Source organism: Solanum verrucosum, unplaced genomic scaffold, assembly GCF_900185275.1.
Source record: "Solanum verrucosum unplaced genomic scaffold, falcon-dt-bn FXZP01000261.1, whole genome shotgun sequence".
NCBI lineage: Eukaryota > Viridiplantae > Streptophyta > Magnoliopsida > Solanales > Solanaceae > Solanum > Solanum verrucosum.
The window spans coordinates 10,201,981-10,419,990 of NW_026019969.1; the positions used below are offsets into that span (position 1 = coordinate 10,201,981).

At 32.7% G+C, this 218,010-nt stretch overlaps 19 protein-coding genes, 2 non-coding genes and 1 pseudogene across 29 annotated transcripts; 10 read left to right on the plus strand and 12 right to left on the minus strand.

The window, feature by feature from the left end:
• Window positions 1-13,740: 13,740 nt before the first annotated feature.
• LOC125816542 (NAC domain-containing protein 104-like) lies at window positions 13,741-14,523 on the minus strand. The gene is made up of 3 exons (XM_049496157.1): window positions 14,360-14,523; window positions 14,003-14,286; window positions 13,741-13,897 (listed from the first exon to the last, which is right to left on the minus strand). The coding sequence occupies exons 1-3, from the start codon at window positions 14,520-14,522 to the stop codon at window positions 13,757-13,759; spliced, it is 588 nt and encodes a 195-aa protein (XP_049352114.1). The 5' UTR covers window position 14,523; the 3' UTR covers window positions 13,741-13,756.
• A 7,384-nt stretch (window positions 14,524-21,907) lies between these two features.
• LOC125816515 (uncharacterized) lies at window positions 21,908-24,273 on the minus strand. The gene is made up of 2 exons (XM_049496127.1): window positions 24,083-24,273; window positions 21,908-23,983 (listed from the first exon to the last, which is right to left on the minus strand). The coding sequence occupies exon 2, from the start codon at window positions 23,959-23,961 to the stop codon at window positions 22,042-22,044; it is 1,920 nt and encodes a 639-aa protein (XP_049352084.1). The 5' UTR covers window positions 23,962-23,983; window positions 24,083-24,273; the 3' UTR covers window positions 21,908-22,041.
• Window positions 24,274-40,424: 16,151 nt separating this feature from the next.
• LOC125816512 (vesicle-fusing ATPase) lies at window positions 40,425-56,088 on the minus strand. Of its 2 annotated transcripts, XM_049496124.1 has the most exons (21): window positions 48,547-48,832; window positions 48,217-48,312; window positions 48,044-48,125; window positions 47,283-47,333; window positions 46,298-46,465; window positions 46,026-46,180; window positions 45,787-45,895; window positions 45,500-45,599; window positions 45,369-45,424; window positions 45,183-45,248; window positions 44,985-45,067; window positions 44,718-44,851; window positions 44,067-44,277; window positions 43,381-43,512; window positions 43,252-43,312; window positions 43,088-43,147; window positions 42,918-42,976; window positions 42,693-42,780; window positions 41,481-41,603; window positions 41,043-41,108; window positions 40,425-40,848 (listed from the first exon to the last, which is right to left on the minus strand). In XM_049496124.1, exons 1-21 carry the CDS (start codon window positions 48,732-48,734, stop codon window positions 40,705-40,707), a joined length of 2,232 nt encoding a protein of 743 aa, XP_049352081.1. In that variant the 5' UTR covers window positions 48,735-48,832; the 3' UTR covers window positions 40,425-40,704. The 2 variants fall into 2 exon arrangements, with proteins under 2 accessions (XP_049352081.1, XP_049352082.1); XM_049496125.1 differs by lacking the exons at window positions 47,283-47,333; window positions 48,044-48,125; window positions 48,217-48,312; window positions 48,547-48,832 and adding an exon at window positions 55,980-56,088.
• A 764-nt stretch (window positions 56,089-56,852) lies between these two features.
• LOC125816511 (beta-xylosidase/alpha-L-arabinofuranosidase 2-like) lies at window positions 56,853-60,981 on the minus strand. The gene is made up of 7 exons (XM_049496123.1): window positions 60,424-60,981; window positions 59,185-59,472; window positions 58,919-59,088; window positions 58,741-58,838; window positions 58,267-58,617; window positions 57,734-58,141; window positions 56,853-57,619 (listed from the first exon to the last, which is right to left on the minus strand). The coding sequence occupies exons 1-7, from the start codon at window positions 60,868-60,870 to the stop codon at window positions 57,045-57,047; spliced, it is 2,337 nt and encodes a 778-aa protein (XP_049352080.1). The 5' UTR covers window positions 60,871-60,981; the 3' UTR covers window positions 56,853-57,044.
• Window positions 60,982-73,801: 12,820 nt separating this feature from the next.
• LOC125816933 (U6 spliceosomal RNA) lies at window positions 73,802-73,904 on the plus strand. Its single transcript, XR_007442256.1, has one exon. It is a non-coding gene; the product is annotated as a U6 spliceosomal RNA (small nuclear RNA).
• A 5,104-nt stretch (window positions 73,905-79,008) lies between these two features.
• On the plus strand, window positions 79,009-88,883 carry LOC125816516 (BRASSINOSTEROID INSENSITIVE 1-associated receptor kinase 1-like). Its single transcript, XM_049496128.1, has 11 exons — window positions 79,009-79,215; window positions 79,639-79,771; window positions 79,860-79,931; window positions 83,140-83,283; window positions 84,213-84,284; window positions 84,380-84,451; window positions 84,535-84,608; window positions 85,343-85,477; window positions 85,571-85,912; window positions 86,436-86,830; window positions 88,294-88,883. The coding sequence occupies exons 1-11, from the start codon at window positions 79,119-79,121 to the stop codon at window positions 88,609-88,611; spliced, it is 1,854 nt and encodes a 617-aa protein (XP_049352085.1). The 5' UTR covers window positions 79,009-79,118; the 3' UTR covers window positions 88,612-88,883.
• Window positions 88,884-89,267: 384 nt separating this feature from the next.
• Window positions 89,268-91,711, minus strand: LOC125816521 (F-box/kelch-repeat protein At1g22040). Of its 3 annotated transcripts, none has more exons than XM_049496134.1 (2): window positions 91,653-91,711; window positions 89,268-91,009 (listed from the first exon to the last, which is right to left on the minus strand). In XM_049496134.1, the coding sequence occupies exon 2, from the start codon at window positions 90,879-90,881 to the stop codon at window positions 89,454-89,456; it is 1,428 nt and encodes a 475-aa protein (XP_049352091.1). In that variant the 5' UTR covers window positions 90,882-91,009; window positions 91,653-91,711; the 3' UTR covers window positions 89,268-89,453. The 3 variants fall into 3 exon arrangements, with proteins under 3 accessions (XP_049352091.1, XP_049352090.1, XP_049352092.1); XM_049496133.1 differs by lacking the exon at window positions 91,653-91,711 and adding an exon at window positions 91,499-91,641; XM_049496135.1 differs by lacking the exon at window positions 91,653-91,711 and adding an exon at window positions 91,499-91,567 and having other exon boundaries at window positions 89,268-91,006.
• A 7,942-nt stretch (window positions 91,712-99,653) lies between these two features.
• On the plus strand, window positions 99,654-104,167 carry LOC125816531 (uncharacterized). Its single transcript, XM_049496145.1, has 6 exons — window positions 99,654-99,832; window positions 99,906-100,164; window positions 101,124-101,259; window positions 102,847-102,938; window positions 103,600-103,723; window positions 103,796-104,167. Exons 1-6 carry the CDS (start codon window positions 99,763-99,765, stop codon window positions 103,880-103,882), a joined length of 768 nt encoding a protein of 255 aa, XP_049352102.1. The 5' UTR covers window positions 99,654-99,762; the 3' UTR covers window positions 103,883-104,167.
• A 1,939-nt stretch (window positions 104,168-106,106) lies between these two features.
• LOC125814996 (protein SODIUM POTASSIUM ROOT DEFECTIVE 3-like) lies at window positions 106,107-107,529 on the plus strand (annotated as a pseudogene).
• A 1,463-nt stretch (window positions 107,530-108,992) lies between these two features.
• LOC125816543 (non-specific lipid transfer protein GPI-anchored 11) lies at window positions 108,993-111,509 on the minus strand. Its single transcript, XM_049496158.1, has 3 exons — window positions 111,103-111,509; window positions 110,858-110,884; window positions 108,993-109,382 (listed from the first exon to the last, which is right to left on the minus strand). Exons 1-3 carry the CDS (start codon window positions 111,452-111,454, stop codon window positions 109,204-109,206), a joined length of 558 nt encoding a protein of 185 aa, XP_049352115.1. The 5' UTR covers window positions 111,455-111,509; the 3' UTR covers window positions 108,993-109,203.
• A 4,696-nt stretch (window positions 111,510-116,205) lies between these two features.
• Window positions 116,206-122,958, minus strand: LOC125816509 (uncharacterized). The gene is made up of 9 exons (XM_049496121.1): window positions 122,522-122,958; window positions 120,228-122,413; window positions 118,911-119,038; window positions 118,519-118,591; window positions 118,143-118,230; window positions 117,772-117,941; window positions 116,969-117,112; window positions 116,736-116,864; window positions 116,206-116,548 (listed from the first exon to the last, which is right to left on the minus strand). Exons 1-9 carry the CDS (start codon window positions 122,712-122,714, stop codon window positions 116,369-116,371), a joined length of 3,291 nt encoding a protein of 1,096 aa, XP_049352078.1. The 5' UTR covers window positions 122,715-122,958; the 3' UTR covers window positions 116,206-116,368.
• Window positions 122,959-123,698: 740 nt separating this feature from the next.
• On the plus strand, window positions 123,699-132,511 carry LOC125816624 (chlorophyll a-b binding protein CP24 10A, chloroplastic). Of its 3 annotated transcripts, XM_049496242.1 has the most exons (3): window positions 123,699-124,026; window positions 124,224-124,671; window positions 132,406-132,511. In XM_049496242.1, the coding sequence occupies exons 1-3, from the start codon at window positions 123,806-123,808 to the stop codon at window positions 132,505-132,507; spliced, it is 771 nt and encodes a 256-aa protein (XP_049352199.1). In that variant the 5' UTR covers window positions 123,699-123,805; the 3' UTR covers window positions 132,508-132,511. The 3 variants fall into 3 exon arrangements, with proteins under 3 accessions (XP_049352199.1, XP_049352198.1, XP_049352197.1); XM_049496241.1 differs by lacking the exon at window positions 124,224-124,671 and having other exon boundaries at window positions 123,706-124,026; window positions 131,958-132,511; XM_049496240.1 differs by lacking the exons at window positions 123,699-124,026; window positions 124,224-124,671 and adding an exon at window positions 131,562-131,859 and having other exon boundaries at window positions 131,958-132,511.
• LOC125816623 (protein WHAT'S THIS FACTOR 9, mitochondrial) lies at window positions 126,596-128,560 on the minus strand. Its single transcript, XM_049496239.1, has 2 exons — window positions 127,998-128,560; window positions 126,596-127,543 (listed from the first exon to the last, which is right to left on the minus strand). Exons 1-2 carry the CDS (start codon window positions 128,463-128,465, stop codon window positions 126,755-126,757), a joined length of 1,257 nt encoding a protein of 418 aa, XP_049352196.1. The 5' UTR covers window positions 128,466-128,560; the 3' UTR covers window positions 126,596-126,754.
• A 234-nt stretch (window positions 132,512-132,745) lies between the features above and the next one.
• Window positions 132,746-136,055, minus strand: LOC125816625 (uncharacterized). The gene is made up of 4 exons (XM_049496243.1): window positions 135,657-136,055; window positions 135,516-135,576; window positions 135,171-135,315; window positions 132,746-133,385 (listed from the first exon to the last, which is right to left on the minus strand). Exons 1-4 carry the CDS (start codon window positions 135,874-135,876, stop codon window positions 133,134-133,136), a joined length of 678 nt encoding a protein of 225 aa, XP_049352200.1. The 5' UTR covers window positions 135,877-136,055; the 3' UTR covers window positions 132,746-133,133.
• Window positions 136,056-157,065: 21,010 nt separating this feature from the next.
• On the plus strand, window positions 157,066-158,672 carry LOC125816215 (peroxidase N1-like). The gene is made up of 3 exons (XM_049495800.1): window positions 157,066-157,549; window positions 157,832-157,994; window positions 158,132-158,672. The coding sequence occupies exons 1-3, from the start codon at window positions 157,136-157,138 to the stop codon at window positions 158,548-158,550; spliced, it is 996 nt and encodes a 331-aa protein (XP_049351757.1). The 5' UTR covers window positions 157,066-157,135; the 3' UTR covers window positions 158,551-158,672.
• A 1,936-nt stretch (window positions 158,673-160,608) lies between these two features.
• LOC125816616 (probable inactive receptor kinase At2g26730) lies at window positions 160,609-164,785 on the plus strand. Its single transcript, XM_049496232.1, has 3 exons — window positions 160,609-162,156; window positions 162,260-162,592; window positions 164,448-164,785. Exons 1-3 carry the CDS (start codon window positions 160,863-160,865, stop codon window positions 164,783-164,785), a joined length of 1,965 nt encoding a protein of 654 aa, XP_049352189.1. The 5' UTR covers window positions 160,609-160,862.
• A 1,963-nt stretch (window positions 164,786-166,748) lies between these two features.
• Window positions 166,749-169,889, plus strand: LOC125816620 (uncharacterized CRM domain-containing protein At3g25440, chloroplastic; the record flags this gene model as incomplete). The annotated part of the gene is given in 5 exon segments (XM_049496235.1): window positions 166,749-166,879; window positions 167,408-167,774; window positions 167,776-167,877; window positions 168,378-168,779; window positions 168,894-169,889. Coding segments are annotated over 5 exon segments (1,128 nt in total), but the record flags the coding sequence as incomplete, so codon positions are not given.
• Window positions 169,890-170,365: 476 nt separating this feature from the next.
• On the plus strand, window positions 170,366-170,438 carry TRNAV-UAC (transfer RNA valine (anticodon UAC)). The gene has a single exon. It is a non-coding gene; the product is annotated as a tRNA-Val (tRNA).
• Window positions 170,439-170,866: 428 nt separating this feature from the next.
• LOC125816618 (uncharacterized) lies at window positions 170,867-178,482 on the minus strand. The gene is made up of 13 exons (XM_049496233.1): window positions 178,113-178,482; window positions 176,158-176,231; window positions 175,839-175,922; window positions 175,647-175,727; window positions 175,163-175,243; window positions 174,842-174,934; window positions 174,161-174,340; window positions 173,983-174,050; window positions 173,333-173,384; window positions 172,532-172,585; window positions 172,352-172,444; window positions 171,823-171,889; window positions 170,867-171,319 (listed from the first exon to the last, which is right to left on the minus strand). The coding sequence occupies exons 1-13, from the start codon at window positions 178,252-178,254 to the stop codon at window positions 171,228-171,230; spliced, it is 1,161 nt and encodes a 386-aa protein (XP_049352190.1). The 5' UTR covers window positions 178,255-178,482; the 3' UTR covers window positions 170,867-171,227.
• A 3,709-nt stretch (window positions 178,483-182,191) lies between these two features.
• On the minus strand, window positions 182,192-191,668 carry LOC125816615 (protein LNK1-like). 4 transcript variants are annotated; one of them, XM_049496231.1, is made up of 9 exons: window positions 191,324-191,529; window positions 186,686-187,260; window positions 186,158-186,497; window positions 185,996-186,073; window positions 185,752-185,797; window positions 185,192-185,631; window positions 183,782-183,930; window positions 182,688-182,823; window positions 182,192-182,607 (listed from the first exon to the last, which is right to left on the minus strand). In XM_049496231.1, exons 1-9 carry the CDS (start codon window positions 191,345-191,347, stop codon window positions 182,509-182,511), a joined length of 1,887 nt encoding a protein of 628 aa, XP_049352188.1. In that variant the 5' UTR covers window positions 191,348-191,529; the 3' UTR covers window positions 182,192-182,508. The 4 variants fall into 4 exon arrangements, with proteins under 4 accessions (XP_049352188.1, XP_049352185.1, XP_049352186.1 ...); XM_049496228.1 differs by having other exon boundaries at window positions 185,192-185,797; window positions 191,324-191,668; XM_049496229.1 differs by having other exon boundaries at window positions 185,192-185,797; window positions 185,996-186,070; window positions 191,324-191,527.
• A 13,018-nt stretch (window positions 191,669-204,686) lies between these two features.
• Window positions 204,687-208,048, plus strand: LOC125816621 (uncharacterized). The gene is made up of 3 exons (XM_049496237.1): window positions 204,687-204,940; window positions 207,528-207,684; window positions 207,854-208,048. The coding sequence occupies exons 1-3, from the start codon at window positions 204,764-204,766 to the stop codon at window positions 207,985-207,987; spliced, it is 468 nt and encodes a 155-aa protein (XP_049352194.1). The 5' UTR covers window positions 204,687-204,763; the 3' UTR covers window positions 207,988-208,048.
• A 3,849-nt stretch (window positions 208,049-211,897) lies between these two features.
• LOC125816619 (serine/arginine-rich splicing factor SC35-like) lies at window positions 211,898-217,470 on the minus strand. Its single transcript, XM_049496234.1, has 7 exons — window positions 217,295-217,470; window positions 217,118-217,196; window positions 216,428-216,507; window positions 215,042-215,108; window positions 214,748-214,819; window positions 212,174-212,377; window positions 211,898-212,091 (listed from the first exon to the last, which is right to left on the minus strand). The coding sequence occupies exons 1-7, from the start codon at window positions 217,368-217,370 to the stop codon at window positions 211,899-211,901; spliced, it is 771 nt and encodes a 256-aa protein (XP_049352191.1). The 5' UTR covers window positions 217,371-217,470; the 3' UTR covers window position 211,898.
• Between the last annotated feature and the right edge of the window lie 540 nt (window positions 217,471-218,010).

Here is a 218,010-nt window from a genome sequence, read left to right on the forward strand (position 1 = left end):
ACTATATATGTTTGTTTGGCCGATTAATTTGCTAGCATAGTCAAAATATGCATATATTAATATTTATTTACATATTATATAGAGATAGGTGTTAAAAAAACACACCTAAACTATTCCATTTTATTGTGTTTCATACCTAAACTATTGAGAATGTGAGTTTCATACATAAATTTTCAACTCTCTTCACTACACCCTCTCTTTATTTTTTTAAAAATGTCATATCACACTCCACATGGACAAAATATTTCACCTTGACAAAAATTAAATAAATTATTACTAGTATTTAGTTAAAATTAAAGATTAAATTATTATCCCAAAAAAATAATATTTTTTTATAAAATAAAATGGAAATATTTTTCTTACCCCACTCCATCACTTCATCTCACCATACCTCCACCCCCACCCCCACCCATATATATATATTACTTCATCTCTCCCCCCCACCCCTACAAATAATAATTTAGATATTATTTTATTTTTAAAAAAAATAATTCTAGTCACTCCACCTAACCCTCCACTTTCAATTTTTTTTCTCTTTTTGTGTTAGATATATACATATCTTTTTAGGAAAGTGTTTTTTACTTGCCGCCACAAGACTTTTTTAAAAAATATAAATTTTATTTATGTTATATTTGGTACACAAGTGAAAAAAAATCCTAAAAATATATGTACATATCTAACACAAAACGAGAAAAATGAAAATAAATAAATAAATTAGGAGCGAAGGGTTAATTAGGATGGGATATAATTTTTATATTTTAAAAAAAATATAATATCAATGTTTTTGACTGAATGGATGGGTGGTTTGGGGTGGGGGAGGGTGAAGTATGAATTTTTTCAAAATATCTTATAAAAGAAATTTAAAAAAGTTAAAAGGACGAAGGATTGCTCGGGAAGAGGTGGTGGAGTGGGGTAAGAAAAATAATTTAAATTTTTAAAAAAAAATATTTTGGGGATAGTAATATTTTAATCTTTAATTTTTAATTAATATTAATAGTTTATTATTTTTTTGGTCAAGGTGGAATATTCTATTCATGTGGAATGTCATGTGTCAAGATTTTTTCAAATAAAAGAGAGTGTGTTACACAACCACTTAAGTGTGTTTCCCAAACTCATAAGTGATAGTTTAGGTATGAACTCACACTCCCAATAGTTTAGGTATGAAACTAAAAAAAAAATTAGTTTAAGTGTGTGTAAAAATATACACAATTTAGACATTTTGTAATAAAGATGGTCGAATAACTTAGCCTCGTAGTTATTTTTATAAAATGAATCAAATATAATGTTAAGGAAAAAAACTCTAATCATACTATCTTAATTTCTTATACTCCTACTAATCTTGATAAAGCGTCATCTTCATTGGCAGCCACGCTCTTCAAATCTATAAATCAGCCAAAAAGCAAAAATTTTTTACATGTGACAAAGAAGGATTGGAGATAATTTTTGCTTCCATGGACTCTATTAACTGCAATAATATGCTGAAAATATAATATATATATATTTATAATTATGGTAGCAGAAAAATGAAGTCATGTATTAAAAGGAATATTCACAAATTAAACTGGCATAAAAGACCAGAGAAATAATTGAAACAACTTTGTGTATAGAGTAAGCAACTCTTTCTTTTACGAATATAATAATTAGGGAAAATACATAAAAACATTCTCGAACTTGGCAGCAAAACTCACTTTAGCATCTTAACTTTACGGGTAATTATTTACCCCCTAAACTTATTTCAAGTGAAAATAGCACGTTACACATAAAATACCAACTTCATACTTATGGGTGAAATACACGCGCGCCACTTAAGCGCCACCTCTATGCCACATTGATGACACGTCGAACAATTGAAAAAAAAATACTTTTTCTTTATTTTTATTTCCCTACATTTTAAAAAAAAATTATTTTCACTATTCACCCATCATCTTCATTATTTCATTTGGGTCAATTTCTTAACTTCTAAAATTCTAACCGATTCATTCTATTTTCATTACTTTGTAATGATTTATTATTACTTCCATTAATCTCTTTTTTCAGCTAAGTGAAGCTTCAATTTACATCAACAATGGCGCTTTCAGATTTGTGCAAAATCAGTGTGCTTAACTTTTTAGATTTATTGTTAATTTTCTTGTTTAACTTCCTAATACATATCCAGGTATTGAATAAGTAATGTTTAAAGTTAGATGATTAATTATTTTTTAAGGTTCTGACACTTTGTTAATTCTTTATTAATCAAATCATAGTTGAATTTTTTTAAAGATTTGCTATTTTGATTTGAAATTTTCTCTTTTATTATAAATATAAACTACTTAGAAGAAGGAGAAAATCAAAGATAAAGGATGCATAGAGGAACGAGAGGAGAGGGTGCGCAGGTTGTGAGGAAGAAGAAATAATTAAAAAGAAAAGAAATGAGTTGGGTTTGGGGTGATGGGTGCAAAGGAATAAGAAGAAGAAGAAGAAATGGGAAAAAATTGTATTGACCGGAAAGAGAAAAAAAGGGCCCCATTTAATTTTTTTTCTTTATTTACGCGCTGATATTTTTGAAATTTGCCACGTCAGCCATTCGGGTGATATTAAATTCACTTATAATAAGATTAGGGGGGTAAATAATTACCCATTATAACTTCTTCATACATACATACATACATACATACTCCCTCTACATATGTTATTTGTATCATTTTACGCACCTTAAAATTCCTAGATTTATGTCTATGCTTCAGTTGAACGGCCTAAGATCACTTTCTCATGAAAAGTACAATATAACAACGTGACACATATCATGAAATAAAAAAAAAGTATTTAAATTTCCCACAACTATAATGTATAAGTATCATCTTCTTATTGAAAAAATATTAAACTTTCAAGATTTGTAAAACTTACCATGTCAGAGATGTTGACATCCAATTCACTCTTTAGAAGGTCGTTCTCTACGTCAATCTCCAAATAATTCTTCTTTGTCTTTCTATTCTCTTTTACCATCTCGATTCGAGTCTTTGTCTGCCACATTGCTAACTTGCTGTCCACAAGAACATGAACAAACTGAAAACCCCACCCCAGAAAAACAAAGGAAATTAAAGAAAATTAGAGACTTGTATAATTGTCATTATTACCATTTAATGAGGAACTTGTATTTCAATTTTAACATCTTGATTTTGTTGGAGAATCTAGAAAATAAAAACATCAAAATTATCAAACCGAACACCAATTTGAACAAACTATAGGTTTGATCCTATTGAAATACAACGTAACTCTAGTCACGATAGGTATCAAATTAGAACCAAGTAAAGAAAAGAAGCTGCTTTCATGTTTTGATAAAGGGGAAAATAAATATTTCTGAGGGACCAACAACTAATGGTGCATCTTGAGTCGAGTCTAACACAAGCTCTTGCATGTCAAGCAAATAAATCGCCATTAATTTTTTTAAAATGGATTGACTTTAGCTTCATTAATACTCCCTCCGTCCCGATTCATGTAATGTAATTTGATTTGGTACGAAATTTAAGAAAAAAAAGACACTTCTGAAACTTGTTGTCTAAAATAAGTCACACATGTTTGTGTAACTATAAATTATTTTATTGAGGATAAACTGAATATTTTAAAATTAAATTGTTATTAAATATAAAATAGACCATTTTTTTTGGGACCGTTGATATAAACGGGAAAGAATATAGATTTCCTACGACGACTTTGATCAAATGATGTAGCACTATTAGAATGCCTTGCAAATATATTAAATTTAACCGATTGTGAAATAATTGTCTTTTTTTTTTTCTCGAATCAAACAAGCATTTATTATTTCCTTAAAATATTTTATTGTAATTTTCATGGGATATTTCATATTTGAAAAAATTGGATTTGTTTTCTTGTGTATAAATAGGGTATTCATATTTGCAAATAGTGGTTATGGTAGGAAGCTAAGAATTATGTCTCTGGAGCATCTTCCTTTTTTGCCTGGCCAAGAAAAGAACATATCCAAAATGTAAAGACTCTTTGTTCATCCAATATACATAATGTTCGTGCTTTATGTTCAAATGGTAATTTAAAAGGCATACAGTTCTATCTACTACTTTGTGTTAGAATCAAAAGAATGAGACTTTAATGTGAAAACTAATAAAATGATCTTTGAAAGACATATATTAAGTTTGGGCATCACACCTAATTAACATAGGGTTGTGACTTGTGGTGCATGACGAGACTGCTCAACCCTTAACTAGAGGTTTTGATTCGAGCCTCGGGATATGGAGAAAATTATGTTGGAAGCATCACCCTCAAATGGGTCTTGCAATGCGCGATTCAGATATAGTCAGGACTCCCATGCAGACTCTAGACACTCGGTGAAAAATCGAAAAAAAAATTGGGCATCAAAGGTTTTATCTATTAAAAATTAGGGAAAATTACGCGAATAAGTAAGCATATACTAGTTAATTAGTTAACATAGCTACAGTTTAATTAAATTAGCATTCACCACTAACTTACAATCATAATTACATGGCTCACGTCCAGAATTTGTATAATTCAGCTCCTAATTGTTTAAATTCCGAATTTTTCTAATTGTAGAAATTCAGAATTTCAATATGCTTACACTCGCTAGGATATAATTATCGTGTTAATACATTTGATTTGTATAAGTTCTGAAAAATTCCTAAATGTATAAATACAAAATTTGTATATACTTATCATGTTTGTATATTGGCAAGCGAATTATACATAAATATTTATAGCAAACAAAACTATAACTATAAAGCGTAATTAGACAATTTATAATTAAGGAGACTAATTAAATTTAATCTCTTTGCTATTAATGAAATTTCTAACGAATGTTTGGGTCGATACTGATAGGGTATCACTTTGTCAAAATATATGGACTATTGGTATTCTACCTGAAAGATATAGTTGGACACTTTTGGGCCAACATCGAAAGATAGGGAACAGTTTTGGGCCTTTACTAAAGAGAGAGTACACTATTTTGGGCCTTTGCTCCCATATTTTCAAGCCAGTTCATCCCTCTGCACTTCTCCGAGGATCCACCACGAGAGGTCGCGGCGAAGCGCCGGAAAATGACGAAGCTCTTCGCGTTTGAGAAGATGCCCAGGTTCAACAATGTTTCACTGAATCTGAATGCTCATCGTTATAATGTGTTGCTTTATTTGTTGGTTAAAATTAGGGTTTCCCACACATATCAACAAATGAGTTATATGTGAATGCAAGAGTGTTGTGTGCAATTTTTTTAAAGTTTATTGTAGATTGAGTCAGGACGATCCTACTGTTCAAAACAAATTTAAGTCCGACTACTTTCACATGACATCGGAGTGAATAACTAAATAACGTTTAAACATGAAATTAACCCTTGATAAGTCTTAGAAAGTGGATATACATACAGGAGAATCTGGGGCTGTGCCTGAGGGGTTAGAGCTATTTGCACAAGTAAGAATTTGTCGAAAAGGGAAGCCGAAGGGTTTGCATGCATAGTTAGATATTGTTGCCAGGGATGCCACACCATGTATGTCTTCAAGTTGATTTTAAGAAAAATATAATTGTCTTTATAAATCTAAGCATTCATATTTATCTTCTGCCAATACTCAACCTCCCAAAACAAACCCAAACAAGAAGAAAAAAGAAACATTAGGGTGAACATGTAAATAATAAGTAGGGTGAATCTCTCTATAGATGAATGTCTCTGCAATATAAAAGGATGAATGAAAATGCTGGTTGCTGCCTTGCTGGCGATAAAATTGGATCATGATATGGTAATACTCTGCATACCTAGTTGTTTTGATATAAACTGGATTTGGTGTATTCATTTATCGTTATCTTTTTTCCATTATAATGGATTCTGAAATATCTGTTACTCCTAAATATACCTATTCAGAATTGGTGGAGTGCTTCTTTCAATTCCCAGTACTTGAAAGAATGTTGGATTAACTTTCAAGGTGCACCTCGTCCAGGAGTGTCTAAAGAAAAAAATTGTAGTGGTAGATGGTGCAAATGTTGGCCTCACTAATCAACGTAATTATAATCTCCCAGGCGCCCTTGCTTTGTTTTACATTCCTTTTTTGTTTTCTTATACTCCCCTTGATTCTTTTCTGAGGTGACCGTGGAAGAATGTGTTTGGAGTTAAGGATGTATTTTGATGTGTTTTAGAATTAAGAAAAAAGAAGAAGAACAAACTACTTGTATAGCAATATGCATCGTTTGATCTTTTTAACGAGGAATTGCTACTTCCATAATTTAGCATAGCGTTTAGTGCATAGTTTGCCTCTCTACATCCACGAGGTAGGGGTAAGGTCGCTCTACCCTTCCCATGTGGGATTTCATTGGGTATGTTGTTGTTTGGTGCATAGAATGGCTGAAAGAAATAGTAGAATTTTGAAGGCAACAAGAGACACATTCTTAGCCATTAGTTTAGAGCTTTTTCTTTCCTAGCTCTTTGGTGCAACCTAAATTTTGTACATGATGTAAATGGCATGTTAGATACTATCGAGGAACTGCACAATCTGTAACTCTGTTTTGTAGCACTAGCTTAGTGTTATTCTCTCTATAACAAAATTCTTTATTACTTATCCGGGAAAAACATTTTTTGGTAGTCTTTTTTTGTATCACCTAGAAATTTGTCTGGACCCATCCCTTATGAATAAATGCAACCTTCAAGACTCGGGGATGATGGGCCAGCCGCTCTTCCATTATCCACTTTAATACCAGGCTCGATGCAGGCTTATCTTGCAGTGACAATATGTCAGCAACATTGTCCATCTAGTCAAGAGTAAATTCTTCTCCACATGGATCAATCCACTTGCTTAAGCTTGAAGCTTGTTAATTTGGCCTCGAAGCTGAAGTGGTTCAGAGAAATTTATATGGTGCTTGGCTGTCTAAATCTACCATTTTGGCTCCTTATGTTTTTGTTTGTCCGTTCTGTCTGTGCCTTTTTGTTTACAATGGGTTTATTAATCGATCAATAATGCCTCAACTTTGCTGCAGTAATATCATGGTACTCTTTATTAAATAAATTGGTAGGCTTACAGAAGTCGAAGGGAACCATGGGAGTGTATCTTTTAATCGTAGTCCTTATAGATTGTTCTTTTGATTATTTTTCATGTTCACCACTTGAAAAGATAAATGAAGTTATGGCCAGTAACTGTTATGGAGTTAGGAAGGAGGGGATGTGTTTTAAGAGATTTACACAGGCATCCGGGTGGATATGAATTTAGCAAGGATAAACAACATAACTATTTGTCGGTATGTTTGGGATTCAGGGACCTAATTTGAATTCACTTTGTTGTTGGTAATGGCCTCGGTTGTGACTTGACTCTTATGGGATGTTTCCCTAACTCTTTCTGTGAGTTAGTCAACTTCCTTGCATATTATCATGTAAAACCTTAGAATGAGGTTTGTAGCAATTGTTTAGTTTAAGTCATGTCAATCCTTGCAATTCAATAATTAGTATAGCAACTTGACTAGACGAATGAACAATAAGCACTAACTATATGAAGGCATGCTTATCAGTTACTGCACATTCTGGCACGAATTAATTTGTGAAGTGAGGCATTATTTTGATGTGCATATTTTTCATTACCTTCATCACTTCCCGCGTTGAATAACTAAATAAATAGTACCAAAAACAACTTGAACTAAACCAATTTTGTTTCCAATTCTTGAATTAGACTGCGTATTTACAACGACAACAACATATCCCATGTAAATCCTTAAGTGGGATTTGGAGAGAGTAGTGTGTACGTAGACTTAACGACTATTTCCGTCAATAGACCCTTGGGCTAAGGAAACACATAGATAAATTACACTACCGTGCAATTTCCTTTCCTCCCCTTTCCAGTCTAAGCTAATAAAGTTGATATAAGGGTGTGTTTGGTACGAAGGAAAATTTTCCATGAAAAATGTTTTCCTGGAAAACAAGTAGACTTTTGATTTATTTTCTCATGTTTGGTTGGTGAGTAGAAAATATTTTTCGGAAAAGATTTTTAGTGTTTGATTTATGAATGAAAAATGTTTTTGAGAAATATCTTTTATTTTTACTTGAGTAGAAAATAATTTTTGAAATTGAAAATATTTTTTAAAAACAAACTTAAATTTTTTTTTTGGGGGTGAGGGGAGGAGGGGGGGGGGGGGGTTAGAGGGTAGGAGTGAAAAAATAAAAATTAGAAGTTGAAAATATTTTTTAAAAACAATTTTTTTTTTTGGGGGATGGGGGGGCGGGGGTGAGTGGGTGGGTGGGGGGTCGAGGGTAGGGGTGAAAAAATGAAATTTTGAAGTTGAAAATATTTTTAAAAAACAAACTCAAATTTATTTTTGGGGGGTGGGGGGCTGGTAGGAGGGGTGGAGGGGTCGAGGATTGGGGTGAAAAAATGATATTTTGACGTTGATATTTTTTAAAAACAAACTTAAATTATTATTTTGGAGGGGGGGGGGGTGGCAGGGGAGGGTCGAGGGTAGGGGTGAAAAAATAAAAAATTGAAGTAGAAAATATTTTTTAAAAACAAACTTAAATTTTTTTTGAAGGGCGTGGGGGGCTGATGGGGGAGGGTAGGGGGTAAAAAAAAATGAAAATTAGAAGTATCTTTTAAAAATAACTTTTAATATTTTTTTTGGGGGGGTGGTGGTGGTAGGGGGCTGGGGGTAGGGTTGAGGGTGGGGTAAAAAAATTGAAGTTAAAAACATTTTTTAAAAACAAGCTTTAATTTTTTTTTGGGGGTGGTGGTGGTGGTGGGGGAGGTGGTTTATGGTTTGAGAGTTTTGGAAAATGTTTTCCTTAAGTTTTGAAGGGAAGTCATTCATTTTCCCTAAATTTGAGGAAAATGAGTTGATTTGGAAAATATTTTCCAAAACATTTAACCCAATCAAACATGAGAAAATTGAAAAATGTTTTCCTTCATACCAAACACACCCTAAACCTCAAGAAATGGTTGTTTAAGCGTCTTATTGAAACAGTTTTGAATATATTTCTGGTTTAAATAAGCTTTAAAAGATGTTTGGTTGTAACTTTATTTGATACTAATATTGACGGCTAACAACTAATAAATAGTAAGTAATTTGTTGTAATTGATTAAATTGTACTCAAAAGAATGCGAGCATCCCACCAATTCCAAGTTTTTGGAATGCCCCATATTCAACTTGAGCATTGGTATGAAAAAATTATTACATTCCTAGTATACCATAAATTTAAATCCTTGCTTAAAGTATATTTCTGGAGAGTTTCAAGAAATCAATAATAACTTGCAGTAAAACAAATTAGTGTCATTATCCCATGAATTAAGCTAAGCGTGCGTATAATTTTACTTTCAACTTCCTTGGAAATGCAATGTAACCAAGTTTAACATATACAAATCTTAGGTCAAAAGAAGTCGCCCATAAAGAAAAAAAAGAAGAGAAGTTATAATGAACAAAAGGAGGCCAAAATTTTACCACAAGTGGTATCTCCACCAGGGTGGGCACAATTATACCTTTGATGAATGTGCCCATTTTGATATGTTTACTATAAACTAGTTATATTTGGTACTTTGGATCTAACAAGCTAGCTAGTGGTGTTTGACTCAAAAGGCTTCATACTTTGACCTTGGAATTGATATATGTGGGATGCATATATTATAAGCATAATTAGCTAGCTTTACTCAAAAGCTACACTTGGTCCCATCAATGATTTCTTGTGTTAGTTTCTCTCTGCCAAATTCATCTAAGTTCATCATATCCTACCTATACAATACATTAAAAAAAGTAGTTAAAAAGAAAGGGTGGTAAGAAGGGAAGTTTGTTTTCATATACAAGTACATATATGTATATTATATCTTCCAATCACTCTTTCTTTGTTCCATTGATGTCTTTATCACATAAAAACAAACAACTTAAAGAACAAGTTGAGATAGGGCCATGAAGAGCAGCATGTTTTGTGCAATCATAATGGCTTTCAATTTGATTAGGTCATTCCCAAACCAAGCAAAGTTCCAAAGAAAGCAAATTATATTGGTGAAACTCATAACGTCAACATATTCAGATGATGGAGTTGCCTTTGCTCACAAGAAACTAATAACTTGTTTTAAAAAGTCTACCTACACATGCAAAGTGCAAACTCCACCTCCTACCACCAACAACCAACTTAGGATGAATTCTCTAGGTTCAACTAAATTCATTATATATCACGTGCAAAAAATATTTATAGTATATACATATAATGAGATTTTGTACTCTCTAATTTTGAATTCTAGATTCGCGCTCTGTGAACTTGGGTTAAAAGAGACAAGGACCTATATTTTTTGGTGGGCGGGTGAGTTCGAACTCTTATTTGTTGGGGGGGGGGGGGGGGGGGTTGGAGTTGTTTGCTCGTTGATCTCTCTTTATGTCAAAACATGTGCAGTTGTTTGCAAATGCAGACTTGTATTGTATGGGTGAGATGATTAGAAATGCTCAGTGCTTACGAGCTAATTAAGCAATGAAATCATTTTATTATTTGTACTTCTCAATGGGGTTTGGGTCTTAATTTCTCTGGGATTTTGATAAGCACTAATGAATAGGTACACGTGGTGACGATGACAGAACCTTTAATTATGCTGATATTAACAAAAAAAAAATTCTCAATAAGACAAAATAACAACCATGCAGTCTCAGTTTTTGAATTTAATTTGTGTAGTTTTATCTACTTTTTAATCTAATGGAAATTAACATATATTAGTGGATATTGCTCCTTTAGTCCTTGTTTCCAACTTTATTTACATAAAAAAAATTAATTTGTTTGGTTTTCTCTTTTGACTAGTATGAAAATAAATAAAATGGCCCCATAAATTTGCTTTATGCTACACTTTTGGAGATTTAAGTCAAAAATGAAAAGAATTACAGAGACATTGAGATCTTTTATTCACAAGATTAGGCTTTAATGTATGGTTAACATGTAACAGGGAAACGCTCATCACGTTTTAACAGTAATTAGGACCTTAAAAAGCACTTAAAAGGAGTAATTACTCTTTAGAATCCTTAAAAGTTAAAAGTAAACTTTGAATTCTAAGATTAGTTTCCCATATCTCATTTCACAATCACAAAAAGTACTTTGTTTTGATTTTGACAATTGAATTTGAGCCCTCTCGTCCTTTCTATTGACAATCAAAAAGATTTAAAAAAAGAGTCTTTCTATTGCAAATTGGAAGGAATAGGAACTTTGCTTATTCTAGAGTTATCTTCAAGAGTAGAATATTTCGTATACCTTAATTACTACTCACTTTGTGAAATATGAATTGTTACTCAACTAATAATCTTTTCATTACTATTATATGATAAACAAGTTAAATAGTATTTGACTTCATACCAATTTTTTTTTTATTTCTTTTGAGCCGAGGATCTATAAAAAATAATCACTATTAAAAATAGAAGTTTCTTTTATCGTGAATTAATAAAAATTTGTAAATAGTCATTCAACACTTTTTTAGTGAAAAAATTTAGTGGGAAATAGTGATTTTTTTTTAGTATCGAACCTTTTTATTTCATAAAGATAGAGATAAGGTTTGTGTATATTTAATCTTCTGTAGACTTTATTTATAAGAGTATATATACTGAATATGTTATCAGTGTTGTTTAAATGATAGCAAATAAAATAGGATGAGAAGAGTATCACTTTCTTGTGGGAATTAGTAGCCACTTCCTTCGTTGCACTTTTCTACTTTTCTTATATAAATTCACCATTGAGATTTCCATCTTTATTAACATTATTATTACTAATAACTTTTCTTACTCTTGTATTGTCTTTGTCACCATTCAACTTCAAAAATCTTCGTTCACACTCCACAAAAAGTCTATTTTTATACAAAATCACTTTCTTGGTGTGTTTTCTCTGGAAAATACTTTCCTTGCCCAAGGATATAATCAATTAACATAATTATCTCCTTTTCTTTTCTATTTTTCTTTCAAGAAATGACACATGACTCGATATATTATATATTAAAATAGGCATAATTATATCGTTTTCAATTGAAAATTTTATTTTATTTTGACAAATTGACACAAATCTACCTAATATGGTGTACAATCAAATATATTAGAACTGTAAAATCAATAATTCATGATATACAGTATATTGGATCCATCACGTGTGTGTGAAAGAAGGGGGATGAAAAATGCTTACATAAACATGATATGATGCTTACATAAGCAACCACCACCAATATTAAATAAAAGAGAGAGAGAGAGAGAGAGAGAGAGAGAGAGAAAAAGAAGTAGAAATTAAAAAAATGTTCCTTAACTTGCTGACACAAGACAACTACCAAATATCCATCATAACACACAAAAGCTAAAAAGGCTACTGAAATACTTAGCAGTAGTGTAGTAGTAGTAGAAGTAACACATATCAAAAGGAAGAAAATAATGTTTTTTTTCTTCTCCCCTTTTGGTTTTGGCCTTATACAATACTTCCTTCACGTGACAACTTCCATCATATATATCTCCATTCTCAAAGTTCTATTATAACTAATTAAGGTTATACCATAGAGTATATATATTTTCAATTATTGATGTATATAAGTTAAATTCTTTAAATTTTGGTATTGTTAATTTTCTCGATATAGTCGTTTCATACCAGTGCGATAAGTTATGACATGAATAAATGGTGAATGGAGTTGGAACTCATATCGTACCAGAACTGAAATGGAATAAGGTTAAGTTGAAGTGTCAAAATAAAGTTTAAGGAAAAATTAGAAAGATTGTATATTTGTTTGGCCAATCAAAAAATTGCTCACGTTAATTTGTTCTTGACATGTACCCATAAACGAACCCGTATAACAAAGTCATGAATAATCTAACTTTCTTATTACCTACTACTCTCTGTCTCTATGTATGTGTTGCATAATCAGTCACAAACTCAAAATATTAATGTAGATAATCTTAACACGATCAAATACTCTAATTAATACCGAATATAATTTGAATGAGATATATGTTCATTTTCTTCGATCGATATGAGCACATAGTTCGAGATTTTTGCGACAAATATTCTATACATTGAAAGAGTCCAGTAGAACTCGACGCTACATGAAATTATAGCATCAAGAGTGGAGGCTATATACTGATTGATTGAGTATAATAACGACATATATAATGTAATTTCACAAATAAAATTTGAAAAAAATGATGTGTATATAATCTTACTCCTTACCTTTTGAAGATATAACTATTTTTGATGAATTTTTTACTAAAGTAAAACAAACATAGTAATCAAGAAACCTATATATATGAATTGAGTATGTGAGAAAATAAATAAATGTTACTAAAAACATAAGTTGAAGACAAGCAATATTGGTAACACCATCGAGTGGACAAATTTTAGAAGCAACAGTAGTTACGTAGGGCCATAACATATATAGAGTAGATAAATTGCAATGCATGTGGTTGCCTTTCGTAGATCATATCTGGATTTTCTAGTACACATGGCATGATATGGATCTAGCTAACTACACATCACATTTTTATATTTTTTTTGACGTGGTAATAGTTCTCAAAATAATTCATTTTATTTATTCCATAAAAACAAAAATAAAATCGTCGACATAGAAATCCAATAAGGGAAATTAAAAGTTTCTTCCATATATACTCCAACATTGCATAATGATGATCTTAATTTGTAATTACATACACTATGGAAATTAAAGTAGGAAATGTAATTTAGTCGTTGGGTGGCTGGCTAGCTGCAAATACTTGTAAACAGAAATGTAATTAAAGTTAATTAGATCCTAACTTACTGGATCTAATTATACAATTAATTAATAATCTAGTGCGGCAAACTAATTTCATCAAGATCATCTAGTGATAGAAAAACTTCATCCAAGCATGATAGCTCCGGCCCATTATCATCATCATCATTATCATAATTTCGTTCGTATACACGACATATTACCCATCCACTATAGTCCTGGAAGGAAGAAAAAAATATAGTAATAATTATACTCTGATCAATACTGAATTAATTCATACATATATATGTTAAAAGTTAAAATATATATATATATATACTTACAATTTTGGAACGGGTTTTTCTCCTAGAAGATGAACGAGTATTTCCAGAAGAAGAATCAGAATTAAGACTAAATTCTTGCATTACCCAATTTGTTTTGACACCTTCAGGTAGCTCACCTAGGTAAAAAGCATAATATTTCTTCATGCCAACATTATTATTATTATTGTCAGTTGAAAATATTGGTTCATCAACTCCTAATGATTTCCAATATCCATTTTCAGTGATTCTACTCTGTGTTCTCCTGCTATAGAAATACCATTTATTGCCTTCTACCATTGCTTTTCCTGCACAACATTAATTTAATGATGACATAATTATCGACCTATTATGAAAAGAATCAAGGAAAAACGTACGTACCATCCAAATCCCAAGGATCATAAGGGTAAAGATTAAGGTCAGGAATGACATCAGGATGGCAAGGTAAAAGAGCAGCTTTGCGTTGGAGAAAATGAACAACTAATTCTTCATCTGTTGGGTAAAAGCGAAAGCCAGGTGGCAGGTTCACATTACTATCCCCCATCAAATTTTGTCTATAAACTGATGGATATACTATATGTATTTGGTAGAGTAGAAGGAAGATATTTATAATGGAGAGTGAGAAAGGAAGGTGTGTTAAATTTTGGGCATCATCATCACCATATATACTTTCATTTCACAATTCTCTCAGCTCTCTCTCTCTCTCTGTGTTTTGCTTCAAACAAGGTTTTGCTTTCTTTTCTTTTAACAAACAATAATAAGTAATCGAATATTTGGGTGGCGGCGGGTGCCTCTACCTATTTATCTCATTCTTTGGATCCAAAACCAATATAATGGGACCTCCTTCTGTTCGACTATGACCTACTTTTTTTTGGCGCAACTGTTTCACCCTTAAATAAAAATCTTAAATTAAAGTATTGAGTATGAAATGAATTTTGTTGGGGGTGTAATCTTTCGAATGGACCTTGCAGTGCATGTGTAAACAAAATTGTAAATTTAATTACTTTCTCTGTCATAATTTATATTACAACAAGCTCATTCTTTTTTAAACAGACTAAAAATAAAACTAGATCATTCTTTTTTAAACGGAGGGAGTATAAGTTACAATAATTGACAATTCAAAATATTTAAAAGATTTTAAAATAGACTTGTTTAAATTTTGAAATCCGAAAAATGCTAAATTGAGACGGAGGGAGTACATATTTATGACTTTTCAAATGTTTGTTAATCCTTGGGCAAAGCCTAATTAATATGGTAGGATATGACTTCAGAAACAAGGTAATTATATTGTACTTACAAAATGATTTGTATATAATCTATATATGTGCGGCTTACTACTATTGGAAGATCTAAAGTTTTATCTGATTAAATATTAATGAAATATTAATTCGGAAAGGTGTATTATATTGATGTAATTTTCTAAGATGTATCTTGTTGATCAATCTTTTTTAATTTAAAACAATATAATATGTTACAACTTGAGTTTGACTTGTAGATGCAACTTGTTGAAATCTTACTTTCTTAGGTACACTCCTTGGTTGCCAATAGAACAGTATGATGGTGATAATTCATTAAGAATGGATTTGCCTACACATATTTCATAATTTCTTATGCTCATCTTCAATGTTCATTTGTGGATATAATTATGGGATTTCATATTCTTTGTATGTGTCAAAAATGGTCTATGTTATGTGTATCGGTAAATTTTATTCGGATGATGAGTTGTATTTTTTTGAAAAATTTACACATAAATTAGTAACTTTAGTGAAGTAGAATAATTTTATGATTTTAATGATACAACCAAATAAAGTTAAATAATCAATACGTAAATACTTGGTATGCCATAACACTTACCTCATTGGCCCAAAATGTTCCTTCAGTTCTTAATCCTATTTATTTGGTCGCTGTCTAATAACCATTAGCTGGAATTATTTTTTTCCTAGAAGTGTTAATTGATATCCTTTTGTAAAAAAATTATATTGTATAGTTTAGTAAAAAAAAATTATGTACTATATTATATGTTGAGTTTTCTTAATTTTTTTAAACTTTATTTATGAAAAATTTGACCGATAATAATGAGAGTTTCTCGAACCTTACAAGGAGATGTGATTATGAGTAATTCAATATTACTCCATTCTTTCAATTTTACTTGTCACATTTTGACTTGAAAATAATTATTGATATATGTATTTACCAAACTATCCATGATGTCTTGGAAAATAAATATTTAATATTAAGGGTAAAACATGAATAAAAATATATTATCTCTTCTTGATAGGTTAAAAGTAATAAATAAAATGAAAATCTATTTTAATAAAAATGAATGAAGAAAGCACCTCTTGACAATTAAAAGTGAACGAATAAAGTATTTACCAATACGAGATTGAAAATGATGGGTTCTTGGATCAGAACAAAAATTGAGGTAGCATTTATTTGGCTGAATCACGCCAAATTAAAGTGGTAAATTTTACTATAGGCAAAATTTGGTGGCTTCATTTTTACTTGGTGCTTAAAATAGATGTACCTATTAGCTAGTCTAGTAAATTTATTGGGAAAATGTGGGTTATCATCACACTTCACGCTTATATCATCTCATATCCACGTGTCAATTAGAGATCCAGATTACCTATAAGTGATACTGCCCATATTATCATAATTAATCTCTTTGAAATAATTGGGTTCTTAATTTTAATTTTCTCTCTTTCTACTATAAAAAAAACAATAATATAGTTATTTATGAATAATGCATTTGGATAAACCTACAAATATTACTATTATCTTGGTCCCATTAATTAATCTCAATGTTTTCTCATTTATATTTGAGCCATTCATTTTGGATAATCATGATTATGAGATAAGTATATTAATGCCTATAGCAGCCAACATTTATAATTTCACCAACCAATTGTATACTAAAAAACATAATCAATAAGAGTTAATGTTTTTATGACCTCCAACTTTGATTATTGTTAATAGTTAACGCTTTAAGAGACTAAATATCAGGTTCATGGACTAATTATCCAACAGATTGATACTCTCTCTATTGAATTTACTTTGTTTTTAATGTATATTCTTAAAAGACAATAAATGTTTAACTTCACATAATGATATTATTATTTATTTAAGTAAGAATTAGTTCTAGCTAGTTAATTTTAGGTTAGACATTTGCTTTCAATACAATGTTGATGTAAAAAACTTTTTTTTATTAATATGAATATTTGAATTGTTTAATTCAATATTCTAAAATATTCTTAATAAAAAGTAGATAGTTTTTTTTTTTGTTAATAATGTTCAATATTATTTCAAGTGAAACTAAAATCATAAAATTTACTATTAAATTTTTTTAGAATCTCACCTAAAGCAGACCTTTACTAGTCTTACCCTTGAGTCACCTTTAATGGTGTCCGTATCTTCAAATTTTGAATTCTCCTCTGCTCTGGTCTATTATAAATAATTGTTGACACTTTCTTCTATAATCCAAAATAAATGAATTTTCAAAGTTCAAGAATGTATTATTATTATTTTAAAAAATTATCCTTTTTTTAATGGACTTTTTAACTAGTTGTTTTAAATCTCAAAATAACTATCTCTACTTTTTAAAAAGAGACCGGGAGGAATAAAAACGATCATATTAACAAATTACCCTTTTAAATTAAGGTTTTTAAATAAAAGATGTGATATACGCCAATAATTCATTTATATCGGAGAGAGTACCTTTCTTGTAAGATTGCACAAAATTTCGTGCGAAAGAATCTTTTGTTTTTTTTTGTGGGGCGCCCATGCCACAAAAACAATATAGGTACTGTGTAAGGCATTATTATTGGATTCTTCTGATGGACAAGTAAGTTTGTGCATTCAAGAATGTATCCATGGGCATAATATATATATATATAGCTAAACTGCTGTGAGTTATGATGGTAGTAATAATGATAAAAAAGACTAGCAACTTCAAACAAGATAGTGATCTCAAGGCATTACCTTTTTTCTTTTCACTTTAAAAAATTACTGCCATTGGGAAAAAAATGTACACCTCACAAAATGGCCCTTTTGTTTTGGTCATGGTCAATTTGGTATAAATCCAATTAATTGGAAGCTGATCAATGATCTCCTGCCTTCATTTTCGTGATAATTATATAGGATGTCTCTTTCACCACTTTGGGATATTGCAACTTGCTTAGATGACCACCGTTGATATAATTGCCGCTTGTTATATCAAAATCTAAAAAATTATAACAAATATTCCTTCCTTTTTAATCATACATTTCATATTTAAATCTTGATATGGAGTCGTTTTTATTAGAACGAAATTTACTAATTGGAATTGAAATTACATTCAAATTTTACTTTGAAAATATATATTTAGTCAATTAAATTAACAAAGAGTCAATTGTAAGGCAAGCGTCTATACTAGACATTATCTAGGTAATATTATAAAAAAGAAGAAAGGTAACCTATTGGGATAGGTCAAACTTTGTTGACCATGTAAATATCAATATCTATCAAATATATATTTCATACTTCATTTTTACTTGTCACTTTTAATATATTCAAGAGAAAATAATTATTAGTTTTTTCAATTAATATGAATATTATAAATAAAATTCTCAAATTCTCATATCAATCATTGTTTCTTAAAAAAACGTGCAAAGTCTAAAAATTGTCAAAATTAAAGTGAACGGAAGGAGTATGTGTTTCATACCCTTAAACGTCATTGCTTTTCTACAAGACAAGAGATGATTTTTTTTGTTTTTACTGAATATTTATTTTAACCACATGACAGGAACTAGGACCAAATTTTTACAGTAGAAATATTAGTTAAACTTATTATTCTGAGATGACTCACCTACCAAATAGATTTAGTACAAGTATAATCCAAAGAAAACACCATAATATCTATGTTAGTACAAACCTAATGTTTTCGTGTTATAATAATTATAATTACCTATAATTCGGTGAGATATTTAAGAAAGAAATACATAATTATTTTAAAGTTTAGACAAATACTTTTAATTTCACTAAGACTAAAGAAATATTCCTTCCCATATAGTGACAAATAATAATTATCTCAAACAATTTATGTGGGAAATAAGCATCATTACAAAGATTAATGAAAAGTTAACCAACGGTGCACTCAAGAATCATTCTTATAGTTTGTATTGTGTGTGTGTTAAAAAAGAAAGAAAGAAAGAGCCGTAATAGAATTTGAAGTGATTAAATCTCTAGTTGTGAAGTGTGAACAAGTGATGACTACATTGTTGTGTCATTTCTTTTAAAAAAAACATTATTTTCTTTGTATAATGTGGATATATCATATGAAATTTGTGGAGGGCCACTTTTTGTTTTCTTTTTTTGTTTTTTTCAGTGTTAGTGGCAAGAAGCAAACTCTATCTTTATCCACGAAACTTCATAATGTGATGTGCTTCACTTTTTTGCCTAACTATATGGATTGATCATCACTTGCATTCTTAAGATAACCAATTACTTAATGGAGCTTTCGATTGGGATAATACGAAAAATCTGTTACAACCCCAATAATAGAAACTATTGGATTAGATTAGGTCATACTTCTTTTTTCCCGTTTCAATCTATTTATCTGACTTGATTTGACACAAAGTATAATAAAGTAATATTTTTAAAAAAAATTATGATTCTAAAATTAAAAAAATATATATTAATTTTGTGATCTTAAACATATCGCGTAAAAATTTAAAATCAAGAAAAACAAACTAAAAAAAAAGTTATACCACAAAATAAAAAGAGTGAGAATTAAAGGGTTAGTTGACATGACTAGAAATGAGCCACGTGGAGGCCAAAAATATCATACTACTTTTGTTGTGTGGGGTTGGAGGAATAGAGCACGAACTACTATTTGTTGTTTTGGGATTGTGTTCTATTTTGTGACGATTGACATGTGGTTTTTTTTTTCCTTTCATTTTTTTCGTATCTTGGTCCCGTCTAATTTAAATACTCTCTCTGTTCCTAATTATTTGTTCATTTTTAAATTGAGACAGCTATTTAAAAATCAATTAATGACATAGTGTGTTTACCATTTTATCTCTATTAATTATGAAGTGGATGGAAAATTCTGCATTTTTCAAAGTAATTAGTCATGGTATAATAGATAAAAAATTTATCCTTATTTGTCAAAATGAACAAATAATTAGGAACAATTATAAAAGGAAAAGTGGACAAGTAATTAGGGACAGAGGAGTATCTATTAATAAGTCTGATAAGTCCATTTTGAAGGAAAATGATTACTATTAATGGTGACTTCATTTTCAAGACTCTAACACCTTTATTTAAGAGTCGGAAGGATATTAATATCACCTCAAATTTTTAATCGAATGTAATTATTTTAAGTTTTTGAATATTTAAGGTGAAGTAGAGACAACTGAAAGGAACCAAAATAATTGTAAGAATTTGTACTGTGTATAGTGAGGAATATGGATAAGCTAACTCAAGTTGGAACTGCAGACACCATTATCTTCCATCTTATCTTCAGTACATCCACCAAATCATGGGCCATACCCACTTACTACTTGGGCTCTCCCTTTCATGGGCTTATTATCTGGATACTCAGGCCCATCCAGTCAATTTTTAAATGGGCTTCGGGTAAGCCTGTTGATAAAAGTGAATATATATCAACAATTGTCCTAGAGTTTCACTCGTGAAATTTGAAACTACGTGATAGTGACTATTTTTCAATTACAAGCGCTACTTGGCATTGATCTCTGTTATGGACCATTTTGGCTGTGTCCAAAACTGCAAGATCTCAGATGTCATATTATTTCATGGTCCTTCAAGATTTCTAATAAAATGTGATGAAATAATTCCTTGGCAAAGAGTCATGTGTAAATGCACAAGATCATAGTAAATTACTAGCATGAAAGTTCACACTATGTATCATGGACAAGTAGGGAGAAAAAAACATGATATGCAAGCATGCAAAATTAATCCTTACTGTTCATATCGAAACTATCTTTTAAAGCTAAATTTTAATAGGTTTAAAATGTGGTATGTTCTAACTTACCAAGGATGTGACCTTAAATGGGAGGTTATGGAGGACACGAATTAGGGTAGAGGGTTTGTATGTAGTTGAACATTGTCTCACTTTTCCTTACATATTAGTTAGTCATAGCATTACTCTTGTAGTTTCTTGTCCTTTGCTTTATGTCTCTATCTGTTGTTTCTTGTACTTTGATTATCGTAGTATTTTGTTGTACTTATGCTCCTTTTTTCAAACTATTTTGTCATGTTCTCTATAGTATTTTCTCATGGTTTCTCCACTTTGTCATTTTTAGTCATTTTTTTCTCGATCTGCTTCTAATTGCTTTTCCTTGAGCCGGGGGTTTATTGAAAACAACCTCTCTACCTTCCAAGGTAAAGGTAAGGTCTGTGTATACTCTATCCTCCCCAAACACCAATCATGAGATTACATTGAGTGTGCTGTTGTAACATATGGTATGATTTTAAATTCATGTTTTGTCCATATAACATGTTAAAATTTTCAGGTGGTTTTAGGACAAAAATAATGAGTATTCCAGGGAGTGTGTCATCCACAGAAAGTTCACTAGCTCTTCATTTTCTTAATTCAGAGTTCTAATAGATTCACTTTAGACCAAATAAACTCAAGACTCCACTAATCAAACACTTAGCTTCCATAAAGTATCTATAATAAATAAGGAATGTTGTATAGGAAAGCACTTGCATGAACACATATATGATATGATTCACATTTCTTATTTCAGTAATAGATGCCATAATTACATTACATCAGCTGATCCACCAAGAAAGTTATTACTAGCAACTAACCAAAAAAAAGAAGAAAAAAACTGTCCTCCAAATGGAGATTTTATGAAGAGAGATTTTGAAAGCAAAATAAGGAATAAAACAAATACTTAACAATTACAAGTTACAATATCATATCCTAAGTATTTAACAGAGAGGAGTCTCACAAAACTGATACAAACATTTATACACAGTTCCAAAGAGAAAACTGAATACTAGTTCATGAGAGTAGAAATCACAAATTTATTGTCTTCCCACAGCAGAGTGAACAGCTTTCACATTATTGCATTTTTCAGGTTTCCCCCAAGCAAAGTCATTAGGCCACCACCATGAACTCTTCCCTCTGGGACAACAAACTCAAAGTTGTTGTTTGTGTTGCTTCTTCCAATCCCAAGGTTGGTGCTTCTGTCATCCAGCTTCTCTGAACATGTTAGTGAGGCCTTCATTGACAAGGGTACCAATACCTGTGGTGGTATAAGTAGCTGCCGTTCAGCTGGCTTATTGAGTGAATGAACCGAATCTGATACCATGCTCACCATAGACGAAGAACGATTGTTCTCAAAAGTGCTCTTTACAGGAGAGGCAGCAGGGACCAGTCCATGGAAAAGTCCTGGTCCAATCATGCCTCCTTTATTCGTATTCCTCCCATGTAACAAGCTGCTGTGAGCAGCACATAGCCCTCCTCTGCCCCTAGCAAACTTCTCGCATTTCCCCTCTCCCCAGCTGCAACGCTTACCACCACCATGAGCCTTGCAAAAGTCGGTGCTACCTTGAGCACTCTTTTCACAGTTTTCAAACTTGCAGCGCTTCCCTCCTCCATGCCTAACACAACAATCAGTACGCCCTCGAGCACTCTTGGTGCATCCTGGAACAGAACACCTCTTCCCACCACCATGGGCAACACAAAAGTTTGTGCCTCCATGTACACTTTTGGGGCAGATACCACCACCATCAAAGAGACACCGCTTTCCACCCCCATGTGCTTTGCAAAGAGGTGTACTCCCTTCAGCACCTTTGGTGCAGCCAGCAAAGATGCAACGCTTTCCACCACCATGTGCTTTGCAGAACAAAGTGCTCCCCTGTGCACCTTTTGAACAACTAGGGAATTGGCAACGGCGTCCACCACCATGTGAAATGCACAAGCCAACTTTCCCCTCAGCACTACGAGTGCATCCTTCCACATTGCACCTCTTTCCTCCACCATGCTTGATGCAAAGGCCTGACTTGCCACGTGCTGCTCTAGTGCAACCTTCAGGAAAGCTACAACGCCTTCCACCACCATGTGCTATGCAGTAGTCGGTCTTACCTTCTGCACTTTTAGTGCATCCCAGGTGCTCGCACCTCTTCCCTCCTCCATGGGCCTTGCAGTATGCAGTCCTACTCTCGGAACCTTTGTTGCATCCAGGTTTCTGGCATCTCTGTCCCCCACCATGCCCAATGCAAAGACCTGTCGCTCCTCGAGCTCCTTTGCAGCATCCTGGAAACTTGCATCTCTTGGGATTGGTCATCTTGCGTGAGGATGTAGCCATTGTCATTGGTTCAGAGAGGTTACTCATTGAGTAGTCAGAGATACAAGAAGGCTCGGAGCTCAGCTCAGGGAGATGAAAATGGGATTTTGCACCCAGCTCTGAAACTTCCTTATTTTGGAAGGATAGTTGGCTGTTCTCAATTCTTGGAGCCAGAAGAAGTGAAGGTATGTACCCACCAGACTTCTTGGCTGATGTGGAACCTTCGTCCAGGATAGGGATCGTTGGCCTTTTACCATCCGAAGACAGCTGATCTATATGATGAGGTGCACCAGCAGTACTCTGAGTGATTGCCGAAAAATCAAGTGCATTGGAAATTTCACCGGTGCTCCTTGAGAGGCCAAGTTTGAGGATAGAATCACTCTCAGATAATAGCCCCTGATTCAACAAGGCTGTAAACCCTTTATTTTTATTAGATCCACCAGGATAACAGTCGTCCGAACATATTGTAGGTGTTGGCCCCAAACCAAGGACCAATTTACACCCATCATCAATAGCATTTTGTTGCATAACATGGCTTCCGCTGTTGGTTCCACTACCTCCAAATCTGACACACTCATTTCCTCCATAACCAAAGCAATCTAATCTTAATGTTGTATCACTCCTTGCGAGCTCAACATCTGGAACACGGTACATATTGTTCTTATTAGGATCAATGGATGTGATCATACTACACTAGGAAAATGTTGACCTGAAAAATAAAACAAACTAAATAATCTTATCACATATTAATAGAGAAACTCATAAATCAAAACAAAGCAAGTGAGTAAACTAAGTCCTAATGAGTTACCTCCTCCACTCACAAACCCTGATGTGTCAGCTCGATCCATTTTATCTAATCTTGTAGAGGGGCATCAAGGGTTGTCTAATGCTCTTATATGGTAAATAAGACCAAAGCGGGTTTCAGGATTAGAAACTGATGACAGAAGATACCAAAAGAGAATAGCAGATCATGTCTCTCGGTAGAAATCTGTTTAATAACCTGAAAAAAAGAACAGAAAACGGCATGTCAGAATTCCTCAATGGCTAAAAATATGGGAGAAGGGAAGGCTTTTTTGGCTCAAGCATAATATTAGCAATCACAAGCAATACCACCATGAAGATCCATTAAAGATCTAAAGAATAAAAAGACAGAAGGCAGTATTTCCGAATTATCTGCTTCTCTTTATTTAACATACCAAGAAAGAAAAGTTGCATCCTACATAAATCAAAGTTAACAATAAAAAGCGCAGTTTGACCTTCAAAAGTTAAATGGGAGCAAAACTTTTTCGATGGAGGAAATTGGTTGTAATATTTGTGAAAATAAAAGGGAAAGAGAAACAGAATCATTCAAGAACCAACAGGAAAATAGAGGTAGAGAAGGATGATCTTTAGAAAATCAGATATAAAGTACTAGCAATATTATAAATAAGTACTACAGCCTAAAAAATTTCAGCAGTGTGCAAAACCAAGATTACTATACTAGAGAGGTGAGAGGGAGAAGCTTCAAATGAATGATATCTACACAAAAATAATTCTAAGAATCGAAACTGAAGATAAATCCAAAATTTTTATATAACGAGTTCAGCATACATGTCATCCAAGCTATCCGATCATTAGCAACTGATCTATGATCACCAATAGTGAGAATTACAAGGCAGCAATTAATTCAATCTGGACCATAAATAGGCAAAAGGTTGGGCAACAATGTTAAGGAACCATCTATTGATTTAATGATGTCAACAGGTACCATTAGTGCTGTTAAGAAGAGTGTTAGACACCGATTTCTTGAATTATAATCAAGATTTCTAAAAATACGGCACATAATAATTATGATATAGGTCATGCTATCCGTGCTTTGTAATTGAGGCAAAATCATAAGTGCTGAAAAGGGTACGAGATGGCTACTCTTAATCTGACTATTTCCATAACTCCGTAATATTGAGCAAAAATAGTTGAGGATCATCAGAGGTATTTAATAGTCTTAAGATTGAGTGTTAAGTTAACCATTTTCTCTTGTTTTAATGAATCAACTATTTCTCAGCACTGGCATCAATCCTTCTATGTCACACCTCTGAAGATCTTCGAGAACAATGCTTAAATCATCACAGAACAAAGATCCTCCAAACCCCGGTTTCAGTTGTCCTTATGTCCTCTTTTCAATTTTTTGTTTCCTTTCCAGTTAACTCAAACCCTATATGTATGTTAAGAAATCTACTAACTATGCACAAATACTAAATTTAGAACCTATTAACTCAAATAATCAAGTTGATTTAGTGGCATCTCGAACCCATAAAGTTCAAATCTTGAATTCGACTCTGCTTTGGGGTTGACCTAGCTTTAACTTCAAGAACTAGCAACCCCATGCTTCCCTATTTCAAACCCAACAACAATAAACCCAGAGTAATCACTGTAGGGAGGATAGATTGTACGCAGACCTTACTCCATACTTCCCTATTTCCAAAGTGTTCAAGAATTATTCTTGAAACTCCTTAATGACCCTGTCAAACACAAATTATGCTAAACTGGATCTATAGCAGAAACTCCAAAAGGATTTGAAAAAATAAAAACATGAGATTCAAAACTTTAGCCAAAGACTAACAATACTATCATGTTAAGCAAACAAGTAATTTTAACAACACACAACAACAGCAACAAAAAAAAAAAAAAAAACTTTCCAATTAAAAAGTTTTGGGATTAATTACACAGGAAAAAAAAAAACACAAATCTTTCATAATTACGAGAAAAATAAAATAATCTGTAATAAAAACGCAAAAAGCAGGCTGTATGTGAAGGAAGTTGAAAAAGAAGAAAAAACAGAACAAGAAAGAGCACTACTGTAAACAGGAAAATGAGAAGATAGAATTAATGAGTAAAATCAAAATAGAATTATCAAGAAGTAAATTACAGGTACCCATTATAGGAGATTGAAAGAATGAAAAAAAATAAAGAATTCAAGAAAATACCCTTTAGAAGAAAGATTCCCATTACAATTTCAAGAATCGAATTGAATGAAGCCACCTTTTTTTCAGAATTGTGTATTCTTCTTCTTCTAGAAAGAGAAACTGAACCTTTTTTGTGCTCCCACAAAGTGGAGAGTATAAACCAAAAAAAAAGAAGAGAGAGAACAATAATTAGAAGTAAAATGTTTTTATAAATACAACTAAATTAAATTCATATTCTGCTCCATTCACCTCTTATTAATATTTCATCATCATCAAGCCTACACCCCAATGGCCAATCACCTTCTTCTTGTTCAATTTTCCATTTTTGCCCTTAACTATGAACAGCAAAAATACTATTATATGTAATTGTCCTACCCCGTTAGTGATATATAAAGTTTGTTTATTTTTATATTCAACATTTCTCATGTGTTTTGTTAATACATTTTTTTATCATAATTAGGGTGTCATAACTTTACATTTTTTATTATAAAACAAAATTAAATTTGTAAATAATTAATCAACTAAAACTTCACTTGTTATTTTGAATATAAATTTCACTATTTAAGAGTGAGAAATCACAATTATATAGGAGTATTATTTTGTTTTTGGTTTGTTGTGATGGCCTTTACCGTCAATAGCACAGCAACTGTATGGACGGTTTTAAGCTAACGGCCCATCGATATGAACGTTGCATACTTTTATGTGAGAGAGACGTGGGATTAATTTACGAATTTGTCCTTATTGAAGTTTACAAATGTAGCAGAATATAAGGGTTGGAGCTGTCATTTGAATAATTTGTAGGTCATATTCAGATGACCTAAGCAATGTCAGTGGAAATAAGTGGTCTATGTTAAATTGTCGTGTCATACCCCCTTACCCCCCCCCACACACACAAAAAAAATAAATGTAGTATTTGAGAGCTTTTAACTGAAAAAATCTATAAAAACTGTGGGCTGGCATAGTACTACGGTTTATAGTTAGCGGCTCATGACGTACGCTATTTCTTACCTACTTTTTTAGTATTATTTTTTCCCATCGTCTACATTTAAGTTTTAATTAAATTCGAATAGCATATTGGATTTATTTGTGGATATCATTTCTTACAGTATTTTCTTCATATTCAGAATTTGAACTTGCTATTTCTGAATAGAACTGATTGTTTTAGTATATTTATTTTCAAATGTGTCTATCTAATAATTTTATTATTATTGCGTCTCAATGTATATGACATTGCTTAATTTAATTTTAAAATTGATATGTAAGATTAAATATATTTTTTAATGTTGGATAAATAAAAGTAGACAAAAAGACTAATATATTATGAACAAGAAGGAGTAGTTAATTTAGTGATTACAGCCTATGATTCATATTATATGATATTTTTTTTATCTTCATATTTAGTCTAAAAGAATTTAAAAATAAATCAAATAATAAACATATCTTATGGAGTACTTTTTAACATGATTAATTGAATTTTATAGTTAAAAATGTGAAAGCAAAATGATTGGGTGCAGCTCAGACGATCCGACACGAGCTTTAACGGCTCCGCTTATGATTACGTAAGTATTACTATTTTGTTTACCAAATTAAAGGCCTACTAGTTTCAAAAATTCTTTTTAAAGGCAAACAAACTGACAAAATTATTTGTATGACGTCAATTAAGGACAAATAATTTTAAATAATTGTGGCACGAGCCTTCCTCAATCCCCATTCGCTGCATCTGCATACACTTGATAATTGGAATCTACTTTTTTTATTATTATTATTATTGTCGTGCTTATTAAAAAACAAATGTTTTAATTATTAAATACTATAATTTTATATTTACCTAAAGTAAAAATAAGTTGAAGGGGGTATTTTGAGTGGCAGCTACTCCCTCCGTCCCTATTTACTTGTCTATATTTCCTTTTTTAGTTGTCCCTATTTAGTTGTCCATTTTGACAAATCAAGAAAAGACAACAAATTTTTTCCTATTATACCCTTATTTACACTTCTTGAAAATTGTAAAAGTGTATGTTGTTTCCCTCCAATTTATTTCACTTGAATTCAAATAAGTAGTTGTAATTTTGAAGTGAAAAATTGTCATAAGGGTAAAATTGTAACTTCACTGTGCTAATCATTGTTGCCTTAATCTGTGTGTCATTTCTAAAGTGGACAACTAAAAAGGGACGGAGGGAGTATTCTATTATTGTGGATTCCAAGAATGTAATAAACTTGCGTTGGGCATAGATTCACATCTTCCCTTATTCTTATCCAAGTTAAAACTTGCGTTGGGCATAGATTCACGTCTTCCCTTATTCTTATCCAAGTTAGACCAATAGGATTCTATATATATTTGGTGACGTAGTTTCATTCAACATTCGAACATAATACACCTACTTACAATACTCCTTAATTTTGTTTACAATAAGTGATTTCATATTTTACAAATTTGATAAAAAAAATATATATATACAAGTGATAATTACTTTTGTTGTCTCAAATTATCTGTTATATTATATTTTATATATCCCTTGAAAAAATATTTATTAATCTGATTATTCTCTTTCTCAAAATTATTTTATCCTCATTTATGTGTTAAGATATAATCCTTCTTCACTAAATATTTTCTTTATTTGAGGGGATTGTTGTCTTCAAGAACAACTTCATCTAAAGATAAAATAGAAAAAATAATTAATTCTGTCTTGTACCCTTTTTAGAAATCTAGATAATCTCAGGCTAATTGAAGTGTAAAAAATAAGAAAGACATTAGTATATTTCTTCTTTTTAAATTTGCGGGGTCTAATACTAAATGATATTAACAAATTCCTAAAAAAGTTTTTTTTAAGAGTTAAATTAAGGTAGTCATTACCCCTCTTAATTAGTATTATTAAGTAATTTTCATAATGGGTGTGTTATAAACTTCAAAATCACTTATTATGGATCCGAGAGAGTATTTACATAAGTTATAAGTACATCATTTGGTTGTCCAGATAAGAAAAACTAATTCCTATATAATTTTTTGTAACATATGATTGATAATATTATATTAAGTTATAATTAGAATTTATATATTTTAAAATAAGTAATTCCACTGACGATATTATTGACTTACATGTGAATATCAAATTTAATCGAATTATAATATAAATAAAATATTATAGGCTTACCTACCGCACATAAGTAGAAAAAAAAACTGACGGTTTAGTTTGTAAACTAATAATGCAGCAGATGGTGCTAAAAGTTAATGCTATTATCAGCATGTCAACAATCACAGAAATCAGAAACATCAGAATTACTGAAATATCTACAGAATTCTTGATTTTTTTTTTACAAGTACCATTTATTCTAAATTATGATAAACAAAATTATTTGATACCTTATAATTTATCAATAAAAGTACCTATGTGACATCTACTCGATCGCCACCAACTTAAATGCTCGTAAAATGTTAAATCTACTATCGATAAATTAGTAAAATTCTTGAACAAATGTATGGTAGAGTGAATTAATTGGTCAATGAATTAAAACCTGTAGAAATAATATTTTTCAATGCCCTTTCCCTTGGCTTAAAAGGTAAACTCATCTACTCAAACTCAATAATGTAGAAGATATTGATTATTGACATACAAGAAATTAAATTAGAAAGAAAAAAAAAGGTCACATCAATTGGAGTAAACATCAAACTATAAAAGAATTATCAAGGTCTAATAATTCTGACGTTAGCTTCTATATATATAATATAATAATTGTGAGTTCAATTTTTTCTCTTCTCGATCTTTTTTTAATTTAATAAAAAATAATAATTATAAGCTTACCTTAATTCTTCGTCCTCCCTCTCCGGAGAGTTGACATTGTGTGATAATAATGTGTACGTTTGACTACAAAATACCAATAGGCCTGTACTATATACATAATATATAATTACGCGATACGTGAATTAAATACTACGGTATTTTTCGAATATTAATTTAGTTGTATATAGTTCTCTCTTTGTTAACTAATTTGGCTCACAAACTTTACTTTTTAGTTTGTTTAAAAGAAAATATATCTTATTTTTTCTGATAATATTTTTTTTATTTCAATTGTTCACACGACATGTTTAAGGCCACAAAATATGTATATATTTAATTTAAGACTACAAGATTCAATTTTTTTTATTTTCTTTAACTCCATGTCAAGGCAATATCTTGACAAACAAACTGAAATGGAGGAAGTAATTAAAATTGTGTTTTTCTTTTTTCTTTTTTTTTTAATCATTGAATTATGGGTTGCCGTCAGCAAAATGTTTAAAGCTAAAAACAAACCAATTTTGTGGTGGGTAGTAGGTGGGGCTTCATTCTTGTATTTTATTTGATACCTAACATCCATATGCAATCAAAACCTCAAAGTAAAAAACCTAAATAACCACCCTTTTAACCCTAAGTTTTCTCTTTCTTCATTATCATGAATTAAGTCCACTTTATTTTATAATATATATTTGGATGAAGTTTCTCAGAGATACAATAACAATTACTAATTCTAACATGATTAAATAATCAGTGGGGGTTTACCCAGTGCGCACAAAGTGCTCACCCGAAGGGCAGAGGTTGTGGCAGAGATTGTAGCGACTGCGAGTTATCCTGGGGTTTTAAAAAAATAAAAACATAATACTTTCTAGTCAAATTTGAAAATAGCAGTAGAAGACCATTTTTTATGATCTCCTGTATAAACATTGATATATATAACTCTGGTTAATTTATGTAGATCGCGGGTGGAACCTTTACTTCGTATTTTTCAAAAAACTTCTTTTCACCATTAAAGGATCTTGAAAGTTTCAACCTCCAAAAGAAAAAAAAAATTAATCATAGAATCTAAAAAAATATATTAAACATTTTTTAATTCATCTACTTTTTGAGCACACCTAGATTAAACCTGTAAGAACTAAATAACCTCAAAAAAAATTGTCATTCGTTAATTTGTCATTTGACATATCATTCATTATTGTGGCTCACAAATCCGTTGGATCGGGGCGTCCACAAGACACACCTATATCAAATAGTGATGCCTATGTGATTGTTGTGGACAATTTAATTATATGCAATATCTATATATTTTGCCTATATAAATGCAATATCTATATATTTTGCCTATGTATATGCAATATCTATATATTTTGCCTATGTAAATGCAATATCATTAATTATAAATGATGTTGGAGCACATTTAGTAAAAAACCCTAGTAACGAATTAACATTCAAAGATCAAATAAATATAAAAAAAAAAAATACTAAATTAACAGTGCGATAGTAATATTAAATTTTACCAAAATATAAAATTCCCCAGTGACAGTAGAATATTCAATGAATATACAAAGCAAAACCAGACACGACTTTTCAACCCTCAAATTGTGGAATATTCAATGATGACGCAAACCAAGATCAGAGTCGATTTTCTATCATTCACCAAAATTTGAAAATGACAACACGATTTTTTTTATAATAAAATAATCCTTATTTTATTGAAACAATACTTGTGAAACCCTAAACCAACTAACTTGTTTTTGATTAATAATAAAAAAAATTAAGAGCTCAAAATACGTCAGCATTGAAATTAATACGAAAGGGACCAATCTTACGCTAGAAAAATAAATAAACAACATATGTAGTAAAAATTGTAGGACTAGGCTATGTGTGGTCCTCACTTTAATGGGAAAAAAATATTAATTAGGTTTCATCATGTTAACTGTAGATGATGGGATTTATGTGACATAATTGTGTATACAAATAATTTGATGAGGTGGCCTATGCCTAAATAGAAATTGTTTAAGATAATTGGATTACTATAAGTAAGTAATCCCACATCATCCGTTCAGGTTTGGATTATCAGTTGAAAATTATTTTTTCTTTATCATGAATCATGATATCAAAATCGACTCATTTATCAGTTGGGATTTTCAACTTAGATTATTCACACTTTAGATGCCGCAAATTAAGGTCAAGAAACCTCTATTCTTATATATTGCCTTTCATTGACAAGGAGTGATTTGATTTGAATTCAAGTTATGATTGGATTAGTTATAATGAGATAAGTTATGCTAAAATTATTTTTTATTGAGTGTATGGTTTGTTGTATTCAAAATAATAAATTTTAAGAATAATTTATTTGTTTACAATTCATGAATGTGAAAAGTGATGTATAAAAAGGGTTATCCCGGGATTACTATACCACCCAAGGAAAGAGATAACTTATCTCGATACTAATTATTAATCTCGAGATAAGTTATTTCGAATTTACCAATCAAACAACAAATTAAGTGACACTATAATTTAATCCCAAGACTATTTGATGTATCCTTGACAAAACGAACCCAAGTGTCATAACACACTCATCTGCTCAATGAAAAATGTGAAAATTAATGAAGCAGACACAAGACAAGTAAATCCAAGACATAGACTATTTCTCTTTATTGGCTTGTCTATTCTACCTCGTGTCCATGTCTCCTAATTGAAAAATGCCAATTTAATTTACTTTACAAAGAGAACCACATTGTTATACGTACACATCAACCTCTATTACATGCATGTTACTGTTGTTTTAGATCTGACCTACTAACTAGTATTTTGTTTTGAGCTGCATGCAATGAATTACTTCTACTGAATTTATTCATATAAACAAGGTAAATTACTAACATACTAATGATACTCATGTTAAAGATTTCGAAGAATACACAAAAAATAATGTACGGATAAGAAATCTCATACCGAATATTTTTTTATATGATTAGGACAATCTTCAAATTTATGTTATAATTAAAGAGATAAGGATGGATATTTTAAAGTGACCATGACAATTTTTTCAATCGATAATTTAACTGTTTTGACCTTGCCTTAACTACAATTATGGATCATAGTGCATGGGTAATTTCGTCATTAAAATAAAACTTATCATAATTGAACCAAATTCGTGTGAATAAGCTATATTGAAATTGTGAGATATTTTAATTTGCGGCTTGTGACGTTAGAAACCCTACATAGTCCCATAGAGTATAATTGAATGATTGATTTATGTAATTGGACGTAACCAGTTAGATTTACAACGAAACCTAGATATCGATAATGTGATAATTGGTATAGAAGCTCAAATAGCTGAGGTGGGGAAAATTATTGACTTTATATTTGAACATATCATATCAAATGATTGAGAGTAACACCCTATTTGTTGCATTCACTTCAATGTTGGTAAACTATTTTACTGCCACCTTTCGATATCTCATTGGTGAATTACCCCAATTGCCTGACATCATTAATTCAAGTACTTCACACAGTATATTCATTTAAATAATAAATGTTTCTTAATTATTAATCTACTGAAAATGAAAAAAAATTCATATATGGATCTTACTCTATTTTAATTATAAGTGAAATCGAAATTTAACTATTTTTTTAAGTGAATACGTTTTCGAACATTCAAGAAAGTAATATATGTTTACTAATTGCCACAAACATGATAGGAGTATTTAAAATGTTAAAGTAGGTATAGAGTATTGGGAGGCTTAATTATTAATTAAGACAAATCTCAATTATCATTCATTTATATCCTGAGACGGACAATCAATTTTGACTTGTGGTAATGCATATTATTTGCTAATGAAAGGAATATGACACCAAATATGAATACATTATTAGTAAGATCATTTTCTAGATTTTAAATCTAAAATGGTTTATATCATAAAAAATTGTTCTATAGTTTATGATTTTATTGGCAGCTAGTATGTTTTAGTGCCCGATTTAGTTATATCTTCTTTAGATCCTTTAACCTTAACTTTTGCACTTTGGGAGGAAAAATAAAACTATATAAAATGTATATAAATATATATTCTTAATGGTATGAGATATTTTTGAAAAAATTAAGCATTCTTGGTCCTAAAGCTATAGGTGCATACACACGCAAAAAAGGAAATCATTGGGTTTTGAATGTTCATAAATAGTCTAATGAGGTAGGCGGTACACAATTAATTTCCATACAAACTCATAAAATAGAATGGTAAATTTACTATGTCAGTTATTATTTTATTAATAAGTGTGCTAAGTAAAAAATGAACAAGTAAAGAGGAACAGAGGGAGTACCATTTTCATTCATTTTTACTTGTCATGTTTCGCTTCTTGAGAATCAAATTACATAGATTTTGACCGGCATTTCAAAAAGAAAATATATTCAACATATTAATATAAGAAGGATTGCAACATATAATATTTCTCGTGTAGTTTTCAAATATCTAAATTTAAAACATTGAATTAATCTAATTTAATTTAGCTTCAAAAATAGTTAAATCAACTCTCATAAAGCAAAACATGACGAATAAAAGTGAACAAAAAAAAGTAAAACTTAGTTCATGTCATATGGTACTTAGTTTTGTGGGGATTTATACAACGATGTCCCAATTATATCACATCATATTAATGATATACTTAGGCGATTTAATTAAATATAAACATGAATTGTGACGATATGAATTTGATAAGACGAAAAATGTCATATCTAATGATTCATATATAAAAACGTAAAGTAAAATCCTTTTGGATTGGCCGATGGAGCACAATGAAAAGCTAAAAACTGTTGAAATAATATTATTCAGTACCCTTTCCCTTGGCTTAAAGGGTATATATAAATATAATTAAACTCAATAAATCGACTAAGAAAAAAAAGTGGAAAATCAAGTTGGAGTAAATATTAAATTATCAACTCTTATCTCAAATGTTGGACTTTCCTAGAAGAGTTGACATAAATTTCTAGTGCTTCCCACAAACGTAACATTTTATTAATTATTCCTGCCTTAATTAAATAGATGCTTCATATTATAATAAATGGCATGCCGTCAGCAACCTATTGAAGCTGAAATAATTAAATTAGAGTTATCATTTAAAAAAAAAGAATTATTATAAACTCATACTTGATATAATATAGTGCATAAAAAATAAAAAATTGAAAGTATTGGCTACATTCCACGAGAAATAAGATTTATTATAGGTAAGCAGTGGTCCCTACCGAGAAAGATGCATCTCCGATTCCATACCAATGGATTCTTGATCATAGCTTAACCTATCCACTATCAATAATATATTTATCGCTATATTATATTATGATAATAATATAATTTAAATATTTATAATTAATATTTTTAAATAATAAATTTCATTAAAATGATTTTAGTAACTTTCAAAAAGATTTTCAAATCTCATAATTTACAATCAATTCATTCGACATTTCCTTGAGGACAATTTTCTTAAATGTAATGATATTAATCTAGTAATCACTAATTATTTTTTTCACAATAAATATTATCGTTATTTTTTTTTTTATAGTGACCCACAATAAAAAAAACCCGCCCCACCATAAAAAAAGAAGAAGAAGAAGATAAAAGAATTGTTTTTAAATGAAAAATCGAAGACGTTTTGGTTGTATTTGAGTGTAAAGTAACTAATGGTGGAGACTCTATCTATGGGTTTTCCATTCACTAAAGATACCAAGATATAATTATCAAAATAATTTTCGAAAAGAAGATATCATTTGATCATTAATTACTTCTTTTCTTAATTATGTAAAAAGAATATGTTTGGATTAGCCGGTTAAAAGTAATTGCCATTGATAAGTATCATGTAATAATACTAATAACTAGTTAAAATGTTCGAATTAGGTATCTTTGAAAACAATTTGCTAATTTAAAAAATAGTAAGTGAGAAATTCGTCTTAACTTTTATATATTTAAGGACAAAAAAAAAACATTTGATAGTTAATTTAGTTTTGTTTTAGCGATATACAAAATACTAAACTGCGTATATACTTTTCGCAATCCATAATTTAAGAACAAAGAATTAATGAAATTTTTTCATCAAGAGAAATTTTATGTGACGAAAATTAAATTTTAAATGACAATCTCATGGTAAGAAACTCAGATAGATGAAATTATTATATTGGTTAAAATCATAGGATCATCAAATTATTGATGTCGTCCTTTTGTCGTGCACAACCCATGTGGATAGCAATTAAAAGCCCCAAACAAAGAGTACAAAATTTAAGAGAAAAAACAAATATTTAATTGCCACAATAAAATAAATAAAGGAAATATACTTATTGGAGTAGTAATTATTAAAAATATTGTGATTGGCAATTTCGAAATTGTGGGATCTTCAAGAAAAATGCAAACGTAAGCCAGAGGCGATTTTATTTGTCCAGAATATTGCGGAATATTCAATAAAGACACAAATAGATTTATGTATATTCGAGAATCTTATTATTATTTGAGCAACTTATAAAAATGACTATATTTATAGGGTTATTGAAGTTCAATAGCTACAAGTATGTTATTTATAAAAAATGACTACAATTTATATTTTTTTTCTAGCTGTATTTCTTTATATGTTTTTATTTTTTTTATTTATACACTAATACATTTTTAATTACAATGAACCAAATAAGGAACATGTATTAATTGTGTAGCATATGAATACTTTGAATTCAAATTGGTATCTCTATTTATAGGACTTAAAGTATTAATGTATCAAGGATACAAGTATTTATAAAAGCTTAATGTATTAATATATCAAACAAGGTAAAGTATGACAATTAACATACGAATACAACAATTTGAAAAATGAATACATTGTTGTTATTCAAAAAATGAATACAATATAGTATATATATGAATACATTGTTGTTAAACAAAAGACGGATACATTAGACAACATAGAAACAAGAAAAAGGAAAATAATAGAATGTGTAGGTATCAAAGTGTGCAAGTATTCGCTTGTATAAAAAAAATGATAAATCCAACAAACGTCAATCTCTTTTTGGTCAAGTTTTTTCTGTAATACTTGAGGTTTGGTGTTAACTCATGTATTTGTTTAGAAAAATATAATATTAATGTATTCAATTATACTTGTATTGCCTAATCAATCTTTTAAATTAGATAGATTACTTATGTATTCAGATATACTTGTATGCACAAATCACCATTTCAACTTCTGTTAATATTACAATACAAGTATCTATGTATATTAGTATTCTACTATATACAAATTTGGCAATCACACAAACCTCAATCTCTTTTTGCTCATGTTCTTCCTTTGCTACTTTTTTTTTTTTGTATAACTATAACCACTGTAATGGAGAAAACAAAACAATTCTTCAATCGAACCCCTATAAAAATAGATGAAAATATAGATGGATACAAATATAATCTTCATAAAAAAAGAGAGAAAAAATCAATTAAAAGATACTTGATGTTCAAATCACAATCACACAAACCTCAATCTCTTTTTGTTCATGTTCTTCCTTTACTACTTTTTTTTTTATAACTATAACCACTGCAATGGAGAAAATACAATAATTCTTCAATCGAACCCCTATAAAAATAGATGAAAATATAAATGGATACAAATATAATCTTCATAAAAAAGAGAGAAAAAATCAATTAAAAGATACTTGATGAATTCAAATCACAAAAATTGCTCCTAGAATCATAAAAAATATCTTAAATTGGAAGGAATATGGGAGAAAAATATTGAGAATATGTGATATAGGAATATTGATGAAAGAGAAAATATTAATGAGGATAAAAATGAAAAACTGATCACATAAAATGTGCCTAGACATAATTAATTATCCTTGTAATAATAATTTTCATATTTAATATTTAATAACTTTCATGATTATTTGTATAATTAACTTTGCTATTTATTGTATAGTTATATCCATATAACATAAAAAAAAAAAAACTATAGCTATTTGTTTTAAATATATTAGATTATTTGTAATGTAATAATTTGGTGAGAATTAATCCCTATCACTTTCTAAACCAACTAACACCATTCATTAATTAATTAAGAAAATAATTAGGAGTTAATAATGCATCTGACGTAAGCATCCAAGAATGAAGGGACCTCCCTACCACCCCCCTTGTTGCAACATTATTTATTTCAATTAGGATCCAAGGGCAAAAAAAAAAAACAAAGTTAAAAAATCAAAATATATTTCTTTCGAATTCTTTCACTTGTCCACTATATAAAAAAATATTATTTATTTATTTATTTTAGAAGATTAAAAGAAAAAAAGAATCAATATTACCCTTATTATTGAGTAATAATAAGTTATTTAAACCTTAGATAAGACACAATTTTCGCATAACTAATTTCAGCGTTACTAATATATTCTACTTAGTACTATTTTGTATTGACTCTATCAAACGATATAAGATAGAATTCACCAAGTTGCCCTTGTACGTTTGTTATCGGAAAAAGTTGTTTTTTCATCAATTCATTTTACTTATCATATTTTTCTTAAACGTCTTTAAAAAAATATTAACAAAAAATAATTGGACAAAATTATTCTTATATTTTTCTTCTATCTCAATTTAATATCACTCTATTTTTCACCACATTAATCTCTTTCCGGTCATTGTATTTTCTTGTTAAGGTTGAGTGGTCCTCAAAGTGATCCTCTTTTGTGAAACAAAAACAATGTTTAATTCTAACTGTGGATGATGGGATCTAAGTGACAATCTTTTTCATGATATCAAATTAGTATTTCAAAGTGTCATTAATTAACTATGGTTTTCATCATCACAAGGTGGTATAATTATAAACGCCAAAATTATAAGATTAATTAAACAACATCATCTCTTGTTAATTTCTTGCAGGTCCCTTTAATGACTTTGATTTCTCCGTGAATTAGTATAAAACAAATTAGGTGGCCTTTCCTATATGATGGAAAAAAACATGAGATGACCTAATAACTTATTTTGACAGAGATAACTTTCGTTATACTCAAATTCAATTATCAGATGACTGTCGTTACTATAGTATAAAAAAAAGAAAAAGAAAAGAATGAAAGGATGGCATTAGATGAAATTACCTTATACCTAATTAAACTGCATATATAAAGTGAAATTACAGCCATTAATTAATCTGATATTTAACATAACATGAAAACCAATATACCTAAATATTTGTATATATAAATTCCATATAAGTTGTTGATCATTTCTTCGATAGGTGGAATCCAACTGGCTGATTGTCAGCCATTGAATATATTGCAATTATTTATAAAAGTTTCACTATCTGTTAAAATCAAAATTAGTTTATTAATAATAGTTCTAATTAATTATTCTATTAGTTTGCAATTTGTAATTTATAGGGACCAACTTATAACCTAACAAAGGGTGTGACATCAGGTGAACTAGGAATCTAATAGTCATATTATTAGGTCTGAAATTAAATTAAACAATAAATACTTTATAATATAAATTTATATATATACCACCAAAAGAGTAAGGGTGGAAGACAGAATAGACCTTGCAGATAACAAAGTTATTTAAACCTTTAAAGTGGAGTATTGTGAATGTACATATTGTTTGTGACAAAAGGTATATATAGTAATATTTATTTTCTATCAGTTAGCCTGCGTACAAGTTATAACCTTAGTAGAATATATTTAGAGTCAAGTATTTATCGACTTGATAAACTGAATCTGATTCAAAATAGTAATCGTTTTTTTTTTAAAAAAAAAACATCTTTCAACTTTCTTTCTAAATAGACATAACACATTAATTAAATACATGACTTTGAAATTAATTAAAGCTACCATTATTACATTTTTACTTATTTGTAAGACGTGAACTCTTACAAATATTTACTACTTTAAAATTAATTAATATTTTGTTTATTAATTATTTTCTCATTTGAGCTATATTATTGTTCTGTCAACCCTCAATAATATCAACTTTCGCGCGTGTTTGCTTGGCCTTACTAACAAATCAATCACTAAATGTAGTAATTTATACAAAAAATATTTTCTTTTTGTTTATCAAAGTTTATGAATAAAGCAAGGGAATTGAATAATAGATTTGCTTGGGCAGGAAATGTAAGATATTTTTCTTGTAAATTATATTTCTTGATGTAGATCGATTAGAGGCCGAGTTACATTTAGCATACATGTGATGTAGCTTTAGTTTTTGTACATTTTTTTTTGTCCCTCAGCCCCCTCTCCTACCTTTTTCTATCTATTATTATTGAGTTGTCGATGGCCAAGCTATCGCCTCAATTTAACCAACTGTTTCGTGTTAGTGTCTTCTGCTACCAATTTGATTTCTTATCATAAATCTGGGTCTACCTTGATCCTCACCCTAGAGTTATTATAAAGACTCAGGTGGTGCATTTGTATGATAGAGCCGAATATTAGTGATGTTCTCCATACATGTTCAACCGATATCAATTGCTTTACCAGGAAAATATTCGTATTAGGTGCAATGTTCAACTCAACAGAGATTACAATACACTGGCACACCAAAAGGAAAAGAAAAGGAGAGTAGCAAAAATTAGAAAGCGAATGTAAGTTTTGAATGAGCTCTAACAAATACTTCCGTAAATCACCAATAAATACCTCTGAATAACTCGTGAATAAAAGAACCCCATCAACGGGTGTGTAAGATGTAAAGGACTCACAGGAAAACCACGGTTCCTACTTAAATTACTCAATATCGAACAATATCTTGAAGGCAATCATAGAAATGTGCGATATTGATCTTTTCTTTCCCAGAATAGATGGCTTCTGCTGTCCCACCATGTTCACCCTGAGCAGCCATTTCAACAACCATGTATAGTTTCTTGATGGGCATCTATCATAAGACAACACAAATCAAGAGTTAGTTATCAATACTCTGTAATGTGCCTGAAATTTTAATTTCTCAAGCAGCGCCCAAATATATCAGGAGGCGACGAGACAAATATGAACAGCTGGTATAAAGAAAACAAATGCATAGCAGCATGCTGGTCAAAAAGCCAGGGAGGAGCAGAGAGCCTTGAAACTTACATCATTTAAGGCCTCAGCAGCAGAATCAACGTCATCGCTTGCAAAGACATCAAGTTGTTGCAACACCTGCAAAGAACATCAAAACATCAATACTAGGGTAGTATAGTAAAGGGATGACATTAGGTCACACATCTCCAGTAATTGCACCAATGAATTAGAGTTGAGAAAGTATCTAGTATAATGAGAGAGACTGGTGCAAAATTTTCTCAAATCACTAGCTCATTTGCTCCATTCTTCCTTTTTTAATCAGTCAAAAAAGCAAAATGGATCCTCAAGAGCCCAAAAGATACTATCTTTTTTCTTGTCAACATGAATGTATCTTTCTTCATCTTGTCAACATGAATGTATCTTTCTTCATCTTGGAGCTACAGAGTTATTCAACTGGAGAAGGAACTTGCATGAAAAATAAAATATGTGGCAGTTTGGATGCCCTCTTACCTTCTTGGCATCTTCTGTCTTTAGTGTTGGAACATGGTATGTGACTGAGAAGGTATCACAAAGGCCAACTGAGTCCAAGAAACCGGATTCACTAGTAGTTCCAATCACAAGAATCTTTTTACCCTGCAACGTGAAACCAGTCGTAAGAATCATCAGCAAAAAGCAGTTGCATATCCAACCACAATGTAATGAAATCCACATCACAGCAAAGCAAAAAGTCATCCCTGCGTCTTGGCTTTTCTAGCTTTTTTCTCCACAGCTTATTATTAATATGTGCTAATTTTTTTTATAAATGTGGTGTTAGGACCAGCTTTCGCACACCTTGATTAATTCCACGGGATACCTCCCACCAGCAACAAGTACCATGTAACTCTCTCCACCCTTGGTTAGGACAGCTGAGAGGAAATCACCTAGTGTTTTTTTGTCTCTCCTGGGGTTTGAACCTGAACCTCATGATTCTTAACCACTTTATTGACCACTAGGCTATCTGTACTTTTCCTTCTAGTGGGGCAAAAGAACTAGAGAATTTCAGTCCCCCCCTACTAAAAAAAAAAAACATTACAGGTCATGTAGATTTAGCACAGGACCCTCTTTAACATTAATTTGGTTTTCAGCTGCCAGGCAAGTAGTCTGCATGAATTAGTCATATATAAAGAGTTCTTTTTTGAAATAGGTAACTAGTCATATATAAAGAGTTCTTGTTTACTAGTACAAAAGCTCATCCCTATTTTCGTTTTGCTGGGAAGACAAATAACTAATGTTCAGCTTTGTGGAATGAAAGCAAATCTTCTGAAGACAGATCATCCAATAAAAATGCATGCTTTAACTACTTTTTTACATACTTCCATAGTTCCATTTGATAAAGGTTTACCCAACCTCCTCAAACAAAAGATTAACATAGCTAAGAGGGGCACACACATGTACAGTAGTCACAATCTCATTATTCCAAAGGAAACATACAAGAACATAATGCCTGAAGGGGAGATAAAGAATCACATTTCTTTCAAGAGTTGCCACAGAAGCAAGTCCCAGGAAAACTTTTACACATTTCTTTCTTTCCTTTGCTTTAATACTCTTAAGTTATCTTATACATGTACATGAGCAACCTCCTAAAGCCCACACACAGGGGAAGTGGGAAAAGAAGCAAACAGGCAATTATGAGTACCAAATGAGTAACATGAAATACAATACTGAGCAATTATGAAGAAATACCTTAGGAGGAAGCCGTTTAAGGAGCACCATCAGCGTTTGAGAAATCAAATTTGAAAATCGAGGGCCAATTGGAACATATTCCAGAAGTCTGCAGGGGTTACATGATAAACAAATAATAATGCATTTAAACGCTATTTATTGTAACATGTTCCACAAGTCTGCACAGGTACATGCATAAAAAATCACATATTAATGTGTTTGAAGGTTATTTATTAGGAAAATTACCTTTCAATCCCATCAAGGACAACTATACTAAGTGGTGACTTGTATGCATCCTCAAATACCTACCACATATTATCACACGACAAAGTCAATAATTAAAATGCAAAAAATAATTACATGGGTGTATTCTGACTGATCATACTAAAGTAATGCACAAGTTTAACGTCTGTAACCTTGACTATCTGAGAACATTTGCTGCTTTCACTGAGCCCAATCATAGTTTCAGCAGAAATCTAACAATTCACAGGGGAAAGAGGCAATGAGAGATGGGTTTCATAGTGCATTTATGATTGATCTCCAGAAACTGTCCAAGTTCCCAAAAGTTTAATAAACTTACTATCTTGACATAGGGAAAATCACTTTCAATTCCCACTGTTGCTGCCATTGCAGTCTTGCCACTGTCCATGGAAAGAAAACACTCAAGATAAATGACCACATAAAAAACAAGAATAACACAAGCTTCTACCTTCCACTTGGGCCTTCCAGAAGACATGTAATAAGGGGGCTCCCCCTGCTGATTTTAACTTGTTCTGCCAGTAGCATAGTTCTTCTGTAAATGTGTTGATGTCGTTCACCACAATCCACAATGCCATTAAGTCTGAAAATTGTTGGGTCATAAATTTAAGCAAAATTCTACAACCCTTAAATTAAGCTCCAGTACTGAAGATTTTATTCAATATCCAACTATCACTTCCTTGCTCATATCCATCTAATCTACGACAGACAAGTTTCTTCACTTCAGCTGCCAATAGCACATGTGCTTCTCCCAACTATTGAACTTTAGGTCTCTCCTGCCCTAAGATCTTTATACTGACCTCCAATTAATACACAGGAGACAAATGCATTTAATATCAACTTAATATTTCCCTTCCTCAGGAAAAAAATTTACTAAAGTTTTTTCATGTGGCTGAAGGCAATAGTTCTTGAGTAGATCTAGCGATCTACTTTGAAACAAGGCTTGTCCCTCCAAAGTTAGAATATAAACTCGGTAATACTACAAGGCTTCTCTTCAAGCCCAACAATCCTACAAGCATTTGATGAGATTTCCACCTTGAAGAAAAAATAAAGACTGTCCAATTTTGGAAATAGATTGTCCTTACAGTTTCAAGGAATAGTACCAATCAGTTGTACACAAAGAACAGGAAAACCAACCTGCACCGTTCAAGATCATCAGTGGAAGCACCAAATGCAGGTCTTACTTCATTAATAGCATGCAAAAAGTCATCCATAGTGACTTTTATACTCTCCTCATCCACTGGTTTGGTAAGATCATCCATGCTTAGTTGCCTGTTCAATGCATAGGATACTGCACTTTTGACTACACCTTCAAGCTCAGCACCACTATAATTTTTTGTCCGTGCAGCTGCATGCAATTTGAAAAGGAGCGGGGGTCAGAAGTGGCAGGGAACACCTTCAGTTCAACATTATATCTTTAGATTTGTTGAAGTGTGTGACCATCTTATTTAATAGATTGTTCTAGAGAACACATTATTAATTTCTTATAATATGTCTCAACATGCCCCCTCATATGTGGGTCTAATTCATTTTCATGACCAAACACATGGAAATATCTTTTGCATTTTTTGCAAGACCTCTTTGCATGCTCCATTACCATGTTGAAGTGTTTGACCATCTAATCTAAAAGTATAAGTGGTTAGAGAGAAAACACTTTTAGTTAGTTATATTATCTCTGACTTGATAAACAATTAAGGAAGTAACATGAATTTATTACAATCATCATGTATTTCAAAAGAACCATATGACAAACACCAGCATGTTATGCTAGTTGTGGCGACTACATACCAAGTTCTTGCAAGTTCACATCAGGAGAAAGAAAGGAATTCTCTTTCATCTTATTTGTATGAATCTGGAGAATTTGTAGTCGACCATTTTCATCAGGAAGGCTTATCTCCACTTGGACTTCTAGTCGTCCTGGCCTATATCAATGGTCGTATTTTCATAATGCACCATAAAACATTACTTAATTACCAAGGAAATACTAGAACAAAATAGATTTATATCAACTTCAACAATAAGTACGACAAAAATTATAACAGATCCTGCCGTTACCTCATAAGTGCTTCGTCAAGCAGGTCTTTCCTATTTGTCATTCCAATGAGCAAAACATTATTCAGAGATTCCACCCCATCTATCTAAACAAGCAAGAAACAATCAACCAGCTTGAATCAATGACAGGAAAAAGCATTCTACAGTGGTCATATAGCCAATCTAATCTCTGTGAACATGATTAGAAATTGTTACACATACCTTGGTTAGGAGCTGGTTAACAATGCTATCATGCACACCAGTTCCATCTCTAGTTGATCCTCTAGACTGCATAACAAAAGCATCATGTTGAGAAACTAAATCTACAGAATCAACCACATGGGATATAGTAAGAACATGAGTAATAATTTCAAAAAATCAGATATTCATGATTTCATGAGGTCCCACCTTACAGATTGCATCAATCTCATCAAAAATGATAACATGCAGTTCACTTTGGTCACCTGGAAAGACAAAAATGGGGATTAAAGGACCAAGTTTAGAACTCAAAATATTCCTTGCCATGATAGCTCTCTTACCTTTGGTTTTTTGGTCTTGCTCAGCATCAGCAAACAAATCCCTCACATTTTTTTCGGTTTCACCGACAAACTTGCTTAACACTTCAGGTCCATTGACAATCTACATTTTATATTCACCAACAGGAAAAACAAGAATCCGATAGACAATCAAGGTTGCATTAGGAAAAAAAAAAAACAAATTCACATGCTTACAAGAAAATAAAAGCAAAATGACATGTACATTGTAACTTCCAAAACAACAACAATAACATCAAAAGAAAAAATTTCTAGAAGTTTGATGGACCTACCTTAGGGTCCTTGCCATTTAGCATTTTGCCAATCTGCCGAGCCATTAGAGTCTTCCCTGTACCAGGAGGTCCATGGAGAAGCATTCCCTTAACATGCTTGATACCAAGCCTGAAAGCAGTTTCATCGCAAAGCCAAGGCCAAGTGAGTAAGTAATTTTACTACACTATTTCTTCAAGAAAAGACATAAGTTCTCATGAAAACAGAAGGAATTTTGTTATTCAGCAAGAACTCTCCATACTTGCTCGTCACATGGGGAGGGAAAACCCTGGAAGCAAAAGCTCTTCGAAAAATATCAGAAAACTCTGCACCCAGACCACCTATACCCAATGATTCAAGATTGAATTCTTTCTGCCTAAAGATGCTGCTGCTAGCAGCTTCACGCTGGTTGACAATCTGTATTGAAGTCAGTAGCAGCAAGAATCAAATCAAAAGGAACTTCAATAAATAAAAGGGAAGCCATTTTCTTTGACAACATTTGCCACTATTATATTACTTAAAGACAGAAGTAACCTTTATTCCACTGGAGTTTGCGGCTTCAAATATAATGTATGTGTCAACTGAAACCATCCCTCTTTCAACATTAGATTTTTCTTGCCCCTCCACAGTAGCTTGATTCACAGTGACTATATAACCATTGCCATGATACTCTAATGTCACCTTTTGCCCAGTTGTCATAATCTGCATAGGTAAAATTAATAATCCATACATAAGTTACTTTCATCAGAACTAGACTCGTAGCATCTACTGCAGCTTAACTTGTAAACCGGGGAGTTAAAAAGTTAGAACAGCAACTTTATGTCATCTTCTAATATAGTGCTCCCTCAGTCCCAATTTATGTGATGGTTTGACTGAGCACGGAGTTTAAGAAAGAAAGAAAGACTTCCTTTCTTAAACCTGAGAACATTTTTCCTAAGGAGCATGGCTTACTTAAGTGTCTGTTTTTAATGTGTCTACCAGTGCCAAAATGCATTTGGGACAAACATATAATTGAACAGCTACAAGGAGAACCCCATGCCATATTGTTATTACATATTGATTCCAACTGACACCCCAAGGCATTTCCATATGTATCTTGATTAATAAAGCAGATAATCGACATGTAAATTGTAAAATGAATACATACAGCCAAGCTACTCATTTATGTGTCAGTCATTATCCTCAGTAGTCTCTATGACATGATCTCATTGACAAAAGTAGTCAGAACAAGGAAGGGAGCATATACTTAGTATGTTGAATTGATTATGAAAAAAATAAAACAAATAGACTATGTTTAGTTTTCATTGTTTGACTTCAAGGATCATGTCCGCTATTCAGCCTTATCTTCCAAAATTCTAAAGAAAGTATTCTGACATGAAAATCATTCTTGAAAGTACAGATTTGAAGAACAACACCGTATGTGCAGCCCAATAAGCTTTGTCAGGTAAATGATAATTAGAGAAGAACTACTAAGAGCAGATATTTTTAAGAGGAGGCAGCAGGGGGATAGAGCCTTCACCTGATTGGCAAATCTCTTGCGAACTTGATTAGCTAAAGAAACTGCATCCACCTACAAAAAGACATATCTGGTAAACTTACACTGTTTACATCAGCAGAAGTGTTTGAACCAGAGTACTCTTGATGCCTAAGCCTAAAACAAAACCAGCTAAACTAGAAGATGGATATAACCAAAATGCATCACAACAAAAATTGTAAACGACCTTGCATGCTTTACACCAGACTCGACTTGCTACACACTGAAAGATATGGTACAATCAAAACTTCACCAGAACTGTTCTTTAAGGCTCTCTAAAAGCACGCTTAATCCCTGTATCTTGGTGAGCCCAGGTTGAGCGCTTCACCTTGCTTAATTAGCGTGTTAGTGTGGATTGTAGAGTCAAGGTGTTAAGGCATGTGCACCTTCACCAACGAGTTCTGCCTTAAAGGACACAACAACATATGTGGGACACAACACCATATATATAGTTATATTATAGTTTTACCACTCTTTTGTCCAAATAATTATTATCTGTTTTATAGTTACATTTTCCTGCATTACATTCATATTTTTTACTTTTTCACTTGGCAATTTTTTTCCATAAAGCCCATGCTTAAATCGCGCTTTGCACTTGATACTCCAACAGCCTTTGGAGATTTTTTGCTTTCTTTCACTTTTAACTAACAAGAAGAATCTAACTCTTTCAAAGCCATTGCATAGAACACTAGACATTGTTGGATATAAAAAACTTGCCGAGACACAAAAACACAGGACAGTTTTACCTGTTCCTCTTTGGTCCCTTTTTTCACAAACTCCAAGTCAAGGGTAAGTAAAGCAAGGTTGAAGTCCTCAGGTGGAACAAATCTGCAATGTGAACAGTGAAAGCACTAATTAAGTGATTTCATGGAAAAATTAGGCGACGGTAAGCAACAATATCTGAACAGTGCTGCCGAACCTGCTAACAGATATAGCGTCTCCAGTGGAAACTTTGGCATAGCGTCTTTGAATCGCATTAAGACCAAGTTGACCATTAGGAATGGCGTCGTGGGCAGTGTTTCACAGTTAAGGCAGTACTATAGTGCATTATCTTTGATCATTAAAATGCTGCAGTATGAATATAATAGAAAAGCACAAACGATAGATCACAAACTACATACGCTTATCGGAATTCGCTCATCAGCATTCAATGGAGAAATCTCTCCAATAATAAAAACAGAAACGAAAATAAATTTTCAATCTAAAAATTAGTAATAAGAACAGTAATGATTGAAATTTGAAAGGATATGCAAGAGTGAGAACAAAAGCATCAGCGATGAGTGCATAAGCGAACTTAGATCCCGGAACAAGAAAATTTCTGAGATCTGTAGGAGAACAATATCCACAATTGGTGTAAGCAAGATCTTTCGCCGGCGTATTAGTTACGTTCATCGTCGTCGATGCAACCCCGCCGGAAGAACCATACCTCCCTGCCATTCTTGTTCAAGAATCTTGAACAAGAAAAGATCAACGTATGAATTTAAATCAAATTTTTTTTAGAAATCTTTAGTCATTTTCTTGGCTCTTAAGGAAAATGAACGCGGGTTCAGTTCCGGATCAGACCCGGGTTATTGGATATATATATAGGCGAGAAGGTTCACAACGGGTTTAATTATAGCTATTTTTGTGAAAAATTATTGTTTTTTTTTTTTTTTTTTTGGTCTTATGAAATTTTAATCTATTTTATCCCATTTCTGTTTGGCCTAAACGGCTTATTTTGCACTATTTTTGTTAAAATAATTTTTCAGTATAGTAATTTTATTCTTTATGTTCCTAATTAGTTGTCCCTTTTTGAATTGAAACACTTATTAAGAAAATAATTATTGATATAGTGCATTTATCATTTTATTCATATTAATTATGAAGTAGATGAATTAAAAACTTAGGATTTTTTAGAAATTCTACATTTTTCAAAATAATTAATTGAGGGTATAATATGTAAAAAAAAATTGTCCTTTATTGATTTGTCAAAATAGACAAGTAATTAAGGATAACTAAAAAAGGAAAAGTAGACGAGCAATTAGGGACAAAGAGACTACGTGGCTAATTCATTTGAAAAATATTTTTTGATAAGCAGATAGTGTTTGACTAATTTTTCTAAAAAAATATTTAGACAATGGAATTATGAAAAAGAAAAATTATGTATCAATGCATTTTTATTATTAAGATTATTTTATAAAGAGAAATTATTGTATATATATATTATGTATTATTTTTATTTAATTAAAAATACATATTATAAATTTTCAATCGATATAGTACATAAATACATTAAAGAAAAGATTAAATATTAATATAATATTAGCATAATTATGTAAATATACTAAAAACATCAACCAAATAAATTTAAAAATCATTCCAAATCATTACACATGCTAATAAATTAATGAAGGATATATTAATAAATAAATAATATAAATTGTAGGAATATTTGTGTTATGCAAAAAACAATTTTTTGCTTCCACTTCTATTTTTTATAAGAATCAAAGGGTTTTAATTTCTTCCTAACCGTAAAAAAGATTGTTTCTACTTTTATTTGAAATGACTTGTCTAACATCTTAGTTTTTTAACAATAAGAAAATCTACAAAATTGTGTTTTTTTGTGTTCTAGTGATTTGGCCAAACAGTCGCTTACAATTGTAGAAAAAATTAACCTAATCATCGATTTCAAATTTAATCTATTTTTATATGTAGATCAGTCATACCAGTGATGAAGAGAATTGTCAATAGTACAAGATAAATATAATTAAAAAAACTCTAATATGGGTCGATCTCAATAAAGAACTCTTACATCTAATAGAAAAAATCAAAATGGAAACTAAATTTTTTTGGTGTAATTAATAGGGAAAAAAAGACTCTTAAACATAAAAGATAGGACAAAAAAGTACTACTAAATTTTAGGGACATAAGTAAATGTCTATACTATAATTTAAAAACAAAAATAATATTAAAAAGTTATTATAGAGGATCAATCATAATTCTAAGATCTTCATAAAAGGGTCAAAAAAGCTTTTAAACTATGTGAAAGGAGTAAAAATGTCCTCCGTTTATAGTTTGACTCAAAAATGCCCTTACCGTCAATACTTTGGTTTAAAAATGCCATTGCAATCAATACTTTGATCCAAAAATGCCCCTATAGTTATAAAATGGGTCAAAAATGCTCTTTTCCGAATAAATATATTATTTTTTCTTTTTAAACACATCTTCTTCCTAATTAAAATATTATTAAATAACATTATTCTTGTTTTCTTTCTTCTAAAATCACTCTAACAAACAAAAATGTAGGGAATATTTTTTTCCTCTTAATCTCATTTTATTAATTAAAATAGAATAATTTCATGTACCCTTTCGACAGGTAACATATGTCATATATATAAGATCATAGTAAATCCTTCATTAATTTATATTTATATCACAATAAAAAATAGGGATAAGGGTCTGAAAAATATCCCAACTTTGGTCGGATTTGTTGTTGCGATACTAAACTTTCATAAGGACCTATTACCTCCCTAGACTATTTAATACCGTAGTTTTTACCCCATGAACTATTTAATAGTGTATTTTAAAGGTATATATGTGCCCACGTGGACATATTACTATTTATAATTTTGCATTATTTTTTATGTCCACGTGGAAAAATATATATGTTTAAAATACAGTATTAAATAGTCTAGGGAGGTAATAGGTCCTCATGAAAGTTTAATATCGCAACAACAAATCCGACCAAAGTTGAGGTATTTTTCAGACTCTTATCCCTAAAAAATAATGATAATAAAATAAGAAATATTTTCATTTTTTTTTTTTTTTTTGAATTGAAGTAAGATAAACATTTGCTAATTTAAAATATATTATTAGAAAATAATGTGTTAAAAAGAAAATAATAATTTATTTATTTGGAAAATGAGAATTTTGATCCATTAAATAACAATGAGGGCATTCTTGGACCAAAGTATTGACGGCAAGGACATTTTTGGACCAAACTACAAACAAATGACATTTTTGTTCCTTTCGCATAGTTTAAGGACAATTTTGAACCAAAGTATCGGCAGTAATGACATTTTTTAGTCAAACTATAAACAAAGGACATTTTTGTTCCTTTTGCATAGTTTAAGGGTATTTTTGACCCTTTTCCCAATTTTTAGTTTAAATAGTTCTTGGATATGTATACACTTGCATGTGTATTAAAAAGTAATTTAACAGAGAAGGAATAATAACAAAATAAGAAACTTCACCCAACTTAAATATTTTGTTAGCTACATAAGTTGGACACCTTGACAAAATGAGATACTTTGTTGCAATTACCTCAAAACATACTGGTAATTTTTGAATTTTCATCTTTTGGTAGTTTCCTTTTCCCTTTGAGAAAAAAATAAGCTAAAATAATTAAGGACCATGAAGATTTCTTTAAAGGAAAAGTTACTTGAATAAATATCTTGTAAGTGTTGAATTTCAGACTTGGAAGATAGATAAATTGAATAGACTTTTTTTGTTTAAATGATATTGATAATATTTTGACCATTCATTTATCTACTACATGCTCTATGGATAAATTAATTTGACACTTTACAAAATCGAGTACTTATAAGGTAAAATCGGGTTATCATCTTACAGAAAATTTAAGCATGATGAGAGATGTTAGGGGTAATATTGCTCAATCTAGTAACCATGCTTTTCCAAAAGTCTTTTCGAATTTTTTATGGGCAATGAAAATAATTAATAAACATAAACATTTTCTTTGAAGGTGCTTGTTTAATATCTTACATGTAATTAATATTATTAAGAAACGACTAAATCATGTCAATAGTGATTGTAAAAGATGAGGTTTAGAAGATGAGACTCTGCAACACATAATTTTCAGTGTCAGGATTCTCAAATAATTTGAAAAATAAGTCATATTAATTGGAATGATCTTGCCAACATTATTGATTTTTTTGTGTGGTGGAATGATAAGATTAGTACGGCAAAAATATGTCCCAATTTTACTTGTGTTTTGAATTTGATGGTAATGATTATGTGGCATATTTGGAAGTCTAGGAATGCTTGGGGTTCTAATAACGAATTAACCGACCCTCCGGACATAGTGACAAAAGTTTTATTTGAATATCTTGATATATTGCTTGCAAATTCTTCAAATGCAAATTTTCAAGAGAATTATGACTATCAATTAAGAGTTTTCGAAGATGGGATCTGTTTTTTAAGTTGATGCAGGGTTACAAGTTGAATCAAAGAATGCAAGCATTGCATTGGTTTGGTTGTTATGGGTAGCAAGGGTGTTTCGCTTCATGACTATGGGTAATGACTCTGAAGGTCATTTTTGAAAATTTTCAAAAAAATTACCATTTTACCCCTTCTGATAGTTGCCCTGAGTCTTGTATGATCAACTACGAAGTTGGTTTTGAAATTTGATTATAAAATTGTGATTTTTGAAAGTTTTAGAGTTTTGGAGAGGTAAATTTGTTAAAAGTGGTTGTTGATAACAATTGGAGTTACGAATCTTGTAATGAAATTCCATCAGTTTCTGGATATGACTTTTGGGTTAGTAGGACTATTGGATCAGGTCTTGAGGTATTTAAATGAGTTTCGAAAGAGTTTTTGTGTTTTGAAAGTTGAAAGCACAAGATAGTTGATCAAAGTCAACATTTGGAGATAGCAAGCTTGGAATGGAATTCCGACAGTTTCGTTAGCTCCAAAATGTGGTTTTTGGTCTAGATGTATTGTTGGTTTGTGTCACAGGGTTTTTGGTTTGATTTTGAGCCATTAGACGGATGCATGGACAAATATGTCCCCTATGATTCACAAACTGAGTTATAGCGAATGTGTATCATTACGATAGACATGCATCACTCTCTATGACATTGCACTGCATTTCATTTGATTCTTATCAATTGTAATATTGAGAATTATTGTGGTGATTGGCAATATGTAGTGAGGTGTAAATTGTGATATTATATTGATGCTCTGTTATATTTAAGCGAGAATTGCTAGGTTGGGCTGATTGATTTTTGCAAGTTGTAGTTGTGGAGGTTCGGATGGTATGATTGGAGTTCGATATTGCTTACTTAGGGTTATTAGGTTTGCTTGTTGAGTACCGTTATTGTTTGGTACTTACTCTCTTGCTTCTACACTTGTGTAGGTTATAGGCCCAGATCATTGTGATTACTCCCTCTTCTTTTTAAGTCTGAGGCTTATTGTTGGGGGTTTGTGCGGTAACTACTTATCATCTCGGCGTATACGTCTTACTCTTTTATTATGTTCTTATTCTATTCTAAAAATAAAGACATTTCAAACTTGTACTTCTTCTTGAATCTATTGTAATACTTTGAGGTTTGTACACGTCACAATCAAATTTTGGGAGCAATTTGAGTTATGTTAAGTTATCCACATTATTGATATATGTTAGTCTTTTATTCTATTTTACTTCTGCATTTATCTCTTAAGTTGAATAGGGTGAATTATCTTTGGTAGGATAAGACATGTGTCATCATGTCCATTTTTGGATCGTGACACCATGAATCCCCGATCCAATTTATTGGGAAATCTATGATTGTTGAAGCGTGTGCAATAGGAAAATCTGTGGAAAAAGTGATACAACATGGATGGAGGAAACTCTATGTCCTCTCTGATGCAAAAGGTGTTGTAGAAGTACTGAAGAAAAATGTGAAGACTACTTGGGACATAGATGTAGTTTGTGAAGATATTGGGAATATGTCAGCATCTCTAGAGCATATCGTGTTTGTACATATTCCTAGAAGGTTTAATGTTGTAGCACACAACGTATCTAAGTTCTCAATTTCCTTGGGAAAAGACTATTCCCAACTTGTATTGTACATGATGCTGAACTTTCCTTCGGACATGTTATGTCCATAATGAATTAATATATGGCAGTTTTTGGGTGAAAAAAGAGAAAAAGAAAAAGGAAACAAAACTACACTCAAATGCTTGCAAACATCGAAGTTGAACTTAACAACCCCTTCACTTTTTGATGTCAAATGAATCTTCTGGAAATCCAACAAGTATTTTTGAGGTGCATTGTGAACTGAGGGTGGTGAAGTGAACAACAAAACAGTGTGGCTTCCTCTCATTTTCCCAACATTTTGAACTCTCAAGTGGATATCAAATCCCAACTTGCTGCAGCCTTGCTCATTAACGGCGTCTTCTCTGTACCAGGAGGTCCATGGAGAAGCATTCCTTTAACATACTTGATACCAAGCCTGAAAAGCAGTTTCATCCCAAAGCCAAGGCCATGTCAGTAAGTAATTTTACTACACTATTTCTTCAAGAAATAGACTTAAGTTCTAATGAAAACAGAAGGAATTTTGTTTTTCAGCAAAAAAATTTCATACTTGCTTGTCACATGGGGAGGGAAAACCCTGGAAGCAAAAGCTCTTCGAAAAATATCCAGAAAACTCTGCACGTAGACCACCTATACCCAATGATTCAAAATTGAATTCTTCTGCATAAAAATTGAAATCTGTATTGAAGTCAGTTAGAGCAAGAATCAATTCAAAAGGAACTCCAATAAACATAGGGGAAGCCATTTTCTTTGACAACTTATGCCACTATTATATTACTTAAAGACAGATGTAACCATTATTCCACTGGAGTTTGCGGCTTCAAATATAATGTATGTGTCAGCTGAGACCATCCCTCTTTTCAACATTAGATTTTTCTTGCCCCTCAACAGTAGCTTGATTCACAGTGACTATATAACCATTGCCATCATACTCAAATGTCACCTTTTGCCCAGTTGTCATAATCTGCATAGGTAAAATTATCCATACATCAGTTACTTTCATCAGAACTAGACTCGTAACATCTACTGCAGCTTAACTGGTAAACCGGGAAGTTAAGGGTTAGAACAACCACTTTATATCAACTTCTAATAGAGTGCTCCCTCCGTCCCCATTTATGTGATGGTTTGACTGAGCACAGAATTTAAGGAAGAAAGAAAGACTACCTTTCGTAAACCTGAGAGCATTTTTCCTAAGGGGCATGTCTGACTTAAGTGTCTGTTTTTAATGTGTCTACCAGTGCCAAAATGCATTTGCTAAAGGTTGACTCTAATACCATGTAAAAAAGATATGAACACCCAATCCAAAATCTTAAGGCTTGGAGTAGTCCAAAACCTATAAACCCCTTCGAAAGCAATTTCTCACCCCATGTGGGACAAATATATAATTGAACAGCTACAAAGAGAACCTCATTCCATATTGTTATTACATATTGATTCCAACTGACACCCCAAGGCATTTTCATATGTATCTTGATTAATAAAGCATATAAAAGACATGTAAACTGTAAAATGAATATGTACAGCCAAGCTACTCATTTATGTGTCAGTCATTTTCCTCAGTAGTCTCTATGGCATGATTTCATAGACAAAAGTAGTCAGCACAAGGAGGGGAGCATATTCAGATAATGTAAAATTGATTATGAAAAAAATAAAACAAATAGACTATGTTTAGTTTTCATTGTTAGACTTCAAGGATCAGGTCGCTATTCAGCCTTATCTTCCAAAATTCTACAGAAAGTATACTGACATGAAAATCATTCTTGAAAGTACAGATATGAAGAACCACACCGTATGTGCTGCCCAATAAGCTTTGTCAGGTAAAAGATAATAAGAGAAAAACTACTGAGAGCAGACATCTTTAAGAGGAAACAGGGGGAGAGAGCCTTCACCTGATTGGCAAATCTCTTGCGAACTTGATTAGCCAAAGAAACTGCATCCACCTACAAAAGACATATCTGGTAAACTTACAATGTTTACATCAACAGAAGTGTTTGAACCAGAGTACTCTTGATGCCTAAGCCAAAAACAAAACCAGCTAAACTAGAAGATGGATATAACCAAAATGCATCACAACAAAAATTTAAAAGAGCTGCATGCTTTACACCAGACTTGCTACAAGCTGAAAGATATGGTACAACCAAAACTTCACCAGAACTGTTCTTTAAGGCTCTCTTAAAGCACGCTTAATCCCTGAAACTTGGTCAGCCCAGGTTGAGCGCTTCGCCTTGCTTAATTATCGTGTTAGTGTAGATTGTAGAAGTCAAGGTGTTGAGGCATGTGCACCTTCACCAACGAGTTCTGCCTTTGAGAATACAACAACATACCCAATGTGATCCCACAAGTGAGATACAACCCCATATATATAGTTATATCATAGTTTTACCACTATTTTGCCCAAATAATTATTATCTGTTTTTATAGTTACATTTTCTTGCATTACATTTATATTTTTTATTTTCTCACTTGGCATTTTTTCCCCATAACGCCCACACTTCAATCACGCTTTGCACTTAACGGTTCAACTATATTGGACTTCTTTACACATATATATGGAGGTTGTATTTTGTCTACAAACTATATATATATATAGTTAAAGGTAGGTACACCTTTTGAAATCTATTTTACAATATTTATCAGTAACATATTCAGTGTAATATCACTAAGTGTAGTCTGGAGATAGTAGAGTGTTAAACTTCCTTTAAATCATTTCTATTCAATATATAGGGATGTCAAGAAAAAAAAATAGCAGAGAGAAGGAATAATAACAAAATAAGAAGCTTCATACAACTTAAATATCATGTTTCTTCTACATATGTTGAACACCTTGACAAAATGAGATACTTTGTTACAATTGCCTCAACATATTGATAATTTGAGAATTTCCATGTGGTAGTTTCCCTTTTCCCTTTTGAGAAAAAAAGAAGTTAAAATAATTAAGGACTATGAGGATTTCTTTAAATCCTCAGAGTCAAGGAATGTTTCAAATCTCCTATATGTAGCACATGTAATCCTAAAGCAACTTTCCTGTTTCCAACTTCATCAACTACACTCAAATGCTTGCAAACATCTAAGTTGAACTTAACAACTCCTTCACTCTGTGGTGTCAAATGAATCTTTTGGAAATCCAACAAGTGCTTTTGAGGTGCATTGTGAACTGAGGGTGGTGAAGTGAACAACAAAACAGTGTGGCTTCCTCTCATTTTCCCAACATTTTGAACTTTCAAGTGGATATCAAATCCCAAGTTGTTGCAGCCTTGCTCATTAACAGCATCAATAGACTTGCACTTTGTCGATCGACAAGCATGTCCTTCCTCAAGAGGAATGGACACAAATTTTGGTGCTTTTACTAGGTGGTGTTTGTATTGGGTGTAGCTTAATCCATCACCAAAGTTAAATACAGTTGGACCTTTGTAGAACCTGTAACTTCTTCCTGGGAATCCTGTTTTTGGATCTGCCCTCATGTTCATGTTAGTCATGTCAACTTTGTCTACATATGACTGTGGATACCATGTCATTGGGAGCCTTCCACCTGCAAGATTCCAACGAAACTTATTAGGCATTTAGTCACATGTTCATTTGATGGGGCATTCGATGCATCCACCTCAAGCTATAATCAATGAACAAATGGAAAGAGGAAACTTACTTGGATTGTAATATCCAAAAACGACATCAGCCAAAGCAGCACCACCAGCTTCACCAGGGAAACCAACCCAAAGAATGCTTGTGACTTTAGGATTATCTACAGCAAATTTTACATCCATGCCACCTCCAGACATGATAACAAGGATTACAGGTCCCTTGGAAACACTAGCAACCTCTGTTACTAGAAGAGATTGTTGTCCAGGGAGAGTTATATTAAATCTGTCTTTGCTCTCTCTTTCAATAGTTTGATCTGATCCCATAACCAACACTACAGCATCAGCTGCAGCTGCTACTTTCTTGGCATTATCAACTTGTGCAGTGGCACAAGCTATATCACAGCCTTGTTGATAAACTGTTGAAACTGATGCACCTAGGCCATCCAAAGGAGTTGTATACTTGCATGGACTACCTGCAAATATTCAAGAAAATGAAAGAAAAGACTCTTAGAAACTGGTGTTTCAAAGTTAAATATATACACTTCATGTGTAAAAAAATCTTTATACTGCCAGTGCATAGAACTTAGCGTCCAACTACCTTCATAACTTCCAACCATGGTATAGGCAAGATTGGCATTAGGGCCAATGACTGCTAATGACTTGATGGATTTGGGGGATAGAGGTAATGATCCTGCTGTGTTTTTAAGCAAGACGATTCCTTGTCTTGCAGCTTCACGAGCTAGCTCTTGGTGATCTTCAGTACACACATCCTTGGGACCAAGATTTCCATAAATTTGGTTTTTTGGATTACCATCAAAGAATCCAAGTCTCATTAGTGTAGCAAAATTGTTTGAGACTGCTCTATCGATAACTGATTCATTTACAAGTCCTTGGTTTACAGCACCCTGAGTGTATTTACCAAGCCAAGATCCACAATTCAAGTCCAACCCTATCACATTTAGCAAATTCTTGATTAGCTATGGTTAAGAAGTATGAGAAAATCACCATTGTCTTCGGGTAGAACTAATGTCATGGTTGATTAGTCCAACTAAAAGGGCTTAAAATGGTTAACCTGCATTTAGAGACAAAGCTGCAGTCTCCTCTGGTGTCTTGGTGTAGTGTTGAGCCCAGTACATCTCATTTAACGAATCACAATCCGTCACAATGTATCTGTATAAACCATACTTGTTCTAAATTCATGAATTCTTTCGAAAGAACAAAATATGAAATATGAGAAGCACTAAATATACCCATTCAATTTCCATTGTCCTCTGATGACTCCTGCAAGAAGGTCATAATCACCACAAGTAGGCTTGCCATTCACTTGGTTGTATGAACACATCACACTGGCTACATTTCCATCAAGAACACAGCTCTTGAATGGGGGGTTAAATGTATCATCTAAATCTTGTTGTGTTACCTACTCACCACAACAAACAAAAAAACACGAAATGCTTACCATACTAAAAATTATACTGTAGGTATTTTAGAAAAAGGACATACAATCTGCCAGTACCTTAGCGTTGAAATTGTAACGTTGGATTCCCTTCCAATCATCGATATCATAAGCTGTATAATGCTTACAGCAAGAAGCAACCTTGAGCATATCTTTTTTACCATCATCGCGCTGTTGCAGACCTTTAACATATGCTACACCATACTTGCTAGAGAGCGTTGGATCTTCTCCAGCTGTTTCTTGGCCTCTTCCCCATCTGGGATCGCGGTAAATATTCACATTTGGTGACCAATATGTCAATCCTGCTTGACCAACATTGTACATTGCTCTACCCTCCGTGGACACCACCTACAACCATCAACATTTTACGAGTTCAAGTTCTATGCACCGTTTGAGCAGAAATTAGTAATTTAATAAAAATGGTAACTAATACTCTCACAAGTTAAATTCCAATACATAACTTAAATGCATTGTTGTTTGATACAACTCTCAACTGCTTTCTTCAACATTAATCACATGATAGATCTAACAAGGATCAATCATTTTCCTTTTCATAAAAGACAGTATAATAATATACCCTATTATAACATATGGTTGGGTGGGCAATTTAGCATGTTAGATTAATAAATGGCTAGTTGGTGCATGCTTTTGTCAATTATGGTCATTCTCAAAAGATGTAAACATCTTAACCAAATATATTGCAAGCTGGAATCCTTCTAAAATATTTCCATATATCCTATTTTATGATATACACTTTAATTATTAAAGAAACTAGCTTTTGCTGATTTAAGAAGCCATTATGTAAAAAAAAATGTATTCATCCCACTTCCCAAAAGAAAAATCTTTAAAGGATCTAGCATTAACCCTTATCAATTCACACGGCAAATTTGTAGCAATCAATTTTAGCATCTACAACAACATATGAACACGTATTAATCATAATAAAATTGGACATAAGTCACTGTCTTCTTCAAAAAAAATAAAAATCATTCAATGTTTAAAAAACAAATAAACAGAGTGGTCCTTAGATAATGTCATAATGGCGACGTACGTATACAACTTGACCTTTAACTTCTCATCAATCTTTTTTTGTTATAACCATAGTATCCGGCCAGCACCGCAAAAAATTATACCGTTTAGCTGGATCAAAATTTTAATTCAATGTGTAATCTTTATTATATTGGAACAACTGTTAGTAAAATTTCTGACTGTGTCACCGGTTTCATCAAGAAATGGCCAAAAAGGCACAAAGATCAAGACTACCCATAAGTAATAGTATTAAGAAGAAAAAGATATTACCTTTCCAATGGTCTCAAATAGAGTTTCATTGAAAGAAGCAGAAGTGAGAATAGGCTGAGGGAAGCTAGTGGCATGAGGGACAATATTATTGAATTTAACTCCTGGACCAGTATATGAAATCCCATGTAATGCTTCAGACCACCACTCATATTTTGGGATTCCAAGCCTACTAACATTACCAGCAGTGTTTACCAACATAGTGATTTTTTCTTGTAATGTTAATCTTTTTACTAGATCATTTACTCTAGATGACACACCCAATGAGACATCACAAAATGGAAAGCTTTTTAGGCTAGGATTGGTTGCTGTGTCACAAGCAAAAACAGCAGATGTTTGAGCTGAAACTGGCTTGAATTGTAAGCAAAAATGAGACAAAATGAAGAAGAAACAGAGCAAAACAGAGTATTGGTGTTTCTTGATTTCGTCCATTGCCCTGTTCTTCTTCATGTAAAGAAGAAGAAAAAAAAGATGAAGATGTGTGATATGAGTAGTGAGAGGCAGATCTTGGTTTTTTTATAGGAAAAGAAATGATAGCAAAGGCATGTTGTTTTGTAGCAACCCGTGATGGATAAACGTAAAAAATCAAAAAATGTACTCCCCATCCATTTCAATTTAATTGTTTTAAATTGATTAGATATGAAATTTAAGAGATTTTTGAATTATATGGTCATAAATTAAAAACTTAAATAGTCCTTTTGGTACAGATGAAATAATTTAGACACTTAAGTTCGGAGTAGTATATAAATAAATATTAATGGGGTCCAGTTTCCATGACTTGTGCCTTTAATTAAACCTTGTGTACAAATAATAATGAGAGAGAAACTGCTATCTCTTTCTTTGCTGTCCAATTATTTTGCTGTAAAAATGGTAAGATGGGGTCAGTTAAAGATTTTATTTTTCGAATTTCTATAGGTACTTTTTGTTTGGAAGCTCGTTGGGGAATGTGAAAGACAGAGATAGCGTTGGATTTAAAGGTTTGCTTTGGGTAAAACATGAAAACAATAAATAAATAAATAAATAAAAGAAATTGGTCTTACAGATTTGCAGGATTTTTTTAATTAAAAAATGATTCATGTGCATTATGAATCCGATTCAATTTCACAAAATATTTTGACGACACATATCGAACTGTCAAAGTATTGTATGCTTTAATTTGAGCCCTTTTTTGGATTACCTCAAACCTTATGGATCTCATCTATTTATTTTCTTGGTCTTGTGGTTTATTAACAATTTTAAATTCAATGTAATTCTATGTAGTTTTTCGATTCTACCGTTGATTAGTAGATAAGAAATTGAGGGGAGGGGGATTGGTTAGGTAAAATTTGTCAAATTAAAGTTTCCAGCTAGATATTAGTGTGTTACAGAAATGAATTTTAAGATAATTCAATGAAGATAGATAAAAACAAAGAATTATGGGAAGACTATTTTGTCAATGGATGTTATCTTTTTCTGGTTTATGATTCAAAGCCTCTTTAATGTTTTTTTCTATGTATAGATTGTTTGTTTCATTAGGGTGGTTGGGTAAATCATGGGTTTGTTAGTGATAGATGATGTATAATTTATATAATTTCCTTAGATTAAAAAGTGGTCCAACTCCAATCTCATGGGAAATTATTGATACTAATTAAGCTCAATCTCTCAAATAATTTATGGTTAAAAAATACGATAGGGATCTATGTCAAACCTTCATCGCCATAGAAGATGAAAGGCTGGATGGATTTTACAAGAAAAAAAAGTGCTCCAACTCCAATCACATGGGGAAATTATCACTTCCTTTAGTTTTTTTTTTAATTGTTATATTTTATTTTACGAGATTCAATATGACTAATTTTTTAAATTAAATTGAATTTGGAATAATTTAATATTTGAAATTAGATGTTCAAAAATTATAAATTGCAATCTTTCTTATAGTAATATAATGAAAAAATACATTCTCAATGTTGGTCAAAGTTCATGATGTTTGACACTCAAAAAGTGAAATGGCACAAGTAAAAGAAAATTGAGTGAATAATACTTAATTAAGCTTAATCTCTTAAATATTTTATGGAATTAGTCTCTTATGTTTGATGTGTTATTGGGATGAGCATCTTAATAGTTACTAATTGTTTATATATATACTAATTACTAATAATGACGATCGATAAGACAATAATATATAAAGGTAGTAGACATATATATAACAACAGAAGGCAATGATACGCCCAACAATATTTACCTTCTTACTTGACTAGCTTCTTCTTTTTCTTTATATAATTTAAACTCTTCTTAAATGTTTTCCTTTGTATAGGATAGACGATGTAGACCTTTTCTTACAAAGGATAAAAAAAAAAAAATCCGAGGAAAAAGCAAAAACAACGTAAGAGAGTGTACTACGCAGGGGTGGAGCTAGATAGGAGTTCATAGATTTGGGAGAAGTCAGTAATTTTTTCGTAGACCCCATATTTGTACTAAAAAATTAAGTAGTAACTTGTGAACCCCTAACAAAACTAATTGACAACTCAATGGTAAGGAAGGAGAAGAAAATTTAGAACCCCCAAACTCTTAATACTGGTTCCGCCTCTAGTACACATATCATCAAGAAAGTGTAATAAAGAGAGAGGAGTATTTCTCAAACTAATAAGAAATAGTTTATGTATGAAACTTACATTCTCACTAAGTTGAGTATGAAAAAAAATAAAATAGCTTAAGTATGTTTTTGACACTTCAATCAACCCACATATGTGTATGTGTGAATTAAATATTCCTTCAGTCCAACAATACTGGTCAACTATTGACTTTGCATTCTTTTTAAGAAACTATAGTAGAAAAGTAATTTTTACTATATCACCCTTTGAATATAATAAATATGATATCTTGAAAAATATAATAGAGAAATGACTATAATTAAAGATAAGAGTAAATTAGGAACTGCGTGTCAAATTCTCCATTGATTTCATAAAATAGACAAATATTGTTAGACATCCCAAAATAGCATAATTGACAACTATTATTGGACCGAGAGAACAATAATTCATCTGTTTATTCAATACATGATAAAAATGGAAAGAAATATTCAATTGAATATATTAAGTTGTTGACACCACTAAACTTTAGAAATAATCACGCATTTTTTAAATTTAAATTATGATATTTTTGGTGTGCTTGAAATTTATTACAAGAATGGTGGAGATAGAAAGTATTCCTTCCGTACCACATTTTTCGAATTTCGAAATTTAAATAAATTTATTTTTTATTTGTAATTTTTTCATATATTTTTTTAATTATTTTGAATTACTTTTGTGACTTATAGTACTTTTCGCATAGTTTACAAATATATAAAAAGAATTTCAAAAAAATTGAAAATATCATACGTAAATTTCCGATTAAACTTAAACTATTTAACTTTCAAAAAACGAAAAGTGTCATGATAACAATGTTTTGAGTGGTCCTATTTGAATGTCAAGTGGGAGTGTAGGGACATCCACATAGGCGGTCGAGTGGTAGTATTAGGAAAACACCCCCGTGATTCTTCTGGGTAGTTGGGTCACATTTGTCCCCATTCTTTTTCATTACTATATCTTCTAAATGTTTTAATTAAAAAATATTAGTATAATATATTTTTTTTATATTACAAGGAGTAAATTTTAGTGATAAAAAATAATCTTGTAAATTTACTATTATGATGAAAAATGTTCAGTAATAATGCGTGTCATTAAATCGATTAGCACAAACAATGTTGATCGAATGAAGTCAAAAATATTATTTTGTTTTACTATATTTGACTCATTTAAAGCAAATGTTTTCATCAAGAAAAAATTCAATTCTCAATATTTGAATTTAAAATTTTCAATTAATAATAGAAAGATTTCACCTATAATATTTTGATTTTTATGAATATTGTTGAAAAACAATTGGAGATGTAAATACCCTTCAGTTTGATTATTACGTCATACTTTCTTTGTCTCTAATTACTTGTGCACTTTTGAATTGACAATTATTGTTGGACGGAGAGAATATATTCAAAGGATGATATTAGAAAATTATCCTCCTATTTATACAAGTTTCTTTAGAAGTGTGCAAAGTCAATAGTAGATAAATATTATTGGATAGAGGGAGTATAAATCGGCTTCCTTCCCACTTCTTGTTTTTCTATTTTTCTTGGCAAGATTAGGGGTGTGTGTTTTGATATTATTATTATCCAACAGGGTAAGTAAACATCTGAAATGACCATGATTACCACAAATAAAAAAGCCAGACACGAGATTTCTAAGTATGGTCATTTGGTATTTGATTTAATATTTTCAAAATTCTGTAATTAAAAATAGATATTAGATATTATAATTTTAAAGTTTGATTTTATACGATAAATCAAATTTTTGCCTGATAAAATCTAATTCAGTTTAATAATGCGATTTTCCATAATTTTTGACCCCTCTAATAAAGATAATTTTATATTGAATAAAAACAAATTTTGAATTAAAATATATAAAATTCTAAACTAATTCCAAATTATACTCAGAAAGATATTTTTATCTAGAAAAAAAGAAAAGCTTTCGAGGAAAAAAGGAAAAGGAGAGGGCTATTTTAACATTGAAAAAACAAAATGTCATTATATGACAGCTGCCTTACATGACTTTCTCATGCGCAATGAAGTCTCTCATTTCTTTTTTAATTTTTTTTTATTATTATGCTTCACATAATTAATATTAGTTATATAAACCTTTTTTTTGAAAGATAAAATGAATCTCATAATGGTATGAGAAGCGTAAATAAAAATTTTGCAAATTTTGCCATTTTCCTTTCCATGTGATGTTTGATATTCATATTAAACAAATTGATTAATTTAGATTTACATATTATTTGATTTATTTTTGAAAATAATGTTTCTAACAAAAGAAATTCATTCTCAGGTTCAAACATACGTGACATCTTTGATTAAAAAGTAACGAATTTTAAAATCATCCACCACAACTCATTTTGGTCTCACATCCCTATTTCGCTTGCCCTTTGACAAAAGTTTTGATTGGTCATCCAATTTTTACGTTTGTCTAATTATTGCATATAGAATCAAATTTTGCAGGCGTATTGTATTAAAAATTATTCCTCACGATATGATTCTCATATCACTTACGTCCATTTTTCTAAGTGCATCTTGATTGCAGTATATAGCACCAAACAAAAAGTGGGATCCAGCATATATAGTTTATTTTTTCACTTTTTATTAGTATACAAACTTTGCTCTCATTCATTGATTCATTTAAATTGGAATTATTTGCCTTGTCATATTAATTTAAAAAAATAAAAAAATATTTGCTCTAGAATACCGGAGTATCATTTGCTTTATTTGATCATATTGTAATATGAAATGAAATTATTTTGAACATTAAGATATGAATAAATATCTTTTTTGATTGCCCTTATGAGTTGGCCATAACACAAGAATAGGAAGCAACACACACAACATATCACCTAACTTTTGTTTCTAATATTTAATTTATACTATTAATTAATTAGCATGATCATGTGCTATTGTCTTTGTTATTATACGTACGTTTTTAAATTGCTATGAATCCATATTTAATAATATAAGATATTGAAAGTACAAGCAAGAGGTGCAATATATAATTGTTAATACATCTGCGATTATGATGATACAATAATATCGAGTTAGTTCATTCCTCAGTTTAATGAATTTATCTAGTAAAGTTATTTTTCTATTTTATGATAACAAAATCACTCAATTAATATTTATTTTCTCAGGAATTCATACCTATTGATCTATGATATACAATATCCATCGGAGATTCGCCTTTTATTTTAAATCACTATGAACTGATAATGAATTAATACAAGAAACTGTAAGTATGTACAAGCAAAAAGGTACAATAATTGTTACTTAACTAATGCATTTGTGATAAGGATAAACAAAATATTACACGCAACATTATTGATTAATTTCTTAAATATATGATTAGAATATTATTTAATCAAGGTAGGCAATACTAATACATCATTGGCTTCTGGCGTTATGCATATACTCGTGTCACATTCTTTTGGCTGAAATTAATTAGGTTCTTAATTAGTAACATTATATTGCTGAAAATGATTAATTTGTTCTATATGTACTTTAAAAATTCGTGAAGTCATTATCAGATTAATGACAATGAGAATTTGCTTAGGCAATAAGTCATTTATAAAATCACCCTTTAAATCCTTAACCAATCATCTCACCGACAACATTCAAAAATATTATTTGGAAGTTTTATATAAAGTGTAAATATTAACTAATAAAAACAAATCTGGCAGATGGTTTTTGTCTATTGGATTTTAATTAAAATGTTTGAAAGAAGACCACATTCGGAGAATAGTTCAATAGTATCACGGACCAAATTGATAACAAAAATAATCATTTTTATGGTGACGCGATTCAGTGGCGAAGACACGATTTTATCATAATATATATAATTGAACGATATCTGCATTACAATTGATTATATTTATATTTGTGTTGCATAGCAAACATGTAAATGTTAACTTAGTAAGAAACAAACATAAATGATTATTTAATCTCTTGTTACAACCTAGGCATGGGTTTTTATTTATTTTCTTGCATGACTTTATGAATGATGTATTGATAAGATTGACAAAATGAGATGTCTAACTATAGAACAAATAACAAACAGGTATTGAAGAACAATTGAGAATATACATACAATGTTATGGAACAAACACTTAGAATAGTTTTCAGTGGAGAATTATGAACCAGATGATCAACTTTTGGAAATAATTTATATATGATTTATATTCCAAATTGAAATAAGAAATTAATATTAGGATCTTTTAAGTGAAAAAAATAGTGCAGGAATAAACATCTGATGATTTTGTCACATAGGAGGTAGTCCCAATAAAAAAAGCTAATAGGGAAAAATCTTATGTTTAAGAAAAAAGTTGCAAGTTTATCCACTAACTTTTCTTTTGAATAATATTTGAAAATTACGTACTACTTTTAATTATCTGGTTATTATTGTAAAGGGAATAAGCTATTTTGATACATGAATTATTGTCTTATTTCATTTTTAGTCCTTATAGTATTTCACTAAAAATATCTAACTCATGTACCAAAATTGTTAAATGTTAGAAATTGTTAAAAATGAAATAAGACAATAATTCGTGTACCAAAATTGTTATTTTCCCTTATATCCGGATAAGTTCGGACCCAATATATATTATTTTATGTATTTTAAGTTTACAATTTTGTTGTTAATTATTTTTAAAATATCTTGTAAAGAAAAAGTAACAATCAAAGGATATTGCAGACCATAAAATTAGAAAAGAAAAGGAAGCTACTTTAATTTTCATAAAGATTTCAACGCATGGTTGGCTTATTATATCTATTTATGTATTATAAAATTTATTTCTGAAGATAATATTTTTAATTATTTTTTATTTATTTATGAGAATTCGAACTCAAGACCCCCGATACCAAGCCTAGTATATTTAAAGTAACTTGATGGGTACTGTATATTCTCAAACTCAATGGCCTATTCAGAACAACCAATCATAAATCCTCAAATGGCTTCTTCACTGAATTTTCTGACCAAATACCGCTTAAGCAATTATATTCATGCATACACTAATTTTGACACCCTAATTATGAATGACTCTTTAATGTTCGTGACCTGTGAGTGTGAATTATTTATTCAAAAGTTTAAATAAATTGTGATTCACATCAATTCATTTCCGAAAATTATATCGACCTAGCTTGATTCTAATCTAACTCAAATTATATAATTATAAATTTTAAAAGAAATAAATTGAAAAAGGAAATTCTAGAATTGGACAAATTGATGAATTATGACCACTTGTAATAAACTCATTTTTTTCATTCGTAGCGTTGCTTGAGTTAGATGATGATTTCATTAAACACAACACATAATTATGAGACCATGTTAAACAGTTAAATATTTAATACTATTATTTAAAGCTTTCAAAGTCTAAAACATATAGTAGCTCATACAAAGAGAGAAAATAATTGAATAGGTAATTAGAGCGGTTGAATAAAACATGAAGATTTTCATACCTTTTGACCAACATTTCTTCTTCTTTTTTTCTCCAACTAATCAATTACCTACATATAGGAAATTGTGACAAAGTATAAATACGTTCTTCCTCCCCATTTTATCTTAGGGTGAAAGGGGGTAGGAGTTGGTTGGTTGGGTGGTTAGCCAATCAATTTCATCATTATATATTTTCTTGTTAAATGATATCTTGCTTCAAATGGATGATTTTACCAAATAATTATGGAGCCTTTAAGCACAAGAGTCTATTTTACATATGATTTCTCGAAACTCAATTACTTTTGCTCAAATTTCGTATGTATATTAAAATTTTGATAAAAATGCAACATTATAAAGTTATTTGAGATTATTGTATAACACGTAAAATTCAAATTCTGAATCTGCGTCTGATCTAGTGCAACAACCGGGTTTCGTCGTTATAGAAATGCCAAAGGGGAAAAATTTGTGGCCGGAAAAACTTTTTCATAGTATTTGCATTTCTCCAACCTTGTCCAGATTTTGACGAAATTGGAGTCCTTGAGGTGTGGGGAAATCTGGTAACAATCGGGTGAGTTATTTTTTATTCTGATTGCATGAGTAGTTAGGTAACTTGTTAAGGAAATCGTACGACTTTACGAAATTAAATTCGGGCGAGTAGAACTCCCGAAATCGATCTTAGCGTGAAAAGTATTTTCTTATCGTCGTGGGTTAGAGGTGTGTAGTGAAATGGGATTTTGGAATTTCTTCGGTTGACTCTCTGGTTCCGTTTGTGCTGCTTTGGCAGGAGTCTGGCTGCTCTGGAGGAGCCGCTACAACGGGATATGGGCTGCTCTAGTGGGTACGACGAGACTTAAAATCGTAGAAAAAAATGGATAGCTCACTGGTTCGAAAATGTCGCTTGGCGCCGCCACTACAGCGGGATGAGGGTCATTGTGGCAGGTCAGACACGACTTAATGTCGTTAGTAAACCCCTAAACGACCTTATTTGGCACTTTTCGACCTTTAGAGCTAAGGAACGACCCCAGACGATTTCTACTCATTTTTCACCATTCTTGAGGCTAAAGGTAAGCTTTTCACTCCTCGAATTCGTTTCTCAATCCGTAGAACGTAATAGAATGTGTGAATATTGATAGGGGAAGATTTTGTTATAGATTTTATGGTGGAAAAAACCCTAGTTTGGATGTTTGGGATCATGGGTTTGATCTAGAGTTCATAAAATTTTATAGTTTCGGGTAATTAGCGATTGTTTGTTGATTCCCGTGTTATTGTGATTATTTGTAGACCAAGAACAAGTGAAACGAATTCGAAAAGGGAAAGATCAAGTTTCTTAGGGTTTCAAGCTTGTTTTGAGATAAGTGATGGTTGTGATTATATGATTGTGTGATGTATGCTTGTTCTTGCTCCATTATTATACTTGTATATGTATGAATGTTGCAATGTTGATCACACTTATTGTAAATGAGATAGATAAATACCATTGCCATGAAATCATGATTTAAATGTATGATCTTGATAATGTACTTGTGTTTGTGATTGTGGTGTGTGAATTGGATCGGATTGCCACATTCCGACATAACTAACTTGGATCGAATTGCCACGTTCCGGCATAATTATAGGATCGATTACCACGTTTCGGCATGCTAACTGTTTGAGTTTGAGTTTCGTAAGAGGACCAATGATATGCTATAAAATGTGAAGTTGTTGGTTGTTCATAAATGTTGATGATGTTGGTATATATGCATGTGATTGTAATGTTGTTTGACTTGTTTATGTTGCACTAGTGGAATAGCCACGTGATCCTACCAGTACACTGTGGTTGTATACTGATTATGCACTTGCTCTTATTTTTATTGAGTACAGGGCATCTTCACGCGTCTACTGACAGACCTCGCTTAGAAGATCAATGATCGCCGCTTTGAATTTTAAGGGTGAGCCAATTCTTTCAGGCTGCCATGAGATTCTCTTTCGTCTATGTCCATCATTTTCGGACTTAGATATTTGTTCTAGTTTGTTAATTAGTTCATTAGTTTGGGGATGTATCCCTTCTTGTTTAGACTTGGATCATTTGTTTAGATGTTTTGGTACATTGACTTTCAGGTTCTAGGTATTAAATTTCCGCATTTGTTAGTTAATAACTTGCTTCCGTAACTTAATTGTTTTAGTTGCTTAGTTTGGTTGTAGTAGTGGTTCTCCCACCGGATAGTTAGTGTGAGTGTCAATCACGACGATCTGGGTCGTGACATCTAGTCTAACTCCATGTTCAATGTATGTTCTCATAAAGCTAAATATAAAGAAATGGACCACTTTGGGGACAAGAGAAGTAGAATTGAGAAAAGCTTAGTGTACCTAGATGGCCCATAATTAAGGCCCAAAATTTCATGCAGGGCTCCATCAATAAAATTTCATCAAGTGGATAATATGGAAAATAAGCAATTATTTGTGAGAGAGTGACAGAGATATTTTAAGTTTATTATTGCTTGAATCTTATCCAAAGGCGGTCCTCCATTTGTAATGATTTTAACTTGGGATGAGGGCAAACTTTTGTACCGCAAGTTTCTGAAACACCAGAAAAAAAGGGGAACTACATATACAGTAGTGTCGTCCATCAAAATAATAGCTGAAAGGAAAAAGAGCATGGGGAACAAAAGGGGAAAATTATACTGTATAGCCGTCCATCAAAATAATAGCTGAAAAACAAATGAATGAAGAAACAAAAGGGAGAAACTACACTTCACTTTTATTCGCCCGCCAAAATAATTGCTAGCAAATATATATCTTTCTTCCTACCTTAGGCTTAAAAATAACAAACAAATTGGGGAAGTAAAAGGGCACAACTACATTGCATAGTCATCCACCAAAATAAGACCAGCAAATGTATGTTATTTTATGGGAAAAATTACAGAAATCCCACCTTTTAGTTTACTTATTACCATTATCCCCTATAAGTTTTACAAATTTTCAAAATCCCTCATTTTCGTGCATCAAATTAATGTATCAGCGCTTATATTATTGTATCTCGTGCATCAGATTAGTGTATCATGTATAAAATGTACTTCAGATTAGTGTATCATGTATAAAATGTAATGTATCTTACTTAACGATTAATGTATCTCGCGCATCAGATTAATGTATCAACGCTTATATTATTGTATCCGTTGGAGGGATTTCTGTAATTATAAACTTTTAAGGGATAGATTGTAATTTTGCCTTAAAAGTATGTGATTTCTGTAATTTGCCCTATTTTATGTATACATAAAATATATTTTTTTTTATCTAACAAATATAATTATTTTGATCGATTGGACGGATATGTATTTCCCAAATAAAATGGGTCATTTATTGGGCCGGAAAAGAAAGGGTTGGTGGGTCTGTTGATATGGAACAAAACAAAAAAGGCCGAAAAAGTATTTATAGTTAAATTGGGCCTAGATTTGCTGATTGTTGGGCTGGTAAGGATGTGGGCTACTTTTGAAAATTCAATGGGCTTGGATATGCAGGTCGCCCTCATACTTGTCTTTTCCAACATTGCCAAACAGACACAACTCACAAAGTCATAAATCAACTGCGTAGACTCTATAATGTTGAGTCAACTACAAAATGGAGAATGATTGCGACCTCCAACTTTCATAAAAAATCTCGAGATCGAGCTCTGATAATATAAAGAAAAAAAATTCCTTAGAGCGTTTACTCCATAATAAAAATCAAAGTAATCGGATGATGAATTTTCATTAGTGAAAGAAATGAAATTTTAATAAATTTGGATAGCAAATTCCACTAGAGACCTAATCAAGGTCAAGAATTTTGGCGTCACCCATACGTTTGGAAGATTATAGCATGTCCTACTTTGTGACTTATTACGTCCAAAAGTTGATGAAATTAAAATAATTATGGACTTTTGTCATAGTTTTTGTGCTCATGGAATCTGGCATTTATTTATAATTTAATGATTTTATTTTATTCTATTTTAAAGCTCACGTCAAAACATTACTTAAGGAAATTATCAATTTCATTCAAAAGCTAAAGGATATATTGTTAGCTCACGTTACTTAAGAAGGGGCAGTGGAATTTATCCTCAATAAACACCAATGGTTTTTACTTATCGTTAATTATTACACTTAAGGAAAAAAAAAATTGGCCAGAATTTGGCCTAATATACATACAATATCTATTAACCATCATTAATTGCAATAGATATTTACGTAGCACATGTAAATTAATATTTTCCCCATCATAGTTAATGATTAATTAAATCTTAATAAATGTTAATAATATCGAGGGCGAGACATATATAATTACACGTTTATTGAGTGGTTGTATAATGTATGAACATTCAAAATAATTATGGTTCTTTGAATTTGTTTAATTTGTCTACCTAATAGCCAGACGAACATCATCACGCACGTGCGCTACTTGTTTAAAGTGAATGGCCAGAGAGAAAGAGAAAACAATACTATGTTTTAGGACCTAATCATCAAATTAACTTTATGCATTATCAATGCGGTGTAGCAGATGAAACTGCTCCTCCATTAATTAGATGTTTTGAGTTGGAATTCTACGTATGAATTATTATTTTTTGACATGAAGTGCTTTCCTCTGACTGAGGTCCTATACGATACGAATCTGAATTAGTTAGACTTCAATGCGGATAATCGAACCGTATGAAAGAAAAATAATAATTAACTTTATACAAATGGACAAATAATAAATGGTGGAATCCACCGTTACTTTAACTACTCCTTTCCCTGATTTATCTTTTTATTTTATCTGTTCTAAGTAGTATAACTATTTTCTTAATTCCCTTGTTAATATTTTAAATTATCTTATTAAAAATATACTTAAACTTTGCTTTATTGGTCTAAGAAAAATTTAAATGTCTAAGGGGAATAATTAACTTTTTTTTCTTTTTTACCCTCCCTAGAAGCTCCCCCTTTGCTCCATTGCTGACTTGAACTCGCAACCTTCGGGTTGGAAGTGAGGGGTGCTTACCATCCGAGCAACTCCCTCTCGTCGTTAATTAACTTTGTGTTCACTTTACCTTCTTTTTAAAAAAATTATTAAACCTCAACTTTCTTTTAGTTCAAACCACATGAGACACCTAAAACTGGAACTTTGTCCTACAAAAAGATTATAAAATATGCTAATTAAGGTGGAGTAATAATTAATGTAAATAATTAATTAATATGAAATTTGTCCCACCAAAATAAATATAACTAATTGATATGGACCGAATATAATGCGGCTGTTATTTACATTTGAGTTTTCACATCACATGTTGAGTTAAATTAAGTAAGTGATTGGTCATGTCACATGTGATTTAAAGCTAAAATTTGAAGTTTTAATTTGTCTCTTTGGAGACATTTGATAAAAATAGAATGATACAGAAAAAATAAGGTATGATCCTCACGCAAGGATGAAACACATAAATAATTTGAAATTAGTGTTTGTATATGAAATTTGAACAAAACTTCAGTTTTAAATTTAAATCTCAGCTTCTCTAAAAAGTAAAATTTCAATTCCAAGTTTGTAATTATTATTTTTTTAAATGTAAACTTGACGCATAAGTTTATATTTTGGAATCTATAATTTTAAATTTTACGAAAGAAAGAAAATTGATGCTCAATGTGGAGAAATTGTATGTAACCATGTGAGAGAGTTATATTACAGAATAATTAGTTACTACTATTGTTAACTTACTGAAATAATATTTTTTTCTCATAAGTATGCCTATTTAAAAGTTTGTAATAACATATAACTATAAATATTTATTTATAAATAAAAATACGGAGATGTGTGATTTATTAATACGATTCCTTGAGATGTTATCTTGTTTATGAACCATGATATATGTTCATATTGTAAAATTGTGAAAATTAGAAAAGTTTTAATAATTCTCATAAATTATGAAATTTTAATGTTTATGAGATTTTTTTTAACTTTTGAGATTCAAATTATATGTCAAAAAAAATAAATAAATCAATATCAAATCATGATTTAAAATCAGGACCAAACTAACATTTAGGGCTTACCAGATAAATTTATTTGTCTTATCATTCATTTTTAACGGGTTATTAACTTAAGTTATTTTAATATGCTCAATTCAATTTAATACGTTCGTTTGACACACCTAATTTAATCGCATTATAAGAAAAATATTTACACTATTATGGAGCCTTCAAAATTGTCCAATTTGCAAGTCTCCAATTTTGACTATTATAATAACTTTAAAAACATGTTGATTTAGCAAAGTTGTTAATGTGTTGAAACACAAGGGGTCTTTGGAAAATGGCTTCTCATCAAGCTTTATTGAATAGTCACATTTTATGTATTAATGTAAATACCCTTTTCTACAACATAATTATTTTAGCACTCTACTTTATGAAGCATTTGTTCTTCAAAGTCTTTACAAAATAAAAACCATAGAGAAACACACATGCCTAACTTCCCCTCCTTTTATAAAGGAAAGTATAAAATGATTTGTCCCCTAATTTTGGCTTTGCTTACTTTTAATACAAATCTAAATAAGATCTATTAAAAAAAAAATCTAAAAATAACAACAAGATGTAGATATGGAATGTGACTAGGAATAATCGGTAGGGTAATTTTGATGCAATAAGTTAAGCAACTAATTCCGATCCATTTCGTCAATAATAATAACAGAAAAAATGGATAAGAACAAAAAATACTCCTATCAACTTATAAAAGCTCTTAACATTATCTTCTATCTCAAATATCCATTAACTTTTAAAAAAATATATTCAAATATGCTCCTCGCATTTTGGACATGTCGTCATAAAATTAGTCATACATAATTAGTAGCGAATACAATTATTTAAAGTAATTAGATAAATTTCTGAACTTAAAACATGTCCAAATATACTTCTAAGTTCTAACAATAAAAAAAAGTTTGAATATGCTCCTCGCATCAACGATACTAAAAGTCATGTATGAATAACTTTTTTAAAGAAATGTCTTCAAATTAAAAACATTATTTATCATAAAACGGAAGATGTAATAAAATAAAATAAAAAGAGGCACTAGTGTTGATATGGAATATGAGTTGGAAAAAATAAGTAGGGTAATTTTTCCACAAATGAAAACAAAGACATTAAAAATTAGTTTGAAATAAGGGGAAAGTGTGAGTCACACGAACAAAGCTGCTTTCCAAATACTATTCATCCACTATTGTTTTGGCCCTACACATTGGGCGTGCGTCTTTGACCCAACATCCCCTTTTAGCCTATCAGCCACAACAATATAGTAAAAAAAATATATCAATAATTTATTTCCTAATTAATAATTTTTTCCACAAATCTTTTTCTAACTTCAACCTCAACAACAGCAATAATAATAACACATCAATATAATTTTGTAAGTGAAATATGAAGAGAGTAGAGCATACGAAGAATCACAGATCTTATTCCTACCTTAAAAGGTAAAATAATTATGTTTGATAGACCAACAACTCAAAAAATCTAACTTTAACCTCAATAAACTTGTTATTTTAAATTTCAGCTTCAAATTTTGTGCAAAAATGTTCTGAAGAACTCTTTATATCCAAATATAAGTAAATAAACATAGAAAATAAAATTCATAAAGGGGATTTTTTATTTTTTTTGACGTAGGTGAATTTGGAAAAGAAACTAACTTATTGAGTTTGTAGTTAGTTGTCAGTTTAGTACTTTAATCAATCCATTTTACTTGTCATTTTTTTTAATATCTTCAAAATATAATATTAAATAAAAGAATATTTTGACTATTTACTTTTGATAACAATTTAATATTATTATTTCTTTACCACATTAATTTCTCTTAATATTTATTAAATACAAATAAGTATAAAAACTATAATACTTGATTATATCTGGATTTTTTTAAAATAATAATTATTTTGAATCAATATTATTTTTAATAAGTCTAACACTAAATGAATCCAAGGTAGTAGCAATAGTATTTGTAAGCCTCATGTAATAAGCAAATCATCATCAGCTTGTAAAGTTGATTTTAAGATGTACACGTTTGCTCTAATCAAGTAAAACACAAATTATACCTAAATCTGTTTGATTGGATTTATACTAAAAAAAATAAAAATAAAAAATTCGACACATAGGTAGGTTAATATATATGACAATTGACAAGTAACAAAGATTGACTTTATTTCTATTACTGCAACAATAACAATAGTAACAATATATTTAATATAACTTTTACAAAGAGGACATGAAAAATGAGACATGAAGAAGGTTGGATGTATATAAGCTTTATCTTTATAGAATATATATATTGTTTATATATGATAGATCCCGGTAAAAAGAAATTTCTGAAATAAGATTAGCTGAAAGTTGTCAAATCGGTTGAAAGAATTGAAAGGAATGCTAGAAAATGAGTTTCAAAGCTTTAACTTCCACATTCAATAGTCAGAAGAAGCGCGGATGGCACCAGTCCTGATTGGTTGTTTTGAAGTGAAGGGTTTTTTCCTACTAATATGTACAAATATGTGGCCTTAGTATTGTATTAGAAAAAGAATTAGCAGAGGTACGTGCGAAGTCTTCAATGAATACCGGAGAGTAAAAATATTATGACAACATAATATCAAGATACACGTTGAAGAATAAGAGACTATACAAATACTATTGTGCATCTCCTCTTCACTTTGAATTTTTACAACCCCTTAACTACTTGGCTAAACCTTCCATTTGTGCCAACATGAATCAATACTTGTATATATATTTATTAAGTCAAAATTTGACTTCTATATACAATGTAATTTTTCGACAAATGGATGTCAAGCGACACCTCTTAGTAAAGGGTGACTCTGTCCCGGTTGACAACACGTTCTTATTTTACATAGCCCAAAAGCGAACCTCCTTCTCACCCACCGACTCCAATACGATGTTCAATATATTCACAAATCTCCCTCATTTTCTTGAATTATTGATAAAAAAAAATACATGGGAAGATAATTTCTCTATTCAACCTCCCGACTTCAATTACAAACTCTTAGGGGTCGTTTGGTAGAAAAATAAATAATGCAGGGATTAGTAGTGCAGAGATTAGTAATGCAAGATGTATTTTTTTATCAAATGTTTGGTTCATTGCTTCTGACCTCATCTTGTGTTTGAATTAAAACTCTACAAAAAGCTTCTTCCAATTATACCCTTACATTATTATGAGATTTTCTATTTTATGTAATAGGTCAAGATAGATAATTGCCGGACAATATTATATTTTTATGGCCTTCTAACTAGCTAGGAGAAGAACAATTTTGTTGTCATGTTTGCTATTTTCTCACTCGAATTGTTTGAGTGTAAACCATTACAATTAGAAACCACATATAAACCAACAAATAATATATTCAATTAAGATCACAAACGTCATGTGGTGATATATTTGCATTTTCAATTAGAAAATGTTAAACAACTCACATTTTAAATATTGTGTTGATATGTATTGCATTTATTTATTAACAAACAACTCTCTCTAAATAATAAAATTTGTAAGCTAATTTATTTAAATAAATTTACTAGTACAAATATAAAACATAAAATCAAGAAATAAATAAAATGATTTGAGGGATATTTTTGTCTTTACATAAACAATCCATGGTATTAAATCCAATGTATTACTAATACCACCACATAGAAGGTAATAGTAATACCTCCTATAATACCATGTAGGGTGTATAACTAATCCATGGATTAGTTATACTTAAGCCCAAAGATTCTACCAAACATAGTACTAAATAATACCATACATAATACATGGACTATTTCTCCTAATACCTCCTACCAAACGACCCCTTACTTCTCGGTCTAACTTGGACTAATCCCTTAGCAGGCAAGAAATTCCTACTAACCAGAAAGTAAGTTTCCACTCACTACCAAAGTGCTGTCGCACCTCTACTATTTTCGGCATAACAAAGTTTTAGTCTTTACAAGGGCACGATCGACTTTCGAATCTCCCTCAATTTTTTTAATTATTAACCCAAATTTTTTGAAGAATTGACTTTGCTACAATAATTAAATGACTAGGGGTGAGAGTTGTACATTTTTTTCTCTCTCCCTATACAAATAAGAAATAAGAAAATAACTTTCTATTGAGTCTAAAGTTCAAGCAATTTTAAATAGTTTTCAAATAGAAAAACATGTCAATAGTTTTGAAATATCCGAGTGGGTCAAAATTTACCAACTGAAATAAAGAAATGCATAAAAATGTTAACCGAAACAGCACTAATTAAGTACACCATTTTATTTCCTAAATAGAATAGACAACTGTGAAAGCACAACCTTTGACCAAACATCTCTCTCTGCCTCTGCAACGACGACTACTACTACTACTACTACCATTCTTCACCTTAAACCGTGGAATTTTACTATGTACTACTCTTTATTCCATAAGTTTCAACTTTGACAAAATCCATAACTACAGTTTCAATCTCTGTGATTTATCCAATTCTCCAAGAAAATTGAAAAAAATCGTTTCTTGATCCCTTTTGCTTTTGTTATACTGTTTTCTGCTACTTCTGGGATTTCAGATTTGAAAACTTCCATTTTCTTGGATTGGGGTTTTGATTATTAAAGATGTGGAGTTAGTATGTGAAGATTGTAATGAGGAAAATCTAGGTTTTTAGCAAGTGGGGTTGTGGTGAAGGGATTAGGTGGGATGATGGATCAATGGGTCTTGGGGATCTTGGGTTCTGCTTCAGTTTTTCTTTGCTTAATTGGGCTGTTACTGGTTCCTGTATATGGTAACACTGAAGGTCTGTTCTTGAACTTTACATTTTTAGTTTGGTTGCTTTCTATTAAGTTGAAAGATGTTGACTCTTTCTGTTCCTAATTTGCTTTTTCTTTGCTTGAATGATTGACTGTTTAACAATTGAACCTAAATGGGTAAATTCATTGCATTAAACAGTTGAACTGTAGTTAACTAATACTATTGGGAGCTTAATTTGGTTAATCATTGTGTGTTGGGGATGTTGGGGGATGGTGGCAGAAAAAGATCAGTTTGAGTATAACTAATGCCAGGAAAGTAGCTATTTAATGTTCTTACCAATAAAGAGGTTAATTTTAGTAAAGAAACAGCTTTAAGAAAGTGCTGAACTATTACTGATTACAGTATTAGTTTACTAAGGAGGTGTGTGGACAAGATAATTACTGATTGTTAATCACTTCATGTAAGACAGGTGATGCGTTGAATGCGCTGAAGACAACTTTGGCTGATCCTAACAATGTTTTACAGAGTTGGGATCCAACCCTTGTCAATCCTTGTACTTGGTTTCATGTGACCTGCAACAGTGAGAATAGCGTAACTAGAGTGTAAGCTACTGAAAACCTAGGTTTCTCCCTGATGTTTCATGCTACGGGGTTCATTTACAAATTTTAGCTCCATTTGTCTTACATGCAGTGATCTTGGAAATGCAAATTTGTCGGGTCAACTCGTTCCACAGCTTGGTCAACTCTCTAATTTGCAATACTTGTAAGTTACCTTTTGTGATAATTGAACTGGCTTTTTGTTTTCGTTAACTTTTAGTTTTATTAGTAAATTGTCACTATACGAATGTTGTCATATATGTATCTACATACCTATGTTAAGTCACTAATGTTTGTGTACCCTGAATTGGTTGTGGTTGGATAAGGTCAAAATAATCCTAATTAGGTGCCTAGAAAATTAAAGTTAGTGCATAGCTGTTATTAGGAACCAGCAAATCTATTCACAGATCATGAATCACTCTCACTCAAGGACTGGAAATATGAAAATTGAAAGAGTTAATTTCTTCTTCATTGAATTTTCACCAGCAGCGTTTAATTATATTCAATCCTGACAATCCTTATGTTCTATTCTTCTGGTTGAGAAATTATGATATGGTAAGTCGCATTTCCTATTATGTTACTGATGCTTTATGTGCATTGAGTGGATACAATAAGATACATTGTCTCTTGTATGCTTAGATTATTGAACTTGTCAGCGAACTTCAGTTTGCTCCACTGACATGATACCAAACCTCAAATTAAACAAAAATGTTCATCTTGTTTTTCTAGAGGTATACCGTTTCTAGTGGATATACCTACATATTCCCTTAATCCAAGATGATGTACTTCTCCTTTTAATATGTCCAAATCTACACGGTACTTCCTCCTTAAATGGCAAAGTTTGCAACATTCAATAATTGAGTTACTGCATTGATAGTCCCAATTTCCATATATTTTTACTATTTAGTCCAAGCACTGGGAAGGAGTGGATTTATTTGACAGGAGACAGACGTTCTATTTGTCATGTTTAATTTATGCACTATTAGGCTATGGGTTTCTGGTATTAGTAATTTACATTTTTTCCAAATTCTCATGCCGAAATGAACCATTTCTTTAATATTTTTTTTAAATGATGGTTGTGTCCATGTTAGCTTGTGTGCACCTCGACTATTCCACCGGGTGCCTGTTACCTCCCACCAACACATGAACCGGTTAACTCTGTCTACCAAGGCTTAGGCAAATAGCAGATGGGAAGAATTCACCTAATGTATTTTGTCATCACTTGATTTGAACCCGAGTCATTTCTTTAACTTTTTTGGGCTTATTTTATGTGAGTTAATTCATAAGAAATGTGCCGTGATTGTGCTTTGACTTTCACAGTGGTTAAATTAATTTTAGTTTGGGAAAAGGGACAAATATACCCCCGAACTTTCGAAAATGGTATGTCAATACCCTCCGTCATACTTTTCGTTCATGAGTGCCCTCGCCGTCCAATAACTAGTGCACATTTTCCCCTCTCACTAACGGAAGACTCATTTTGTACACGTGGCGCAATCCTACGCCTCAACCCGAATTGACCAAATATTTAACTCAAATTTTAATTACCCGTTTAACCCGCCCCATTACCCATTTAACAAAATATCTACAAACCTAAAGAAAAAGCCCCATTTACTTTATCTCTTCTTCTTCCTCAAGGTTGCCGCCGTCATTGCCATCCCCCCCCCCCCCCCCCCCCCCCCCCCCCCCCCCCCCCTTCTTCTTTCATCTTTCCATGTACTCTTTCAATCATCTACTTGAAGATTTAAACAAAAGAGAAAACAATGGATTTAACTTTTCTACGCAATATTTTCTTATTATAAAAAATTATTTGACAAATAGAACTTTGGAGGCAAGCATATTGGGAAGAATATTGTGTTTGATATGGACATGAGTGTTGAAGATTTTTTAGCCCTCTTTTACGGGTTTTACCTCCTTAAGCTGTCAATAAAAGAAATCAATTCGGAAATAAATGGCCTTCTATTTGAATTAGATCATCCTCTGAAAATTCAAACTAGATCTGAATCTAGAAGGTTCTGAAACGAATTACATTTTTAAGTTCCAATTAAGAAGGAAAAAAGTTTTTTATTTTAGAAATTTCTGTTGTAAAATACAATTTTCATTCAAATCTGAACATTGTTCAACCCCACAATCCCAAAAACACTGATACAGATTCAGAATTCAACACATTGAGGGTTCTCAAACATGAACATCAAACTTCAACCTGAAAAATTCCAATCAAATTATGCAATAAGCCTCGAAATTATCTTTAATTTCTGCAAAGAAAAAAACAAAAGCCATGAAAGGAAAATGGGATTCTGAGGTAATACAGCTTATGTTTCTTACCTAAATGGAAACAAAGTTCTGGAAACAAAGTTTCTGGAATCTTCTTCTTCTTAAGCTAAAATCAAAAAGCAAATTCAAATCTTCAATCCCAAAACCTCGATTCAGATTCAGATTCAGATTTCAACACATGTTTGAGATTTCTACGTAGGGTTCTTGAACATGAACATCAAATTCCAATGTGGGTAATGGGTGTATCGGTGGGTTAAATGGGTAATGGGGCGGGTTAAACGGGTAATTGAAATTTGAGTTAAATATTTGGTCAATTCGGGTTGAGGTGTAGGATTGTGCCACGTGTACAAAATGAGTCTTCCGTTAGTGAGAGGGGCAAATGTGCACTAGTTATTGGACGGCGAGGGCACTCATGAACGAAAAGTATGACGGAGGGTATTGACATACCATTTTCGAAAGTTTGGGGGTATATTTGTCCCTTTTCCCTTTTAGTTTCTTGTGCACTTTTGAATTGATGGGCCGATGAGAGTGGATCATAAAAAACTCTCTGCTTCAGTTTAATCCGATCTTAACAAATACATATGCTGGTGATTCCTTTGAACATAAAATACTTGAAACCTTCTACATATAGCTTCATTTCTTGCTTGCTAAGTTGACAGTTGATTATACTACTCTCAAATTAGTTCAGAGACCTCTATGTTTTGTATATCATGCTGATAATCATATCTATAGATTGGAAAAGCAGTATTATGTGGAATAGCTTAGAAGTTGTATGGGTTCCTTTCAAATTGCAATAAGATTTGACTCGAATTATTTTTGTTCGAAGTAGCAAGATGAGTGAGTGGAGATGCTGTAAGCAGTAACGAAATACTATTTCCATGGACAGAATCCCTCTGCCGCAGATGTTCCCATTGACAATTTAAACACATTTTGAACCTCCTTTTCTTTTCTCTCAAAAGGTGTAGCTTGTGGATGCACTTATTAATTTTTAATGTGCTACATAGCTATGTGATGACTAATGTATAGCCCCTTAATTTTTACAGATTGTGTGGTCTGTAAGTTTTAGAACTGATTTGCTTACGACCTCTTTTTCCTAATTGCAGGGAGCTTTATAGTAATAATATAAGTGGAAGAATTCCTTATGAACTGGGGAATTTGACGAATTTGGTGAGCTTGGATCTTTACCTGAACAAGTTAGTTGGTCCAATCCCCGACACTTTGGGCAAGCTTCAGAAACTACGTTTCCTGTATGGGTTACACATCCTTTTTCCTCTTCTATATGTTTGTTTTTCTTTTTCTTTTGCTTGGCTGAATAGTTTCTTAAGCCATGAGCTTTTATTTTCTGAACATTTTGCTTAGTCAAGAAAGGCCACCTTCTATTTTAGAACATGTTAGTGGCTCTGTACTCTGTAGTACTATTTCTCTTGTTTAGTTATTTGGAAATAGGGATAGACTTTGCTCCTTATTGGCCAAGTGGCAGACATGAAGATAAAAACATTTCAAACACCTGGAGTATCATTACCAATGAGACAGCATCATAATTTTCTCTGTGGCTTAAATTATTCATAAAGAGAGAGAGAGGAAGAGGAGGCGGAAGAAGAAAACCTGAAGCAGCTCATAGAAGTACCCAAAGTTGGTGTCTTAGGGTGTCCAAAGTGCAGGACATGCATATCTGAAAATTCAAAAAATATACAGGAAGTTAGACTCACACATGCTCAATGTGTGTCCAACACCAGTACTTGACAATGAAATTTGTCCATCATCCTTGGCAGTCATCGTTCCTATTTCCCTTATATAGGCTTGCAAAAGGCCAGGTGGATTTGAGTGGTTGATAAAATTGTGGTTGCTGCTCTCTATAAAGGCTCATTGGCGTGCTGCTGAACAGGATAAAAAATTTACATGCTATTCTTGTTATTTCCCGAAGCTCTGAAAACTAGATACTTCTGATGATCATATATATGAACATAAATCTCAACCTGCTAACAGCGTCAAGAAGCTTTCTTAGATATTGGGCATGAATTTTGTAGCATCTTCTAATACTACTATTTCTTCTTCATTAGTCAAGTATTTACTACAATGTACACATGGACTGATTAATTAGCCGAGTTCTGTCTGTTTAAGCTTGATCAAACTTTTTTTTTCTTATTGTTATTGTTTTCTTTTTGCTAAATTGAAGGAGGCTTAACAATAACAGTTTGACTGGGCAAATTCCGATGCTTTTAACCACAGTCATTTCACTTCAAGTGCTGTAAGTATAAAGCTGGCACTTTTTTATCATGTGGTTTTTTTCGCCATCAGTATTTTCTAATTCTTAGGTACTAATGTTCATTCCTCGCAATGCAGTGATTTGTCAAACAATAATTTAACAGGACCTATTCCAGTCAATGGTTCCTTCTCGCTTTTTACTCCTATCAGGTCTGTGAAAAGCACTAGTTTATATTTTAAGTTCTGTCACTGGAATCATGATAATGAAATTCTTACATCTGAATATATTTCAGTTTTGCTAATAATCCATTGGATACTCCTCGGGCTTCTCCACCTCCACCTATTTCTCCAACACCCACTTCTTCAGGTTTGTTAAAGTAATTTATGTTTTATGGGTTAAGGCACTGCGCCCCCCGCCCAAAGGAAGAAGGCAAAAGGGCTGACTGTTTTAGGGGAAGAGATTTGCACATTATAATGAGTTTTAGTAGTGTATGTGAGATAAATTTTACAGGTGATTTTGGGGTTATCTACTGTTTGATAGGTTTGAATAAATAGATTAAACTTACAAGTGATATTGAAGAGTGGATAGAAGTGTCCTACATCAGGAAATGCAACTGTATGCATTGGATATTGTGACTCTAAAAGGACCCAAACTTCAGAATTTATTGTCATACATTCTCTCAATTCTTTCCCCATGTGTCTTATTTCTCACATGGTATCGGAGCTTTGGTGAAAAATTAGTTTCAGTGCATTTACCAGCAACACGCGGGAGAAAAATCTCCTTGCTGTGCAATTCTCATTGACCATGAATGCTGTCAAAATGTATCCTTGCCATCTCTGACTACTGTACATAAATCAACACCACCAAAAGGCCGAATAACAAACAAGTACCTGTTGTTATGAATCAACTGAAGGATCTTTACCTATTTCTGCATCTTTTCTATTTTGTTAGCGCTTTAGCTTTACAACATAGTCCTCTGTGCGAGTGTAAATGGTGAAACTACCATATCCCTTTTCTCAATTTTTTTTGAACTACTTGTGTTAAGTTTTTGTCATCCATCAAAAAAAAGGGAATTAAAACTTAAATTTTGAAATTCCTAGGTGTGGGAAACAGTGCAACCGGGGCGATTGCTGGCGGTGTTGCTGCAGGGGCTGCTCTTCTGTTTGCAGCTCCTGCAATTTTGCTTGCCTGGTGGCGCCGAAGGAAACCGGAAGACCACTTCTTTGATGTTCCAGGTGGGAAGCCTCAATCAAACACCTGAATTAGTTTTTTGTTTTCAAATTTAATTTTAATTAAATGAGTTCTTGCAATTTTACATTCTTTTGCAGCTGAGGAGGATCCAGAAGTTCATCTTGGACAACTCAAGAGGTTCTCCTTGCGCGAATTACAAGTTGCAACTGACAGTTTTAGCAACAAAAATATACTTGGAAGAGGAGGATTTGGCAAGGTTTACAAGGGCAGGTTGGCTGATGGCACTTTAGTTGCTGTTAAAAGATTAAAAGAGGAGCGTACTCAAGGCGGGGAGTTACAGTTTCAGACAGAAGTTGAAATGATTAGTATGGCCGTGCATCGAAATCTACTTCGTTTATGGGGCTTTTGCATGACTGCAACTGAACGGTTGCTTGTTTATCCATACATGGCGAATGGAAGTGTTGCTTCACGATTAAGAGGTATCTCTTAGTCTTGAATTTTCCATCCTTCTTTTTCTTTGCTCCATTGAGTCGAAACACATCAGATCAAGCACTTGAAAAAGCTGAAAAATGATAACAACGTTTTTTTTGAACTTTTAAGTTATGGTCTGGTAATATAAGTTATCTGGAAAAGTTACTGCAGATGTGTACATCATTGTGTAAACTTGGCATTATTGGATATTGTCGTGGTTGTATTAGGAGTTAGTTTGTTATAGTTAGAATATTCAATCCCGTAGTTAGAAGTTGTTGTTCTTTGTGATTTTACCCGTGGTCTATCAAGCAATTTCAAGAGCGTTGCTATCCTTGATGTCCTACCAAATATTAAGATTTCCGTTCAAGTTTTATGTTCTGAATTCATAGTGTCAGATATGGAAAGTAATCTTCATTTATGCATGAACCGCATATATCAATTAATTAAATTGCGTTCAAGCTAAAATGGGAACTTGAACCAGTTTACTTGACATCTTGAACTTGTCCTTACAGTAATTTTTTTTTCTTGTAGAGCGGCCAGAGTCAGATCCACCACTTGGTTGGCCAATAAGGAAGTGTATAGCACTTGGATCTGCAAGAGGCCTTGCTTATTTGCATGATCATTGCGACCCTAAGATCATCCACCGTGATGTCAAAGCTGCAAATATATTGTTGGATGAGGAGTATGAAGCAGTTGTTGGGGATTTTGGGTTAGCCAAACTCATGGACTACAAGGATACTCATGTTACTACTGCTGTACGTGGTACAATTGGGCATATCGCCCCGGAGTATTTATCCACGGGTAAATCTTCAGAGAAAACTGATGTGTTTGGCTACGGAGTTATGCTTCTAGAGATCATAACTGGGCAAAGGGCGTTTGATCTTGCTCGACTTGCAAATGATGATGATGTCATGTTGCTAGATTGGGTAAGGATTTACTAACCTACATGGTCTAGTTATTCTACTTCTAGCTGATGTCTTTTTCTCTTTTCTTTATACGTTGAAACTTTATACTACTTACAATTGCTAGTTTTTGTCATGCAACTGACTTCAAACATGGAAGTGAGCACGGGTGAGAAGATCCCACTTTCCTGCATGCATCTCCCTATAAGCAGAACTCTATCATTGCTGTACTCAACATGATGAAAAGCTGATTTGTAGACCCACTACAAATTAGGACTGGCGAATAAGACACTGTCATGTCCCTTCTCTTCCCCTGCCTTTTCCTTTAATATCCCCAATCCCGTTCCTGTTCTGTTATCCCTTCCCTACCCCCGTATGTAACCCACATCCCATAATCTCGTTTTGTATCCTCATCCATCAATGAGAAATCTCAGCTTCATCTCATCTCCCTCACTCTTTTGCACATATTACACACACCCATAGCTCTCTTTGTTCTTTACTCAAGTCTCAGGGCTGCAGTTCTGTTTAAAGTAAAAAGTTTTATATTGACCATTAAAAAAATTTAATAATAATAAAAAATTGTTAGCTCTAGTAGGTTTTGCATTGCAGTTTGGCATGTATGATTTCTGTAATCTTTGATACTACATCATACGAAACATCCAAATTTCCAAAATAATTTGATTCCTGGGACTTGTATTTGTGCACATTCTTCGTGTAATCTTTTTGTTTCTCTTTCTAGAACTTAACCATCTTGCAAAAACATTTGTTGCATTAGCTGTATGGTCAGGGTGGATCACTTTCATTATCGTTTAGTAGCAGATTGTTCTGGAATTGCTTTTTAGTGTTAAAATCTTTTTCCCTTTGGTTAGCAAAAACACTCATATAGCATATTGCTATATCAGAAGATTTAGATACTTTTTCCCTGCCATATTGACTGTCGCCTTCCGTGCAGATAAAACTACATCTCTTTTTTTTTTCCTTTGTATGGAATTGCTAGGCTATTTCTCTGTATTTGCATCAGAGAGTAGGTGAGATAGAGAATACACTTTACGAGAGGGGACTTCTTTGGGAGGATCCTCTAGAAAGGGAACCCACCCTTTAGGACTTGGGAGTGCAGAAGATGGTCAATTCTTTCACTATGGTTGAAGTATAGAAAATTGAAAGACAAGTGGCTATCCGAACTTGGAAAGTAAATAAAGTGGCTATCTGAACTTGGAAATTCAATATGGTTCAAATATGAGCACACAGAATCAGGAGCCTCATGCTCTCTGATTTTCTGTCTTTTCAGTCTCCCTATAGGGCTGCTTATCAAAAATCTCAACAGCTTCTATGGTGAATGCTTTGTTATTTTAGTGATGAAATTAATTATTTGCTGACATGATGAGGAAAGTCCGCATGCACTGTGATTTCTTTTTAAAAAATGGCACTCATGTGAAAAAAATGGTTATGTACCATATTTGACCTCAAAAATTGTGTTAAAATTTCAGGTAAAGGGACTTCTTAAGGACGAGAAGTATGAAACATTAGTAGATGCAGATCTTCAGGGTAATTACAATGAAGAAGAGGTGAAACAGCTTATTCAGGTAGCTCTACTCTGCACACAGAGCTCTCCTATGGAACGTCCAAAGATGTCGGAAGTGGTCAGAATGCTTGAAGGTGATGGCCTTGCTGAGAGGTGGGAAGAATGGCAGAAGGAAGAGATGTTCCGTCAAGACTTCAACCATGCTCACCATCCTCACACTGATTGGATTATTGCAGACTCCACTTATAATCTACGACCCGATGAGTTATCAGGACCAAGATGATCTTTCAGCTATTCTGCCAGCAGCACATATAGGACTCTTTTAAGGGAAATCCTTTGTATTTGTAATAGCCAATTTTCATCTTTGTGCATATTCTTTTTCATATTCTCTTTTTCATTTTTTAAGATTATATTGTATGTCAGGAATTTTGATGACATCTGAATGTCTATAGTTTACTCTGGGTCAATTAAAGGTTTGAATGTGGAAGTTAATCCACAGCAAGAATGGCTGTGGAAGCACAAATGTAATATTTCCTTATGGATGTATCAGATAGTGATTGTTTGTTCGGCAAATAAACACACAACTTTACCTCTATCAATATTTCCTCATCCTAGTGGTTATGCCATCATTCAAGTAACTCACGACGATTGACAAAAACAGTAATTCATTCACCATATTAACATCCAATCGTAAATTCAGGTTTTTTGTTTTTTAATAGGCAAATGATAAATCAAGTACCTAATGGATCAACTTTGTTGACCACAAACATGTACTAATCTATTTCCTCTTCCATCAGACATGCACAGGGAGTCCTCCGGAAACAGCCTCTCTACCTCCACGAGGTAGTGGTAAGGTCTGCGTACACTCTACCCTCCCCAGACCCCACTTAGTGGGATTTCACTGGGTATGTTGTTGTATCAGACATGCACAGGGATCTCACAACATACTTTAGCCAAATTTTATTATATATGTAATAAAAATGTTTGGAGGTCGCAATATACAGTGTTGCTGTTTCCTCAAGACTCAAGCTTCAAGTAAAAAAACTAACTGGTTGTATTAACTGAGGGGAAAAAACAGAAAGGCAATATCAAAACAAGGGGGAATAGCAACCTTGTGTGACATAACTATACATCTAGGATTTGGCAGCTAACCAGCTCTGCAGTTCCACCACTTCTCAAAGCAACAACTCTCCACATATTCGCTTCAGATCCTAAAACCGGTTCTGGAACTTCGTGCAAGTTTTTTTGTGAAGAGTTTGCTGAGGTTGATGGAGAAGGAGTTGAATGATTTTGCCTATCAGCCTGCATGACCATGATATTGTGATTTGCATCTTTAGTGATCACATGGAGCTTTCCAAGAAAACCAGCAAGAAGATAAGGAGACTCTGAATTGTCATTAATAGGTATATCTCCTTCAATCACCTTCCAAGTGTCATCTTGATGATCATAAACTTTTATTCTAGCACTATCTAGAGTACTAGAAGGATCCAACGCATACAACTCTCCTTCAACAGTGACACTCAACTTTGTTCCAGCCTGCCTAGCAGGCCAGCCATCTCCCATGCCAAGTGGCATATCAATCCATGCATTTGTTTCGGGATCATATACTTCTCCTCCAACATCAACAAAAAAAGGCCAGCAATACAAACTTTGAGGAACATATAGTTTACCCCGATAAGATGTCATCCCTGTAGCTATAGGCTTGAGTAGATCAGCTAGAAAAGCAGTGGGTAGCATCTGAGCTTTTGAAAATGGCATGCTTGGGATTTCAGACCAGATACCAGTATGCGGATTAAATACTTCTGCAGATTGAAGGGGAGTAAGTCCCCCACGATCCCGAGTAACACCTCCTACTACATAAAGTTTTCCATTCAAGACACCTGTCTTGCAATAAGCTCTTGCAGTAGACATGGGACTTACTTCATTCCAGGCATTTACAATGGGGTCATACCGCCAGACAGATCTCATGGCTGCAGCTCTGAAGAATCCCCCAAGGGCATAGAGGCATCCATCAACAGCTCCAATAGCACAACCACAAAATGGAACTTGATCCAGAGCATTTCTCCTTCCAAGCCAACCCCTTATGGCATCAGCAATTCTTATACTTGAACCTGTCATGTTCCATGCCCGAATTCCAGATAAACCACTTCTAGGTTCATCATTGACCGCAATTGCGGGCATTGGTGGCAACTTTTGCCATCTCACGGAGATCGGATCAAAAGCATACCACAAAAACTTATCACCTTCAGTCTTTGTCAAAAGATAGAGCCACACTTCTGTTGTTCCAAGTTTTTTTCTACACCTATAAAGTTCTGGACTCATAATAGCAGCTTTCCAGCTAGGCGAAACTAATTTTGCATTTAAGTGGTGTATTCTAGGAAGTCTGGCGAGGATTTGAATAGATATTTCATCAGGCAGACTTGGAATTAATCGTGGGCTATGCTCCCAGAAGCTATCTGATGTCCTTTGTCTCTTGCATGATGCACTTTGGGAGCCCTCGATGAGATCCCCCACATTAGAGTTGTGGTTACTCCGACTCAATATGCCACCCATTAGTCTTTCCCCTTTTATGCTGCAACCTTGATAATCTGCACCCACCAATTCAGTGCATGCCTTTTACTAAACTTCCCCAAACCCATAAAATCCAGCTAGCAACACACCAATTCAGTGCATACCTCCTACTAAAAATCCGCAAAACCATAAAATTTAAAGAAATTCAGCTAGCATCATAAAGGGGGAAAAAGAAAGAGAGAAAAAGATCAACTGAGACTCAATTCAAACTAGGCCAACTGAAAAGTAATTAATTGGAATAACAAGACGATCTCCTAATCACAGGTTACAACTTACAATACATACAAGCAGATGAATTGCAAGAAATTGAAATTTCAACATGAAACAACACAAATCTTCACTGATAACACAGCAAAACGGGGAAAATTACTAGCATAACATATACTCATCAAATCATCAACAAATTCCTCCAGATTTTTCACAGCTACCCAACAAACAAAAAAGGTACCTAAACAGGTAAAAACCTCAAAATTGAATATTTCACAATAGAATCCCCCAAAAGCCCCATAACACCCAAATTGAAAAGGGGTTTAAGGATCCTATCCATACATCAAAACCCACAAAGGAAATCTGAAAATTCCATAAGAAAGAACTGTTACCTATTCAAAGATGAAGAAAAAGTTAAAGGAGAAAACTCATCATTTGGGCTTTGCCGATGAGCTTTGAAAGAGGGGGTGGGGTGGGGTTGGGGGTGAGGGGGGTGGGTTACAAGACTATACGGTCCCGAAGGAAAGGAAGTCTCAAAATTGTTACCTTTTCTGTCTTCTACTGCCATTGCTTCATTGGCTCTGTAATAGAGACAACGCTTGTGGTAGTGCTGTTAGCCTGTGACACTCTCTAATTAGTACAAGAAATAAGACTAAAGAAAAAAAAATAAAAAATTCATATGATGTTTTCCTTTTTTCACCCTATATCCGTTGTTTATATTTAAGTTGGAATTCGATAAAATTCAAATTCGTGGTAATACGATTTCAAACAAAGATGACTCAATTAGTTTACTTAAAGATGACTGCATTGCATTCAATTTGCTCTTCCACCAAGGCTGTTTTATATTAACTACTGCTAATTGTATATAATATAAATAAGGGAAAATAGTCTAAAAAATACTTTAAATTTGATCGAAATTGATGTTACGATACCAAATTTTATGGATGACCTTTTATCTCATGCACTATTTAATAGTGTATTTAAAAGGTATATATGTGCCCACGTGGACACGTTATTTATAATTATGCAATATTTATGATATCCACGTGGACATATATATACCTTTAAAATATACTATTAAATAGTGTAGGGGGTAAAAGGTCATTTCCAAAGTTTGATATCATGACTGCAATTTCAGTTAAAGTTTAAATATATTTCAGACATTTTTCCATATAAATAAATAAAAAATCACTACTAAGTATAAATATTTTCCACAAAGGTGAAGGTAGAATTAAAGAAAACTGTACGAAAAAGACTTGTGGGTAGACTTTTAGTTTGTCACGCATTTAAATTAACCTCAAAATATCATTTGCAATTTGCTTCTTGGAAGAAACTTTACGTTTTCTTTTTTTATTAAGCTGTTTATTGTAGAACTTTGCATTATATTTAAGAAAAGAATCCTTAAAGTTGTTAAAGTTTTACTATTAATATATATAAAAATATAAACAAAGAAGAAGAAAACATGTAACAAAATCAAGAAAAAAACAAAGATGGATTACTGGTTTGGCCGTCCACGTAATTTATATTAACCTACCTTTTGTTAAACAATTATTTGCGTCTTAATTTAGTATTAATAAATCGTTACTTTCAATATTTGCAATATCTATATATTGTAGTTCTAGAAGTACTATAGATGAATAATGCTCCTTTGGTGCTGTTCGTCATTAATTAGTATAATGTAATGAAAATGACATACCTTATTATTACTTTAATATGACATAAAAATCTTAAGTATATGACTAATTAATATTCAACGTGTTATATAATGACCTCAACTCTTTACTCTATAGACACTTTTTCAAAACAAACATGTATATCTCTTAAATTTTAGGTTATTTTCGACCAAACTTTTACATTTGACTCCACATATTTACCTAATCAAATGTAGCATTTTTAAAAAAATATTAATAATCATGGTATCTGGTTTAATTTAGGTATACTTTGACTTATTTCACAAACACATGTACCATCTTCCACCATCAATATAGATTAAATAGGTTTGTTTATCAAGACAAAACAAATAAGAAGAAATCACATAGTATTTAATTTAAATTTAATGTGACATTTTGCTCACAAACTTCTTTTTTTTTAATCTTTTAAAATGAGAAATTTTAAATTAGAACTTAAAATAAGACAAACAAATTTTAAAAAAAATCTTGTAATTAATGACTTTTGCACCTCTAAAAGCAAGGCAAATAATATTATATCGTTCATGGCATACAAATCGTTTGTAAAGTAGCATAAATTCTTTGAGTAAAATACCAATATCACCTATATATAGCCAACAGTAACACACACAAAAAAAAAAGGCTTAATCATAGATTTGCCATTTTGTCAAAGGAAAAAGGATTAAAAACATTCCTCTACCATATATAATAACTTTGAAAAATAGGATTATTTATAACTTATAAGCTTACCACTAAAAATAATCTCAAAATTGTATTTAGTTTTGACGGAGCTTCAATTTGAAATATCGTGTAGTAACATTAATATGATCACAAGTAGAAGGGTGAATTTGAATTATTTTTCCTCAAAACATCTTCACACGTGAAATTTATTTGGTCTATACTAAAGTTTTGTTAAATTTAGCTTGTGTTTGGATATATGCTATGGAGATATAATTTTAAATTAATATTTAGATACGTAATTTGTGATCATCGTTTAAAATTCAAATTATCTATAAAGCATATAAAATCGTGATTTCAAAACTTTTTAAAATGTAAAGCTTGACCCATAAAATTATACTCTCTCTATCCATTTTTATTTGTCATGTTGCGCTTTTTGAAAGTCAATTTGATTAATTTTTAAAGTTAAATAGATTACATTAATTTGACATTTTAAACAAAAAAATTAGATATTCAAAAACTATATGAAAAATACTATAAATTGCAATTTTTTGCATATTAATATGATGAAAAAATACATCATAAAATATTAATTAAATTTTTTATAGTTTGATTCTAAAAAAAGAAATTATGACAATTAAAAGTGGACGAATGCACTAGTATTTTGTTAAAAAAATATGATCAACTATTTTAAATTTTATAAAATAATATCATGCTCGGAAGTAAAAAAAATTGTTCATACCGTACAAATAGTCCCTTTCTGTTTTTTTTTCTCCACTCATCTACCAGTAAAAGAATTTCCCATAATTTTCATCCCGCGTAATTTCTTTTCGAAAGCTTTGATTCCCAGATTTTGATGCAGATTGAGGAGGAGGAGAGTCCCAGCTAGGAGATGGAGGTTGTTGAGAGGTGTACCTTAGGCTTGCTTAGTGGTACCTAGCCGTTATGTTGGTTAGATTGTTGTCCTCTTTTTGCTTTTGCCCTTAAGTTATGCTATTTATACTTTGGACCCCATAATTGTTAGAAAGGTCCCTATCTAGTCCTTTTACTTTTTCTGCAGAAATAGTACTGTATGTTCCTTATCTCTTAAGGAGGAGGATAGTGAGTCATCTAGGGTTAAGGTACTATATATTGTAATGTTCTTCTTGTTAACATTACCAATGAAATATACCCTAGCCGTAATTAGCTAGTTTCAGCTTAACTTCTTCTTTTTATTTTTCATTGTTAGTTACTGTTCCATTGCTAAGTCCCAATTCTTCTATTCTGCATCATTTGGTATCAGAGCACTTTCTTGAGCTCTGTGGTATCTAGTTATGGGTTCTGAGATGAATGACATCAAATCCATGTTTGAGAGGATGACAATAGAGATTGCTAACCTTACTGTTAGACAAACTCAATGGGAAAACCAACATGAGAAGGCCTTTGGTGAACTTAAAGAATCTTTGGATGAAGTGAGAAGGTTTGATAGAGGAAAGAGTGTTGAGGGTCAAGATGGCAGTGGGGTGATTTACACTCCCTCTGGGAATCTAATGACATGGGTACCTCCCCCTGCAGGGAGACCAACTATGCCTCCTTACACCCCAGCAGGATATCCTTTAGGAGTAAACTTCATGCCCCAAAATTCTGCTAACATGGGTCAGAATTCTCATCCCCTTCCAACTGGCCAAGCACCGGTGGGAACACAAGGAGGTGATGGTGCTACAGGACCATCTATGCAGACCAATCATCACCATGGTGGTCTAACTATGACAAGAATGACAAAGCTGGAGTTCCCTCGTTTTAATGGTACTAACTTGAGAGCTTGGTTGTGCAAGGTGGAGCAGTTTTTTTCCTTAGATGAGATAGATTACAGTCAAAGGGTTAAAGTGGCTTCCATTCATTTTGATGACATAGCCATTGAGTGGCATTTGGCTTACATTAGAAGCAGGAACCACTTTCCCTTCCTTCTTGGGAGGAATATGTATATGCATTGATGGATAGGTTTGGAGCTGAGTATGCAGACCCCATGTCTGAGTTAAAGTTGGTTCTACTTCCAGAATATGCAATCAGTGCCTTTATCACTGGGCTGAAACCAGAGATAGGGTTCACTGTAAAGAACCATAGGCCTTATTCATTACCCCAGGCATACCAACTGGCAAGAAACACTGAAGCTCAGGTGAACGCCCAACTCAGGTTGGCTAAATCTTCGATGTACAGTGGAGGATCTAGCCAAAACAAGGGAGCATTCCTTGGGGTTAGTAACATGAGAGTCACTAATAGGAAAGAGTATCAGTCCCCAAAGAGGGATCACAGTGTGAGCCTCAATAGAAGCAACACCAGGAGACTCACTCCAGCTGAGATGAGTGAAAAAAGACAGAAGGGCCTCTGCTTCTTTTGTGATGAGAAGTTTGTCCCTGGTCACAAATGTAATGCTGCTAAACAACTGTACTTACTAGAGGTATGTGATGAAGAAGAACCAGAAGAGGAGCCTGAACCAGATGTCCAAGAGGTACTTGAAGTGGAAGCTGAAGGTGTGGAAAAGTGTAAGATCTCCATTCATGCCTTGAATGGAATTCCGGGATTTCACACACTTAGGGTGGTGGGGTACAGTGAAAAAAGACCCCTTAATATTCTCATAGTTCCCGGTAGCACTCACAACTTCATTGATGAAGAAGTAGCCAGACAGTTAGAGCTTGAGGTGCTAATGGTCAGACCTCAGTCCATCAATGTTGCAGATGGGGGCAACAGACAGACCACTGAGATGTGCAAGGGTCTTCCCTGGATGATGCAAGGGACCACCTTTGTGGATAACTTCTTATTGCTTCCTTTGAGATCTTGTGATATGATCTTAGGGGTGCAGTGGTTGTTACCCTTGGGAGACCTGCAACTGAACTTCCGAAAACTCACATTGGCATTTATGTACCAAGGTCAGAAGGTGCAGTTGCAGGGAAATAAGAAGAATACCAGGATGGTTAATGCCAAGAAGTTGGAAAAAATGACTCAAAATGGTGGACAATTGTTCATGATTAGAGTCTTGCCCACAGAAGACTCAACAGTAGAAACAGAAACAACAAGAGAAATACACCCTGGAATTATAGCATTGACTGAGGAGTTCCATCTGTTATTTAGTGAACCGAAATAACTTCCTCCTTCCAGGTCCACTTTTGATCACAGGATTCCATTGCAAAAGGATAGTAACCCAGTGAACAATAGACCTTACAGGTATTCCTCAAGGCAAAAGGACATCATTGAACAACTAGTCCAAGAAATGCTTGACCAAGGCATAGTACAACCAAGTTGTAGCCCTTATGCCTCACCTGTGGTGCTAGTGGGAAAGAAGGATGGCTCTTGGAGATTGTGTGTGGATTACAGGGCATTGAACAAGGTCACCATCAAGGACAAGTTTCCTATTCCTATCATTGAGGAATTGTTGGATGAGTTGGGGGGTTCAAGGGTTTATACTAAGCTGGACTTAAGGTCAGGCAATCACCAGATAAGAATGGCCCAAGCAGATGTGCAGAAGACTGCCTTCAGGACACACTCAGGTCACTTTGAATACCTAGTGATGCCCTTTGGTCTCACAAATGCTCCCTCTAGCTTCCAGGGACTCATGAACCATGTATTTAAGGACCATCTCAGGAAATTCATCTTAGTTTTCTTTGATGACATCCTTGTCTATAGTCAGAACATGGAGGAGCATCTACAACACTTGAGAGTTGTCTTTGACTTGTTGATCAAACACCAGCTCTTAGTCAGGAAAAGCAAATGTTCTTTTGGATCTTCTAAGGTGGAATACCTAGGACAATTCATTTCTGTTGAAGGTGTGGCCACTGATCCTAAGAAGATTGTTGTTGTTCAAGAATGGCCAACTCCTAAATCTGTGAAAGAGTTGAGGGGATTCTTGGGGTTGGCTGGTTACTACAGAAGATTTATAAGAAGGTACGGTTGGATAAACAAGCCCCTGACTGATCTTCTTAAGAAGGAAGAGTTTGTCTGGAATGACAAGGCAACAATGGCTTTCAACCAACTCAAGAGAGCTTTGATAAGTGCACATGTACTCAGCTTGCCTAGCAGCACACTACAGTTTGTAGTGGAGACTGATGCCTGTGACACTGGAATTGGGGTAGTCTTGATGCAAGAAGGGCATCCTCTAGCTTATCTAAGCAAGGGACTAGCACCTAGGCATCAAAATTTGTCTGTGTATGACAAGGAATTACTAGCTTTGGTCCTGGCAGTAACCAAATGGTCCCAATATCTTTTAGGGAGACAATTTGTAGTAAGAACAGACCAGAAGGCCCTAAAGTTTTTACTAGATCAGAAGTTACACACAGGTACACAGATGAAATGGATAGCCAAACTAATGCAATTTGACTTCCAAATTGAATACAAGAAGGGAAGAGAGAATAAGGCTGTTGATTCTCTCTCCAGGGTGCCAGCAGCACATTTATTCTTGCTGTCTATTATCCCTGTGGAAATTAACCTTTTCCATAGGATCAAGACCAGCTGGGAGGGAGATGATAAGTTGAAGGAAGTCATCCAAAAGATAATAGATCAAGGAAAGGGCCAAAAAGGGTTTACTTATTACAATCAGCAACTCAGAAGGTATGGTAAGATAGTGGTAGGCCAAGATGAGCAACTCAAGCAAGACATAATGCAGATTTGGCATAATAGAACCAGTAATGGTCACTCAGGAATGGAAAACACATATAGGAGAATATCCCAACTATTCTACTGGAAGAATTTGAGAGATGATATTAACCAGTATGTTAGAAGTTGTTCCATATGCCAAATGAGCAAGTATGATGCTGCAGCATCACCAGGCCTCATGCAGCCACTAGTTATTCCTACATCAGCTTGGTCCAACATTAGCATGGACTTCATTGAGGGCCTTCCAAAGTCAAAAGGAAAAACTACCATCATGGTAGTAGTTGATAGGCTGACTAAAAGCAGTCATTTCATAGCTTTAAGCCACCCTGATACAGCTGCTATTGTTGCACAAGCCTTCCTGGATCAGGTCTTCAAACTTCATGGCATGCCTGAGAACATAATGAGTGACAGGGATCCCATATTCATCAGTAGGTTTTGGCAAGAGCTATTCTTAGCACATGGAGCCACCTTGAGCACTTTAACTGCTTACCATCCTCAAACTGATGGTCAGACTGAAGTGTTAAACAGGACTCTTGAGACCTACCTTAGATGTTATTGTAGTGACAACCAAAAAGATTGGTCCCTTTATTTGCCCATGGCAGAATGGTGGTACAACACCACATTCCACTCTGCTATCCAGACCACTCCATATGAAGCATTATATGGGCAGCCCCCACCCATAAATTTGCCCTACATGGCTGGTGACTCTATTGATGAAGAAGTAGATAGAAGTCTGGTCACCAGGGAGCTCAAGACCCAATTACTCAGATTTCATTTGCATAGAGCTCAACAAAGAATGCAATCTTTGGCCAATAAAGGGAGAAGTGACAGGCAATTACAGGTTGGAGATTGGGTCTATCTCAAAATACAACCGTATAGACAGACCACTGTGTCTAACCAGTCATTCACCAAGCTATCAGCCAAGTTTTATGGTCCTTATCAAGTGATTCAAAAGGTGGGGCCAGTAGCTTACAAGCTCTTCTTACCTCCTCAAATATCTATCCACCCCACGTTCCATGTCTCTCAGCTGAAGCTATGTCATGAAGTGCCTGCTCAGTTCACTCACCCACCCATTGTTGACCCTGCTAGTCCCTACTGTGAGGAGCCAAGGTGCATCCTAGAAAGAATGATGATCAAAAAGGGAAATAAGGCAGTGGCTCAACTCTTGATACATTGGAAGAACATGTCTAAAGAGCAAGCCACTTGGGAAGATTATCATGTGATCAAGACAAGGTTCCCTTCATTCTTCCTTGAGGACAAGGAAGTTTCTAAGGAAGGAGTAATGATGCAGATTGAGGAGGAGGAGAGTCCCAGCTAGGAGATGGAGGCTGTTGAGAGGTGTGCCTTAGACTTGCTTAGTGGTACCTAGCCGTTATGTTGGTTATATTGTTGTCCTCTTTTTGCTTTTGCCCTTAAGTTATGGTATTTATACTTTGGACCCCATAATTGTTAGAAAGGTCCCTTAAGTACTGTATGTTCCTTATCTCTTAAGGAGGAGGATAGTGAGTCATCTAGGGTTAAGGTACTATATATTGTAATGTTCTTCTTATTAACATTACCAATGAAATATACCCTAGCCGTAATTAGCTAGTTTCAGCTTAACTTCTTTTTATTTTTCATTGTTAGTTACTGTTCCATTGCTAAGTCCCAATTCTTCTATTCTGCATCAGATTTTCAATCTGTGTATGGTGTTAGGAGAAGCACCAAAAAAAAAAATGGTTGGAAAACGAAAAGGCAAGATTATCAAGAGAAGAGGTACCCATTTGCCCTAATTTTGTATCTTGATGCCATTATTGTACTTTCTTGAGAATCTTTTTTTTTCCGTCAGTTAAATTCAAAGGAAAATGGAGAATCAAGAAAGCAGTAGTTGTTAAAGATGAAGGGGTTAGTCCACTTGTGAAGAAGTATTGGGTCCAAAGATATGATCTTTTTTTGAGATATGACCAAGGAATTAAGATGGATGAAGAAGGCTGGTTTTCCGTTACGCCGGAGAAGATTGCCCTCAGGCATGCCAGCCGCTGTGGCGGTGGTGTCGTCATTGATGGTTTCGCTGGAGTTGGTGGCAATGCTATCCAGTTTGCCACTATGTATGTTGTGTTTTTTGCCGAATTGCTTTGTGTTCATTTCTTTTTGTGATGAATCCATTATTTAGAACATCTACTGCCATTTTCTTGCACTGGAATGATTTTATTAAAGTTCTGTGAAGAGATTGAGTAAATCTTGTAGACAGGTGAATTTCTGTGACAGCATATGTGTTAGTCTAATTGCTTATGTCTACAATGTCAAAGAATTAGTAGGAAGAAACACTAAACAATGCTATACATTTTAGGCCTGCTTTTGAGTTTTGACTGCATTTTACTAGCTTCAAATTTTCTTACTTTGTATATGTTGCCTTACTCCGTTTAATTGGGAATGGGACATTGCCATGTGCAAAAACTGTGTCCATAAATTGTATAATAACTGTATAACCGAAGATATGTTCCTCTTTTTAAGAATTCATATAGTAGATATGATTGTTTAGAAGTTGAGTGTTGAATCCCAAAAGGAATTTTGTTACTATTGTTCTTCCAACCCCCCTTGCCACATTGAGGGCCCATCAACTCACCCCTTCATGGCTCCGCCAAGACTTTGCCTTTCTCATCCCAGTGTCCTACTTCATGTAGGAGCATGTCACAAAAGCCAGCAACAGTGATCACCACACCTTGTTTCCCTTATGTATCGCCTTGCAGTTGGATTTGGCCTATTTCTTTTGCCTTGTATGTTGTAAGTTGTTAGTTTATCTTTGGATTAGGACAAAGAAACCTCATCTTGTACATCTAAAATGAAAGAGTGGGCAATGAATAATTGTTTGCCAAACTTGTAGAAATAAACTTAGTGCAGAAATTATGTAGAAGTAGAACTCATTTATATTGTTATCCTAAGGGTGTATGGAATATAAAATTGTACATTTTTCTGTTGTGGGTCAATCAAGAACTTGTCATTTTTGTTTTCTGGTTTTCAATCTATATTTGTAGCAGTATCCTAATGTCCATGATCTCGTACATAGGTGTCATCACGTCATTGCTATTGATATTGACCCTAGAAAAATCGCATTGGCTTTTGCAAATGCAAAGATATATGGTGTTGAAGATCATATTGAATTCATTGTTGGAGACTTTTTCCAATTGGCCCCGTCCTTGAAGGTACATCTTCTCTCTCTCTCGATTGATTGATTGATAGTAGGTAATGGGTATATCCTCTCTGTTAGTAGCTATAATTTCTTTATCGAGATGAAGTCAATAGAAGTGATAAACTGGATCCTGTCCAGTGCTAGTTGCCGTATATAAATATAAGTGGATCATGCTTTTGTTTTGTTAGATTAACCTTCTATCTCTACCAGTTTTTACCTTTTAATGATTTTCACATTTGATACGAGGTTCTTCCTGCCTCAAAATTAAGATCTTAGAAAGCAAGGGTATGGCTTTCAAGATTCTGCATTGTGCAGTTTGGTAATTGTCAAATGTGTAAAGCCTTTAACCATGCACACGAGTGAGGCTGTTTTCATGCTTCAGGCGATTTGGTATCTAGATCAATAAACAGTTTTGTTCAGTCTTCATAAACACGATGACTACTGATTTGGAACTCTTGATTTTGGGATCCAAGTAACTGCTGTTTCTAGTTGGCAGTTGACTTACAACTTTTTTGGGTATATGACTCTACAAAAATGCTAAGCATGGCGCAGATTCATGAAAGTTTTGATTTCTGGTTGTTTAGATTGTATTTCGTCATGTTAAAGCTTTGAAATTATGTCTGCACCTAGTTTAACAATTTTGAAAACCAAAATGATTTAAAGAAATTTATGTCTAGCAACAAATTTGAATCTTGCCACAGACAAAAGCCAGGTATTTAAGTGGAAAAGGGTAGAGGGGCAGGCCAATTATCCACCAAGTTTGGAAGCATGTGCCTCTTGACCTCGGGGATGTTTTGATTGTCAAAAAAAGAAAAATTATGTCTAGCAAACTGTCTTCTGGAATGTGGCAAGGCTAAACCTTAAACTGTTCCGCAAGTGATTGGCACAGCATGGCTTTTGAAAATAGATGACAGAGCATCATGTTTTGCGTACTGAGGTTATCTATTGTTGTTTCCATGCTATGATATATGGTTCAGGATTCCAATTTGTCTCTACAAAAGGCTGTTGACTTCTGTCACTTGAAGGAGCCTAAGGTTCAATGAAGTATTGACACCCTCTGCTTATTTATGCTGGAAGCAGCATTAAGTTGCATAAAATAATATGACATTGGATGTATTCAGTTGTTGCCTTCATCACATAGACTTTGAGGATAAATAGTATTCCGTTCTGTAAGTAGCTGTTAAAACTTCTAAATACAGAATTTTGACCTTTACTAAAGAGCATCAGTTAATCTCCTTAAAGTTTTAAACTGTTTGAGGATATTAGACTACTGGATGATAGATTCTACTTCTTGCTATGCTATTGTTCCACTTGTGTTGGAGTAGCATTAAACTTAACCATGTTAGATCTTGACGGGTTGGATAGCTGCATATTGGATCATCAATTATGTGTTTTGCACCTTCACCAGTCAATATGTTCTCAGCAAAGTAATGGTTTTTAGATTTCAAAAAATGAGGCCATTGCAAGGTTTTTTCAGTATTGCATGTTCACAAAATTCAGGAAAACAGAAATATAATGCCCTGTGAGGGATTCCCATTCAATCCTTGCAATTTTCTTTTGCTGTTTCTCTTCCTAAATGTTTATATCATCTTTTTACTAGGGGAATGTAGTCTTTCTTTCACCACCATGGGGAGGTCCAGCATACAGCACAAAGGAATCTTTTACTCTTGACTTGCTGAAGCCAAAAAATGGGTATGTTCTGCATTTGGTAAACTAGTTGTTTCTATGTCACTCTGGTTTATGCTATATGGTAATTACTTTCTTGTGTTGTGTATTAAACCTATCAATCATCATCGGTTGGATTATTTAGTTAATACTATATCTACTCTTTTTTCAGTTTTCACTATGTATGAAGATTTTTCCATTGTTGGATTTTCGCGTCTCTGAAAATCAACTGCATACTTTGGCACTTTTAACTTTTTTTTTTTTTTTTTTTTCATTCATATCATTTCCCCTTAGTTTTGGTCTTAAATTACCTCAAGAACTTTTTTGTAGATGTAAATATGCCAAAAAGGCTGGTATAGAGGGGAATCATTAAGCTGCTATTCTAGAGCTTGATTTTCAGGCTTTGACTTGTATAGAATTTCTCAGATCCAGCATGCGGTTGAGAAGTGGGTCTAGGTGGGAAAAGGAGGATATAGATGAAGTACATAATTAATCCGATCTTCAATTTTTGTCAACGATTTATTAGACCAACTCTTTTATCTCTTGGTCTATCATTAATCTGAGTTTTCATTCCTTATGCTCTGCTGTTGTGTAATTCTATCTATATAGTTTAGATTCACCTTATTTCTGTCTAATAGAACGAGTGTGTGCTTTGTTGATGAGACTCTTTAAGTTACTTATTGTGCAGTTATTCATTATTCCAAGTTGCTCAAAGCGTAGCGCCAAATATCATTATGTACTTGCCTCGTAATGTTGACTTACTGCAAGTTGAAGAGCTCGCTTGGTTGTCTTCTCCCCCCTTGAAAGTCGAGGTAGTCTGTTTCTCTTTGCTGTTCTAGCATTGTCTGTTATACAGTTTTACTAGAGCTTGCTTCCTTATGCAGATTGAAGAGAATATGCTTCATGGAATGTTGAAGAGCATAACTGCTTATTTTGGTGACATTGCATTCTCAGACGTCAGCATGTTTTAACTCTAACCGGAATCTAACAACATTCCTTGTACTTCCATGTATCTCTTTTTTTTTTTAATCAAAAGAAGAGTATGTACGATGAAAAACAAATTAGAACAGTATGTACTTATGAATACTTGTGAGCTCTAGTTGATCCTGCTGTTTAAATACATCATGTTGTGATGGATTAGCCCTGTATAGCTGAATAATGAATACAAAACTGCAGATTTGCTTTTTTAGTACAAAAAAACGTTGGCTCCAATTGTCATTTTAATGATATATTGAAGTCTACAGAAATTCCCCTCCAATTGTAAATTCCTTTTTTCTGTGTACATTCTATCCTCTCAGACCTCACTTGTGGGATTTCACTAGGTATGTTGTTGTATTAATCTTAAACCAACAAATAAATGTTCATGTCATGAATTTTTAGGCATGGGTTGTTATCACATATAATTTTCATCAGTCTTTAGGACCACCAAAGGAACTAGTTTTCTGACTTTAGGGGGTGCAGCAATGCCAATAACCCCTCAGTAAAGAAGGAAAGTGATGCATTAATTTTGGTTGCAATAATGTTAGGTATCACTTAATAAATATAATTGCAGCAGCAGCCTTTACTAAAGAGCTACCATGATGAGTAAAAACTCCATACTATGTAATTAAAATCACGCTGAGGTGTTATTATTTCTATAGTTTAGGAGAAAATAAAGTAGATGGAAGATGTATCACTATTACTAGGAAAATATTCGAAAACATTAATGAAGAAAAATAAGAGAATGTAGGTAGGTGGTTCAACAATTTAATGTGATAGCTAAGTGCAATAGTTTTAAGTATTTGTGGACATTAGAGGAAGGGGAAGCTTTAGTACTTGAGATGAGAGAGAGAGTGTCTAGGTTAAACTACCAAAGGCAAGGCAATGAATTAAGATGAGCAATGCAAGTAGAGCTTCACATGGCATTGCAAAATCATGATTAATTAATGCAACAGATTAAAAAGGTTGCGATAGAGTGGTAAATACTACTTACTTCATTAGTAATTTGAGGCCTCGAATTCGAGAACTTGGAATAAAGTTGTATTTGATAAAGAGTATTTTACCAACTAAACCAACCGCCTCTGCCTGAATTTCACCCTCGGCTTCTCAATGATGACATCCGTCGAGTGGATCTCGCTATCAAAGAGTACTTTGATCCGACTTAGCTAGATCGCAAGACTAATACCACACACCGAGTTTAGTTTAGCTTAAAAATAGATAAATATATGTTGCTAAGAGTATATGTTGGTAGGACTCTCCAAAACCGTTGTGAAGCTCAGGATTTCTAAAAAAATGCACTATTGAAGATCTTAAGCAACCGACGACATTTTTAAGAGTTTGAGCAACCGATCACAGGATTATAAACATATTTAGCTTATATACATTACATGTTGCATAGTAAAAAAAATTACACTATTTTATTTTTCACGTTAATAACCATAATCTCATTTATTATGAACTCTTACAACTGCATAAAAAGTAGTAATGAAAAATTAAAAACTACAAAGAGTCCAAGCTAAAAATATTAAAATATCATTAGATCAATGAGATAACCAAATATCAGTACACATAAATAGTCTAAAAGAATCAAAAGCTTGAAATGATTTGAAATTTGCACTTTGGTACTGTTCTATGTTAGTCTCCATTAACAACAAAATTTCTGAAAACTTTAGCTCCAACTCTGAAGCCACTGATCAGTTCAGTTGTACTGTTTTTTTCTCAAAATCTTGACCCTTCTGTTATCATTTGACCATCCAAATTCAAATCTTATTATATATTCAGTAATAAATCTTCTCTACTAATCATCATAATATTAAAGGGATAATACATATATTGGACCTTAAACTTGGCTTCAAATTTTAACTTTGACCTCCAACTTTTATAGTGCACAAACAGACACTTTAACTATCCAACCTTTTAATAAATAAACACGCGCGTTTTACCTGGCAAAACGCGTGATGTGCACGTTTTTTGCGCGAGTTAGGAGTGATTTTTGAGGCCTACAACAGTAAAAAAAATGTTGAAATGACAACTCTACCCTTAATTAATTTTATTTTTTTTAGTTAAAAAATGCACGTGTAAAGTGTTTAATTAGTTGGCAGCCATTGAGTGGCTCACTAATACACGTGGCAGCGTTTGCATTTCACGCTCTTGGCTCCAAAAATCGCGTGTTTATTTATTAAAAGGTTAGATAGTTAAAGTGCTTGTTTGTGCGCTATGAAAGTTGGAGGTCAAAGTTAAAATTTGAAGTCAAGTTTAAGGTCCAATATATGTATTATGCCTAATATTAAATGTGAGAATTATTTTTTCCCCTCATATCCAAACATAGTACATTTTATGGCACCCTAATAAATATAGTACTCTAACTAACCTGCTATAAGATGAATATATTGTAGAAATAGTGTGGAGTATACTACTCTGCCACTAGCAAGCCCCACTGGTTGCTAAAGTCATAAAGAGTAGCATTTCTTATATACTCTCTTTCACTTCATTTTGGCTATCTTTTAAATAGTGGAGTACCATATATCTTTGTCCCTACAAGAAAATACTAAGGAAAATGAGAGGATTTATGTGCCAACCTCAAGTGTCAACTGCAGTGTGTTTGAGTTGTGATTCAAGGTCAGTTGTCGTGCCTGCGGCGCAACGTAGAATGTCGATGGAAGAACATACAAAATTAATCAACAAGTGTAAGAGATTAGGTGATGTACCTCGTACACTTGGTTCAATGCCTATAAGTAAGAGATCAAGAAATGTTGTTGCTGCTGCTGCTGGTTCCTCTGTTTTGACAATTTCTAAGAGAGATCAAGAAAATGGTTGCAAAATTGTTCCTTAAACCCCCCTTTACAGATAACTCCTTCCAGGTTAGTACAAATTTATTTTAAAATATGATGTTAACAGTGTTTTAATATCCTTATTAATTGAATTTTTATTTATTTATTTATGCAGGTTGTTGTGATGAGAGTGTCACTTCATTGTCAAGGCTGTGCTGGTAAAGTGAAGAAACATATCTCCAAGATGGAAGGTATATTAGAACATTGTTTTAATACATTTTTCTTAATCGAGAGTCTATCGGAAATAATTTTTACACCATAAAATGTAAGAATAAAGGTCATATCGTGTGAGGTCATACTGCGTACATTATTGTTGTTGATTATGATCTTAAATAGAACCTAGATGTGACGATTAATATAGCCAACTTTAATTTATGTAGGATTGAGACACAACTATTGTAGTGTTTTATTATTATGCGCTATCATATCCAATTATAATGATAAATATTCATACTAATCCACCCAAAATGATGTAATAATATCAGTTCAAAATTTGTTTAGAGGATGCTTTCATAGTTAAAGCGTCTTTTTGAAAATTCAAGTTTTACTTTTATGTTTTTTTCTCTTATATATTTTGTTGAATGGGCAGGGGTGACATCTTTCAGCATAGACTTGGATAGCCAAAGAGTAACAGTGATGGGACACGTGTCACCAGTTGGTGTGTTGGAAAGCATATCAAAAGTGAAAAGAGCTGAATTTTGGCCTCTAAATAGTTGTTGAAGAAGAGAAATGGCCATTACCTAAAAGTAACCAAAAAATATTGTGTTTTTCATTTACATGAACAAGAAAGAGTGAAAGAGAGACTTATTACAGAAATAGCCAAAAAGTGTTTTTGGCATTTGGTTTCTATTTAGGTAGAGTTCTGTTTTAAATCCTATGGTTTTATCATCATTCATAAAAAAATGTCTGTTGTGCAAAAATTGTTAACTCTCATCATGTGAACAATGCCAGTACTGATGATGCTGATTTCTTTGTCCTATTTATACCTATTTTTTTATATTTTTATTTTTTGGCTTATTGTTTCCTATTATTCTCAAGGGAAAAAAAAACATTTTAATAGATTAAATCCGACAAATGTGAGTCATAACTCAATCCATCTAATAAATTCGACGTACATCACTTTGTCTGGTTAGTAACAGGAGTCCCGTTTACATATTAGACCACTTGTTCATGGGCTGTTTTCTGCAGTTTATGGGCTTTGTTTACAACTACTTTATGAGCCATATGTTAACCAAAAAAGTTTGTGCAAATGAAATGGATTCTGTAATTTATAGGCTTTTGTCACAAATTCTAAACTTTTCATTCTTCCTTCTTTCCTTGACTGCTAGCTAAGCAAGGCCTCTTTTCTAACTTAATATATTTGTTTGGAATTATAAGTATAATCTCAATTGTAACATGCCTAAGGTTTTACAGCTGATTGGGGCTAGGAAATGATATATTAAGTGATTAATTTATCAATGTAATGTATACTTGAAAATATGCGTAAAAGTTCTCCAAATTTGAACTGGAAATATCTAACAAAAATACTTGATCATGTGTTTGGTTAGAAAAAATTACTTGTATATTAAGCCATTATTTTGTTTTACACATTAAAGGAAAAAATTGTTTTATGGAAAACTATATTTCGTACATCTCATGTTATTAATAATTCTAATAAACCAAATAATACTGATCCACCAAATAATCTTATCATGGTTTGCTTTCTCCTATACAAACCCACATATTCCTTCCTCTAGATATATGATGGCCGTCAATTGATATAGTATATAAGAATAGTATTGAAATAGAATATATTAATAATATTAGGACTAATTATATATGAACTATTTTCTATCCACCGTTTGATTTAACGTATTAAATAATTTATTTATGTGTTAAGAATTTTATACATCTTATCAAACGACCCCCAAAATGTTGAACACGTTAGAATCGAAGAGTCAATACTGCAAACAAATACAGGCAGGCTTCGTTTGACCTTTACTTTGTGAAACTGGCGAGGGAGGAAAGGATCCTGACATTACTGAAACGTACAGTCACCAGACCTTCAAAATGGAACTGTATACTTTTGATCGTACATGAAAAAGGCAAGCTAAATTCAGTGGCAAACATAGGGACCAGACTATAAAGCTTATAATAACCAAACACAAAAAAGAAAAAGGAACTAAACTTCCACCATAACACGTTGCCAAAAATAAAGGACAAGTCAATAGAAATTTTACTAGAATGAAGTAAATAACTACTGAGCTAACCAATTTAAGTGGAGGAACAAGTGAGATTTGACAAAAAAATATATCATCCAAATAAGAGCAACCTCATCAGAAAACAAAGTGATCCCTATTTACGTGGTCTCACAAAACTATCTACCACTACCATAAATAAAATTTAGAGTACACCAACTAAACAAAGTTTAATGACAACAACAAATCTGTGCTCCCAGAAAACGTGTGATTAGAACCAACACAAAAATATGATCCTAAAATGGTTTAGAACCAACAGAAAACTGCAACCACTAGTGTCAGACCCAACTGTCCAATGGATAGACCTGTGAGTGTAGTAGAATCGGAGGTTCCTAGAGCTGGCACTGGAGCGACCACATTCACCCCCTCGGCTGTGGTTGGAGCAACTGCTGATATGGTTGGTGATCCAGCAATTGGAGAAAGAGCTGTATCAGCAAATAAAACAATTAAATTTATGACAGCCAAAATCAATGGATCGTGAGTCTAACTCAACTCCAAAAACTAGATCAAAGATTGACCAAGCCTTATAAAGACACCACCAATCTCATCCATTAACCAACTGTGTGGGGACTTTTTCATTTTTCGACATTTATACAGAAAAAAATGTGACGTTCGAATGGTATCACGTCCACAAGTTAATTCATTACATCGTACACATCCCCACAAGAAAAAGAGCAAATAGTAATCAAACTTTTGATAAGAGATAAGTTCACTTAGCTTCTATGTGAATAAACTTTTGGAAACAGTCTCCTAAGGTTGCGGACACACCACCCTTCCCGACCTCACTTGTGCAATTACACTCGTGATATATGTTGTTATTCAAGATATTTAGTTAAGCATGATCATAAAATTAATCTACTGATTACGTTACGTCAGTTCTGTTATTTAAGTTTATTTTGTTTTTTGAGTTATTGACCAAGAAAAACCAATTAGTGATTAAACTAAGACAATCTCCAACCCAACACCAAATTTTACACCATTTAGGTGTGTGAATAGTGTTACACCAAATTATCTAATTCACTTTATTGAATATTTTAATATTATTTCATTATACAAAATTTATAATTAAACATTATATAAATTGTTTGTATGCCAATTACTACTTTGTTGAATGTTTATTATTTTCGGTTATTTTTGAGTACATTATATTATTTGTTTAATAATTTATATGTTTGCATTTTTAATTTTTGTGAAGGTTAATTGTAGTTATATCTAATTATAATTTATAGTAGAATTAACATAAATTTAATTTTTTTTTAAAAAGTCATATATCGAAAAAATAATTTATAAAAAAAGCTAACTTTTATAACTAAAATTAATATTATAAAAATAATTAAATATATAAGAAATTTAATTAAAACATACAATTTATATAATGTTTAATTAAAAGTTTTGTATGATAAAATAATATTAAAATATTTAATAAAGTGAATTGGTGTGATGAATTCACACACCAAAATGGTGTAAAATTTGGTGTTGGGCTGGAACTCCAAAACACCAAATAAGGATTTGGTGTAAAATTTGGTGTTGGGTTGGAGATGGTCTAATAATTTAGCTCAGTCAATTAGATTTCTTCAATTCAATAATTGTATGTAATATAATTTTAAAGATGTAAACAAAATGAACATTTCATGAGATTCTTTTCTTCCTTAATTTTTTTTTCGGTAGGTGGATTGCAGTATTCAACTAGAGGTTCAGATCTAGGGATAATACACCTTCATACTCATCACAATAACATCTTTTTTTTCTTCATGTATATAAATATTTAAGAATGTATTATGATATTTAAACCAATTTTAAAGAAGTAATGAAAATGAACATTTCATTTTTTAATAACCACAATAAAAAACCAACATAAGAAGGAAGTAAATATACTATTAAGCGCCAGATCTGTACGTACCAGGAGCCGCGCCAGTGTCGGTACTCACTGTAGAAATACAAAAATAAAATTAAAACCTCAAATTACAAAATAGTATTACTCTCAAGTCTTAATAACTTTTTTAATCGTCAGAAACAGAGCACATGGTAAATGTTTTTGCGAAATATATTAGTAGTAACGATTTTACACTTAATTTATAAAAAACACAATTTCTAAAGTCTTTAAATTTTTGTGTGCAGTCAATAATAATTATAATGAAAACTCACATCCACAGTTGCTGACAGAAGGAGCAGATACATGGCAAGCAGCAGGAAGAGCCATAGCTTTAGTGACATTAAGAACAACACCCAACTGAGCACTGTTTTTAAAACCCTCACAAAGGCATTCAGCGTCAGTTTTCAACACCATTTTAAGGCCTGAACAACAAGTACCTTCTGGCTTCTTCTCTGTACTTCCATTTGTAACAAAAGATAAACAATCAGCCAAGTTCAGTACCAAGTTATTGCAGTCTACTGCCGGAGCAGGGGCCGAACGAGATGCTGATTCTACACTCCTACAAGAAAAAACGCAAATTGAAATAACGCAAAATAGAGCAAATGAGTTCATTTTGGAAGACATAATTTGAGGAGAAAACAGAATGGAATGGAGAAAGATTTCGGAATAATTTTCAGTTTTGGGGGTTACAGAATGGAGAAGAAAGGTTGGAATGAGGGTATGTATAAATTGAGTAAAAAAGAGAGTGGGGCGGGTAAGGGTTGGGTCGGGCTATCACTACCGTTTACATTCAATTTTTTTATATTTTGATTGTCAATTTAACGTAATTTTTTGGAAAATGAAATTTATAGACCGTAGTATATAAATATAATTTTAAATTTGATATCAAATAATGTTTGTGCTTTTTCAAGTTTAGATTAGATGTGTAAAAATAGGTACTATTTTTTTAATAAAATTAACCAATATACACACAATATTATGTATGTAGGATGTGTTGTGTTATTTGTTCAATTTTATAATATAAGTTTAGATGTTTATTTATGCATATTCAAACTTAAAATATAAATCTCAGCTAAAACCAAATAAAATGACATATTTATATAGCATATCAAATTTATATATTAAATATTATAATTTATAATGATACTATTTAAAAGTCAGGTAAAAACATTTCGATATAAAAAATAAATGTGACTGACTCTGAATATTTCAGCTATATCACATAAATAAATTGACAGAAAATAAAGGACACGTGGTGGAGAATACTGAATTAGTGTGTCTTCATCTCTATCGTAAATTTTATATTAATTCCTTTTTTTTAACAAAGTTTTGCGAGCTTGTTTTAATTTAATATTTATTTCTTATGTTTATTTTTATTTATTTACTATGAATATAAACTTATTTTATTTGAAAATTTTTAAGAATAATTTATTACTAAATTCTTTTTATTATTAATTATGATTACTTTAAATTTTAAAATACTAAATTTATTAAATTCAAAAAAATAATAGAATAAAATTTATTATTTTATTAATATTTTTTAATACGTAATGTTAAGTTAAATATGGATTAATAAAACTGAAAGAGGGTAGTACACACTGGATAGGACTGTTTATTTTTTGCATCTTTAAAGACGTTTTATGTAAACAAGTTGCTAATTACGTGACTACTTTTCACTAACTATTCGTTTTCCTATCAGATTTTAGTATTTCGATACAGTATTTTGGCACGTAACCAACATAAGAGACAGAGATATATCACTAATCAGTTAGACAGTAACGGTTACGATACGTTAAGATTTCAACTAATTACACTACTTTTTAATATGTGTTATTACCAATTTTGTTGTTATAAAATACGCCTAGTTTTCTTTTTAGTTGTTATAGTTTTTTTTGAGAATCAAACTATATGAATTTTGACTAACATTTTAAAATGTATTTTTTCATTATATTGATTGATTATTTTTTTTTACAATTTATAGTAATTTTCGTATAAGTTTTAAATATCTAAAAATTTAATTTTAAAATATTAAATTATGTATTCTAATTTAGTTTTGAAAATTAATCTAACTCAAACGTTTAAATATGAGCTACGAGCCCTTGTTTTTGGGAGAAATTTGATTAGAAGTTGGAAGAAGTCGATTGGACTTTGGCAACGGCTAAATAATGAAAAGGAAACGCCGTAAATCCCTAAATTTGAGCTGAAAAGGCCAAGACCTCTGTTTTGTTTTGTATGTCTGGCAGTGAGTCTCTTAAATTAGCACCAAATTAAATAACTCTAACACTCGTTAATTAATACTACTAGACATACAAACAAATTAATTGGAAATAATTCACTAACCATTGTTGAAATGTATTTGATAACGAGAAGTGCTAAATGGCCAAAAAATTTAAAAAAATATAATATTATTTTTATTTTAAAATAAAATGATCTTTTTCCTATTTTTTAGTTAAAAAGTATTAAAGTTAAAAGGATAAAAATGTTTTAAAAGGTAGAATAAGATAGATAAATTCTGGCCAAATTTTCTGACAAAAAGATTTTTCCTTTGATAACCTATTAGGCCAAACTTCACTAATCATTGTTGAAATTTATTCTCTCTTTTTTTTTTTGGTCTCCTTCCAATAATGCCTAAGACATGAGATGTAGTGCTGGTTTGGAAAAGTAACTTATAAGTCAAAAATTAAAAGTCATAAGTAGATAATATCTTACTTTTGATTTATTTTAAAACTTTTTTAGCTTAAAATTAAAGTGAGTGATTTTATAACATTTCCAAAACTAAAAAATTAAAAGCACCTAAAAATAAGTTAATCCAAACCGACACAAAATACTTAGCACGATGAAAAAACAGCACAATCCATGCGTAAAAGTGGAGGGAATATATGAAGACAGCTAGCGAATAATTAAGAGAAAATGAATGACTTCTTATTTGATAATTGTCACCTCATAAAGGCAAACAAATATTCCTAGGCATGCAAATCCTACTATGATGATATTTGATGCACCATGCATGCTCAATTTCAAACATGGACTAGTTTCTTTTACATTTGAAAACGACAAAGTGGGACACTTTAAGGCCTAAATTGACGCATAACACCCACTTTTTCTACAGATTTTGTAATTCAAAACATGGATGGGAATATATAATCCATGAAAATGATTTCAAATATTATTTCCTTCGTCTCAATTTAAGTATTCTAATTTAACTGGACTTAAATTTTAAAAATAAATAGAGATTGTCTGCGTTTTATGATCTTTCAAAATTTATCATTTTGTCATATAGACATTTACGGTGTCAGATATTATGCGGCGTAAAGCTTGAATTCCATTTTCAAATTTGATCTTCAGTAAATGCCACACGTCACATCTTGCCTAGTCCCACTCACTATACTTCATAATTGCATCTCCATGTACAAATTTTGAAGTTTGAATTGAAGCGTGAAATTTTTAAAGTTAGAAGATGCATGTGACACAATTTATGAGTCCCCAAGTGCTTATGCAATTATAAGCACATTAGTTGGAAAGAAAAAGTTATGATTACTGATAACGGCATATTTTTCTTTCAAAGAGCAGGGTGCTAACTTTGATCAATTTTTTCGCAATAGTTAATTAATCAAAGTATATGTGAAGTCCACTTCTCAAAATCATGAGTTATATATATTGTACTGCTTTTTTATTGACCGGTGGTTGAATCACATACTTTTTCAATCTTTAAATTATTATTTTTATATACCTTCTCCGTTCTAAATTAGTTGTCACGTTTCATTTTTTAAAAGTCAATTTAACTAATTTTTAAAATTAAATTAGATTAGATTAATTTACTATTTTAAAATTAAAAGTTGAATATTCAATAACTATACAAAAAATATTATTATAGAACAAGAAGAATATTAAACATATGGGAAGGAATGTATGTGGCTCCGCTATGATTTTGTTTAATTGAGCTCGCGCATCTCAATGGCTATTAGCATATTATATTGTTTTGGTACCACCACTAATATAAGGTGGCAACGTGAGAATTTTTCGTTAGAGGTATATATGTTTTAGAGATTCAAAAGACACATGTTTGTACATATGTATTCCTTATTTCAATAATAGTTGTTTACTATTAAATTGACATAGCGATTAAGAAGATGATGCTATACAGGTGGTCATTGCTATGATTGATTTTGTGAAAGTGAAGTGTGAGTGGGTTGTGGCTACTTAATTTCTTTGTGTTGCTACTCCCGTGATTGGTGATGCCTTCATGGGCCCCTATGAAATTTGTATGCAGTAAAAAAACAGAAAAGTAACTTTTTGTATAATAATAAGCAGAAAGCTGAATGAGGATCGATGAAATTTACTCCCATTAATGGTCCAAATAATAAGCTTATGTGCTTCGTATTTGACTTCATTTTTTTTTCTTTCATGTTAATATTCACTCTAATTGGTACACACGCTCTCAAAGCATTAAGGAATATGTGTTTAGTACAAACGAAAATGTTTTCTTAAAAGCTAGGGTTTTTCTTAATTTTTTTTAAATATTTGGCAAATAAATAAGAAATATTATTTCAAGAATATTTTCATGTAAAGGTGGGGTAGTCAAGTAGTGGTAATGGGTGGGGTTAGGTGTAGGAGAGTCTGGAGAAAATAATAATCTTGTAATGTCATTTATGAAATTTGTTTTTTTTTTCTTACTTCCACGGTTAGGAAGGTCATTTTCTCGTTCTTTTAAGAAACTTATTTTCTTCACAAAAATATTTTGACCAATCAAACATCAGAAAATTGAAACCGCTACCAAAGAGAACACCTTTTGAAAGAGTAGTATAGTATTTCACCAATATGTTTGTACATGTTTGGAATTAGATTTGTAGAATATTAGACAAGAATTCTTTTTGGTAGGGCGGACTTAGCTTGCAGTTCCAGCAGAAAGATTTCACGTGGAATATAAAGTATCAGCATTTTTTTTTACATATTTGCTCAACCTTTACAAGGAGGGGAAATATTTTTTAATTCCAAAAATGATTTGGTCCACACATCTTTTATGATTAGTCCATAAAAGATGTTCAAATATATCAAAAGTGCGACTTTGAGCTTCTTTGGGACCAATCCAACTCACATTCCAATCATATCACAAGCATGCCTCAGGGTTTAATTGAGTGAACTTTAAAAATAAATTTCAAAAACTGCATCTAATAATATTCGAGATATAACTTTTGAATACCTAAGCCTTGATAGACAGAATTATTCAGTAGTACCGATACATGTACTTGTGGAAAGTAGTAACTAGTGGAATAGTCTAGGTGTGTGCAAGCTGGCTTAGACACCATAGTTATAAAAAAGAATGGGAAAGGTCTCATTAAGACAGAGATGATTGGAATCATTCGAGAGCAGACATGGATGGTGTAGGCATAGGAATCAGATGCCATAAATTTACATTTCAATGAAGCAACTGAACCCCATCAACATAGATGTTACAGTTACTTTCTTTGAGACATCAAAACTGCTTACAAAGTGGAAGCGAAACATTAAAGAATTTACGTGGAACTATGTGTAATATTACTAGTTGTCATTTGACACGATTACCTTTTGAACTAGTGATACAATGACAGCGACATCATCGCGCTTGCCACCAGTATACCCAACATATCCGGCTGCTTGAGCTGCATCAGCAAATGGACTTCTCCCCGAAGCAGAACTACCCACTTGTTGCACTCTTGTTGCCAAAATCTCCGCAATTTCCTAAAGAAGAAAAAAAAGACCACTGCATTACATACTAGAAATGTGATTAAATTACACGATGGATTTTGGACGAATTCTCCTAAGAAGAAGTTGTACCCTTCGGATCACTCCCACAAAATAAAAAAAACAGCAGTAACACTTCATAGAAGGAAAGATAAGAAAATGTAAACAAAAATAGCACTGGCACCTGAGGACTTTTGTCAGCTTCCAGTGACCTTGAGACGATTGACACTATTTCTTGATCATATAAGTTGTCAAAAAGTGCATCTGTTGCAGTGACAATGATGTCCCCTTCATCTAACTCTATCTTGTATTCCTGAAGCATAAGTTGAAATACACAAGAAATGGAGTAATTTCTGAATACAAGCTTGGATACATCTCTCAGACGGATTGCCTCATTAAACATGTCCACATACATACCTCCAGAAGTTGAGATGGATCATCGCCTTTCTCAATTTGAATAGGCAAATTGAATTCATGAAGCATGGGTGATGACTTCCTATAAACACTGCCATTCCTTACTATGATAAATCCAGAGTCGCCAATATTAGCCACATGAAGAACCTGTTAACAATAAATTTCATTTCAAAGTAAGTTCATGAGTGAGCATTCGTAAATATTTTCCATGATCTTTTCTGGCGTATAAGAAAATTGATGAACTGAAGATTATTCCAGTAACATGTCAGCAATCTATATCTTAGCAAAAGTTTCTCACTGTATAGCAGTATTAACTTCCTAATACTCTTTACTCTTATATTGTTATTAAGTGCACACACATGCTAATGATATCTTTTAGATGAAAACATTTAGCAAGTTGCCGAATGAAAAGAACGAGAAAGGAAAGAGCATGATAACATAAAGAATTCAAATCGAGACTCCAGCTTAATTCATTCAAATGTCAATCCATTATGAATTTACAAATATATTGGTGTGTGTGGGCTGAAAGCGAGCCTTGGAGCATCAGTAAAGTTGTCTCCATGTGACTTATAGCCGTGTAATCAGCCAATGATACCTTTATTTGTATCAGGGTAGGCCGCTTACATCACACCCCCTTGAGGTGCAACCCTTTCTCGAACCCTGTGTGAATGTGAGAGGCTTCGTGCACCGGACTATGCTTTTATAGGTATGTGTGAGATATGGGAGCATCCTTCTGTTTCCAGGAAGATACCATAATTGAGGTGTTGTGTAGCACAAGACAGACATTAATTTGGTAATGAATATACCTTTCCATCAAAGTGAGCAATCAAGACTGTTGAAGATCCAGGGGAATCTGTTTTTGAGACGCTCAGATTAAGGACTTGCTTAGGGTCATTTATTGAATCCGTGTCGCACTGAGAAACAATGGATTCACTATTTTGCATGAGTTCCTGGGCATATACTCCTGGATCACTCCCTGAGTAATAAAAGATACATCCTCTTAAAATAGATATATACTAAAATGCTTCTGGACTTGATCATCATTGAGTTGGAAAATATCACTAGGTGCCTCTAACCTTCTAAAATTCCATGGAAGTTAATTTCATGAATTCTAGACTGAAACTCAAGGCTATACAGGTGCCATGCACGATAGGAAAACGAGTCAGAGAGATTTTACCTTCCAATGACCAGGAACCAACTGCATCAGCTACCCCTAGCCACTTCCCACAAGCAATAAAATATGCTTCGTGTCCACCTGCGAATGCCTGGTTTATTTATTGTTTTTCGAATTTCTTACTCATAAATCATGATGTTTTTTTTGCTACAAGAAAATAACAATCAATATCTTCTGACATATATTCAATTTTAATGAATAAACATTTATTTCATCTGGAAATGCATAACTTGTGAGTATATATACATATAGTAAAAAGCCGAACTACCTTTTTTGTGCATCATAATAGCAAAAATACCATAAAACTCAATTCAACCTCATGACTAAGTGGTCACTTTTAACTTCAAAAATTGAAAATTATAAGGCATATCTGAAATACCTTGGAGGGATATTGCAATAAAGTAGCACCAGAGGACAGAAGTAGTTCTGCTGCTGCTGGTGTAGCTTCCTTGCTGTTGAAAATGAGAGCATAAGATGTCAGATGTATCAAGAGTAGAGAATTTGTATTCAAAAAGGGGTTGGGGGTGAAGAATTTTGCCAAAATAAACTACTCCTATTTGTTAAGGGATTAAACATGTGTGTTTCTCCACATCAGTATAGTACTGAAGAAAAATGTAAAGAAAATAACTCTAACATCACCAATCTTTAACAAGTTTAGCAACATATGTATCTAAAGAATTTAGAGAATATGTATACATTCTACGGCTAAGAAAAATATAACAATTGCAGTAATTCTAAAATCGGGAAGGTCCAAGCTATTAGCAAGATTACCTGCTGTCTAAGACATCTGAAGATTTATCCTCAACCACTTCATGACCATACACTTCCATGATCTCAGTGTTTTCTACATCTTCTTTTCTTTCTTCTTCCAAGGATAAGCTAGGCAAATTTTCATCTGACTGAGAGAAGTGTAGATGGGGATAAAACAAAATTGACAGTTAAGTATAGATTGGGACAAAGTGCTGGAAGAACCAGTTCGTTTTGCTCCCAAACAAACACTCAAGCATGTAATTATATGAAGAGGTGTACATGGAATCTTTCAAGTACCAAATATGTTACTATAACCAAATCATTAGGACAGTGATCAGTGTTTAAGTAGTGTAAGATGGATAACTACTCGGTCAATAAGAGAGCATCAAATATGATAAATATGAACCAGGAAATTGCTGATGAATTCACTAAGTTGATGAAAGCATAAGTTCTAAAGAACAATCCAAGTGAAAGTTAATAGCTGAAGTAAAAGCTTTTTGCAGCCAGGTTTCGACCAACTAGTGTGTGTGACAGTCACCCAACTCTCGTACTAATAGCAAAGGTAAAGAATAACAGACCACTGTGTTGGAAACTAGAGAAAGAAGGGAAAGCTGTCCATTTCTTTTTAAGATTGTATGAAAGAGAAGAGGTTACTAAAGTGTTTCACCAATAGAAGCTTTTTTGATGACACATATCCATCATACCTTTGTACATATATCACTATGATATCATATGACATATAGTAATGTGATTTCACAGTTCCAATATATATTCCATCTTGTATAATATTATGTTGAGAAAAAAAAACTAGGTGTTATGCTAATTAACTACGAGAACTCCCAACTTAAAGGTTAAAAAAACAGCCATTATGAAATATCATTTTTGATTCTTAAATCACCACTGCACTGGAGGAATAATAAAGTTTTAAAGAGCCAGCTCACTAAATGCTGCAAACCAACAAACCCGTAGTAGCATTTAAAAATAAGTTTACCATATCTAGTTGAGCTTGAGGATCAGTCTTATGTCTGCTAAACTCAGAGGAATCTTGCAAAGGGGCATGTTGCATCCCTAACTAGAATAAATTAGAATATAGCTCTAAATTTGGGAATATCCACATATTGCACAAGATACATTATTCTGTAATAAATGCCTATTCTCTAATAGACAATCACAGCATCGTCCAGATAACATTTGATACACAAATTATTAACCAACGACCTAAATAATCTGTTTAGGTGGCTTCATCTCATCAACAATAATTAATAGCAAGCAGAGCACTGTAATGATACTCAAATAATCTACCACGTCAAACCTTAATGATAAGTGGGTAAAACTCACCGGTAATGGACTTTCACTTTCATTAGAGTCTGATATTAGGTTGTGATCAACTTCCTCATCAAAAACTGGTTCAGCCTCCAGCTTAGGAGAATCAGGCATTACTTCAATCACATCAGTCTCATCACTATCCTTGAAGGTACTATTTCGGGAAGCCTGATCTTCTGTATCTACAGACAAATTACTCAGCTCGGTTTGATCATCATTTTCAAAATTAAGGACTTCGATACTCTGGTCTTCAGCATCCATAGACAAATGCCTAATATCAACATTCTCTGGACTAATTTCGTCAACAACAGTTTCAGTATTCCCCAGATTAATTCCCCCTAGAGCATTCTCTGGACTAATTTTGTCAACAACAGTTTCAGTATTCCCCAGATCAAGTCCATCAGGAGTATTCTCTAGACTAATTTCGTCAACAACAGTTTCAGTATTCCCCAGATCAAGTCCATTAGGAGCATTCTCTAGACTAATTTCATCAACAACAGTTTCAGTATTCCCCAGATCAAGAGAATTCTCTAGACTAATTTCATCAACAACAGTTTCAGTATTCCCCAGATCAAGAGAATTCTCTAGACTAATTTCCTCAACAACAGTTTCAGTATTCCCCAGATTAATTCCCCCTAGAGCATTCTCTGGACTAATTTTGTCAACAACAGTTTCAGTATGCCCCAGATCAAGAGAATTCTCTAGACTAATTTCGTCAACAACAGTTTCAGTATTCCCCAGATCAAGTCCATTAGGAGCATTCTCTAGACTAATTTCATCAACAACAGTTTCAGTATTCCCCAGATCAAGAGAATTCTCTAGACTAATTTCATCAACAACAGTTTCAGTATTCCCCAGATCAAGAGAATTCTCTAGACTAATTTCATCAACAACAGTTTCAGTATTCCCCAGATCAAGAGAATTCTCTAGACTAATTTCCTCAACAACAGTTTCAGTATTCCCCAGATCAAGAGAATTCTCTAGACTAATTTCCTCAACAACAGTTTCAGTATTCCCCAGATCAAGTCCATCAGGAGCATTCTCTAGACTAATTTCGTCAACAACAGTTTCACTATTCCCCTGATCAAGAGAATTCTCTAGACTAATTTCGTCAACAACAGTTTCACTATTCCCCTGATCATTTCCCTCAGGAGCATTGTCTGAACTAATTTCGTCAACAACAGTTTCAGTATTCCCTGGATCAATTCCCTCAGGAGCATTGTCTGAACTAATTTCGTCAACAACAGTTTCAGTATTCCCCAGATTAATTCCCTCGAGAGCATTCTCTGGACTAATTTCGTCAACAACAGTTTCAGTATTCCCCATATTAATTCCCTCGGGAGTATTCTCTGGACTAATTTCGTCAGCAACAGTTTCGGTATTCCCCAGATTAATTCCTTCTGGAACACTCTCCACGGGCCCTTCCAATATAGGATCAATATTTTCAGATATTTGTTCTGTGTGTTGGACAATCTCAATATCATTGTCCACTGCCTCAATATCACCATTTTCCATCGAATGAGTTGAATCATCACAGCAATCCTTGCCACCATCATTCTCTGTAAATTGACTTGAACCTTCTCCCTCAGATTCTTCAATTTCCTTAGTGTTTACCGAATCAGAATAAACAGGCATTGCTGCAGGTGAACTTAAAAGAAGTGAATTGTCATCATCCAATTCTTCAAATGATTCATCACTTGATTGACCCATCATTTTTTCCTCAACTTCCAAAGAAGGAATAGAATTCTCTGGTGGTGGTGGAACTGAAGCTTCACTATCATCTTTCTTTTCAAAAATCTCCTCAACATGTCCTGCATTCTCAATACCGACTTCAGCTACAGATTCATTTTGAATTCCTTCAGGTGAAATCAAACCAATTTCATCCGCGGAATCTCCAAGAAAATTTTCACTCAATCCAGTCTCTACTTCGACAAAATCACTCCTTCCATTGCCAATTACTACTGATTCAGAGACACCAGCATCAGTTACCACAGTCACAGCCTCACCCCTGGCTTCCCTCTCTACTTTCTTGACAATGACTTCTCTCTCATTATCACCATCTAAAACGTTCACCACACTAAATTCCTCCTCACTATCCCTTCCAACCTCTTCAACCCCCAAAAGGGATTCCTCCAATTCAACCTCTTTCTCTATCTCACTTGGGTCCCCAAACCGAAACAGTAAAGTGCCATCAGAATGCTCTGCCACACCCCAAAAAAAGAAACATCAAAACCCCACCAAATTGGTAAAAGAACATTTTTTTTATCACATAAGAGAAAGACACAAGCAATTTAAAAGGGAAAACATACCATGGGTAGAGACGACATCAAGATATGGGGAAATGGATGTGGAGCAGAAAGCAATTTGAAGTGATTTTCTTCTTCTTTTTCTTCTGACAAGAGTTGGGAAAAGGAGGGGTTTTTGGGCAGAAAAATAGGTGGCCAAGAATTGAGAACCTGTTATACACCGAGCATCCAAGAACTTGCATAAAGAATCAGCCATAACTATTATGACAACAATTTCTCTAACAATTTTTAAAGATTATTTGAGTTGAAGACGAGTTGTTTTTTGTGGATAGAAGTTCATGTCTTTTCTTTTCTTGGGAATGATGATGATCGTTATTTTCTGTTTGGTTTTACCCGGGAAATGGGTTTTGGCTAACTAATAACTCTTAAACAGCACCACTAATTCTCAATTGCTATATGGGCCGCAAACCCAAATGAGATATTTCCTGTTGCTTTGTCTAAAATGGTTCTATTCTACTAGTTAATCTATCTTTCAAGATTATCAATTTAACTCTTTTTTTTACAAAGATTTACTTGCAGATATCTTTTGAATAATACACTGTTATTGTATTATAAGTTATGTTCTACGACTTGATTATTATTCACGGAGAAAGAATATACAAATTAAGTGTGGGGGTAGGGGGTTATAAAAAAACATCATTTTCTCCCTTAGAATTTTTAGAACTTAATTCTTGAGTTGCCCTTTCTAGGTCCCAAGTTCATGGGTTGCATTTTGCAGGTGTCATCATGAGTGATGTAAAAAGTATAGACACTAATTATAAAAACTATGGCTGTTACAAGTTACAAGTACTAGTACCTTAGCTTCATAGAACTAAGTAGAAGCTATGATACTAAATACCATCTTAAACCAACACAACCTTTTAACGACAATTGCCGCCACAAAAAAGAACAGCAAAATCTTTAGTTCAAGCATTTCAAAGGTTGTATTTTTTTCATCTTTTTTTTGGGTGGGTGGGTGGGTGGGGGGGGGGGGGGTTACAGATCATGTATGCATAGAGTGCAGGAATAACAACTAAGACAAACAATCAAAACTAAAGGAGAAGGGAGTGTCCACGTGTATGGTACAAAAAAGGGACAGAGATGTAACTCAACACCTTATTGGTCCGAAATCTATCCACCAGAGATCATGTGCAGATTTCATTGATCCTACTTGGCTCCTTACAAGGCCCCCTTTTGATCTTATAACCTTATATCTCACTACTTCATTCATAGTAGAGACACAAGAAACAACCATCCATATCTTTGCATATTACTATCATTCCATTCTTAATCATATACAAAACACACATGGCTACAACATCTGCTGCAGTGCTGAATGGTTTGAGCTCCTCTTTCTTGACTGGTGGCAAGAAAAGTCAGGCCTTATTGGCTGCTCCCCTTGCTGCCAGAGTTGGCGGTGCTGCCACTCCCAAGAGGTTCACTGTGGTGGCTGCTGCTCCCAAGAAATCTTGGCTTCCTGGTGTAAGAGGTGGTGGCAATTTGGTTGACCCTGAGTGGCTCGATGGCTCGTAAGTTCACTTTACATCTCCAACCCTCACACCCCATACATGAATCTAGGATTTGGAATTTGTGTGTCAAGAACATGTATATGTGGTTTGAGCAGAAAGATTGAACCTTTAACTTGATCTAGCTTTGTCTCTGCTCCTTCCTCCCCTATTTCATTCAATTCTTTTGCAGTGGCTTAACTTTGTATTTGAACTTGCAGGCTCCCTGGTGACTATGGTTTTGATCCACTTGGTCTTGGCAAAGACCCTGCATTCTTGAAATGGTACAGAGAGGCTGAGCTCATTCATGGAAGATGGGCAATGGCTGCTGTATTGGGCATCTTTGTTGGTCAAGCATGGAGTGGCATTCCATGGTTCGAGGCCGGTGCTGACCCAGGTGCTATTGCACCTTTCTCTTTTGGCACACTTCTTGGTACACAACTTATCCTCATGGGGTGGGTTGAGAGCAAAAGGTGGGTCGACTTCTTCGACCCTGACTCTCAGTCTGTTGAGTGGGCCACTCCATGGTCCAAGACTGCTGAGAACTTCGCCAACTTCACAGGCGAACAGGGTTATCCCGGTGGCAAATTCTTCGATCCACTGGCATTAGCTGGTACCCTTAACAATGGAGTTTACGTCCCTGACACAGAGAAGCTTGAGAGATTAAAGGTTGCTGAGATCAAGCATGCTAGACTTGCTATGTTAGCCATGTTAATTTTCTATTTTGAGGCTGGGCAAGGGAAGACACCCCTGGGAGCTCTTGGTTTGTAAGGGGTTTCATATTAAACATTTCATTGTAAAAAGTCACTGGATGTAGAAAGAAGAAACCAAAATTTGGTTTTGTCCCTTGAGAAAATTCAAAATCTTCCCTTCATACAGTTTATGATCTTACTAACAGTTGTAACAATGCAGAGGCGGAGATATGGTAGTTAAAACCCTAATAAAATGATTCAAGAATCATGACTTTTAACATTTGAATAACGTAGTTCACTGATAAGTATAATTTGCAGTCACAAATAAAAATATGATCATAAATCAATACAGCAGAAACCTTCACAAGAATATAACTCAACTAGGAAGGTAGCATCTATGTTGCTCGGACTCTTAAAAATGTCAACGGGTGCGTGTCGGATTCGCCAAAAGTAGTGTACTTTTGGTGAATCCGACACGGGTGTGGCATCAAAAGTGAAGAGTCCACGCAACTAAGGGTAGCATTCTCAGTGAGTTGCTGCCTTCTGGTTTATAAGACCAAAAGCTCATACAATCAGAATAAGGATTATCATACCAATGCACGGAAGGACAACGGGACCCTTGCTCACATATATAGGAAATTTGCATTCATTGTGAACCATTTCGAAGCCTTGGCAAGAGAAAGAAACCAAAAAGCTCATAGAACTACTCTTCAGATGATCTTTTCTTTAAAAAAAATCCCTAGTTTAACATTAATGGGGGCCGATGGAGGGAGAAAGCTGATCAAGTTGCCAGAAAGTTTCCTAGTAATAGACTAATACATATGCCCTGTTACTCACTGCCTGGAGCCGTCAAGAACTCTCCCTTACAGACCACATCCCCTACTACATATCTCATTCCTTCCATCTTTGCTATTCCTAATCTTTTTTGCAGCTAGATCAGTGTCATTCACATTGCCAAAGCATCTCCAGCCACCACTGGCTTCCTGAACCTTTGTCTATCACGGCAAAAGAAGTTCTCTCTGAAGCCTCTCACTTCAGGTCACAAGCATAAAGAATTTTATTTATCTTGGTATATACCACAAAGTACAAGGTGTAGATCTCTTATAACTTTTTCCAAGAGGAAGTATCACTTATTGTCAACAGTTCCACTTCTTGTTCTGGATATGTGGGATATCTTTGCGTCCTAATCCACTTAATAGGGTACCAACTACCAAGTGTCACGTAAAATGCTTGCTCCTGTAATTTAGAAGAAACCCAATTAAGACTTTATCCCAGAGAAATAGGAGAGAGAGAAACCAAAAAACAAACAGTATCCAACATTCCAACAGATATATTTTCCTCCTTAAACAGACGTAAGAACAATGTTTCTGCAATCTTGGAATATGGGATCAAGTTAGAAGAAATACATTATGCCTGAGAGTTATATATCAACAAAAAGAACATAAACCATACAAATTTAAAAAACTCAATTAAATGGGCGAGAAAACAGTTATATCAGCTTAATGGTTGGGTCCATGTAGAATTGTGTTCTATGTAACATACTTAGACTAGGAAGATATGTGCTAACTAATTTCTTTATCAAAAATTAATATTTTATATAACCATCTTTTCTGTTGTTTCATTATATGATATGTTTATAACTGTCAATGTTGTGTAATTGAAATATCCTTCCTTTGTTGTACCAATTCTCAAAATTTACCATGCCAACATGTCCACGATTGGTCATATTTTCACATCCATCTTCCGGCTATCTAAATTAAAATGGATGGAGGAACTCACATGTATGAACAGCAATATAAATGTACCCCTAGATAGATGTTAAATGTAGAAGGAAGAACTTCCTTTCTACCTATAACGATTGATCAGTGAACCCAAAAGAGTTGCCAATTTTCAATGTTGACCTTAAAGTAGAGATTCCATTTTAACATAACAGATGACATTTATATACATATAATATCCAGTTCAATCAACACTAATATAACAACTCAAGAGAGATAATATCAGAAGTCAAGGTACCTCAAGAGCTTTTCCTCTATAGAAATTCCTATGTTAAGGGGATCCTAGTCTTCATCACTACCTGTCTCTGCATCAGAAGTTCCATCGCATTCTTCAGTCAATTCAATCTCTTCTTCATCGGTCAATTCATTCTCTTCTTCATCAAGCACATTGTCCAGCTGCGGCAAAATGTCCACTCCTTTGCTTCGGTAAATTAACCCAGTCCTCATAACATGATGAAACTTATCCCTGTGGCGTGTCAGAGGATGTGGATTTACAAGTCTCCCACGACGGTACCCCTCTCTCAATGCCACAGTCGTTGTCTTGCACTTGAGTGAGAGGTAGAATATTCCTGGATACCTAGTAAATATTCGAGTAAATCTATCTGGAAGGTATAATTCCTTTCTCAGGCTCCTCAAGTAATTTCTCTTTGTTTTCTTGTATAGTGTCAAGCTCAAGAACTCATGTAAAACCCCAACTACTCTCTTTTCCATAAGATCACTATTAGGGTCGATTCCCCTTGAATCCTCGTAAGGTGAGATGTAAGGCAGCTTCTGAAACTCATCCATCCACGCCTTGACCTTCTTCTGTGCCCCATATCCCCTTGGGAAACTCATGGGAAATTCTAATGCAGCTTTGCCCCTTTTAAATTCCCTATACCCCGCCGGAGGGCTGCTATCATCATTCATCTTTTGCAACTCTGACACAGCATATTTTTCTGGCCACTGAACAAGCTTTAAGCAAGCCAACCCATTTGTTCCCTTAACTATCCTAAAATGATCTGGAAATCTCTTATCAAAATCATCAGGCAATCCTAAATCCCATTTCAAAGGATGCAATGATTGCAGCGCCACCTGCAAATATTCAAGTCAAATTTGATAAATGAGAGGAAGAAAACAGCTCCACATAGAGAAAACGAGCAGTACTGGAACTGTATTTTGAAATTCACAAAAATGGCATTTTATCTTGATACTTTAAAGCTTCATCAGGGAGTCTTCACAACTTAGACAAATTGATCCAATTTTCTGCACCACCAACTACCACATACCAAAACCACAATCTGATACAAAGCATTTTTGAATTAATAGCAATCCACTAGCTCCTCCACATTGGATACATGATGGATAAAATGAATTAACAGAAGTATAATTACATTCAAAATTGGCAATAATCCCAAGAAACGCAGTCTTACTACAGTTTTCATAGAATACTTAGTACCTTCTAAAAAAAAGATCCTCAAGAAAAGCTCCTTCTTTAGCAACAAGATATGGAACCAAATGATTAAAAAAAAAGTGTTAAAAGAATTACCATTCTGTTGGTTGTCATCATAAGAACTTTGGAAAGCCTTTCAACCAAATCACTCTGGTTATCTTCAAAGACCTTCAGTTCTTGATCATGAAGAATTTTTGCAATCTGGGTAAGCTTAAAACAAGGCAAAGATTGGTACTTTGGGTGAGGAAACTCCTCAAAAAGAGTTGGGTATCTTCTAATAAACCTAAGTGTAGGAACTGTAAGCCCAAGAAGTTTTTGGGAATCAGCAAGCGACTTAGCAGTAAGATACCCAACTGGTGAACGCACAATGGCGTCTTTTAGTAAACAAGCTGCTTTAAGATCCGTTTGCACATCGATTATATGGTCCAAACCTCTGTTTTTCACCCATTTCAAACGGACTTTTACTATGGTTCTATGTTGCTGAAGATTGTGATAATGTGAAACAATGTTTTGGGTGGCTATGGATTTTAGGGTTGAGAATAGAGATTTTTCTAACAAATTCATATGTGGGTTTGGGCTTGTGAGTAAGAAAATTTTGTTGCATATATGGTTTGGGGGCTAGGGCAATTGACAGTGGGTTTTGCAGAAGGGAAGGAAACAAGAACTGGGGGAAGGGGTGAATTAATGAAAATATTAATTACACTAAACACCTATAATATGACTCAAATTGCCTTCTTTTAAAAAATAAAAAATAAGTAAACTCGATTGGTTCGATTCTCCCGGATTAGGCACAAGTTTATAAAGTTCGCCTCTTGTCCCAACTGAGCAGATATGGATGTGTGTGCGTTCTTGATGACATGGGACATATTTTTCATGAAATGTTTCTTGATGACATGTACATATGTTTAATTTGACTTGTCCTAAGACTTGCGTCCATGGGTCACGTTTTGCAAGTTGATTAAGTTTGGTCAAACACTTATGCAGATTCTTAAATTTGTCTTTAAATTTCATTTTAACACTCCAACTCAATCCTGTTCCATTTTAATCTTTCAACTCCAATTTTTATGTTTCATTTTGGCACTTCTAAGTGATGTGGTAGAGAGTGTGCATCACACATTCTCTAAGAGAGTAAAAGACAAAAAAAAAGTATTTTTTTTTAAAAATAATAAAAGATTACCCTTCAACTCTATTTCTTTTATGTACCATTTAACACAAAATACTAATTTTATGATTTCTTTATTTCTATATATGTTATTCAATTGCAATTTTGCATTTTAAAAATCGACGATCATCTGTTAATTATTGTAAAAAATTAAAACTGACGGATTATCATTGTTTTTTTTTATAAAAAAAAGTAACAATTTCTTTTTAAGAGTTTTCCTATATTTTTGCGTGAAAAATAATTGATGAAAGTGCGACAATTTTCTTTCTTAAAAAAATCAATGACAACCCAACGAAGTCTATCGAGTTTCAACATTTTTTTGTAGTGTTATTAATTAGCAATGAACATGAGTTTTTTTTTACTCGTATTTAGTTGAATGAAAAATTAGAAAGCTGATATTTGAGTTAGTCCAAGTAAACTAGATATGAAAAAAATAAAATATGTGATGTTATTTAAATTAAGTAATTGTTTTTTAAAAAAAATCAACACACTTTCACCGATTATTTTTTCACACAATAATGTACAGAAACTCAAAAAAAATAATATATTTTTTAAAAATGATATTCATCCATTATTTTTTAACACAATAATGACATGTGAAGTACACACATCCCACTTTGTTGATTCTTTGGAAAGAAGTGCCAAAATGGAACATAAAAATTGGAGTTGAAGGGTTAAAATGGAACAAGGTTGAGTTGGAGTACCAAAATGAAATTTAGGGACAAGTTTAAGGATCTGCATATGTGTTTGGCCATTAAGTTTGGAGTCAATAACTAGAAAAATAGGTTCTATGCATTGATGGTTTAATATTAAATTATTGCGCATATAAGTTAATATAAATGACAAAATAAACCTAGTATCTTAGGGATCATTTGGTGTGAGGGATAGAAATAAATAGTGATGAGATAAGAAAATAGTGATGCGATAAAGTTTTTGTATCTTGTTTGGTTGTCATGTTTGGGACAACTTATCTCACCATTTATATCATAATTCATAGCGATGGGATAAGTTATCCTAGGATAGCTAACCCCAAGATAACTTATCCTGGGATAACTTGTTCCCAATCAAACGATATGCATTAGGGTACAAGGTTAGTAGATAGTTGAGAGTTCTCTCTTTCTGCGGGATAAGCTTTCACTACTCTTGTAGTTTCTTGATCTTCAATTTTGGCTTTCACTAGTATGTTTTGGCACCAATTATTGCATTATTTAGTTTTCATTAATGTTCTTTCTCTTGTTTGTTATGTAACACTTTCCAATTCACATTAACGGTATTATTGTGATTGCCCCCATATTTGCATAAATTGTTTGGCAGGGTTTTTTTTTAAAACTAAGAGATCGTTTGGTGTAATGGATAAGAGAAAATAGTCCTAGGATAACTTTTTAGTGCCTCTTTATTTCTTGTTTGGTTACAAAGTATGGGATAACTTATCCCAGGATTAATAAATAGTATTGGGATAAGTTATCCCTTCCTCTTGGTGGAATAACAATACCAAGATAACTTATTCTAGGATAAAACAATCAAAATGACGAGAATATCCTTGAAATCTATTTGATTATCACTTTTCATATCTTTATTCCACATTTGTAAAGTTGCTGAAAATTTTTTGCAGCTCATGAGATGTTGTTTTGATAAATTTCAAATAAATCTATAATTTTAGTTTGACAAAATTATTCAACTATTTGAGTCCTTTTTGAACTTTGTTTCTTTTGCAATTGGTTAAAAAGTTATTTTTGCAACGAGAAATGTTATCAAATTTACCAAATTTCAATTCAATTATGGTTATTGTTATTGTGCAGTTTTTGCTCCACTTTTGATTTATTTATATTTGTCTAATTTTTTGCTAATGACGGTAAAGAAAAGATGCTCCCCACTAGCCTCAATAGCTTGCTCCAGTTTTGATTCATGTGGATAGTAAACTTATCAATAATTGAGATTCATTTGATTTTATTTTTAAGAGTGAGTAACTAAAAGCTTTATAAAAAACTATATATAAAAAGCTAAATAAGATAGAGGGTATTTTCGTAAACAAATAACTAATTCTTAGAAAATATCCAATGCTTATTAGTTATAATACAACAAATCAAACAAGCAATAAAAACTAATCCCAACATAACTTGTTTTCGAACCAAACAACCCCTAAGGGTCTTCGGAAAACACTCCCTCTATCTCTACAAAATAGAAGTAAGGTCTGTGTAAACTTTACCATCCTCAAACCTCACTTTTAGTTGTCGCTCACAAATTTCAACTACTGCAATGTCATTTACAAACCTTTTTTTTTTCTCTATTTTCACTAAGATGTCATTTTCTTAGAGAACCCAATATCTTCTTATTTGAGAGAGGGGCATTACAGACCCCATGTAGAGGTGTCCACGTGTATGGTTACGAATAGGGGACATAGAGATGGAGCTCAACATCTCATTGGTCCGAAATCTATCCACTAGATTTCATTTATCCTACTTGGCTACTTACCATCTGCCCTCTTTTGATCTCATGACCATATAACCAGGAATCTCACTTCAATATTCAAAAACAGAAACTTTGCATTTGCAGTTTACCACTATCCAAAATAAACATGACCACCACATCTGCTGCTGCAGTGCTAAATGGCTTGAGCTCCTCTTTCTTGACTGGTGGCAAGAAAACTCAAGCCTTGTTAGGTGCTCCTGTTACTGCCAGAGTTGCCACTCCCAAGAGGTTCATTGTGGCAGCTGCTGCTGTTGCTCCCAAGAAATCTTGGATTCCTGGTGTAAAAGCTGGTGGCAACTTGGTTGACCCCGAGTGGCTCGATGGCTCGTAAGTTTACTTTTACATACACAAAGTTTAATTCCCTCCCCTCCTCTTATTTCATTCATTCTGTTGCAAAGGCTTAACCTTGTATTTTGTACCTGCAGGCTCCCTGGTGACTTTGGTTTTGACCCACTTGGTCTTGGCAAGGACCCTGCATTCTTGAAATGGTACAGAGAAGCTGAGCTCATTCATGGCAGATGGGCAATGGCTGCTGTATTGGGTATCTTTGTTGGTCAAGCATGGAGTGGCATTCCATGGTTTGAGGCTGGCGCTGATCCTGGTGCTATTGCACCTTTCTCTTTTGGCACACTTCTTGGCACTCAGCTTCTCCTCATGGGTTGGGTTGAGAGCAAAAGGTGGGTCGACTTCTTCGACAATGACTCTCAGTCTATAGATTGGGCCACTCCATGGTCCAAGACTGCTGAGAACTTTGCCAACTTCACAGGCGAACAGGGTTACCCTGGTGGCAAATTCTTTGATCCTTTGGCATTAGCTGGTACACTTAACAATGGAGTTTATGTCCCCGACACAGAAAAGCTTGAGAGATTAAAGCTTGCTGAGATCAAGCATGCTAGACTTGCTATGTTAGCCATGTTAATTTTCTATTTTGAGGCTGGACAAGGGAAGACACCCCTTGGAGCTCTTGGTTTGTAAGAGACTTCATATTAAATATTTCACTGTAAAAGAGTCGTTGAATGTAGAAAGAAAGTAACCAAAACTTGAATTTGTCACTTCAAGCTTTTCTCTCTTGAGACAGTTATCTCTTACGAATTCTGTATGCTTTGGCCCAAAGGGACAGTATATAAATTGTAACAATGCAGAGGCAGCAATATGGTAGTAGAAGTACCAATTAAATTATTCAATAATCATGACTTAAAACTGAAGAACCTAGTTCAAGAATGAGTATAACTTGCAGTCACAAATGTAAATTTGATTAAAATGTTGCACAAACCCTTCCAAATAAATAATTCAACCAGGATGGCAGAGTTGTCAGTTATTTGCTGCCTCCTGGATTATAAGATGAAACATATTAATACAACCAGAATCATAATTGTCATAACAATGCACTCAAAGAGCTTGACCTTATCATAGATACAGTAATTCGCATTCATCCTGTTTATCTTTGGCAAGGAAAGAAACCAAAAGCTCATAGATTGCAACTACTCTTTCAGATAAAGAAAATTATGAGATTCCCTAGTTTAACATTAATGGGGCAGCTGGATGGAGGAAAGAACTGATCTAGATGCTAGGAAAGATTCCTAGTAGTAGCTTTCACAGCATTATTCACTGCCTGTAGCCATCAAGAATTCACCCTCGCAGACTACATCCCCTCCTACATATGCCTTACCTTCCATCTTGGCTATTCCAAAACGTTTTTGTAGCTTGATCAGTGTCATTCTCATTACCAAAGTATCACCAGCGATCACTGGCTTCCTGAACCTTACTTTGTCTATTCCAGCAAAGAAGAAGTTCTGTTTGGAGCCTCCAACTTCAGGTTGGAGCATGACCAAGCCCCCAACTTGGGCCATTGCCTGGATTGACAGAAACAGACACTCATCAGACTTTGATAAAATTAAAACCTTGCAGCAACAAAGGTAAGATAACCAAACAAGTAGAAATTTAGACAACTCCATCTAAATAAGTTAAACAGAAGAAGAAAATAAGTGATGCACTTTGCACAATTCTGCAATACAACTCATCCTACCTATACCATTAACTTCCCTTTTCCTCATAAATTGTTATAATAGTTTTTCATGTTAAATTGAATTCTAGAATTTCCTTCTACAAAGAAAGATTTACGTTGTAGTTCTGCCTGTATTTAGTAAACCCAAATCCTGATAATCTAATACTCTACGATTTGAGATTAGAATGATATGTTAGGAACAAATCCGAAAAGGCTGGAGATCAGGACTTCCCCACTGTCATAGAGAATAGGTCCATTGAAAACCTGGGGAGGTACAGCTTTATCAGTAACTAATGTCATTTAGCATTCTCTGAGGCCATCAACGTGTGATCCTCCATGCTTTTTGTACGATAACAATGGAATCAAGCTATTGCCTTTTCACTTAGACTTAATCTACTTCCACTTCTATTATCCAGCTTCAGAACAGCCTGTTTATTGCTAGAATTAACACACATAATCTTCCATGTTATAATGACATTTGGTTCAGGAAGCACCACTAGAGAGGTTCCAATAAGGATATATCATAATAGTTAAGGAGGAATTTGGTGTCTAAGCACATGGAGTTTTAAGCACTTTGTAATAGATATCACAAATACTGTCTTTTTCAAATGTGAGACAAAAATTGGTGCGCAACACTACTAAATTGTGGTATGAGTATGACAGTTTTTAATAGTGCATAAACGTCTTCCAAAAGGTTCGAGTGAGTATGAAGATAAAAGGACGATGACTTTCTTTCAACCAGAATACTCAAGCATTTGCAGGAGCTAGCTCTGAATGTTCACAATCAAAGAAGATAATGAAAAAGGAAATGAGCAAAAGGTTAAGGACATAATATGTGATTTTCTTCCCCAATTAGTACATAGTATGTGATGTTTTAAAAGCTTCCCTTAAAATCCTACTATTGTAATGACATTTCACTCGTGTTCCAATTTCACAAAATGGCAGGAGATTCTTCCTATGAACAATTTGGTCATAGTGAAAAATGTCGTAAAAGATTCATTAATTATAAGAAAAAATTCCAGTCAGCAGAACATAAAATACTATTCACTTTCACTTTTCTTTTTGATAGAGGATTAAATTTCAGCTATCTTCTGGCTCTCACAATTTTACTTGGACAAAAGAACCAAGATGGGAAAAGAAAGTTAATTAGTTCAGGTAGAAGAGAATTCTGAAATAATAAAAGATCTTTATGTGGATACCTAAGAGATCAAAGAAAAATCCGGTTTAATAAATATGTCAAAAACTCAAGTCCAATTCATCCAGTTAGCCCCATTTCCTGAATAGATTTATTATTTTCTTTAACTGCGGAACACTCAGTGGGTCAATTATCTCGTGAACTTTCATAACTCATTAGAAGCCCTCTTCCAAGTAATATTGAAAACCAAGCCACAAAAAGAGCAACTCAAAGTACGGATTTCACTTATCTGTTTAATAACAACATGAACCAGCATGATATATGGAAAAGTTTAGACATTAAAATCTGAAATAGGTGATAGGAAAACTAATTCATCCAATTTCATAGTTTTGAAAAGCTATACCACATTCAATAAGAAACCGAAAAGATAGAACCTTTAACTAATGCAAATGGAAATTCAGTCAGTTTCATGGAATAACAGACAAGTCATAAGCATACCTCAACCATGAGGACACCAGGCATGATTGGCCTCTCAGGGAAGTGTCCAGGAAAGAAATTATCATTGATAGTCACATTCTTGATGGCCACAGCTGACACTCCTGGATTGTATTCAATCACTCGATCCACTAGAAGAAACGGAAAACTGAATACAATGCAGCTCTCATCAGTAAAGTAATCAATCCACTATGCCTCAATCCTAAACTAGTTGGCCACAAGTCCTAGAAATCTATCCAACCCCATTCACGTCAATTTCATACCCCAATACTAAATAATTTATCGTGTCAAGTCATTAATGAAACACAACAAACAAACATTTTTACAAACAGATAACATAATGCATACCGATGGGGCAAAACCTCGCGAATCTGATTGATATCCATCACAGTAGGAAATGCTGGGTACCCTGTAAGCAAATCAAGATTCCAAACATTAGAACAAGCAAAAGCGAAAAAAATAAAACAAATAAACGCAGTAATTGCATACTCAATTCAATTGGGGTTTCGATTTTGGAATCATTGTCTGGAGCAGCACAGTTAGTGATGACACTATTCCGTATCTTCTTGCAATGGGTGGACAATGAATGAGATCTGAAGGTAACAAGAGATTGTTTGAGCATCGATGAGGGCAATGGAAAAGAGGCATTCTCAAATCTTTGAGAAGTGGGGGTGGAAAAGACAGATTGGGATATAGCCATAGAAGCCATTGAAAAAAAGGGGTCTTTGGAGAAGACGGATTGGGGGCGACAAAAACGAAGTGGTTTTTAGGCTTTAAGGTGAAGGAGATTTGAAGGAGAAGAATGAAGTGGAGGCGGAGATAACAAGGTTGATGAGACTTGGAAGAACCGAACAAGTTGAACAACCTTACTAGTGTGACCAATGGCTAACCAACCTGAGTTGTGGGATGGTTGGACCTAAGGGGTCTTTATTTGGTTGAATTTGATCGGATTAAAATAAATTGAATTATTTATTTATTAATTTTTAGTATTTAATAAAATTACTATTTTTTATTATGATTTTATATATCATATAAAATAAAAATATGTCTCTTTAAATATATTTTGAAAAAAAATCTCCATGAGTAAATCTGAACTACATATTAGTTCAATTTTCAATTGGTTACAGTGAGTCGAACTAGAAAATAAATGGGTCAATTACCCACCTAACCTTGAATGAATTGAGTTTGATTTTTGTCATCTATGATCTGACCCTTTGATTTGAATCATGTGAATCCTCTTGGAAATGTCCCGCCAAAAATATAAAAAAATATTAGTTTCACGTATATATAAAAAAAATATTATTTCATTTATAAGATTATTTGTTTTTATCTATTTCATCAATAATGTTCAACATAACAACAATTTTTTGAAGGCAAAACTAATGTTTACTACTAAATATTAATCACTTTTCAAGGGATAATTTGATTTTAAATTGAATTTTTGATTTGGCTGAACATAGTGACTCCTTATTCATTAAAGGGAACATTTCTTTTTGGTGCCATTGTTAGGCGGGTCTAACTAACCTTTTAAAACATAACTTATTCTTATTTTTTAGCAATTCGAATCGTTTCATTCCAAAACATCGCCCCCAAATTTAAAAATAAAATAAAATAAGTTGAGCTAGATTTCTCATAAATATACGAAAGGTTAATTAATCAATGAAAGAAGGTTTCAAATAATAGAATATTATCTGATTTTATTTATCTTTAGCTAGTTTAGTCTTCTCGAATAAAGAAATCAAATCAAAATCAATTTTCTTTTTGATAAAAAAAAAATACATACCTATGTGAAATATATAAAACGTTTAGCAAAAAAATGAAATTTCTTGATCAACATAAGTTGTTGACTTCAGAAACGAATACTACAAGAAAAATGTGTATTAATTTTGGGGAATTAGTCCCTAAAAAGTCTAAAACTGGTTCTTAAAAGGGAGAACTACATAAATCTCACTAGTTTAGGTCCTAATTACTAAGATTCCCAATAATTTTAAATATTACTTCCTCTACCATATTTCATGATTAGGATACATGAGTTTGAATCTGTGAGATACATGTATCTGCCGAATTTTAAAACTGAGATACGCATTTTATTTATTTAAATTAATTGATTGTAACTGATTTCCTTAATTAGTGGAGTAATTGAGGATTTTCAGAATATATGGACGGTTAATTTTGGAATTAAATTAATCAAATCCTTTAAATTTAAGGCAGAAATCAAGAAGTATATCTATGTTTAATAAATTTCATTTTATTATTATTTGAAATAATAAATTCATTAATATTATTAATAAAAGACAAAAACATGTATATTTTGGTTATGTAATTTGATTAATTTCATTTTATTATCCTTAAAATAATAAATCATTAATTTGATGTATCTATTATCAATATATAATGTATCCAACAAACTAAACACTTAGGGGTCGTTTGGTAGAGTGTATTAGGAAAAATAACGCATGCATTAGCATTGTGTATTACTAGTACCTTGTTTGGTACTCTTTTCCAACCTATGTATAACTAATGCTTGCATTAGTTATACACTCTATTGTGTATTAAGGTGTGTATTGCTAATACCATGGATTTCTAGGTATTAGCAATGCAATGGTTTTAATACATGCATTAGATTAACTAATGACAAAACTACCCTCTAATAATAATAATAATTATTATTATTATGTTATTATTATAATTATAATTATTATTATTATAATTATAATTATTATTATTATAATTATGATAATTATTATTATTATTATTATAATAATAATAATTATTATTATTATTATTATTATTTTTGTAAAAGAATGTGGGGGTATTTTTGTAAACAAATATATTTTTAATAGTCTTTATACAAGGCTTGCAATTTCCAATACATCAAACCAAACAATGTATAAGAAATAATGCAAGCATAACTAATGCAAGCATTACTAATGCTTGCATTACTAATGCATGCATTACTAATACATCATATTCAACATTATTCTTATACACTCTACCAAACGACTCCTTGGATACATGAGTATCAAACAAATACATTCATATGTATCATAAAAGTATCTAGTATTAATTTCGTGCATTTGTTATAGGGGTCTAGTATTAATTTCATGTATCTTTTATATATATCTAGTATTAATTTATACATTATATTCAAAAACATGTATCTCGGATACATAATAACATATACATATAATTATACTAGGTAATGTTGCCCGTGCTATGCACGGGCACGGGCACGGGCCCAATAATATAAATGGTATGTTTTGGGGCTAATAACGGAGATTTTGAAGCGATTGTTTGCGTGGATAAAGGAATAAGTTTTTTTATCACAAACTTGTACTTTATTTGACGCTATTCAAGGCACAATAAGACTATCCACATACAACATTTTTGAAATATTTTATGTTGTCAACTATCATGATTTATAGTATTTTTACGATAGATTCACTTAAAGAATGAGTGGAATTTTTTGTATTTTTTTTTCAAAACATATTTTATGTTGTCAATTACATGATTTATAATATTTTTACGCATTTTTTAAATATAAAAAACCCAAAAAAAATAAGACAAATAAATTAAAATGGACCCAATATATGTTATTTTTGTTGTCTCAATTTATGTCACACAAATAAAATTTGGAGAGTCATCCAAATTTTATTTTATTTTTTTAAAAAGTTTTAAGTTATTAATTATTGTGATTTATAATATTTTGATGTAACTTTCAAATAACCAACATTACTGGTCAGTTTGTCCTAATTTATGTGATATGGATAAAAATACAAAATTAACCCTTTTAAAATGTCTTTCAGATATTTTAAGTTGTTAATTATTATTATTTATAATACTTTTTTGGTAATTTTAAAATGATATGTGTTATTTTTTCTGTCCTAATATATGTGAACCTGAAAGAATTCTGAGAGTGAACCTATTTTATTATATAACTTTTAAATATTTTAAATTGGTAATTATTCTAATTTTTAATGCTTTTTAAGTCATTTGTAAATGATATATGTTGCTTCCTTTGTCCCATTTTATATAGTATAAATAAAATTCCCGAAACCAACTAAATTTTTAATATATTTTTTAAAATATTTTAAATTATTAATTATTGCGATTTATAATATTAAAAAAAAGTACAAAACTTGTATCAGCCAAAAAAATGACCACGATAATTCAAAGCCTACAGAAAGCAATATGGTTGTACGTAATTTTTAAATACTTAATATATATTACTCCACTTGTCTCAATGTATGTAGCATTGATAAAATTTCAAGATTCAATCAAATGTTGTTAATTGTTAACATTTATAATACATTTTACGTAGTTTTCAATAATTTACCATTAAACAATACATATTACTACTTTTGTCTCATTTTATGTGACATTGATAGATTAATTTTAAGAATCAGTCAATTTATTTTTTCTGTTTTTTTAATAAATATTTTAAGTGGTCAAAATCACGATTTATTGTATTTTATACATAATTTTTAACGATAGATTAATTTCAAGAATTAATCGAATTTTTTTATATGTATTTATTTTTGAAATTTTTTATGTTGTCAATTATCATGATTTATAGTAATTTTACGCAATTTTTAAAAAATTTAAAAAAAAATTAAGACAAATAAATTAAAATGGGCGCAATATATGTTATTTTTGTTGTCTCAATTTATGTGACACAAATGAAATTTGAAGAGTCATCCAAATTTGCATTTTTAAAAAAATGTTCTAAGTTATTAATTATTGTGATTTATAATATTTTTATGTAACTTTCAAATAACTTACATTGCTGGTCACTTTGTCCTAATTTATGTGATATGGATAAACTTACAAAATTAACCCTTTTAAATTGTCTTTCAGATATTTTAAGTTGTTAATTATTATTATTTATAATACTTTTTTGGTAATTTTGAAATGATATATGTTATATTTTCTGTCCCAATATATGTGACCCGGATAGAATTTTGAGAGTCAACCTATTTTATTATATATCTTTTAAATATTAAATATTTAAAGTCATTTGTAAATGATTTATTATATTATATTATTATATATTATATTATATTATATTATATATATATATATATATATATATATATATATATATATATATATATATATATATATTATATTTATTTCTACTATATAATAAAAGGGGTTTTATTATGATATTATATAATAGTAGAATATATATTATATAAACTCCCTTTTATTATATAGTAGAAATTACAATTACAAAATTAACCCTTTTAAAATGTCTTTAAGATATTTTAAGTTGTTAATTATTATTATTTATAATATTTTTTTGGTAATTTTAAAATGATATATGTTATTTTTTCTGTCCCAATATATGTGACCCGGATAGAATTTTGAGAGCGAACATATTTTATTATATATCCTTTAACTATGAAATATTTTAAGTCATTTGTAAATGATTTATTATATTATATTATTATATATTATATAAACTCCCTTATAGTAGAAAAACAAATATATATTATATAGTAGAAAAAATGATTTATTATATTATATATTATATATTATATATTATATAGGGAGTTTATGATTGGACATCACAATGTCCCATCATAAACTCCCTCTTATATAATAAGAGAATATATCAAATTATAGAATACAATTGAAACACACTAATGTAGAAACAAATCACGATGGTAGAGTATTTGTTTTATCATTAATCCAAAAAGTAAGAAAATTCAAAATTCTTCCGGCAACAAAGCATTTTGAAACCGATGATGCTTGCATCTGACATTCCTCCTACAAGATATGTATCTCGGATACATAATAATTATGTATATCAAAATATATAATATAACTGAAACGCACTAATTTAGGAACAAATCAGGACGGTAGAATATCAATTTTATCATTAATCTAAATTTTTTTTAAAAAGTAAGAAGATTCAAAATTCTTCCGGCAACAAAGCATTTTGAATCCAATGATGCTTGCATGTGACATTCCTCCGACATCATAGATCCAAAAGTTTGTTGAATCCAGTGATATTACTCCAACCGCTGGATTAGTCCTTGTGACATTTAGCTTTGGGAAAGGGTTGCATATGCCTAATTGAAGAGCAGTAGTTATGCAACAATTCGGCAGATTGGGTTGAGATTGAAGTCAAGAGGCAATAGATGTCAAGTATCATCAATTAGGAATGAAAGAGGATTGATGGATGTGGGAATGGGGGAGACGGTAGATGTGAGTATAAGACATTCACTTGTTAATGGGTCATTAATTAAGGAGTTTAAATTTAAGATAATTATTCTATATCATATTTAAAGGATTTCTGTATCTGATTAAATCTTTTAAAATATATGGTATAAATATAAAAAGTGATAGTATGTGTAATTGTTTTAAACTAGAGGTAAATATTGTATATATGGTAGTGATGTATGTGTAGTGAAATAGTTTTTTCAGTAGGGGTAATAAGATAATAAGAAAATTGACCAACTTACATATTAAAGGCTACGTATTACTATTCGACTTTCTAGATGTCAATACCAAAAAATGACACAACATATAATCTCTTTTTATTAATTGGCAACATTTAGCCCCTTTTTATTTTTATACAAAAAAATGTTTTTTAAAATTAAAATTGGCATAATTTAGCCCACGTTATTCCATGGGAAGTTATTTCTATTTAAATTAATTATTTTTAAGTTTGGTGGCAGCATGTGGAACTTTGTTCTTTTTTTTTCTCCTATTTGGGATCTACCTCTAACCATTTTCAATGCTTTTAATTTTGTTCTATGTGCTTTTCAGTATGTCAAATCAAGTCCAAATTATTTATGCATATCAGTAATTATGTCTCTCGCATTGTATACAACTTTTGGATCATGATATTTTTATTGTATTTCTCTTCCAAGTATAATTGAGGTAGCAACTCGTTGCGACATTAGTCTATCATTTGTAGGATAAGTGTGTTCAGCAATGAATCGTCTAACTTTGTATATTTTTTTATGTGTGTAATGCTGAGCATTTTAATTTCCAAGTGCAATCCTCATTTACACACTGAAGGAAGAATATGAAATGTATACAAAGTTTTAGTGAATGAATACACAGATATGTATACATGATTGTTCATTCACGTGATAAAAACTCATTCATGTGATAAAAGATTATTCGATTCAGTGTTTACTTTTTTAGTGAATGAATACACGAATATGTATGCACTAACGCATTGTATACATGATTGTTCATTCACGTAATAAAAACCAAATCATTTGATAATAGATAAACTATGCAATCTCCCGAGTAACCATGTTGTTATATTCAATTACATTCAAATTGTATGTGTTGGTGTTACCATGAGCTATTATTTGGGTATTGACCTCCCCATATTCTTCTCCATTAATTGAAAGTGTATGATGAATATCTATGGCTTTCCAAGTTATGCACAATGGTTAGTCTTTGAAGTTTCCTGAACCTTTCTTCAATTCGATGTATACTTGTAATTCCATAGTGTTTCGTATCAACATCGGCATAGAATTGTCATCAATTTTATAATGAAAATCTAACGAATTCAAGGAAGTATCGACATTTAGACGGCTTGAAATCAAACGAGTGAATCCGTTGAAATCAATGTCTGTTGTAATAACCACCCCTCCATGGAATAATTACAAAATCATTTGCGCTATTCTAGTCTCCACTATGATGAATCAACACTATCAAAGATGCCATCTATTTGTTGATGTTTGTAATAGAACCTCGTTGATTTTTTGTATTGGATACATGAATTTTTATGAATTCATGGAGTTTATGGATACTGAATATGGGGAGTTTATATGGTTTCCCACGTTCCGTTTTTAATGTTGCGTGGCGGTTAGTTTCACAAGATTATTTTTTTAAAAAAATAAAAATCTATTAGTAGCTGTTTGTTAATATGGGCTAATTTGTGCTCTTTTTTTGGATCTATTAAATGCTATTTAATTATGGGCTATTTATTGCTAATTTTCCATAACAGTTATATATATATATGTCATTTACATATAGGCCCAAAAAGTTCGAATTTTAATTTTAATGTTAATTTTGGGTTGCCTAAGCCCATCCCCAAGTCCAAGCACTTTTAAAAGGGAGAAAGAGTGTGCTATTCAATGAAAGGCAAAAACAGAAAAATGCAAAATAAAGGCAGAATTAAATAGAGCAGTTTCAAATTTTCAATGCACATGACATGATTCATTTTTATTTTTTTTTAGTTAAACTGTACGACTTGCAGAATTTTTAAGAATTTGAAAGATAACAATATGTGCTTTCATTTTTTTTCACTTTAAATTGTTCACAAATAATTAAAATCAGTTCTAATTTTCAAATATCATGTTTTATTTTAAAAATAAAAACTTACTTTTTAAAATTTTCACAATTAACAAACATGGTCAAATGCCCACTCATTTCCCTCCTATCTCTTTGTAGCTATTTCCTTTTTGGGTAACATTTTATTTTATCATTTATATCTCGATCAAATTATTTACTACAAGATCATATCGTAAAATTACTATCTTCTCTTATCTTATGACTCTATACTTATATCACCGAGAAACTATTTAACATGATGAAAAAATATTTATTTTAGAATGGAGCAAGTATATATTTTGATCTTAGTGTTTTTATCGTTACAATTGATGTACTTGACATGATATATTAAGATTTTGCAAGATATTCTTCTAGACTCTAGTCATCAGAGGCAGAATTAAGATTTTCATTAATTATGAATGATTCAAAATCGAAGTCCCCTTCCACCAAATAATTTTCTACTCTCTTCCTTCATAATTTCAAGAAAGTAAAAGGGTACAGTATTCTCTATTATCAAAAGCATACAATGAGGTGCACCTCAATGCCTCATACACGTGCTGTTTCTATTAAGAAAATTTTAAAAAAGTTTCTCATAGTGCTATCTTTTTTAAAAAAATATATAAAGTAACAATTTTGTGGCTATTTCATGAAGAAAACAAAAATTGGTTGGTGTGATTTGTGCATGTCTGCATGTACCACAAAGAATAATTAATTAACTGAATAATGTAAAATCTTGACTAATTAATGTAGGTATATATGAAACGTGTACTGTATTTACATCTTTTTATAATGTAGCAATGCACATACACGTAGGTTCAGTAGTAATCTAGTACAATTAGAAAATAATATAAGTTAGCTGCAATAAAAAAAATGTAAATAAAGTATAGTTATTTTAAGAAATTTGATCCTAAAAGTCTTCACATCTCAGCTTTGTCACTTAGGCAACAAATCATTGGAGGCTATTAGCCCTCAAAAAAATAACTGGTCCTCATTATACACATTAATCTTCATTAATCCTCGAATTCAGAACTTCTCCTTATAATTATAATCTATAAATGTTAAATTCTATAACAAGTTTTGGCCTAACTTTCCAGTTCCATTGAAAATCCACAATCAGGAAAGTGGTGTTAGTAATATTGCGAAAAGGTTTAATTTGGTGATAATAGTAATACATAAAATTACACGTTTTGCTCTTTAAATGATCTTGTTTTTTATTTTTGTTCTTTAGTCGAACATTTTTTAGAAACTGAAGTTATATCTGGACATAACTTATGAATATTATGATTCAAAATTATAAAACTGTCGCTTCTTCTCCCACTTTTCTTCAACATAATTGATACTATATATTGTTGCGAAACAATTAAAAATCACAATAATATATAACTTATTACTTAACAAAATAATAGTACTGAAATTAATTGGATAGATATTACTATTATTAACATTTTAAGTAGTACACAAATAATGTTTGAATCGTGCTGGACACTATCTTAAGAAATTGTGTTATCAATATGAAATGTTTCCCCAAAATTAAACAAGTCTTCTCTAATTGAATAGGTGGTACAAAAATCTACCAAAAAAATTAATTACCATCAGTAAGTTCTTAAGAGGACTTCAAATGGTGATTTTATTGAAAATCAACTATATGTGCACTTGGTACCTAACTTCATGTCTTTGAATCCGTTAAAATTAGGGGCAAATATTTGGTGCTATTTTGCTATCTCTGACCATCTACACTTCCAATTAGTAATGGAGTAAGCAAAGTAGGATTTGGTTATTCCAACCCTCTATTTAATTGCATTAAATCTTTTAAGTCCAAAATATACTACTCCCACTAGATTTATTTTGCGTTCCAGCATTTTTTTTTCAAATTAAAATAGCTAACTCATGTGCAATTTCCACGTTGCTCCGTTGTCTTCTAGCTTTTGTCTGATTTTTTAATTTTAAAAATGTCAAACGGAGCTTTAGTCAAAGTCACTTTAATTTTAGGATTAATTTACAATTTACAAAGATAAAAAAAAGTACAGTAGCGATATAATACTGTCACGTAACGGATCTAAATCAAGTTTTAAATTGCATATATTTATCTTATTAGTACTCTTTTTCCAAAATAATCAGTGAGAATACTTGCTAGAATTAATAAGCTTAATCTATCGTACAATTAAAACAAGTTTTTTTCTTCATGATTTATAATTATATAAAACGCAATTTCTATTTCTTTGAATATTTAATGTATGTTTTGAAATTTGAATAGTATAAGACTATAGAGTATAGAAGACACTAGCCAACCTAACTAATTTTGTTTTTGCATGAGGATAATAATGAACAAGGAATATTCATGTTTAGGTTGAAAATAAATTTCATAGATATAAATTATAATATATAGTTGAATTTTCTTTTATCTATACATCTCATGGTAAATCAATATTTGCTACTCATAAAGTCAGACGTTAGTCAATTACTTATCCAATTGTATGCTGGCAATTTTGTAACTGAGCTACCAAGTCAAATTAATTTCTTCAGTGGTGGCTAATAATCATGATTCATAATAAACAATCAATCAATAGTACTAATATGCCAAATCATTGAACAACTTTCTCACAAGTCATTTGTTTTATTATCTAAATGCTGACAGCCAGTAAATTAAAATTGAGTAAATTAAATAGCTAGGATTCCCATTAATTAAATTATATGCATGGCCACTAATTTGCTAATTCCTTTCACATTGGAGAGCTTTGACTAAAATGAACTAACATCCACCATTGTACATAAATATAATGTGAACCTAGGGTGTCTTTTAGAATTTTTAGTTAAAATTATCCCTTAGCTTATTTATACGAGTAGGTATATTTTTGTTTTTAAATATAACCTTTGAACATAGTTTAGTCCCTTAAACTTGCTAAAAAGGAGAATGTTTGATCCAACTAACAAAACTTAAATTAATGGCGATTATAAATTTAAAAAAAAGAAAAAAAAAAAAGCTCTATTTCCTTTTCGGGTAACATGTTTGCTAAAAAGGAGAGTGTTTATTTTTATAGCTATCGTTAATTTTAAGTCTGTTCTATTAGTTGGATTAAAGTTGTTCAAATTTATATTTGAAGAACCAAAATAGATCTACTCTCATAAAATGAGAATGATTTTGGCTAATAAGTTGTTCATGGTTATGGTTAAAAAATTAAATCGAATCGCAATTCGAATCAAATCGATTAAAAAAATTGATATTTGGTTGGGTTTGGTTAGGTTTGGTTTCAAATTTTGAAAATCGATATTATTTGGTTTGATTTTGATTTTACTAAAAAAAACGCAAAAAATAACCAAACCGAACCGATAAATTAGATATATAAATTCTATAATTATTCATAAATAAAATATAAATATTTTGTTAAATTTTAATTAACTTAAATCTTTAACTTTACAATTTTCTCAAGCCCAACTATAACAATCATAAGTTCAAGTCCATCAAAATTCATTTTAGTCTTTAACTACCCTACTTCACATAAAATAGTCAAACTTTCTCTTAATGGAAACACTTTGTTCATGTAATAATAACTCTAGTATTGCTTAATTGCTTAATTGAACTGGCAATAGCTTTAATGTGGATTGTTCATGTGCTAGGTGTTTGTGTCTATTGTAAGTCCTTAAATAAATTACTATTACTTTCAAACCGAATAAACCAGAAAAACAGATCCAAACCGAACCAACCAACAATAACCAAACCGGCGGTTATCTTTTTCGTTTGGTTTGGTTATAGAAATTTAAAAAACAGACTAGATTGGTTTGGTATTGGTTTTAATCAATAACCGAACCATGAACACCCCTACTTGTGTACAATGGTTCGGCGGAAAATATTTTTTGTTTTCAATTTTTTTATGAATGTTTGATTGGTCAAAATTTTATAAATAATATTTTCTCTGGGAAAATAATTTTTAAAAAAATTATAAAGCGCGAAAATAAGTTTCATATTTGGTATTTCATGCTATTTGCCTCCACTCCACCGTCGCTCCAGAATCAACACTTAGAGCGTGTTTGACATAGTTGTTGGGAGGTCAGAAAGAAAAAAAATATTTATTTTGAGAAATTAAGTGTTTGACAAATTCATAAAACTGTTATTAAATGGAAGAAGAAGCTGTTTTTCTACAGTTAGGAAGAAGCTAAAACAAAAAAAGAAATAAAAAATTATTTTTTAAGACTAAAATATCTCTTACATATATACATATTTATCATATATCCCATATTAATTAACCCACAAATGTAATAAGTTTGATTATTTTTTTTAAAGCAATTTTGGACTTTTATTAATAATCTCAAGTCAAAAAGATTACACCACCAAACACCACCTCAAGCATAGCCCAACCCAAAACGAGCCGAGATAAACAGAAAATTAAAATTAACAAAACAAATAAGAATAAGCCTATTCCACCTTTCCTAATGTAATAAGTTTGAATGATTTTTATTTCAAGATTTTTTTTTAAAAATATAATAAATTTTTTATTTTATTTATGTTTATATTGTTTTTTATATATTATATTGTATATATTACTTTATGTATTATATTACATAATTAGAAATAAAAGTAACAACGATATTTTTGTTGGATTAAAAAAGAGAAAAAATAACAATTAAAGATTTAAACTCTCCCAAAAAAGTAACAAATAACAATTTTTCTTTTCTTAATTTACTTATTATTTTATTTTAATTTGAAAATTTTAAAACTTTAGGGTATTATAACAAAACAAAAAAAAAGGATAATAGCTAAGATTGAATCCAAAAAATAGGTAATAAATAGTAAAAAGATTCTTCTTTTCAATATTTTTCAACAATATTTATCTATGTATAATATTGATTGAAAATTTTAATATGTATATTTTAAATAATTAAATAAAAAATGTAGTTAAAGTTTCTGTATTAGATGTTTAAAATAGTTTATCTCTATAAAATAATCTTAATATTAAAAGCACATTGCTACCCTTTTTCGTAATTTGACTCTCAAAAACACTTCTTTTTTTTTTTAAAAGTTAGTCAAACACAAATTGCTTATCAAAAACACTTTTCAAATGAATTTGCCAAATAAAAATTGCTTTTTTTGAAAAGCAATTTTTTAAAAAGCTATTTTAAAAAACGCTTCTAAAAATAAATAGTTTTTAGCTGCGATGTCAAACGAGCTGTTAGGTCTCTTAGCCCTCGAGTCATTCCAATCTTCAATGTTTTTTAATTTTTATTATCTAAGCTTATAAATTATAAATATTGGCTTTTGTTCTTACCTTATAAATTTGAAGCCATAGATAAATATGGATAGCTCATTTTTTGATTAAACATAAATTTATTTTTGTTACTCTTTAAGAATTTTCACCTTTTAATAAAATGTTTATCATTTAAGTAACTAACTATAAAGACAAATTAAATATTTTATCAATTTGTATTTAATTATTTTCAATCTATTCATATTCAATTTAACTTATCCATTAAAAATCTTAGTAGCTCAGTTAGTTGACTATTTAAACTCTCACGTTATTAATAGGAATTGAATTCCTCATATTATAAAAAATAAATAAAAATCCATCATTTTTGCTGCTCACCCTTTGTAGCTCCCTCTAGTTCCGCCACTACATCTAGCTAGTGGCGGAATCAGAGAGATATGGTATCATTGGGAAGCTTCTTGCAGTAGGAGACAAAGCATTGTCTGGTGAATGTATCTTTCACTCATCCTGATTAAGGCAACGTTGACTTCGCTATATAGTGCCTAATTATAAATAATTACTATTGACTTTGTATATTTCTTAAAAACTATAAATAGAAGGGTAATTTTATTATATTACCCTTTGAATATAATAAATATAATGTCTTAAAAAATGTAGAGAAATAACTATAATTATTAATAAGAATAAATTAAAAACTAGTGTAAATTATTCATTAATTTTAGGGATAAGGGTCTGAAAAATACCCCAACTTTGGTCGGAATTTGTTGTTGCAATACTAAACTTTCATGAGGACCTATTACCTCTCTAGACTATTTAATACCTTATTTTAAACATATATATTTACCCATGTGGACATAAAAAATAATGCAAAATTATAAATAGTAATGTGTCCACGTGAGCACATATATTAAAATACACTATTAAATAGTCCAAGGGGGTAAAAAATACAATACTAAATAGTCTAGGGAGGTAATAGGTCCTTATGAAAGTTTAGTATCGCAACAACAAACGACCAAAGTTGAGGTATTTTTCAAACTCTTATCCCTTAATTTTATAAAGTGAATAAATATTATTAAATATCTCAAAATAATATAATAGACTACTTTTATTAAACGGAGAGAATATTTTTGATCAATTCACGTAATTCATGCAAATCGGCTAACTATTTCTCAAGTGGAACGCGTTCTTCACCTACTAAGATGATGACATTTGATAGACGACTTTTCAGCTATTCATTTATTTATTAGTTTTTGTGCCTCAATATTTGTGATTTTTTATTTTTTTATTTCGTTCGAAAAAAAAATACATCACATTTTACTTATTAAAAAAATCAAATTTAAAAATTCTCTTTTAATATTATTGAAATGATTTAATTTATAGTTACACAAATTACGAGATTTGTTATAAATCATAAATTTTAAAAGTATTTCTTTTTAAAATTATTTTTTAATGTCAATTGAAAAGGTGTCACATAAATTAAAACAAATTATTGTTTATCTTTTTTGGATTTTACGAATCTTCAATGTACAACGTACTACTGCATTTTAACCAGCGGTGGTACAATTTTACCGAAATTACATTGAAGAAATTAATAAAAGTTTTCTATGTACAACGTACTACTGTGGTTAGAGCCTAGACGTGGCCAATTCAAGATTCACTAAGCTTAATAGGTTTGATTTTTTTTTAGTTATAAATATTAAATTTATTGAATTTTTGAAAGTATAAGTTTATAGTTCTAACATTTATTGAAATTGTAGTGGACTTTCACGTATAGACAATTCCCGCCTTAGGACCCCTATTGTGATATTTGTGTGATAAAAAAATATTCGATTTGAATAATTCTTATTCTAAAACTGCGCCATTGACACTGTAGTGTAACGTGTAGTGCCTGCTTAGAATAGTTGCATACAACTTGTTTATATATTTATAGTTTTTGTAAGATATTTCATATTTCTATAAAGGAAATTAATGCTTCTTGCTTACTTTTCTTTTTCTTGGCTGCGAAAGTAAAGTTGACTGATTAATATGTTTTTTTTTTTTTTTTAATTCATCTAATAATAGATTAATATATAGTTGACTGGTTAGTATGAATAATAATTGAACATGGAGAATTCCATCTTAATTCCAATATTAACCTTAGCTTGGATAACGTTAAGATATCGAAGTTCCTTTCTTTCATTTTTAACTTAAGTACTTTCCAATAATATAATATTAAAATAATAAGGTGGTAATCATGAATTTAATCCAAATCATAGACACAGATAATTTACCATTCTTCGCACACAAGACAAAACAGACAACTACACCAATAATTTTTTTGGAAATACTTTTAACCGATAATTATTCCTTGTTGCATGGATTGGTGGACTTACACTTGTCAAAGTAAGAAAAAAAGTGTTCATTGATATTTCTAATTTCTTCCCCGAAAAATTGTATGGTGTAAATTGATAAGAAAAATAATTGGGAAAAGGTAGAAGTACCTCTCTAGACTATGTCCCAAATCTCAAAGACACACCTTAACTAAACTAAGGTCCTATTATCTCCTAACACATTTTTTTGTAATTCTGTACACGTTTTTGATTTACGTGGCATCCAAATATCTCCCACGCGCCTCAACTGCGTGGAGTTACGGGATGTGCCATTTAAGCCAAAAGGTGTACAAAATTACAAAAAAATGAGTTCGGGAGAGGGGTAATAGGACCTTAGTTTAGTTAAGGTGTGTCTCTGAGATTTCGGTCATAATCTAGGGGTACTTGTTGTCTTCTCCCAAAATAATTTATATGTTTATACATATATAAGATATTTTGAATTTTAATTATTTTTGTGTTTTTTGACTTTTGAAACTTTACTATGTAATTATTGCTCATTTCATCAATTTTTTAAAATTTGCTTATTTAAAAAAATTATTTACGAAAAAATACTTTTATTTAATAATTTATGTTTGAATAATACACGTTTGTTAGATTACAACTGATATTTGTGCATATCCAAGATCCCATCAACATCGACATTATCCATTTCCAATTATTATTGTGATTTGTGGGTCGTCCTCTTCTTTTTCTTTTTCTTTTTTCTAAAAAAATAAAAATAAATCATGACTCAATTCGAATAGATTTTGATATTTCTATGCAGGTGACGTGATAACTCCTCTGCTTGTATAAACATGTAATCATGTGTTAATGACACTAATGTCAAGTTGTTAGATTGATACCTTAATTAATTAATAATTATGACTATTGACTAAGATGTCGTGTATTTTGTCGGTTTTAAAATAAGCGGCATTTTAAGATTTCAAGAAAAGAAGATTTTATTTATTCAAAATCATGCTTGTTTATTTAACCAAGAAATAAGAATTACGTAGTAGAATTTAGTTTCTCTTCGATTAGGGAAAAATTAGTAAAAAGTAAAAACACTACTCCCTCCGTTGCTATTATGTCATAATTTTTAGATTTTCCGTCTCTTAAGAAACTATGTAAATTTACTATTGCATCTTTATCAGTAATTTCTTAAAGTCAAATTTTCAATAAATGAACATAAATTAATTTATTTTAATTAATTAAATTGATCAATGAACATGAATTAATCATTTAGTTTTTCTTATATAAATCTATTCATATTTTAAAGGCTAATAATTATCGAGGGTAAAATTGGAAGAATAATGTAATTTATGCATTAATTTTGTGAAATGGTAAGTAATATTAACAATTTATTTTTAATAAGCACACTTATAAATAGGAATAAATGAAGTACTTATTTTCTAAAAAATGAGTAGTTCCTCAAAGAATGTGGTTAATTAAAAATGTCATTTACAGTAAAACTTCACTAAATTAATATAGGTGGGATTATGAAATATTATTAGTTTGTAGAAGTATTATTTAATTGATAAATTAATATTATTAATTTAAAGAGTGTTTCGTGAAAACGTCATTCATGAACTTGAGGTCGTGATTAATGATGTCACCGCAAAAAAATTGATGTCAATAACCGTTTGGATTACTCAGATGAAAGTGATACATGTTCAAAGGTTCATTACTTAGAAGAAATTGTGGATACCATCGAAAAAACAACGTAGATAATGAAGTTGAAGATTATACAATACCTTTGCAACCAGTTACGCATAAGAAAACACTTATTGCATCTAGAACTCTTCACAATTTTACGGTGCAGTTCGAAAAGATAACACTGAAATTTTTTGATGCAATAAGAAAAGTTAGAGATAAACTTCAACCAGTTTTAACTGTAACAAGAAAAATACACAATAAAATTATATTTCACTAAATTGTCTTAGATATATTTGTACTTTTAAAGAATTATTAATTTATCTATTGATGGGACCATATTTATACAGGGGTCTTCTAAAAATATACTATTATCTTATCGAAATGGACAATTTTTTCCATTGGCCAAGTTGGATCGGAAGAAAATATAATTTTACTGAATATTAATTTAATGAGATTTTATTGTTTTTGCAGATGAATTATTTCATTAGCCCCATACGTCACATTCATTATTAGCTTCTCAATTGGCACATATGCTTTAATTGGCGTGTTTTCTCGCAGTTTCCCCAAAAATTGAATATAAAGTGGTGAAAGAGAATGTATTTACCAGGTAAAAGAAAACTCCTAATTTCTAATTGGGTGTAGAAATATAAGATGATATTTTAGCGTAGGGAAATATATACGAGCAATAATAAATAAATTCAGCGAGGATAAATCATTTTACCAAAAGATCAAACATAACAAATTGGGTCTAAAATAATCCAAACTTGAAATTCCAACATGCTACATTCTTCGTAGTTTCCTCGATGGAATAAACTTTGATTAATTACTCCAAAAAAATAAAATAATCAGAAACATATTTACATTTATACTTATGGTATATAATATTACTAGCGTAAAAAAAGATATAATAATTGAAAACATTTTAAAATTGATATGAATTATTACTTTAGTCATCTAACTATTAATATTCTTAAAAAAACACTAATTTAATAACATTTCTCTTATGTTATATATCATCCACCCAAGTAGGGGTGACAAATGGTTGGATTGGATCGGATTTGGATGGATTGAGCAAAAATGGTTTGGATTACAATTCACCCAAATAGAATATGGGTAAATATGGATTTGGGTAAAATAGTTCTAACCCATTTAAAAAAATCTGTTTTTTTTAAAAAAAAATTACCCCCACCCCGGGCATCCTTCACTCCCGGGGTGCCCCCCTCCCCACCTTCCACCAACCTACCCCTAATTTTTTTTTGTTTTCCAAAAACAAAAAAAAATAAATCTATTTTTAAAAATAAAAATAAAAATTTACCCCCTCCCCTTGGGCACCCCCACCTTCCACCAACCGATCCCTAATTTTTTTTGTTTTCCAAAAAAAAAAAAAAAAAACTGTTTTTTCGAAAAAAATAAAATTAACCCCCTCCCCTGGGCACCCTCAACCCCGCCCTCCCACACCTTCCACCAACCTACCCCTATATTTTTTTTCCAAAAAAAAAGAAAAATGCCCCCTCCCCCCACCACCTTCCACCAATCGACCTCTAATTTTTTTTGTTTTCCAAAAACAAAAAAAAAATCTGTTTTTTCAAAAAAAATAAAAAATTACCCCCTCCCCCGGGGCACCCCCCTTCCACCAACCTACCCCTAATTTTTTTTTTATTTTCAAAAACAAAAAAAAAAAACTGTTTTTTCAATTAAGTTCGAAAATTAATTGAATTTTTGAAAATTAATATTTTATTTTTTATTTTTTAGCACAATTAAATTTTTTGAGTGAAAGTGAAAACTAAGTGATCTATTATCGGTCAATATGAATACCCATATTTAACCTATTTTGACTATATTTGTAGAGACTCATAAAATAGCTTGAAGCCCATATTTAATCAATTAAAAAATAAGTGATCCAAGTCATTAAATATAAACAAAATTAATTCATTTCATTAATATGGACTGAAATTGCCACCACTACGCCCAATCATATACAGTATGTATATGTTTGGTGACTCAGTGGAGTGGTCAATTTATTAGAACTATGAATCTGATTTGCACATATTTTTATTTATTTTTACAATGAGTCACTTCTCCATTTGCTTTGTGGTTTATTCCTTTTACCGTACCTCTACCAGACCATAAACGCACTAAACCAATGTCCCAATTTCGTCCGAGCCCCTTTATTGATTGTGGGTACGATCGAATTTACCAATTTTAATTTAATATTTATATTAATAAATTACTGAATAAAATTTTAAACTTAATAACTTTGAAAATTAAAATTCATAAACTCTAAATGTTGGGGTGCCCTACCAATCTGCAATTAATATTACAATTAAATTATTGACACTACAAAAAATAGGCCCAAATTGAAAGAAAAAAAAGTTAAAATTGACAGTCAACCTTGATTTTTTGGTATACAATCGACCCAAAATTAATGAACTTGATTACATCGGAAAATTGTGGGCCCATTTAAGGGATAGAAGGAACGTCCTTCAGTTTTCTTAATTCAATAACTGATATAATATTAAAAAAAATGTCGAAATCTAGATAAATATGCATGATGTGATATATAGAACGAAAAAGGGTTAAACATATCTTTAAATGATGTGAAATTGAAAAAAAATATTTCGTTAACAGTTTACCGTTTACTCCAATAATGCCTTTATTGTTACTTTTTAAAAATGTTATATTTCTGAATAACAAAGAAAATTAACTAATAAGCAATAATTGATTAATTATTAAGAAGCTCAAAAGAAAACAATTTTTTTTAAAAACTATATTAAGCTGAAAAGAAAAACAAAAGAAATGATAAATTAGCTGATAATTTCAAAATACCCCTTACTACCCCAAGCTCCCCAATGTAGTCTCTTAGGGTCGGTCATTTGATAGAGTTTATTAACAAAAATAATGAATGCATTAACTTTGTGTTAGTGAAATATATCTTGTTTGATATATTTTTTAATGCTATGCAACTCTATTGTGTATCAAGGTGTGTTACTAATATCATGAATTTCTAGATATTAGTAATGCAAGGAGATTAAATGCATGCATTAGCCTGATTAAAACTCAATTACCCCTCAAAATTTTCCATAATAATTGTGAAGGATATTTTTGTAATTTTTTTTATTTTATGCAATGCATTCAAGTTTTAATAATCCCAAATCAAACCATGCATAATTAACATAAATATAATAAATATATTCCATATAACATTATTTTTATACCGATGAACGATCCATTATTAAATATGAGAATACTATAAAGTAAAGTGGAGTGGTCAATTTATTAGAACTATGAATCTGATTTGCACATTTTTTTTTTGTACAATGTGTCACTTCTCTATTTGTTTATTCTTTTTACAGTACCACTACCAGACAATAAACGCACTAAAACAATGTCCCAATCTTCGACGGAGCTAAATTTATTGAGTGTAAGTTTGATTAAATTCATTAATTTTAATTTAATATTTATATTGAACAATTATGGAATAAAAAATTTTAAACTCTAAATTTTAACGTGCCCTACCGATATGCAATTAATATTACCAATAGCAACATGTATTGACGAATTTTTTTAATACATAGAACCGAAAGTAAGTGTGAAACCCCCCAATTATTCCCTCACAAATTGAAGATACGAGTGCTCCTTCGAATAATGCTTTTCCTTTTCTTAACATGACCTCATATTTCTAGTACTAGTAAATAGTAATCCCTACCTTTTCTTTAGTCAACATTTCACATTATTAGCTTATCAATTATGACACCCAAACACCCTACAAAATTCACTATTTTATACCTACAAATTTACATGCAAATCTCATATATATTAATTACAAACTTGAGTTAAAAGAGACAAGACAAAATCAAGGGTGCTATTTTTTTTGTCTCAATTTATATGACATATTTTTTTTTAAATTATTGTAAAAATGAATCACACGTTTTTATATTTAATAACAATTTAATTTTAAAGTGATTATTTTATCCTTAATAAAATGATTTATAGTCGTACAACATCTATAACTTATTTAAAACCACAAGTTTCAATATTAATTATTATTTTTCTTAAATTTCATATCATTACTACATCACATAAATTGGAACGGAGAGAATACATTAGTTGCATGCCAACTCATGGCCACAAAACAACGTTGAATTCTTGATCCACCACTCACCACACATCACAAAAGCAAAAAAACAATAACAATTAATAATTTCATTAATAAAGAAGAAAAAATCAAACGCGTATAGGCCCCATATAGACATTTTCAAGTATTGTTATGTTAGCCACCTTTGCTTACTCGTAGTCTCTTACTCCATTGATCTAGCTACTTAATAAGTTGCATGTATATCCTTTATTTGCTTGTGCCTATAAATATATCCAGGTTTCTTATACAATTTCAATCACTAAGCAAAGTAACAAAACAAAAAAAAAGAGTGTAGAATATTATACTCATAGTACGTACATAACACCAAATATGGCGTACTACTATTACAATTCAATCAACAAAATGGTTACAATTATTTTTTTTCTCGTGCTAGTAATTGATGTGACTATGGTATTCGGCCAAGGGACTCGTGTTGGATTTTATTCCAGTACGTGTCCAAGAGCCGAATCCATCGTTCAATCAACGGTGAGGTCTCATTTTCAGTCTGATCCAACGGTGGCACCAGGATTGTTGAGAATGCACTTTCATGATTGTTTCGTACAAGGTTGTGACGGTTCCATCCTCATTTCTGGTGCTGGCACTGAGAGAACAGCTCCTCCGAATACCTTGTTGAGAGGATACGAGGTTATTGACGATGCTAAGCAGCAAATTGAAGCTGTTTGTCCCGGAGTTGTTTCATGTGCTGACATTCTTGCTCTTGCTGCTCGTGATTCCGTTCTCGTGGTAATTATATATACATGGATATTGCATGAAAGAACATAGTTTTTTTCTTTGGACCTTTTGGTTATATATATGGTCCCATGCATTAGTAACAGAGTTTAACTTCACAAAATTTGACACTTTCAGATCACCTAAAAAATAATTATACGTTACATTTTACCACTTTCCTACTATAACTACTAGTTAACATATAGTACTAGTAATGTAGTATAATTTTTTTTTTTTATATTATCGGTGTATATAAAAATTTAAGTTCTTCGTAATAATATAGTTTTGTTGATGCAGACTAAGGGATTGACCTGGTCTGTGCCCACGGGACGCAGAGATGGACGAGTTTCAAGAGCATCAGACGCATCTAATCTGCCAGGATTTACTGAATCTGTTGATGCTCAAAAGCAAAAGTTTGCTGCAAAGGGTCTCAACACTCAAGATCTTGTCACCCTTGTTGGTAAGTCTAACATAACATTACTAAAACAAATAATTTTGATTTGAGTATTTATAACCAATACTCTGGATAATGTTAGTACTAAAGACTTAAACGACTCTGAATGTAATGACATATTAATTTTAATTTTGTGTGGTCAGGTGGGCACACAATTGGAACCTCAGCATGCCAATTCTTCAGCTACAGGCTATACAATTTCAACTCCACTGGTGCCCCTGACCCTTCAATAGATTCAACCTTTCTTCCTCAGCTCCAAGCATTATGTCCACAAAACGGGGATGGCTCGAAGCGTGTGGCACTAGACACTGGAAGCGTGAACAATTTTGACACCTCGTATTTCTCTAACTTGAGGAATGGTCGCGGAATTCTGGAATCAGACCAGAAATTGTGGACCGATGCTTCGACTAAGGTGTTTGTCCAAAGGTATTTAGGCCTCAGGGGATTTCTTGGATTGAGATTCGGCTTGGAATTTGGAAGGTCCATGGTTAAAATGAGCAATATTGAAGTTTTGACAGGGACTAACGGTGAAATTCGTAAAGTTTGCTCTGCATTCAACTGATATATAAATATATATATATAATATATATGTATACTAATTAGTTTCGTTCAGTTAGCGCAAGCTGCAAGATGAAATTGTTAGTAGTATCCAATATCAATAAATAAAAACATTTACCCAGTGAACTTCTTGTTGCTCCTGATAAAAAAAAGCGAAAAAAATGAAAAGACTACGGATTTAAGTTATATATACTAAGAGTGAGTGAAATTTTCTTATTCCATTAGGTCAATTTAAACAGTTAAAAAACATGTTACTCTTCTATTTTCTAGGTTATCATATCAGACTTGCTAGGAAGATATATTTATCTTATTATCTATTGTTATAAGTGGACTTAACCTGATTATGCAATAATCTGCACACTACAAAAAGTTGAGAAAAGTCTTAATTTTGTGGTCAGGTCAGTAAGGTATAATTATGAATGACTATCTACGATAACATTAATTAATATCTATCATTACATGTTAAATTAGATTAATAGCGTAAAAACCTTTCACATTTTAAATATATATAACGTATTTTAAAATTTTAATTTGTTAGAGCGCGTACTCTGTTTTTAGTTTTCTCCTACGCTTAATTGTACGGAAGAATTACATGCATACTAAATATGGAATGGAGAATAGAGTCGAAAAACCCAAACAATTTTGAAGTGATAGTATTAGCCTCAAACATATTTTAGGCAGGGGCAGAACTAGTATCTTTGTTCAAATAATTATTTGTGCTAATAAATTCATTGAATATGTACACATTAAATTTAAAGTCCAATTATTATTACTCCTACTTATAAAATTTAAAATCCATAAAGTTGAAATCTTAGCTTCGCTTCTAATGGTAGGTGAGCAAGGACAACCTATAGCCAAAAAAGAATGCCATGAAGTAGTGAAGTAATTCTGAAAGCGAATATATTACTACTTACATATTTTTAGCACTTGGCAATTTTTAGAAATTTGGGAAGACTTCAATAGATTTTTATGTAGAGGATACTACAAGAGTACCTAGTTAGAGAAGTCAACCAAGGTCCAAGAGTACGTAAAAGTCTATAGACAAATGAAATTGAATAAAACAATGCACAATAAGGGTTGTGATGGAGTGATATCTTAACTAAGAGGTCTTGGGTTTGAGTCTCTTGGATACGGAATCGCCTTTGTTAGAGAGCACTTTACCCGAATGTGGGACTTCCTGGCACGAAACCAGAGACCGAATGGAAAAAAATAAATACTTAAATGATAAAACAATGCACATTCACGTGATGGATTAGTAGTTCAAAAGGAGGATTTGATTAATATTAATGTGACAATTGGAAAGGGTAGCTTTCCTAGTGGACACAAACCTTAATTGGATGGACCCAATCCAACTGACTTTTGGTTAAAAGAGTTGGAAATAAAATTTATTTTGAAGCTGACACACGCGACTAAGTCTCTGATGACATTGCATGCGATCTTGCAAATAATTGATGGCTATTATATTGTATGGTTTTATATTCTATGCAACCTATTAAAAATCAACAGTAATATTCGCTTCGGCTCAATAGATTTATGGTTTGTCTCTTGGGCTAAGCCATCATTCAGCCCAAGAACGGGCATATCATCCTTATTGATACCAATGTTAGATTTGTCTGAACCATTTTTCAGAAACTTGCCAGCCTCCCAATCCTTCTTGTTGGCCCGTCCTTTAATTTGGTGTCACAAACATGTCCGTTTTCTTGGTTTACCTAATATTGGATCGAGAATAAGGGTATAGATTGTAGTCTCTTTATATGGTTTTAAACAATTTCTCACCGTATGAGTTAGTTTTTGAAGTTGAGTTTGGCCTAATGTTTATTTCTTTAACATGGTAAAAGTTCTAATTGTTGTCTATCGACAAACATTAGGGATGAGCAATCTCTGTCTCTACATAGCAATTGCATTACATGTTTTGGATTTCGAGATTCATTTTCTTGAATGGATTTTAATCAGCATGAAGAAATCACTCGTGACTATAAACGGAAGTATATCTTCAATGCTAAGAACCTTAAGAATTGAACGAACCCATAGAACTTATTCGACTAATAAGATAAATAGAGCTTGTCTTGCGGCAAATTCTTAGACAAAAACACTGCCACGAGGTTTCCCATAATCAAGCCTATCTCCTATGTACCTAGTACTACAAGTTAACGAAGTAATTAGCTGCTTTCCTAGTATTCTCAGCTGTTAGTTAATACAACCAATTTCTCGAAACAATCGTCCTTGTTTTCTTCTCTCAACAATGTAGCTGTCAATTACCTCCCCTGTTTTTTGAGCCTTATTTGTGTGCATCTCTTTGCCTTTTCACAAACAACAATGGGTTCATCTAGTCTCTTCATCAAGTACTATGTTGTCTTGCTTTTCATGATGAAATTATGTACCGTGTCCATAGCCGAAGATGGTTCTACGATAGGCTATCATGGCACAGAAAGGGAGGCTCTTGTGGCGATTCGAGCTGAATTCAACAATCCTAAATTGCTCCAAAAAAGTTGGAACGGCCTCATGTGTTACATGAATAACACTCCAAATTGGTATGGTATTAGCTGTATCAACGGTCGAGTCACTGGACTTGTGCTAGAAAATCTTGGCCTTACTGGGAAACTCAAGGCAAATGCACTTGTCAATCTCACTCAATTGCAAACACTTAGCTTCAAGAACAATTCCATATCAGGGAACTTGATGAACTTCTCCAACAACCAAAATTTGAACAACATTGATTTATCCGGTAACAGATTTGACGGAGAAATTTCACCTTCTCTTCTAACACTTAATTCGCTAGAGTCATTGCAGGTACAGAACAACAAATTGAACGGTCCGATTCCCGGTTTTAATCAGTCAACTTTGAAAGTTTTCAATGTCTCAAACAACAATCTTTCCGGTGAAATTCCAAGCACAATAGCTCTTCAAAAATTTGGTCCGTCCTCGTACTTAGGTAACCATGATTTATGTGGTCCTCCTTTTACTAACACAACGTGCACCACGATCAAGGATAATGAGTCATCTACACCAACTCCAAGTGATAGTTCACATAAGGAATCTTCAAATAGTTCAAAATTATCCATGTTGACTCCAATCTTGGTAGTAATTAACGTTGTGGGCATTGTTGTTCTTTTATATCTAGTCATTTACTACTGCAAAAAAACAAAAAAGCTTAAGAAAATGCTGATGAATAGTAATACAAGATTAACGGAGGTTGATAAAATGGAGACTAGCAAAACTGAGATCACAACAACGCCAACAGAAACCAGGAGCGTGGAATCAAGAAGTGTGGCATCAGAGGTTGAATTAGAGAAAGGCAAATTGATATTCTTAGGTAGTGAAATAAATTTTGAATTAGATGACTTGCTGAGAGCTTCAGCAGAAGGTTTGGGAAAAGGAAATTTTGGAAATTGTTACAAGGCAATGTTGGTAGATGGACCAACTGTTGTGGTGAAGCGTTTGAGGGATTTGAAACCTTTAACAAATGACGAATTTGTGAGACAAGTAAGAGCTATTGGTGATATAAAGCATCCAAATTTGTTGCCTATTCTTGGTTATTACTATACAAGGGATGAGAAGTTGCTTCTCTTGAAATCTGCACCTAACGGAAGCTTATACAACCGCATTCACGGTATCTTACTGTGATCCACTTTTCTTTTTAGTCTATCATATAACATTTATAATTACTCAAATACATAACTGATTTTTTTTTTCCGTTGTTGGTTGAACAATAGGAGGAAAAGGGACTAGAGATAGGATTCCATTTCGATGGAGCTCAAGATTGTCCGTTGCTCGTGGTGTTGCTCGAGCACTAGAGCATCTACACCTGAACGTCAGTTCCTCCCAATTCGTTGTTCCCCATGGCAACCTAAAATCCACCAATGTTTTACTGGACGAAAATGATGATGTTCGTGTTGCTGACTTTGGTCTCACTTCCCTTATTGCACTTCCCATCGCTACTCAACGAATGGTTTCCTATCGATCACCCGAATATTTGGCTTCCAAGAAAGTGACCAAGAAATCTGATATTTGGAGCTTTGGTTGCCTTCTCCTGGAATTGTTAACAGGTATTTGTTTTTCTTGATTGATCAGGCAGAATCAAATATTTGTGTATACTACATTATTAGTTATCCCTATAAAGCTGGGTCGTTTGGTTGGAAACTAGTTATCCCAGGATTAACTATCCTGGGGTTAGTTATCCTAGGACAACTTATTCCACCATGTATATGGGATAATTTATCCCATCACTATGCTATAAATGGTGAGATAAGTTATCCCAAATATGTCAACCAAACAAGACATCTAAATTTTATCCCAGGACTATATTTTTTATCTCAAGACTATTTATAGTTGTCCCTCACACCAGTGAGTTAAATGGTGAGATAAATTATCTCAAACATGTCAACAAAACAAGACAAGTCTAAATTTTATCCCAGGACTATTTTTTTATCCCAAGACTATTTATGCTTATCCCTCACACCAGCGAGTTAAATGGTGGGATAAGTTATCCCACACATGTCAATCAAACAAGACAAGTCTAAATTTTATTCCAGGACTATTTTTTTTATCCCAAGACTATTTATGTTTATCCCTCACACCAGTGAGTTAAATGGTGAGATAAGTTATCCCAAACATGTCAATCAAACAAGACAAGTCTAAATTTTATCCCAGGACTATTTTTTATCCCAAGACCATTTATGCTTATCCCTCACACCAAACGAGTCCTTAGGGGTCGTTTGGTTTGAATATGAATTATGTTGGGATAAGTTATGTTGGGATTAGTTATGATGAGAAAAGTTGTCCTGTGATTATTTCTTATTGAGTGTTTGGTTTGTTGTATTCAAAATAATATATATTGATAAATTTTAAGAACAAGTTATTTGTTTACAAAATTACCCTTCACTTTATTTAAACTTTTTAAAATTTTCTTTGCAAGCTTTAGTTATTATATTATGTTGTTTGTTCTTAGCTTGGAGGAAGATTCACTTTCCACTTTCTCTTTCTAGATTAGCTTTTTTGTTGTCATTTCTATTTTTATCTCAATAAATCATGGCCTTGTAGGGTCATTTGAATAATAAAAAAAAAGTTATTCATTTTTTAAAATAAAACTTTTATTTTATTTAACTTAAATATTTTTGTTTATGTATTCCCATGATAAGTACCATGTGTATTTAAAAATATAATTTTTTTCTTATTTAGCTTAAAAATAGAACTTCCCTCTTAAGTTTATTAAAGAGAAGAAAATTTATGAGAAATCAAAATAAAATAAATATAAGAATTAGTCAAATAAATTCATAAATAAAAATTATATTTATATAGTATAATTTTTTAATAGAAAAATATGTATAATTATCATAAAAATAAGGAGTAGTAAATGTTATTATACATGATATTAAAAAAAATGTAAATATACATAAATGTGAAAATTGAAAAATGATGTATAAAAAGGATTTAAATGGACATATTTGTCATTTACCTATTTTATCCCAGGATAAGTTATTCCGAGATTACTATACCACCCAATATGAGAGATAACTTATCCCGGCACTAATTCATAATCCCGGGATAAGTTATCCCAAGCTTTGCAACCAAACAATGAAATAAGGGGCACTTAAAATTTATCCTGAGATTAACTCTCCTTATCCATCACACCAAACGACCCCTTAGAGTATACCATACATATATTTTATAAGTATTGTAAGAATTACACAATAGTAAGAATTACATGATCACATATACATTGTTGTATACCATTGATATATATATATATATATATATATATAAAAGTATATAAAAAATGTACCAATTTATTAAACGGACATTTTCATCACAATCTCATACTCAAAGCCACTTATAAATCAAATTATAATAAGAGACTTTGACACAGTGTATGCAAAATTTTGTGCACTATAATTGTAACAGGTAGAATTTCTTCACATTCTGCTCCACCGGGGGTGACCGGTGCGGATCTGTGCAGTTGGGTTCATAGGGCGGTCCGAGAAGAATGGACGGCTGAGATTTTCGACACGGAAATTGCTGTTCAGAGAAGTGCCAACTCAGGAATGTTGAAATTGTTGCAGACTGCTATAAGCTGTTGTGATAAGTCGCCGGAAAAACGACCGGAGGTTAGTGAGCTGTTGAGGGAAGTGGAAAGTATTAACGGGGCGGTACCCGAGTCGGAAGACGAAGATGATTTCTCCTTCTCAATGGATCAATCTATGACAGATGACTCCATAGCAACTGCAACTCCGTCTCGATAATGAATTAAGTCGTTACACATTATTTTCCATGAAGTACCTAATTTGGAATATTGTACCATGTTATTAATTTGAGCAATTAGTATCTATGCTTACTCCTCGGTCTCAATTTGTGGGATGGAAACACTCTTTGATCATTTGCGTGACAAGAGAGGTTTTAAAATTAAGTTTTTAATTATAAAAAAAATAACATTTAAAAAAAAAAAAAAGACTAAAAAATAAGTGTATCACATCAATTAAGCAACAATAATCATTTAACTCATTGTTGAATAGTTTCATAATAAGCCCGTGCAGCATAATTCTCATCATTGTATTAGGTGCTTGCTTTAAAAGAAATGTAGGGTCTGTTTGGAAAATCATTTGGTAATTGGAATTGGTGTAATTACTAGGGTAGTAATTACCAACCTAGTAATTATACTGTCTAGTAATTACACTGACCTGTTTGGTTGCCACAGTGTAATTACACTGTAATTACACATGTCTTGTTTGGATGTCACAGTGTAATTATCACATGTTCTGTTTGGATGTACAATTGCAATCACAAAATTGTAATAAATTTTAAAAATAAAAATTAATTATTTAAAATTTATACTAGACAAATAAAAACTTTATAAATGACATTAAATTAAATATTTAAAATATATATTCTTTTTTGAAAATATATTAATTAATAAACATATTTTATGTAACTAATAGTATCAAAAAATAATTGATTTATATTTTTTCAAGTTAATATATTTCAATTGAATTGATCGTAACAACTAAAAGTATGAAGTTTCTATGAACATCGTGAAATGCATGTTTGATAAAAAGAATAATATATATAAATAAAATGTCATAAATTATTAAATGTTTGACAAAAATATAATCTATCAAATCTAATTAAAAAATGGTGTGCAATGTAAATTCAATATTACTAAAACAAATGAAACTGAAAATATAATATAGGTTATAAATTCAAAACAAAAAATTTAACATAATACTCTTATAACAAATTTCAACATAGCAATAAATATGATTTACTTTTATTTTTTCTTAATAAAGAAGATATAAGTCTATAACCTTACTTAACAATAAATTCTATTTTAATTTAAAAATTAGAATACTAATAAAATTATGCTAATGAGAAAATAAGCATGGCATAAAGAAATAGTAATACGAGAAAATTACATAGAATCACGTAAAGTAAGGTTGAGAACAAGAAGAAAATGAAATATAATAATATAAAATAAAAAATAAACTTTTACAAATTTTTAGAATAATAAAAATAAAAAAAGAACTTAAAATAATAAAAGTAAAAAAAATTAAAACAAAAAAAATAAAAATAGAAATAAAAAAATAAAAAATAAAAAAGTAATCAGGTGGTAATTACACCATGTAATTGCTAGCAATTCACAGCCTCTGCCTGTGAATTGTAGAGTATAATTACCCCTTGTCAATTACACCAATTACCTGCTGACCAAGTAATTACCTATCCTTCCAAACAGGACAAAACATTGTAATTACACTAATTACACCAAATTCAATTACCAGGGTGTCCTTCCAAACAGCCCGTAGTGAATTGGTTTACTCTATTGTCAAAAGTAAGTAATGAAAGAAGTGTGGTTTTGATTAGGTGGTTTATTTGGGTTAATTTCATATAAGGTCATCAAATTATTATTGCTAAAAAAAGTCATCAAACTAATTTTACTTTTAATGATATATATTTATAACACACAAATATCTCTAACTTATTTTAGTGTTACAAGTTAATAAAATTCCTTTTTTTCGAATTAAAAAAATCTTGAAAAATCGTGCACACTTTTCCAAAATAAAAAATCAAAGAAGTGGCTATTTACCAAAAGTTTCTCATTAATTCTTGATGGGCTTTGGCATTAGACCGAATTTAGAAGGCCCCAATTTTAAACGGGGACTCATAGCTCACGGGGCGGGGTTGTGCGTTTGGCGGGTCAAATTTCGCCGGTAAATTAGAGCGGCTGAGCAACCACTACTCGCCACCGTGAAGATCATGCTTGCAATAAACAATCGCATGAAAAGCTCTTCCCTCAGGTTTTGGAGCTTCATTTTCAGGCATTCCGATATCAATGTCGGCTCAAGGTACACATTTACAGACACTTTTGTACTTAGGGTTTTTATTTATTGACGCTTGATCGTTTTCTTGTTTAGAGAAGGAGGCCGCGAGTCAATTTACGAGTTTTATTCAGTTCTTCTTAATGTATTTAAGCTAATGAGGAACAAGAAACGACCATCTCTCAATCATTCTATCCGAAATATTTTGAGTTCATAGTAATCATCATATAGTTTTTCTAATCTGCCCGTCAACTTATTGAAAATTTCATTCTTTATCCAAATTGTAGAATTACTATGCGCCGGAGTTGAGGAATAACCTCTCTGCTATGTAGAACTTATTTTGGAGTTTCCAATAAGAACAGATATTCTTCATTTGTCAAATGGAAGTGTGAATTTATTTTTCTTTCTCTTAATTAGAATGAGACAATTAACATTTCGAATTGAGGTCATTCAACAGTTTAGGTTGTTACGAATTGATACATACATTCTTACATTTTCTTTTAGTTTTTTCTAAGCATTTGTAAGTTATTGGCTGATTGGTTTTGTTTTATGCAGGGAAGCTCCTCATATGTGTTGTTACTCTGGACAAAGTGTTCCAAATCCATATTTGCGTAAAGCTACTTCCTTTATGTGTTTTCTTTGTCATAGCAACTCCTCAATTTCCAGAAACTATCACCAAATGAGATTAATTCATAAATTACCTCGTCAAGATCCTGCAATGAACACTTTGCTATTGCCAAGTTCATTAACTTCTGGATCTCGTGAGATAGTTTTGAAATTGCTCCATGCTAGGTGGTTCTCTAGTCCATCCATAGAGCTGAATACAGAGAAAGGTGTTGTCAGATTTAGATTTGGTCAAGAAATCGGAAAAAGAGGTGGTCAGACAAAGGTTAAGCGTGTCGTGAAGAAGTTTAAAATGTCTAAAAAAAGCAAAATTGAATGAACTCAGATTTTACCGACTGAAGGCAAAGAAGAAAATGAGATCTCCAAATCCTGAAGTTAGGATCAGATACAAACTTGAGAAGGTTAGATCCATTAAGGGTGATGATGTCCATGTCTAAGATATGTTGAATACAATACTTTGCCTCTATATAGTAATTTTCCAGTTCAAATTACCAAGCATTTCAGTGGTTTCTGTTGTCCTGATTTATTTATGTGAATAAGCTTATGTTTGTACTGCATTCCCTTTTTTTTGTCCCCTTTCCTATTGGCTTATGCTTTCTTGAGCAATTTAGACGGGGTAGGGGTAGAGAGAGAAGTAATAAATATTATCTTTTTGTTTAAACAAAAAAAGAAGAAATTGGTATGTCATCATTTTTGACATTGTTCTCTTGCTTGCTCTGACTTTTGGTTCTGAAATCTTAGAGAATTATTTATCCGTGTATGTACATCAAGTGAGTATAGCTTTCACGTGTTTGCAAAAACTACATCATTTTCTTCTGCAATGCTCCAACTGATGAATAAAGAAAAAGAAGAGTGATGAGATCTAACTTTTTATGTTGGTTATTGCATATGTATATTGTAGGCAAAACGAAAGGAAGCTTGGTTGATTGAGAAATTGAGAAATTTTGAGGTACCTAAAGCTCCAGATGAACCACATGATCCTGAAATTTTAACTGAAGAGGAGAAGTTTTACTTGAAGCGCACTGGTGAGAAAAAGAAAAATTATGTACCAGTTGGGAGACGAGGAGTATTTGGAGGGGTGGTGTTGAATATGCATCTTCACTGGAAGAAACATGAGACAGTTAAGGTTGTATGCAGGCCTTGCAAGCCTGGGCAGATTCATGAATATGCTGCAGAGCTCACTCGGCTAAGCAGAGGCACTGTTATTGACATTAAGCCAGACAATACCATAATATTTTATCGTGGAAAGAATTATGTTCAACCAGATGTTATGTCTCCTCCAGATACTCTATCTAAAGATAAGGTAATGTATGCTTTTTTTTTGTTGTGATATCATGCTTGAATCAGCCTGTTTGTAAGAATAAAAATGAATTTATATTCAATTGATGATTTACTTTGTTGAATTGTAAAACTGCAGGCCTTGGAGAAGTATCGATATGAACAGTCCTTGGAGCATACTAGTCAATTTATTGAGAAAATGGAGAAAGAATTGGTAGAGTATCATGAATATCTTGCTCAGAAGAGAAAAAAAGAAAATAGTTGAAGCTGAGATTTTGAAGTTAAATTATGAGGGTGTGTATGCAATTACAAAATGTTTCTACCTCTCCAAGCAGGTGATACAAATCATTAATTTGTCAATTACATTGAGTTATTAGTGAAGCTTTAGTGCTGGTTGTGTCTTTTGATTATACCTAACACTTACCGTCATTGAGTGACTGGTTTGATGGCCCATAGGAGTGGAGCTTAAAGAGGAAGAGGAAAACATTTACCTAGCATGGTAAAATGGGGCAGAGTTAAACTTTGAATCCCTCAGAAGTTGAATGAAAGGAGTCGGATCTTTCTTTTACTCATATGGTCACATTTGCGAGAAAAAAATAGATAGCCTTGATACATCAACCCATTTCCAATCCTCAAGCCAAGCTTGGTGCAAGGTTCACAATTGCTGCTTTCAGCTTACTGCAGATTACCAACTTGAATCTTGGATTGATTAGTGGATGTTCCTTAAAGTGAAAGAGTCCATGTCTCGAGATCTGTTAGCAGAATTGTTCACAGTGTCTACATTGATTGCAGGAGTTAAGCTGGGGAGCTTCGATGTTAATAATGTTTGTCAGTAAAAAGCAAAGGCTTCATGTTCTCGTGTTGCAATCAGAAGAACTTTGACTGTGTATTCTCTGACCGGCCCATTCAAGTATATTGCTTAGTGTTACAGCGAAGAGTTCATGGTAACAAGCAGTCGAAAAGCAAAGACGCTTTGAACTGTCGTATTTTAGTGTTGCAATAAGTTTGAATGCTTGGAGGCATGGGTCCTCTGATGGCCAATGATGCCATCTCCTTGAACTCAGTTTTCAGGTTGACTATTCATGCTTGTATTCCAGTAGCATATATGATAATACAACTTGCTCCCTTGACAAGAGTTTTTCTTGCAGATTTATTGAGTTAATACTACAAGAGGCAATGCTGTGTTGGCCTTGAAATATCATGTGCTGGAGTTATTTAAGCTAGGTTAGATAGTAAAGTATGTTATGAATGCGGACACAAACACAAAATAAAAATACAATAACCATAAAATAATCAAACATAAAGAGTCGATGGGTGGGATTTCAGGCACTCTCTTAAACTTGAATCGTTTCATGCATCTACACACCCTCGTAGTCGTGTAGGATAGATATATAGGAATGAATATAATGGATATTCAGTGTTATCCCACAAGTGGGTTTGGGAGGATAGGATATGTGTTTGATGTTACCTTACCTTTATGACCTATTCCATGCTAAATGGGATTCAGAATTATGTGACAGGGAGGATGGAGAAAACCTGTTCTCCAGTTTTATTTTCAGAAAAAGATCAACCTTAGGTATATATAAAAAAGCTGACAGTGACTATCAATATGTTGCTGTGGTGTAGTGGTTATCACGTCAGTCTTACACACTGAAGGTCCCCAGTTCGATCCTGGGCAGCAACAACACATTATTATATTTATTTTGCATTAAAAGTAGACGCAGCAAATTAACGATCAATAGAGAACCCTCATGTACGTTGTTTAGACGCCATCTATAGATAGCTAAAGTTGGTTTTATTTCATTGAATATTTTGACAGCATAGTTTCCCTGCTGTATAAATTATTCACGAGCTTCGATAAGCTAAAACTTCTCTGGTGAATTTCTTCAGAGAGTTGTGCAGTAAACTTTAAGCCTGTGCTTAGCTTCGTCTTTGATTTTCCTTTTTGTGTCAGCCCCAATCCGTAAATGCAATTAAATTAGAAATGAAAAGCAACACTTTACAGAATCTCACATTTTTGCTGGGCAAATTGGTGGTCCGATCATAAGTACTTAAATCATGTTTGACATCTAAGTATACAATCAATGTGGTAGCCCATTGGCACAAGTCAACTTTGTAACACAAATTAGAATTTACTCTATTACTAGGGAAACATTCGGCATGTGACTTCCAATCAGAACTACATAAAAGATCATCTCTCCTTTCAACAATACCCAAGATCTGAAATGACGCAAAATGAGAATGAAATGAAGCGGAAATTACAGAAGTTAGTCATATTCTGCAGTTCAGCCCTTCTGAATGTAATTTACTCTATGAAATGCATGTCTTCCTTTTTGTTGGAAGGCTTGTACATAATAAATAAACAAACGAATCCATCAGAAGGGCCGAGGACAGCGAAATGAACAAGCATCAATACTATGCAGTAGTAGCTACTGCATCAAGGGTGATGAAGCACTAGCTTGCAGTAGTGTCATTAACCGAACTTCCCGAGTTCCACTTTCTTCTTTATGGCCTTTTGACTATGGTAAATACATGCATCTAATATTCCAGCAACTGTGAAGACACCTGATGAAAGGACCAGGACAATGATATAAGTATCCAACAGGTTGTAAGGAATAAAAATTTAGAAGAAACGGATATTACTCATACAAAGTTATCTAGAAAAATGAATGTTCACCACTTGGTTGACCAGTGTAAAAGCTTAAATACTGTAGATTTGAAATAAAATGCAAAGCAAAATTTGGATACACAAAGTTGTGGTCAGAATTTTGTTTAACACCCTACTCGCAATGAAGTGTTACCAAAGCAATGTAACTCAGTCAAGCTTAATGGCAAATCAAGCATAATTTCACAATGATGGAAAAACTGATATCTGGAGCTTGAAAGAACTCCAGATTGCATTTGGAATAGATGAGCAGCTAAAAAGAGATCTTCTAATTGTCTAGTTTCCACCCATTCTATCTTTCCTTGGAAGTCATATAATCATAGACTGAGATACTCCTCCAACAATCACAAGTAACATTAATACAAAAAAAATCAGCTGAATAATATATAATACAGTGAATTACCTCCAATAATTGCACAAACATTGGTGAGGAAATGAAAGAATGACACATGCTCCTCTGTGAAAGTCACCTGCAAAAAGAAATCAAATTGGAAGAATAAATCATCTTGCTCCACTGCAAATTTAATCATTTTTCAAGATTCTTCTCTTTTTTATAACCAAAAAGTAAGCAATTTCCGTCTTGAAGTTTTCACCTTCATGCTTGCATGTTCATGATAGAGACTACTGTCAAATTGGGATATCTAATTGATATAATACAGAAGGCCGAAGGGAAAACCCCTCCAACCCATATTTTATATCCATCACTTGCACATCTACTTATATATAAAAAAAAATTATGACAGTGGTGTCTGGGCCAGCTTTCGCGCATCTCAACTAATTCCACAGGATACCCTGCCACCTCCCACAGCAAAAGGTACCAGGTGACTGTCCACCAAGGATAGGACAGATGGGAAGGATCATACTTATATATAATTAATTTTAAAAAAAACACGAAGAGGAATAAAGGGAAAAAAATGGATGGAAGATTTCACCTTGATTGGAGAGAGATCATAAAAGAAGTAAACTCCAGTAATTGATTGGAAAAGACCCAAATCTGAACCCTTGAAATGCTCGGTCACTGAGAACTATACATAACCAATGTCCTTTCATATTAGGATGATTTACAAAAATTTCAAGAGAAAATGTTCATCTAAAAATGGTCTAAAAAATACCTGATTTGAATCAATAGTACGGCCTCTAACACCTTTATATATTGTAGGGACCACCTGAAACACCAGCAGACACGTTGAGCAAATTCTTATTTTCTCAACTTTGAAACAAACACCATGTTTGATTCTTGGTTGTAATCTGTACTTTGTGGAAATATGCAACAATTGGTGTTCGTTTTCAATGTAATAACATCTGTCGCTGGCAAGACAACATTCCAAATCATGAAGCATAACAATGAATTCTTTTTTATTTCAGTTCCTCTGTTGTACTTAATCTTTATTTCTTCCCCCAAAAGCAACTAAAATTGAGTTTTTTAATCAGTAAATTAAGCTTTTATTAACAGAAATAGCCAAGCACCAAGCTCACACTGGACATAGCAACTAAGATTGGCGGCCAAGGGGTTAACTAATGATTTAAAATTAAATACCGTGACAATGACACAATTAGCATAGAATTTACAGAGCACTTCTTGGGCTTAGACGAATGTTTCCTTGTGAGACACATTCAGCCCGGTGGAATTATTTTTTGAGAAGTACTAGATTATTTACGTATTTCTGAGTCCCACCACAGCTTTACCTACACTTACATGGAGGGTGATAGATTCATAGAAACTTGAAATTTACAGTTTTGAGTTGCTATGCTTCTCCTGTACAGGTCCTTATTTTCCCTTTAATCATATTACTTAATTTCCTTCTCTGCCTTGTACCCGTTTCCGAGATCAGATGTATAAAGCATACATGATACATGCAAATTAGGAGGAGAAAGAAACAGAAAGGATGAATGCTATGTCCACACACACTTACTTTGATAAAGTACTGATACATTCCATTCTGTGCTTCCTGTGTCCATTGAACCCTAGAAAGTAATAGAACCAAAAATTTTAGGCACTATACCATTGCAAGAGATTAAAAAGAGTGGAAATATGCACCCAAGGGTGTGACCTAGTGGTCAATGATGTGGGTTGAAAATCATGAGGTCTCAGGTTCAAATCCTAGCAGAACACTAGGTGATTTCTCCTTATATGTCCTTGTCCTAGCCTTGGTGGACAGAGCTATCTAGTACCTGCTGTTGCTGGGAGGTGGCAGATATCCCGTGGAATTAGTCGAGGTGCACACAAGCTGGCCCGAGCACCACAGTTATTTTTAAAAAAAAAACAGAATGGAAATGCTATGTTCTCCATTTTTCCTTTTCCCTAGGGAGAGGTAGAAAATCCGGGAGGATATGTGATACACGTAGAGAAAATACAATCCATATAGTTGTTCAGCAAGAATTGGAAGACAAATGTGCCAAATCGCAATTACACGAACAAACCAATGTTCTAAGTTGTAACTATGATTTGGTATAAGTTGGGAAATGCATGTTAAACTTCAAAACAGCAAGTTAACCTTGACCTGTAGACAGAAGAACACACACGGCGAAACATAGCAGAGTCATCAGAGAGCAAGGAAATTACCCATCAAGAGGATTTACAACTCCAGGAATAGAGTCGCCAAAAGCTAACTTATTTACCCTGTGACTTATCTGCATGACACAAAAAAATGTTAATTGAATGTTAGCCAACATTTCTAAACATATCAAATTACTAATAACAATCTACTTTTAAGAGTAAATTATTATTAAAGGCATCTTACATTATAAGTATCCGATTGTAAGGAAATCAATTCGAAGAGTTGAAAGGTTGACTGGTGAAAGCTTTTGCCAGCAGCAAAGTGAAAATTTCCAGCCACTTTATTGACCTCTAGAGATCCATGAATGTTACATCCTTCACCTTCTTCATCCTTGATCTTCTGGACAAAACCTTCCCTTTTACACTACAAATTAAAATATCAATTTAGTAACACCGCTGTAGTAAGAAGAATGACAGCTGAAGAGTAAGGGTTAGTAACATTGATTATGAGTCAATATACTTCTGCCAGAAATATATACAATACAACAATTAGCACGTCCTCTGCTACTTATCAATTTATTCATCCTTTCCCCTATGCGGAATAGGAACTTCTATTCAACACTATGCTGTGTTGAATAATAATGCTGTATACTCCCTTTCACTACTTAATTAAACTGTCTCCAACTTCCCCCAAACCCCTCACGGAGTGGTTAGGCAACAAGCTAATAAAAAAGAAATTGGTTGAAACATGATTGTCAATGTCCTTGATGACATTAAACTGACTAATTTGTCAGCAATTCTTTTTCTGTGTTAGAAGTCAACAGCCACATGCTAACAACAGTCAACAAGCAATTGAATGCACCTATTCTTTTTAAATGTACTTAATATTCTGAATTTAATTTAAAAAATTAACATGAATGTAAACCTGATCGATTAAATCTGGATTTGTCATCCCCCAACCTCTCTTTCGATATGCTTCACGAACTTCTTCACATGAATTACAACATTCATCATCTGCCTGCAAAAGACATGGGAGACATAGATGTAAAATAAATGGAATGTAGTCTTTGACACTATGTTCTTATAAGGGATTAATTGGTAATCTTTTGATGAAAACAAGAGTTCATGTTCACCAGTCTGGAAATGTACATTTGGATGAATTCCGACTAATATCAGTAAAAACCAGCAACTACCTTTGCTAGTTGAAGGAAAACAAAGAGAAGCCTATTGGAGATTAAAAAAGTACCGTTTCTGCACCAAAGCATGAGCCGCAGTATGTTTCATTGTGTTCAAGTCGGCCACCATGTCTCTGTAAAGGCTTCTCAATCTATACCGAAACAGAGAGAGAACAAAACGCGGTTAATGAAGTATACACAAACAGTAAATCAAAACCAGAACAAAACAAAGAGGGTAATAAGATATCTGAATCACCAGGCTAACACAACACGCTTCCCCTTCACTACAAGACCCATGGAAGGAAATTAGGTATCACCATGCAAGTAACTCATAATGAAGTATTACTATTCTCCAAAACATTAAGATAGCTGACACCATAAAAATGCAGCAGAGTCTAGTATATCCGGAAGGCGGAAGTCCATAGAAGAATCATATGGACTAATAAGCAGAGGAATATTGCCAAACATTCATGAACGCATGGGCCTTCAAATTTAAATAAGTAGATAAATATGCAGAGGAATACTGCAAACATATAGTATCAATCACCAACAAACCTTAGGAGCACCAATTCCATCTTGTCTGACTTCAATAACAGCACCATGGGAGTCAATCCTCTTTTTGAATATATCATGTCGCTGAAAGTTATTTGAAGTTGAAATAAAAACAGTTTTCAAGAATAAAGAAACACAGTGACATAATGACTACAGTAGAAGCAAAATGAAATATAATATATGTGGATCACATACTATGTCAAAATGTTCTTCTCCACTAATGTCCCTGGCATCAAGACTGAGTAGTGAACATGGAACAGCTGGAAAAGTGATATCAAACTGCTTGAAGACAAAAGAAAATTTAAGTCTACATCTATAATTACAGAAAAATCAAATTTCACAGGCAGATTTTTCTGAAGTATACTGGTCTGAAAAGACACTTTAAATCTTATGTCTGCCAAAGATAAAATCAGCATTCTCATAGAAAGCATAAAATGTTGAAAAATACAGGGATAAAAAATGCTCTCAGAGATCATATACTATGGATGATGCATAAGAAGGCAGTGAACTTTACATGTATATGTAATTTTCCTCCCCTTGAAGTATCTACTACGAGCTGTGTTTCAGTATAACTGTGGATATATAATCCTGCAAATCAAGAGGTGGAAAAAGATCATTGAACAAGAAATTCTGGTTGTCATAAAAATTGAATATGTTAGGGGATGTTCATTCCTTGAAGTAACCATGGAGCAGTTATATTGACCATATGAACATTAATTGTAGCTATGCTGTGATATATGCCTTTTGACTTCAGCAGTCAAGTAACTCTAAAAGTGAGATCTTCAAGCCCAAAACTGGAACAAACTATAAACCATGGCAAGTTTTTTAGGAAAATATTGCATTTTTTGAAGAATCATAAAACTTACAAACAAAGATTAAACCAAGGAAAAATTAATGAATAAAATCGGTTACAAATGCACGTATACATATAAAACAATAATAGATGCAAGCGAAATACTTCTTCTAATAGGGACAATAAAACCTTTGCAAATTCTATAAAACTCTGTTCTTATCAACAAAAAAAATTCTTTCAACTCCTAGCATGTTTAGTCCAAAAGTAGGAGTTCATCCCCAAAAGTTAAAAATCCCCCCCCCCCCCTCAAAAAAAAAAAAAAAAGGAAAGAAAGAAAGAAAAGAGAACATGTACATATAGAGTTGTCAGGAACTGCTATCCATGTATCTAGGACATGATCCGACCATTGAATCTTAAGTTCAAAGCACACTATCAAAAAGTTCTTGAGCTTAAAGCCGAGTGGTGGTAATCCCTAAGACCTTGATACTACACAATCCCTAAATCCTTAGAATAAACTTTTTCTTTATGGAAGACTTCCAATCCTTTTCATCTCTTGGAACTTAATTACTTAAATACCGCATCCATAGCCCATACTTCCAGATGATGGCTGCATTTTGATAATTCAGATCTGACAGTACAGAATCACTGTATTCATAACCTTCATTCACAGAAGTAAGCCACTTTTCTTCTTTCTTAGTTTTCCAAGCATGCCAAAGTATTATTTACATAAACTAAAAAGCACTAAGTCAGCATTGAGAATTACAAAAAAGGGGTCCTCTTGTACAAAATATCGATGATGTAATGAGCTAATAAAGTCTGTCATGATATTTCCCTCCCATATATCTTCTAACAAGCACCAGATTCCACCAAACATCAGAACATATAATAATTAACATGTACAACTATAACTTTTCCCTCAAAACGTTTTATTATTTTCCTTCCATAACACCCAACATGAACATGCAGGAATAGTTCTCCAAATCTTTCTCAGATCTTTCTTTACTGCAGTTACAACCCATCTAGAAGCAGAAAAGATCTTTCACTGATAGAGATATCACTCAATTGACCCAAACTTGCACAAAAACAAGTTCCAAGTTGCCATCAAGTGGAATACAATATGCTGATCTCATCAAAACCAATCAACACCAACTAAAAGTGATTTATGTTTTCAATCCTTCTTGATGCAAAATGATGCATACTCAATAGGTAGGTCCTATCTCTTACTTACCACTCAATAATGGTGTAATATCATTCCATCACTACAATCTCCCAGAGTAAGAATTACTCTAGCCACAGTCATTCACATAGCATCTTGTACTTACATTCAACAAAATCGTTTTTAACCCGTCTAAGAGAGGTGGTGGGAGGTGTAAGAATAGGCAATAATTTCCTCTCCTTTATCCACAATTACCTTGGCTCTCAATTTATCTTAGCCTAGGAAAAGATTCCATGACACACAGGACAAACAATATACACGTACCAATCCCATTATCAAATAGTAGTTTCAGAAGTTTCTGGAGCCACCGGAAACAAAATCAATAAATCAACTACACCTCGATCCAAAACTAATTACGGCCGACTATATAAATCCTTTAAATCCATTCCATTCTAGTGTAGTTCCAGTCAATAAATCAATGAAAAAACGAACTTTTGAGATGAGAATGTAGGAAACATACCAAGCTCGTTGACGAAGAGAACGAGCATAATAATGGAGGCGACGAGGGTAATAATACCACCGGAAAGCGTACGGTTATAGAAATCCTCATTGATTTTAGGGTAAGCGTCCAAATTCCGAAGCTTACTGAACACTCTCTCCATTTTCACCGCCTACCTTAATTTCATAACCAAACTTGTACAGTACAACACAAACTCTCGAAATCTTGAACGCAGCAAAGACGTTTCAGATTCAGATGAGTTTGTACCCCACCGGCGCCGGCGAACAAGATCGTTGCCTTGGGTTTAACGATTGGGCCGGGGCTTAACACGGGCTCCCAAGTTTTTATTAAAATAGTACTGGAAGATTCTTTGGATTCAACAATTGTTTTGATAATGGTCAGCTGGTCAATGCGTCCACATTCACATTCAGATGTACTTGCTATTTCCTTTGACTAATTGACAATTGGATTTGCCTAAACTTAATACTCTCTTCATTCTAATTTAGTTATATGTATATGATATTAATTCACTTTCATTATTTCATAAAAGGAAATGATCTCTAAAAATTTGAAAATATTTTGTAACTTAAATTCTCTGTTTTACCTTAATGACAATCTTTTATCACCAACATATATTTTATCACATTTTTAGGATGAACAACTTTCACATATAGCAAACACAAAATTCATATTTGTATGCTATAGCAAATTTTGCATAATTGCGCTCCATAGCAAACATAAATATGTATATTTCGCTATACATATACAAAAGAAAATAATTGTGTAATCTGTTTTGGTATACATATACAAAAAGATCAATTGTATAAAGTGAGAGATGCGAGTGAGCAAGCGAGATCTGGGAGAGTGGCGAGTGAGATCTGGGAGAGGGGAGAGAGGAGAACGAAAATATATGTATATATACAATTTTCACGCATTTTATACATTTGCGTTTTTGTATAAAGTGAGAGAGGGAAGTGAGAGAGCGAGATCTGGGAGAGTGGCGAGTGAGATCTAGGAGAGGGGAGAGAGGGGAACGAAAATATATGTATATATACAATTTTCTCTCGCTTTATACAAACACAAACACAAACACATTTTATACAATTTGCGGTTTTTGTATAAAGTGAGAGAGGCGAGTGAGAGAGCGAGATCTGGGAGAGTGGCGAGCGAGATCTGGAGAGGGGAGAGAGGGGAACGAAAATATATGTATATATACAATTTTTTCTCGCTTTATACAAACACAAACGCACTTTATACACTTGCGTTTGTATAAAAAACGAGAGAGGTGAGGGAGAGAACGAGAGTGGCGAGCGAGATTCACCAGGAGAGAGGTTAAATAACAATAGTTTGCTATAGGGTACAATTAAATCAAACTATATTTATAGCATTTAATTTGAATTAATAGTTTGCTATTATATACAATTTTCCCTTTTTAGGATCATACATTTAACAATTGATCACACAAATATTGAGACATGTATTACACAATTCAAATATTCTTTTATCATCAAATAAATTTATGTTAACTTGAAACAGGAAAGCACTAGTACTAAGTATCCTATACTATATCTCTGTCCCTAATAACTTGTCAAATATTTTTTAATTTAATTTTTCTTTTTTATTTGTCATTTTTTTATAAATAAAAAATTGATAATTATTTTTTTCTACTAAATCATCAATTTATTAAATGTCTTTGAAAAAATATAATAAATAAATATATTTGGACCCTTTCAATTAATAGGAGTAAAATGATCAACTCATTATACCAATTATTATTTTCTCAATCGGTGTGTATGTCAAGTCAAAATTTGATAAATAAAGAGGGACGAAGGAAGCATTGGATAGAGTTGTGGAATCCTCAGTCGAGATGATTGCCTATCAAATTTAGTATTACAAATGTTTCTGTTTACGTTACCGTATAAAGTTCCAATTATACTAAGAGCATGTTTGACATTGTTGTTGGTAGGCAAAAGTCATTTTTTAATTAAAAAAAAAACATTGTTTTAAATAATTAAGTGTTTGGCAAATTCTGAAAACTTCTTTTAAATGAAAGTAGAAACAATAAAATTATTTTTTTGAAGATTAAAATATCCCTTACAGATATACATATTTACCATATATCCCTTATTAATTAATTAACATATCTCATAAGTTTGGTTAAGTTCCATACTTCCATTCAAGAATCTTATTTTTTATTTATATAATAAAAAATTTATTTTATTTTATGTTTTTATTTTATTATTTATATTTTATATATTATTTTACAGAATTAGAAATGAAGGTAACAACAATATTTTTACAGGACCAATAAAAATAAAAAGAAGTAACAATTAAAGATTTCAATCCTCCCAAAAAAATAACAATAGCAAAATTTTCTTTTCTTAATTTATGTATTATTTTATTTTAATTTGAATTGTTTTTAACTTTAGAGTATTGTAACAAAATAAAAGATAATAGTTAAAAATTACATTTTTAAAAAATGGTAACAAATAACAAAAACAAATCCTCTTTTCAATATTTTTCAACAATATTTATCTATGTATAATATTGTGAAAATTTGAATATCAACATTTTAATTAATTAAAATAAAAATATAATTAAAGTTTTTGTATTAGATAGTTAAAATAGTTTCTCTCTATAAAATAATCTTACTATTAACAACACAATATTTACCCTTTTCGTAATTTGACTCTTAAAATAATTTATTTATATAAAAAAAAAATAGTCAAACACAAATTGCTTATCAAAATACTTTTCAAATAAACTTGTCAAACACAAATTGTTTTGCTCTAAATGTTCTTTCTTATCAATTGAAGAAGTAAAACAATAACCGTGATGAAAAAAGGTTCCTACATGCAAGCTTGAGTTATTTGACTTTTTTCATTTTACATGCATCGATGTCAAAATTCTTACTTGGATAATAATTATTTCTCACACCACGAAACACTTTTGATACAGTTTGTGTAGTCATTTTCACATGAAAATCTTTTTATGGGTCTTGAAGGTTAGTATACACTCCATTTTGCCTCTATTATTTTTTAGTTTCTCCAACCAAAACTAAATTAACAATATGAGAATTTATTGCATTGTCTTAAAAGAGTGAGATAAACATGAATATGAGTCCAATGTAGAAGCAATGGTATGATTCCAATGCATATAATGCATGAATATTGAGAAATGAGAAATCCAAGTCATAGGATCAATACACTTTACACAGACAATCCCATATACATGATTATTCAAGGTTGAAAGCACACGAGGTGCCAAAAAATGGATGATATGGGAAGGTACATCACCTCATCCTTGTGATATTTGACATGCCTATATAGCTTTTTCTTAAAATCAGTCATCATAATTCCAACATTCACTATAGGCGGAGTGATGGATGTGAAGAAAAAGAGTGGCATAAACCACTTCCAAATGCCTCTGCACTATCCAAGGTACACCAAAGAGGACTACCAGCACATGCCTGAATGGATGATCGACAAGCTTCTTGCTGAATATGGTTTACCTGCTATAGGCGACTTGGCTAACAAGCGAAAATTCGCTATGGGTGCCTTTCTTTGGCCTCATTGTTCATCAAAGCCTACTTCCCATATCACTACATCTCCACACCCAGCATAAAAATACATGAGCACCTCTGTTTAGAATAACTACTCAAGTATCCGTCACCACTCACCTCTCTTTCAAAAAGTACTGTTTTCCAACTACTCATTTGTGTATATATGCGAATATAATGTTCATATTTTTGTGGTGCTGCACAAAAAAATGTTTAACTATACTTTCACATCGATCTTAAGGCAGAAAACGAACAGACATCTACGAGGCAACTTCCTTGAGCACAGAACCAGGCTAATTAGTTGTGTAATTGTTTTCAGTTGACCTTGTCGTTTCTGCCATGGCATCCTAGACCACTAGAAATCAATCGAAAGATTAAGATACGCTTGACAAACACTTGACGCACGCAATTCATTTGCATTTAATACAAAAAGGCAATTGATCTTGTATTGCAATTGGGTTAGATTGTGTAGGGTAAATTAAATTATGAATTAGCTTTAAGGGGGAATAAAGGGAAAATAAAGATGGGAACAGGTCACGAGCTACTTCAAGACTTGCAAATATCTTCTGGAAAATTTCCAGGTTTTATCTACTTACAAACAACAAAAACGAGTCGGTTGGTTTGATCTACGTATACACAGGAAAGGTAGTTTGTGTATGCCTTCCGAGTGAGGAAGGGTTAGGGTGAAATAAAAATAACTTGATTGTGAAAGCTCATACAAGGATATGTTCTCACATGGACCAGAAACCAGTCCCTGAGAAAACATTCAAATCATAAAGGTTCCTTGTATGATATCTTGATAATTTCTGCATGTGAAATCCCCCCACAAACTGAAATTGACTTCTTAAATAGTTATGGTCAATGATCAGCAACTTCTCCATCTGTTTGAAATGCAATTTCTCTATGAGAGATCAAGTTGTCACTCATCACTGGTGCACTAGACAATGACCCATGAATCTGCCCATTGATTCTTTGCAGGATAAGGTTTCATATAGCAAACAGTTAAACATGAATATAGGAAATAACTAAAAGCTTACCATGGAAGGCGACTTCAAAGTTGAGGAATCGCGGGCAGGGGTAACAGCTGAATCTGAAGGCCTGTGGAATAGCAAATGAGCAATAGATCGATCTATGGGATTTGTGTCTGTTTCGATGTCTACATATCCTGTGCACCTGAAAATACAACCAATTAAATATTACTAATCAAAATGATGCGGAAAAAAAAATGAAAAAAATTTACTACATGTGCTGCTGCACCACCTCCCCAAAGGAGCCCAGCACCCCTGCCACAGTTTGCTTTTAAAAAGGTTCTCTGACTTAACATATTACCCCAGGTTTTCCTAGCTCAGTATAGTCGTGTATGTCATTTGATAATTCCATGACTATAAAATAAAAAAGGACATATTTTCAGACTAAAATACGCTCCTGCAGCACCGTCGTGTCAATTGAGATGCCGTGCATAACATCTTTTCACTTCATTATGTATGTCATCTATCAATTTTTTTAGGTAACTTTATGTACACATTTACATTCTACAGTTGATATAAGGAATTATAACTATCAATTTTTTCTATCATAACTTCATGTACCACAATATTATTGTACACTTGACATATTAAATATTAAATATACCAACTCCTTACTACGTTAAATTCTCGCTTCTGCTGTTAAACATGTGAACTAAATACAGACTACTTGTCAACTTTCAGGACTTTTAGGTAGAAGTGAAAAACACTAAAGATGTGTAGTACTAAGACAATTCCACTCCATTCTATTAATTTCACCCTGATCTGTGGCTAATCTTGATGAATAAACTCGTATAGACAAGACTTTTGTAGAAAAATATAATTCAATGGGAAAGCAACTCTATAGAAGTACTAGACTTAAAATAGGATGCTACTACTTAGAGTTGGACTAGTATTCAACCACTCGGCGAACATGCCATCAGTGAACTACACAAAGTCAAGCTCAACAATGATGCAAATTAAGCAAACGATCAACTATATAAACAAATACCAGCTGACTAATTAACAAAGCAAAAAGCAGTATAGGAGTAATATGAGAGAGCCAAGACAACAAGCTATGCAGAAACCAATGCATATAAATATAGATATTGAAAACAAATCCATACTTGTTTGTTCCTTCGGTAACCAGTGGTCCGCTGGTACCTCCATCATCTCCAGAGACAATATTGAGATTAGCATGTCTATGCCTTTGTTCAGCACTCCGAGCCAACCGGTACAAGCTATCCCTTATACATAGCTTTGTCTGTATATCCAACTAAAACAAGAAAAGTTCAACATCGTAAAATTTATAAAGAGGTAAATATGAGAAGTCAATTTCAACTACAGATATAACATTGAAGACCCACTTTCGGCAATCTGCTAACAAGCCCATTCTTGCCAAATTGTACTGGAACAACAAATGAACAATTACCAGACAATACTGAAACATATCACACGTATGATGGTTTCTGCATTCAGCCAAAATATGACTCTAGCCTGGCGACAACATATGTAAACCACCTATATATACTGGATCACTTGACTACCTCTTGCAACAGTGACATGCACGAGAAAGGTCACCCTGAAGTATGCACAAATCTACAAGTGTGTAACTGATATATCACACCTTTCTAAAAAATCGAACAGTCACTTTAAGTATGTGTGCAAAACAACAAGTGTGTTCTAGCTATATCACATCTTTCTAAAAAATCAGAACAATCCCTTGAGGTATGCGTAAGTTCCAAGAGAGTGAGCAGTAAAATTTTGATATACTGCATCCCAAATCAACTATAATAAGTTGAAATACTTTAGAATATACAAAGTATAGGTGCATGAAATGTTTTTGGAAATAATAAGACACCAGCTCACAAAATATCTGCTATTAGCACCAGAACCAAAGACTGATTAGCTAAGTTTTGTGGACTCTTTACTTTCGATGCCACACCAGTGTCGGATTCTCCAAAAATACACTACTTTTAAGGAATCCGACACGCACCCGTTGACTTTTTTAAAGAGTCCAAGCAACATAGCTGATTAGCACATAATCAGTCTACCTTGAACTAGTGACGTACGCAGAACTTCTTGCAAGTGGTGTCGACATTTAAAGAAGTGATCAATAGATCACTATAACCAGTGGACAGTGGTGGATGTATTCCTAGTGCTATGGATTCAACCAAACACAATATATTTAACTAAATATAGATATCTATGTGAAAATTAGTAAAATTTTGACAAATATAAAATTCTGAACCCAATGAACTCATCTAGTTAATAGTAAGTAACATCACTTCAATCCTGAGAACTGGAGCTCTGGACCACCAGGCTGCGCGACGCATGTTGTTAATTGGTGTCATTTGATCATATCTATACTGTTTCTGACTATTGTTTTTATGTATATTAATTAAAAAAATCCAACGAAGCGGTGCCGCGTGACACCATTTCAATGTACATGCGTCCGCCCCTGCCTTGAACATGCATATGCAAACAGTTAATTTCATAGTGAACTGACTACCTGTATTTCAGAGTGAACTGATTACCTGTTCCATGACACGTTGAAGCTGATGAAAACTAGCTGCTTCTTCTGAAATTTCATCCAACCCAGAATTTGTAGAAGAACACTCCTGTACAACTGAGGATCCTAATTCTGTGGGAATTCTTATGCTAACCCCTTCAAAATCACGGTTATTTTCAACCTTAACTCCAGACCTATGGAATAACTTCTCCGCCTTCTCATTTCTTGTCATAGCAGCCACCTGAAAAGAAGGATCAGGAGAACCCTCCATGGACTGTACCTGATTCGATGCATAAGAGTCCTTGGGGGAAAGAGAAACGAGACCGTTACTTTCGTATTTTAAAATTGGTAGAGTTGGATGGAGAGCACTCCCATTGGAATGACCGTAATCTGAATGCATGTAAGAGAAGCTACCACCCAAGTAGCCAAAATCAGGATCTTGAGCTTGCTTTTGCTGCAGGACACCTGCAGCTGCGAAATTCACTTGAGTGCTTGCGGTCCCAGAAGGCAGCTTCTGCTCCTCTGGATGGCTATCAGTGTTATTGAGTGTGTCTCCATTTTCTAGATAACCGCATTTTCTTTTACCCTCGGAGAGATTCTGGTGCTTGGAGTGTTTCTTTTGCATGCTATCCTGGAAAGAAGAAACGATAAGAAAATTAAAAATAGGAGGAATAATTAGTCACATCAGGATCAATGTATGTAATAGAATAGCTGAAGATATTCAAAGTCATTATCATCCAGAAACTCAGGAATTGTTCCTTCATCCTCACACTAAAACTTGAAGAGGAAAATGCACCTAACTGGAACTACCCATTCATTCTTCACTCACCACTACATTATTGTTGATTCTTGGTTGGCTATTAGATACAATCTCGACCTGGACTCCACCGCCATGTACCTCAGCCTGCTTCAAAACAACCACCTTCCAGGTAAGCTGATGCATGATATGACTTTAAAGAATAAATAAATTGACATTGCACAGTAGCATTACATTCTTATCAGGTGCTAACTTGCACTGTAAATTACTTGATCCATTTAAAAAAGACAAATGACTCAGATTTACAGATTCATTTTTCTCGGAGGACCACGAACTGCTATTATAGCCAAGTGATTGATTCTCAATGCCAGAATTATCAGTTGAAATGTTTGTTTCCTTTGGCTTTGAAGGTTCATGACTGGCGGATGTACTTCCAAGTGCATTGGATGCTGGACATGGAAACTTAAAACCAGACGTCAATCCATCTCCAGATCCTTCAATAACATTTGATGATGAAAGCCAACCTAGGTCATCTTCACTACCAGGTCCAAATCCAAATGACGAATCACAACTCCTGAAATGCATTACAATTATTGGGGTCTTTAAACAGACTATTCACTTTATCTATATTCATAACAAAAGATGACATAGATGTTATGGGTGGAACTCTTTTTTCAAAATTTTGTTCACATCTTTCCCCCCTAAAAAGGATGAAATGAGGATTAATAAAGTCCACTTGACTGAAATAAGGAAAGCCGTTACCTGAACATCCTGTCAACATCCTCAAAGTTCTCTATCTCAGGCCAGCTATAGTATAAGAGATCATTAGAGTCTTTATCATCACAACTATTGTCAAGAAAACTGAGATCATCATCAGCCTGAGATATGGGACCAAGTGGATAGCTATAAGAGTTTTCCCCCACAGCAGCATTCTTGTCATCAAGAGTGCAACCATTAGGACAGGACTCGTTCTCAAAGGAGTCTATATTACTTTTGATGCAACGATTGGATGTCCTGGTATTTTCAAATGGTAAACTTGAAACTTCTCCGACTACGGCTTTTTCACGTGGAGAAGAGAATGCACCATCAGCTGCATCGGCCCACGAGTCCTTTTCCAGCATTTTGGGGCTTCTATTACTCAACACTTGCTCCTTTTGCTGATTAGCATATTTACCAGTAGATTGATCACCTGCATTACCTGTTAAACCAATTACTTCATGGCGAGGCTTCTTACGGCTATCATTTTGGGAGAGTGGTTCATTGGTGCGTCCGCTACTTGGATGTGGCACTATATGATCATCATTGTGGCAGAACTCATCCCAAGATATATCGTCAAGCTGTTACACCAGTTACAGAATTTTAGCTGTAATAACTTCATAGGGTACTTCCATAAAATGAGCAACTCAAATAAGAACTTAAATATTATAATATGAGAAAGGTCGAAGGCTCTCTGTCTCTTACAAAGCTATAAGTAGAACTCACCAAAGGAACTAGCTAACCTTCACCAAACTGACCAAAAAATGAAGTCACAAATGAAGCAAATGCAGCTTACTGAGATGACAGAAACTTTAATATATTGGGGCAGACTAAGCCAACTTATCACACCTCAACTATTCCACTAGGTATGTGCATGCTTCTATCAGTGCAGGGTACACGGAAACCTCTTTTTTTTAAAAGAGAAAAAGGGATAACTTCGCCCATGAAGATGAAAAGAAATCCCCCTAAATCTCTGCTAACTGCGCTCTAATTACTTGCCGTTGAGGAGAGAGAATCTAAGATACTCACAAAGCATGAAAGATAATCGAAAAGGGAAGCAGGTCAGCTGAGGAAAAAGAAGGACGACATTGCAGTACTGCGACATTGTTCAGAAAAATGTGCGGTACCTTTTATGTATAAGAAGTAGTGAATGGAGGATGCTGAAGAAGATAATGCTGCACTCTCAGTACATCATTTACAGTATACCTCTTCATAAGGGTAAAAAAAAAACTAGTTTTGTCGTCATAGTAAGACTACCAGAAGAATTCAGTATACTCTATTTGATGATGCAGGTACTAATGGAACTAAAGTAACTGTTAATACTACAGTTTTTTATGAAAATACTGTTCATGCTACAAATTATCTGGTTTGTACTATCTACTATAGTACTTAGGTGGTTTAGGAGTCTTCTCATCTGACTGTTGTTATCTTACTGGATTTTGTTTTATCAGGAGAAAAAAAATAGTTATTTTACAGGTTTTTTAAATCCTCAGGTGCATGTTTCTTTATTGCTTTAGGACTTCTCTTATTTTATTTAGAGTTAATTTCTCGATCAAGAAAAATCAGGAACTCTAGTTTTTTCAGTACTATAACCTTTACGGGTTCTATTTCTTGTAAGTAGGACTTGTAAAAACTTTGCATACCCCAACCTTTCTATGATTAATGAGGTTCTGCCTTCTGGTTTTCATATGCTTTTCAACAACATCTTGGATTTGCTAAAACTAGCCCCTTCATAAACTTTTCCTTGGTTTACCTTCAATATAGATTATTAGCCACACTCATATGCTATATACAGACGTCGTTTTTGGGGGTTAATCGAGAAATCCTGGAGGGCCAGTGGCAAATGATTTGTAATTTGGTAGGTGATGAATCTGACTTTCTATCCTTCTCCACTAATACCAGGCCTTTAATATGCGGCAGGACTCGAACTCATAACATGCGCCTGATCCACACATCTCTTGCTAAGATCTTATGGTCTTACACTCTTACCACTAGATCAAAGCCCTTGGGGAGTGCCATAGACAGACATCTATTAATTCATTGGCCAAAAAAAAAAAAACCATAATTCCTTCACATCAGTGACTTGATGTCATGGTTCAGGTATGTACCTTTGTTTCAAGAGCGTGTTATGTATCTTGATCGGACAAAAATAAAATATAAGAGCAACATTCTTAACTGGTTTTTCCTGCACCATTTTACAACAAACGCAGGTAAATTCCACATTTTCACTGGTCGGACGATAAAAATTCTCTTTGGAAATTCATTTGGGGCACATCTCCACGACCTATATCCTGAAACCTTCACTTACATTTTGTCCAGAAGTCCCTGCGGGAAAGAAAAAGCATTTGCGGGGATCTCCAGAGGCATATCTTCCTTGTAGTTCATTTAAAGAATTAATACATGTCTGCTTGTATCCCCTATCCACTAATTACGCCAAACTCAGACATTTGCAGGCGTTAAAAGGGGACAAACAAAGCCCCCAAGGCCTAGCTCAAGTGGCAAAAGGTGGAGGATTTGTGGCTTAGGTCGCAGGTTCAAGCCCACACCATGCAAAGCGAAGCCCGATATTTAAGTGGAGAAGGGTAGAGGGGCGGGTCCATTATCCACCGAGTTTAGAAGGTTGTGATTGGTCCAAAGGGCGAGTGACAAACGGATTTCTCGGTTATCAAAAAAAAAAAAGAGGGACAAACAAAGACGACTCTGTCTTTCTTATATCTTCATATTATGACTCCATGGTCATATAGGTGAAAAGTAATGAATTTCAAAAGCAGAGAAATGTTCCATGAATTTAATGTGTGTTCAACAAAAGAAGCAAATAACTTAATAGTACATATTTGAAAGAGGACAGTAAAAGTATAGAATTAAATGTTGTTTGTTTGATCAATCCACAGAGATAATGACTTCTCATCTCCAAGTTTAGATATTTCATTTTCATGTGGACCTAAACGTAAAAAGTACAGAGGTAAAATACTGTACTCCAACTACTCTGGCATTTTGGCTTGGGGAACTCATGAGTATCCAAAAAGTAACCTTTAGTTAGTAGAGGTACACTCGACAAATTGAATTTCATGTACAACATTTGATCCTCATGTCTACTTTCCAAATATAAAATCACACTGAGCAGAATTAAATGGTAAAAGATAGCCAAATTTTACATCCTAACCACATTCATTGGGCACAAAGTATCCAACTTCTCTATTTCCCCATTGTTAGATCGAGAAAGATTTTGATGATTGACAAATAAGGGAATAAATGAAAGGAGCAGGTTGCGCCGCCGTGTTCCTTTCAGACCGAATCCGACAGGGATATGGAGAATGTCAACCACACAAATTAGAAGTTATAAAGCAGTGGAGGGATTGCTTTTTCGACAAGAAACCAGTACATAAAGTTTCCTTTTATAAAGGAGTCCTACAAGGAAGAGGAAACACATAATGGGTTATACCCAGTTAAAATAGGATGCCTAATCCTACAAAAAGTAGGAACCACTACAAAAGTAACTGAGATCCAATTAAAGAAGGAAAGATTCACCCTTCGGGGTGGCCCAGTGGGTTGGGCTTGGGACTTCCATGTTGGAGGTCTCAAGTTCGAAACCCCTTGCCAACGAAAGCAAGGGGTTTGCCTTCTGGGTCGCGCTTGTCGCACCGGTCTTGCCTAGTGTGGGTTACCTCTCCTATGTGGTTTGCGAGCTATTGCATAGGAGCGGGGGTTCTACCCTGTGCGCACCCAAAGGGTAGCGGCTGCGGGTTTTCCTTGTCATAAAAAAAAAGAAGAAAAGATCCTTGATCTATAAATAGGGCAAGATTTTCTCGAAAGAAACTTGCGCACTTAAACAGAGAATTACAAGCAAAATACAATCAAATAGAGGAAGTTCATATTTAAGTGATTTCTTATTACGAAGTGCAGCCAACGCAGGGAAACAAGATCAAAGAACCTGATCTATCGGCTTATGCTTTTTAATTATTAGGTCAAGTTTGCTTGTATTGAGTTTTTATCGAGTTGTATCTTTAATTCTTTCCAGATCTAGTGAAGTATAAATTGAAGTAGGAATAGAGTCTTCAAGTTGGGGCGACTTAAAAGACTTGGGAACACAAACCTTGGGGGGTTTGTGTTGGAATTTAGGAATTAGAGTTAGTTCCTAGGATTGCAAAAGTTGTAATCCGAATTCATAACTTGAAGTGGAGTCGACGATCTAGTTGGTTGTTGGCGTCGAGGGATTAGAGTTTATAATTCCTTAGGTTACATAGGTTTGTAATATTTTGTTGAGGCTCAGAGTTTAATGAAGTGGAGTTAAATCCTACAGAGGGGTAGGTCGTGGTTTTTTACCCTTTAAGAGCCGGGGTTTTCCGTGATAAAATATTGTGTCATTACTTTATTTGTTTTACATAACGTAACTGCTGTAATCTGTAAAAGAACACATAGAATATACATGTTCCTTAGGCAAATTTGGGGGTCAGTATTCCAACACCCATCATTTATCATCAAAAGAATACATATATAGACTGAAAAGAATCTAATATCTGTGGCACACCAAATTAAGTTCAAATTCAATGTACCCGCTTGCTAGCCGCCAGAAGCAAAGTAAAGAACAGTCAAGAAGGGCATCAAATAATAAAAATACACTCTTCAGAAAGTAGAAAATCTTACCCCGTATAACTGCAAATCTGACATTCCTTTTGAGTCGTTTAACCAGCACTCAAGCCACGTGCAACACACTGATCAGATTTCATATTCAAATCCCAAATCCTCCTTTATCTCCATTCACCAACCAGACATCAAGAAATGTGGAAAATAAAGCATTAGAAGCAATTGAAGAAAATCATTCTCCTGCTCCTACTTTTTTAAGCATCCTATATACACAACCGCTGAGATAACAAAAATGATTTCGCGCAAATTTCTCAAAGCTTCAAAATCTGAACATCCATGAGTAAGTAATAAGAAAGCAGTAAGATTTTCTATAGATTACAACTTGATGTAGTAAATTGACTTAAGAAAAATATTCAATCAGTTCAGATGCTGAAAACTCTTATCGCTGAAGTTCAACCAGTAAGAAGTTGATAAAGAAGAGCACAAATTAACCAAGCAAATATCACTTCACAAAAGATCCTGCCGGAAAACTCACCTCAAAACCGATAAGCGCCGGCTAAATCTAGAACTTGGCCAGAAAATCGATACTTGAACGGCACAAGGACAGCAGTAGAACCCTAATTTGATGCTCGGAAAGACAAATCTCGGAGTTTCTGGATAGAGAGAGAAAGAGAACAAACAGCTTTGAAAAAAATTCAGGAATAATTTAATATTTTTTATTATTTTATGTAAATAAGTGTCAGGCGTGGTTGACACGTGGCAAGGCGGATCAAATTTGCGGTCACACAGCTTTGAGAGTGGGTATCAGAATTTGTGGTTGAGAGGAAGGGTCGCGATACGATCCGTTTCCCTGACCCGATTGGTCCACGTCAGATAATTGACACGTGTCGATAGAAGGCTTGATGCCGTTTAATATGTGCAAAGCCACGTGCCGGTAATATATAGCACTTGCTTTCTGCTTCCGTCTACTGCTTTGCTTAATCCGCAATTATTCCCAATATTTTATTCTTGTTATACCGCACTAATTGATGACAAAAGGGTTAATCATAGTGGTTATCAGATTAATTAATTAACATTTTTGTGATAATGACTCAGTGGTTTTCCTTTTTTAAATCTAACAACAGTTTACTTAATACCTATCAGGAATATGTTTAGTGGAGCAACAAGAATTTGAGAGTGGCTATAAAATAAAGGGAAAAATGTGTGAAAAATATTTTAATTTTGATCAAAATTATTATTACGATACCAAATTTTATTGATGACCTTTTACCCCTGCACTATTTAATAGTGTATTTTAAAAGTATATATATGTCCACGTGGACACGTTACTAATTACAATGATGCAATATTTATAATGTCCACATGGATACATATATACCTTTAAAATACACTATTAAATAGTATGGGGTAAAAGATCATTTTCAAAGTTTGATATTGTTACAGTAATTTCGGTCAAAGTTCTGATATATTTCAAAAATTTTCCCCTAAAATAAAGCATGTGTACATTTTCATTTGATTTGTGTAACTACCATACTTAACTTGCTTGATTAGCCGTTGTAGAAATTCTTGATAAACTCATGTTATTATGTCTCCTTATTTTCTTAATTTTCAAATTTATTATTTTTCTTTAATTATCATATTATTTATTGTTGTTATTTTTATTATTATTATTTTTAACATGATTTCTTATATATTATGTTTTCTTTATAGCTATTTTGATATATTTTATTTAAGTTATGTGTTTATCAGAAACGTTATTTCTATCTTCAAAATCACAAGTACATACCACCTACTCACATTTTTCAGAACTAATATTATTATATTAATTGTAGTTGTTATATATTCTTTCGCCACTTACCAACTAAATTGCTTCGTACTCCCTATCTTATATATATGCACTTTTTTTCCTTTATTCATTTTTCATAATTATAAGTAAGACGAGTTTTTATTAATTTACTTTTCAATACATTTTACTTTATCTTATTTATTAGTATCAAAATAAAAAATGAAGAAACTTTGTTTTTTTCTTCTAAATTTTGCAATATCTATACTTTCAAGTTTCAAAAAGAATTAATTTAAGGGCAAAAGCGATTTATTTATTTTAATTAGTTCAATCATGACGAGTAGTTTGAAATACATATGTTAATCGTGTGGATGAGTAATATATAACCGCAACTAATATTAGAAGTATGTGACTCAAACATGTATTAACTAAAAGAGAATTTATTATGTCAAGTATTTACACAAAACTTTGTGTATCTCTTTGTTTTGAATTTTATGTGATTCTGAGTGTGTTTCAATGTTTTAACTTGGGATAAGGGTCTGAAAAATATTCCAACTTTGGTTGAATTTGCTGTTGCGATACTAAACTTTCATGAGGACCTATTACCTCCCTAGACTATTTAATATCGTATTTTAAACATATATATTTGCCCACGTAGACATAAAAAATAATGCAAAATTATAAATAGTAATGTGTCCACGTGGACATATATATACCTTTAATATACACTATTAAATAGTTCAAGGGGTAAAAAATACGGTATTAAATAGTCTAGGGAGGTAATAGGTCCTCATGAAAGTTTAGAATCACAACAGCAAAACTTATGTTATGTCCCTCTTGTCAACTTGCTTGAGAGTCACATTGTCTTGTTTAATGCTCCCCCTTGTGTGGCCTTATTCATCATTCTGGATTGCGGTGCAATGGGAGATTACTTCACTTCTAATTAGAGGTTTCAAATCTGAATTTTAGGTATGAAGAAAATCATGTTAGAAGCGTCACCACTAAATGGCCCATGTAATGAGCGCAATTCAGATTCAATCGGAGCTCAAATACACACATCAAACATCTAATGAGAAACACATAAAAAAAAACATGTTCAAAAATAGTAATGTAAATTAGGTTCTATATTTATTTTCAAAATTTATTGATCTGATTAATTTAGATTCACATCATATAAAATTAGTGTTCTCTATTATGATTTTTCATTTCCAATTAAATAAGTTGATCATACATCATCGAAAAAGTGTGAATTAATAAAATAAAATAAAAACTATTTTAGCAACGTACTTTAATGTCTACCATAAACGAATAAGTTTAAAACAAATTCATGAGTCAATTAAAGCTAGGGATCGGAAAAAAAAAAAATTAAAGCTAGGGACCAAAGAAAATAATTTCAACTAACTTTTGGGAACTACTATAAAGAAAGAACTACGTACCGCCGTTCATTTGGTAAACGGACAGAAAAATGAAAATCATTGTCAATGAACAAGAAAATAACTTGGAAAAGAATAATTAATGCTAAGGATGTTGCTCTCGTATTAATTACTCGTGAAAATAGGTTATACAATTTAAATTTTAAAAAAGAAAGTGACATTGTAAATAATTAAAATATTTCTTGCACGTTAGTTTTAGATATTCTATGGATAAAAATAAAATAAAATAATTTAATTAAAAATAAATTTATAAAAAACTACCAATAATATATTTTCTAAATATGTGGACATTGCTTCTTCAAACACAAGTTTATACCGCTATGTTTGACTCGTACTTTTGATTGTCATTTCTTCATTTACATTACTGGATTGACTAATGGCAATTAGAGGTGATAGAATTATTTTATAAATTTTTTTCAAAGATTGACTAATGGCAATTAGAGGTGATAGAATTATTTTCTAATTTTATTTTTTTATTTTTTTTGGGTGAATTATTGTTCCATTTATTATTGGATCATTCATGCAAATGACTTTAAGGTGATTTTTAATTTTTGCCTTTCAAAATTATTGTTCTTTAATTTGTACCTTTTAGAGCTTTAAGTAAACAAAAAAAGAATATGCCTCTATGGCTCTAACAGTGAAAATGTAAAGAACTCTCGGACGATTCATCCATTTTAATTCGTTTAAATTCAATTCAATTAACTTGCTCATTTGATTTTTAAATACAATAAAAATCTACCATATATTGTCTAGCCACTAATCATTCAACTAATAAAGTTAGATAATTTTCTCGGGTGGTCAAAATTCTTCATATCCAATCTTAAGATTGTGAATTTAATTTTTTTTAAAAAACAAGAGGTCATAGAGAGTGATAAAAATCAGACGATGTAGTGCAGAAAGAAAAAAACGTACTTAATCGCTAATTAATAATATTTCTTGCTTGAATATATAAATGCAATAATGTCCTTGGAGAGCTAAAATAAAAATTCACAATTTCATGTCTATGTCATAATTATAAATTTCTTTGATCTCATGGATAATTAGATAAAAGACTTGTTTTTAAAATTTCATGACAAAATGATTTTGTTATAGAAATGTATATGTGATTAGGAAACGGTTTGAACTTGTGATATTATGATTCTAATTTATAACTTCCTGAAAATTTGTTTGTTCTTATGAAAAACATTGGATTAAAAAAACGCATTTCGATTCTACTACCACATTTACATTTTTTTACTCTCTTAACGCTTCCTTTTAGTGTTCTGTAGCTTTAAATATAGGATTAAATCTAAATACAGTAAATTGTAAAATTAAAGTTCAATGAACCAAATACTATTTTGTTCTTCAAAAAGTCCTATAAAAAGATCCTTTCGATTTGACAGTTAGGATAAAATTAAACCCAAATATCATACAATTATTCAAAGAAATTGCCTAATAGATTCGACTTTTATCTTCTTTTTTCCCTTTCATTGATCTTCACCAAAACTGTACTTTTTTTCAAATATTTGCCTCGTATTTATAACTTATAAATCCGATGAAACGTGTTCAATTATAAATCTAACATGGACATATTGGTCAATGTAAACGAATAAAAAAATGCTAAATTAAATTAAGTATCCATATAATGTGACTATAGTTTTGCAGATAAATGTGAATCTTTTAAGTATGTGTATGTCAGCAGTATGTGTTACTAGCAATAATATGTAAAAAAAATATATCGAAACTAATACGTCTAACAAATAAAATAAAAAATATTATAAATTGCATGTTCCGCTTTTCGAAAGTCAATTTGACTAATTTCAAAGTGAAATTAAATTACATTAATTCAATATCTCAAACAAAAAAATTAGAAATTAAAAAACTATACGAAAAGTATTATAAATTGCCATTTTTTGCATATCAATATGATGAAATACTTCGTAAAATGTCCGTCAAAGTGCTTATCATTTGACTCTAAAAAAGGAAATTATGACAATTTATAACGAGTTAATTTATACCAATACTAAAAATATATTAAAATATTTACACCATCCCTAACTCCCAAGAGATCAAGAAAGCTAGAATTAACAAATTGCATTTTCTTCACTCCCCAAGAACTTGCTTCACAGATAAAATAAAACAGTAATACAATACATTAAACATATATCTGAAACCAAAACTATTATAGAAGTCACAACAACACCTTCAAAATATTTACATATATATAGTTTACATTATGGTCTAATATTTTTGTCCATCTGAAAAATTAACCACAACATTTATATTCGGTTAGTTGAGAAAATTTTATAGCTATGGTTGGTGCATATATTATCAAAATAATCTTCATGAAATGAAATGAATAACCTTGTGAAAAATGCATTCATCACAAGGCAAAACAATTCCCTTGGGACTCTGAAATCCAAACTCTTGAGCAGCTTCTTCTAGCAATTTCTGGAAGCAAGGGTTCTTCAAGTAAGATATGTGAAGAACAAATCTCTTCAATTCTCCACCCACGGCCACGTACACTACAAAATGACCCTTTGGAGTTTTTTCCTTCACTTGTTCATCATCTCTATGTGTAGTCTTCTTCATTCTTCTAATTAATTAAAATTATAAAAAGTTTGTTGATACTAATTTTGATTAAAGTAGCACATGTATGTCACAAATTATCAAATGAGATATTGCATGCCTATATATAGAGGACGTGAGAGTTGCAACATTTTCAAAGTCATAGGAAAGGCTGCACTAATTATTACTGTTTGCATTTGCTGACAGTAATACTATTGACAATAGATATTTTTTGAAAACGTTAAAAGTTCAAGTGACTTTCTTTAAATTAAAAATCAAAGTTGAGCGGCTATCTAAGATATTATTTCGGAAATTCTTCATTTCTATTTCAATTTGTTTCTCTCACGTTCCTTCTTAACCTTTTTAAAAAATAATGATTTTTTTCTACAACTCTTTAAACTAACTTTCTACAAAAATGTTTAAAATCGAGAAAATGAAATGACATTTTGATATCTTCTACACGTTTTTAGTTTTAAAACCATAAAATTTAAAATAGTTTTTTATTTTTTGAACTCTAATTTTTGTTCCAAGTCAAAACCTACCTGCTATCGATATGAATTAATTAATCAGAATTCTAATTATTATTAATACGATAAGTGATAACTAAACAAATAATAATCATTACTTATTATTTTTTTAAAGTAGAGGTTATTGTAACATGGTATCGTTTAATTTGGTGGTGATCGGTATGATGTGACTGCTTAGCGTCCATGGATGTTGTATGTCAAAGGAGAAATCATGTCTAGCAAGGAACTTTAGCCTATATTGTAGGCTTTCATTAGCTATACAGTCACATGCTAATCTGATTAAATAATTGGGATTTTTACACAAATAGGCCCCCCTCTGCCCGCATCCCTGGAACTTGCTTTGCTTTTTTGCTTTAAAGACCCCGCCTGCTTCACACCTTCTATGATAGGGGAAATACTTCCGCACGAGTACTAATTTGATTAGCATAAATGAGCCTCTTCTGAGCCCTTGAGATTTTACATATCAGCTTCAGAAGATTCAATTGGATCATTCTTGGCACACATACATATATTTTTTTAATCGATATACCTAGATTATATATTTATTATACGTGATTATATATATATACAAGAGTGTATCTAGAGAGGGTATATCGTGGGTTCACGTGAACTTATGCTTTCCTCTCTAGATCATATATTGTAGTGTTATAATTTTTTTAAAATATTTAAATATAGATATGTGAACCCACATTCAAAGTATCATATAATAATACGATGATGATTGAGTGCACCTCTAGGTGAGGATAGAAATTTAAATCTTATATTTATCTTGTCTTTTTGAATAACACCCCCGAAGTGGTTATCGATTACACTTTTGGTGTTTCAACTAATTTTTCTTTTGTTTTTTTTTTCCTTTTATCTTTCAAAATTTTCAAGTGTGTTACATAAAAAATTCCTAAAAATTTTAGCACGGTAAAAATTTTATATAATTAAATTAAATGTGTATATTAAAATTTAAAACTAGTAGCATTATATATTTTTGACCTATAATTTTTAAAATTTAATGGTTCATATTAAGAACCTAAAAGTCAAATCGATAAAATTATATTTAAGATGCATTTTTCAAAATCGTGCACCCATCTTACCGAAATCATGGGTACGCCTCTATATATATATACATTGACTATTTAGATTATATATAATATATATGTATTACATATGACATCTCTCTCTTTTTTTACTAGGGCTAGGAAAAGGAGAAATCGAGAAAGAGAATTACAATATAGCAACTAAATCCTCACTAATAAAATAAAAATATTTGAATGATCAATTAACTGAGTTTAAGCTCAAATTTCCTGACACTCTTTTTTGTTATTAAATCCATTGACCTCAGCCGCTGTATAGAAAATAAAAAATGGGAATCACATGCTCAAAATCCATTAATTAACGGAAAAAAATGAGATGCAGAGAAAAGGGATATATCGACGGGTAATTTCGGTGCCAAACTTGAAATGACTTAACATTAATTCATTAAACGGATTTGCGATAAGAAATAGGGACTTAATTTGGATGTAGAGTACACTTTCCGTATGTAGTCCAAAATCCGGTGCCTATATGTGCGTTCAACAATTGTACTTCAAAGAAAAAAAGTAAGCCGTACATGTTACGTTCATCACCCTAAAACATGAATTTCACTGCCTTTCATGCAATAAACCAAACCAAACTATATATAATATGAGAAACGTGGACTTTTTGTTACATACATATGTACTATGAGGGATCAGAAGGTCTCAAACGGAGCTAGATTTTTAAATTTATGAGCTTTTATATATATATAAATAGTTTACTGAAATAAATATAAGATTCGAGCTAAAGTTAATAATTTTTTGTTGAACTTGTAGATAAGTTTGTAACTATATCTTGTATACCAACTGGTGGAGTGGTAACTACTCTTTCATTCTTAATTAGAGATCTATGTTGGGTTTTGGGTTTTTTTTTTTCCTTCCTATGTGGATAAGTAGAAGCGAGAAAAAAGTGAGAGAGTGCAAATTTTCGCACAAGCCCTACCAGTCAATTTCAAATCACGATTCCTGCTTCATTTCTTGTCCGGTTGAGCTAATTTTTGGACAACTTGTTCCTTTCAACTTAATCTTAGAGTGGAAATAGAGAGGGGTGGATTTGGAGTCATGTAGCTCCGATCCAGATTTCAGCTCGTGAACAGTAGTTGCATTTTGATGATTTTAGTACTCCTTTTACTTCTCTAGTTTTTGGTGTTATCTTGTAGTTGTGTTCATTGTTTTGACACTTTGTTGGTGACCATTTTGGAGATCACATTTGTAACTCTTGTTGATTTTAGTGGAGACTTGGCCTTGTGGTTTTTACTCTCCACGGAGGTTTTCCATGTTAAATTTGGTGTCTCGTGTGCTGATTTTTCTTTGTCTTGTTTCTTTGGTTGATTTGTTTGCTGCCCCTAACAGTATTTGCTCTTGCATTAGTTTGTCATCTCTTGGTTCAAATAGAAGGGAAAGTTTAGATTTGTGTATTATCCTATCGGGCATCCTTTGTTAGTGTCTTGCCTTTCCCAACAATCTAATGTTCGAGTCCCTCTGGTACAAAGTTATCTTTGTTAAGGGATATTTTACCTTTTAATATTTAATCGAGCTCGAATACAAATAGCGAACATCGAGCGAGTAAAAGGTGAAGGCAATGAATGAAAAGTTTCAAGATTCTTTTGCCCTATAGTTACGTTTTGTTTTTTAAGGAAAAGCAACATGGCAAAGTGCTTTCTCCTTTTAATAGTTACTCACTAAGTTCATTTTTACTTGTCCTGGATGGATTTTGTAAATAATAATAATTTAAGTGTATATTTTATACACATAACATTCATGACATTATTGATTTATAATTTAAATGTTTTTGGAAAGAAATTTAAGGATTGAGTAGTTAATGTCAAATGCAAACAAGAAAAAAAATTCTCTTAGTTATGCTAAAGTAGATAAATAAAAATGAAATTTTATTTAGTACATTGAATTGAATGAAGAGGAGGCCCATTAACCATGTATAATATCCGCCTATGCTTATTTGCCTAATCTTGCACTTGGATGCAAAAACGAAAAGGAGTGTCTAATATATACTCTCTATATGTAGGTTAGTGTGACATCCCGCCACTTTGACAGCCCAATTTCGTAGCCGGATAGGGGCAGAACGTTCTAGAGTTGAGGAGAGGCTTGCGGAGAACTCTAGAAACCTTTAGATTTCTCAAGAAGGCCATGGAAGGTCCTAGACCATGTAGATTTCTCTAGAACGAGACCTTTGTGTAAATATCTTAGGAACTTGTAAAGTAATTTTAATTTACACTTTAGCCCTTAGTTGGTAGTATAAATAGAGGTGCCAACCATTTGCAAGGCATCACTCAAGTTGTAAAGAAACCTTCCAAAGCAATACAAAAAGGCTTCTTCAAAAGCTCTATTTTGATCTTTCTAAGTCTTTCCTTTCATTTTCTTAGCGATCTTAGCATAAAGAGCTTTCTTGAGCTTACAAGATCTTGAAAGATAGTGAGTAAGTTGTCAAGAGCCGCACGGAGCGTTAGTGAAAACTCTAAGTCCGTGGCATTAGGGACAAAAACATAAGGTCATTCATTTTTATCTGTTTCAGTTTTGATGAACACAGTTATTCATGCATGTTTTATTATTGGTAGAACTGACAAATATTCTATAAAATTGCAAATAAATTGATCTGTGACATCATAATTACAATATTGTGATGTCGCTACATGTGACCTTGGCTGAAAAACTGAAGTCAGGGCTTGTGCAAATATATAAATCATTTCATTTATTGAACATGTTAATTAGATAGAAAATGTATGGATGGGGATCAAAACTAAATTGGCATTAGCTGAAAAAGTGAAGCCAGGGCTTGTGCAAATATATAAATCGTTTAATTTATTGAACATGTTAATTAGATAGAAAATGTATGGATGGGGATCGAAACTAAATTGGCATCTACTATGTGTATTTATAGATAAATATTGTGGATGCATATAGTATTGCTATAATTGGTCAGTCAATCCTTGTGAGTTTGGCGGGTTAACTCACGATTAATCTTAATTTTTAAGCAATAAAATGGTGATTAGTTAATTAGTTGTATAAATTTGCGCTTATGTATTAAATTAAATATTTTTAGTATTTTTGTTTTATCATCAATGTATGAAAAAGATGAAGGATCGTTCTTTTTATAATGTTCAAAATATCGTAATTTGAAAATAGTTGATTTCTGCAATGTTGAAATTCTACTGAATATATCAATTGTGTCACTTTTAAGTGTTGAAGAAGAAGGAAGCTGACAATTGGAACATGTCAAAAGAACATGTCCAACGAAGCTGAATGACGTGTCTGCAACAAGTGTTGATAGAGAAGGAAGCTGACGATTGGAACATGTCAAAGGAACAGGTTGACGATTGGAACATGTCAAAGGAACAAGTTCAACGAAGCTGACTGACGAGTTTACAACACTACTATAGAATTAGAGTCACACTAGGATTAGACTACTTATATTAATTAGGATTATGTTACGACTAGAATTATATTATGATTAGGATTATATTACGACTAGGATTAGATTATTTATAGTTGCATTATTATTATTATTATTATTATAGTAGTAGTAATAGATATTGTAGTAGGACTCTAAGTATATTTAACTTAGGACTCTACAACTCTCTCCCTATATAAGGAGGTTGTAACTCAACATTATTTTCATCAATATAATCTTTGATTTCTCTAATCCTAGACGTGAGATTTCACATTAAGTAGTTGTATTTCCAACACTCTAAGCTTAAACTAGTTGTTCTCTTGGCAAGCAATTTCTAAAAACTCAAAAGAAAAGAAAAGGTAAAAGAAAAAAAACCAGGAGAAATCCAATCATTCCTGGACCTATTAATTGTCCAATTAAACCCTTAATTACTACTCTTCTTTATTTATTATTCCATCCGTCCTTAATTATTTGTCCACTTTTTATTTTTTAGTTGTCCCTAATTACTTGTCTGTTTTGACAAATTAAGAAACAACAATTTTTTTTTACCTATTATACCCTCAGTTAATTACTCTATTTAGAAAAAAATAAAACTTTTTGAAAATCTTAAATTTTTAATTCACCCACTCCATAATTAATAGGAGTAAAATGGTAAACTCACTATGTCAATTATTATTTTTTTAATAGGTGTGTCAATTCAAAAGTGGACAAGTAATTAGGGACAAAGTGAGTATGAAAAAAATCAATATACACACATCAACCAATTATGAAAGAAAAAAATGCACACACACATCCTAATTTGTTCGTAGTAATTTGAGCAGGGATGTGGAGGTATATATTAGGATGATTTATTTTTAGGGGTGGATTTATAATTTTAATTCAGTGATTCAATTTTTTTATGGTTTCTATTGATCACTTGATCCTTTATACTTACTTTTAAAATAATTGATTTATCTATTAAAATTTGTTAATTTTTTTAAATAGTTTCTGCCTATATAGTTATACTTTATAAAAAAAAAAACTGAGTTCAATTTAATCCATTTAATTATATGCTATATATCCGCCTCCGCTTATTTTGCTAATTTCATAGGCGAGCAGATATTTATCGTGTCTGACAATATTATAGAATGAAATAATTTTTTAGGCGGACAGCTATGCAAAAATACTGCAAAGTGAGTGATTCTTTCATGTTACATGTTATGATCTAAAAACTTTTTTTTTATTTTCATAGCTAAATTTGAATAGAACGAATCGACCTTAAAAAAAGTAAGTCTCCTTGTCTGGATTGAATTTGGCTTCTTTGAGCCCTAAATCAATAAAAAAGCATATTCTAATATATACTCGCTACATGTGATCTCGTCTAAAAAAGTGAAGGCAGGCTTGTGCAAATATAAAAATATTATTTCATTAATTGAAAAGGTACTATTAAGAAAATATGTGGATAGGGATCGAAGTTTGCATGTACTTGTATAATTATAGATAAATTTATGTGGATGCAAATAGTATTTCTATAATTGGCTAGTCAATCCTTGTGAGTTTGGCCGGTAAACCCACAATTAATATAAAATCTAAAGCAAAATAAAAGTGATTAGTTGTACTCGTACGTTCATATTTACTGTCCACCTAATTATGAATAATTATTTTAAATGATATATTAATTTGTCTAATTAAAATAAATTAATTAAAATTTTCTATTTTATTCCTATAGTTGATGTTTTTTAAAAGGCTAAAACAAGTTAAAAAGTTTCAAAAAATTCCTTTTCAAATGAGTGAATAAAGATAAACAAGTAAAACTACTCGTTTTAATTATGATTTTCTAAAATGTGTAAAAAAAAAAAACTAAAAGAGTACAAATTTGTACATATGTACTTAGATATTGTTGGTATTACTATTTTATCAAAAAGATATTAATTGAACCTTATCGTTTCTTAGATATCAAACACAACAACGTTCAATTTTATCGATTTGAATTTGCAAGAACTAAATAAAATTAGATTTAAAACCCCTCTTCTTCTTTTTTGTTCAATATAGGTGTGTTTAGCACATGATATATATTAACTTGTTTTAATTAAGCATTTTCTACCTTTTTATTACTTCTTTCGTTCTATATTACTTGACTCATATTGATTTGTCACACTTTAAAAAATAAAATAAAAATTAGAAGTATATTTTATGAAACTAACCTTATTACTGATGCTTAAAAGTTCTAGATTTGACTATACTATTTGTAGTTATTTAAGTATTAAAGTAGTATGATTTTCTTTTTATATTTTTTTAATTTGCTTAATTGAATAAGTAAAATAAAAAATATATATTTTTAAATAACGATGCTAAGTAAAACAAATAAGAGTGATTATGAAAAGAAAAAACATTTCAAATGATTGAAATAAACACAATAATATTAGCATTTATTTTAGAGAACACTTTTCATCTTAATTAATGCATTCTAAATGTTATCAACTACAACTCCACTTCAAATGAATTCTTGGGGAAAAATATGATTAAGTGAGACAAATGATTTTATTATCCTTCTAATAAGAAAATATGTTTTTAATATTTCCAGAAATAACCTTCTTCTTTTTTCAGAAAACATGTTGGTCGCCTAATGTCAACAAATTGGACTTGTGGATCAATCTATAGTAAAACAAACTCAAGGGACCAAAGAGGAAGTTGCTTGAACTGGCGGGTCAACTGTGATATACTCAAGGATCCGGCCCCGGTTCGGAGAGAAAGAGGGGAAATGGAGGAGAAGGGGAAAGGGGGGAGTGAGAGATGGAGCGCTGCGATCGGAAATCTATCGGAGATGACATCCAATCTGGACTCACTCCAAAAGCTACTTGTGAAAAAAGCAGTGTTCGTCGACGACGACACTTTTGCCAAAGCCTCTCTCACCTCCGAACAAGCCCGTACTATTAAGGTTCATCAATACAATTAACTTAATTTTGATTACTTGTTTATATCTGACTAGCTGAGTTTTGTACTGAGATGGCGAATTGTTCTATCTAATTGGTTGATTTTGTTTTCTGGATGTAATACTGTCAATGTGAGTTTGAACAGTTGGAAAAGGCAATCTGTTAATGCCTTAATGGTGAATGAAACTGAAAATCAATGTGCTCGCAATCTCGCATATAACACTAGTTTATTCTGTTATTGGTGCATGAAAATTGTTATCTACTGGTAGTCAATTGTGGGATGCCCTCCACAATTGTTTTAATTAGACATAAAAGAGTCTGATGCAGCAAGCCATATATTCTAATCTTATAGAACTAGTTTAGATTCGTTTTAATTCAGAGAAGAACTGCAGGGAAAACTTTTGTTATAGCAGACTTAAGTATAGAGATGGAGAAGAACAAAAGAAAAAGGAGAACGATGCAAGAGAAGAGTAGGTGCTTAGCTGAAAAACATTGTTTGTGTTTATGAAGTGCAGAAAGTTAACATGTAGATATAATCAGAGAAGGACATACCGAAAAGAGAAACAGGTGCTTACCAAATTTTATGTAGTTTTTAATGGAGAGAACTCCTCTAATTTAAATGTTGCACTTGTCTAGTTCATTATTCAAGGCTAGGTTAACTAGGAAAATTCCTGATTTAGTGTAGCCTAATATCCTATGTGAGGAGTCCTCTTTTATGTTTTATTTTCTAAAGGTTTTGACTTGTTTCTCGCATATCCTTTTGATAATATAATGCATATATGTAGGAGTATGTTGGTTGGAATTAAAGTGTCATCGTAATGAGTTAGCTTGGAAATCAAGCTGAGCAGATGTCTACATCGCGCTGTTAGATCAACATCAACTCTTTTGCTAGAGGAATTGGCTGCTGTTTTTGTTTTTTTTGTACTAGTGAGCTGTTGTCCAGTAGAGAAAGGGAGGAATCTTATGTTGAGCTAAACTGAACACAAGAAACATAGAGCAACTTGAGCACTAAATCAGATCACTGAGACACTAACTAAAAGGTTGAAGAAAGCTCAGTACAAAACTCTTAAGAACTTTTAGATCTTGATTTTAAACTCCCCTTCACTAGCCAAATCTTATTATAATGCAAGTTGCATTATCTATAGAAATGTGTTAGCCTACCACATCAGAAGTCCCACTGAGTAGTGTGTAAATATCAAGTCTAGACATTATGGAAACCATGAGCAAACATGTTATAAAGATTCAGCGCTTAAAAGGAAAATGACCCAATAATCTTTTGTTTAATGTCTGAGGAGACTTCAAAAATCCTTTTATCTCCACTAGCTCCAGATGGTGTCTGCAACTACCCAAGGCATCCTAGTGTCCTAAATTGACAACTGCAACTGTGACTTTAATATAAGCCAAAATGTGGACACAAGAGGAGCAGAAACATTTGGATAACTTGGGTCCCCAAGTTGAATTTGAATAGATAGTTGGATACCATCTAAGCTGTAGCTTTGATTTCAGCGTAAATGAACAAAATAAGAGGAAGCAACAATTTCATGCAAGAACAAAGATAAGAGAGGCAAACTGTCACCTATTTAAATGAGAAAAAAAGCTTATTGAGTTAAATTACCTGCAAGTGTTAGTTCCAGCTTTGATCTCGAAGTAATGTCTCCAGAAACTGAAAGAGAGATGCAATGAAGTTGAATAGGAAAAGCTTAAAGTCGGTGAAGAAAAGAAGGATAGATCAGCAGGCTGCATCTTATTAGATATAAAAGCAAGCACAATAGTGAGTTTACCTTGGAACTATTTCTGTGAAAATTACAGCAAAAGCAAAGGAACTATTATTGTAGAATGAGGAGAGGGATTCAATGAGGACCGAGGCCAACCAGCTTGTTGGACCTCATAGAAGCTCAGGCATTGCTGATAATTGCACGGGGTGGAAGATGAGTGCCAAATGAAGATTTTGTGGATGCTAAAATGAGTGTGCGGTAATATAAGATCAGATACGACTAAAAGTGTCCACATTTGCTTGGTAGTGCCAGCAACACACATCAAGGATAAATAAGAGAAAGTCGTTTGAGACTGTTTGGTCATATCCTATGTCAACCTCTAGATGCATCTGTTCATAGGTGTGAAACATGGAGAGTGGAGGTATTAAAAGAGACGATACGAACCTAAAATCAAGTGAAGGGAAGTTGTCTTTAAGGATTTACAAGCTCCTGAAATCCATGCAGACTTAGAGAAAGATAGAGCACAATGCAACAACATACACCATACCCTCTATAGTCCTCACAAGTGGGTATGGAAGAAAATTATTATATAGGTGATACCAATTAGTTGAAAATATGCTATGGTATATTAGTACCGTTACTTTAGGTTGTATGCTTTGTAGGATTCTCTTAGCCCACCCGAGATATATATGCTAATGGAAAATTTCTACCAAAAAAAAAGAACTTTTAGCAATTGTGTTGATTTTATATAATATTAGCTTGAGATGAGTTTAAATGGAGAAACATTGAAAATTCATCTTGTTTGGGACAAGGCGTAAATGTTGTTGTATTCTTGCTGCCACTATTTATTAAAGTAATGACTATTCTATGGCTACAGGTTCTTGAACAAAGAGTTGAGACTTTAGAGCGAGAATTAGATAATGCTATTTCTGCTGCTGCTCATGCACGGACTGAGAAAAGACAGGCTGAGGCAGCTCAGAAGGCTGCTGAACTACGTGCACAAGAGGTTACAAGAGAGCTTGAAAATACCACAAGTATGTCTTATCTGTCTTAAACCTAATTGGTTTCGTTTGGTTGTAAAACAAGAGTGAGCATTATAATACACAATCAGTCATCTGGAATTATCAGAGAATTGGGTCTTGTCATTTCCAGCCATGTACTCATCAAATGGATTTGCACTTACGTGTTCCTCTGTGGTTGCAGGAGTATTTGAGCTGCACATGGAAGAGCTGCGTGCAAAGCAAGAAGAGATATCCAAGCGAGATAAGGAAATCAAACTTCTAGAGGCCATAATTCAGACACTTGGAGGCAAAGGCTCCCATTCTTCCGATGAATGAGTAAGAAGGATCTATGATGATTGTAATTACCATGTCATCTTGTACCAATTCGTTGTATATTAAACAAGATTTTGGTTCCTAATGCTGTACGAGAAAGTAGGATATTTCAGTAATTCTGCTGTGTCCAACTTTTTATGTTTCTGCTTTTTTTCTTCATTCAATGGTACTAATAGCAGTACCACAACTGACAACCAAATATGTGTTAGGATATCGTTTACTTGAACCTCTGCCACGTAGAAAAGTGAACTGAAGATCATGGCTTGAAGATTCAATCCTGTCATTAGGGCTGTCTTAGGATCCTCATTCGTATTTATGGCTTCAATATCAATTCTTAGAATATAAATGGCGTGTTATTATGTAATTTACTGTGATAGCATACATAATATTCAATTCGTTATTTTCTCCTCTACCAAATCCTCTCTTGTGGATTTTGGAAATCAAAGCCGAATTATTGTGACAAACAGTAATACGAGTCACCCATCCGCCTTGATCAAAATATTGAATGACACAAATAGAAAGTATGCGACAACTGTATAATTTTGGGATCTCACATCTTTGATGTGGTGCAGTCCATTAGTATTAAAGCATGATGAAGAGTATCCAAATCATCAAAAACATTAGACAAATTTATACTCAATCGCCCTTAAAACTTCTCACAATAATTTATACAGCTCGTAAATAATTTTGCAGTTAAGAGCAACGTTAGGTCTTGAAGATAAGTCTCTACACTACCAATCCATATCATATCATAATTACCCTTTTTTCTTGCTAACAGACAGTTTATGCTTGCTGGCCTTCTAAATTACACCATCTATCCCTTTTTACTTGTCAAATTTTGACTTGGCACAACTTATTAAAAATATGTTGATTGGTATAGTGAATTCACTATTTTACCCTTATTAATTAATAATTTCCCAAATATATTTACTCACTACATTTTTCAAAGACATCAACTCAAATTGATAGTATAATAGAAATAAATAAATTGTTTTTTCTTGTGAAAAGATGACAAGTAAAAAAGCGCCTCAAACTAGGAAATATTAAACAAGTAAATAGAGACGAAGGGAATATCATAATAGTGAAATGACAAATCCCAGACTTCTGCAGCAAGTCTATAACTAGGAATTAGGATGCCTAGTTGCTGGCCTTCTAAATTATCATAGATAGGATGACGAATACTTCCACTTCAACGCTAAATCTGTTAACATTCAATTATAAAGAATAGCACACTAAAATACAAGTTAACTAGGATGCCTAATTGCTGGCCTTCTAAATATCATAATAGGATGACGACTACTTCCACTTCAACGCTAAATTCGTTAACACTCTCATTCAATTATAAAGAAAATCACACTAAAATACAAGTTGGTGCATTATACATTCTGTACCAAACAATTTAGGGGGCAATGGGCAAATAGCTGTCATTTGGAGACCCCGATAAATGGTATTCCACTGTTCTGAAATATTTAATGTTTAGATTCTTTACTTTTAACACGAAAATAAATTTTCTCCAGAATTACTACTACATGAAGTAAGAGAGCAATACGTTAAAATTCAAAGCTTATTAAAGTTAAATTCAAGCACCGCATGCCAACTCAAGGAAAACTAGTTAGATCTCACTTGCTCCATTTGTGTTATATGGTATTTTTATTCAAATTGTATTGAAATGTGGCCATTTTCCACAACTTTCCAAATGGTCACCAAATATCACAAACAAGCAGTCCAAAAGGTGATCATCCGATTTGATTTCCACAAAATTTAAGCTGTAAGGCCCAACATAAGATAATAGCTAACGAGAAATATTACTTGAGGATATATAAATATAATATTTGCTTTATTCGAGTATTGGAAGGCAGAAAACCATGTCGGAAGGTCAATTAAAGTTGGATGAACTTAATGAAAAGCACAGAGACCCCAAAGAGATGCATAATCAACAGACCATTTTCCTCGTGGAGATGGCTTTCTCCAAAAACCAGGGACTCATACCTTGCCCAATATGAGCGCCATTCAACCAATTGTCTATCAGATGTCAAATCAACCTAAAATTATAGAACAAAACGAGGTGCACACAAATAAACATTTAACTGCAGGAAACAGAAGCATGGCTAAACACGGTCAAACTGCACAATGGTAAACACTACTAACAGAGATGGATGCTGCATAGAATCGGCAGACAAAATCCACTCCTTGATCCTCATGACCAATATCTTACAGCACTACAAACAATTGTAAAAGTCAACCACAACTTTTACCTTGAGCAATGCCCAGTCACTGTGCCTATTGTGTATATTACTAATAAGACAAACATTGAGATGCACAAGACACCTGTGATTTATCCTGTAATATACTAAGCCTTCGATACAAATAGGTAGTACCAACCTCATCTATATTAACTATCCCAGAGACCTCCACAGCCTATTAGACCAAAGGGGATAGTTGGGGGATTCAACCAACAAGGTCGTTGGTTTTTAAGGTTTAAAAACAGAATCTATAATAACCTTGATGGTAGAACCATGGGGATTAAAAACACTAAACACAAACACCGAAAAAATGCACTGAAGCTGAATCACCAAGGAGACCATCAGCTACATAAAGGATAACGTCAGATCAAGTGATGTTCTGGAAGATCAGGGGCACCCAGAAGCTAAAAGGATGTTCGAACGGACAATGAACAAGCCTTTCATTCAGCTACAATCAGGATCCACGAACAAGAAAATATCAACAAAAGTATCACAAGAAGACATGATCATCTGGCTGGTTAGGGTATCATAATTCTCATCTGTTATGCACTTTGGGGGCAAAGGACCACATGAGATGTTCACCCTTCTAAGGGGCCAGCACGTACGACAACTAGCATCAGCTTTGCCAATGGGGACACCTCACTAGCAACATCAGGCACAGAGGTAGATTCATCCTCTGTCCATCCTGCATAACCAGTTGCATCCCATCCCTTTTTAGAGACAATTTATAAGCACCAAACTTCGCAAAAGACTACCCAAAAAAAAAAGGAAAGCACAAGCTAGAAAGAGAAGTTACATTCTTTGGGAAAACTAATCCTTGGATGAAGTTTATTTTTATATTTAATATAAGAATGTGATGAGCTCCATTTCTATGGATGAAAACATGATGAGACTTGTGAGCTCTTGACCGGAGAAAAAGGCTTACCCAATATATTATACACAGGTGCACAGAGAAAATCTCCAGCCAGCATCTGCTGTTCATGCATTGCAAATACACTTTAACTACAAACAGCATCAGAAGCTACATATCAACAGCAGCAACCATCAGCATTGTCATTCAACACATAATCTACCAATCAGCCTCCTCAAATTTCACGAACTAACTATAATTATGAGGGTTGGCAGCCATATCACCATCATCATCATCTGCTATCAACCTCACCAACCTTCTCTCGATCATAACTATAAAACCCAGCACGAGTTTGGTTACAAAGTTAGTACATCCATACGTAGCATACTTTGTCTTATAGTGAGAAGTGCAGCAGTACGAAGGAATATAGAGAGGCAACAGTTGTAAGCATACTGCAAAAAGTGTTCTATGAGGAATCCATCAATATAGTTTCAGTATCACGACTCATTTTAAGTTCACAACCTAGTACCATAACATTGAAAACTTAAAGATAGCAAAGGCATGCAGTACATAGAGTACAGAAACATTTAACACCAGGAGACCAGTCCTACCAAAATGTCAGCTAAATATTCTGCCTAGAAATTGCATCACATTTTGTGTTTCAACACATTCAGAAGAAAGCTAAAGTTGTTGATCCACTTGTCTGCTTGTTCTCATATTATGCCCACCAGAAAATTAATCCTGAAAATTTAGGGGGAAAAGAGCATAAATGACCTAACAAATAGATTTAATCAGAAAAATAGGATCCATCAGACCAAAGCTCATGTTATCACCTCATCAACGCGAGGAGAAGGGCTTCGTGAATCCATTTCTCGACCTGGAGGGGAACGACTTCGAGGAGTTGGAGAGCGTTCATTGCGAACACGCCTCTCAGGACTTCCTTTTGTAGGTGATAAGCTTCTACGAGGAGACTCTTTCCTGTGAGGACTGGGGCTACGCCGAGCTGGGGAGGCACTGCAATAAATTTCACAATAACTGCCTGATATAATGCAAACACAAGACAATGCACATCATATATAATAGATCAAGTGAAAACCTGTCAACTGATGGGCTCCGCCTATGATGTTTTCTGTCACGTCCCCTGCCACGATCTCGATCATAGTCTGGACTTAAGCTGCGGCTCCTGGACCGATGGCGATAGTCCCGCTCTCTCTGCCGATATCTATCACGCTCATAGCGATCAACGCTTCTGCTCCTACTTCTCCTGTATTCTCTATCTCTATGATAGTCATCACGGTATCTGTTGAAGGTGAAAACCAACTCATCAACCCAAGATCAATCACCAGATGTACACTAAATGAAGAAAACTGTCGGTCATTATTGGACCAAGATTATTTCCGCAACCAAGAGACCATCTGGACATAATCTACAGACAAGCTTTCCCTAAAACAGTTTTCCATGTGTGTTATCTTAGCAACACAGTATGCAGCTCGCATTTTGAAATAACAATCAGCACACTTCTAGCTTCACCAGATATGCAGGTCAGGCACTTGATAAGTGTAGAAATGGTTTTTTTTCCTTCTACCAAGTAAATTGTGTTTTGTGAGCATCACATGGTTTCCTTCACTACTCGAAGTAAGGTATTTTATATTCATATAACACAGCAACATTAGTATCACCTAATAGCATTCTCATAGAAGTTTTCCATGGACTATACAACTTATGAACAATAAAAATATGTTTAAAGATGTAAAAAAGATACAAATGAAAAAATAAGCAGAGTGAACTGTCGAATCTTAAATGTTATTTGACTTCTATATCTAGACTTTCTTACTTTCCACATGGTCCAATTGACTTTTATGCATCTGCTCCGCCAGAAACACCTCAGCTCTTAGACACCTTTTCCCCCCGAATAGGTGATACCAAATGAAGATAGAGCTAGAAACAGCTTGAGGAAAAATGCATGTGATAACCAAACAGGAGAAGAACATCTTAAAAGGTTTTACTTCAAGCTAATTTCATAAAAATTGTTGAAAATAAAATACTGCAGCACACCACCAATATAAAATACTTGGTATGATTATTTCCGCTGTTGCTACTTCTTATTAAGACATGCAAATTATTCATATAATTTGTGGTCAATTTTATCACAAAAACTAATTGACAGTACACATTAGTGCATTACACTTCCAAGAATGCTAAAGCAGGGAGGAAGGAACAGAAGCCAAGCACTGTTTAGATGGAATATTGTCCCTACATGCATTTCGTGGACAGAAATTAATAGCTCAAACAGAAGATAATTTTGACACTTTAGACTAGTCATAGGAACAACAGATAGATGATCAAGCTGTAAGCTATTATACTTTTGAAGGGGGACTACATATTTTGATGTAGAATACCTGAGGATATATAGATTATCTGTTAACATTCTCAAAAAAAAGTCAAGCACTGTCATACTCAGAATGATAGAGAATCACAATATCCTGAATTCAGGAATTTTCATAAAATCTCATATGTAGTAATATCTATTCCTCTTTTCTCTTTGCCTAGTTTTTTTCCTAGGAAAGGTTCATCTTCCCCTCCATTATCTTCCTCTTGCTCGTCACTGAGATCTTCAACCACCAAAGGGTTGAAAAGATGAGCTAACCTTAGAATACAGCCACAAATTAGCAAAGAAATTAGAATAATAACTGTGTCTAATAGTAATAAAATTAACTTGCTACATGTCAGACCCACTTGGACAACTCCAATTTAACCAGATGCATGACCACTTTCTGCAAATTCAGTTTATGTAAGGAGTTATACCATAACTAGGAAACCTAAACATAAATTAAACACAAACCAACACTAGGTCACTACGAAATGCAGTTTGTGAAAAGACGTATTAATAACCCCCCCCCCCCAACAACTTTTTTTTTATAACAAGGGAAACCCGCAGCCGCTACCCTTTGGGTGCGCACAGGGTAAAACCCCGCTCCTATCGCAAACCACATAGGAGAGGTAACCCGCACTAGGCAAGCCCAGTGCGACGAGCTCGACCCAGAAGGCAAACCCCTTGCTTTCGCTGGCAAGGGGTTTCGAACTTGAGACCTCCAACATGGAAGTCCCAAGCCCAAACCACTGGGCCACCCCGAAGGGTCCCCCCAACAACTTCAGTCCTTCCTCTGTCCATTGAAAAACTAAATCAGATCCAGATAGTGCCAATTGTCCAGTCATCAATTTATCGCTCTCACATATTGACCTGTGCATTCTAGTCAACCTAAATGATGTAGTAGATTGTGCCTGCTTAAAGCATAGTTGTCTTCCCGTTCCCCATGCAAGTAACTGAACATCTGGATATAATTTTAGCCTCATTTACTTTTGTCTTTTCCTATATACTTATATTAAGAGAATTATATATTAGAAACAAAAGCAAAGAGAAGTAGCTGGCTAATGCTGACAAAGCCCATCCACTTGAGTTAGTAACACTTTGACCTTATATTTTGTAATTGTCCTATCCTATAAGACCCGGCATATCAACTAAAGTAGTCAAAACAGGCAAACAAAGGGCAAGGTCCAAAATAGTTTGAAAAGACAATCAGCGGGTGAAAATCAATAACATCGCAAATATCTATACAAAAACACAGTAAGTTCAAAGAACAACATGGTAGGTACAGTTGGAAAGGGCGACCTTCTACGAGGGCTTCTGCTTCTTGAGCTTCCCTTGATTCCAGGAACTTTCTCAATGATCCTCCCTTGGTGACTGAGATCAAACAAAGCATGAGATCAGAAACTTAAGAGAGTCCATAAACAAGACGTCAAGGGGTAAAGTCGAATTATCCTAGAGGAAGACAAAGGTCCTTTAAAGTAATAAAAAGAGAGAGGACAGAACCATGCAATTCATTCAAGGCTCCAGTAGAATATGCACAATAGAATATTTGAAGCACACACTTAAAATATACTTGCAAATGAACCAGTTACTCACATTCGTTCTGCATTTGGCCCATATTTGGCGAATTGAACAGCCATTTCCCGTCCATCAACCACTCTTCCTGCCAAAAAAGTCATACACAGACTTGTTAATATATGTATCTCTAAACAGATTCAACAAGATAAAATGCAATCAAAACATACAAATAAGGTTGAATAGAGATTTCAGATGGTAAGATAATATGCAGCTAATGATGAGATTTAGCGGAGCAACTGACTCTCTCTGGAATCACTTTGTTCCCCATTGTTTGAACTTTGAAGCGCTAACTTCTATAAAGAGCGTGGCTTCACCAAAAAATCCTTAACCACATCGTCTCCTCACTTTGAGCAACAAAGTGTGTGATTTTTAACAAATAATAGTTGTTTAAAATTAACACATTCCAAGATGCTACCTAATAGGTACCTTGTCTCAATTAAAAACACAAGGGATTGGGGGGGAGGGGGGTGTACTTGTACACATTCAGAATGTGGGAAATTTAACATACGAAATAAAAAAGGTACATTACTTTTCACATGTAAAAAGTAGCAAATAACCCAACTGGACCCTATCTATTAACAGCATCAATCGCTGTCAATCTCATTAAGCCCGACCTATCTAACTGCACCCCAAGATGAGCATCCACCAACTAATTCAGCCACTGTTATTGAAAACAAGCAAGTTTGATTGGTTTACATGCTCAGAAGTCGATTTGTGTGTGATTGATCGTCGTAGTTCCAAAAAATTGGCAACCCTAATCTACCAGGATTGGCGGAAGGGTAGTACTCCAATCCATCCCAACAAGTCAGACAAGTGATTTGAGGTTTTCATATGAAATAACATTAGATCTGCAATTTATAGGGCGGGATTTTTTTCAAGCAATGCCACATTTACCAAGGACTAGATTATTTAAGGTGCAACTAAAAAGGGAAGAGTGGTTGACACAGGAAATTCCAAAAGCAGAAATAAGTGAATAGAATTATCTGGCATAAAGTAAGAACCTAGGTAGTTTCAAGTTTAAGAGATTATATTTTCTCAATTCAGATTCACCACCACCTTCTGATTTAAGTGTGAAAACCTAGGTACCTGACATGTTAAACATTGCACATCACATTAAACAGTTGACAAATTTCTATCTTCTCACCCTCACAAAAATTTTCCACCCATCATCAACGATCTCCCAGCAACCACGGTCTGCTGGCTCTTAATCTAAGCTAGAGACATTAATATCAGTATGAACTAGGCTTTTCATTTGCTCAGTTATATGACCTGACTAGTTAACTCAACTAAAAAAGCCTCCTACTAGAGCTTAGTACAGGATTTTCAGAACACCATGCAAAAAATATAATTCCCAGTATATGCAGAGCACAACTTCAGAAGAAAAAAAAAAGGTTAGTGAAGTACCATCCAGCCTATCTACAGCCTTTTGTGCTTCCTCTGCATACTTGTAACGAACAAATGCAAACCCACGTGACTCACCAGTCCTGTTACAAGACCAACATAATAAATAAAATAAGTATAAATAAGTGACAATGGAAGTTTAGAAATCATTCAGACATGCACATGTCCTGAGTTGCACAGAACTTTTGAAATATAATTAAGTAATTCTTCTATGGTCAAATAATTTTAGTTCCCATTGTGTCTTGGGTAAGGTAAAAGATTCTTTGGCAGATTAGTACACCACAAAACAACATTTTGAGAATTAAGCTCATCCATTATTTATGTCCATTGAAGAAAGGCTAAGAAAAAACAACTTTGTACTTGTTCATCTTTTCCTGTTCTTTATAGGATAAGACTGCACTAACAAATGGTTAAGGTCATCTTTGGAAAGACCTTTTAAATCTATTTACAAACAAATCTATTAACAATTTTGTGAGACACTACAATTAATTTAGTCCGAATACAAATTAATTATTTTGGGCAAGCGTCCTGAAAAGAGCAGAGTGGATAGTTTCATAGAGAATATAATAAACCTAAAAAAATCCGGTTCGATATTAGTTGATCGAGGAAGAACGTTACAGTCAGTTATCCTGAACCGAATTTACAATTCTTTAATTTCTTTTCCTACAAAAAGGCAAAGAAAGATTCAAGAACCTTCTGTCCCGGGGAATGAAGATATCCACAACCTTCCCATACTTGTCGAAAAGAGGAAAGAGATCATCCGCCGAGGTACCTGTTACAGCAAAGAAACAAGAAGACGATAAACAAACAAGATAAGAACAATCAGAAATAGAGGGAAATCACTCAAGGGGAAAAAGAGGAAAAGCTTACGGAAAGTGATGTTGAGGACGAGGAGAGAATAAGTATCAGCGATGTCCGGCGGGCCAGTTCTCCCGAAGTGCGACATTTTCTCCGGCGTTCTCTTCCTCGCTCGATCTGTTTAGGGTTTCGTCACCCTGTTTGTAATGTAATTGGGAGATGGTTTTAGAGCGTTCAAGAACCTTCTTGAAAGAAAAAAATGGGTAGCGAGAGACATATATATTTGCCAAAACAATTCTCGATTTTACCAAACTGCCATTCTAGTTTCCGCATGTGACAAAATGGACCAGCTTGTTGGCATATGATTTAAAAAACCTTCCCCTCTAGGTTCTTGTTTCCTCCGCAAATCTATATTCCCTTCCTTTCAAATTAACTGAGTTGTTGTTGATTTTTCATTTTTTCAAATTAACTGAATTGTTATATATTTTTTATTTTTAAAATTAATTTAATTATTTAATTTTTAGAATATTCTTTCAATTTTATCTTTCATTAGCTAGTATTGAAATTAGTTATTATAATTAATATTTAGCTATTTTAATCATAAATTTTACAATAATTAATAAGGGAAAAATAGAAAGTTATACATAATTTATGTCTTAATCTTCTTTTCTTAAAGGGTGTGAAATACCTCAACAATTCAATTAATTTGAAATGGAGTTAAATATAAATATAAAATAAAATAAAATAAATATAAATAATTAAATTAAAGAATAAATAAAAATATTCTT

What these genes read in the sequence shown, in the direction of transcription:
- LOC125816531 (XM_049496145.1), top strand. Translation starts at nt 99,763, where the DNA reads ATGGTGTTAGGAGAAGCACCAAAAAAAAAAATGGTTGGAAAACGAAAA. An exon ending in GCTATCCAGTTTGCCACTAT is followed by an intron (nt 100,165 to 101,123) that starts GTATGTTGTGTT and finishes TCTCGTACATAG; the next exon opens with GTGTCATCACGTCATTGCTA. An exon ending in AATTGGCCCCGTCCTTGAAG is followed by an intron (nt 101,260 to 102,846) that starts GTACATCTTCTC and finishes TCTTTTTACTAG; the next exon opens with GGGAATGTAGTCTTTCTTTC.
- LOC125816215 (XM_049495800.1), top strand. Translation starts at nt 157,136, where the DNA reads ATGGCGTACTACTATTACAATTCAATCAACAAAATGGTTACAATTATT. An exon ending in CTCGTGATTCCGTTCTCGTG is followed by an intron (nt 157,550 to 157,831) that starts GTAATTATATAT and finishes TTGTTGATGCAG; the next exon opens with ACTAAGGGATTGACCTGGTC. An exon ending in AGATCTTGTCACCCTTGTTG is followed by an intron (nt 157,995 to 158,131) that starts GTAAGTCTAACA and finishes TTGTGTGGTCAG; the next exon opens with GTGGGCACACAATTGGAACC.
- LOC125816621 (XM_049496237.1), top strand. Translation starts at nt 204,764, where the DNA reads ATGGAGGAGAAGGGGAAAGGGGGGAGTGAGAGATGGAGCGCTGCGATC. An exon ending in AACAAGCCCGTACTATTAAG is followed by an intron (nt 204,941 to 207,527) that starts GTTCATCAATAC and finishes CTATGGCTACAG; the next exon opens with GTTCTTGAACAAAGAGTTGA. An exon ending in AGAGCTTGAAAATACCACAA is followed by an intron (nt 207,685 to 207,853) that starts GTATGTCTTATC and finishes CTGTGGTTGCAG; the next exon opens with GAGTATTTGAGCTGCACATG.
- LOC125816615 (XM_049496228.1), bottom strand. Translation starts at nt 191,347, where the DNA reads ATGTCAGATTTGCAGTTATACGGG. An exon ending in AGTTAGCACCTGATAAGAAT is followed by an intron (nt 186,074 to 186,157) that starts GTAATGCTACTG and finishes GTTGTTTTGAAG; the next exon opens with CAGGCTGAGGTACATGGCGG. An exon ending in CTTTGAAGTCGCCTTCCATG is followed by an intron (nt 182,608 to 182,687) that starts GTAAGCTTTTAG and finishes ATCAATGGGCAG; the next exon opens with ATTCATGGGTCATTGTCTAG.
- LOC125816521 (XM_049496134.1), bottom strand. Translation starts at nt 90,881, where the DNA reads ATGGGTGGCATATTGAGTCGGAGTAACCACAACTCTAATGTGGGGGAT.
- LOC125816516 (XM_049496128.1), top strand. Translation starts at nt 79,119, where the DNA reads ATGATGGATCAATGGGTCTTGGGGATCTTGGGTTCTGCTTCAGTTTTT. An exon ending in CCACTTCTTTGATGTTCCAG is followed by an intron (nt 85,478 to 85,570) that starts GTGGGAAGCCTC and finishes ATTCTTTTGCAG; the next exon opens with CTGAGGAGGATCCAGAAGTT. An exon ending in ATGTCATGTTGCTAGATTGG is followed by an intron (nt 86,831 to 88,293) that starts GTAAGGATTTAC and finishes TTAAAATTTCAG; the next exon opens with GTAAAGGGACTTCTTAAGGA.
- LOC125816509 (XM_049496121.1), bottom strand. Translation starts at nt 122,714, where the DNA reads ATGGCTGATTCTTTATGCAAGTTCTTGGATGCTCGGTGTATAACAGGT. An exon ending in TATTGCAATATCCCTCCAAG is followed by an intron (nt 118,231 to 118,518) that starts GTATTTCAGATA and finishes TAAATAAACCAG; the next exon opens with GCATTCGCAGGTGGACACGA. An exon ending in AAGCTGACAAAAGTCCTCAG is followed by an intron (nt 116,549 to 116,735) that starts GTGCCAGTGCTA and finishes TTTCTTCTTTAG; the next exon opens with GAAATTGCGGAGATTTTGGC.
- LOC125816625 (XM_049496243.1), bottom strand. Translation starts at nt 135,876, where the DNA reads ATGGCTTCTATGGCTATATCCCAATCTGTCTTTTCCACCCCCACTTCT. An exon ending in CGAAACCCCAATTGAATTGA is followed by an intron (nt 135,577 to 135,656) that starts GTATGCAATTAC and finishes ATTTGCTTACAG; the next exon opens with GGTACCCAGCATTTCCTACT. An exon ending in CTGGTGTCCTCATGGTTGAG is followed by an intron (nt 133,386 to 135,170) that starts GTATGCTTATGA and finishes CTGTCAATCCAG; the next exon opens with GCAATGGCCCAAGTTGGGGG.
- LOC125816616 (XM_049496232.1), top strand. Translation starts at nt 160,863, where the DNA reads ATGGGTTCATCTAGTCTCTTCATCAAGTACTATGTTGTCTTGCTTTTC. An exon ending in CTTATACAACCGCATTCACG is followed by an intron (nt 162,157 to 162,259) that starts GTATCTTACTGT and finishes GTTGAACAATAG; the next exon opens with GAGGAAAAGGGACTAGAGAT. An exon ending in TCTCCTGGAATTGTTAACAG is followed by an intron (nt 162,593 to 164,447) that starts GTATTTGTTTTT and finishes TAATTGTAACAG; the next exon opens with GTAGAATTTCTTCACATTCT.
- LOC125816511 (XM_049496123.1), bottom strand. Translation starts at nt 60,870, where the DNA reads ATGAAGAAGAACAGGGCAATGGACGAAATCAAGAAACACCAATACTCT. An exon ending in GGACAATGGAAATTGAATGG is followed by an intron (nt 58,839 to 58,918) that starts GTATATTTAGTG and finishes TGGTTTATACAG; the next exon opens with ATACATTGTGACGGATTGTG. An exon ending in AGCTTTGTCTCTAAATGCAG is followed by an intron (nt 58,618 to 58,740) that starts GTTAACCATTTT and finishes TAAATGTGATAG; the next exon opens with GGTTGGACTTGAATTGTGGA.
- LOC125816619 (XM_049496234.1), bottom strand. Translation starts at nt 217,370, where the DNA reads ATGTCGCACTTCGGGAGAACTGGCCCGCCGGACATCGCTGATACTTAT. An exon ending in TTCATTCCCCGGGACAGAAG is followed by an intron (nt 216,508 to 217,117) that starts GTTCTTGAATCT and finishes GTCTTGTAACAG; the next exon opens with GACTGGTGAGTCACGTGGGT. An exon ending in GGCTGTAGATAGGCTGGATG is followed by an intron (nt 215,109 to 216,427) that starts GTACTTCACTAA and finishes CTTTTTTGGCAG; the next exon opens with GAAGAGTGGTTGATGGACGG.
- LOC125816624 (XM_049496242.1), top strand. Translation starts at nt 123,806, where the DNA reads ATGGCTACAACATCTGCTGCAGTGCTGAATGGTTTGAGCTCCTCTTTC. An exon ending in CCTGAGTGGCTCGATGGCTC is followed by an intron (nt 124,027 to 124,223) that starts GTAAGTTCACTT and finishes TTGAACTTGCAG; the next exon opens with GCTCCCTGGTGACTATGGTT. An exon ending in AGAAGCTTGAGAGATTAAAG is followed by an intron (nt 124,672 to 132,405) that starts GTTGCTGAGATC and finishes GAGAGATTAAAG; the next exon opens with CTTGCTGAGATCAAGCATGC.
- LOC125816512 (XM_049496124.1), bottom strand. Translation starts at nt 48,734, where the DNA reads ATGGCAGGGAGGTATGGTTCTTCCGGCGGGGTTGCATCGACGACGATG. An exon ending in AAGGGACCAAAGAGGAACAG is followed by an intron (nt 47,334 to 48,043) that starts GTAAAACTGTCC and finishes GTCTTTTTGTAG; the next exon opens with GTGGATGCAGTTTCTTTAGC. An exon ending in AATGTTCTCAGATAGTCAAG is followed by an intron (nt 42,977 to 43,087) that starts GTTACAGACGTT and finishes AATATGTGGTAG; the next exon opens with GTATTTGAGGATGCATACAA.
- LOC125816543 (XM_049496158.1), bottom strand. Translation starts at nt 111,454, where the DNA reads ATGTCTTCCAAAATGAACTCATTTGCTCTATTTTGCGTTATTTCAATT. An exon ending in TTCTGTCAGCAACTGTGGAT is followed by an intron (nt 110,885 to 111,102) that starts GTGAGTTTTCAT and finishes GTATTTCTACAG; the next exon opens with TGAGTACCGACACTGGCGCG. An exon ending in CGACACTGGCGCGGCTCCTG is followed by an intron (nt 109,383 to 110,857) that starts GTACGTACAGAT and finishes TTGCTGATACAG; the next exon opens with CTCTTTCTCCAATTGCTGGA.
- LOC125816542 (XM_049496157.1), bottom strand. Translation starts at nt 14,522, where the DNA reads ATGGGGGATAGTAATGTGAACCTGCCACCTGGCTTTCGCTTTTACCCA. An exon ending in TGATCCTTGGGATTTGGATG is followed by an intron (nt 14,287 to 14,359) that starts GTACGTACGTTT and finishes AATGTTGTGCAG; the next exon opens with GAAAAGCAATGGTAGAAGGC. An exon ending in GAAAAACCCGTTCCAAAATT is followed by an intron (nt 13,898 to 14,002) that starts GTAAGTATATAT and finishes TCTTCCTTCCAG; the next exon opens with GACTATAGTGGATGGGTAAT.
- LOC125816623 (XM_049496239.1), bottom strand. Translation starts at nt 128,465, where the DNA reads ATGAATTTGTTAGAAAAATCTCTATTCTCAACCCTAAAATCCATAGCC. An exon ending in TGATGACAACCAACAGAATG is followed by an intron (nt 127,544 to 127,997) that starts GTAATTCTTTTA and finishes GAATATTTGCAG; the next exon opens with GTGGCGCTGCAATCATTGCA.
- LOC125816618 (XM_049496233.1), bottom strand. Translation starts at nt 178,254, where the DNA reads ATGGAGAGAGTGTTCAGTAAGCTTCGGAATTTGGACGCTTACCCTAAA. An exon ending in ATGGAATTGGTGCTCCTAAG is followed by an intron (nt 175,244 to 175,646) that starts GTTTGTTGGTGA and finishes GTTTCGGTATAG; the next exon opens with ATTGAGAAGCCTTTACAGAG. An exon ending in TGTATCAGTACTTTATCAAA is followed by an intron (nt 172,586 to 173,332) that starts GTAAGTGTGTGT and finishes CTGGTGTTTCAG; the next exon opens with GTGGTCCCTACAATATATAA.
- LOC125816515 (XM_049496127.1), bottom strand. Translation starts at nt 23,961, where the DNA reads ATGATCACATCCATTGATCCTAATAAGAACAATATGTACCGTGTTCCA.